The sequence below is a fragment of the Eretmochelys imbricata genome, chromosome 11, assembly GCF_965152235.1.
Source record: "Eretmochelys imbricata isolate rEreImb1 chromosome 11, rEreImb1.hap1, whole genome shotgun sequence".
NCBI classification, from domain to species: Eukaryota; Metazoa; Chordata; order Testudines; family Cheloniidae; genus Eretmochelys; species Eretmochelys imbricata.
In genome coordinates this window covers 31,513,179-31,763,907 of record NC_135582.1, presented here as the reverse complement: position 1 = coordinate 31,763,907, position 250,729 = coordinate 31,513,179, and the positions used below count along the sequence as shown (strand labels likewise).

The following is a 250,729-nucleotide window of genomic DNA, read 5'->3' as shown; positions in this document are numbered from 1 at the left end:
CCACGCCCTGATCCAGCTCATGGCTGGAGAGCCGGGTAGAGCAGGGCAAGCTGGGGTCAGAACAGAGTCCGGGCTGGGGGCCTGGGTGCTAAATGGGTGGGCCACAGCCCAACCATGCCCACCCCTGGCTATGCCCCTGCTGTGCTCCCCCATTCTGGGGGACCTGCAGTCCACTGTTCAGCCACTTCCCTTAGTGGCATCTCCAGCAAATTGTCTGGCCACTTCCTCGTGGCCCCAGCATCCTCTTTGCCCTTGCTTCAGGGTCTAGCCAGGAGCTCTCTGGCTCCCCCAGTCCCTGCTCTGTCCTGGGTGCTGGCAGTTCTCTTAGCCCTCCAGAGACTGCCCTCCTCTGCCCTGCAGCTCCCTTTTTATATGGGCCTGCTCGGTCCTGATTGGCAGCTCTCTTCAGCTCTTCAGCCCTTCTGTGATTGGCTGCCCCTTAGATCCCAGTATGGGGCAGGTGCCCCATCACAAGCTGGTTTTGTGAAAGCTAGTCTGGGAATGCCCACATGTGCTGCAGTCATTGCAGCTTGTGCTAGAGGGAGGAGTAAAAGCAACTCTAAGCAACTTCTTGATACCAATCCCTCATTCCTGAGCCAAACAGATGCCAAATTGGCCCCCAGACCAAGTTCGAAGGGACATCAGTAGGAAGGGTCCCAAAAGAATAGTTCTGCTGGCTGGGGATCAGGAGAACACATTGCATGGCAGCTCTACCCGCTCCAGCCCCTGTCACAACTCAAGAAGCCTCAACACACCTGCATCAAGAAGTGGCTGGTTGAGAGCTGGGGGAATCTTTAGTGCCCCCCGCTTTAAATACCTTTAAGGCTTGTTCTGGCAGTGCAAAGTGACCTTACAGATCAACCCCTGAGGCTGTAAGCCTGCTGGCACAGGGCCTTTTAGTATGTTTATTTGTCTGTACAATGCCTAGCACAACAAGGCCTTAGGATGCTACTAGAATACAAAGAATAGGGATGTGGGATAGCAAGGCTATTTTCAAGCATCAGCTTTAAGCAGATTCTACTGGAAAGGTGTTCCATCACCTCTGGCTAAAGTCTGCTGGGAAATGCCATAATGCAACCATGTAATGCAACCTAGAACCCTGTATCAAACAGGCAATAACATTTTACCCTCCAGTGTGGTCAGTTCCCATTATTAAATATTGATAACGATTTTGTATGGGACTCTACATATAAAGTCTGTAAACTTTAAGCTAGGGTCAAATTGTATCAGCCAAATGTAGAAGAGGAGAATGAATAAGGAAAATTAAAGAGCAGAAACAGAGAAAGGCCAGGGTGAGACTTAAGAATAAATGTACTGTGTATTGAGTGCATTTATATTCTGACCTTTTCAAATGAGAGCTACATATGAGCAAAGTGGAGGAGTTAGCACAGGAGTGGTGCCTTGCAGTGGCAAGCAATGCTACAGAACTCTGTTTTGAGGCAGGATTTATAGAATGATGGAAAGACACCTGGCCCACTGAAAGAGTGAAATCAGGGCAAAGTCTGCCATGGAACTTCGATAGAAGTTAGACCAGACCCATAGAGGGCAGTTGACAAGACTAGAAGGAAGAGATTAAAGGAACAAGGTGAAGAGAGTGGGAAGAGCACAGGGTGTGAGGTAGAGAGTGACAGGAGAGGAAAAGAAGCTGTAGGCTGGGCAGAATTGTACAGAGCCTTAAATTAGGGCAATCTGATTTGTATATGGAAAGAGATGGAGTCTGGGGAGAGGTTGTAGAGAGACGGGGAGAGGGAAGGGTGCTCTGGTAAGAAGTGGGACAGAATGATTGCTTTTGCTGGGAAGAACTGATAAAAGGACACAGTAGTCCAGAGGGAGTGTTCCCTGGCCTGTGTCAGGTTTTTGCTGTGGAGATGGGGAGGAAGGTGTGAATTTTAGATGATTTATAGAAGAAGTAGTAATAAAATGTATCAAGGGCTTGGAGGTGAAGAGAGAAAGAAAGGGAGTTGTCCAGAATAATCCTAACTTGTGAGATTGTATGACTGGGAGGATATGATACATGATAAAATGTTTATGAAGCCTGTGAGGAAAGGTTAAGAAAACAGAGCAGGTTTAGCCTTGAGAAAAGGAGACAGAGGGGGGACCTTCAAATATGTTAAGGAATGTTATAAAGAGGACAGTGATCAATTGTTCTCCATGTCCATTGAAGGGAGGACAAGAAGTAATAACCTATATCTCCCTTGCTGGGGATTTAGCTCATCTATTAGAAATACCTTTCTAACTATAAGAACAGGTAAGCACAGGAATAGGCTTCCAAGGGAGGTTGTGGAATCCCCATCATTGGAGGTTTTTAAGAACAGGTTAGACACACACCTGCCAGGGATGGTCTCGGTTTACTTGGTCTTGTCTCAGCACAGGGGGGGTGGACTAGATGACCAAGGTCCATTTCAGCCCTACATTTCTCTGAAGCAGAACAAGGAAAGATGAGAAGTTCCATTTTGCTACCCTTAGTTCAAGGAAGGGGCAGGACATTCTTGAGGACATATTGGATGGTCAGAAAAATATGTGATGAGGCAAGGAGGGAGCAAGGGATGGTAGGGGGTGGATGAGATGGGGTAAAGTTGTCAAAGTAAGGGGTCTGAAGCAGACAAAGATCAAAGAGCTCAGTGGCAGATATATGAATAAAGGACAAATCAAGGGGCAGGATGGGGGAAGGAAGGAGAAGTTGGTGGAGAGCTCCTGCTGAACCCTGACAATTTTGCTTTAACGAAATTGAGCTTGAGCAGAAAAGAGGGAAGGGGCAGGAGTGGAAGGGAAATATGTCTTGAGTGAGCATGAAAAATCTGCTATGGATTAGAGTCATGAGTGGCTAAAGGCTTGGCTGTACCATTGCACTTGGCTGGCACACAAGTGAACAGTCCTTATTCCTACCTAGCATTACTCGGGATGGAATCTTTCCTCCTCTCTCATCCTGTGTCAGACAGCTGCGCTTTCACCATCCCTCAGATCATAATTCTACAATCCAGAGCCCAGTGCTCTGGATTAACACGTTTAAAGCAAGACAGCTCCCTCATGGAGACTCTTCAGTGCTGCTCAGTGCTGCAGAACTTATTCTTCCTCCCATCTGCCCCACAATCTCTCTTGAGAATTCTCTTTTCATTCCAGTGTATCTACCAGCTCTGCAGCTGTTCCTCTGGATTAGGATGGCACCTTCTTGGCCTCAATGGAACATAATCTGCATCCTGCCCACACATTGTTCCACTCCTGTGTCTGCCTTACTCCAGGCAATGAAATTTGAGTGTCCATTCCGTCTTCTTTGCACACCTGGATTTCCACTTCCCAAATGTTAACAGATGGAGCCACTTTTTTCTGTAGCCTCTTAGATCCTTCATCAGTGAGGAATTCCTTACAGGCCTGGAAACTGATCTGCTACTGCGTTCCTCATTGAGAGATGCCTATTCATCTTAATCACAGAATTATTTAGTTACACTTACCTTCCATATATCTTCCCCCTTAATCCATCCAGGCTGAAGTTCCCTGCAGGTTCTTTCTGGAAATGAGCTAAATTGTTCAGCCACTTAGTTCAGCTTTTAGTTCATGTCTGATGTTCACATCCAAGTGGGAGGAAATGATCCGTTTTCTCCTCAAATTCTTTGAATGAAGCAATGCTAATCTTATACCAATTACAGTAATACTTGCTAACTGCAGGATCTTTCTCACCACTTGGACTCCTAAACATGGTTAGGTTTTCCTAGTCAAAATATTTAAAATAAAAACTAAACCCTCTGCACCTCCACCCCATTCGGTGCTCTGTTTCTGTAATAACTATTGCATTCCCTGTCACCTCATAATGGTAAAATAGTTCATGTAAGAGTAGCTAGAAAGAGGGACCAGTAGTATAAGTATTATGCTTATAGAATAATTATTTTTTAACAGTGAGACCAGGCTCTCTTATTTAGTTGGAGTATTCTTTACTTGCATTAGAAAACTGTCAGTGGACACCACTTAAAAGTCCTTTTTTTTTTTAAAGCAAAGAGTTTGTGGATCCAGTGGCATAAACATTCCTCCTTCCAAAAGGAAAATCTATAGCATGAGGATCTGCTAATGGAAAACCTTTAATATTCTTAAGGTTTACCACATCCCAGTCACTGCTCATTCAACCAATCACAACACAGTGCTGCAAAAAGAAAATGTTTATTACAAGGCAGCACCAGTCTATCAGTCATCTAACCAGCACCAGTTATCACCCTGTATCAGTGTCTGAGATTAATCCTAATTTGTTAGTCTCTAAGGTGCCACAAGTACTCTTTTCTTTTTGTGGATACAGACTAACGCGGCTGCTACCCTGAAACCTTATTAACTTGTAATGCTCTGATGTTGTCCACCACACCAAATAGAAGATTTTGAGCTTTGCCTCTTATTGAATACAAAAAGGATTTAGATGAAAAGACTACATGAGACTTGCAAGATAATTCCTCTCTTCTTTGCTTCTGATAGATTAACTGCCATCATTAGAGAATCAGACATGGATTTTAAAAAAGTATTTTATTAAACACTTGGTAGGAATTGAGAAGTGCCCAGTTAGCCAAAACATATAAAATAATGCAAATGTTTCACAGATAGTGGCAGCAAGAGAAAAGACACCACGATTAGTGGCCTAAATAAATATGATTATGGTTACACACTTCCATATTTGAAAACAGAGTTCAAAGGGCCAGATTTTTAAAGGTGTTTAGGCATTGCTCCATTCTTACTGTATTGAGTTTATGTATCATTGTGAGTCAAGGACTATATGTAATTCCTGGGGTTAGTAGCCACATAGATTTCCACTGCAGTGCTGTGATGAGTGCTGCATATGGGTCTCAAACTGTTTTGACAACTTCTTGATCTAGTGGACAGAATTAGGCAATTAAGATATAGTGTCATTGTTCCTCTCACCTTTCTCTTGCCACACAACACCCATAGTTACCACAATTGAATTGTCTTCAGCATCAGCCATGGAACCAGCAAGTGGCCCAATTGCCATACATGGGCTTGGGCTATTTATAATGACATTCTTCAGCTTAGCCAGCACTTCAGAATGGAGGAGCCTCTGTTTTGCTACCAATGAGAGCTTCCTGTGCATGCCAACACTCTGCCATCACCCTGAGCGTCATTTATCAACCTCTCTTCATTCCAGCCAGTAGCTCAAAAAATAAGGTTGTTTTAACCAGTTAAGTGCTATTGTTAGAAAAAGGCAATTTTCTTAAGTGCTTTATAAATAATGTTCTTTTGTTCTAATACTATAACAGTAGCCACAAGAACCTGTGTCACATAACAGAGATAGCAACCTTTGTGACCCTGACCCATGTTGGATGGCTGAATAAAGTTCAGGCTTGTACATCCAGACATCTTTATTACAAATTCTACTCTTTTTATTAATACACCAAATAAGCTTTGTTTAATATAATTCATTCAAAATAAAACTATAGTTGTGAAGCCATTTGTAGAACACGTATATAGCTTCTTTCATCCCAGGAAGTTCAAAATATTTTGATATTTTAGGATCTACGGTGCACTCTCCAAAAATGCAGTGGATTTCAAACCTGATAGTTTGCACCAGGGGGACGGAGTGGAGCTGGGGGTGAGGTGGGGGAATAGGTGGGTGTTTAAAAACAACAAAAAACACTTGGGCAGCTGCTGCAACTGGACTTTTCTTTTCTCCACATCCATGCAGGCACGTGGGATGTGGGCATCTAACATTATCATAGTTTATAACTCCACAAGCCCAAGATATTAGAGAAAACTCTGCAGGGAAGAGACATGAGGCCTCATTAACAGATGCTCTCTCCTCCTTGGTATTACTGCAGCCCAGAAATTGGAGTGAAAACAGACTAGGCTCTTGCAGGCTGTCTGGCCTTACCGCTGAGTATGTCAGGAACCCATGGAAAAGACTTGCACAGCCTTCATCAAACAAAAGGGCCTACTTTAAATTGCATTTGAACAAACAGAGATCTAATTGTGTCACTTCATTTCCGTCTGTAGATATTGTGCATACTCTTAAAAACCTAAGAATACAAGAAAGTAAGTGACCTTGGATCCAAGTACATTACTACTAGAAATTACAAATTGGCTCAATAATGTTTTAAAAGACAGAGAGGAAAAAAATAGTAAAAGACATAACTGATTCTTTTATACAGTAGAAAAATAGGCCCAGACTCTGCCTTTCTTAATCCAAGCAAGCAGAGAGTTCACTGTGGAGGTCAGGCATATGATTTCCTTTCTTTACAGAAACATCAGAGTTTGTAGATGATAAAAGGCTGGACTGTAATGAAAACGGTAGGAAGAAATGGTTTCAGAGAACATACATGAGTTACCATGTAGTGATGTAAGCTCCAGTTGGCTTTTTGTTTCCTGTCTAAAAAGTCCTTGTACAAACTTCCCGCAGAGATTGTAGTTATGCTAAGATTTGGGTGAACCCTTGTTAAAGAAGGTAATAGCCGCCCTTCATTCAGGATAAATGTAAGGAGCAGTTAAACTCTTTTTTGGAGTAAGCTAGTTGAAACAATTGGAGCCACCACCCAAAACACAGGCCATGTGCAAAGCCAGTCAGGAGCTAGCTATGTTGGAGGAGGTGGTTCACTGGGGGCTGATTGGAAAATCAGGGAGCTGGGTATTGTTTTGGTGGAGCTATGTGAACAGGTTCAGTCAGAAATCCCACAGAAACAGACAGGGAAGTCAGCAGAAAGCCAAGAGAAGCACTTGTAGCATATATATGAGAGACAGCTAGTTAGCTAGCTCTTGGGTAGAGTACTGCCTGGGAAAAATGGCTTAGAATTTTGAGCAAGGAAACTGTCTCCTGCTGTTTGAATCCTTCTGTGTTTAGGGAAATGGTACTTTGTACATTCTTTTTTTGTAAATAACAAAGGATTGCATCAAAGATACATGGCTCCCTCATCAATTTTTCTCCCAACAGAAACAGCCTGCAAACCCCTGAACATTGGCTAACCGCTTGAATCAAAAAGGGTAACATTATAGTTAGTCTGATCCCAAATGGAAAAGGATTTCTGTGGTGGTCTAAAAATTATTTGTTAAGATTTTCATTATTCTTCGAGATTAATTCGGCTCGGGCCAGAAAACTGTATGTCCCCTCCTGGGCAGGCATGTTTTCATGGGTTTGTGATATTGATGCATAATTTAATTCAGCAAGAAATCTAGTAGTAGGGAATGAGATTGAGGCATCTGGGACAGGGGATGTGTTCAGTGACAAATGGAAGATCGGTTGGAAGCATCTGGTGAAGGGGCTGAGTCTTACAATGCTCCAGGACAGGTATGAGATAACTGGAGAGGCTTGGGGCCCAGAGGCTGCCATATCCTTTTTGGTTGTAGTCAATCCGAATACAAACATAGCTGGGGTTATTTTGTTTCCTTTTCAGATAGCCCATCTGCTGGTGTTCTCCTTTGGAGAGGGCTCCTGTATAAAAGGTGAAGCTAGTTATCATCTGTAACTGAAGATTTCTAATGTTATGACATTTTTCCATTATGTTCCTTTAGGCCCTATCAATCCACTAAGTACCATTGTGTTTTTCTACACAGCTCATCTGACCCATTTACAACAAACAAGGCTGGGGAGTATCCACAGAGCAGCTTTCCCCTGCCCCCCCAGCTCAGCTATGTATCTGCTATGTCTATACAACCACACCTGCCATGCTGCCTAATCCTATTTGAATGAGTGCTTTCTGGGAAAATCCAGGCAGCTATCCCATAATATGTCAGCAGGGCAACAGAGTGCCCATCCAACATCCAACAGTGCTTGGGGCAGTGTGGAGAGGCAACCATGTCATGATGTACTTACAAAGACAGTTAAAGACTGTAGTGCAGACAGGACCTTACCCTTAGTTCCATCGGTCTTGAATTTGAACAAAGACTTCACCTTTATTTGTCACAACTTTATGTGTCATTTCTAACTTGGAAGTTACTTTGTGAGCTTTCCAGTGAAATCCTGGCTATGCTGAAGTTGACAACAAAATTCCCTTTGACTCCAATGGGGCCAGGATTTCACTGTTCATCTTTAAACTGGTGTCATGCATATGCCATCAGCTATGTTTTCAAAAATAGATGCCTTTAGGCTGATTGCAAAATGTTTCTGTGTGTCCTTCGATATGATCTTTCTCCTATGGACTAAACCTCCCTTCATCTATGAAACAAGAAGCTATGCTATAATTTATCATTAAACTCATTTTTCCCCTTATCCATCACTGGTTTGCTTTGGTCCTTTATGAAACATTGTGGCATCATTGCCACCAGACTGTTGGCTTGCACTGCTATGCCTTGCAACAGGCATGAGTTCTTTTCCTTTGGCCATATGTCCTCCCTTTGAAAACTGCTTACTTTCTGTGTGAATGGAAATTATTCCTTTTCTAAATCCTTGGACCAAGGGAAGTCTCTCCCGACCCCACACCCAATGAATTCCCACTGACAGAAGCCACTAGAGCAGACATGCAAAACAGGCTTACTTAAATTGGAAATAGCAAATCCTAAAATGCTGCGTGGTTTGGTTTATAGTGAATGGATCAGACAACCTGGTATAAACTGGTTTTACAATTCAACAATGCAATCAGTGACATAGTTATCAACTTTCCAAGGGATCTGCAGCATAGTTTCTTTTCAGTTTAGGTATCACTGATTTGCTGCCCACCCCGTAAAATCCCTGAACACCGCTTCCTGCTCTTCTGTCTTTGTTACAATACAATTTCATACCAATAAGCTTTACAGTCTGTTCAATGAGTCCTACAGTAGGGTCATCCAACCCTGATTCAGCTCCTTTGGAAAAGAGTTTGGCAGTGGTTTCCAAATTTCATAAAAATTCAGCACTTCATCTCTCTCCAAAGCTGCATATTTATCCCTGTTTAGATCTCCACAAAGTTATTAGTGTGGGTGGATGTCTCCAAAGTCCAGGATTAGACATTTCCAGGCAACAACAAGCCACATGCTGATGCCATTACCCAGATGCAAGAGTATAAACAGAAGGAAGGTATGTTAATTTCAAAGCAATCAGAGCCCAATCCTGCAGCCCTTACTGGACAGCTCCAGAGCAACTTTTCATTGGGTTACAATTGATTGACATGTGACCCACCAATGCAGTCAGCTGGCTCTCTTTTTTGCATTTCAATTAACTTGGGTGTAAATTTGGAACAAACATTCTAGGCAAAGCTGGAGTAGTAACACATGGTTGGTGTGATGCAAAAGATCATGTAGGGCTCTTACATTTCAAATGCATCAGAAATGTTTTTAAGGTCCAAAAATTTCCTGCTACATTAATCATGCACACTTTCATCTCTGCTCCTAGAGCTTCTCCGCTTGTCCCCGTCAATTGAAACAGACTTACTTAACTTTTTCATCTTCTAAAAATATTATTTTTTTCTCTTAAAGATGTATTTAATTTCTGCCCCTGTTTATACTGTCATTGCTTCCCCTCATTTCCTCTCTCTTCTCTAATCTTTATCTTCTATCACCTTTTACTCCCCCTCCTTCATCCATTGATCCTCTCTGATCCACTTTCTCCTTCCTTTGGGTCTTCTCTCTGCTCCTTTTCTCTCTCCTTATCCCTTAAGCCTCTTTGAACAGAGCCAGGGGATTAGTCTTTTCACCTCACAATCAGTGCTGTGTTAAATGATTTTGCCACAACTGCAGCTATTGATGGCTGCTTGTTATGTAGGCCCATCTGCACTAGTGTGACATTTGCTACTCGTGGTCCTAAGCCAGAAGTGGGCAACCTGCAGCCTGCAGGCCGCATGCGGCCCGTCAGGGTAATCCGCGGACGGGCCATGAGACAGTTTGTTTAACTGACCATCCCCAGGCACGCTGCCCACAGCTCCCAGTGGCCATGGTTTGCCGTTCCCGGCCAATGGGAACTGCGGGAAGCAGCAGCCAGCATGTCCCTGCAGCCCAGGCCACTTTCTGCAGCTCCCATTGGCCAGTTTCTCTGCAACTATGAGGATGAGAAACCAACTTTATATATTTTTTTTTAATGAAAGCTGAGATTCTCCCTGAGGCCCATGGCTGTAGGAGCTGGGTCTTTAAGAAAAACAGCAAATATTGAAAGCCTCTTGATAAAATCTCAAAAGTTGTCAACACTCAACTTTGAAGAGAGTTTGAAGAGAGATGGGCTAGAAAGTCACACACTCAATCTTGGGCTTTGATTTGGGTGAGGGCCATCAAAGGGCTTTTCAGTCCCTCCCTCGTGGTCTGATTGATCTGACCGGGATCAAAATGCAGATGAAAAGTGTGCTTTGGGGGGAGCAAAAGTAACAGTGTGAATTTAGATCACCAGACCCATTTTCTTCCATGCTTCACTTGTTTAAGTTTCTGCTGCTGCAATTACATTGGAATTTTTCTGTCTTGTGGCCTGATCCAAAGCCCATTTGAGTCAATGAGAGTCTTTTGACTGAGTTCAATGGACTTTGGATCAGATGGTAGGTGTGGAGGTGTTTCCTCTTAGTTCTACTTTAAAAGGAAATGTTAATAATTAAGGCCAGCTCTGTCGCTGACTTCATAAATGACTGACAAGATATTTTTTCATAAGGATGACATGACAAATCATGTGTGTGCAACTTTCCTGTATACATTGTTAATGAAAATCACAAGTTCTCAGTGACTAGGGCTGTTTCTTTCGTGCCTTGTTTACAAATTTAATGTGTAAGGTTGTGAAGCTGCATATCTGAGTGGCACACTTTAGTACAGACCCAAAATATTTACAAATGAAGGGCTCAAAGACCCACAGGTCCCTTCCAAATCCAGTCCTAACGCCTCTGGCTACTGTAGATTTTCAGCACTGGGAGACGCTGTTCATGCCTCATTTAAGCAATAAGATAAGACAGACAATACATTTCACAAACAGCTGAAAATGTGACCTTATCTCTACTAGAGTCTCCCTCTCATCCATCTACCTGACATCCCTGAATGGGTCAAACATAAGCGTTAAAATGAACTGTGAGTGTCACCAACATAAAACCATTTTTAAGACAGGAGGTACAGTAGATATTTTGCTGTCAGCGGTGATGACTTTTCAGAACATTCTGGCTACCACTAGCACTCCCAGGAACGGGGCACTGCAATATCAGAAACACTAACGTAGTTAAAACCAAAATGACATTCTTGGTGCAATTGTCTTCCAGAGGGAATAAGGCCACACTCTTCTAGTCTGGTTTGCCCATATTTTTTTAATACCCAAAGGTACCAGGTTAGCAGCTGTTTAGATTCCATCTTCTCGCTAATGTTAATGGTATTTGCATCAGCGTATAAAACAGAAATCTGTAACCCGGGATTCCCAAGCTGCATGCAGCTCTTTCAATGTGTCTGGCTCAGTGGAATGTTGGCAAATGGTCGAACACATTGTGTTTATAGCATCTGCTGGTATCTTTACTGTGTGCAACCAGCTGCTGAGATGTAATTCTTTATACAGCAAAACAAAACAAAGAAAACCTCAACCCAAAAGAACTTTACTATATATATATATATATGTTAAAACATTGTAGTGATTTGTTTATCCTTTCAATTAATTCACAGAAACCTTTTAACACTCTACTTGAAATCAAACTCTATCTACATTTTAAAAAAGTGATAATGCAATTCTACTGGCACTAATGCGTCTGTTCCATGCACAGGTGTAAGGCAGATGGTGGAAATAAGTGGTATTGCGCAAAAAGAGATGTTTCAAACTCCTGATGTGAACAGAGCTTGGGTGGGAATGCACTGGTTTGACTCCAGCTTTTGATTCTAGGTGCAATGGATTTGATCTTAACCCAGCACCTATTTAGAGTATTTACATCACAATGAATCATTTGTTACAGTTGGGGTAGCTGCCAATTTCAGTTTAGAAGATACCCAGGAGAAGGTAAGTATGGAAACTGAATTGCTGTTTACCTGTTTCTCAAGTCTCAGCTATGGATGTTTTGCAGTAACTGGTGCTGCAGCTGACAACACAGCCATCTGGACTTTTGTTAATGACAAAATATCATAGCAGTCCTCTCTATCCCCTTTTATCATAAAAAACACAGCCACCCCATCTATGTCTAAGTATAGGCCAGATCCTGCTTTTGTTAAATCAATGGAAAATGTCAAGTTAAAAAAAAAAGAAGCAAAGCAGTTTTATTCAGCATGGTTTTGGTTAGCTGATTCTAGTGGTGTCTGAATGCAACTCGCTAAAGAAAATTACATGTATAAGCAGGCAAAGGTGGCTTATGCAGTGGAGCTGCTGCTTTTGGACAATGAAGTTCCCAGCTGGAATGTCAGCTGTGATCATATTTAAGATACACAAGCAGTGAATGGCCGGGGAATGGGGGAAAGACACAATTGAAGAAGACCTCATTTTTCAAAATGGCCACCGATTTTGAATGCCTATCAAGAAACATTTTGAGGACTGGAAAAGATGCCTCCCCATGAGAGATGCAAGGTAACCAGTCTATTTAGCTTAGTTTTGAAGGAAAGCTTAATAGGTAACTTGATAATGGTATGTAAGTGTCTTCTTCTTCTTCTTAGCATATGCGCAACATGCCTCAGATGGCATGTGACCAGAATACATCACCGAATTTGGTCTGTTGGTTAGATCATTTGTTTCCCTGGTTTGGGCCAGGTACAGATGGGGAGTGCTACATGAACTCTGATCCATGCCCACCCACATAAGTATCTACATGGTGAGATGATTTCTGAGATGATTGATTTTAATTCCCTGTAACCCAACCACATTCCCCCCTTCGAAATAAAGTAACTATTGTTTTGAAACCATGCATCCTTTCTAGTAGGAAAAGGCAATAGTACCTACATGGTGAGATGAAACCATGCATTCTTTCTTTATTAATTAAAAAAAAATGAGATAACAGACAAGGTAGCCCGGGTGGGGTGGGGGAGGAGGGAAGGACAAGGCCACATTGCTTATTGTAGCCACACTACAAATCAAACCGTTTGAATGACGCATTCTTGGGCATCTGGGTGAGGATGCTATGGAACATGGGGAGGAGGGTAGGCGGTTATACAGTGGATGCAGTGAGGGTCTGTGCTCTTGTTGGATTTCCTGCAACTCCAACAGACACTTCATCATGTCTGTTTGCTACTGCATTAGCCTCAGCATTGCGTCCTGCCTCCGCTCTTCGTGCTCACTTAATTCTTTCCTGGCCTCTGCCACTGAATGCCTCCATGCATTAAGCTGTGCCCTATCAGTGCGGGAGGACTGCATGAGCTTGGAAAACATGTCATCCCGAGTACGGTTTTTTCGCCTTCTAATCTGCAATAACCTTAAGGACGGAGATGATAGGGGGAGCATAGAAACATTCTACGCGCTACGATTCGGGGGGACTGCATCGTCACCTGTGCTGCTGAGTGCTGCTGTGTTCACCATGCTGACCAAACAGGAAATGAAATTCAAAAGTTCCCTGGGCTTTTCCTGTGTACCTGGCTAGTGCATTGGAGTTGAAAGTGCTGTCCAGAGCGGTCACAATGGAGCACTCTGGGATAGCTCCTAGAGGCCAGTACCATCGATTTGCATCCGCAGTATCCCAAATTCGACCCAGCAAGGTTGATTTTAGTGCAACTCCCTCATCAAGAAGGAGTACAGAAGTTGATTTTAAGAGACCTTTAGGTCAATGGAACAGAGTTGGTTGTGTGGACACAGTCATTTTTAAATCGACCTAACAAGATTAAATTCGACATAACCCTGTAGTGTAGACGAGGCTTAGAAATCTGTGTGTTTTCAGAGGTGCTGAGTACCTGCAACTCCCATTGACTTCAGTTATAGTTTTCTCTGCTCAGTACCTCAAGTCTTTAGGCCCAAGGTCTCAAGCCAGGCATCCAAAATCAGTGGCCATTAGAAAACAATAATAATAATAATATTGGCCTAAAACCTCTTTAGACTCTATAGTGGTGCAGACAGAACACAAAATATTTGGGAGAAGCTGTCAGCTGGTGCAAAGCTGATGTTCTGGTTCATGCACCATTACATTCACCCCAAACTGATGCTCATATATCAGGGAAAGTGGTGTGTCAGGCAGGCGGCTGGATCATGCTGAGCATAGGTTATCCCCAACTAGTGTATGGCCCTGTTAGGCCCATTGACCATGAGCTTAGGTCAGAGCAGCTCCAGGCTGCTCTAACCCATGCCCTGAGAATCAGGGAGCCATAACCAGATCCCTGATGTCTTCATTTCTCCCACTTCCCTCTCCCTGTGCTAAATGTAAACTCTTCAAGGCAGAGAATCTGTGCCACAGATTTTATTCAGGCACTAAGTGAAGAGGATGGATCTGGCAAAAGAGATCCATTTTTTCTCCATTGACAATATTTCCCAGATCACAGTTTCACAAATCAGGAGCATTTTAACCCCATTACTGCTAGTGATACCTTCTGACCTTTGAAGATGAATACAGTGAAAGTGTCTCTCAAAGTCTGGTTCTACAAATATGGTGGCTAATTGCTTCTCTTCAGTGACATGAGATTGTTCCTTTTTAAATGATTTCAGGAGCAGTAAAAGAAAAGGGGGCGTACCTTGCCTACAATAGTGCTGAGAAACATGCAGCTTGGGATACAATATTTCAGTCCTGCAGGGCAGGTGGCAGGTATGTCCTTCACAATGGACTGTCAGCGAGCCAAATTCTGTGCTCTATTAAATGGGTGTGCAATCAGACTAACTTCACTGACTTCCAGAGATTCCTTCCTATCTAACTGCAAGCAGAATTTGGCTCTGTACCATCATTTCTGGGGAGCATAAAGGGTAAAATATTACTTAACATTCTCAGATAAACTAAAACATTAATAACAGGTTTCAGAGTAGCAGCTGTGTTAGTCTGTATCCGCAAAAAGAACAGGAGTACTTGTGGCACCTTAGAGACTAACAAATTTATTTGAGCATAGGCTTTTGTGGGCTACAGCCCACTTCATTGGATGCATAGAATGGAACATATAGTAAGAAGATATATATACATACAGAGAAGGTGGAAGTTGCCATACAAACTGTAAGAGGCTAATTAATTAAAATGAGCTATTATCATCAGGAGAAAAACAAAAACAAAAAAACCACTGGCCAAACCAGACAGTCTCTACGTGAAAGAATAAATGGACACAAATCTGACATCAGGAATCATAAGATTCAAAAACCGGTAGGAGAACACTTCAATCTCTCTGGCCACTCAGTAAAAGACTTAAGGGTGGCAATTTTGCAACAGAAAAGCTTCAAAAAAAGACTCCAATGAGAAACTGCTGAGCTTGAATTAATATGCAAACTAGATACCATTAACTTAAGTTTGAATAGAGCCTGGGAGTGGCTGGGTCATTACACATATTGAATCTATTTCCCCATGTTAAGTATCCTCACACCTTCTTGTCAACTGTCGAAATGGGCCATCTTGATTATCACCTACAAAAGTTTTTTCTCCTGCTGATAATAGCTCATCTTAATTAATTATCCTTTTACAGTTTGTATGGCAACTTCCACTTTCTCTGTATGTGTGTGTGTGTGTGTGTGTGTATATATATATATATGGGTATATATATATATCTTCTTACTATATGTTCCATTCTATGCATCCGATGAAGTGGGCTGGAGCCCACGAAAGCTTATGCTCTAATAAATTTGTTAGTCTCTAAGGTGCCACAAGTACTCCTGTTCTTAAAACATTAATGTACATTTAAATATTCAAATACTTTACAAATCAATGTAATCAATCAATGTAATGTCATCACTCAAACACTTTTGCAAAATGTGCATGTTAGTTAAATATGCATGCACAATTTTGAAAACTCATTACATTCACAGGTTGCAGTGGGCTAGAAAGCAGATACAGAGTTCAGTTGATCCATGTAAAAAATTGTGATTTTTTTTCAGGTGAAATTTTTGTTATTCTGTTCTAGATTATTTTGCAATTCATAAATTTAGTTTTTCATGAAACCTTAAAGCACTGGTCATTCACACACTCAAAGGATGCAAAATATTAAACCTGGTAAGTTTTGCTGTAATTTTTGTTAAGCGTTAGAACAGGGTCGAAGCAAACGTTTTGCTGCCAGGACGAAAAACATTTTTGGTGCCTCTTCCTGCCCCCTCCCAAAGCAGCTGAGCCACAAAAAAAAAAAAAAAAAGCTGAGCTGCACAGCAATTCAGCACCCCCTGTAAGTTGGTGCCCAGGATGTCCACCCTGCTTACCTGCTTCTAAAACCGTCCCTAAATTTGCAAAAGGAATAATCAACAACTGGTGGAAGTCTGAAAAAGGAATTTGAAAAAGGAACAATCAACGATTGATGGAAGCCTGTCTAACTTAATACTTAAGGCTAAAATCAGATCTCACTTAAACCAGTCTAAATATAGAATCAGAGTACCAAAGGGTTAGAAGGGACTTCAAGGGTCATCTTGTCTAACCCACTACCAAGATGCAGGATTTTTTTTATATGAGCAATCCAAGACAGATGGCTATCCAGCTTCTTTTTTTAAAACCTTCAGTGAAGGAACTTCCACAACCTCCTTAGGCAAACTGGTCAGAAGATCTCTGATGTGTTCTTTACTTATGCCTTCTCCTTTATTGTCTATGGTAACTTCGCTAGTCATCTGGTCATGTGTTATTTTTTGTGAGAAAACTGAAGCAAAGTTAGGCATTGAGCAACTCTGCCTTCCTATCATCTTCCATTACTAGCTCACCTTCTGCACTGAGTAGTAGACCCACACAATCTCTGATCTTTCTTTTTTGTCTGACGTATTTGACGAACCCATTCTTGTTGTCTCTAACCTTCCTTGCCAGCTGTAACTCATTCTTTGACTTGGCTTTCCTGATTTTGTCCCTGCATGCTCATGCGATTCCCATGTATACTTCATTGGTGACATGCCCTTCCTTCGATTCCCTATATGTATCCCTTTTTGGGTTATAGATAGCTAAAAAGCTCCTTGTGCAGCCACATTAGCCTCCTGTAGCTTTTTAAAAAAAATTTCCTCTGCATCGGAATAGCTTGATGTTGAGACTCTAGTACTACATCTTTTAGGAACTGCCAGCCCCCTTCGGCTCCTTTTCTTCCTAATTGGTCTTTCCATGGGACCTTGCCTACTATTTCTCTGAGGTGGCTGAAATCCGCCTTTCAGAAGTCCAGTGTTCTTGTTTTGCTGTTCTCATGTCCTCCTTTCCATAGGATCTTGAATTCTATCAGATCAAGATCACTTCCTCCAAAGTTCATGACCACCTTCATGTTCACAACTAATTCATCCTTGTTGCTGAAAACCAGATCCAAAAGGGATGATCCCCGAGTTGTTTCCTCTACTTTCTCAATCAGAAAGTTATCCCCTACACATGCTAAGAATTTGTAGGACATATTATATTTTGCTGTAATAGTCTTCCAACGGATATCAGGGAAGTCAAAATCCCTCATTAATACTATCTCAAGTGTGTTAGCTAATCTTGTTACTTGCTTGTAGAATGACTCATCCACTTCCTCTTCCTGATTTGGTGATCTATAATAGACCTCCATCATAACATTGCTACTGTTCTTTTCCCTTTTTATCTTTACCCAGAGACTCTCAGCAGGTCAATTGCTCGCTTCCTCTTGGACCTCAGAGCAAGAATATACATTCTTGACAGACAGCACAACACCTTCTCCTTTTCCCCATACCAATCCTTCTAGAACAATTTATATCCCTCAATGCTGGTACTCTAATCAGGGGAGTTGTTCCACCAAGTCTCAGAAATGCAGATTAAGTCAATTTTTTTCATATACCATGACTTCCAGTTCATCTTGCTTGTTCCCCATACTCCTTGCATTTGTATAAAGGCATCGAAGATATTTTGCAGACTGCCCTGTTACTTTTCTTCTCGCCTTTGTAATGCAGCTGTGGTTTCTAGTCCCTTCTCCAGAAATTAACTCCTTCCCCTTGTCTTCATTACTTGAGCCTAGATGCTCATTGGCCAGATTTTTGTCACCATCTCCCATAAGACCTAGTTTAAAGCCAATGTCCAAAAATGTTCTTCACAGTATTTGGTAGATGGAGCCCATCCCAGCACAATAATCCTTTCCTGGAACATCAGCTCATTGTCAAAGAAGCCAAAGCCCTCTCTCGGACACCACCTGTATAGCCACGCATTTACTTCCATGATTTGGTGGTCCCTGCCTGGGCCTTTTCCTTCAACAGGGATGATAAACGAGAACACCACTTGTACTCCAAACTCTTTTATCCTTCTTGCCAGAGCCACATAGTCTGCAATGATCTGCTCCAGGTTATTCTTTGCAATATTGTTGGTGCCCACATGGAGAAGTAGGAAGAAATAGCGGTCCAAGGGGTTGATGAGTCTCGGCAGACCCAGTTGCATCCTAAATTCTAGCTCCAAGCAAGCAGCACGCTTCTCAGGATTCCCGTTCTGGACAGCAGGTGGATGACAGTCCCCCTTAGAAGGGAGTCCCCAATAATCAAACTTCTTTTTCTCTTGGGAGCGGTGGTTGTAGACCCCCCATCCCTAGGACAATGACATGCCTTCTGGTCTATCTGATCCCTCACCCTGGATGACTCTTCCAAGGCATTCGCAGCAGTAGTACCTGTGCAGAGAGCCTGAGACTGGTTGTTTACTTCTCTCTACACTGGGGGTATATTGGTTCTCCTCCGCCTTCTTCTGGATGTCAGATGCTGCCAGTTTTCTTCCCTATTTTTCAGTATCCTCTGCAATGCCCGCTCTGATTCTTTGGCATGCTGTGCCCGCAGTGCCAAATCCTGACTTCATTTTCTTCATTTACTTCAAGTCTTCATTTTCTCTGAGGCAATGCAGGGTCAATACTTGTGTCTCTAACCCTTTAACCTTTTCTTCCAGTATGGAGACCAGCTTGTGCTTCGCACAGATGAAGTCACTTCTGTTCTCCGGGAGAAAGATAAACATGGCATATCCTGTGCGGGTCACGACAGCTATCCATATTTTGTTCCTTATAATGTATCCAGAGCCTCTTCAGATGATGTATTTACTGCTCTCAGAAGTCTGAAAGGCAAAATCTCTGTGGGGTTTATGGAGTAACTCAGCTTAAATCAGCATACATACCAAATAGATTTACACCAGCATGCCTGAGATAAGAAATAGGCCTCTAACCTTTAGATGTTAGAATGACAGATCAAAACAGTACTATTTGTGAAACTTTTGGGACCCAGTCAGGGGAGTTATAAAGGTAGCTCAGAGTCACCTTTGCCTCCCTGCATGAGCTCTGCTCAGCGTGAGCTCAGTACAGCTCAGGATTGAGCCCAGGGTATCTAAAAGTTAACTTGGTTGACCTTTAGGTTCATAGATCCGCTATGAAACAGGGGACAGCTAAATTAAACTAAACAAAGTTTGGTCTGTACTAGTACAAAACCTATCAAACCATACGAAAACAAACTGCGTATTTTTGCATTTGCAGTATATCAATGTAATACTTTAACAGACAGCACTGTTGTCTAATGTTAATGGATAACTACTCAAACATTCAGCACTAAAACTTTAAAAACAAGCTACTTGGGGCTGACTGCACACATTAGGAGTAACTGAATTGAAGCCAATGAAATCACACCAGAGGTCAGACTGATTTAAGTGAGCAGAGGGTGAGGCCTTTTGTATGGTTTTGTTTGTATTTAAAAGGACAAGAGGCACTTTACAATGATGTATTGGTTGAGCTGGTTGGGAATTTTTTTCACTGGAAAATGCCAATTTGTCAAAAGTGAAAAGACTTGTGGAAGCGGAACAAATTTCCAGTTAGAAAAAATGACATGAAGCATTTCAGTAATGTTATTCTGTTTCAACATTTTTGGAATGTAATGCTTAGATATTTGTTTTGAAATTCTTTCTATTTCAATTTTTTTTTAAATTGAACATTAAATGTCAATATTGGAACAAAACATTTCAATGTTATGGAAATGAAACATTTAAATCGCCTTGACACAAAAATGGCTTTGAACTTCATTTTGTGAGGAATTTTGAAAGTTTTGTGTTTGTCCCATTCCAGAAAAAAATTCAGACTTGTGAATTCCCCACAAAAAGATGCAATGCCACTCAGCTCTATTGTTGGTATCATGTAGTACTGTGAAACAGGGCCAGTTTGACCTGAACTCCTGCCCCCAGTTATGAGATGCAGCACCCCCAAGCCTCGCCTGAGCAGAAGATACTAATTGTGTCAAAGTAAAGAAGCACTTTTGGGATTTGTGACCAAAAGCATCCCTGTATTCACACCCTATTGTAATAATTTTTGTGCAAAATATGGCTTGTGAGGTATAATTTAAACATTAATAACACAATGATCATCAATATTCTTGTGTAACATATGTACAAAAAGCATATTAAGAGATATGAACATAAGCTGAAATTATGACTACAGTGTGTTTGCCAGACAAGTCTAGTGAGGGGGCAAACAGATTTCTCAAAGACAAAGAACAGGCTGAGTCTTCTAGCCAGGTGTCATCAACATTGATTGGCAATCACCTGTCAAATGGTCATTCTTTAGCAATGAAGGGGGGAAGGAGCAGATCGATCTGCATTTTAGCAAACAACAGCATGGAAGCTCTTTCACCAGGAGACTCCATATCTCTGCCCTTACAGCTGGAAGGAACTTTACTAGGGGTAACCCTCAGGAAAATGCATTTTACACAGTGACTGGAGCATAAGACTGAGGGGCAAAAACACCCCAAGCTGTCTGTCTCTCTTTCACCTAAGAAGACAGAGGAACCAGCCCTTTGACTTTGGAAAGAGATTCTGACCTGAGAATTTGGTCAATGATGTTGCTGGGATCCTGAGGAAAGGATTTTACCTTGAATCAAGTCTAGCTTGTTAAGTTTTAGCTACTATCTTTACTTTTCTTGTAACCATTTTTTACTTTAATACCATATACTTGCACTCATTTAAAATCTATCTTTTGTAGTTAAACTTGTTTTATTTTCAGTCTAAACTGATCCAGTATTGTGTTTAAACTGAACTGTTTGTAACTCCAGTTAAAGTAGCAAACAGTTGCATATTGACCTTTTACAGGAGCAGCAAACCTTTAATATCTGAACTGTCCAGGAAAGGGCTGGGCAGTGTAGAACACACGTTTTTGGAAACAATATTCAGGCCTGGGAGTGTGTTGGGGGTCCCCCTGCAAGCGGTAATCAAGGCCGGTGGAAGCCAGAGTGTGACTGGAGTGTTGCTGACAGGCGGCTGGAGTCACAGTTGCTGGACCAGGGCTGCAGCTATACACAGACACTCAGGGTGTGACCTGCATACTGTTAGGCTGTTTGTGAGTGGCCCTGGTTGGGAGCTACAACAGCAAAGCATTGTTAGGCACCCAAGGTTGTGGTGACACAGCATCTTGGAATGTGAGAGATATGGACAAATGCCTACTAATACTGATATGAGGCTTCCCCCATCCCAAACCCTTATGTGGAAACCATAGATGGACCCTTTTATCCTAGGGACCAGTGACTCAGGAGACCGTGCCCTTGGAAGTGGTAATCCAGGGCCACTGGGAGGTGATGCAGTTCAGTATGATTTGTTCCCCACATTTCCCCTGATCCTTGGGGCCACATGGTTGGCAAAGCATGACCCCCACTTTCTCTGGTGGGAATGGAAAGTTAGATTTCTTTTTGAGCATTGCCAACAAGTCTGCCTATGTGTTGTCAAAGTTTGACTCAGACTCACAATTTATCAGACCACTCTGTTTTATTAGCAAAGCTGCTCTGCTAATACATTTAGAAGTGAGCGCCCCGAGTGGGGCTTGTGTCTCTTAATTTATACAGTTTTTTGGAGAACAAGTTACAGAGAAGTTACAGACAAAAGAAGAAAAAGATTTTAGTCACCACCCTTCGAGATCCCTGAGACCAGTCACGTATCTTCAATTACCTGCCACCCTTAACAATCTCCTTTAACAGCTTCCAGTTAACTTAACTAATTGCCCTTCACAACTTCCCTTCTGATGCCTGCTTCTTAGACGTGCTGGCTCTATCTTAATTGCTTCTCCATTCAAAAGCTAACTGTCCCTACGTGTGCTCCCTCAGATACTTTGTAACATGTTTTGGCATGCCCTCTCATATACAATGTATCCAGCATGTCCCCTTATACAATGTTATACTTCCACAGTGTCATCAGTGATGAGTCATTGGATCTGGGAGCCCACTCCACTTAGTGTCAAACCTACCCTTGACCAAATCCCAGATCGCAGCAGTTGGCGAGTGGGGGCCACCCCCAGCTTCAGCCCTCCTACATCCCTGATAAAAACATCATCTTAATCTTGGTGTTTATAAAAAAGAAATGCGGACATGCGACCTCCAGACTGGGATTACAACTGGCCCATTGACCTGCAGCCCAGAGCAAAGGTCCCCTATGGTTGGATTTACACAATGTCTGAACTGGAACTGGCAGCCCTTCATGTGTACATCCAAGAAAATCTGGCTAAAGGCTTTATCTCTTAACATCCCCCACTGGGGTCCCAGTCCTTTTCGTGAGGCAAAAAGATGGGATGTTGTGCCTTTGTGTGGACTATTGGGCATTGTATCAGGTAATGATTCAGAACTGGTATCCCTTGTCCTTAACCTCAGAACTATTAGATTGTGTGTGAGCCACATGGATATTTATCAAACTGGACCTATCAGCGGGGAAAGCTACAACCTAGTGTATATCCAGGCGGGGGATGAGCAGAAGGCCACCTTTTGGACCCATTATGGACACTGAATACTTGGTGATGCCATCAGACTGACTAATATCCCTGCAATCCTTCAACGCTTTGTTAATGATATGTTCAGGGACACTTTGGACCAGTATGTAGTTGTCTACCTCAACTATATACAAGTCTTTTCAGAAAAACATAAGCAGCACAAGTGAAAGGTTAAGTCTGTCCTGGAGAGGCTCTGACAGCATGGCCTGTTCACAAAATTAGAGAAATGTACCTTTGACCAAACCACCACAGAGTTTTTGGGGTACACCCTTTCCCCAGAAGACATTAAGACTGACCCATAAACGGTGGAACCATTTGCAACTTGGCAGTCACTTGGAGTACTCAGGAGGAGCAATGTTTTCTAGACTTTGTAAATTTTTACTGGCATTTTATCCCAAATTTCTCAGGGCAAATAACTCCTGTGACAGCCCTCCTCCACAAAACCGCCAAATCTGTCTGGTTGCTTGAAGTCAGCATGCCTTTGAACAGCTCAAAGTTGCCTTAACCATTGCACTCATTCTGGTGTACCCAGACTCAGTTTGAGCATTTATTGCGGGGGCTGAAGCATCCAACATAGCCACTGGGGCTATGCTTTCCCAGAAACACGGACCCCAGAAATTGCTGTACCTGTGTGCTTACTATTCTTGTAAGCTCACTCCAGAGGAGCAAAATTATGAGATCCTTGACAAATAATTGCTTGTGATCAAGACCGCATTTGAGGAGTGGTGCCATTACCTTGAGGGAACCCAGTACACAGTGAAAGTGTACACAGATCACAAAAACATAGAGTATTTACACAAGACCAGGGCACTGAACCAACAACAGCTCAGGTGGGCCTTATTCTTCTCTCACTTTGATTTTATGATCACCTACCACCTGGGAACCGAAAACAGTAAGGCCGATGCTCTGTTCTGCAAGGGGGGATGTTACAAAGGAGAAGAAGGCACTAACCAGAAACAACCTTAGCTCCTCAAGCCTTGCAATTTCCTTAATGTCTCACTACATAAAGATCTGGTCACCACAATTCTGTCGGCTTTAGGGTATGACCTACTAGTCAAAGAGGTGACATACTAGAATGGTCAAGAACCAAGACCAAGAGGCAATATTTCAAGTGGGGTGGAATAATATATGGTGATGGTCACATGTATGTTTTGCCGGGGCATCCCTGGTTCGAGGTCCTGCAACTGTGTCATGACAACACCTTAGTAGGCCATTTTAGACACCTCAAAACACATCTTCTAGACTCCTGCTTCTTTTTTATGTTGACACTTGTTATAAGGATCAAAGGGTGGAGATTTGCGGTTTTGGTAGGCTGAGAACCCAGGGTTGTTGGGATGTTGGGGCTCTGGCACTCCCTCGTCACCCCCAGTGGAGCCAGAAGAAGCAACACTTCATCAATCTTGGAAGGTCAGGCCCCATAGAAAGTCCTATTAGAACACCACAGGCATGCAGTTGCTTGATTGGCTTCCACCCACTACTTAAGACAGGAAGTGACCCAGAAGGGCTGTCTGAGCAACCATGCAGACTGTTCTTGCCACATCAGACTGCAGTCTTGCCTGAATCCTGCAATCTGCTTCTAACTCCTTTTTTCCAGATCCTGCTCTGCTTCCATTCTTTTCATGGTTCTTGCCTCATTTCTGCCCTTGCTCTCAGTTCCTGCCTTGCTCCTGCTGCATGCCTGATCCTTGCCTTGTCTCTGGCTCCAGCCCCTACGCTCCAGTCCTGTCCATTGTCTTCCAATCCTGCCTCATCTTCTGGTTACCAACTCCAACTTGACTCCCAGCCACTTCTCCCACCCCTCCCAATAGGCCAGACCGCCTACACCCTGGTTCCTAACACTAGCTATCTGTGCGCTTGTACCAAGTTCCCATGCACTAAGTTGCTCAGCACCCTTGTGCCCCTAGAAACCCTGTCCAGGCTCTGCGCCACTGTCACCAGGTACTTCATTGTAGAACTCTCTGAATCCAATGGTTATATGCCAGCATTGATGGTCATGGATCAATTGATCAAGATGGTACATTTTGTCCCTTGTGACCATTTGCTTTCCGCCAAGAAGGCTGCTCAGCTCCTAATGATTCAGGTCATCTGCCTCCATGGGCTTCCTGACAGTGTGGGTTCAGATTGAGGGCCACAGTTCATTTCATGCTTCTGGTGTGAGGCACTCTGATTACTAGATGTCCACGCCTGTGCCCTTTTGACATATTGCCCTCAGAGGGATGGCTGGACAGGGAGAGTGAATCAAATCTTAGAGCAATATCTAGAATGGTCTGTTAACTACCACCAACATGACCGGTCTATCCTCACCCTGAGTTTACACACAATAATGCCAACCATGCTTCCACTGGACAGAGCACATTTTTCCCAGTTAAGGGTTCCACCTGCTATTCCATCCTGTGCTACTGATGGCCTCCCTGAACTCGGAAGCAGTCAACTTGGTTCAGCAGATTTACCATATTCAGGAAGAGGTAAGAGGCCACGTCAAGGATGCTAAGAAAGCTTACAAACTATACGCGGACCATAGAAGATAGGAGAGACCAACTTTTTCAGTGGGCCAGGAAAGATTGGCTATCTGCCAAAAATCTCCACACGAACAGGCCATCTCACAAATTAGACCATCAGTTCCTCAAACCTGATTGAATTTATCAGAAAATCAATCCCATTATGCTCAACCTCTCCTTACCTAGGTCTCTCAAGATGCATCCTGTCTTTCATGTTTCCCTCCTAAAGCCACACATGGAAAACCCATTCCCCAACAGGATGCAGCCACTGCTGCTGCTGGTTCCAGTTCAAGATCACAAAGAATATCACATCCAAGCCATATTGGACTCCAAATTGAAATGGGGCAGGCTGTGGTATTTCACAGATTGGGGAGGCTGTGGCCCTGAAAAGTGGTCCTGAAAACCTGCTAGTTATGTCCATACCTCTGAACTGGTGGATAATTTTTACAGGGCCCATCCAAACAAACCTGGTCCGGTGACACTTGAAGCAGTGGGGAGATGTAAGGATCCGGTGGGCTAGAACCCAGTCAGGGCTCTGGGTGACTGACGCTTTCACCAGACCGCCATCTGGCAGCCACGGCACAGCCATGATCAATGCACAGTAAACCCTAGGAACCACAGAAAGACCCAATTGGCAGCACCTCCCGCACTTCATAATTTAAGCCTGGAGGGAGTTTCAGGAAGCTGTCTGTGCAACAAGGCACAGGTCCCTAGCCTGCTGAGGAGACAGACCTTGCCTTGTTCCTGCATTCTTGCTTGGTTCCAGCCCTGTCCCAGCCTTGCTGCTGCCCCAGACTCAGCTCTGCTATTGCTTTCCCTGACTCAGGTACCCCGGTTCTGACTCTTGGTTCCGATTTCTGGCTCTGACTCTTGTTTGACCTTTGGCTCAGGCATTTTGCCTCTGCCTCTGATTCTCAGCTCCATCACTACCTCGCATAAGTCACTAATCTCTGTGGAAAGAGAATGCAAAACATATCCATTCTGATCTGGAAACATTTTACACCCGCTTTGCACAAAAGCAAATGTCACTAAAAGAGCCAAGACACTGGAAAATCAGGCCCTGTATGTGGCACCGTTATTTGCATGTGTAACCCACTGGTCACCGAGAGTTACAAATCCTCCTCAGTCTAATCCACTATCCTGTGCACTCTTACTCTCGTCAATAGCCAGCCCAGGAGCGGTTTCTAACTATACTGTGTATTTCTGAAATAGAAGACTGTGAACAATATTTGGTAACTTTTAGCATTGGGATGCTGAAAGGTAAAGATCGAAGGAAGGAGCCATCAGATAGTTGTAATAAGCGCTGTAGAAACAGAATTGTTAAGCGTCTTGAATTTGAATGTAAAACCATATAATCTGTCACCTGAATGCTAAATGCACTGCAGTATATATGAAAATATATTTTTAAATGTCTTAAATTATTGTTTTTATAAACATAATTATGCTCCATCAAATAAAGCACAGGACCAATCTTTTGGGAGTAAATAAACCTCTTTGCTCATCTGTAGCATTATAGGAGGCTAAGAGAGGGAAATCTTTTTATAAGCTGTTGCCCAATAAGTCATAATGTGTTAGAGCCATTGGCCCCAATCCAAGTCAAATGCACTGCTCCAGCCGTGCAAAGCAGTCCTAAAGCCTTTAAGAATTTCACTGAGTAGGTGGTGAATCCTTGGGGATTCCCCTGGCACATGGGAAACTCTGAGTCATATAGAGCAGCTGTATTTGCTTCTACACTGACCTCACCTGGTCCACTTTCTTGTAGTGAGGTGATGAAGAGGAAAGGACAATGTAACTGGCCATCATTACACTCTGTAGATCCCCAGCTGCAAAACAACTACTCATGAACAAAGGATAACTATCTTGAAGCTCCAGGACAATGCAGATTGGACCACCGTACTGGGGCCACAAAGGTAGCTTAAAAATACCTGTGATGGGTTATTCCCATCATCTGTTAGACAAGGGGTTAAGCACCCATTAGTGTACCTGTGACTGATTGCTTCCTGGCCAGAGGAGATGGAGCTAGGTAAAGATAATTAGGTACCTGGGCTTTATAAGGAACTGATGGGAACTCAGCAGGGAGAGCTTGCAAAGGAGACAGCATTCTGTTATAGAGAGAAACTTCCCAGGGAGCAGGTCAATGGAGAACTCTGAGATGGGGCTTAAACAGACAAGAAGCTAACTAGGAGGATCCACAGGAAGTAGGTTAGTTTCCTGTAAGAGAGGCCCTGACCTGAGATGGGGGAAGACTTATGAGTTCAGTAGGGAAGAGAAAAGCTAGAGGCCTGCGAACCAAAATAAGGCTGTGTTAAGCACAGACTGTGGGGAAGCAGCACAAGGAGGCGTGGAGGTAAGGAAGCAGCCCAGGGAAACGCAGCATATTTGGAGAAGCAGACCTTGCTGCTTTCTACAGGGTCTCTGCGCTGGAACCCTGGGTTCCTCTACCAGCCCTCAAAGCAGGGGTATGCAAGTCCAACATAAGCAATATTAAGCCCAGGGAGTACCTGAAGACTGACACCCTCCCCCACCCCCAAAGGATGCGCTGAGGAGAGGCTGAAGGCTCTTTCATGTTGGAACCTTTTTGTGAACTTTCAGTTGGACCTTCTTGTTCTCTTGGAAGGAGACTGAACTTTACATGACTTGGCTGGAGGACAGAGCCACAGAAGACCCAATGAGAGGCAGATGGCCTGCAAGAAGTGCCAAAGATGAAGTTCCCCTTGCAGCATTGCACCCTGACATCAGTGGGCTCTATGGGTGGTAAGTATTGTATGTTACAAAATCTTTGCCATCTCTCCTAGCCCTTAGCTGTGCTGAGCACAGCGTAGCTGGACTAGAGGATCTGTCCCACAGCCTTACTCTGTATAAGGTTTCTGTTTCTAGACTTCAGTACTCTTCTCCTCTGTTTTGTTATAAAGGTTTAGGGTGAAATCCTGGCTCTAAAGTCAGTGGAGCCAGGATTTCACCCCTATTGTTCCTCTGAGGTAGATCCAACGCTAGAGCCTGTTACAGTCTATCTTTGTGCACTGTTTCTGTCAAATTTAAATATTTCTAATTTAAATGTTCAACTTAATTCTTTTGTTGATCAGTAGTCCTATGAGGTATTAGTGAGTTCTGCAATTATTGATTGCTATGGTGTGAATTAATAAAGAGCCTTACTTACAACCTGGCTTTTCTGCTTTTGAGAGTTCAATTTTGGAGAATACTTTCTGGCTTCTTTACAGTGTGGCGACTGTAGGGAGTGAAGAAGATGAAAGCAGGAACTCAGTTCCATCTACTACAAGGAAAGAAAAAAAAACCAAAGAGTACTCCTGTCTTTTTTTTTTTTCTGATACAGACTAACACAGCTACCACTCTGAAAGGGAAAACTGTCACATCAAACAATAACTTTTTCAAGCCTTTTCTTAGCACAATAAGCAAAAAACGATCAAAAGTGTCAGCAAATACAGCAGAACCTGAGAAGTATGAACACCAGAGTTACAAACTGACCAGTCAACCACACACTTTGTTTGGAACCGGAAGTACAGAATCAGGCAGCAGTAGAGACCAAAAATAAAAAAAAATGCAAGTGTTGTACTGGTGTTAAACATAAACTACTAAAAAAATAAAAGGAAATCAGCATTTTTTCTTCTGCATAGTAAAATTTCAAAGCTGTATTGAGTCAATGTTCAGTTGTAAATGTTTGTTTGAAAGCACAACCATAATGTTTTGTTCAGAGTTACAAAAATTTCAGAGTTGTGAACAACCTCCATTCCCGAGGTGTTCGTAACTCTGAGGTTCTACTGTAATGCCTATATCAAATGCTTCACCTGTCACCGAAATGCAGTCTGTTCTGGGTTGGAATGTGGCAGCTGTTTAACAGTCAACACAACCACTTTAAGACAGGCAGTGATTTAAGAATACCATATCAAGTGGAAACCCAAGGGCAATTTTGCTTGGTAGAATTTAATTGTAACATGCCTTATACAAGAGAGGATACAGGACTCTTTTATAATACATAGTAAAGAGGATTCTTTATTGAGACCACTGGACTCAGACAAGAGCATGTAGTTGTCTCTGACTCCCAGACTATTTCATTTCAGAGTGGTAGCTGTGCTAGTCTATATTAGCAAAAAGAATGAGGAGTACTTGTGGCACATTAGAGACTAACACATTTATTTGAGCATAAGCTTTCGTGGGCTAAAGTCCACTTCATCAGATGCATGCAATGGAAAATACAGTAGGAAGATACATACCCACAGAACACATGAGAAAATGGGGGTTACCATACCAATTCTAATAAGAGTAATCGATTAAGGTGGAGAAAAAAAACTTTTGTAGTGATAATCAGGATGGCCCATTTCAAACAGTTGACTAGAAGGTGTGAGTAACAGTAGGGGGAAATTAGCATGGGGAAATAGTTTTTAGTTGGTGTAATGACTTATCCACTCCCAGTCTTTATTCAAGCCAATTTAATGGTGTCCAGTTTGCAAATTAACTCCAGTTCTGCAGTTTCTTGTTGGAGTCTGGTTTTGAAGGGTTTTTTTGTTGAATAATTGCAACTTTTAGGTCTGTAATTGAGTGTCCAGGGAGGCTGAAGTGTTCTCCTACTGGTTTTTGAATGTTATAATTCTTGACGTCTGATTTGTGTCCATTTAGTCTTTGGCCAAACCAGACAGTCTCCCTACGCAAATGTACATGGCAGAGGGGCATTGCTGGCACATGATGGCATATATCACATTGGTAGATGTGCAGGTGAATGAGCCTCTGATAGTGTGGCTGATGTGATTAGGTCCTATGATGATGTCCCTTGAATAGATGTGTGGACATAGTTGGCAACGGGCTTTGGTTGCAAGGATAGGTTCCTGGGTTAGTGTCTTTGTGTGTGCTGTATGAATAAACACTAGGAATGGATGAGTCATTACACAAACTAAAAACTATTTCCCCATGCTAATTTCCCCTACTGTTACTCACACCTTCTTGTCAACTGTTTGAAATTGGCCATCGTGATTATCACTACAAAAGTTTCTTTTTCTTCTGCTGATAATAGCCCACCTTAATCGATTACTCTTGTTAGAGTTGGTATGGCAACCCCCATTTTTTCGTGTGTGTGCATGTGTATATATAATATTCCTACTGTATTTTCCACTTCATCAGATGCATGCAGTGGGCTTCGGCCCACGAAAGCTTATGCTCAAATAAATGTGTTAGTCTCTAAGGTGCCACATGTACTCCTCAGACTATTTAGTGCAGCTTGTGCTACATAGTGTCACTATACTGAATCTCCTGGACTAAGCAGTCATGGAAAGGCATGTTGACTGCAGTACAGTAACTACACATGCTGTGATTTGACCTAGACATCTGGATTACAACCCCTACTGTTGGGAAAACTAATCTAAAGCATACTGGTTCAGTCATTGTCTTGACAAACAAGGGCTGTGTTCACTTCTCAGAAGAACAAAGCTGTGAAGATGGTACAAGATAGAAAATGGTGGAAAGACTTCATTCAGCCCCATTGTCACTGCTGAGCTGACAGATGAAATCAAAGAGCGTCTTGAAAAAAGTGAAGAGACATTTAATGACCACAAGTGCTCAGGACTCTAGTTTTAGGTCTTACCCAAAACTGAACAATTCCACCATGGTGCCTCCTGACACTATGTAGTGGTTTTGAGTTGGTAGCTGACTCAGAAGAAAGTGGTGTTTTAATAGGAGGCACTCAATTATTATCCCCTGCTGGCAACATGATGACATTGAGATAGGACTCCATTCAAGCTTCCAACCTGCTCATTGTGTGGTGAGATCTGACGAGCTCATAACACCAAAGCCACAGCAAACCTTGTTAGATGGAAGATATGAATCCATCTTGCTTTTCCATGTTTATATTTGTGTGATTATTAAGCAGCGACAAATTTCTCTTGCTTGACTTAAATCCTCCAGAGCATCTGAGATAGTTAATATCCTCTAACATTGTTCTAGTTTCATAACTTCATTGGTACAGATCTAAATGTTCTTGATGGGACTCTTTTTTGTTTTTTTAATCTGAAACAAGTGATGTTAAAATGCCCCTAACAGAAGCATATAAACTTATCCTAGAAATGGGTGAGTTGTTCCAATAAAATAGAACTAACAGGTACATTCTCACAGAACATGAGTCCGACTTGAACTTGTACAAGGACTGAGAAGTTTAGTTTGTTTTGCTTGGCACTTTCATTCCTTGTGTGTTTCCTTAGTTTCATCTGGGATGGAAGTACCACTAGACAAGTCGTCCCACTGTTCTGGACCTAAGATGAAAGCAGGGAATATTGGCTTCTAGCTAATATATTGTGATACCAGGTATTATTTTTATATTGTGATAGTGCCATGGGGCACTGTACAGAAATCATACAAAGAAAGTCCCTGCTCCAAAGAGCTTACAGTCTAAATAGACAAGACAGCCTAGTGGTGTGGGAATGGGACAGACAGGCAAGCCAAGTGGTTTTAGTTCCATGTTATGTTTTTAATATAAAGCCCTTTTCTCTTCCCATATGCCCTGCTGCTCAATCTAAACACTTCCCTGCCCCCCCATCTTGCTAGCTGCCTCAGCTTCCCCTCTTCTGTACAGCAAGCCCTCCCTCTACCCTTCCCCTCTTCTTCTCTCCCCCCACCCAAAAAAACCAAAACAAACAAATCCAAAAACCCTGAGGGGTGAGTGTGAAAACCAAAAAAAAAAAAAAAAAAAAAGAAACTAGCGCCTTCTGGTTGTCAGTCTTAATTCAACATTAAAAAGATGGGATAGGGCAGTGGCCTTCCTGATGGCTCTGTCCTGGAGTCTGACTTGAATTTAACCTAAAGGGCTACAAGCCTCTACATAAGAGGCTGTACTTCCATAATTTCAGCATAAGTGAACCTCCTCACCTGCTTAGATTTGCCCATCACTGGCAACCTGAACCAGCCCCTGACTATAGCTGCACCTCTCCTCAGGAGCAATAAGTCTCACTTAGATGCACCTGGAGGCTTGTCTACATGGTGGGGTAATGGGGGCTAAGAGGTGTGACTTCTAAAGCACGCTAAGATGTTTCAGAGTAACAGCCGTGTTAGTCTGTATTCGCAAAAAGAAAAGGAGTACTTGTGGCACCTTAGAGACTAACGAATTTATTTGAGCATGAGCTTTCGATGAAGTGAGCTGTAGCTCACGAAAGCTCATGCTCAAATAAATTGGTTAGTCTCTAAGGTGCCACAAGTACTCCTTTTCTTTTTGCTAAGATGTTGTGCACTAATTGGTCTCTATAGACCCTGCTAGTGCACTTTTATGTAGTGCTGTTTGAAACGTTATTATGTCAATGCATGCTAGGGAACCTTCAGAGTTCACACAGGGTCTATGTGGACTAATGAATTTGCAGCCCATTAGAGTGCTTTAGAAATCACAGCCCTGCAAAGTGCATTTACCCCACTGTGTAGACAAGCCCTGAGCAATGTTATGATTCCTGATGTGTGTGTCCCTTGAATAGATATGTGGACAGAGTTGGCATCGGCTAGTGACTTCTCGATACTCTTCTGGCTCTGTTAATCTGTTTCTTCACTTCACCAGATGGGTATTGGAGTTTTAAGAATGCTTGACAGAGATTCTGTAGTGTTTGTGCCTATCTGAGGGATCGGAGCAAATGCGGTTGTATCTTAGAGCTTGGCTGTAACAGAGCCAGAAGGGTACCGAGAAGGAACTGGCTTGGTGCCAACTCTGTCCACATATCTATTCAAGGGACACACATCAAGAATCATAACATTCAAAAACCAATAGGAGAACACTTCAGTCTCTCTGGTCACTCAATAATAGACCTAAAAGTGGCAATTCTTCAACAAAAAAAACCTTCAAAAACAGACTCCCATGTGAAGCTGCAGAACTGGAATTAATGTGCAAACTGGATACCATCAGATTAGGTCTGAATAGAGACTGGGAGTGGTTGGGTCATTACAAAACCTAAACTTAATTTCCCTAATACTAATTTCTCCCTCCTGTTACTCACACCTTCTTGTCAACTATCTGTAATGGGCCACTCTCTTACCACTTCAAAAGTTATTTTTCCTCCTGTGGTATTCTGCTGTTGATTGCTTTATCTCATTAGGTCAGTCTAACGCTTGGTAAAGCAACCCACATCCTTTCATGTATTTATACCTGCTCCTGTATCTTTTACTTCATACATCTGATGAAGTGGGTTCTAGCCCACAAAAGCTTATGCCTAAATAAATCTGTTAGTCTGTAAGGTGCCACAAGGACTCCTCATTTTTGCTGATACAGACTAACGCAGCTACCATTGAAACCTGTCAGTTAACATATTTGCTTCAAGGGCAATATAAATATTACAAAGATTAATCCTTTTCCAAGAGCAATCCAGCTGCAATAAACTATCTGCTCTTGAGGTCAGTTGGGGCTTTATCAACTGCTTCAGTAAGAGAGCTATACCCAAGTGTGCGTGCACACCCTGGAATGTGTGAGGAAAATGAGTCAGATAAATTCAGCCTCTTCAGTTCCATTTTTATACCTATTTACTTGCTGAACTCTGACAGGCTGCTTAGTCCTGTATGGATCTGAATGGAGAAGTAATTTTAAATGTTCAGTGTTACAAATGTGTCTCCTTTGAAAGAGAGCCATTTCCAGCTGGCTTTTGTTCAAGAGACCCACCTTTCTAATGTTTTTGAGCATAGTGCAGTCTTTAGACCTTCTACCTATAAATATTAGTAGCCTCTTTCATCTTCATAAATTAAAAAAATTCCAGCTATCTACAACCACAAGCACTCTTAACAATCCCTCTCCTTTTCCTTTGTGCCCAGCAATGATTGCCACGGGGGTTTTGCAGTTGTACTGGAAGTCCAAAGAGACGTGTGTTGTCAGGGGACACCCTGAAGACACACTATTCATTACACAAACTCATTATCAAATAGAACAAGGAAACAAAAATACAACACACAGCTGCAACATTCCTATGTCTGATTATTCTCAGCCTCTTACCATACTTTAGACCAAGCACAGTCCTTCACCCTCTATTGTAGTCATGTTATTACCAGTCAAGGGCTTGAATACCACAGGGATAGATATTCGCAGTATAAAACCTTAAAGAGGAAAAAAATGTATCTAGACTTATCAGTTTTCCTATCACTCACTTATGAGCACTCTTTGCACCCCTTTCCTGATGTGAGCCTGAGTCCAGGCCTTAGGTTGGATTTATGTTCAGACCCATTTGATTGCAAAATCCAGTCTGAATTAATATCAAATGCTTAAAATGGCTGCCCCTGTTCACATTCAGGAGCCATGTTGACCCTCTCCCCACTCCCTCCTGCCCTTTTAACTGGATGCAATCTAGAACTGGTTGGAAAAACTTTTGAAGTTCAAAAATTTGTGGTGGAAGGGAAAAAAGTTCCCATTTTCCCCCCAGCCTTTGCTGCCTGTGTCCTTCCAGTGCCTAGCTACTTCCTCCCTTCCTGTCCCTAACTATAAAGCAAAAGGGAAGAGGGGGAGCCTCCTTTACTTCATCCTTATCCGTATGCCTAGTCTCTTTCCCATCTTGTCCAGCTTTCGCCCTTGGCCTTCACTCCTCCATAGCAGTGCTCAATATCTGGATTGGCACTAGGTCTGTCAAGCACTTGTGACAGATAGATGGCACCCAACAATTCTGAAAAAGAACAACTTGTCAAATCTGTAATGGATTTCCTAGATTTCTTTGCTATGTTTTTCATTAATTACCATGGATATTTGCATTTCAACCAATTTTGCACACTCAAGGTTCATTTCCTTGTCTGATTTGATCCTGCAATGAAATCTTAATGGTAGAGTTGATATGTCTCTTGAAGGAGAGTGATTTCCAGCTCTCCTTCACAAAAAGACTGTCACAATCCTTTTTTTTTTTTTAATAGCTCTGTATTTCAAAAGATAATGGACCTTAGCCTAGGACTCTGGATCCATCTTTTATGCATAACCCTGCACCACTGATGCATTGGGGGACTTGACTAGGACCAGGATCAAGCCTTTTCTCAGGAAGTGTGCTGTGTGTGCTAGTGATCTTCGCAAGGCACTGGATGGGAGAAGAACTTGCCATCAACTCTGGAGTACCTGTGGTGCAGCATGAGCCCCTGATCCGCCGACAGGAAGGCAGAGATGTGGATTGATCCATGTAGCCCTGGCCTCACCCCTGTTGTACCCCCCAATCCTGTGACAATGAGGGCACTCTGATGGAATCAGGCTTTACCACACAAACCATGAGTATTTGCTGTGTACCCTTCACAAAATCCTAGCCTTGCCTCTGTGCAGTAGAACCCACCCTGGCTCAGCCATGCAGGGGCCCTTCATACTGCCAAGGAAGGAGCTGAAAACAGAAAAAATATCTCCCACTGTTTTGTTGTGTATATGGTGGTGGGTTTTTTTTGTTTTGTTTTTTCTTCTCAGCTTGGCTCCAGTACATGAATTCTGTCTTACAGCTGGGGATCTAACATCATTAACTAAGCAATAAACCGCTGAGCCCTAGAACATGTTTAGCCTTTCAGATTAAGGGTTCTCCTATCACACCCTCTGCTTTCTAAGTAGTCTGCATCTTGATACCCTCCCCAGGAACAGTGGTGTTTAAGAGTGTCCTCCTTCCAAATTAGAGATGGGCTAAGTCAGACACTTGAAGTCAAACTCATTCATATAGTGAGGGGGACTGGGTTTCAGATTTGATTCCCTTCCTGTTTTGGCTCTGGGTCAGATCCTAGACTGGATGAGGTCTCTCTTCTGGTCCCAGTATTTTATGTGGCTAGCAGGAGAAACTTGTAAGATCTCACTGTCATGAGATCTATACTGAAGCCATGATTTGGCCTTCAACCCAAATGATAGGCTCTGGATTAGATTTGGGCTAGCACCAAACCTACCCAGACCATCTCTAGCTGAGACATGGGAGGGTTTCCGGACTGGAAAACTACTTTGGAAATTGGAGAGCTTCTCTTCCATAAAGGAAGTACAGACCATACCTCTTAAATCTTTTCCTTCCTCATGCAGTTCCCTCCTCCATCACGTATCTTTACTTTATCTGCCATAGTGGTGGGGCGGGGTGCCCAAATTCTAAGTGGAGCTTATGCTAACACTGGGGGTGATGGATTTCTTCTTCCTTTTCACCCTTGGATTCTTAGTCAGGAGCCAGTGTTAGAAATGTTTCCATGGGCAAATCAGAAAGCATTTCCTTTAAAAACAGAATCTAACTGCAGTTAGATTAATGAAAACCCAAACGCTGGGTGGTTTATGGAGCACGCAAATGAAGCAGTCATATCCAAACATGTCAAGTGCGTTTTCAAAGTAGAGCAGAGGGTTTTAGCCACATGACTCCCCATTAAAGTTAATAGGAACTGCACAGCCAAATCCCTGCACGCTGCTTTGATAATGTAGTGGCAAATGTTTAAGATGTGCAGATTGAGTTGACATGGACTCTTATCTCTTCAGTGTTTCTACTGCCTCCTTCACTAGTATATTTATTGAAACACCATGTACTTGTCCCTTTTATTTTTGTTCAAATCCCATGGTGGTGTATATTCAATTAAACCAATCTGAAAATCAAATGACTAGAGATACAAGAGATGGGGCGGGGGGGGGGGGGGGACACATCTGCTGGGTTTACTACAGGCACCACACAGTTTTCAGCAGAGATTTCTGCACTGAGTAAATAAATCATCTCCATAAGCAAAATGCCCTTCTGGGCTGATTACTATCATTCTCTTAGTGGTTTGAGCATTGGCCTGCTGAACCCAGGGTTGTGAGTTCAATCCTTGAGGGGGCCATTTAGGGATCTGGGGCAAAAATTGGGGATTGGTCCTGCATTGAGCAGGGGGTTGGACTAGATGACCTCCTGAGGTCCCTTCCAACCCTGATATTCTATGATTCTTTGCCAGGATTTGCTAATGTATTCTGAAAACTGCTCTGAAATCCCTTTTGCAGAGGGCCAGATTCTGCCACCCATACTTATGTTAAGTAATCCCTTGCTCTAGTCCCACTGAAATCAGTGGGATTACTGTCAGAATGATGTGTACTCCCAGATTTGAACAGGGAGCCATACTCTGGTGCAGAGATATTACTGTAATTTTTAGTAACGCCCCTTTCAAGTCAACCACCTAACATAATACTAATAATGGCTGTTAGCTCTTTGGATACACAGTTCTGTCACTGGGCTTTTGCTTGTTTGACAATTTTACTCCAGGTGTTGATGTAAGCAGTGTCAGGATGAGCTCCACCCTGACATCTGGTGGTGAGGTGTGGCAAGTTGTGGAAAAGAACTTCAGGGGCCGATCTCATTTGCACAGGCACACCCACCCTGCCTAGAATGAGGCCATAGCTGCCCAAATGGTCACTTTGGCTGCTGTGGGATCCCCAGTGTCTCTGTCATTGGGGCAAGAAGAATAAATTGTTATTACGCTGATTATGGGAACTGTGTTTGGAACTGTACTTGGCCTTTTGTTATGATGGAGGGACTCACCATCAACTAAGTAGCACTCGCTAGGCAAGGGTCATGGGTTTTAAAACTCTGTGACTGGAGAGAGGTTGGGGGACAAGTATTAATACTTGGTGGCATGGGCCCCTTGGTGAGGGCCTTACATGCTAATTGTACTTCCTCCTTTCTCCACTGTGGAACATCAGAGCTAATTTTGATTCCATTAGGAGTCTAGTTACAGGCTGCTGAGCTCACTTTGGGCTAATAGTGCACCAGCACTGAGGCTCCCCTACTACAAGCTGAATTCGACTAAGAGCTGAAATCACTGAGTGTTGTGTTAAGTAGTGGGGGAGCCTGAAGATATATTGTGGAGCAGTTTGCGGGACGGCTGGAGTGCCTTGTGGACAGGCTGGTGGAGCAGTTCGTGGGACGGCGGGAGCTGCTTGTGGGCCGCGGAGCGGAGCGGAGCTGAGCGAAGGAGTTCGTGGGGCAGCTGGCAGAGCGGAGTGGAGTGGAGCGGAGGCCTATGGAGCTGTGGGGCGGTCAGCTTCAGATTATATAAGGTGCCTCTTACCCCCATCCCATCTCCACCCAGGTTGGGAGGTAAAGCTCCACAGATAAACTTTCGAACACTGGGGCTGCCCTGACCGGGGACAGAGACTTTTGGGTCATTGGACTTTTGGGACTTTGGGTGATTTGGGGTTGCCGGACTCAAGAACCAAAGGGAAAGGGGCATGCCCCAATTTGCTTGGGGTGGGTTTTTTGCTCATGGGTTGTGTTATGAATCCTGTTGGTGGTGTTTCCCCAACATAATGCCACATTGTTTCTCTCTGTTATTAAAAGGCTTTTTGCTACACTCAGACTATGTGCTTGCGAGAGGGGAAGTATTGCCTCTTGGAGGCGCCCAGCGGGGGTGGTATATATTTGTCCCAGGTCACTGAGTGGGGGCTCGAGCCGGTTTGCATTGTGTTATTGGAATGGATCCCCTAGATATTGAACCCGGCCCTTGTTGCTGCCAACTCTGACGGGCAGAAGGGTTACATTACTATAAAAAATCCTAGTTGCTTTTATAAACTAAAGATTTTATGTAATTGGAGTATAAGGAAACTTTTAGTATTGCTTAATTTGATAAGGGCAGCAATTTTTCTGTGTGTGACAAGCCTAGCTCCAGTCTTTTTTCCATGCCCTGCTTTTCGGGACCACTCTTCTTTTTAAGACCTAAAGTATTTTAAAACCCAAGATATGGTCATTTAACATGATACACTATACAGGGTGTTTGCAATGCAGCCTCCTTTAAACGGATGCTAAAGCTTGCCATCTTGTGGTCTATATGATAACTGCTATCACTTCTGTGTTTTGAATATGTATTGACATTTTTACGCACCAGTGTAAGGAACTAATACTGGTGCCTTGAACTAGGACCAGCAGGAACATATTGTGCAAGTTTTCTCCACACAGCTATGCCAGTCCCTCTGTATCCTGTCCCCTGCTGTTAGTCCTTGGCTCTACCTTGCCACCTATTGTACTAAATTGTGTAGCAGTATTTGATGGTGATCTCCTCTTCAATCCACGTTTTCTTGTGACCAGGTGCCTTGCTTCTGCACTGCTGCATTCCTTGTGCAGTCACATGTGTGCAAATTGACGCAAACTGCTACCAAACCCAGATGACTGCATTTTACACTGACTCTGCATAGATGCAGATAACTACCCAAAATGTAAAGCAGTGAAGAAGCAGTTCCCAGGTCACCATAAGTGCGAAGCAAGTATGCTAACGTATTGCACTGGATGCTACTATCTAGTGGATCAAAACTAAGCAAATTCTCACTGCTTATCGAAAACCTACTTCTCTAATTTTCTGGAGAAAGAGAGACATACATAAGTTTTTTAAAATGTAGTTTGAATCTTAAATACATCTATCATGATTTTTGCCTTGAAATTCCATATACCCCTGCATATGCCTGCAATGCTTTTTCTCTGCATCCTTTTTGGATTAAGGCAGGGGTTCACTGAAACTGAGGATGTAGTACTGGGAGGTGGAGGGGTGGAGTGTTTGTCTCTCAAAGTTGGAAACCCTTTTTGAAAGGTAGGAAAATAAGCTGCAGCAGCAAATTAATGAACTAAATTAAAATATGTATTAAAGACCTTAGGTACCCAATCTTACAATACGTATAAGAAAAATTGTAAGGATTTTTTTTTTTTTTATAACTTCGGTCAAAGACTTGTGGGTCACCTTCCCTCCAATCACGGGATCTTTAGTTGGGCAGATTGGAAAAAATGGGGCAAGTCACAATGGATCAAGTAAAGATACGCCTTTGTGCACAAAATAGAACCATGGGCTGCATGTAGCACACTGCAGCCTATAATGCCTTGACAAATCACATCTGGCACTTGGAAAATGACCCTGCCTCCTTCTGCAACTCTTTCAGTGTCTATGGCAATGAAGAGTGTCATGGATCATGTAAGCAACCCAGCTTTCTGAGGCTACTCTTACTGTAGTGTGGAGATGCTGCCAAGAGATCAAATCTTATTCGAGGCTTATTACATGTACGGGTGAATCCGCTAGATGGAAAAGACAAGGGAAAGAGAGGGACACAGGTAAAATAAAAATTATGTCACCATTCCCATCTTCCAAGCTTTCAAACTCAGTATAATCTTTGGTTCATCTTTCTCCTTCCCTCTTTATATTCAGTCTGTCTGATTAAGGCTTGTCACTTCTTATCTTCCTCTTGAACATCAACAAATATGCCCTTTCCTGACCACTCTTTCTGTTAAGTCCCTTGTCCTTGCTCTGGTTAGCAAATGCTTCTTTCTAGCTCCTCTTCCTCTTTCCAGTCTAGTCAAAACACAGCTGCTAAAGCCATCTTTCTCCTGCCACTCAGTGCACACCCGCTGCCTCAAATCCCTTCCTGTCTCATACTACATTAAATCTGAGGTCCTTCTGATCACCTTAAAGCTTCACCCCGCACACCTCCCTCCCTGATGTCATTTCCTTCTGCTCTCTCACTCACTATTTGCTCCATGCAAAAGCAAGAGTGCAAGAAAGAATTAAGAGGTGGTGACATGTATGGGAGGAGTAATCACCCAATTCCTGTCTCTGTCTTCCCCTCCCAATCCATTTCTTTCTCTTCCTTCAGATCCTGGGTTCTGTTCCTGGCTCTGCCACTGGCTTGCTGACCTTGAACAAGTCATTTCCCCTCCTGTTAAAAAATGGAGATAATGATACAGACCACCTCTGTAAGATGCTTTAAGAACTGCATATGAAAAGTGCTCTGTAAGAGCTAGGTGGTGGAATTTTATTTATTTCTATTAAAATCCACCTTTGCCAAGCAGCCTTTCTTCTCCTCTTCACCTATAAGCTCTCCTTACTTGGGCTGTTCTCCCAGGTCTAGTCTTGTACTTGTTTGTTGTATTTATCTTAGTTTGTAAATTCCTTTGGGCAGGGGATGTGCCAAGCACCTTGAACATTTACTGTGCTAAATAGATTAATTTCAATAACAAATTTGTGAGATTGACCAGAAATTCCCTCATCTGTGGGGGGGAAAGAAAAATCATCTAGGCTGGATATTTCTGAAACAGAAAGCAAGCTGAGAACTAACCAAACTGCTGCTAGGGTGCTACCACTTGCATTAACAAAATTCAGGATTTCTGGCTCTCTATTTTTAATGCACTCACCAGCATGGTATGTGACTGCATGTATCAATCTGTACATGAAATGTGACTTCTCAACCCTGTGTTCACTCCTTCAGATCATGCTGCCTCCCACAATGGTGGTTATGTCTCATCTGGAATGCCAGTCAGTACACATAGTTTTCAGCTCTTAAGGTAAGCTTGACCAAAAAATATTTCTGTGACAAAAAGAAGGTGCTTTATTAGCTAGTTTGGATCATATAAATGAATTATTGTTTAAATGATTTCCTCACAACTATAGTCATCTCAAATTTTATTCAGATTGTGAATTTATTAGTTATTATATTATTACTTAATATAAAAAAGTAGCAAAGAAATTCTGACAGACAATCCAGTAGAAGATCACAGGTGCAATCTTTGGTCAATACAGAATAAAATATAGGCCTGTTACATCAACTTGAAGGGATACAGTCAAAGTAATTTTCATGCCTTCTAGATCGGGGTAGGCCACCTATGGCACGCGTGCCAAAGGTGGCACGTGAGTTGATTTTCAGTGGCACTCACACTGCCCTGTCCTCGCCACCGGTCCGGGGGGCTCTGCATTTTAATATAATTTTTTAAATGACGCTTCTTAAACATTTTAAAAACCTTATTTACTTTACATACAACAATAGTTTAGTGTTATATTATAGACTTATAGAAAGAGACCACCTAAAAATGTTAAAATGTATTACTGGCATGCGAAACCTTAAATTAGAGTGAATAAATGAAGACTTGGCACACCACTTCTGAAAGAAAAGGAGTACTAGTGGCACCTTAGAGACTAACCAATTTATTTGAGAGTGATCAAATACCCAGTTGGTAATAGCTCATCTTAAGTGATCGCTCTCCTTACAGTGTGTATGATAACACCCATTTTTTCATGTTGTGTGTTTTTAAATCTCCTCACTGTATTTTCCACTGAATGCATCTGATGAAGTGAGCTGTAGCTCACGAAAGCTTATGCTCAAATAAATTGGTTAGTCTCTAAGGTGCCACTAGTACTCCTTTTCTTTTTGTGAATACAGACTAACACGGCTGCTACTCTGAAACATGTCACTTCTGAAAGGTTGCCGACCCCTATTTTAGAAAAAAGGTTTTCATATGGTTAGCATGAATTGCCCCAAAAACTTGAAAACTGCAATCTCCTTTTCCCCAACACAATACACATCTTTGACACTGGCAGATTGCTCGTGACTTCTGAACTCTTGGTGTTTCTTAATTATTTGTATTACAGTGGTGCCTAGAGGCCCAACTGAGATCAGAGCCTCTGGGCTAAATGTTGTACATACACACAGTAAGAGACAACCTCGGCACTGAAGAACTTACTATAGGTTTTTCTTTTGAAACAAGAGTATGGCTCTCTCTCTCTTTTTTTTTTTTTTAAAGCAAAACCAACCCCCTCCCATGTAATTCTTTATAAATAATCATACTTTGATCCGGCAAACAAAGTAAGAATGTTAATCATACTTTGGTCCATACCAAACTTGTGGTGTATCTGTAAATCTACAAACAGGTTAACTGATAAATATTTACATTCACTCTACAGCACTAACAGTAAATATTTTATCTAGATGATAAAGAACATCCTTTAAAAAAGGAAGGCACATTGACATGTCAATTACAAACAGATATAAAAATTAATTTAAAAATAATGCACAAGTTGAATATATAGATCAGTGGTTTTTAAACTTTTTTCATTTACGGACCCCTAAAAAATTTCAAATGGAGGTGCGGGACCCTTTGGAAATTCAACCTGTAGTCCGTGAACCCCTTCCATGGAAATCTAAGACTGAAAACTGACTGAACAGAATTAAACGATAAATGTTGTTGCACGTGCTTGCCATGGCATCTGTCGCAGCGTGAGAAAGGGCGTTAAACTGTGGGCTTCTATGTTAATGACAACACTTCTGGGTTTTGACCTGTAGGTGGGGGTATTCACATACTTTTGCTTGATCAGAAAAATGGAATGCCTTTTCTGTGACCTGAAATGTTATTTTCATAGTCACCTTTCATAGACCCCTTAGATATAGTCTGCGGACCCCTGAGGTCCGTGGACCATAGGTTGAAAATCACTGCTATAGATCATTCTATTCATTCAGGCATCTATCCTGTGCTAATCACTATGGAATAGATATGCCTTTCATTACAGTATATTAAAAGAAATATATACAAGTTACCAAATCACATTGTTTTCATAAGGGGGCAAGAGAAGATATTCAGAGCTTGAGTTAAAATTAAAACAGCTAGAAAGGGCAGTGAGTCTCAGATGGTCAATGCCAATTTAAAGGGATCAGTAAATGTTACCTATGTTGAATTAATAAAATAAAAGATCTGCAGCCTCCAGTAACCAAACACAAAAGACAAAGTGACTGCTTCCTAAATATTAGCTTAGTCTAATATTGGGTATAATACAGTATTGCTAGACTGAGCTCTAATGTATTTCTGAGGTTAAGGGCCAGATGCTCAGTTACGGCTTGAGTCTGCAAAATTCTTTGCTCTCTGGTCCTGCTCCAGCAAAGCATATGAGCAAAACGTAACATTTTGCCAGCTGAGTACCAGGCATCTGGGGCTTTTGATCCCTGGGAAGGATTAGGGGGCAGACTGGAATTGTGGTATAAGTAAATTCAATTAATATATCCATTTTAAAGATCAGCATTGTTAACTCTGAAACCTAAAGATGACAATTTAAATGTCAAAATTGTTAATTATTTCAGTCTATTAAAATGAATGGGGTAGTTGAGACTTGTCATAGCTGTTGTTTCAAGCTGCCTGTAGACTCTGGCAGTCACCACAGTTTAATGTTAGTACACGTTTTCAAGGTTATATTTGTTACTAACTGGGCTAGAAATATACATACTCCTATATCAGTGGTTCTCAAACTTAAACAACCCATGAACCCTTTCACTAAAATGTGAAAACTTGTGAATGAATAAAAATGAATATTTCCAGGGCTTTAAATATAAATTTCCTCAGCATGATGCTAACAACCAACAAACTAGAAAATGAAAAGATTCACTTACCTCTCACTGAAGCAAAACAGCACTCCAGAGAAAATGACTTGGTATTAAATTAGTGAGACATCTTATCGCTGCTACACTGACTATAACGTAGTCAATGGTTCTGGCTGGTTTGGCGCACGAACACCTTTTCTTCCACCACTAGGGCCATCCCTAGGGGAGTGCCCCATGAGGGACAAATTAGCCTGGACCACCCCCTACATATAGCATGACCCACCGCTCACTATGCCACTCATGCCACCCAACTTCCCCTGCCTGCCAAGGACAGGGGTCTGAGCTGCCACCTGCATGCCTGGGGTCCCAGCTGCCTCACTGCCCGCAACAGGGCTCGGGCTGCCGGCCCTAACTGTCCGGCCCCAAGCTCCATGGGGCTCAGGCTGCCAGCCCCAACTGCTGTGGGCTCAGGCTGCCAGCCGCTCCGCTGACTGGGGCTCGGCTGCACACTCCGTGGGGCTCGAATGGCCCACCCCAACTGCCCGGTCCCATGCTGCATAGGGCTTGGGCTGCCGGCGCCTCCGCTGACCGGGACTCGACTGCCCTCTCAGCACTCCACAGGGCTCGGGCTGTCTGCTCTGCAACTGGGTCCCACCTGCTGCCTCCTATGCCTGAGGTCCTCTGGCTGTCATTAAGGAAATTTTTCTGGCAAACCCCCTGTAACATTGTATAAACCCCCAGGGGTTCGCAAACCCCAGTTTGGGACCCACTGACCTATACAAATGAAAGATTAGATTCTGAAGTACAGTTCCACAGTGGGGATGGGTTCTGCTTCTGATGTGAACTATGGAGGGCCCTGGTTATAAGGATAGCCTTGTGGTTCTCTGTGGTGAAAAATCAACACCCCTGAGAGATGTACCTGCACTGACCTAACTCCCAGTGTAGACATCTCTTAATCAACAGAAAAATTCTTCCATTAGTCTCGTTATCGCTTCCCTCCCGTTGGCATAGGTAGTGTCTATACTGAAGCACTGCAGCGGCGTAACTGCACCCTAGACTTGATTTTTGAGGGAAGCTGAGCACCCTCAAACTCCTGTTGACTACAGTGGGAACTACAGGTGTTCAGTACCCTTCAGGGCTCTTGGGGGGAGGGGCGTGAACAGGAGTAAGGGGGGGCGTGACCCTCAAAAGTTTGGGGATCACTGCCTTAGAGGCTCAGTCCAGAGTTCCTGGAGCTGGCAAACTCCAAATGGGGGTTACATTTGCTGCCGGATTTAAATTCAGTTTGCTAGGGAGAACATGGGGTCTTGCTTTACCCCACTCTCTAAGCAGACAAATCCTTGTCTTACAAGTGCGGTTTAGAGATTGGGGAATGGACTCAGGATGTGTAAGAATTATACATGAACAGGTCAAGTAATATAATTTTCCCTACTCAAATACTCCTATTGGTTATTCCCAAAGCATTGCTTCAGCCATCATGAGCATCAATGGGCTTGGCTACACTTGCGAGTTAGAGTGCGTTAAAGCAGCCCCGGGCTCACTATCTCACTACCCATCCACACTGGCAAGGCACGTAGAGCGCTCCTGGTACTCCACCTCGGCGAGAAGATTAACGCTTGTTGCGCCTTGGCTGAAACACCTGGGTGTCAGTGAACGAGGTGTTGCTTTACTGTGCTCTGATCAGCCTCCGGAAACATCCCATAATCCCCTTAAGTCAAGTGGCCACTCATCTCATTGTTTTGAACTTGCTGTAGGAATGCGGATATGCCCTTTCAAAGCTCCATTTCTGACAGCCGGCTGCTTATCTGTTCCGAGACAAATCAACCATTACTGTGGAATGCTGTGTGAGAGAGAGAGGCGGAGTGGAGGGGAGGAGGGTCTGCTGCTGTCTGAACTTACAAGACAGCAGGCTGACATGCTCTCAGCCCCCCCAAAACCCACTCTTTTTCCCCCCACATACACACAACACACTCCCTGTCACACTCCACTCCACCCCACTCCCACCCCCATTTGAAAAGCATGTTGCAGCCACTTGCATGCTGGGATAGCTACCACAATGCATTGTTCTCTGTGACCATTGCAAAAGCTGCTAACGTGGCTACGCCAGTGCACTTGTAGCTGTCAGTGTGGACAGATTGCAGCGCTTTCCCTACTGCGCTCTCCGAAGGCTGGTTTAACTCAAAGTGCTCTACCTCTGCAAGTGTAGCCATGCCCTATGAAAGGCTATGTACAGGAAAGATATGTTCCAACTCTCTAGTGCTGCAAGGTTTTCAGATGCCTCTGCTAGTTATGTGAAAACATGTCCGGCTGGTTCTGAGTGGGAATTACCTCACTGTAATAGCCTTAATTCATCACCCACGTGGCAGTGTGGTGGTTGGATGGCTGCTCTGAGGAGGAGGTCCAGATTGGTGTGAAGGGGAATAATCTTGCTCCTGTTTAAATCAGTAGGAGGAGGATTGGCTCAGACTGACCTGGAATCTTAGATACTGCATATACCTTGGTGTAGATAGCCTGGCTGGGGTCCGTGAGGATGGAGTGAAGTTCCCTGGGGATGCCCAGGTAGCAGGAGTTTGAGGGCGAGTGCTCCCAGCACCTTCCTCAACATTGAAATCTCTACCCAGTGTTACAAGGGGAACCGTGCAGAGTTTCTCAAGTCTTCAATCCCTTCCCATGTATTTTTCTGTGGGAGGGTGGGGTACAGTCCTTGGATAATGTGGTCCTGGGAAAAGGAGCAGTTCAAGCAAATTTGGATCCCCCTGCAAAGCTAGTGGATTCAGATCTGCAGCTGCAAGGGTTACGATCCAGACCAGGCCCAGCTGCCATTCCATGCCATATGGCTGCAGGGGGAGACATGGCTGGGTGGATCTATGGAGTTGAGGGGGAGGGGATAGGTAATATGCTCAAAATGGCATGGGGAGGAATGGTGTGGAGCAAGAGAATAAGGGCTATATTCCGCTTCCCTATTAAACAGAAGAGGGTAACCACCACTGATGTGTCCCACCCAGGTCTGGGAAAGACATGCCGATTCCTAAGGGAGCCCACACAGCTCTCAGCATTAAATAAACTCCTGCTCCACATCATGCAGCACCTATTGAGGTGGAAGTAGTGAACAGCACAACAACACAGGCGGACTCGGTGACCCGAGAGTCTGAAGCATCCTTATCTGGAAAACTAACTCACTAGCCCTACTGCAACTAAAAACCAAAAGTGGTCTAGGGAGAAGAACATATCATAACTGAAATAAAAAATGAGGGATTTTTCCTAATCTGAATACACTAACATGGATTAATAAATAAACCAATAACACAGCAGATCCTATCTTGTTAGCAAGGGAAAAGATCAAGAGTGGTCAAGGCAGGGTTTGCACATGAGACTCTTACAAAGCCATTTGTGAAACTGAGAGCAAAGTTCATGTTTGTTCACCTATCAAGCGTGTATTGCATATGTATCTCAGTTATTGTAAAACAATGATATTTCACTTCAGTTTCAATACATAAACAACAGCACAACAAAGCCATTGACTCTCTAAATAGTCTACCTATCAAATGTCAATTTAATTTTTTTAATTAAAGGGCTGTCAAATGATTAAAAAAATCAATTGTGATTAATAGCACTGTTAATAATACCATTTATTTAAATATTTTTGGATGTTTTCTACATTTTCAAATATATTGATTTCACTTACAACACAGAATACAAAGTGTATAGTGCTCACTTTATTTTTTATTACAAATATTTGCACTGTAAATAACAAAAGAAATAGTATTTTTCAATTCACCAACAAGTACTGTAATGCAATCTCTTTATCATGAAAGTTGAACTTACAAATGTAGAATTATGTGCAAAAAATAACTGCATTGTTTTATTTTTCAATGTAAAACTTCAAAGCCTATAAGTCCACTCAGTCCTACTTCAGCCAATCGCTCAGACAGCCAAATGTGGTTACAATTTACAGGAGATAATGCTGCCCGCTTCTTGTTTACAATGTCACCTGAAAGTGAGAACAGGCATTTGCATGGCACTGTTGTAGCTGGCGTTGCAAGATATTTACGTGCCAGATGCACTAAAGATTCATATATCTCTTCATGCTTCACTCATCATTCCAGAGAACATGCGTCCATGCTGATGACGGGTTCTGCTCAGTAACGATCCAAAGCAGTGCAGACCGACGCATGTTCATTTTCATCATCCGAGTCAGATGCCACCAGCAGAAGGTTGATTTTCTTTTTTGGTGGTTCGGGTTCTGTAGTTTCCGCATTATGGAGTGTTGCTCTTTTAAGACTTCTGAAAACATGCTCCACACCCCACCCCTCTCAGATTTTGGAAGGCTTTTCAGATTCTTAAATCTTGGGTCGAGTGCTGTAGATATCTTTAGAAATCTCACATTGGAATCTTCTTTGCATTTTGTCAAATCTGCAGTGAAAGTATTCTTAAAACGAACATGTGCTGGGTCATCATCCGAGACTGCAATAACATAAAATATATGGTAGGATGTGTGTAAAACACAGAGCAGGAGACATACAATTCTCCCCAAAGGAGTTCAGTCATAAATTTAATTAACGCATTATTTTTAAACAAGCATCATCAGCATGGAAGCATGTCCTCTGGAAAGGTGGCAGAAGCATGAAGGAGCATACAAATGTTTAGCATACCTGGCACGTAAATACCATGCAACGCCGACTACAAAAGTGCCATGCAAGTGCCTGTTCTCACTTTCAGGTGACGTTTTAAAGAAGAAGCAGGCAGCAGCATCTCCTGTAAATGTAAACAAACTTGTTTGTCTTAACGTTTGGCTGAACAAGAAGTAGGACTGAGTGGACTTGTAGGTTCTAAAGATTTACATTGTTTTGTTTTCGAGAGCAGTTATGTAACAACAAAAAAATCCGCATTTGTAAATTCAACTTTCATGATAAAGAGATTGCACTACAGTGCTTGTATGAGGTTAATTGAAAAATACTATTTATTTTATAATTTTTACAATGCAAATATTTGTAATAAAAATAATATAAAGTGAGCACTGTACACTTTGTATTCTGTGGTGTAACAGAAATTAATATATTTTAAAATGTAGAAAAACATCCAAAAATATTTAATAAATTTCAATTGGTATTCTATGGTTAACAGTGTGATTCATCATGATTAACTTTTTAAATTGCAATTTAATTCTTTTGAGTTAATCACGTGAGTTAACTGCGATTAATTGACACTCTAGTAATTACGAATTTTGAGGAAACATTCATTTTTCTGCTTGTTTTTTACCTTAAGAATATTAGGGAAGTCAAATATGATTCCCCCTTTCTTGTTTTTGTTTTTGATATGAGCTTTCTCTGGCTTTTTGATGGAGTAGAAATGTTGAATCTTTATCAAAGACATCTTTTCTCCTAAGGGTTTCCCAAGCATCTGAGTTAAATATGTTAACAAAAATAAGGAAAAAACATTTCACAAAGTCTGAATGAAAGTTGCTTCCCCTCACAATTCATCAGGTTTCATTTTTAATTATTTAATAATGTTGCTAGTTCTCTCCCTGCAGAAAAATTGTGCAAACAAGACCTGCATTTTTTAAAAAGGCAGAACCCTTCCCCATCCTTTGCCTTGGCTCCCAATGTCCTTAAACAAACCTCTCAGGTCTTCATACATCATAAAAGGGGGAAATGGTACAAGCTTATTCCCATCTGCAGATCTCCTTAAGAACCAATGAAAGGTTAACTGGAAAGCTATGTCTATCACCAATGGTTTGTTTTTTTTTAATTAAAAATTGCAGCTGATTAAAAGCCTGCTCTTACATTCTAGAGCTTTACAGCCTACAAACCTCTGTCTCTCCTCCACCTATGTTAGTGGCAGTGGAAAAAATACTTTAAGTAGGCCCTGTTCTGGCATCTTATTGTTGCTGATGACCTGGACTGTGGCCTGAAATTACTGTACTGCTTGTATCAAATTGAAACACAAAAAAACTGTGCTGAAGTTCTATTTGGATTCTAATTAAATGGATCAAAGTTACAGAAGAGATTCATCCAGGAAAGCTCTTGGCTTTTATTTTCTTCCCCCCCACTTCCTCAATTTTAGTGTATATTAGTCAGCATCCAGCCTTCTCCAGCTACAACCAATTGTTTACCCTTCAGCTCTAAGCAAATGTAGTTGCCGCTGGCTACCATAGCAACATTAGCTTAGATTTCACTTCTGCTGTCCCTATTCAATATTATTTCTTTTTCATAACTAATTTCAGAACTGCTGGTGCCCAAATACCAGGGAAGGGTTCATGACTGACCGGGGTTTTAAGTATCTATCCAGTCAAAAATATCAATAATTATCATCAGAAAATGAGGAAAGAAAAGAGTTTGCTGGCAGAAACCAGACCAGACCGACAAACTGTGAAGGAATTTAAACATGATTTCCTTAAATAGAAAAGAGGATTATTCATACTGGGCAGGTCCTATCTACCAGGAGGGCCAGCTCAGGAGGGAATGGGAGAGCTCTTCCAAGTATGCCCAGCTTGCCTAGTGCTATATTTTTGTCAGATCCCAAAAGCGAAGCAGAGTTTGGCCTGGGGTGGGAGGACTCCAAGGAAAATTTAGGGGCTAGATGAAGTGGAGTGGGTGAGTCAAAAAATGACACTCCTCCTTCTTTGTCAGTACTGGACAGGAGTTGCGTTGGAGGTGGTATGTTTGAGACACAAAACTGAGCTTCTAGCCATCTGTGGTCATTTAATATTCCAATATTAATAAAGTTCCTAGTGTCCCAGCTAAATTCCAGTGCAGCCTTTCTTCCTATTAAACTGTAGGTCTTCATGTGAACATAGTACTCTTTTAAAATTCACATAATTGCGCAGTGTGCTGTGATGTCGAGGGGTGTCGCTGTGCTCTGTAAGGCTGTGTTCACCACTGGCCTTTTTCTTACATTCAAAAGGTATGAATACTGTGTATTACTGTATTGTATATATGAGGAAAACTATGGGGAGATAAGGATCGAGGGAGATAAGAACAAACCAACAAATGCTACATCCCATCCTGATGAACAAGCAAATAATTAAAAATAATTTAAAAGTCATAATTTTTAAAAAGTGGCCTTTGCTGTACCCTGCTTAGGCTGCAGCAAAGGCTCGTGTCACTCCCTGACATGATTATGAGAGTGGGACTACCAATGAATTGCTCTGCAGTGACTGCCACCCTCCTGTCTTAATGGGTGGGACTGGGAGACTTGATTGGATCTGCAGGGTTCAGGAAAGTCTCACACTGGGGTGGGGGATGGAGTGGGAATTGTATGCAGGGCCTACTAGTGGGTGCTTTGCCACCGACTGGCCAGCCAGAAGGAGATGGGATTCAGCTTGGCTCCTTGCTCCCCACTATCATTAATTTAAACCCTTGCCTGGGTTTTTCTGAGTACTCTTGCTCCATTTTAGCTGATTGGGTGAACGATCAATTAATCAAGGTGGCTCATACAATCTATTAATCATTTATTCGCTAATGGTCCCAGCACTGAACTCTTGATTGCATGGTCTGTTGTCCTTTTAGCCCCCATCCTAGTTTGGGTGGGCTGTACCATTTTCTTTCTCCTTTTGTCTTGGAGCTGAAGGAATTCTGCAGAAGGTAAAATGAGCATGGAATTAAACAAGCACCTTCACTCACTTCCAAAGGTACAGTTTGGATTTCAGTGGGCAGGTGAATACCTCCATTTTGGCTACGCTTAGGAAAGCTTGGTGCTGCTGTGGTCAAACCACCAATCCTTCTTAATAAAGTTTCTCATGCACAAACAGTCAAGTCAAAATGAACCTTCCTTTTAACCTGGAAGGTTAAATGAATCCTGTCTGACTGTGTGCATGGTAGAGGGGCTTAGGTCTAAACCCAGGGTAAGAGCCCAGATTATCTCTGCAGGGTAGACTTACTCCAGAATCAGTGATGCCAACTCTTACAATGTTCTCACAAGTCTTGTAATATTTGGTATATTCCTTTAAACCCCATCTCCTGGACTCATGCCAATAATTGAGAATGTCAGCTCTTTTTTTTAAAGTACATTTTTAGCCCTTATGGTTGTGGAGAAAAGCTTGAAAACATGTCCCTGGTGTAACCTTAAAAAAAAAATTTTTTTTAAATGAAGGTAAATGAAAAGAGACCAAAATGTATTGTGGATTTTTTAATTTTGTGATTCTTAAGCCAATCTCAAGATTTTCGGGGTCCTGACTTGTAGTTTTTGAATGCTTGGGGTGGACAGTACTGTATTTTGGCACAGGCATGCGGTCTCCACTGCCGTCTTCGTGGAGGAGATACATCACAATGCAAAGCTAGTAAGAAAAGGGTAGGAAGAAGCTCCTTTTGCATATCCACTCATCACCATTGAACAAGATTCATGTTGAGCTGGCCCTCTGAACTTTGGTGAGTGGTCGGAATTATGTATCTGTTACCCCAGTTTCACTCTGGTACAACCAGGGCCGGCTCCAGGCACCAGCGAAGAAAGCAGGTGCCTGAGGCGGCCAATAGAAAGGGGCTTCGGCGGCAATTCGGCAGGCCCTGCAGTCCCTCTTTTCCTCTTCGGCGGCAGTTCAACCAGGCTTGGTTTGTTTGTTTTTTCCTTCGCCGCTTGGGGCGGCAAACAAGCTGGAGCCGGCCCTGGGTACAACTCCATTGGCTCAAATATCTCAGGACCCATATCTCATTTCATGGAATGAATCAAAGGTAATTTCATTATGTATGTCAGCACCAAAACTGATATCCTACAAATGAATCCACAGAGGAGCTTTAGTCACGCTGATCCCAACACTTGCAACATAACATAACCCATATTAGACAGAATATCTGGACAACTTCTATATGAGCTGCTAACTCCTCTGATTCCCAAGCATTCTATCACTTAGGGTTGCAATGTGGTAATGGTATTAAGAGTGTATGTAGTATATCTTTTCTGCATCTGTTCTCATACACCTCTTGGTTGACTAAAATTGGAAGTGGCTTCTCATTTAGTACTGTGGTTTTAGCACCCAGGTGTGTCCCATGTTTAAACCAAAATGCATAAGGTTTCTGATTACTTTATAAGAATAAGCCTAAGGCAAATAAATCTCTGTAAAACTAGTGGAGCAAAACATCCCGTTTGACAGAGATGATCTGGATCCATTACTTCTTTCATGCTGACATTCCTATCTGCTTCAAACAGCTGCCCTGCTGAGGAGATGCTATATAGCTGTTTATAACCACTCCCCCGATCCTCTCTGTTCAGCTCACTCAAATATCTTTCACAGCTAAGTTGTAGCAGTGATAGTTTGGTATAGACCGCAGTATATTTAAACCATGCTCTACCAGGCATGCAACAATTACACTACCAAAAAAGGGTCCTATTGGATTATATAAAGATAGCTGCCTGCTAGATCATTTTGGGCTACTCCGAGAGAGCGACTTAATCAAGGCTATAACCAGGTATGTGCCAGTCACAGGAGATTTACAGAAATCTTGGACCTTCCATCTCACTTTAAAGAAAGTATAATAGTATCTCACAGCAGGCTCTACCCCCTTAGCTGGTTTACTCTGTCTGCCTTTTGATATACTGCTGGGTTATTTTTGACATGTCCAATATTAAATTAGTAACAGAGATTTTATCTCTTTTCTTTTCCAGCTGTTCAGAAACATCACGGCAAGCAGACTTCAGTTTCTTGTCCCTAGTCAGATGACAAATTACACTTCTTCCTTTTGCCAGCTACTTAATCAGCTACCGGAGAGAAGAAAATAAAAATGGCGTCTGAGTGATCTGATTTATAATGACTCTCTTCTCAGTGGAGTTCATTCTCTTCTTATACTTTACTTCATCCAGAGACGTTGGGGAGTTTTACTCTATTTGCCTGAACCCAAACCTTGTACTTTGGAGATATTTGAACCTGAATCCAAATTTGACAGAAGCCTCAGGTCACTATAATGAGATGCACCATACCCCTGTATCTGATTTTCTTCCCCCACCCCCAGCTCCTAGGTCCAAACCTAACAGCTTTGGTCCATTTCTCTTTTTCATGTCTCCTTTTTCAAAATGAAGAGACAGTGTCAAGAACTGTTTCCAAGCACACTGAGGTTGCTTTCAGAACATGCAGTGCAGGTTGTGCTCATCTTGTGCACAGTGGAATAAGGTCAGTGCTTTATAGCAGAAGGAATTGTAAGCTAGCTGGAAGAGTTTGCCATTGTCTGAAGATCTGTCCCTGTGACAATGAGACAGCAGGCCATTAATGGCTCTTTCTATCCCCAAGAATTTCTAGGATGGATTAATCGATGGAAAAAGGGCTTTAGCAGCCAGGATCCCTAGTGATTCCCGCTGCTTCAGTGGGAGTGGTTTCAGTAACACCAACTTCAAGTGCTCAGAGATCATGAGTCAGGCCCCCAAAATCAGGAGATTGGCTTAGAAAATATGAGATTTTTAGACAGTTGCATTCTGGGTTTTGAGCCTTTAGGGTTCATGTTTTTCAAGCTTTTCTCCGCAACTGAGACCATGTATACCCTAGAGAGCTTACAGCAGCATTGCTGTACCGATGCAGCTGTGCTGCTGTAAGATCTCCTGTGTAGCTGCTTTAAGCTGATGGGAGAGAGTTTTCCTGTTGACGTAATTAAGCCACCCCCAAATGAGCGGCGGTAGCTATGTCAGTGGGAGAAGCTCTCCTGCTGACATAGTGCTGTTGACACCAGCGCTTCTGTTGCTGTAACTTGTGTCGCTCGGTGTGTGTTTTTACACACCCCTGAGCGACATAAGTTATACTGACAAAAGTGCTAGTGTAGACATAGCCTGAGGGCCAGAACCTTTTTTTTTTTTTTTTTTTTAATTTAAATGAAGGCTGTGGTTGTCACCTAATCAAATGACTCCAGGAGCTGGGGCTTTAAGAAAATTGCTAAGTATGATAGCTCCCATTGTTCATCTTGTTTCATGGGCTGTCAGAGGGGAGCAAGCTGTGTGCAGTACTGACATTCCTCTGGAGGCATGGTCCAGCAGGGGAAGGAAGCTGGACATTGGGTTCCATTTCTCCCTGAGGAATTTTTTAAAGATCATAATTTGATTATTCCTATTCAAGCTTTCACAGAGTAAGGCTATGGCTGTTGACACCAATACTGCTCCGAAGCGACGGCATTGTTTTAAACTTACCACATATCACAAGCAACAACATCTGCAACAGATTTTATTTTTAAACCTAAAGTGAAGAAGAAATATAGTGAACTGAGCAGTAAAATTCGGATATGGTTCTAGACTTTCTCGAAATCATGGGGTATTTGGATCAGAAGTTCCATTTCAGAACTGCTGCTAAGAAAGGTCATGTGGCCGTGAAGACTAGGGAAGCAGTAAATAAATTGTGACTGAGCTTGTGATTTTTGTTTGTTACTTAAGTACTTTGGCCCAGAGTCTGTCCTCTGTAAAGTCTGCTCTGGGCCAAGCCCCCTGATACATCAAGACCAGCGGCAGATGGCTGAGAACACTTTGGAAAATCCCAAATGAGTCTCTTAACCATGTCCTTGACTAGCTGTCTGTGAAAACTCTGTCCCTAGAGCACACAGCACTCTGTTCTGAAAATCCCCACAGCCCCCAAACATACACAGAGCTGCAGCTGTAGCTACTTGTGCCTGCACAAGCTTTTTCAAATTCTGGCATAATGACTAAGGACATAATCCCACTCCCACAGAAGTCAGTGGAAGACTTTCCCTTGAATTTAATAGGAGATGGACTGGGACCTTACAGTGCAACAATGAGTTACGCCTTTAACAGGAAGAACAGAAATAATAACAAAACAAAGCAATTCTCTTGCAACATTTTTGTAATCTTGACTTCACCACTTCAGTGTTGCATGAACATAGGTTGGGTTTGGGGTTTTTGTTTTTTGTTTTGCTTTTAATTTCATTGCTAGGTTTTTGTTTTAATTTTTTTAAAAGAAAAGAATAATTCTAGAGCTATTTGGAGCTCACAAGTTCTGCTGGCTTCATACCAGACACTGTCAGTGCTATCCACCAGAACAAGTCTGCAGACCTGCAGTGTGTATGAACTCTGTTAGCAACACCATTGGAACCGGTAAGTTCTTTGAACCGATCTTTGTATGCTTAACTTGTGCAAACCTGCACAGTGTGCATCACTTCTGAAGAGTACTGTGCGACTGCAGACTTTGGAATTGATCATAGATATCTTTGTACCATACACAGATGGGTGTGTAAGCTTGGTTCAAAGAATTTACAAGCTGCAGTGGTGAAGCCAAAAGATCTCATATGCAGCACAGGGATGCATTGCAGCCCTGCTCCAGATCAAAGCTCCCTTCTATGGTCATGGCCAGTTAAAATGTTTTAAAAGGTATTAAACACTGCTTTAAAATATGTGTGTTAGTGGGCTGGTAAATATGACCTGCTTTTCTAGTCTAGACATAGTTTGTATATATATGTGAGTGTATGCATGTTCTGGCTGAAAGACCAATATTCACACACTGGAGTGACTAACATGTTATAATTTAGATACAATACTCTACTTCTTTAAACAAGTGCCCTTGTCCATTTGTTACTAAGTATTTGTGAGGGGTGTTGTTATCTCTTTTTTTATCTACACCCTCACTATTTTTCTCTAACAACCCTGCATAGATTAGATGACCGTAAATCTTTTCCAGCTCCAGTTTCTCTGACTGTGAACTTGGTTTGCCTAAGGTTGCCTTGCCTCTCCTAAAGGAAGCCATCTGACAACTTGGAACTCACTTTTCATCCATTCAGTGCTTCCCTGCTGTGTCTTGATTAGTGTTAGACTGTGCTACAACAGGGGAGCCCGTCCCTGGTTTGATGGCATTTATGAAACTGCAAAAAGCAGCATCTCCTTATTCACTGTTGATTATCTTAATTGCTTCTTAAGTGAACTGGCCTGTCCTTCACTATGGGTTATCCTTTAAGATTTTAACTCTTTGTTGGGAGATTGCTTCCTAATCTAAAATGAACAAACTCTCTGTTTCTTCCACAACACTGAGTCTGTCTCCACTTTTAAGGAATAAACCCTACATATCTTGCTTTGGTGCACAAGGAATGCAGGATCAGATCCTAGATCATGAATCGCATGGAGTAAGGGTTTGTGTATGCTACAGCAGCACAGCTATGGAACTGCAGGTGTACCATTGTGGTGGCATAGCTTAGTCATGTCTTACATCAATGGAAGTTCAGAACAGTTGTTCTGTCAATATAGTTAATCAACCTCTCTGTGAGAAGTGTCAGCTAGCTCAATGAAAGAATCCTTTAGTTAACTAGCCACATGTACACTGGGGGCTAGGTTGACCTAACTGTAGTGCTCGTTGTGTGAAATTTTTCACAGCCCTGAGTGACTTAGCTAGGTTGATCTAATTTTTAAGCGTAGACCAGGTCACCAACTAGTTAGTTGCCACTACCACTCCTATGACCTATGATAAGAGAGGCTTTCATAAACATTATCAAAGCAGTTTGGGAATGACATAATCATCTCAATAACCTCTTCAGCCTGTTGGTCTAGATAAAGTTGTATCAGCAATCTTGGCAGTTGGTTTATAAAGCAGGATAAGGGCAATCCATACTCAAGAGATACTCGAACAAAACCATGGAAAACCTGGCTTGCTGTTGTGGGCCTCCTGGTGTTTTCTATAGGTGATTTGTTACTTCTGTTTTATATACCACCTGTCCTGCCATCATATATATTATTACTGTGTTGTTTGGTTGATTACCAAATAGCACATTGGATAGGGCACTCACCTGGGATATGGGTCTTTGACAGACATTGTACCAGGGTCAGGAACCTGGGTCTCCCAAGTGAGCGGGCTATGCAGTCATTCTCACTCATTCTCTGGCCCAATGACTATTTAAGTGTTTCATACAAAGTGGAACAGTTTCAATAGAGTTATGGAGAGAGTCCAGCCCCCCAAAATAGCCTATAATCCAGTGATTAGAAGAGTAACCTGCAAAGTAGGAGGCCTGGGTTCAAGTCCCTCTTCCATATCAGGTGACTTAAACATCCATTGTGAGTGCTCTGACCACTGGGCTATTGGGTAAAGTGCTCCATCACCCTCCCATCACTGTGATAAAGGAATGACTTGGCTTGGGCACCCAACTCCAGGGGAGGGTTCATGACTGTGAATCCCAAGCAGAGGGGAGCACCTCCTATTAGGTACCTAACTTGTTTTGAGGGTGGGGCTTTTCCCATTGGCTAGTTTAGGTGGTTCCCCACACAAATTGTTGGCTTTTGTGAATCTCATTCTTAGGTGTCTAACTCTTCCCATGCATTTTAAAGGGAGTTTAGGCACCTAAACCACAGGTATGGATTCCACTGTGTAGCAGAGCACCTAAGTTAGGTGTTGTGCAGCGCTGAGTCTAAGTTCTCTTTGTGGATCTAGTCCAATAGTTTCTGATGAGTCCCTTAAAAGTGTCCTAGGTTTCAGCACCCATTGAATGGGGTGATATACTGGTGAACAACTAATCAGAAATAGAAAAGGAGTACTTGTGGCACCTTAGAGACTAACCAATTTATTTGAGCATGAGCTTTCGTGAGCTACAGCTCACTTCATCGGATGCATACCGTGGAAACTGCAGCAGACTTTATATATACACAGAGAATATGAAACAATACCTCCTCCCACCCCACTGTCCTGCTGGTAATAGCTTATCTAAAGTGATCATCAGGTTAGGCCATTTCCAGCACAAATCCAGGTTTTCTCACCCTCCAGCCCCCCACACAAATTCACTCTCCTGCTGGTGATAGCCCATCCAAAGTGACAACTCTTTACACAATGTGCATGATAATCAAGTTGGGCCATTTCCTGCACAAATCCAGGTTCTCTCACTCCCTCACCCCCCTCCAAAAACCCACCCCCATACACACACAAACTCACTCTCCTGCTGGTAATAGCTCATCCAAACTGACCACTCTCCGAGTTTAAATCCAAGTTAAACCAGAACATCTGGGGGGGAGGGGGTAGGAAAAAACAAGAGGAAATAGGTATCAAGGTTCCTCCCCCACTCTGAACTCTAGGGTACAGATGTGGGGACCTGCATGAAAAACCTCCTAAGCTTATCTTTACCAGCTTAGGTCAAAACTTCCCCAAGGTACAAAATATTCCACCCGTTGTCCTTGGACTGGCCGCTACCACCACCAAACTAATACTGGTTACTGGGGAAGAGCTGTTTGGACGCGTCTTTCCCCCCAAAATACTTCCCAAAACCCTGCACCCCGCTTCCTGGACAAGGTTTGGTAAAAAGCCTCACCAATTTGCCTAGGTGACTACAGACCCAGACCCTTGGATCTGAGAACAATGAAGAAGCATTCAGTTTTTTTACAAGAAGACTTTTAATAAAAAATAGAAGTAAATAGAAATAAAGAAATCCCCCCTGTAAAATCAGGATGGTAGATATCTTACAGGGTAATTAGATTCAAAAACATAGAGAACCCCTCTAGGCAAAACCTTAAGTTACAAAAAAGATACACAGACAGAAATAGTTATTCTATTCAGCACAATTCTTTTCTCAGCCATTTAAAGAAATCATAATCTAACACATACCTAGCTAGATTACTTACTAAAAGTTCTAAGACTCCATTCCTGGTCTATCCCCGGCCAAAAAGACTACAGACAGACACAGACCCTTTGTTTTTCTCCCTCCTCCCAGCTTTTGAAAGTATCTTGTCTCCTCATTGGTCATTTTGGTCAGGTGCCAGCGAGGTTACCTTTAGCTTCTTAACCCTTTACAGGTGAGAGGAGCTTTCCCCTGGCCAGGAGGGATTTCAAAGGGGTTTACCCTTCCCTTTATATTTATGACACGCCCCCCAAATCTCAGCTAGGGTGAAACACTGGCTGGGATTTCTTCCTGGAGCTCTAGGAAAAACAGAGTTAATAAGACATATGCATCTCTAAATATACTACCAAGTACATAAAGACTAACAATGTTTTCCACATCTCAAGGACGATTTTAACCAGTTGACTCTGGGAAACTTTCACGGGAGAGTGCATCAGCCACTTTGTTAGAAGCTCCTGAGATGTGTTGGATGTCGAAATCAAAATCTTGGAGAGCTAAACTCCACCGAAGAAGTTTTTTGTTAGTTTCCTTGACGGTGTGAAGCCACTTCAGTGCAGCATGGTCGGTTTGCAGGTGGAAACACCGTCCCCAAACATATGGGTGTAGCTTTTCCAGAGCATAGACAATGGCATAACATTCTTTTTCAGTGACTGACCAGTTGCTTTCCCTCTCAGACAGTTTTTTGCTGAGAAACACTAGAGGGTGGAATTCTTGATCAGGTCCTTTCTGCATTAAAACTGCTCCCACACCACGCTCAGATGCATCTGTGGTTACTAGGAACGGTTTGTCAAAGTCTGGGGCCCTTAGTACAGGGTCAGACATGAGTGTCGCTTTAAGCTTGTTAAAGGCCTTCTGACACTTTTCGGTCCACTGAACAGCATTTGGCTGTTTCTTTTTGGTTAGGTCTGTCAGTGGGGCAGCGATTTGGCTGTAGTGCGGTACAAATTGTCTGTAATAACCGGCCAAGCCTAAGAAGGATTGAACCTGTTTCTTTGACTTTGGGACAGGCCACTTTTGGATAGCATCCACTTTGGCCTGTAGGGGGCTGATAGTTCCTTGACCCACCTGGTGTCCAAGGTAAGTCACTCTGTTTAGGCCTATTTGACACTTCTTAGCCTTAAGAGTTAGTCCTGCCTCCCTTATGCGCTCAAGGACTTTTTGTAGATGTTCCAGGTGGTCTGCCCAGGAATCCGAAAATATGGCCACGTCGTCAAGGTAGGCGACTGCATATTCTCCTAATCCCGCTAGGAGACCATCTACAAGTCTTTGGAAAGTGGCGGGTGCATTTCGCAGCCCGAAAGGGAGTACATTAAATTCATACAGCCCGAGATGTGTGATGAAGGCTGACCTTTCCTTGGCAGATTCATCTAGCGGTACCTGCCAGTACCCCTTGGTTAAGTCCAAGGTAGAGATGAACTGGGCCCGTCCCAGTTTCTCTAATAGTTCATCTGTGCGTGGCATTGGATAGTTGTCTGGGCGAGTTACAGCATTTAGCTTACGGTAGTCCACGCAAAAACGTATTTCCCCATCTGGTTTGGGAACTAGAACCACTGGAGATGCCCATGCACTTTCAGAGGGGCGGATTACACCCATCTGTAACATATCCTGGATCTCCCGTTCTATAGCAGTTTTAGCTTGAGGAGACACCCGGTAAGGTTGGACCCTAATTGGGTGAGCATTACCTGTGTCAATGGAGTGGTATGCCCGATCAGTCAGTCCTGGGGTGGCTGAGAACGTTGGCGCGTAGCTAGTGCACAGCTCCTGGATCTGCTGTCGCTGCATACGCCCAAGGATCATGGAGAGGTTCACCTCTTCCACACCACCAGCACTTTTCCCTTCGTAGTAGACACCTTCAGGCCACTCAGCGTCGTCTCCTCCCTGGGCTGTAAACTGACAAACCTTTAGTTCTCTGGAATAAAAGGGCTTTAGAGAATTAATATGGTACACCTTAGGCTTCCGGTTGGAGGTGGGGAATGCTATGAGATAATTAACAGCTCCCAGGCGCTCCTGGACCGTGAATGGCCCTTCCCACGATGCTTCCATTTTATGGGCCTGGAGCGCCCTTAAGACCATGACCTGGTCTCCTACTTTGAAGGAACGCTCTCTGGCATGTTTATCATACCAGGCTTTTTGCTCTTTTTGAGCATCCTGTAAGTTTTCTCTAGCAAGGGCTAAAGAGGTTCGGAGGGTGTTTTGTAGGTTGGTTACAAAGTCCAGAATGTTAGTTCTTGGAGAAGGTGTAAACCCCTCCCATTGCTGCTTCACCAACTGCAATGGCCCCTTAACCTCACGGCCATATACAAGTTCAAATGGGGAAAACCCTAAACTGGGATGTGGTACAGCTCTGTAGGCAAAGAGCAACTGCTGCAACACTAGGTCCCAATCATTGGAGTGCTCATTTACGAATTTACGTATCATGGCCCCCAAAGTTCCATTAAACTTCTCCACCATGCCATTTGTTTGATGGTGGTAAGGAGTGGCAACCAAGTGATTTACCCCATGAGCTTCCCAAAGGTTTTTCATAGTTCCTGCCAGGAAATTAGTCCCTGCATCTGTGAGGATGTCGGAGGGCCAACCTACCCTGGCAAAAATGTCTGCTAGTGCCTGGCACACACTTTTAGCCCTGGTGTTGCTTAGAGCTACTGCTTCCGGCCATCGGGTGGCAAAATCCATGAAAGTCAGTATGTACTGCTTTCCTCTGGGTGTCTTTTTCGGAAAAGGACCCAGAATATCCACAGCTACTCGCTGAAATGGAACTTCAATGATGGGGAGTGGCTGGAGAGGGGCTTTGACCTGGTCTTGGGGTTTTCCCACTCTTTGGCACACCTCACAAGACTGGACATAGGTAGAAACATCCTTGCCCATTCCCTCCAGGTGGAATGACCCCCCCAAACGGTCTTTGGTCCTGTTCACCCCAGCATGGCCACTAGGGTGATCATGGGCTAAGCTCAAGAGCTTGGCCCGGTATTTAGTTGGAACTACCAACTGTCTCTGAGGATGCCAGTCTTCCTGGTGTCCACCAGAAAGAGTTTCCTTGTATAAAAGTCCTCTTTCTACAACAAACCTGGATCGATTAGAAGAGCTGAGAGGCGGTGGGTTGCTCCGTGCCGCCGTCCAAGCTCTCTGGAGGCTTTCATCTGCTTCCTGTTCGGTCTGGAACTGTTCCCTTGATGCTGGGGACATCAGTTCCTCATTGGATTGTGGACCTAGGCTTGGTCCCTCTGGAAGCGATATAGGGGATGGAGCTGTTTCCGTTGACTGTGAACCGCTCTCCGCTGGTGCACTATGTTGGGATTCAGGCTCCGGCTGAGCCTCTTGTGTAGGGTTATCGGCTGCTGCCAGTTCAGGTTCAGTGGGGCCCTCTGGTGTTGAGGTTGCAAGTACTGGATTCAGTGCTGGCACGGGGTCTGGTGTTGGTTGTTTGGCTGGTTCCGGTTCTGGGACTGGTTCCGTCTGGGTCTCTGGGACTGGATCCACTACTGCTGTTGCAGACATTGGCCTGGGGTCCGGGTCCATCACCTCTGACTGGGTCCTGATAGAAGTTTCCGGAACAGAGCTAGGCCTCACGGCTTGTTTAGCCTGGCTGCGGGTGACCATTCCCACCCTCTTGGCCTGCTTCACATGATTGGCCAAGTCTTCCCCCAACAGCATGGGGATGGGATAATCATCATAGACTGCAAAAGTCCACATTCCTGACCAGCCCTTGTACTGGACAGGCAACTTGGCTGTAGGCAAATTGAAAGAGTGGGACTTGAAGGGTTGAATCGTCACTTGGATCTCTGGGTTGATTAAATTGGGGTCCACTAAGGAAGCATGGATAGCTGACACTTGTGCTCCGGTGTCCCTCCACGCGGTGACCTTCTTCCCGCCCACACTCACAGTTTCCCTCCGCTCCAAGGGTATCTGGGAGGTATCTGGGCCTGTGGACCTCTGGTGTGATTCCGGTGCAATGAACTGTAATCTGTTGGGGTTCTTGGGGCAGTTGGCCTTTACATGCCCCAGCTCGTTACACTTAAAACATCGTCCAGCTGACGGGTCACTGGGGCGAGGAGGGTTGCTGGAGAACGGGGTGGTGGGACGATAAGGGGTCTGGAGGGTTCTTTGGGAGGTAGGTGGGGCTTTGGGCGGCCCCCGGTAATAGGGTGTGGTCTGGGGTGGTCCCTTCTGGTCTCCGCTCCAACTGCGACCAGTTTTCTTCTTCTCTGCCACCTCCACCCATCTGGCTCCAATCTCTCCTGCCTCAATTACAGTTTTGGGTTTCCCATCTAGGATGTATCTTTCTATTTCCTCAGGAACACCCTCTAAGAATTGTTCCATTTGCATTAGGAAGGGCAAATTTACTGGAGATTCAACACTTGCTCCTGATATCCAGGCATCCCAATGTTTCACAATGTGGTAGGCATGTCGGGTAAATGACATGTCTGGTTTCCACCTTAGGGCTCTGAACCTCCGACGAGACTGCTCGGGTGTTATCCCCATTCTGACTCTCGCCTTGGATTTAAACAGTTCATACTTGTTCATGTGTTCTTTAGGCATTTCAGCTGCCACCTCAGCTAAGGGTCCACTGAGCTGCGGCCTCAGCTCTACCATGTATTGGTCAGTAGAGATGTTGTACCCAAGGCAGGCCCTTTCGAAGTTTTCTAGGAAGGCCTCAGTATCATCGCCTGCCTTGTAGGTGGGGAACTTTCTGGGATGGGAAGTGGTACTTGGAGAAGGATTACTAGGGTTTGTTGGGATATTCTGCTGAGCCTTTATCTTCTCCATCTCCTCCACATACTTCCTCTCTTTTTCCTTCTCCTCCAGTTCTTTGTCCCTTGCTTCCATAGCTCTCCTGTGAGCAGCCGCTTGGTGTTGTTCTGCCTCCCTTTCTTGTTCCTTCTTCAGCCGCATGAGTTCTATCTGTCTTTCATGTTCCCTTTGTCTTTCCTCAGCCTGAAATTTGGCTAATTCGAGCTGTAGTCGAGCCGCGGATTTTGCCATTCTAACCTGTCTGTTTTTAACTAACTTTACACCCGAGGTTTAGAAATAAACAAACAAAACTTGGCTGTAAAATTTTGCTGTGCTGGAATAGAATACCTATTCTCTGATAGTGATTGTCAGCCTACAGAAAAAGACAATTCCCTTGTCTCTGCTCTGGGCCCAAATTAAAGCAAAAAACCTCCAACGACTTGGAAACCTGCTTACCCAGCCCAAAGAAAAACAAATTCCTTTTCAAACCTGTGCTCCTTGTAAAACAAAAAAATCAAAATCCTAAAAAAAAAAACCCTGCCACTTTTGTCTCCAGGCAAATGGGTAGAGCACACACCCCCTATTTACTTTTAGGAAGAAAAGAAAAAAAAAAACTCTGGGTTGGAAGACTGTGAATTTCCCTGCAGGAGTTAAGTACCCTGCCTCCAGGCAAAGAAAACCTGCAATTCACAAAGATAATCCCCTTTTGTCTCTGCTTGGCCACAAAGCAGAGAAAAGCCAAGCTGCTTTCAGTTTCAAAGCTGCTTTTTGGACTTCCTTTCCACAGGAAAAAAAAATTCCTTTTTAAAATCTGTATTTCTAGTTCAAAAAATCTCAACTGGATCTCAAAATGATTTCAGGTTAATCCCACCACTATGCCACCATGTCATTGTTCCTCCCCCACTCTGAACTCTAGGGTACAGATGTGGGGACCTGCATGAAAAACCTCCTAAGCTTATCTTTACCAGCTTAGGTCAAAACTTCCCCAAGGTACAAAATATTCCACCCGTTGTCCTTGGACTGGCCGCTACCACCACCAAACTAATACTGGTTACTGGGGAAGAGCTGTTTGGACGCGTCTTTCCCCCCAAAATACTTCCCAAAACCCTGCACCCCGCTTCCTGGACAAGGTTTGGTAAAAAGCCTCACCAATTTGCCTAGGTGACTACAGACCCAGACCCTTGGATCTGAGAACAATGAAGAAGCATTCAGTTTTTTTACAAGAAGACTTTTAATAAAAAATAGAAGTAAATAGAAATAAAGAAATCCCCCCTGTAAAATCAGGATGGTAGATATCTTACAGGGTAATTAGATTCAAAAACATAGAGAACCCCTCTAGGCAAAACCTTAAGTTACAAAAAAGATACACAGACAGAAATAGTTATTCTATTCAGCACAATTCTTTTCTCAGCCATTTAAAGAAATCATAATCTAACACATACCTAGCTAGATTACTTACTAAAAGTTCTAAGACTCCATTCCTGGTCTATCCCCGGCCAAGAAGACTACAGACAGACACAGACCCTTTGTTTTTCTCCCTCCTCCCAGCTTTTGAAAGTATCTTGTCTCCGCATTGGTCATTTTGGTGAGGTGCCAGCGAGGTTACCTTTAGCTTCTTAACCCTTTACAGGTGAGAGGAGCTTTCCCCTGGCCAGGAGGGATTTCAAAGGGGTTTACCCTTCCCTTTATATTTATGACAATAGGCTACCTTGCATAATGACTTAGCCACTCCCAGTCTCTATTTAAGCCTAAATTAATAGTATCCAATTTGCAAATGAATTCCAATTCAGCAGTTTCTCGCTGGAGTCTGGATTTGAAGTTTTTTTGTTTTAAGATAGCGACCTTCATGTCTGTGATTGCGTGACCAGAGAGATTGAAGTGTTCTCCGACTGGTTTATGAATGTTATAATTCTTGACATCTGATTTGTGTCCATTTATTCTTTTACGTAGAGACTGTCCAGTTTGACCAATGTACATGGCAGAGGGGCATTGCTGGCACATGATGGCATATATCACATTGGTGGATGTGCAGGTGAACGAGCCTCTGATAGTGTGGCTGATGTTATTAGGCCCTGTGATGGTGTCCCCTGAATAGATATGTGGGCACAATTGGCAACAGGCTTTGTTGCAAGGATAAGTTCCTGGGTTAGTGGTTCTGTTGTGTGGTATGTGGTTGTTGGTGAGTATTTGCTTCAGGTTGCGGGGCTGTCTGTAGGCAAGGACTGGCCTGTCTCCCAAGATTTGTGAGAGTGTTGGGTCATCCTTTAGGATAGGTTGTAGATCCTTAATAATGCGTTGGAGGGGTTTTAGTTGAGGGCTGAAGGTGACGGCTAGTGGCGTTCTGTTATTTTCTTTGTTAGGCCTGTCCTGTAGTAGGTAACTTCTGGGAACTCTTCTGGCTCTATCAATCTGTTTCTTTACTTCTGCAGGTGGGTATTGTAGTTGTAAGAAAGCTTGACAGAGATCTTGTAGGTGTTTGTCTCTGTCTGAGGGGTTGGAGCAAATGCGGTTGTATCGCAGAGCTTGGCTGTAGACGATGGATCGTGTGGTGTGGTCAGGGTGAAAGCTGGAGGCATGCAGGTAGGAATAGCGGTCAGTAGGTTTCCGGTATAGGGTGGTGTTTATGTGACCATTGTTTATTAGCACTGTAGTGTCCAGGAAGTGGATCTCTTGTGTGGACTGGACCAGGCTGAGGTTGGTGGTGGGATGGAAATTGTTGAAATCATGGTGGAATTCCTCAAGGGCTTCTTTTCCATGGGTCCAGATGATGAAGATGTCATCAATATAGCGCAAGTAGAGTAGGGGCTTTAGGGGACGAGAGCTGAGGAAGCGTTGTTCTAACTCAGCCATAAAAATGTTGGCATACTGTGGGGCCATGCGGGTACCCATAGCAGTGCCGCTGATCTGAAGGTATACATTGTCCCCAAATGTGAAATAGTTATGGGTAAGGACAAAGTCACAAAGTTCAGCCACCAGGTTAGCCGTGACATTATCGGGGATAGTGTTCCTGACGGCTTGTAGTCCATCTTTGTGTGGAATGTTGGTGTAGAGGGCTTCTACATCCATAGTGGCCAGGATGGTGTTATCAGGAAGATCACCGATGGATTGAAGTTTCCTCAGGAAGTCAGTGGTGTCTCGAAGGTAGCTGGGAGTGCTGGTAGCGTAGGGCCTGAGGAGGGAGTCTACATAGCCAGACAATCCTGCTGTCAGGGTGCCAATGCCTGAAATGATGGGGCGCCCAGGATTTCCAGGTTTATGGATCTTGGGTAGTAGATAGAATATCCCAGGTCGTGGTTCCAGGGGTGTGTCTGTGTGGATTTGATCTTGTGCTTTTTCAGGAAGTTTCTTGAGCAAATGCTGTAGTTGCTTTTGGTAACTCTCAGTGGGATCATAGGGTAATGGCTTGTAGAAACTCGTGTTGGAGAGCTGCTAACCTGGTGGCTGAACTTTGTGACTTTGTCCTTACCCATAACTATTTCACATTTGGGGACAATGTATACCTTCAGATCAGCGGCACTGCTATGGGTACCCGCATGGCCCCACAGTATGCCAACATTTTTATGGCTGAGTTAGAACAACGCTTCCTCAGCTCTCGTCCCCTAAAGCCCCTACTCTACTTGCGCTATATTGATGACATCTTCATCATCTGGACCCATGGAAAAGAAGCCCTTGAGGAATTCCACCATGATTTCAACAATTTCCATCCCACCACCAACCTCAGCCTGGTCCAGTCCACACAAGAGATCCACTTCCTGGACACTACAGTGCTAATAAACAATGGTCACATAAACACCACCCTATACCGGAAACCTACTGACCGCTATTCCTACCTGCATGCCTCCAGCTTTCACCCTGACCACACCACACGATCCATCGTCTACAGCCAAGCTCTGTGATACAACCGCATTTGCTCCAACCCCTCAGACAGAGACAAACACCTACAAGATCTCTGTCAAGCTTTCTTACAACTACAATACCCACCTGCAGAAGTAAAGAAACAGATTGATAGAGCCAGAAGAGTTCCCAGAAGTTACCTACAAAAAAAATAACAGAACGCCACTAGCCGTCACCTTCAGCCCCCAACTAAAACCCCTCCAACGCATTATTAAGGATCTACAACCTATCCTAAAGGATGACCCAACACTCTCACAAATCTTGGGAGACAGGCCAGTCCTTGCCTACAGACAGCCCCGCAACCTGAAGCAAATACTCACCAACAACCACATACCACACAACAGAACCACTAACCCAGAAACTTATCCTTGCAACAAAGCCCGTTGCCAATTGTGCCCACATATCTATTCAGGAGACACCATCACAGGGCCTAATAACATCAGCCACACTATCAGAGGCTCGTTCACCTGCACATCCACCAATGTGATTTATGCCATCATGTGCCAGCAATGCCCCTCTGCCATGTACATTGGTCAAACTGGACAGTCTCTACGTAAAAGAATAAATGGACACAAATCAGATGTCAAGAATTATAACATTCATAAACCAGTCGGAGAACACTTCAATCTCTCTGGTCACGCAATCACAGACATGAAGGTCGCTATCTTAAAACAAAAAAACTTCAAATCCAGACTCCAGCGAGAAACTGCTGAATTGGAATTCATTTGCAAATTGGATACTATTAATTTAGGCTTAAATAGAGACTGAGAGTGGCTAAGTCATTATGCAAGGTAGCCTATTTCCTCTTGTTTTTTCCTACCCCCTCCCCCCCAGATGTTCTGGTTTAACTTGGATTTAAACTCGGAGAGTGGTCAGTTTGGATGAGCTATTACCAGCAGGAGAGTGAGTTTGTGTGTGTATGGGGGTGGGTTTTTGGAGGGGGGTGAGGGAGTGAGAGAACCTGGATTTGTGCAGGAAATGGCCCAACTTGATTATCATGCACATTGTGTAAAGAGTTGTCACTTTGGATGGGCTATCACCAGCAGGAGAGTGAATTTGTGTGGGGGGCTGGAGGGTGAGAAAACCTGGATTTGTGCTGGAAATGGCCTAACCTGATGATCACTTTAGATAAGCTATTACCAGCAGGACAGTGGGGTGGGAGGAGGTATTGTTTCATATTCTCTGTGTATATATAAAGTCTGCTGCAGTTTCCACGGTATGCATCCGATGAAGTGAGCTGTAGCTCACAAAAGCTCATGCTCAAATAAATTGGTTAGTCTCTAAGGTGCCACAAGTACTCCTTTTCTTTTTGCGAATACAGACTAACACGGCTGTTACTCTGAAACCTAATCAGAAATAACCACTTCTGCCAACTCTTACTTATCATGATATAACTAAAGATGAAATTCTGTTTGATGTCAAGGATCATAAGTGAATATAGAGATCAGTTTATGGGACTTTCAGCTGTGCTTGGCAATGGGACACTAATAACGTGTGTTAGAAGCCTTAGACCCTAAATATTTTGCTTCTGTAAATGTTACCAATGAGAGATCTAGTGCATGTTTAAATGCCAAATGATAGAAGCAGTAGCCAAAGAAAGCACCTTCTTTAGCCAAGTTGGAATGGGAATGGGCATGACTAAGCCAAAAGGACTAGAGGTAAACAAACAGTTCATGCTGAGTTGGAATTGGGCAGTGCACAGAATATACACCTTCAGGAACAAACAAGGTGAGGCTGACCACATCCCTAAGTACCACAGAGCCCCATAAAGCAATGGGTTTCGTTCTGCTCTTCAAAAGCATTCTGTTGATGTAGGATGTCCTCTGAAAACTCCATGTAAAGGAAAACAGTGTCCTGTTAATTTTACACTGCAAGCTGCTGATGGAGCAGAAGTTTGTAAGTGCAGAATTTTGCTATATAGTGAGTCTTGCCCTATTTCTTTTAGCAGATATTAAGTTAGTTCTAAGCAATCAGATCCCTAGTATTATAGACTAGTTGTTTCCAATGGTAAAAAGTTTGTTACTATTTTCATTATAAAATATTTTCAGCAGCATATACTGTGACTCAACTGTATGAATTCTCGTACCCAGCGGGGGAACAATTTTAATCATTTATTTTTTGACATAATTTCAATAAATTACATTTGGCTGTTCCTGCATAACACCAAGAACATAAAAAAGAGAAGGTGTATAGCTTTGTAGAGAAAACTTCTATAGTTATAGAACTTGAATGCATTTTGGGGAGTGTTTTCGTAAAAACAAAATATGGTCTGTGATGAGTCTTTAAAGCAAAGCAAGTGTTATTTTAAAAAATGGAATGAAAATGACAGTTATTCTGCTAATGTTATGAGAACATGGTTTTGCTTAATTTAATAATAAGTGCCATTTTTGCAAAGCAAAGGTGAATTAAGAACAATCACAGATTATCGTTATTATTTATTTATTATTTGGAGTCTAATTCTGCCCCCATGCTCAGATTGAATTGTACCTTACTCCTCAAGTAGTTCCACTGAAATTTGTGGCACTACTCACATAAGTAAAGCTACTCAGATGGATAAGTGCTTGCAGTATCAGGGTCTAAGATACTATTCAACATGAGCAAAGGTGGCAAAATCAGCCCCTATATATTTGTATTACCATCTACCTTAGGACCCCATTGTGCTTCATAAACCCTATATGAAGACAGTGGCCCAGATCCTCAAAGTTATTTGTGGAAGTCAGGCATCTTTTGAGGTTCTGGGCCTGCCCTGAAAGCTCCTCAGTGCTTTTGGGGCCCGATGAATATTATAACATTTTAAATTTGAAAATATATTGAGAAAACATTGGGATCTAATAAAAACTGTGGAAGCACAGACACCTCACCTGATTTAATAAAGTTTGTTATTCTTGAATGGCCTGATCCTGCTTCTGTTAAATTCTATGGAATTTTTGTCATTTGTTTCAGAGGGACCAGAGCTGGGCCCATATAGTAACAATTAAGGATAATACATGTTAGAAATGCTAAATATTAATAGTGGGAAAATTTGGAAACATTTCTTCTCCACTATTATAACTCCACCAGTTCTTGTGTATGCAAAACTTCCACTAATTTCATTGAGGATTATAAATCTATAAGCCGGGGATCCAGCAAATATATGTGAAAAGGGGCAGGGCTGGATTAACCTTTGGTGAGCTCAGCGCCAAACATGTGGGCTCCCCCATGGGGGCAATGGAGTATGTCGCAGGGAGGGGCGGGGGTCGGTCCCCAGAGCGAGGGGCCAGTCAGGGGCAATATGGCATGGCAAGGGCAGCCTCGCTCCACCCAGCGCAAAGGCACTATTTACAAACCAGCAGTTGCCAGAAGCAGAGTGGTCAGCCCAGCCCTGTCCTGCCAGCGTGCCCCTTCCCCTCAGGGGTGGGCCCATGCCATGCCACACAGCCCAACACCAGAACACACACACACCCCCGATTCCCTATGGCCAAAGCCCTCCCTCCCCCCCGGACCCTGCCACAAATGCCCAGCACAACACCACAACTGTCCAGCACCCCGCACAGAACCTCCACTCCCTGGTGCCCCAACACACAGATCTTCCCCACCCCCTCACAGCCCAGCACCCTCTCGAGACCCACTCCCCCAAGCCGTGCCTCCCGGCCCCACTCACCGGCCCTGCTGGTAGGTAACTGTGTTTGCCGGGCTGAACTGCCAGTGCAGCCAGAGCTGGACACGGGGTGGGGAATCACTCCAGCCCCTCGGAAGTGGCGCGATCAGCCAGGCCAGGGCCTGCCCCTGCCGGGCTCCATCAGGACCCATTTGTCTGGAGGGGTCCAACTAAGCCCCCCACACTGCCCTCCCCCAACCGGCCGAAACTGGCCAGGCTTCTGTATCAGTCCCAGGCAGCTCAGCTCCGGGGAAACAGGTGGGGCCCCACAGGCCTGCAGCTGGAGGTGCAGTGGGGTCCGGCCAGGGGGAAGAGAGAAGCTGGCAGGGAGGCCATGGGGTGGAGAGGAGCCCTTGGCCAGCTGCCAGGCAGGCCAAGAGGAAAAAATGGTGGGTGGGGGTGGGGAGCCAGTGTAAGCGGAGGAGGCTAGGGCCCCTTCTGAGCATAGGCCCAGCTCCATGGAGCCCCTGGCGCCATTGTAAACCCGGCACTGAAAAGAGGTGTGATCCTGCACTTGTTCTGCACATGAAGTCAATACAGTTTTGCACGTGAAAATACTACAGGATTGTGCACGTGATGCCACAGCAAAATGTAAGTAGTGACATCCTGTTTGAAGTTGTTTTCTAGGGGTTATATAGCTCTAAGCAATATAACAGCTGCAGTAAAATTAGTGGGGCTGTTCTGAACTCATTGAATGGGAATTTTAGTACCCCTTTCACATCTATATACCATTATTAAACCCTTAGGAATGCAAACATTCTGTAGGAGAAAGTGACATACAGAACACTGTGTGGGAAAAAAAGGATTATCTTCAAGGGACATTGTCAAGGTTGAGAGATACAGAATTTAATCTTGCCTTTTATTCTCTCTTTGTGATTGAAAAGTCCATGTACACACACTGCAAATTTACAGAACCTTTCATCAAAGGATCTACAAAATTATTATCATTATCCCCATTTTACTAGCGAGGAAAATGAGGCAGGGAGAGATTGTGAGTTTGCCTAGGATCACAAAGCAAATAAGTGGCAGACTCCGGAACACATCTCCTGACTCCAAGCCATTTTCTCTGGCCACTGAACACATGGGTGATTTGTGATTTTTTAACATAGGTTTCAATGCTGTTTTTTCTAAGGAAAGAAAAAAAATAATAATCAAATATGTAATAACCGCTGAGCACTTTTGATCAACCCTAATGCAATAATAAGTCACATCAATAGAGGAAAACTTTCAGGAGTCAAATTTTAGTTTCAAATTTCTAGGGAGTTATCGATAATGATGTGTAGAAAGTTATACTCAAAGGAACGATAAATACCATACCTGTATATGGCTTATGCTGAGATTCATTCACCTACATATTTCTTTCTTCCACTCTACTATTCACTATAAAATCAGCTGGATGTAAATGACATGTGATCTAGTTACACTAGATAGCAAGCCAGAAACCGCTGAGTTCTAATTCTGGTTCTAACACCAATTCCTTACTTGGCTTTGAACAAGTCACTTAACCTCAGTTTTCCCCTGCAATGGTGTAGCTGTGAAAATAGAAGTGGGTAAGCTGACCAAAGGAGAAGCGGGTACATTGTTTACTCTCGACTACAGGACTGTTTCCCGCACAGTTGTGCTGTGTGGATTAGCTGGTTATCAATGTCTGTGAACCTCCAGTCAATCTACTAAAAGCCAAAAGTGAATGGAAACTCCATCATGCAAAATTTTTCTTACTAGCTGCAGTTCCCACTTTTCATAGGAAATCTCTTGAAACCTGTCATTCGGCAGAAGTGGTTTTTAATCCAAGACTATTACCCTGTTTATTACAAGCACGTTAAGCTCTTCAACCAAGATTTTGAAAAACAAGTTCCTAAAGTTAGGCTCCTAAATAAGTAGCCAGATTTTCAAAAGTGCTGAGTAGCCAACAGCTCCCGTGGAACCTCGCTGGGAGCTACTGAACTCTTGGAGACACTGGGTGCTTTTGAAAATGTGGCTATTTACTTTGGTGCCTAAATATGGATGTAGGAGCCTAACTTTAGGTTATTTTTGAAAATTATCTGTGCTGGAGTTGTATTTTCTCATCTGGGACGTGCGCACACAACCTACTTGAATATCACACCCTGCAATATTTGGCAGTGTATTATGGAAAATTACTGGCTTTTACCTGAAATCTAGACTTATCTGTATTGATTTTAAAGGCATCATTAGCACTTTCTCTATTAAAACATATTTGGTTCCAGTCAGAGTACAGGGAAATGGGCTGAACACAAAGGAACTACATAGGGAAAGGAAGGACAAAATCGTTCTCCCAGCTATGGGCCAAGCCATGGAACACCTCTGCAGCCTTTCTGCCCTTGTCTAAACTTGGAAAATTGGAACCTGAATTTCTCCACCAGTGCAGCCCTAATGGTAGTAGGTATAGTGTAGACAGGGCTCAGACTTTTTTTTAATCACTGTGACAGGTTAGACAGCACAGTGGTAAAAACCCCTGAATCCTGTCTACCCTACAACTTACCCATCACCCATTCTATGACCCATGAAGAATCAGAGGCCTGAATTTTCCCACTGTAGACAGCCTCAGAGGTTGCCTCTATAGGTCCGCATATACAATAGACCTGCTGCTTCTGTTCTAGGGCCTGGTCTACATTTAAAACTTATACCAATGTAGCTATGTCAGTCAGAGGTGTGAAAAACACCTTTCTCCCCACCAGGAACATGGCTGTAACAACAAAATCGACATAGCTAATGTTGTTTAGGGACATGGTGTTTCGTTCCTACACTGACACAAAAAAAACCCCCTTCTATTGAAGTACGCTGTGTTTAAATTGGGAGTTATGCCGGTATAGTCTCAGTAGTGTAGACATATTCATTGCCTGGATTTTGGCCAGTGGATCTATGTAGTTGTTTTAAAACCCTATATACTTCTCTTAGCAACAGAATCATGTTAGCTATGACTGAACTAGGGCTAGGAAGATACATGGAGTGCAAAAAGGAGGATAGTAGTGTTTGGGGCATTTCTGCCATTTTGTCTGCTCCGAGTCTTTCAGATTTGCTTAATACTTTGTATTTTGTTTCCCCCTTCACTTTCAAGTGCTTCACTGGTATTAATTAAGTGTAGCTAAGATCAACATCTAGTTCATTTAGGTTTGTGTTTTAAAGAGTTAACCCTGTCTACACTACAAACTTCTGTCAGTATAACGAGGTTGCTCAGGGGTGTGGGAAGTCCACACCCCCCCTGAGCGACCTAGTTATACTGACCTAATCCCTGGTGGAGACAGTGTTATGTTACTGGGAGTGCTTCTCCTTTTGACATAGCTACCACCCCTCGGGAAGGTGGATTAACTATGCCAACAGGAGAAGCTAAGGGCATGTCTACACTGGCAGTTACAGTGCCAGCAGTTACAGCGCCGCTCAGAGAGCGCAAAAGGAAAACCTTTTGTTGTGTGTATACACTGACAGCTGCCTGCGCAATAGCGTGTTCACACTTGCGGCACTTGCAGTGGTGCACTCTGGGCAGCTAACCCACAGAGCACCTCTTTCTCTTTTGCCGCTAAGACTTATGGGAAGGCGGAGGGGGTCGTGGGGCATCCTGGGTCATGTCCCAATGCCCCGTGATGCATTGCTTCACATCCCGGCAATCCCTGTGCTTTCATCCACATTTGGCGCCATCTTTCAACGGTTTGTGTACTGCACACCCTGCCTCTTCGGGCTGCAGGAGTGGATCCCGAACTGCTGACCAGTATGCTGCTCGCTCTGACCAACACGTTACAAATGGCAGTGGAGTTATTCCTTAAACTACAAAGGCAAGAGGAGTGTGACGTTGATCTTGCCATGCAAAGTAGCTACGACACTAGATTGCTTGTGGCATTCATGGCGGTGCTGACCACAGTGGAATGACGTTTTTGGGCTTGGGAAACAAGCACTGAGTGGTGGGGTCACGTCTGGGATGATGAGAGTGGCTGCAGAACTTTCGCATGAGGAAAGCCACATTCATGGGACTGTGTGATGAGCTCGCCCCAGCCCTGTGGCGCAAGGACATGAGAATGAGAGCTGCCCTGTCACTGGAGAAGAGCATGGTGAGTACACTGTGGAAGCTGGCTACTCCAAACTGCTACCGATTGGTCGCTAACCAGTTCGAAGTGGGAAATTCGACCGTTAGAGTTGTGTTGATGGACTTGTGCAGGGCCATTAATCGCATCCTGCTCCAAAAGATCATGACTCTGGGCAACATGCATGACATTGTGGATGATTTTGCACAAATGGGCTTCCCTAATTGCAGAGGGGCGATAGATGTCATGCATATTCCAATTCTGGCACCAGACAACCTAGCCACTGAGTACATTAATTGCAAGGGATATTTATCAATGGTTCTCCAGGCGCTTGTGGATCACTGTGGGCATTTCACGTACATTAACACAGGCTGGTCCGGAAAGGTGCACGATGCACGCATCTTTCAGAACACTGGCCTGTTCAAGAAGCTCCAAGCGGGGACCTTCTTCCTGGACCAGAACATCACCGTAGGGGAAGTCGAAATGCCTATTGTGATCCTCGGAGACCCCGCCTACCCCTTAACGCCATGGCTTATGAAGCCATACACAGGGCAACTTGACAGCAGCAAGGAGCGGTTCAACAACAGGCTGAGCAAGTGCAAAATATTGAGTGTGCATTTGACTGTTTAAAAGCCCGCTGGTGATGCCTGTATGGGAAGCTGGACATGGCCGATGACAATATTCCTATGCTTATAGCCGCATGCTGTACGCTCCATAATATTTGTGAAGGGAAGGGTGAAGGCTTCACTCAGGGCTGGACCAGAGAGGCTCAGCGCCTGGAGGCTGAGTTTGAACAGCCAGAGATCAGGGCTATTAGAGGGGCACAGTGCGGGGCCATAAGTGTCAGGGATGCCTTGAGGCAGCAATTTGAAGCTGAAAGCCACTAATATTTGCTGCTATGCTCAGGATTGCAGTGCTTGTAATGCTAGGAGGTGATTGGTGCACATGATGCAATAAGGGGGTTTAATATAATTGTATGTTGCTTTGCAGTGCTCTTTATGCTCTCACTTAATAGAATAAAGATTGCTTTCAAAATAACACAATTCTTTTATTAAAAGACAACAACCAGAGGAGAGAGTCAAACAACAAAAATACATCAGCAGGGCGAGGAATGGGGGAAGAGAAGGTCTCCAGAGGAGGAGTGGTCCCAGGATGGCTACAGATTTGTGTATGTCCAGGGATAACACCCAACCTTCTCCTTTGGAGCACAATGCAGCGGGTGCTGTACTTCAGCAGGGCCAAACCGCAGAGGGATGGGTGTGGAGTGCAGTGGGTTGTGGGAGTACACACTGCCGGACTGTGAGGAGGGAGGAGTGGAATGCTGTGGGTAGAGAGTGGAGCCAGGAAGTTGATAACAGTGTGTTGGCGGTGTGTGTGTGTGGGGGGCACATGGGAAAGAGTTTTGTGACAGTGGCTGCAGGGAAGGGCGGGCGCGGAGTTGCTCAGTTTGAAGAGCTAGTATCTCCTAGAGTTTGTCTACTTGGCGCTCCATAACATTTATGAGCCGCTCCATGGCTTCATTCTGGTGTGCCACATTCTCCTTTGGGTCCCTCTTCTCGCTGTCCTGCCACTCCTTCAATTCCTGTTTCTCAGCAGCGGAGTGCATCATAACCTCATGCAGAAAGTCCTCCTTAGTTCTTCGTGGCTGCTTTCTAATTCTGCACAGCCGTTCTACCACCGATAAGGGAGGCTGGCCTCCCAAGGTCGTCTCTGTGAAGTTTAAATGCATCATTTTACAGAAGCAGTATTGTTTGCAACATACACAACACTGATTCAGTGCTTTAAAACACAGGCAGTACTCACACACCTGCCACTAACTGGCTGACCCCAGGCAAGCACACAAGAGCCACAAGACCCCCAAAATGGTGAGTAGCTGCAGGGGCAGGGTGAATCACTCTTCTCGGACCCTGCTGTATGCTGGGCACGTGGCTCTTGAGGAGAGCTAGCACTGTATGTGTGTGTGGGGGGGGAGCTTGATAATCATTCCTGTCTCCACACTTTCCACAGGATGTGATCATTATGGAAGATATCTCACTGCTGAGGGTGAGCAGGGAATCAAAGGAGGATCTTCTTCAAGCCTGTGGCTTCCGCCCGGCCCCTATGTGGCTCACCTGTGTGCAGCAATGGTCGTCCCCTCCTCCCCCGACCCCCGTGATGGCACAGTGGCATGGGAAAGTTACTGTTAATGGGGCAAGAAACAAAGCAGCTCTGCCAAGGAACCTGCAGCGGCGGATTGCCCAGTATCTCCAAGAGAGTTTCCTGGAGATCTCTGAGGGAGATTCCCATGAAGTGAGGGAGTCTATCAACAGCTTGTTCCACCACTCAGACTAGGCATGTGGTGGGAGACAAGCCTGCTTTCTGCAACTCTCCTGCCCCCAACAAATCGCTTTAGCAATTCCCCAAATCAGATCCACTTACCAGGGGCCTCCTCTCCACTTTGTGCTTCACCAAGATCCGACTGCTGTGACTGGCTAGGCTTCTCCGGGGTAGAAAAGAGTTCCTGACTGCATGCATCTCTGGCCCCTGAGCCATCCTCTGCCTCTGGGACCCCCTTCCCCTCTTCATCCAAGATTTCCTCCTCCTGGCTTGGTCCACTCTCGACTAGCACATGAGCCAATGAAGTATCCACAGGGGACTTCGCAGTGGAGGTGGGGTCGCCACCGAGTATCATGTCCAGCTTTTTGTAGACCTGGCAGCTCGTGGTAGGCGTTCCGCAGCTCTTTCACTTTTACCCTACACTGCAGTGTGTCCCAGTCATGGCCCCTTTCTGTCATGCATCATGAAATCTGTCCCTAGGTATCATAATTCCTATGGCTGGAGCGCAGCTGGGACTGGACAGCCTCCTCTCCCCAAATTCCCGATCAGGTCCAGCAGCTTGGCATTGCTCCAAGCGGGGAATCACCTGGTGTGTGGAGCAGGCATGGCCACCTGGAAAGATGCGCTGAGACCACTGCATGCATCACCGAGCAAACAGGAAGGGGACTTCCAAATTTGCAAAGGAATGTACGGGGTGGGGATGACTGTTGGTCACCTGAGGGCAGTAGAGTTCAAACCAATGACCAGAGAGGTGAGAACAGGCATTGTGGGACACCTCCTGGAGGCCAATCGCAGCACTGTAATCGCCATGGTGTCTACACTGGCACTGCAGTGTTGTAGCCCCGGCACAGAAAGGTCTACGCCTCTCGTCGGGGTGGTTTTTTTAGAGTGCTACAACTGCACAGTTTCTGCGCACTAAGTGGCTTGGCAGTGTCTACACCTCGGGAGTTACAGGGCAGAAACCCGTTTTACTGTACAGAAACTTGCCAGTGTAGACGGGGCCTAAGCGTTACAGCTGCACCGCTGCAGTGCTATAAGTGTAGACAAGCCCTTAGTTTGTCAGTACAGATACTGATCTGTGCTTAACATGTAGGCCTGGTCTAGGCTCAGATTTTGCACTAATTAAATCAGTAGCAAAACTGATTTAGTTAAATTGGTGCCACCCATTGGTGTGGACACAGTTGTATCAATATAAAGGTATTTATATTGTTGTAGTTTGAGCCTGACCTACATTGGTGTAAAAACTGAGCATAGACCAGGCCATGTGAACAAGTAATCCTTGTCATCATTAAGTTATGTGTTTTTCTCCTCTTTGGATTAACACTCTTACTTGAAGAGTTCTCAGAGGATTATGAATAATAAAAACAGACCTGGTGACATGATACATCATAGTTTCCTCGCATTTTAATTTTCCAAATTGTGCAAGCAAATTGTGTGTAGTGCGTGTGAGTTCATGCTGCCTCGCTGGGGGTTAATCCACTTAAACATTCAGGGAAATTAGCTATAATGTTTTGTCTGACATTTGTTTGCATGTCAGAGGATTTTCTATACCAGCTTCTACATAATTCAGGTTTTGTGGGCCTCACTACTGAGCATAAAAGCACTTTTCTCCAGAGTCTGCTGCAATTTAAAGTGAATTAAAATAAGTTATCTGATGTTTACAGAAACAGATCAAAGTATATTATTATTTATAGAAAGAAACATTAAGGACTCATTTCAGAAATTAAAACTGGTTACTGTTCTGGAACCATAGTAAAAGTATCTTTGTTATTTGTTACAGAGCAGGTCGAACTATTGAGCATGAATTGTATTTGTTATGAAGTAAGCCTCATGGTTTAGTGAACCATTAACAAAACTGAGCTCAATTCTCTTTGTATTAGTTATCCATATGTGTATTCGCTGGATAGTCTGGACAATTATTTTTCAGACTATGGGTGGTTTGCAAACTTCTCACTTTGACAATTCAATATCTGTATTGCGTGGTTGGTCACCTAAATAAAATGTTAGTGTTTCCACTCTGTGGGTGACAAACATTTTAAATGGGAGAATAATTTACAAATAAATAACACACTTCTGCTACAAATACTCGTGAATAATATTCATGCTAAAATTCATCTAACTTTCAGGATTCATGTGAGTATTCAGTGATTGTAAAACTACCCAGAAATGACATAAACCCAGAAACCAAACTTGTCTTTTTTATTTACAAAAATATCCATGAATCAATTTATTTTCCTATTCAGTCACTTCAGTGCATTACCATGAGGCAGACATATGGATCAACTGATTGGATGAATTAAACTAGGATCCTCTATGATCTTACTAAAGAACAACATAACTGCCAGAATCTCCAGCATAACTGTTGGTAGAATATTTTGTTGTTATAAATACATTTAATTCTGTGGTGAAGTTCATTATATATGTTTTATTAATATTTATTAATTTATTTTTCATGTCTACAGTGACAAGATGGAAGAAACTAAGAAATAATTTGCCAGCAATAGATTACAGTCAAAAGATGAATCCAACTTTTGCATATTTCATTCTTTAGTACAGAGATTATGAAAACAGAAAACAATCAACAAAGTGGCTCATATTATTCTTATGATTGTGTCTACTTACCGCTAATCAAAAACATTATACTGCACATTTTATAATGGTATGATTTTTAGTTGATCGTTGCCTGTTAAAGCAATTAGTTGTGAGATTCCAGAGAGAGTCCAGATGAGCAATTTTTTTCATTAGCACCAAAACCTCTTCCCCATCCTGAGTTTGTAAACTGCCTCTTGTGATGAGCCCCAGATGTTGCATTTTCCTACTTTCCAAACTGTCTCCTGAACTACGGCCAACATTTCCATTTTGCTCTACAAATTCCATCTTTATTTGATTACTCTCCCATATATCAAATCTAAGTTTAATAAAAAACATTCTATATTGAGGAAATATCACTGAGACCTTGTCTATACTAGTTTGCTGGTATAGCAATATATATAGTGGTACAGCTATGTTGGTAAAACTCTCCAGTGTGGGTGCAGCTTAATGCGGCCAACTGGTATAGCTTATGCCAGTTCTCTGAGCAAAATAAGTTATGCCAGCACAGGAACTTTTTTGCTGGCACAACTGTGTTTGCCCTAGAGCTTCTGCCAGAGTGACTATGTTGGTTAGGGATGTGTTGTTTTCACACTCCTGACATAGCTAGGCCAGCAAAATGTTAAGTGTAGAATGGCCATGAGTAACAATATTAGGGGCCAGATTCTGCTTTTAATTTATCTGGTTGTATCTCCCTGAGATGAACCTGGGTAACAGAGCAGCCTATGGAATTGTCTATTAGATTCTTCCAGGTATAAACTCATACCTGAAAGAATATGAGTGCAGAGCAATACGACAAGCTTTTGTCAGCATAGTTAAATTGGTCAGGGTTGTGACAAGGTGGAATTGTCATGCCAGCGAAAGCTGCTAGTGTGGATATAGATATACTGGCAATTTTATCTTTTGCCAATATAGCTTGTTTTGCTCAGCGGGACTGGAATAAGCTAGACTGTCAAAATTGTTTTTGCTGGTCTAAGCTGTGTCCACATGTGGAGCGCTTCGCCGGTATAATATACAAGTATAGGTATAATGGCAAAGCACTCTTAAGGTATGTCTACACTCCAAAGAAAAACCTGTGACACCGAGTCTTGGAGTCTGAGTCAATTGATTCAGGCTTGCAAGGCTCAGGCTGTGGGGCTAAAAAGAGCAGTGCAGACATTCGGGCTTAGATTGGAGCCTGGGCTCTGGAACCCTCCCCACTCCCCGAGTTTCAGAGCCCAGGCTCCAGCTCAAGCCCAGATATCTTCACTGCAATTTTAGCCTTGCAGCCTGAGTCCATTGACCCAGGCTCCAAGAGTTGGTGTTGCAGGTTTTTCTTTGCAGTTTAGACATACCCTTAGTGTAGACCTGACCTAACATGTTGAGACTTTATATTGAATGTAGAAAAAGAGAGAAAATGTGGCACCTGATGTTTCTTGGCTAAATCTAATGTAATAGAGGTGCAGACACTATTTCCTTAACCTGTGTATTATATAATTTTAACATTAGCTTTAATAAAATTTTTAAATCAGTTCAGAGCCAGTCCAAGGCATGTTGAGTAACCAGCTGAATAGTCCTGCCCTCCTTCCCCACACTTTGTGGGTATTACCTCCTAACATGCTCCTATGTCCTCCCCCTCCATCCTGAGCGATGAATTGGGGGAGGGACCATCCTTTTCTGTTTCCTAATGACAAAACCTTCTAGATTTCCCTGTCATACGCTAAAGCTCCTGGCTCCCAAGTAGTAACAACCAACCAAGTGTACTACTCAAAAATGACATCCTATACCCCCATAAATATATCCTGTTCTTCGTGGCAGTTATCCTGAGTTTACCATCCATCTTGCCTCACGCATGGCCCTATAAACTTTACTGCACATCCTGCACCAAATTATCTGATGTGTCTTTTATGGGGGGCTATAACCTGTGCTTGCCAGTGGAACAGACTCATTGGTCTAGTGATTCTTTCCCCAATTATAGCTCAGCTCCCCAAGCCCATTGCACAGTACCTTTAATAGGGATGCAGGCGTACCTGAGGGCAGAAATTGGCCAAATGTTCCTAAGTTAGTTCACAGAAACATGGACGAATGCTGACTTTGTACCCTCACCTTCCCTCTTGTCCCTCCTCCTCACCTACTGCCTCCTGAATGTCAAGAAATGCAGCTCTGAATGCACAATTGCAACGCATCCTGTGATTTAGGATAGTTGCATGTACTATGTATTATTTCTTCCGTTCAATTTGCAGTACATTTTGCGGGAGCCAGAGAGGAGCAGGAGCTTTAACAGGGGCAAGAGGAGCAGAAAGGAATCCAAAGCTGAAGGAGTAAAGGGAAACAAGATCTGTGAGAGACACTGGTTTGGTAGTTACTCTCTGTCTGACATGAGTGCAGGTACCGTTGGGGCTCATTGCCTCAAAAGTTTTCTACTTGTCTCTCTGGTATGAATACTTGTGGCACCTTAGAGACTAACCAATTTATTTGAGCATAAGCTTTTGTGAGCTACATCGTGAGCATCTGATGAAGTGAGCTGTAGCTCACGAAAGCTTAAGCTCAAATAAATTGGTTAGTCTCTAAGGTGCCACAAGTACTCCTTTTCTTTTTGCGAATACAGACTAACACGGCTGCTACTCTGAAACCTGTCATCTGGTATGAATGTGCATGAGCACAACAGAATATCTCTGGCAGCTCCCTGGTGTGAGTGTGTACTCTCGAGCTATCAGGTGCCCCTGACCTGCTCTCTGGTGGAGGTGCTGTCGGAGCAGTTCTATGGGTGCCCTCTCTGGGGACTTGTCTGTAGCCAAAGTTGCATCTGTGTAACATTAAATCAGTTTTTAAGAGATGTAGTTAAACTGGAGCAAAACACAGTGTGGTTGTGTGGCCAGCTCTTGCCATTTCAGGCTGAGTCATGGAATAGTTGGCGCTTTGCTTAAAGTCACGGCTCCTGGAGTCCTGGCAATACACCTCCACTTTTAAAAAAGCGGGTTTCTAGCCCTCCTGATTGCAGAGGAAAGCTGGAGCGTGTGACCAAAGTGCATCCTAATGGCTCAGACATGGGAGGCCGCTAAAGTTATTACTTTTCAAGTCAATGTCATGACTTCTGGTGGGGGTCTGACTCAACGCTTCTGACTGCTGGGGTCTGGCAGGGGCACTCTTAAACCAGGCGGCGCCGCCTATGGCTGCAGGCGGGCTGCATTAAACTCAATCCACATCAGCCGGGTTTACACCGCATCGCGCGTCTGCCCTGGGGCCGGCACCGGCGACTTTACACTCACCCGGCGCGCGGAGGGGCCGGCCGGGCGGCGGGCTGCGAACATGGCCGGGCAGGGTGCGCCGCGCCGGCCGGCCGGCAGGGGGCGAGGCGGGGCAGCGCGCCGGGCGGGAGCCGGGAGGAAATGATGTGCCTGGTTATTAATTACAGCGCCGGGCGTCCATTGGCAGAGCGGGGAGCAGCCACTTCCTCCTCCCACTCCCGCCGCAGGAGCAGCATCCCGGCCCCTCCTGCCGCCGCGGGGAACTTTGGCTCTCCGGCGTCTCGGCCCTCTGTGCGCTTCCCCCCTCGTCGTCCGCCGCCGAGTCCCCGCGGGCAGGGCTGGGGGGATGCGGCCGGGCTTGGCCCAGGGGAAGCGCCGTGATTAGAGCGCAGCGGCGCGGGGAGGTCTCGCCGCCGCCGCCGCCCCCGCCCCATGGCGAGGGCTGCCCGCCTCTAGCGCCCCGGGCCCGCCGCCGCCCCGCGCCTCCTCCCTCCGCGCTGCCATGAGACGGTGAGTGGCCTGGGCGGCCTCGCGCTGCGGCGGGCGGCCCTGCGGAGCCCCCTGGGCCGGGCGCTGCCTCTGGCGGTGGGGGTCCTGCCCGGCGCGGGAGGGGACGCGCTGCCTGCGGCGGCTCGGTCCTGCCTGCAGTGGGGCCCGGCGGGGAAGTCCTGGCTCCCTGCAGTGCGTGCAGGGGCGTCGGTGCGGGCACCTCGCTACCTACCTCCGCCTGGGAGGCGCCTTCGGGGGCGCTGGCAGCCAAAACATGACATCTGCCCTCTGCTTGCCGCGGCCCTACGTGTCTCCCTCCGCGGGGAGTTCTCGGGCCCGGCTCGGCAGGAAAGAGCCAGGAAACTCCTCTCCGAGCTCCCTGCCTTGCGAGCTGCCGTTTGGATAGCTTCAAAGGCAGGAATGTGGGATTCATCTTCTTCTGATGCCCACAAGGCAAATGTGGTTACAGATGCTACATGTTACTTTGCCAAGTTTAAACCCTTCCCTCTGCGCTGTAACCATAACAGTAAAAAGAGAAGCTTGGGAATCTTTAAATGGGTGAAGGGCGGGGGGGGGGGGTGTGATCTGGGTAGATGAATGCTGCGTTTGAATGGAGGAATTGCTATTTTCAGTGGTTCTGCTGTCACTGCTTTAAGCACGAAAACACTTTGTAGAAAGGCTGGAGTTCCCACTAGTTTTCAAGCTTCTTTTGTAATGTAGAAATGATTGGTGAACAAGACTGACACTTTCTTGTTTGGTTTCAGTTGCCTCATGCTGATTGGTAAACATTACAATGAGTATCACACATAAAAAGCCATTAATTTAGGCCTTTGAAGAATGCAGCTATCTTTTGGGGTCTGGTTTCTTAAGTCTCTTTCCTGTTAGAAGAAAAGTAGTACTTGTGGCACCTTAGAGACTAACAAATTAGCAATATTAAAACTCTGCTAGCAGAGTTTTAAAACATATGAGCAAAAAATAGAACTTGTTTCAAAATTGCTTTTCTATACCCTTTATAAATATTTTAAAATATTTATCAAACATGATTTAAAGTACACAACTGTTTTTCCAAAACATAGTCCAAATGTTACAAAGCTGTTCCTGTCATGTGCTCACTACGAATAATCAAGACTCCCTTTCCAAATGCATTGAAGTCATAGGATCAACTTGAAAATGGTTGAGGTATGATATTTCATGGTGGAAAAACCCTGCAAGATAAATATCTATTACCAGGACTTTTGGGATGCGTGCTGATAACTTAAATCAAAACAAACTGAAAATATCACAATTCAGAAATGCAGAACGTGTCCTGTTGAGTGTTCCACACAGGTGTGTGGGAGATAGATACAGCCTTGATTCCTGGTCTCTCTCAAACTAGCAAGTGCTTTTGATTTAGTCTGCTCAGCTCTGTGAGACAAGGGTGACTTGTATTGCTCAACAGCAATCCCATTAGCCTGATGGAGAGTGGTATTAACACAGTCTAAGGAGTCTTGTCTGGTCTAGTCTTCAGCCTTGAGAAAATTATCTTACAGTCATCTTTCTCCTTCTCCCCCAAGCCCCCAACTCTGAAAATTGTGGAGAAATGGGTATTTTAAAAATGAGGAAGGAAAATGTCTCAATTGTTGGGAATGTGAATAATTCTACTGCTCAGGGGAAGGAAAAAGTTAAGTGAAATAAACTACATGTGTGTTTTTTTTTTTTTTTTAAAAGGTCACTTTTCTAGCCTTATCTACTTAGGATAGGCATAATAATAGCAAACTGTCTCAATTTGGAGATTGCAGGGGGAGGAGGGGATGCTCTTGCTAATAATCCAGTCCCAATGACTCTGCCTTTTTAAGAGAAGAATACTAGATATCAATTTCCACCCTATTTCTCTTACAGCTCTTGTTGTTTATTTATATACAAACAACCATATCTTTGAATCACTGACTCTAGAAGAAATTTTCTGAACTATATACAATGCAGTCATCATGGGAGATGTTTATAATGGTTAATATTTTTCTCATTCTCTAGTATATGAGAAAGAAGGCAACAGCGAAAGCCAGTGTAGCAAAAGCCAGTTTAGAGAAGGCTGAAGTTTTGACAGGAAACTGATGAAGTCACGGGGCCAAAAATCCTGTGTGCATTTGAATCTCTTGAGGCCACTTCATTCATTCCTGATTTGCTGGTGTTTAGTCAATGCATTTGTGGGAGACTAAATCAAACCACCTATTTTATGTGGTATTAATGGGCTCATATCTATATATTAACAATCCTAAAGATTTTTTTATTAACACTCATTGCTTTGTGAAATTTAGGGCATAAGCATGGTGTTAGCCTTTCCAATAACATAATTTGTAGCAATGCTCTGTGGAGGTCAAAAATGATATATTTCAAAGGTTTTCAAACTGTGGTCCACAGACAGTTCGCACTAAGGTACGTGCCTGGGTGTCCGTACACAAGAGAACGAAGGGCCACCCACCTAATTAGTGGAGCTGTGCAGGCGTGATTCCACTAATTAGGTGCCTGGACCCTGGAGAAGACACACATGTAAGGTGAGGTGGTGGCCTTGGTGGGGGGGAATAGGAGGGTAGGTGGGAGGGGGCAATGGGATGAGAAGAGGGGGTGGGGGGAAACTGGGACGTGTGGGGCTGTGGCAGCCAGAAAAAGGTGACTTTCCCCAGCTCCGGGACTGTGACCACCGGGAAGAGGCAGACCTCTTTTCCAGCCCCAGCTTGGGGGCTGCCGCTTTGGGGGAGAGAGGGAGCGACCCTCCCCCACTTCCCAGCCCAGCGGGCTGCCATGGTGGGGGACAGAGGGCACATCCATCACATTAGAAAGGTAAGGTACTGATATTAAAATGAGTTGTGCCCTTTTATTTGTAGAACACAAACATGTTTCAGATTTTTTTGTATAGCGCTCTTATCCAAAGCGCTTTACAATAGTTAGCTAACAGTACAAAGAACATTTGGAAAGATCATTAAGTGGTCTGCCAAGACCCTCAGCAATTTTCAAGTGGCCCGTCAGTTTTGAGAACCACTGATCTATTTACAGCAGTACCTTTTTATAGCAAACTGGAAGAAGAATGCTTCACTTTCTTTTGACTTCATGCCTCCAGGGACATACCCTGCTTAAACCTACTGAAGACTGTGGGCTTGTACAGCTATCACTGAGGGCATAATCTGTCCTAGAGAACCTTTTGTTGTTTCAGAGTAGCAGCTGTGTTAGTCTGTATTCGCAAAAAGAAAAGGAGTCCTTGTGGCACCTTAGAGACTAACCAATTTATTTGAGCATAAGCTTACGTGAGCTACAGCTCACTTCATCGAATGCATTCAGTGGAAAATACAGTGGGGAGATTTATATACATAGAGAACATGAAACAATGGGTGTTACCATACATGCTGTAACCAGAGTGATCACTTAAGGTGAGCTATTACCAGCGGGGGGGGAGGGGGCGAAGGAGGAACGGGACACCTTTTTGTAGTGATAATCAAGGTGGGCCATTTCCAGCAGTTGACAATGGCTCACCTTGATTATCACTACAAAAGGTCCCTCCCACCCCACTCCTGCTGGTAATAGCTCACCTTAATACCAGAGGTGGGCAAACTACAGCCTGTGGGACCGTCCTGCCTGGCCCCTGAGCTCCTGGCCCCAGAGGCTAGCCCCTGGCCCCTCCCCCGCAGCCACTCAGGCAGCACTCTGGGCGACAGGGCTGTACGCTCATGCAGGGCAGCGTGTCTGGCTCTGGCCGGGCAGTGCGGCTGCCAGACATGCTGCTCTGAGCAGCATGGTAAGGGGGCTGGGGCACAGGGTCCCGGGGAGCTGTCAGGGGATGGGGAACAGGGAGTGGTTGGATAGGGCAGAGGTTCTGGGGGGGACAGGGTACGGGGGGGGTTAGATAGGGGTTGGGTCCTGGGGGGCGGTTAGGGGTGGGGGACCTGGGAGGGGGCGGTCAGGGGACAAGGAGCGGGGTGGGGTTGGATGGGTGGGAAGTTCTGAGGGGGGCAGTCAGGGGGTGGGAAGTAGTGGGAGCCTTCCATATCTGGCCCTCCATACAGTTTCGCACCCCAGTGTGGCCCTTGGGCCAAAAAGTTTGCCCACCCCTGCCCTATGCTTCTTATCCATGGAGGCCATAGTGACCATATCAAATAATTTATAAATACCCTCCAAGTGCCGTCTGTAAAGGTCTAATGTTTGAGAATAATGCCCTTCCCAAGAAGGATATGCAATTGAAGGCAGTAAAAAGGCAAAGCACCCAAATGAAGTTGCTTATAAATGCATTGCTGCTTCCTTGGATGGTTCGAACATATTTTTGGATATTACAGATTAGAGCCTATTTTTTAGAACAGATTCTCCAAAATGAAAGTAACCCACCTCATCCCCTACATTTTAACAAACAGTGATGTGTTCCATACTGTTGTTTTGAGTCCCTTGGCCCCCACCTCCATGTACCTTCTTAATATGAAAAAAGAAAAGGAGTACTTGTGGTACCTTAGAGACATAAATTGGTTAGTCTCTAAGGTGCCACAAGTACTCTTTTTCTTTTTGCGACTACAGACTAACAAGGCTGTTACTCTGAAACCTGTTAATATGAAAAACGCTTCTGTCTTGTGTTATAATTAACTTAGTAAAGGGCACTTGGCATGCCATATACTTTGGGAATTGCCTGTTGACCCAGATGGCCAAAGATTTATGGGTAATCCTTGCTTGTAGTTCTTCCCACTACTCATATGCCCTTTTGTAACCTAATGACAAAGTGGTCTTTTCCCCTCTGTCTCCATTTCAGGACATGCTTCAAGGCATACTGCAGTGACTCAGATAATTTCTGCAGCCATTTCACTTTATACATCATCAGCCTTTATGTGATGAATCGTAGTCCGTCCAAAAATATAAAAGGTGGGGCTGTTTATTTAAAAAAAGAATGCCTGGGGGAAGGGGACCATTTATCTGTGTCTAATTATAATTCATGTAAATATAACACATTTCAAAGTTAGAAGCAGAGAAATGGAAATCCTGTTTGGATATTATTGATGGTGGCAGTACCAGTCGCTTTCAGTTGTATCAGCTGCTCTGTTTTACAGGGAGATCCAGTGGCAGTCACCTTGTATTTTCACTCAGTTCTTTATAAATAGACATGGCAGAACTTGATTTTTATTTTTTTAAAACAATTTTGATGGGTAATATTGATGTTTTTAAGCACTCTTGCAGTTTTTTATCAGTTTTAAATCTTCACAGTTGCCCACAATTTTGCCCTTTTTTAGGGTTTTATTGACTTAAATTTTGGCAGTTGTGTGAAGTTATGGAGGGGAGTGGTGGTCAGACAATTTATTTAATGGTGTTAGACATTGAGACTCAAAGCTTTAATGGTTAAAGCACAAATTGTCAACATCACATGCCCAAATATATGAAATAAATACCCTTAAATCATACTCCTAAGTTCTCAAGCAACATTTGTCTGTCTTTGCCTATCTGTAAATTCTAACCATAATTGTGGGAACACTTTTTCCATTGTGTGTGGTGAAATCAGCACCTTACTGACATAAGTCTAATTCTTCCAAGCCTGTTTATAATGTACTTACAACAGTCATCGTTAACATCTTTCTAGTTTTGCTTTTGTGAGAAATGAATGTAACCATCATATTTCGTAGAATATCAGGGTTGGAAGGGACCTCAGGAGGTCATCTAGTCCAACCCCCTGCTCAAAGCAGGACCAATCCCCAACTAAATCATCCCAGCCAGGGCTTTGTCAAGCCTGACCTTAAAAACTTCTAAGGAAGGAGTTTCCACCACCTCCCTAGGTAATGCATTCCAGTGTTTCACCACCCTCCTAGTGAAAAAGTTTTTCCTAATATCCAACCTAAACCTCCTCCACTGCAACTTGAGACCATTACTCCTCGTTCTGTCATCTGCCACCACTGAGAACAGTCTAGATCCATCCTCTTTGGAACCCCCTTTCAGGTAGTTGAAAGCAGCTATCAAATCCTCCCTCATTCTTCTTTTCCGCTGACTAAACAATCCCAGTTCCCTCAGCCTCTCCTCATAAGTCATGTGTTCCAGTCCCCTAATCATTTTTGTTGCCCTCCGCTGGACGTTTTCCAATTTTTCCACATCCTTCTTGTAGTGTGAGGCCCAAAACTGGACACAGTACTCCAGATGAGGCCCCAAAACTGGACACAGTACTCCAGATGAGGCCTCGCTAATATCAAATAGAGGGGAACAATCATGTCCCTTGATCTGCTGGCAATGCCCCTACTTACACATCCCAAAATGCCATTGGCCTTCTTGGGAACAAGGGCACACTGTCGACTCATATCCAGCTTCTTGTCCACTGTGACCCCTAGGTCCTCTTCTGCAGAACTGCTGCCGAGCCATTCAGTCCCTAGTCTGTAGGGGTGCATTGGATTCTTCCGTCCTAAGTGCAGGACTCTGCACTTGTCTTTGTTGAACCTCATCAGATTTTTTTTGGCCTAATCCTGCAATTTGTCTAGGTCCCTCTGTATCCTATCCCTACCCTCCAGCGTATCTACCTCTCCTCCCAGTTTAGTGTCATCTGCAAACTTGCTGAGGGTGCAATCCACACCATCCTCCAGATCATTTATGAAGATATTGAACAAAACGGGCCCCAGGACTGACCCTTGGGGCACTCCGCTTGATACCGGCTGCCAGCTAGACATGGAGCCATTGAGCCCAACAATCTAGCCAACTTTCTATCCACCTTATAGTCCATTCATCCAGCCCATACTACTTTAACTTGCTGGCAAGAATACTGTGGGAGACAGTGTCAAAAGCTTTGCTAAAGTCAAGGAACAACACGTCCACTGCTTTCCCCTCATCCACAGAACCAGTTATCTCGTCATAGAAGGCAGTTAGATTAGTCAGGCATGACTTTCCCTTGGTGAATCCATGCTGACTGTTCCTGATCACTTTCCTCTCCTCTAAGTGCTTCAGAATTGATTCCTTGAGGACTGTTCCATGATTTTTCCAGGGATTTTTTCTTCATTTTTTGTAAGGAATATAGATAGCAGCATATTGGTTGCTTTGCCTTTGTAAATGAATCATGTTACCTAGTGTTTGTTACTTAGTATATGGAATATTGTAGTCACATTCATTACTTACAAAGGGGTTTGTAACAGTTTTAATGGTGACCACAGAAGTTCAGTCTGTGTCTCTGCAGACCTTCCTCAGAGCATTTTCAGCTATATTATTTCCTGAAGCTAGTTATTAACAAACTTCCACTTAATACAAAACACATTCCTCCTATTTGTGTATCAACTATAATTCTTGATGTTCTGATGACTGTCTGTTGCTGTTTAGCCTGATATGGGGGGAGGGATAGCTCAGTAGTTGGAGCACTGGCCTGCTAAACCCAGGGTTGTGAGTTCAATCCTTGAGGGGGCCATTTAGGGATCTGGGGCAAAAAATGGGGATTGGTCCTGCTTTGAGCAGGGGGTTGGACTAGATGACCTCCTGTGGTCCCTTCCGACCCTAATATTCTATGTCAAGTTGGGTAAGATTTGTTTTTTTTTTCTTTTTTCCAGGCTGTCTGTCCATCCAAGTTAAGGTAACCAGGTGCTTTTAAGAAGTAGAGCAGGTCTCCACTTCCTCATTCTTAGCAGCTAAGGTACTCTTGGGGGTAGGAGGAGATGGAAAACCCTCTTCTCCCTTTCAGCAGGAACAGTGACAACTTAGAGCGGAGCTTAAATTTTATGTGAAGTTGATGTAGGAGCAGGATCTAAGGACAGGATCCTTTCTCTTTCCTAGCAGCTTGACATTAGAAGTGGGGTTCCTGTAACCTGTGCTTGTAGATCTACCTCTGTCTAACAAGTATCTGGTAAAAACGTAATTCACTTCAGTCTACACAGCAAGAAAGAGCTGTGTTTTAACCTTGTGGTGGGAATTGTGGTGGGACTGGGTACCCAGACAATGCTTAATGTGGATCTTATCCTGTCAACCCTTAAGCATGTGATAACTAATGGGGATTCTGCTAGGCTTTTGGTGTGTTTTGATTGGGAGTTAAAGGCGTGGTATTCTAAAACAGTACTGTAGACAAGGCGGTGTAGATCTTAACACAGTTTAAGAACATGTTAGGATGAGTTATCTAATATCTCCTAAAACCATAATTTTAAATCCTACTCTAGACAAGCCCTTAGTGTGTAGCTGGGGTCTTAATCTTTCTGTGCTTCAGTCTACCACATCTGTAAATAGTGATGATGCTTCCAGGCACGTTGGAAGGCGTAATTTCCAAACGCTTGTAAAGTGCTTTGAGATCCTCAGATGGAAGGAGCTATATAAACACACAGTTTTGTTGTTAAATTTAATAGAAATGCTTTAAAGAAATACCCAAGTGAATTTTTATTACATGTAAACTATTCCCCTGTAATATTTGCAACCATTAAATAGCAACACAGTCTTAGAATAATATTTTCAAAAGTCCATAAGGTGACTTAGGGGCCCAAGTCCCTGAAGTGACTAAGGGTATGTCTACACTGTAGAGGAAAAACCTGTGGCATCAAGTCTCAGAACCGAGGTCAGTTTACTTTGGTTTGCGGGGTACGGGCTGTAGGACTAAAAATAGCACTGTAGGCTCTGATGCCTGGTAAGGGGAAATGATCTCGGAGCTCGGGTTCCAGCCCGAGCAGGAACATATACGCTGCTATTTTTGGTCCTGCAGCCTGAACCCAAGTCAGTTGATCCTTGCTCTGAGACTCAGTGCTGTGGGTTTTTCTTTGCAGTGTAGACATACCTTTAGGCTCCGAAGGCCCATTGACTTTCAGTGTATGTTTTTGCAAGTGCTACCCTGTATTACATAAGAATCAAAATGAACTGAGTGGAATCACAAAGATGACACTGGTTTTTTTATTGGATAAGCTGAGTGAGATGATATTATAGAAGATGAAAGAGATTAAGTCAGATAACATGAAGATATGACTAATATGTGTAAGATAGATATATATATATTTTTTTATAAATCTGTTACCCATTTAGTAGTGGGTTTAAATATGCTGACTCAGATAGAAAGCCAAAATCAGAAATGACCAACGATTCATCAGCTAGTGTATGAAGGATAACAAGTGCTGCATCTCATTATCATAGCTATTAGGGAGGAGTGTTTTCAACCTCTGATTTGGTGTTTCATTTCAGATTAGATTCATCTTAACCCTTTGCTAGTCCTCCACTTTAACTGCTGTGCTACTGTTACCTGTTAACATTTCACTGAAGTCAATGGAGCATTGGGGTATGCATGGCAGCTGAGCAGTGCATTGGAACTAGGCATTGTACCTGCTATTGGTCAGAACCAGCCTTAAATAATCTTTGCTGGCCCTGCCAAACGGTTACCAACTCCAAAAAATCCTGACTCATCCACTGTAATCACATCCTATTCTGCATTAGTGTAAATGAACAACACTGTCAATCTTCATAAATAATTAGGGTATCCATGGGTCTCTGAAATTAGAAATGTCTGTTTTTCAGGGCCTACCCTCGCTAGTCTTACACCAGTGTTTAGTCTAGTACGCTTTAGCTGACTGGTCACCTGAAGGATGTGCTAGCCAAGTGTCCTTGTGAAGCAGACATCAGGCTGGATGAACATGTATCTTCCTTGGGGGCAAGTGCTAGGTCTGTCATAAAATTATGTTTCTGCCCTGTTCTCCACAGTGTCTTCTGGGATAAGTCTGCCCAAGGACTGTTAACAAGAGTTAACATTATGCAGTATCCATCTACCAAGTACAAATACGTTAGTTGACAAACTTGTGGCTTTCCGTAGGGCTCAACATCCCTACTGTCCTTTTTTCTGCATTTATTATTTAGGTTTGCCTATCTACGTTGCTCAGGGATATGAAAAAATTCACACTCCTGAACACTGTAGTTAAGGCAAGGTGTAGATGTGACTAGATGGAATTCTTCCATCGACTAGCTACCAGAGCTTGGGTTTACATAAAATGGATGGGGGGGGAAAAACCCCTTACATAAACGTAGGAAGTGTCTACACTATGGTACTACAGTGGCATAGTTGTGGCGAATCCTGTAATGTAGACTGCCTTTGGGGGTTTGGCTAGACCAGTGGTTCCCAAACTGGGGTGCGCAAAATGTTACAGGGGGTTCTCGGGGGAAAAAATTCCCTAATGGTGGAAAGAGCTGTCCGTAGGGACCCTGGGCAGCACGGGGCCAGCAGCCTGGAGCCCCTGGACTTCCAAGAGCTAAGCAGATCAAAGCAAGCATATCTATCACACTGAGGAGATTTAAACATCAAGACTCCTTATGAGAAATAGAAAGGGAGGTGGATTTTTTTTTTTGCTGTTTTTAAAATTAAATAGGCAAGTATTGTGTTTTAAAATTATTATGAAGAACAAGTTTAAGCTTTGTTGTAACCTGAGTTATTTGCCTGGACTGCTCAAGACCTGAATGCTTGTGTAGGAGGAACTCTTTGAGTTGGCTTCTTAAATACCTTCATGCTGTTTCACATCTGATACTCTTTGATGAAATATAGGAGCCTTCTCTTATAACAGGCTTATTCAAAGTGATACAAGCTATGAAAGTAAGATCTTGGAAGAGTGTTGCCTTTTTCATAATGTAATACAAATACTGTAATGATTAATAATAGTGTGTAATCATGTATTTTTTTTATATTTCCAAGATCACTGCTTTTTATAACTTATACTAAGGTAAAGGAGAAAATTCCTGGAAGTATTCCTTTTTTGGGGGGGGTTGTGAGACTTGACATTTTAGTGAAAGGGGTTCACAGGTTGTTAAAGTTTGCGAACCACTGGTCTAGGCTGAGGAAAATTATCTACCCCATGTTGTCAAAGCACAATTTAATCTTGTACTTCTGCAAGGGGTGACTGCAAACAGCTAAACGCAGCTTGCCTTGTCTGTGCTTGTGCAAAGTGGTGATAGGTGCATGTTTTTAAATTATGTATTTTCCCAGTCTAGGCAAACCAATAGTCAAATCCTGTGGCATAAGACTCTGGACACTACTACACCACTATCGTTCCTGTCCTGGCATATAAAAGAGGATTTGAGACGATGGCTAAGAGGGCGAGACTCAGGCCAAGTCTACTCTCAGAAATTAGGTCAGTATATCTGTCGGGTGTGAAAAATCAACACCCTGGATGGACACAGTTCAATTGACCTATTCCCTGGTGTAAACAGCACCAAGCTGATGGGAGAAGTCTCCTGTTGACATAGCTACCACCTCTTGGGGAGGTTGGGTACTATGCTAATGGGAGAAGGTTGGCGTAGGTAGCATCTTCAGTCAGGTGTGACAGTGGCGCTTTTAGTGCAGATGTGCCCATGTTTCTGAAGTGCTAATTGGCACAGAGCCTAGCTACTGAGTATGGCATGAGTCTGGTAGCAAGTTTGAGATCTGGAATCGGTGGCTTTTTACTTGTGTGTTTTGAGCTCCTTCTAGTGGGGAATGTTTCCCTTTTTTTTTTTTTTTTTTTTTTTTTACCCCATCCAGACTGAAAACAAACTTGGTTAAGAAGGAGGAAGAGGAGTCTGGTTTAGGTATTGGGGAGATAGTGGTGGGAGGAGCATGCAATCACCACTTTCTTAATAGAGTTCATTAACAACATACCTCTCTATTCTAGGCTTATTTTCTGAATTAAGAAGCTAACTGGGGTTGGTAAAGTTGTTCAAGTTAATCTGATACCTTCGGCTTCCTCCAGCCACCGTGCTGCGCTTCCCCTCTTCTCCCCCCCCCCCCCAACCCCCTTTTCGTTCTACCCTGTCTCTTGCCCTCTTTGGGTGTTGGAGGAAGGGAGGTGGATCTGCTTTTGCAGACTGCTTGAGAGGAAGAGAGGGTGCTGTGACTCCTAACAATACAAGAATTCTCCACCCTGGTGATCTAAGCAGGACCAAATGAGTGAGGAAGGGCAGATCCTTCAGCACTCTGAAGGTACAGAAAGGGGGTGGGTAGAGGTACTAAGGCCCTCTCTTAGGTATTTCAGTGCAGTTGGAGCCAGCTGCCATACCCCTCTGGGGTCAGACATTTCTTGCTTTGGCTATGAACCTTAGTAGCTTGTTAAAAGGCAAACTGCAGAGGAGGGTCCAAGAGGCAGGCAGATCAGGCACCCGTTCTTCTAATTGGAGATCTTTTTTTTTTTTTGACTGGCAAGTATCCTGCAGCTAGTGAAGCAGGTGGGTAGCTGCTACTGTTTGTACAAATGAACAGGAGACTACTAATGGCTCTCTTTTGAAGTCATGCAAGCTGCTGATCAGCAGTAGGGGGAGAAGTCGGAGGTTTCACTTACCTCAGCAAACCGTCAAATCCTGTGCTAGATCAGTGGTTCTCAAACTTGTACTGGTGACCCCTTTCACATAGCAAGCCTCTGAGTGTGACTCCTCTTCACCCCCTCTCCTCCCCTCCCCCACAAAATTAAAACCACTTTTAAAATTATATTTAATACCATTATAAATGCTGGAGGCAAAGCTGCGTTTGGGGTGGAGGTTGACCACTTGTGACCTGCCATGTAATAACCTTGTGACTCCCTGAGGAGTCCTGACCCCCAGTCTCAGAACCCCTGGTCTAGATGATCCTCTGAACACTAGCTTAAGGAAGGCATATAGTTACCTTCAGCAGTATAGGCTGTGGGTGTACTGATCTTCCTGGCCACTTCTCACTAGGGAAACTTCTCAAAAATTGTCTTTGGCTTCCTTTCCATTTAAGAGTCTTGTTCTTTAGTCTCATGGAACAGATCCTGAAGTTATATGTAGCTTATTGTTGGTGTTTCCAGTTACTCTGTCTTTGTTGTAGTGGGATCCTCTTTCCCATGTTGTACAAGCTTGAACATGAAACTCTCAAGGATTTGAAAGTTCCACAAACCATAGCTTAGACATGATTGTTTTAAAGTCCCTGTTTTCTTTCTTTTTGTCAGAGGCACAGCTGGTGTGTCTAGCAATCCATTCCTTGATATCAGTTGTTATGGCAGATATGGCTGTGTGCTACCTATACTATTGGGATTAGATCATTCTCTCCAATTTCAGCTAATACTGAATAGAAATGGAAGGCAGAAGAGAGGCATGAGGGTCCCTAGGAAACAATTGTGAAATTAAAAAAACTGCACATGTATTACTCTTTTCAGAACAGACTATGCTATTTAGAGTTCTTCACTGAATTATGAGACAATTTTACTGAAGCTTTTTTATGTGGGTGGCCTGGAACTACTAGATTGTTTTAAGACTGAATTTTTTTTCTGTTAATTTTTTTCCCATGTAAATTAGAAGCTTAAAATATTGGGTGCTGGTAGAATTCTCACTTTACCATTAAAATTATCAATAAGACAGAAGATAAGCCACTAATGGAAGTATTAGTTTGGCAATAAAACTGGCAAACACAAAAAGAGAGTAGCTCAGATACTTTTTTTGGAATTGCAGATTTTTACCAGAATATATATTCTCTTCCTCACTATGCAGATGGTGGATTATTTCCTGTGTTAAGCATTTGGGAAGGGCTGATCAGATGATACATATATTACTTAACTGAGTCATGTGTTTAAGAAACTGCAAGTCTTACTGGAACTGTCTCCTGTTACAATTTATTGAGTGTCTGGACTGTGCCCACTTAAATACCTGATCATCGGTTTAAGTAAGGATAATTCTACAAAAGGATGATGTGGAGCATAGCAATAGAATAGTTGGTGCCTTGTATGTATGTAGCATGGGTGATATTCTGGCCCCTCTGAATGGCAAATCTGCTAATGACTTCACTAGGCTCAGGATTTTACCATATGGAATTATATTTCTTTGGGTATAAAAGCAGTTATACATGAGCACTAATTCAGGTCCTTCACTTCAAAAACTACCATGGGTGACTGAGTTACATTGGGGTAGGGCCTCCAACATTGCTAAAACAGACTGGTTTTGGTTGTGTGGACAAGACCAAACTCTCTATTGATCGTGCTACAGCCTGAGACTTGACAAGGGTGCAGTATGATTTGGTAGCATGTTACTGGGGCCATTGGTCTCGTAAAATGGTTGTATTGTAGGTGGGTCCTTATTCTCTCCCATCTTACCTAAACAAAATTTACAGCTTGTAGTTCACTAGACAGGGTACTAAATTGGGCAATTCATATCTATTTTGGAATTGAATTATGGTCTGATTCTCACATTAAAGAACTTGCTTTAATTTTACTTTAAACTCTGTTACCCTGTAACTTTAGCCATACATCAGATGTAGTATTAGAGTCATTTGAAAAAAAAATGTTTTGTTAGATTTGTTAAGTAAAATATTGCTTGTGGTTTTGACAAATGATTATAAATGATGGAAGAATACACGAAAGCTGTTGAAGTATGCACTGAAAGAAAATACCTCCTGTGAAGTTGTTTGTAGTGATTTAGGGTATTCTTAGGGGTGCTGTATTAACTGATTGTAAAATAATAGGCAGCATAAGGTATGCCTAAATTAATCAACTATAACACAAGTATTCTAGATTTCCTTTGTATAATTTTTTTTCATACAGCTAAAATTTTTGTCCAGACCCATATCCTTTCACTGAACATTATCTAAGCACAGTTTTTTGTACTGCTCCATCATTTCTGCTTGCCCCCTGGTATAAAATTATATCTGTTACAGAGGTGCTTACTCTTGTATAACTAATGGGAATAGCTCAAATAGGCTGATCCCTAGGGTAAAGAAGAAATGCTTGTAACCTGGAATAAACATGGGGGTTGCCTCTCTAGCTTCTCCTCAGGGTATGTCTTCACTGCAGAGTTCACCTGGGCTCTTGCCTAGATGTTACTCCGACTACTCTCCCATCCACACACATACAGCCCCCTCACCCAGGTTCAGTGGTGCTTTCAAACTAGGCTAGCTGGCTTGTCCGGAGATATGGGTTAGAGCGCAGGTGCCACTTTACTCGGGCTAGTCACGTCAGTGCTGATAGTCTTCCAATGCTTTCCCACAATTCCCCCGTGGGACCATAAGATCAGACTAGTTCTCCCAGTTCACCCGGCAAGAATCAGTGGCTCTGCTGACTGCAGGACAAAGAACCATGGGATGTGTCCCCAGAAATGCTAGCAACACACACAGTGCAGCACCAGTGAGGATGCATTAACTGATGTAAGGGGTTTGCAGTGTTGCTGCTCATATCCAGACTAGGCTAACTCAGGTACTGCTCACCTGGCAGGGAAGATATCCTTTAGTACCTCAAGTTCAGTCGCAATCACCAGGCAGCGTGAAGGCAAGCCCTTGGAGCTTATCCATTAGTTTCCCATTTTCTATCACATCAGCTGCTGCTTTCAAGGCCCTTCACAGCTCTGAATAACTGCTCTCATATATTGTCCCTCCAACTTCAGCCTTGACTATCCCTACCCCTTTTTTTGCACTTGTGTTTGCTAGCTAGACTTTTTATTTTTAAACCTCTAGTTAACAACTTTGTCAGTGAACTTGAGATACTTGGTTCATTTGTGAAGTCTGGTTTGGACGCTCCTCATGTATGTTCCAAGTTGTAAATATTTGTCCTTTACTTCAGCCTATGGTAATGCAAATTAATAACATGTTCTAACTTAACAGGTAGGATATTTGTTCCATTTTGGCTAGACTCAATGCACACATGTAAAACTCCATGTTCATACCTCTGGTAGAAAGCTGCATATAATACTCCTGGGGGAATTCTGCACCAAAACTCAGTGCACAATATTTTAAAATTCTGTATATTTTATTTGTCAAAAACCACAATATAATCTCACTAGTTTCAACTATTTTGGTAATTTTTTTTTAAATACCTGTCAGCAAGTATGTCTGTGACAATACAGACAACAAAAATATTCAGGAAAATGTTTTTTGACAAATAGATTCCTGACTAGGCATATCAATACAGAACTTTGAATAATACATTTTTGTATTGTAATTGAAATGAATTGCCTACACCCCTCAGCAACAGTTCAAAGGATTGGGGGAGTCAGAGGTGATGGAGGAGCTGAGGGAGAGGGAAGTAATTGCTGGGAAGGAGCTTGGGAGTGGACCTGGCAGGTAGTTGGGTGTAGGTGGGAGAAGTATGAAACTGTTTGTTTTTTTGGGAGTGGGGATTGTTAAGGAGTTGGAGCCTCCCCCATACAGACCCCTAGCCTCTCCCATTCAGTCAGGCACATCTGCACATATTCCCATGGGCAGGGCACTGCGAGGAAGGCAGTCTCTGTCTCCTCCCTCTCCATGGCTGGCTGCTCCAGTCCATGAGCCAGCCGCCCTCTCTCCCGGTGCCACATCCACTTTTTAGTGGGCGAAAGGTGTAACTGCAGCTTCCCTTCCCTTCTCTGTCAGAATCAATTATTCTCCAGGAGGAAAAAAAAATCTGTAGAGTACATTAATTCTGCCCTTTAGCAGTGGTGCGGAATTCCTTCAGGAGTAATATAATTATTCTGCCAGACCTGTGCTAAAATCTGAGGCACCCAGCATGCATTCATTTTACCTCTCTTTCACTCTCACATACATATTTATTGTGTCCAAAATGACTTTCTGGAGAATGATTGATTGCATCAATGTAACCAGTTCAAAACTATGTAATAAAGCTCCCTTATGTTAAAATATCTTTCTGACAACAGTGTGGTGGTATTTCTGTGCTTTGTACATAAATGGTAATTTGTAGGAGAAAAGTATTTCTGACTTTTTAATTAGAATTAGCTCCTCAATGATTGTTTTATACATTATTTTCCAAGAACTATGTATTACTCTAATGTAGAGTCCAAGGGTCTAAGAAGAGATTTTACTTCTCCAATGGTAGGAGAAGAAGCAGCATGCAGTCCCTGGCCAAAGACTAAACTGACTTGCAGAGTTGCCAGAGTCCTGGGCACCTGCCTGGTGAGAAGTTAAATGTGCAGGGAGATAGCAAAGCTCAGTCTTTCCTTGTTTGGTTTGGTTGCCACTCAATGTGCAGTGGCATCTGAAAAAGCTAACCATGTTGGGAATCCATGGTATGCCCACATCTTGAAGACTGAGTGCAGATGTGGTGACCACATCTCAAAAAAGATATATTGGATTTGGAAAAGGGCAACAAAAATGATTAGGGGTATGGAACAGCTTCTGTATGAGGAGAGATTAATAAGATTGGGACTTTTCAGTCAGGAAAAGAGATGATTTGGGGGCAATATATAGAAGCCTAAAATCATGACTGGTATGGAAAAAGCAAATATGAGAAGGAGTAAATAATACTTCCTTAACCCAAGAACTAGGGGTCACCAAATGAAATTAATAGGCAGCAGGTTTAAAACAAACAAAAGGAAGTATTTCTGCACACAACACATAGTCAACCTGTGGAACACTTTGCCAGAGGATGTGGTGAAGGCCAAGACTATAACAGGGTTCAAAAAAGAACTAGATAAGTCATGGAGGATAGATCCATCAACGGGCTATTAGCTGGAAATGGGTTGCAGGGGATGGATCACTTGATGATTATCTGTTCTGTTCATTCCCTCTGGGGCACCTGGCATTGGCCACTGTTGGAAGACAGAATACTGGGCTATATGGACCTGTGGTCTGACCCAGTATGGCCATTCTTACGTTTAGCTTACTTTGCATTCAAAGTGCCAAAGCTAAACTAAAAAAAGCCCTCTTATACTGAAGAAAGGAAACCTCCACACAGGAAGTTTTATCAGTAGAATTTTTTTGATTTTACAGTCACATCTTAGCTTATGCCAGTATGAGTTTCCCTGTAGATGAGCGCTGACATTGATCTGCTGTGTGACTTTGCACAAGTCACTAAGAGTCAGTCCTACATGGGGAACTTGTCCGCATAGCTATGGTAGAATAGGCTAGTCTGGAAAAGCTCTCCATGTTGACATTCTATTCCAGAATAAAAATCACAGTTCCAATTAATCTGCACCGTAATTCCTGAATAAGTGTGTCGACGCAGGGAGCCATTCCAGAATAGTTTGTCATATGGCTATGATTGTCACTTTCCCCATGTAGACAAGCCCTTATTGTGTGTGTTTCTGTCTATCTGCAAATTGGGGCTAGTGATGTTTATAGTGTACTTTGAGAACTATAGATTCAGAGTGCTGTTCAGACGTGCAAAGTATTATCCTTTCTTACAAACTCGTCTTCACTCTCTGGTGAGTAATAGCTTGTTTGAATGTTCCTACTCACTTCCCCTTTTCTTCTGCAGGAGAAGCTCCTATGGGAACTTCTAAAATTAGGCAGGCTGAGTGCAGCTAATTAACGGGACCATGTATTGAGCAGTGCTTTCACACCACAGGGCTGTACTGACTCAGACAACAAGTGGTCTTGCAGTGGGTATAGTACTCAAGGGTGACTTAAAAAAAAAAAGCGAGTGGGGGAAGAGAAGAAAAGAAAAATCAGTGAGATTACGTTTACTTGGAGACGAAACTTGCTCTACAAACACTAGAAATCAGGAGCACTTCCCCAATATCTGTAGGAGTGTTTGATGGGGTGTACCAGACCTTTGTGGTACCCTATTTTATCCCTCCTCAGGAAAGGAGCACTGAAGGTGGATTCCCCCAGAGAGACTGCATGGGAGCAGCCAATCCGAGCCCAACAGGCTCAGCTAAAAAGAACTGCAGCGCCTTTTTCAGTTCAGTTCCTGGCTGGGACCAGTGGGATGAGGAACGGTGTTCCTCTTCTCTGGACACAGGAGGGGACTGGCTGCATTTGCATAAGCTGTGGGACAGAGGACTTGAGAGTTTTAACCTAAGCTAAAGGGTAAAGATAAAGGGGGCAGGTAGGAAGTGACCCAGAGAAGTTGCAGCAACTAACTGAAGGAAGCGGTACATGGCTGCTGTTTATAGTGCCCCTGGGCTGGAACCTGGACTTCCTAGGTTCCCCTGCTGGCATAGTTACCGACGACGGGAGAAGGGGACAAGGGTGGCTTAGAAGCCTGAGCAAAGGGCTGAATTTAAAGGGCCCAGAGCCATGGCTGAAGACTGATGAGGGCAGACAACTTTTTTGGACTCTCTTACTATCCCAGAAGGGGTTCGTTTTAACTGTGACACTTAGTCAGAGAGCTGAGCTCGGGGGGAGGGATAGCTCAGTGGTTTGAGCATTGGCCTGCTAAACCCAGGGTTGTGAGTTCAATCCTTGAGGGGGCCATTTAGGGATCTGGGGCAAAAATTGGGGACTGGTCCTGCTTTGAGCAGGGGTTTGGACTAGATTATCTCCTGAGGTCCCTTCCAACCCCGATATTCTATGAAAACCCACCAAACAAGGTTGACAACCTTTAGGGGGTGCAAGGAGCAGGGAAAGACATGCAGTAGGAGGCACTTCAGGTGAGTGCTCCATTTACTGGAGGCAGTTCAGCAATTAATCCTTTCTGTATTTTATTTAAAATTAAAAGCTTGTTGGTTCATGCTAAAACCCTTTGCAGTTGCTTGTGGAAAAGAATATTGTATCAGTCTTTTCTACAGTAGTGCAGTAGGAGACCTAATCATTGGCTAGAAAACAGTGACTATGGGATGAAACATCCAAAGGGAAGAAGCTATAGGGAAAAAAAGAGTATGATAGATAATTTGCTTTTGAAGTGTAATAGATATTTTTTCTCTTTTTGCAGGCTGATGGTCCCTAATGATACTAGGCCCACTATAAATACAGTGAAACCCTGCTATAGCGCAATAGTTCGGGTCCAAAAAATTTGATCGTGATAAATGGGGGGTTGCTTTATAGCAGGGTTATGAAAATTTACCATTTCGAGCCTGTCAGTTTAAGTCTTGTAAAAAAAAAAAAAAAACAAAACTGTTATCCCAGCGTATGTTAAACACAAAAGTAGTAATTTAATTACATGTACATGAAAGAAATGTGAAATTGACTATACTAATCATTGCGCAGAGTGCAAAGTCAGTCTGGTTGCATGACTCCATAGCGTTTTTTAAGAAGCGATTGAAATTTAAAATTATCTAGTGTGGTCTACTTATTTGCTGCATACTGTTGGCTTCTAGCAAAGTCAAGAATGCTTCTGAGTTGGAGGATTTTGACGCTGTCCACATCTTGAGTTTCCAGCCACCTCAAACTGGCTTCTAGTTGCTTTACTGCCTCGGACACTTTTGGTGGGGGAGTTCAGGTGCCATCATCATTGTCATCGTCATTAGCGCCATTGGTTTTGGGCTCTGGTGGTGCAGCTTCATTCTTCCTGCTGACATTTGCAACAATTTCATCATCTGAGATGTGTTCCTATTATGGGGCAGATGTCATCTGCTGAAAACCAGTTGAGGATAGCATGATGACTGTGCTTATATTCTCTGAGTGCTTCTTTGGCTAAACGTATGTTGTCTTCAATGAATCTTGTAAATTCAGGCTTGTCGTCGTTACCATCATCATGTGCAGATGACGGAAAAGCTGGACCAAGACCCTTTATTCAGCATCGTTCAAAGCAATGTGCAGAGTTAGCATCCCAGGCTTTCCTGCGGAGGTGACAGACTTCTTTCAAGTTGAGTGACACCAGTGATGTGTCGACGGAGGAGTTGTTAGCCACTACCATCCGCTTGATCATTTCGTGATGACAGTTTTGCTTAAATACCGATATGCCTTGGTCCAGTGGCTGGATTTCTGACGTAGCATTCTTCGGGAGATAAGAGACTTACTTACAAGATTTTCCTCTGGGGGGTGGGCCGGGCAGTTATCCAGCGGGAGGAGACCTTTTCCTCCTGCTTGAGTTTTCACAAATGAGCCCAAATGGCTGGCACAAGTTTTATGGAACTAGTCTTCAAATATGGAGCTATTCATCCATGTGTTCTTGCTGTTAGTGTATTCAAAGGGAAGGGCCTTCATATTAACATGATGAAAACATTTGTACTGCGGAGAGCTCGCTTTTCCGATCATCAGAGGTCTGACTTTGTGGCTGCCAGACTTTTTGATGCAAAACAAGAGAGTGATTTGGTCCTTCCTCTGCTTAAAGCCTTCTCGTTTGTGACTATCAGCCCTGGTTGCAAGGGTGCGATCGGGTAACATTTTAAAACATAAACCAGTCTTGTCGCAGTTGTAAACTTGATCGGCTGTGTAGCAACCTTCCTCCAGCAACTTTTTTAAGCTCCATTGGGTAGGAATCGGCAGCATCTTTATCAGCTGAGCGGATTTCCCCAGACACAAGAACTTGGCTTATAGCGTGCCTTTTCTTGAATCTGTCCAGTCAGCCATTACTCACCTTAAATTTGGATTCATTTCCATTGGTAAGATGATCAAATTTCTCTGCTTGAGCTTTCTGAATAGGGCCAGAAATGGGCTATATCTAGGCTTTTGTCATTAGCAAACTTGACCTTTTTACGCTGTAAACCAGTTTCCTCTTCAAGAATGCAGGGTAGGCTATGGAGCTTTTCTTCTTTTTTCCAGCCTCGCAGAGTGGACTCGCTAATTCCTAGATCTCTAGCAAGCTGAGTTTGTTGTTTGCCCTTCTTTAGTTGATCCAGGGCATACAATTTCTCTTGGGCAGAAAACGACTTGCATTTGTGAACTGGAACAGAAAAATGTTTTTTAAAATATAAGAGATTAATAACAAGCTCATAGACAAACACCATACACATGTACAACCAGAGAACGAAGTGCAATGGGCCTGCAATGGCCACAAGTCAGTTTATCCTATAAGACCAGAAGAACGTGGTTTATTTATAAATGTCGTAAAAATATTCTGGCAAAATGCAAACAGTATTATGCCTTAAAGGGGAGCCAACTTATGATCGCGTTATATCCGAATTCACGTTCTCGTGGGGCGTGCTATTGCGAGGTTTCACTGTAATTTAAATTCTTGTATCATAGTATTGGTTGAAGCCAGTTCAATTTCTCCAGTGTAAACAAGTGCTCAATTTGGTAGAGTAGCTTTGCCTAGTCTAGGTTTCAGAGTAACACCCGTGTTAGTCTGTATTCGCAAAAAGAAAAGGAGTCCTAGTGGCACCTTAGAGACTAACCAGTTTATTTGAGCATAAGCTTTCGTGAGCTACAGCTCACTTCATCGGATGCATGCCTAGTCTAGGTTCTTACATCATGCTTTTGTTACTCTTAATCACTCCTGCAGTACTCAGACCTCTTTTTTTTCTTCAGTCTCAAGTTTGGGCGTCAACTGTACTACTTCAGTGGCTTATTGTGCACCTCATGTCAAGTTAATGCAATAAAATAGGAATGTAGCTTAATGGATAAGAAAGGGAATGCAATGTTGAGGTTCAGAATAACTTACTTGCCTTTCCCACACACAGTATTTATTTGTTTGATTATTAGGTTATTAAACTTGTAAGAAAAACTAATGTTGTTCTGTGAGGTTTCCCTCTTTCATTCCTTGACTCTTTTGTGGCTTTATGCAAATAAGTTACATATTTAAGGTAAAGTTTTGGTGTCTTTGCATTTATTGCCATTTCTCATAAAGCAACTTGGGGGTTTGCCCAGGCCTGTTAGAATTTAAATAGTTTTGGCTTATCTTTGAAATTGGGCTCTGAGCAGTGGAGTGGATGGGGTTGGAAGGGGTGGGTTAATACCTAGCTGTTCTGCAAGGTTGGGTAACATGGCTGTAGCACATCAGTGAACGAAGTAGATGAGGGCAGGAGAAAAACTTAATTTGCACATTTTGGAGAACAGCACGATTGCCAGGTCATTATTTTATTGTGAATTTTGTGGTATTTATGCTCTTTTCTCGCCCCCCCCCCCCCGGCTCCCCCAAACGCAGCTGCTGGAATTGAGAGATTTATTTCTTAAAAGTAGGTTTTTAGTCGTCTTGGTGGTAAAGAAAAGCTGGGAAACACGAAACAAGTGTCCCTAAGGCCCAGTAACCAGAAAACAAATTAAAAATACTCAAAATGTATTAAAAAATCTCATGACTTTTGGGGCCCAACTCATGATTTTCTTTCATGCTTGGATTTGGAATTTGGCAATACCACGAGTTTGCTGTTTGGCACCAAATGTCTTATTTAGATACTCCCACCCTAAGCTATAACTGCACACAGGCATGGTTAGAGGCATTTATGTTTTAACTGGTTTCTTTTTTATTATTGCAAGTGTGGAGGGACAGAAAGTTACTACAGAACAATGTTAAGGGGCTGAAGGCTAATGTGAAAGCTGTGATGTGCTGCCCCCATGAATCTGGGGAAGGGGAAGAGGGTCCCTGTCTAACTGTACTTGCACGTGGTTAACTATTGAGTGAGGCTGGCTCTTAAGCTTTGCTTATGCTACAATTATAATAGAGTTGGGGGACCCTGATCAGGTTTTAGCATAAACCTCGCCAAAACGCATAGAGTAGATGGGCTCAGTGTGTAGCATAAAGTCTGATTAAAGACACATGATAAATGGCTCTATGTTGCAACCTGTTTAGGGGTCAGCTCTTAACTGTCCCTTCTGCATTATGGGTGCTACAGCAGTTCAGCTGCAGCACCATAATATAGGTGCACACCACAGTGACCAAAGAAGTTTTTCCATTGCTGCAGTAACTCCACCTCCCTGACCAAAGCTAGCTAAAAGCATTCTTCCGTCAACCTAGCTGCATCTAGGCTGGCATAGCTGTTGTGCTTAGGGTGTGGATTCTTCACACCCTTGAGCACCGTAGTTATGTTGGCTTAACTCATAGTTACAGTTGTGGTATAGCAGTGGCCTCCGTCTCCTTCTATAGACTGTCCTAACAACCACCCTGTGCAGGTTAGGGAACTGCAGTAGGTTGGTATTGCAGAGCGTGCAGGACTTCGGGATCTGCTAAAATTCTTACATGATAGCTGAGTGTGCACAGAAATGATTTTTTCCCCTGATTATCTATAGATGTTGATCCTTTTTTTCCTACCCCTAAAAATCAATGTTAAACAAAAAAGGGCTGACTGGGTACCTGTAAACTTGAGGTCACTTTCCTCAGTCGTTTGAGTTCTCTGGTGACTCTTAAAATGCTGAAAGTGTATTTCACCCCTAAACAAATGATTGCAAAAATTCTTCCAAAAAAAGTTCGGGCTCTGGACTCAGGCCAGACTTGATGTTTCAGCCCCAAAGGTTAGTGTCACACAATACGTTAAATGGTGGGTTCTAATGAAAGTCCTGACATAGCTTGAACTAGCTATAGCCATAAAAGCTTTAATGTGCTGGCACATATACAATATGACATATGTTTACCCTCAATTTTTGTAAGATACTTGCTTTGAGAAGTGTCCTATTGATTTTACTGTAGCTCATAGGCAGTAGTATTTGCTTCATTGGAACAAGTTTACAAATGAAGAACCACTTGGTTCTTCTCATTTGCATATTTGAGTTTAATTGTCCTTTGCAGGGCCACACAAATTCTGTGTGCTGTGTTCCAGAGAGCTCAGAGCTGCAGTGTCACTGGAATTCTTACTTTGTTTTTGTTTACTGTTTACATTCTGAAAGGGTCATTACATTACATTACATTACATACTATTTACATTCAGATAGGATTCACAATATTATGTTGGTTAGAAGCTTTATTTTTCAGAGAGGTTGTTTAAAGCTTCTCCTTTCAGTTACACTGCCTATTAAAACCCACTAATCCCAGTTAATATTAAAAATAGTGTTGATCACAAGTTGGTAAAGTTTTATAAACTTTACCTGAAATGTCCTTGGCGTTACACCTTAGGGTTTGTTTGCCATAAGCAGTAGTGTAATGTAAATTCCATCATTTGGGCTGGGAGGGACCTTTTTACACCCCTGAGTGATGTAAATTAATAGACTTAAGGCTTGTCTACACTTACATTTTATAGCGCTCTAACTTGCTGGCTCAGAGGTGTGAAAAATCACCCCGCTGACTGCAGCAAGTCTGAGCGCTTTAAAGGTGGAGGTGGATTACCAGGAGCACTGGGAGAGCTCTCTCCCAGCGCTCACGCAGGACCACACTTCAAAGTTTCCAGTGTAGCCATGTTCTTAAAAAGCAGTGTGGACACCGCCTTATGTCAGTGGGAGATGTTGTCCCACCAACATAGCTTCTGCCTCTTGCTGAGGTGGAGTAATTATGCTGACGGGAGCGCTTTCCCATTGGCATAGCGCAGGGGTTCTCAAACTGTGGGTCGGGACCTCTCGGGGTCACGATGTTATTACATGGGGGGTCGCGAGCTGTCAACATTCACCCTAAACCCCGCTTTGCCTCCAGCATTTATAATGGTGTTAAATATATTAAAAAAAAATTAATTTATAAGGGGGGGTCACGCTCAGACTTGCTATGTGAAAGAGGTCACCAGTAAAAAAAAATTTGAGAGCCACTGGCCTAGCGCATCAGTGCAGCTGTGCCAACGTAGCACGAAAAAGTAGTGTAGATCTTACATTAACTTCCCTAAAGTTATTTCTTCTCTTTTAATAACAACATGAAACATACAGAATGTTTAATGTTAATTTACAGTCCTTTGCCTTACAGTAGACTAACAATCAAGTAAACTACTTGGTTTGGTATAGTAGATAAACGCCGAAAGAAAGTCGGGGAACTTTCGTAGTTAACAAGGAATTGTTGGTTACTTTAATAATATCAGTAATAAAGTAAAAATAGATGTTCTTGTACAGTATACTGAAATATTTCTTCACACAGTTTTGAAGTACATATAATGGCAAACCTTGTGTGAAAGAGACTACTGGTTCTGTTGTTCTTAAACAATCCTCTTCAAAAATTTAGTCTCCTATAGTTGGGATTAAGCATAAACAATAGACTGTGTGCTGTATAAACATTCTCCGTATAAATCATGGAAAATCAGTGTTAAAGAAACATTAAAAGGTTGATTTAACTGTGATTGCTTTGTAGTTTAAGTTTAAAATTAATCCTTAATTCGTATCACAAATTTCTAGGAAAACAGTTGATTATTCTGATCAGTTTTGACACATGGGATTTTAACCCCTTAATTGACTGACCCAAAGAGACTTTTAAAAGTAACTTACCCTGACTGTATCTCTTTACTTAAATTTTGAAATGTTGAAATCATTTTAATGGTGAAGAATAAACTAAGTTTACATGCTCGTCTCACTATATATTCTGTTCACTTTCTGGTTTTCACATGCTACCATAGCACTACAATGGTTTGATTGGAAGGAAATATGGGGAATTGTTTAACTACTATTACCAGGAGAACCAAACTGTTCATTAAGTATAAATGTGAAACCTATTCCAGAAACATTATTTTTAAGAAGGCTGGGTAAAGTTTAGAATAGTATTTGCTAAACTTTTAAATTCCATTTAATCTTTCTCTGAATCAGCTTAATTTTGACATTACTAATAAGAGATGTTCTCAGAGTTAGCTGCTTAATACTTCAAATAAAGTCTACTCTGTATTTCCTTTTCTTTGCCTAGTTCACTTCAGCTGTACTATAGAGCAGTGGTTCTCAACCTTTCCAGACTATTGTATTCCTATCAGGAGTCTGATTTGTCTTGCATACCCTCAGGTTTCACCTCACTTAAAAACTATATGCTTACAAAATCAGACATAAAAATACAAAAGTATCACAATACACTGTTACTGAAAAATTGCTTGCTTTCTCATTTTTTACCATAATAAAATAGATCAATTTGAATATAAATATTGTACTTTTCAGTGTATATAGAGCAGTATAAACAAGTCATTGTCTGAAATTTTAGTTCGTACTGACTTTACTAATTCTTTTTATGTAACCTGTTGTAAAACTAGGCAAATATCTAGAGGAGTTGGTGTGCCCCCAGCAGACCTCTGCCTACCCCCAAGGGTTACGTGCAGTGGTGAGCTGGAGCCGGTTCGCACGAACCGGTTGTTAAATTTTGAAGCAGTTTTAGAACTGGTTGTTAACCCACTTCCCTGCAGGGGGTGCTGAGGCTTTGATGGGCTCCGGCTGAGAAGTGATGTAATTCCTCCTCTGGCCGCCAGGGGCGCTGTGCTGCGGGAGCCATGTGGGCTGCCCCCTGGCCCTGGGCATGAGCTCTGTTGCTGCTCCCCTGGCCCTGGGGCTCCTGCTGCTGTCTGGTGGGTCCCTGGCTGCTCTGCTGGGCCTGGGCTGCATCCTGCTGCTTGGGCTGTTCCGAGCCACTTTCCCCGTGAGTACCCACCACCCTGCCTGCAGCCAGCCCCTGTCTCCAGCCCCTGCCGCACGCACCCCCCCTGCTCGAAGCTAGCCAGCCCCACACCCCCTGTCTCCAGCCAACCCCGCACCCCTCTGCCCTGCCTGCAGCCAGCCCCTACCTCCCCTTGCCTGTCAGCCCCTGCCCTGCCTCCAGCCAGCCCCACACCCCCTTACCTCCAGCCAACCCCGCATCCTCCTGTCTCCAGCCAGCTCCGCACGCCCTGCCTCCAGCTAGCCCTGCCCCATGCCCCTGTCTGCAGCTGGCCCCACGTCCACTGGTGCCCTGCAGTTTCCAGGGCAGGTGCCCTGCATACCTGCTTCAATGAGGGGGGCAGGGAGCAGCTGGGACCCACACATGTGCACACCCTAGGGTGACCAGACCTAGGGTGAAAAATCAGGACAAGGGGGTGGGGAGTAAAAAGAGAGAGACTCCAAAATCGGGACTGTCCCTATAAAATCTGGACATCTGGTCACCCTAGCACACCCCCAGGGAGTGGCGGGGACCCACACATGTGAATCGGAGCTCATTTCTAGTTCAGGCCCATCTTTTTAAAAAAGAACTTACATCCGTATTTTCCCAGACATGTCATACTTTTTGGTTCTTAAATCGCCGTTCCGGGATTTTTAAAATTTTTAACTTTTAAGAATTCCTCCTGGGAAAATATGGACGTATGGTAACCCTACTGGTACAAAAATATATATATTGTGGCACATCCCATAAATCAGAACTTTTTATAGGGAACAGGTTGTTAAGATTTTGGCAGCTCATCGCTGGGTACGTGTACTCCTGGTCGAGAACCACTGCTATAGAGAAGTGCCCCTTCAGTGCTCCACTGGTTGACCAACACCTGGCTCTGTACCCTATTCAAGTAAAGTGGCTACAGCAGAGGGAGTCAAAAAGAATGTTGCTCCCTCCATGGCAAATTGATGTAGCACTAATTTATGCAAAGTGCCCCCGTGCAATGGTAAGAGATGTATTAGAAATGTGTGCAGTGGGTGACATTCTATTCTAAATGGGCACTGCTGCTGTTCACTTTATTTTGATCATTCCTGCGCTACCCTGACCTGAGTAAAAATTCTTCAGATAAATAAGCAAATAAAACCTATGAGTCTATATAGTCCACTTACTCTTACTAGCATCAAAAGAAAATACAGGCTCTGAATCTGAATTTTACACATTTCATTTTATGAAAATGATCAGGTGCATGAAGTGCTGAGCTATGATGGGTTAAAATGCCACTTAAGGTACAGCTCCCCGACCCTGGATGCTGCTGCAGCAACAGGCAGGGACTGTAAAAGCCTGGAACCATCTGATGGAGCATTCCCCCTAGTATAGGCATTATGTAAGGTAGTCAGCAGCTGTCCTATGAAGCTTTCCCTGTCAAGCCCTGGTGTAGGGGGAAGGACTGACTGGGGTGGGAATGTAATGTCTAGCACTATGAGGATTCTGGGCCCTGTTGCTGCCCTCATGTAGTTCAGGTTGAGCTTCCATAATGATCCATAAGCAGGGATCATTTTAGCTCTTGGAGTAGACCAGAATGGGGAGAGCCCAGAGGTGGTACAAAAGTGGCATAATGCCACCTTTTTATTCCCACCTTCCTCTGGGCTGAAAGGTTGGTACTCCTGCCTCTGAGAGGTGCGACTACAACTTGTACAGACGTACCTAGCTAGCTCAATAGCTTAAATAACAATTGCATGAAGCTGTGGCAGCACAAGCAAGCCACTTGAGTACATAATCAGGGTCCTAGGTGGGTTCGCACAGCTCCTTTGCTGCAGCATCACTGCTACTGTTACTTGGGTATGTCTACCCAGGCTGCAGTCAATTTCTGGTTGCAGTATATACAACCCTGTAAGGCTCGGTGACGAATCTCCCCTGAGCTTGTGCTTGTTAACGCCTTAGTAGTTTCGCTGGTGGGAATGCTAATACACAGACAGCTGTTGGCATTTAAGTAAATACAGTCTAGACTTGCTCTGAGACAGATTGCACAATGTGGTAAAATGCTGGAGACCAGCCTGAACTAGCACTCCCATTAATGCAGGTGCACTTGTGGTAAGGGCATAGGAAATCTTATGGAAGGAGAAGAGGACAGCAGTTGTTCTGCACTCTACCCTTTCATCCACAGCTGGGATGGGTGTAGGCTTTGTGATGCAAATTAAAAATTCAGACAGCAATATTAGGAGAAGTGAGAGGGTGAGGCAGCTAGTTGGTTGGACTAATGCCCCTTGCAGGGGGATTTGGAAGGAAGCTGACAATCACAACCCAGAAGCGTGGGACCCTTTGCAGCAACATGCTTCACACCAGCCTATGGTCTGCCCTGCCAAGATCTGTTACCAGTGTAAGATTTTATTATTTAGAGCCATACTAACAATGTAAGTTTTAAGCTCCTGAAATAATAGGCATTAGAAGCTAACACTAAAAGGCTCTTCCCTTAAAAATGCAGGTGCTGTGTTGTTAATTGTTTAACATAGGTATTGGGATGTTACTTACAGGACACAGCCAGGCTGAGTCCTGTTGTGCTAGGCACTTACAAACACATCAGAAAGGACAGTTCCTACCTTTGTGTATCCCTAAACTGATTGGCAAGTAGCCTGAATCTGACTCTGAAACACTGGGGGAAGGAGAATTATAAATTAATAAGTGAGATTTGACTTTAACTCCTTCAGGCCTGATCTTTATCCCATTGGGACTGATGGGGAGTTTTGCACCTGACTCCTGTGGAAGTGGGATGGGGCATTAACTGGAAGGCAGTACCACTGCTTGTGTGTTTTCTGTAGTACTCACAAATAGAACAAGTTGAAACAAAGGATGAGATGGTTGCAAGATAGAGCACTTATTAATGCTGCCATGGTTGTTCAATCTTTTTTTTTTGTCATCTCTTCCCAAAATTGTTAAACTATTAAGCTCACATTATTCAGCAGATAACTTGTCATATTATTCAGCCAGCTCCCCAGGCTGGATAAAAGTTAATTAAGTAACTTATTTGATGCAGGAGTGCAATCAATGAATAACGTTAAAAGGAAATAACTCCTTTAGTCAGCTGTAATCTTCAGCCTCTGCTTGAGAGGTCACCATCTTTAGAATACCAGAATCTTTCCTGACTGGCCTGAGATGCGCTGGCAGAGTCAGGTGGGATCCCAAGTCTGGAAGAGCAGGGGGCGTTGCATGACACATTACGCTCTGCACTGGCAGAGCTGCATGAGTGGGGGAAACTATCAGTGAGTTCTCCTCATGCTGTAATGGATTTAGCTAGTGCTCTAAGTTCTGCAACTTCGTGTGTACCCATTTAAGAGTGATATTAAAATAAAAATGGCTACTTAAAATGCAAGGTTTCAGAGTAACAGCCATGTTAGTCTGTATTCGCAAAAAGAAAAGGAGTACTTGTGGCACCTTAGAGACTAACCAATTTATTTGAGCATGAGCTTTCGTGAGCTACAGCTCACTTCATCAGATGCATACCGTGGAAAATGCAGTTTCCACGGTATGCATCTGATGAAGTGAGCTGTAGCTCACAAAAGCTCATGCTCAAATAAATTGGTTAGTCTCTAAGGTGCCACAAGTACTCCTTTTCTTTTTTAAAATGCAAGGTACTTCCTAAGTAACTGTTGAATAGTGAGGAGGCTACAGATGAAATATTTGATAGACTGTTGGGTTTCTTTGCCTTATACAACATAAAGCAGTCATTCCTTAAGCATCACAAACAGAAAAACTATGTATGTTTCCAATATCAAATTATCATTTGGGTGTATGCAGTTGTTGATTCCCAGACTGAAGCTGGCACAAGACACTTCTTCAGAGCTCACAGTCACTGCAGAGAGGCTTTGGTAAGATAGTTGTACTATATAATGGTTGGCATCCTGTCCTTCCATTGGATTGTGTTTAACAGGAACTCTTTTAATTGTTTTCCACTGTCATTCTGTTAAAACTCTATTTCTAGACATAGACATTCTTGACATACGTTTGTTCTTGAAAACATACACTCTGTACTGCTTTGGTCATTAGATTCATTTTATGTGATTGTCAGCTTAAAAAACCTCCAAACCCCTACATTTGGCAGCCTTTCAACAGCAAAGCTGCTTCCTGCAGCCTAGGACTATAAACTGTATAATTTGTCCATGGAGGCCTATGCATTACAGAAATGAAAATTCTTTCTCTGACAGCATTCATTGCTTAGTACACAGCAATTTGGCTGTTAGAAACAGCTGGTACAGTAGGATGGGACAATAGGAAGGGGAGAGAAGGAAGTACTTACTCAGAGCACCAACTGAGACGATCAAGTTACACAGTCTGTCATTAACAGAGGACACCATGTTCTAAGATATAGCTTCATGTCTGAGCAGGAGTCTGGCTCAGACAGTAGGTGTTTTACTAAACAATTGAAGAAAAATCTTTACTCTGCAGCGATTGCCCAATGCTGGCTTTCTTCAATGTTAAGTTGGGCTAAGTGTGTCCTCTGTTAGATGGAGCTATGCATTAAAGTACCTAATTTAGGGAAGGGTTAAAAAAAAAAAAAAGTGTCTTGCTGTCCCCCCTCTTTCTTATATGTGAGGTGAGGTGGGGGATTGGTCAAACACTTGTGAAAGTATTGCTCAGAGGGCTTGTTCCAGCCCACAGTTCTCTTCAGTCTGGTTGCTGGTTAAAAAATATACAGTAATCATGACTATCTACTAATTAAATACTAAGTTAAACAGGTGACGATGGAAAAACAAGTGTTTTATAAAAACGAGGAGTCGGTGCATCTGAAGAAGTGGGGTTTTTTTACCCATGAAAGCTTATGCCCAAATAAATCTGTTAGCCTTTAAGGTGCCACCGGACTCCTTGTTGTTTTTGTGGATAAAGACTAACACGGCTACCCCTCTGATACTTGGCACCATGCAAGTGTTTTATGTGGCATGCCTGTCTCCAGTAGGTCTTTCTTCCAAAAAAACAGAGTGGTGCTGTTTGGTACATGCTTGAATTCTGTGTCTCCAGCGTGGCTTTGTGTTTCCTCTGTATTGATTTTCATGATTCATTGAACATGAGCTAAGCAAAAAGCATACTTAAATAATGCTGGAGACAGCTGTCTGTTCAAGTAGGAGATCTACTCATGGTGTAATGGCGCCAGATTTTTCTTCCATTATTTTCTCCAGTAAGGTACACAATAATAATATTTCCCTGAAAGCTTTTTCATTTCCTCTTAAGTCTCTGGTGTCTTACCTTAAAATATACTATGTTTCAAAGAACTCATATGTACTACAAACTTCAGTATGATTTCTGTTCCTGAAGACCTAACTACTGTATTTCTGTGATGATCTATCTCTTCTAATTATTTTAGTTGGAAAGATTTTTGTGGGTTTGAGTCCTTATCAAAAATGTGCAGAGGGAAGAAGGAAAAAAGATTTATATTTTTAAAAGCTGATTAGCTAGCAGAACTGTTGAAAATGTACATATGGAGAATTTTAGATAAAAGCAGAAACTTATAATGGTCTGGAAGCTGCTATGTGGTTTTTTTTGGTTTGTTTTTTGTTTGTTTTAATCTGTTTGTTTGCCTTTATACAACAGAAGCTGAAGTTCCAGATGTTGTTTTGGATTAAAGATAGTGAATGGAAAAATAAGCTTTCTTAATGATGATAACAGAGTCAGACTGGCTGGTTCTGTACTGACAGGAATATGGAGAGATAAAAACTCCATTAATGGTGCATGCACTGCTGAAGAAGCCAATAAAACAATGCCGTCTTCACTGGAAAAAAGCCTCCATATTGGCAATGTTCAGTGCCAACTGCAGGAGGAGGCAGCTGCAGACAAACAAAAGTATTAAAATAAAAACTGTTAAATGATTTGGGGGGACTGGGTTTTTTGTTTGAGTTTTTTCTTCTCTTGCAGTTAAAGGTTACTGGTCAATACTGCATGGAAAGAGAACAGGATCTTAAAATGCTTTAGCCATGAATAGAGTTTGTGGTGGGAAGGAGCAGGGGACAGAGGATGGGGAGAAGTTAATAAATCTGTCTCTGAAAGGGGTCAAGTGGCTTCTTGGTGGCTTACCACTCTGAAGGCACCTAAGATAATTCTCAGAAACTAACTGCTTACCATCACTTCTGTTGGTGTGTAGAATGCCTTTTTAAAAAAAAACAAAAAACTGTTTCCTACAATCCATGAGGAAGGTTTGTTTTTAAATAATGTGTTCTGCTCATTTCTTCCTCTTGATCTCAGTTGCATCCTTCTCCTGGGTCCTGGCAAATCTTACTAACAATGAATGTAGGCTTTCCATTCAGTGGAATGCCCTCCCCATCCAGTATCTGATAACATACTGTGCTATTTAACTGCTTCAGGCCTCTAACAAAACCCTCATTCTCCAGCTTCTCTGACCTTGGAGTGCAGCTGTTGTAAGGTAGTTACTTCAGCTATGCTGATTCATGTACTAATAGTTACAGGAGGCAATATCAGCCACCCTCATGTAGTGTGGAGCTAAGCCATTGCTGATCACCAGGGATTCTAGTTTTAAGTGATGCACCCCCCCCCCCAAAAAAAAAAATTCTCCGATTTAAAAAGCAAAGCAAACAAAAAAAAGAAAACCCCATAAAAATCTGCAATTTAAAATGAAACTCAACTTTAGTTTCCATAGCCACAGTATATATAGTTATCAGTTGAACACAGTTTTTTATTGATATACTGTAGAACCCTGTTTATCCAAGCCTCCATTATCTGGCTCTCCATATTAACTGAACTACTGGCTGCAGCTGACTGTCCAAGCCCCTCACCCCGTCTTAAAATAAGGGGGAGAAAGCTCTTTGCCAATTCTCTGAATTTTTGATACCCTCCCCCCAGTCTGGCCTCCCAGTCCCAATTAGATTGGATAAATGGGGTTCAGCTGTAAACTTAGTGTATTAAAAAATCAGTCACAAGAGGGGGAGGTTGCGTGCATTGACTAAGTGTCACTGGTATTTTCAGTAAAATTTAGTTTATTTTATTTTTTCACTTGTAAAAACTTAGATTCTCTGTAAAAACATACATTTTGCAATTTTCTGTGGCAAATGGATTTCTAGGATCCCTGCTGATCACTCAGGATCTAAAGCCATGTCTTTGTGACTGACTGACTGCTATTGCTTGAAATGGGGGTAAACTTCCTCAGGGCAAATAAAGGCTTTCTTTGTCTATGGTAATGGCTTGCACCAGTGTAGCTATGCTAGCCCTGCATTTCTGGCTGCAAATTTCCACTGCAAACAAGGCCTTATTCCCTGTCTACATTAGGGGATCTTTAGTGTCCTCCCTCCCCGCTTTCTCTGTCTGCCCCCCCCCCCCCCCGGCCCCAATGTGGCTTATCAAGGCTTTTGCCATTTTTCTCGGGACCTTGCTCCTGCCGTTGATCTGGTTTGTACTCTGACTCTCAATTTCTTGCTCCGTTTAAGTTGAGTATTGGTTTACTTCATGCCCCTTCTAGGATGGGCTTTGCTAAGCTTATGTCTATGAGAGGCTTTCCCTGCCCCGTGGGCTGTGGTTGAGGTCATAGAATCATAGAATATCTGGGTTGGAAGGGACCTCAAGAGGTCATCTAGTCCAACCCCCTGCTCAAAGCAGGACCAGTCCCCCAACTAAATCATCCCAGCCAGGGCTTTGTCAAGCCTGACCTTGGGAAAAACTCTAAGGAAGGAGATTCTACCACCTCCCTAGGTAACCCATTCCAGTGCTTCACCACCCTCCTAGTGAAAAAGTTTTTCCTAGCATCCAGCCTAGACCTCCCCCACTGCAACTTGAGACCATTACTCCTGTTCTGTCATCTGCTACCACTGAGAACAGTCTAGATCCATGCTCTTTGGAATCCTCTTTCAGGTAGTTGAAAACAGCTCATCCCCCTCATTCTTCTCTTCTGCAGACTAAACAATCCCAGTTCCCTTAGCCTCTCCTCATAAGTCATGTGCTTCAGCCCCTAATCATTTTTGTTGCCCTCTGTTGGACTCTTTCCAGTTTTTCCACATCCTTGTAGTGTGAGGCCCAAAACTGGACACAGTACTCCAGATGAGGCCTCACCAATGTCGAATAGAGGGAAACGATCATGTCCCTCGATCTGCTGGCAATGCACCTACTTATACAGCCCAAAATGCCGTTTGCCTTCTTGGCAACAAGGGCACACTGTCGACTCATATCCAGCTTCTCGTCCACTGAACCCCTAGGTCCTTTTCTGCAGAACTGCTGCCTAGCCATTCGGTCCCTAGTCTGTAGCAGTGCATGAGATTCTTCCATCCTAAGTGCATGACTCTGCATTTGTCTTTGTTGAACCTCATCAGATTTCTTTTGGCCCAATCCTCTAATTTGTCTAGGTCCCTCTGTATCCTATCCCTACCCTCCAGCGTATCTGCCTCTTCTCCCAGTTTAGTGTCATTTGCAAACTTGCTGAGGGTGCAGTCCACACCATTCTCCAGACTATTAATGAAAATATTGAGCAAAACTGGCCCCAGGACTGACCCTTGGGGCACTCCGCTTGATACCGGCTGCCAGCTAGACATGGAGCCATTGATCATTACCCTTTGAGCCCGACAATCTAGTCAGCTTTCTATCCACCTTATAGTCCATTCATCCAGCCCATACTACTTTAACTTGCTGGCAAGAATACTGTGGGAGAATTCCTTGTGCTAAAGTCAAGGAATAACACATTCACTGCTTTCCCCTCATCCCCAGAGCCAGTTACCTTGTCATAGGAGGCAATCAGGTTAGTCAGGCATGACTTGCCCTTGGTGAATCCATGCTGACTGTTCCTGATCACTTTCCTCTCCTCTAAGTGCTTCAGAATGGATTCCTTGAGGACCTACTCCATGATTTTTTCCAGGGACTGAAGTGAGGCTGACTGGCCTGTAGTTCCCAGGATCCTCTTCCTTCCCTTTTTTAAAGATGGGCACTACATTAGCCTTTTTCTAGTCTTCCGGGACCTCCCCCGATCGCCATGAGTTTTCAAAGATCATGGCCAATAGCTCTGCAATCACATCTGCCAACTTGTTTAGCACGCTCGGATGCAGTGCATCCGGTCCCATGGGCTTGTGCTCGTCCAGCTTTTCTGAATAGTCCTGAGCCACTTCTTTCTCTACAGAGGGCTGGTCGTCCTCTCCCTGTGCTGTGCTGCCCAGTGCAGCAGTCCGGGAGCTGACCTTATTCAATGCTTTTTTTGCCTCTGTCTTCATGAACATGTTAGCTTTTTCCACATCCTCTGTCACTAGGTTGCCTCCCTCATTCAGTAAGGGGCCCGCACTTTCCTTGACTTTCTTCTTGTTGCTAACATACCTGAAGAAACTCTTCTTGTTACTCTTAACATCTCTTGCTAGCTGCAACTCCAGGTGTGATTTGGCCTTCCTGATTTCACTCCTGCATGCCTGAGCAATAGTTTTATACTCCTCCCTGGTCATTTGTCCAATCTTCCACTACTTGTAAGCTTCTTTTTTGTGTTTAAGATCACAAGGATTTCACTGTCAAGCCAAGCTGGTTGCCTGCCATATTTACTGTTCTTTCTACACATTGGGATGGTTTGTTTCTGTAACCTCAATAAGGATTCTTTAAAATACAGCCAGTGATCTTTACGGAGGAATTCATCTCCAGCCCTGCACATGCTGGTTTTAGCCCCATTTTGAGGGAGTAGGGTACTCCTTTGAGGGAATTACAGACTAAAAGGCTGACAGTCCTGACACAGCTGGGGCAAAGTGGAGGGTATAGAAGGAGCTGGGAAAGAGTTCCTTTATTTTATCACCTGTTTATCATGTGCGCTGCATTACATTCTTTCCCTCTATTGCCTGGAGGTGGCAGTGGGACCACGATGCCCCTGTTGCTGATGTTTCAGTTCCCCGCCAAGTATTTTTTGCCCCTTCTAGCCTGTTTAGCTGCAGTTCCTCTCTGAGAATTATCTTAGGTGTCTCAGTTCATTTTCTACATTGCAGCTTCCTGGACCTTTACGCTGACTCAGCTCTCCTCCAGCTGAGGTTTTTCCTAACTAGCTTGCACCTCCATAGACCAGTGTAGTTTCTTGTCTGCTACTGAGTCAGAATAAGACTTGGGCTCTTGTGGAGATGGGTTACCTGTCTTGCCAATGACTGAGAGATCTAGGTCATGTCCGTCTGTCCCCCAACACACACACTAAGTGCAAGAAGAAACTGGAGTGTCAAACTTATTCTGCCAGAGGACTGGATTAATCTTTTAAGTTTAGTGGGGTGAAGTGTACGTTTAGGGCTACATGCATATTCTTAGTGAAACTTCCTCTGATCTCATTAGACTTGCACAAAGACCATTGCTAGAGTATGGCCTTTTATATAATACTGTAACTTATAATTTTTATATGTCTTATTTGTTAGTACCTTTATAGTGGCATTTAGTATCACGCATTGGGAAAGTAAGCTTACCTTTCAGCTTTTTCTCCCTTTTTTCTCTTATCTTCCACAATCTGTTTCTTTTCTCTGTCCTTTCTATATCACTGTAGGCTTCTCCCCATTCCTTATCTCTGTGCTGATCATTTTAGTGGATGAATTAATGCTGAAAGCATAATCAGGCTTTAGTTACTTTACTGAGGGAGTTTTGATAGGAGATACGAGTTCAGAACCCCTCAAACTATTGCTGTCTTCCTGAGTCTGCAGACAGACAAACACTGCATTGGTTTACACCTGGTTTGGAAGGCTTTCTTCACAACTGTCACTGCTAGAAACTTAATACTTAAAGTGAAAGTGTATATTCTGGTGAGGTGGGTCACATAAATATATCACAAAAAGAAAAGGAGTACTTGTGGCACCGCAGAGACTAACCAATTTATCTGAGCATAAGCTTTTGTGAGCGACAGCTCACTTCATCGGATGCATCCAATGAAGTGAGCTGTCGCTCACGAAAGCTTATGCTCAGATAAATTGGTTAGTCTCTGCGGTGTCACAAGGACTCCTTTTCTTTTTGCGAATACAGACTAACACGGCTGCTACTCTGAAACCTATAAATATATCACGTTAGCCTGGTGTTTGACTCCCTCTACTAGAAAAGACAATTTTCACAGGTGAAGAATGATGTATTCTTCTGTTTTGGAAGAATCCCCTCTTGTAAATTACAATGTTTGTTTGGTCACTTCACCCACTTCTTTACTTTTCCATAGAATCTTATGGTTTTCAGTCAGTCTTTTAAGGCTGTTTTGGAAACAAACTACCTACAGGATTTAAAGAAGATTCTGATGGGTTTATGGGTCTTGCCTTACCATAAAGATCAATAGCTAAGCTACTGCTTTAGAATATCCATGATCTATGAATTATTTGTCATCTTAAAACTGAGTGACCTTAAAATATTCTAGAAATGATAAGTAGTCTTTGTTTCTAAACATAAAAGTAGATATGATTTAAGCTGTGTGTGGTGTAGGGTTTTTTTTTCCTTTTTCTTTTCTTTTTCTTTGCTATTTAGCTGCATCCAGGGCCAAGCAAACTTTGCAAAATCTCATCGGGGGAAGGAAGTATGTGGCATGGCGGAGTGGGGGGATGAGTTCCCTTGAAGTATTCTTGGATATGCTGTAGTTCAGCAAATCTACGAAGGTGTTTATTGTGTTACAAGATGGTGGTCCCTAGTCCTATTGTACCATAGTTTGACCTTGCCTGTACCTAAGATCCTACAAGTTTGGTGACCAGGTTTGTTCCTGGCCAAACAGGCAAAACCAAATGTAGTCAAGGCTGTGTCTGTGGTATTGTAATACAGTCTTCTGAGAACTAAACTTGCTTGTGTAGCTGGATCCTTCTCCTTTGCCTGGATAACTAATTGCATTCAGCTGTTTGCCTTTCAAGAGGGTAGTTAAGGAAAGAATTTAATGAAAACTCCTTAAATGACACACACATCCTAATGTTTGTGTGTAGACCAGCAGGAGAGCGAGAGAGAGGATTTTTAATCAGATTGTTTTTTTTTTTTTTTTTTTTTAAAAAAAAAAAGGCTTTTAAACCAACATCTACTAAATTTCTATGACTGGCTGCTCTTTTGGAGGAAAGGGGGAAAGTTTAATCTGTTGACCGTCCCCACCCCCTGGCCTCCAAACTCTTCCTACCTCAGAGCAATACCCCCCCCCCCCACACAAAACCACAGCCTTTCTAGCCTTAACCATCATAAAGAAGCTAAGAAGGGTGATCAGCCCAATTTAAAAACTGCCTTCAAGTTGCCTTCTTGAAAAACACACAAATATGTGGCTTGTTCCCTCACATTTGTAGAGGGCCAACTGTCCAGGGATATTGTTGATGACTTTAAGCTGTGATCTTCCTTTTCTGCTTTCATCCTAACTAACTTGTGTGGAGTCCCTTTGGACATCTTACTCTCCTGCCCTGCTCATATTTGTTTGGTGAATATATTTTAATGAACAGCTGTGCATGTGTTGAGTCACATTGCAATTATCTGATTCTGCCATAGCAGTGAGATGGGCAAAAACATGTTTCAATCTGAGTTGCTGGAAAATTCCATTAATCGCATTCTAGTTAGGAGGCTTGGGGTGAGGGGAACAAAGCAAAGTGTGTTTGTATATTAAGTATTTATTATAGTTCTCTTTCCTCTCCCACCTCTTGATTTAGTGGGTAATGTGATTTGCTGTTAACATTATAGACCCTGGGAAAATAATTACAGAGGTTCAGCTTTACCCTGGCAGGTAAAATGGTGCTGGGATTATTGATGTGCAAATGAAGTTAGTTACTTGTGGTAGAGCATTTAAATAGATAAGGGGTCACTGAAAAAGTTCTGTCTATAATGACAGTGCTTGCAATAGCATTCCATGAATTCATTTACTAGGTATTCAGTTTGAAATGCTCCAACCTGATAATATCACAGGCTGAAAATAAGAAACATTTGCACCTTCTAAGTTCCATGCATGTGTGAAAACACAGAACTAACCACTAGTGAGACAGTATTTAATTAGTACATTTAGCAGTCTGTAGAATCTAGACTAGCTTGCTCTTCTCTTTCTCTCACCGCCCCCTCCCCCACTTGGTGATAGAGGCTCATTTTGAACTATGGGTCTCTAAATAGTATTTAATTATTAGTCAGATATTGGGGGTATAGAACTACTCTCCTACACTTTTGATAGATGAGCAACTCCCCCCTGCTTTTGCTTAGACTAGGATAAAAGGTGTATCTTTAAAATGTATTTGCCATGACATTTTTAACTAACACATTTCAAAAGAAAAGGAGGACTTGTGGCATCTTGGAGACTAACCAATTTATTTGAGCATAAGCTTTCGTGAGCTACAGCTCACTTCATAGGACGCATACTGTGGAAAATACAGAAGATGTTTGTTTTTATATACACAAACCATGAAAAAATGGGTGATTATCACTACAAAAGGTTTTCTCTCCCCCCACCCCACTCTCCTGCTGGTAATGCATCCGATGAAGTGAGCTGTAGCTCACAAAAGCTTATGCTCAAATAAATTGGTTAGCCTCTAAGGTGCCACAAGTACTCCTTTTCTTTTTGCGGATACAGACTAACACGGCTGTTACTCTGAAACCTGACATTTCAAAAGGTGATTCTGTGAAGAGGTGGTGAATCAATGTTAAAAACCAACTTTCCCTGTCCATGCAAAAATTTTCAAGTTTTAGTTAAAATGTTGAATGAATGTTTTAAAAATACATCTTTCCCGAGTAAAAAGAAAAGGAGGACATGTGGTACCTTCGAGACTAACAAATTTATTTGAGCATAAGCTTTCGTGATCTACAGCTCACTTCACCTGAATGCATCCAGTGAAGTGAGCTGTAGCTCACAAAAGCTTATGCTCAAATAAATTTGTTAGTCTCAAAGGTACCACAGTCCTCCTTTTCTTTTTGCGGATACAGACTAACACGGGTGCTACTCTGAAATCTTTCCCTAGTGTTCGCAAAAAGAAAAGGAGTACTTGTGGCACCTTAGAGACTAACCAATTTATTTGAGCATAAGCTTTCTTGAGCTACAGCTCACTTCATTGGATGCATACTTTGGAAACTGCAGAAGACATTATATACACAGAGACCATGAAACAATACTTCCTCCCACCCCTCTCTCCTGCTGGTAATAGCTTATCTAAAGTGATCACTCTCCTTACAATGCGTATGATAATCAAGGTGGGCCATTTCCAGCATAAATCCAAGTTTAACCAGAACGTCTGAGGGGGGGGGGGGAGGGTAGGAAAAAACAAGGGGAAATAGGCTACCATGCATAATGACTTAGCCACTCCCAGTCTCTATTTAAGCCTAAATTAATAGTATCCAATTTGCAAATGAATTCCAATCCAGCAGTTTCTTGCTGGAGTCTGGATTTGAAGTTTTTTTGTTGTAAGATAGCGACCTTCATGTCTGTAATTGCGTGACCAGAGAGATTGAAGAGTTCTCCGACTGGTTTATGAATGTTATAATTCTTGACATCTGATTTGTGTCGATTTATTCTTTTATGTAGAGACTGTCCAGTTTGACCAATGTACATGGCAGAGGGGCATTGCTGGCACATGATGGCATATATCACATTGGTGGATGTGCAGGTGTACGAGCCTCTGATAGTGTGGCTGATGTGATTAGGCCCTGTGATGGTGTCCCCTGAATAGATATGTGGGCACAGTTGGCAACAGGCTTTGTTGCAAGGATAGGTTCCTGGGTTAGTGGTTCTGTTGTGTGGTATGTGGTTGCTGGTGAGTATTTGCTTCAGGTTGGGGGGCTGTCTGTAGGCAAGGACTGGCCTGTCTCCCAAGATTTGTGAGAGTGTTGGGTCATCCTTCAGGATAGATTGTAGATCCTTAATAATGTGTTGGAGGGGTTTTAGTTGGGGGCTGAAGGTGACGGCTAGTGGCGTTCTGTTATTATCTTTGTTAGGCCTGTCCTGTAGTAAGTGACTTCTGGGAACTCTTCTGGCTCTGTCAATCTGTTTCTTCACTTCTGCAGGTGGATGTTGTAGTTGTAAGAAGGCTTGATAGAGATCTTGTAGGTGTTTGTCTCTGTCTGAGGGGTTGTATCGCAGAGCTTGGCTGTAGACGATGGATCGTGTGGTGTGGTCAGGGTGAAAGCTGGAGGCATGTAGGTAGGAATAGCAGTCAGTAGGTTTCCGGTATCAGGTGGTGTTTGTGACCATTGTTTCTTAGCACTGTAGTGTCCAGGAAGTGGATCTCTTGTGTGGACTGGACCAGGCTGAGGTTGATGGTGGGATGGAAATTGTTGAAATCATGGTGGAATTCCTCAAGAGCTTCTTTTCCATGGGTCCAGATGATGATGATGTCATCAATATAGCGCAAGTATAGCGTTAGGGGATGAGAGCTGAGGAAGCGTTGTTCTAAGTCAGCCATAAAAATGTTGGCATACTGTGGGGCCATGCGGGTACCCATAGCAGTGCCGCTGATCTGAAGGTATACATTGTCCCCAAATGTAAAATAGTTATGGGTAAGGACAAAGTCACAAAGTTCAGCCACCAGGTTAGCTGTGACATTATCGGGGATAGTGTTCCTGACGGCTTGTAGTCCATCTTTGTGTGGGATGTTGGTGTAGAGGGCTTCTACATCCATAGTGGCCAGGATGGTGTTATCAGGAAGATCACCAATGGATTGTAGTTTCCTCAGGAAGTCAGTGGTGTCTCAAAGGTAGCTGGGAGTGCTGGTAGCGTAGGGCCTGAGGGGGGAGTCTACATAGCCAGACAATCCTGCTGTCAGGGTGCCAATGCCTGAGATGATGGGGTGCCCAGGATTTCCAGGTTTATGGATCTTGGGTAGTAGATAGAATATCCCAGGTCAGGGTTCCAGGGGTGTGTCTGTGCGGATTTGATCTTGTGCTTTTTCAAGAAGTTTCTTGAGCAAATGCTGTAGTTGCTTTTGGTAACTCTCAGTGGGATCAGAGGGTAATGGCTTGTAGAAAGTGGTGTTGGGGAGCTGCTGAGCAGCCTCTTGTTCATATTCCGACCTATTCATGATGACAACAGCACCTCCTTTGTCAGCCTTTTTGATTATGATGTCAGAGTTGTTTCTGAGGCTGTGGATGGCATTGTGTTCTGCACGGCTGAGGTTATGGGGAAAGTGATGCTGCTTTTCCACAATTTCAGCCCGTGCACGTCGACGGAAGCACTCTATGTAGAAGTCCAGTCTGCTTTTCGACCTTCAGGAGGAGTCCACCTAGAATCCTTCTTTTTGTAATGTTGGTAGGGAGGCCTCTGTGGATTAGTATGTTGTTCAGAGGTATTTTGGAAATATTCCTTGAGTCGGAGACGTCGAAAATAGGATTCTAGGTCACCACAGAACTGTATCATGTTCGTGGGGGTGGAGGGGCAGAAGGAGAGGCCCCGAGATACGACAGCTGCTTCTGCTGGGCTGAGAGTATAGTTGGATAGGTTAATGATATTGCTGGGTGGGTTGAGGGAACCATTGTTGTGGCCCCTTGTAGCATGTAGTAGTTTAGAAAGTTTAGTGTCCTTTTTCTTTTGTAGAGAAGCAAAGTATGCGTTGTAAATGGCTTGTCTAGTTTTAGTAAATTCCAGCCATGAGGAAGTTTGTGTGGAAGGTTGTTTTTTTTTATGAGAGTATCCATTTTTGAGAGCTCATTCTTAATCTTTCCCTGTTTGCTGTAGAGGATGTTGATCAGGTGGTTCCGCAGTTTCTTTGAGAGCGTGTGGCACAAGCTGTCAGCATAGTCTGTGTGGTATGTAGATTGTAATGGATTTTTTACCTTCAGTCCTTTTGGTACGATGTCCATCTGTTTGCATTTGGAAAGGAAGATGATGTCTGTCTGTATCTGTACAAGTTTTTTCATGCAGTTGATAGATTTCCACTCCATACGGCTAAATGCAGTGCCTTGCATAATGTGTGATAATACAATGCGCATGATAATCAAGGTGGGCCATCCCTAGTGTTGTTATATGTTGACATTGGTCCTCTATCTACATTATAACTTCTAATCAGGTCTTGAACGCAGTAGAATATGGGTTAAAATACAGATCCATCATGCAGCATAGGTGGGACTATCCTCTGCTTTTATGGTGTACAAAAATCATCATACAGCCTTCAAGTTCTGTAGGGCTGGAAGCACAACACAAGTACACTTTTTAAAACATGGGCCCGTACTGTGCTGTATTATGTTCCCCCAGTATGGTGAAATTACAGTGCAGAGACAGGACCTTTGTCAGACTTGCTTGCAACCATTATTCTAAACATCCCCTAAAATGGGTTCTCAAACTGGGGGTCGGGACCCCTCATGGGGTCATGAGGTTATTACATGGGGAGTCATGAGATGTCAGCCTCTACCCCAAACCCCACTTTGCATCCAGCATTTATAATGGTGTTAAATATGTGTTTTTAATTTATAAGGGGGGGTAGGGGGTCGCACTCAGGCTTGATATTTGAACGGGATTACCAGTACAAAAGTTTGAGAACCACTGCTCTAAAACTAGCCCAAAACTCTTAATCGTATGTTTTGATTTGCAAGAACAAAATACTGTTTGATCTTTAATGGTCTTGTAAAGTTACAAGAACTAGTTTGTCAGGAAAATTCTTGCAATGTCTTTTCTGAAGCAAATCCATTTCAGGGAGGGCAGCTTCTTGGAAAGGGGAATGCAGAAGTACCTCATCAGCTAGAAAATTCCTTCTTCTGTCTTTATTTACGGCTGCGAAGTATAAACACCATCTAGTTTAAGTGTTCAAGTAGTTTGGTGGTCAGAATATCAGCATCTGCATATTCATCCTTAATGGTATTTAGCAGGCTTAATTTAAAAAAAGAAATTCTACAAGCTAAAGAATGTTGTTCTGTCACCAAAACAGACACATTTTCATGTAAAGACTAATAAATATTCCACTTTGATATTCTGACAAGCCCTGTGTTCTTTTCTGTAGGGAAGCAAGTTAAGATTAGAGTTTCTCTTCCCTCTTCATCTGTCACTTTGTAGCACACACCTTTAATGTGACTTAAACACTTCTTTAATAACTAATTTTGAAAAGCCTACAGACTAACAGATTTATTTGGGCATAAGCTTTCGGGGGTAAAAAACCCCAGTTCTTCAGATGCATGAAGTCACTCCATGCATCTGAAGAATTGGGGTTTTTTACCCACAAAAGCTTATGTCTGAATAAATCTGTTAGCCTTAAAGGTGCCAGCGGACTCCTAGTTTTTGTGGATACATGGCTACCCCTCTGATACTTGTTTATCCCTGAATCTGGTTGAACAAATACTAAAGGTATTTAGAGCTAATATTACACAAGTAGAAAAGGAGTACTTGTGGCACCTTAGAGACTAACAAATTTATTTGAGCATAAGCTCTCATGAGCTACAGTTCACTTCATCAGATGCATTCAGTGGGGAGATTTATATATATAGAGAACATGAAACAATGGGTGTTACCATACACCCTGTAAGGAGAGTGATCAGGAAAGGTGAGCTCTTGCCAGCAGGAGAGCAGGGGGAGGGGGACCTTTTGTAGTGATAATCAAGGTGGACCATTTCCAGCAGTTGACAAGAACCTTTGAGGAACAGTAGGGGATGGAGGGGGGGAATAAACATGGGGAAATAGTTTTACTTTGTGTAATGACCCATCCACTCCCAGTCTCTATTCAAGCCTAAGTTAATTGTATCCAGTTGGCAAATTAATTCTAATTCAGCAGTCTCTCATGGGAGTCTGTTTTTGAAGTTTTTTTTGTTGAAGAATTGCCACTTTTAGGTCTGTAATTGAGTGACCAAAGAGACTGAAGTGTTCTCCGTCTGGTTTTTGAATGTTATAATTCTTGACGTCTGATTTGTGTCGATTTATTCTTTTACGTAGAGACTGTCCAGTTTGGCCAATGTACATGGCAGAGGGGCATTGCTGGCACATGATGGGATATATCACATTGGTAGATGTGCAGGTGAACGAGCCTCTGATGGCGTCGCTAATGTGATTAGGTCCTATGATGGTGTCACTTGAATAAATATGTTTACTAAGTTGGCATCAGGCTTTGTTGCAAGGCTAGGTTTTTGGGTTAGTGTTTTTGTTGTGTGGTGTGTGGTTGCCGGTGAGTATTTGCTTCAGGTTAGGGGGCTGTCTGTAAGCGAGGACTGGTCTATCTCCCAAGATCTGTGAGAGTGAGGGATCATTTTTCAGGATAGGCTGTAGATCTTTGATGTGCTGGAGAGGTTTTAGTTGGGGGCTGAAGGTGACAGCGTGTGGTGTTCTGTTATTCTCTTTGTTGAGCCTGTCATGTAGTAGGTAACTTCTGGGTACTCTTCTGGCTCTGTCAATCTGTTTCTTCACTTCAGCAGGTGGGTATTGTAGTTGTAAGAACGCTTGATAGAGATCTTGCTGGGATTTGTCTTCTGTCTGAGGGGTTGGAGCAAATGCGGTTGTATCGTAGAGCTTGGCTGTAGACAATGGAGCGTGTGGTGTGGTCTGGATGAAAGCTAGAGGCATGTAGGTAATATAGCAGTCCATAGGTTTCCGGTATAGGGTGGTGTTTATGTGACCATCCCTTATTAGCACCATAGTGTCCAGGAAGTGGATCTCTTGTGTGGACTGGTCCAGGCTGAGGTTGATGGTGGGATGGAAATTGTTGAAATCATGGTGGAATTCCTCAAGGGCTTCTTCTCCATGGGTCCAGATGATGAACATGTCATCAATATAGCGCAAGTATAGCGTTAGGTGATGAGAGCTGAGGAAGCGTTGTTCTAAGTCAGCCATAAAAATGTTGGCATACTGTGGGGCCATGCGGGTACCCATAGCAGTGCTGCTGATTTGAAGGTATACATTGTCCCCAAAGGTGAAATAGTTATGGGTGAGGACAAAGTCACAAAGTTCAGCCACCAGGTTTGCCGTGACATTATCGGGGATAGTGTTCCTGACGGCTTGTAGTCCATCTTTGTGTGGAATGTTGGTGTAGAAGGCTTCTACATCCATAGTGGCCAGGATGGTGTTTTCAGGAAGATCACCGATGGATTGTAGTTTCCTCAGGAAGTCAGTGGTGTCTCGAAGATAGCTGGGAGTGCTGGTAGCGTCGGACTTGAGGAGAGAGCCTACGTAGCCAGACAATCCTGCTGTCAGGGTGCCAATACCTGAGATGATGGGACGTCCACGATTTCCAGATTTATGGATCTTGGGTAACAGAATATCCCAGGTCAGGGTTCCAGGGGTGTGTCTGTGTGGATTTGTTCTTGTGCTTTTTCAAGGAGTTTCTTGAGCAAATGCTGTAGTTTCTTTTGGTAACCCTCAGTGGGATCAGAGGGTAATGGCTTGTAGAAAGTGGTGTTGGAGAGCTGCCGAGCAGCCTCTTGCTCATATTCCGACCTATTCATGACGACGACAGCACCTTCTTTGTCAGCCTTTTTGATTATGATGTCAGAGTTGTTTCTGAGGCTGTGGATGGCATTGTGTTTTGCACGGCTGAGGTTATAGGGCAAGTGATGCTGCTTTTCCACAATTTCAGCCCGTGCACGTCGACGGAAGCACTCTATGTAGAAGTCCAGTCTGTTGTTTCGACCTTCAGGAGGAGTCCACCCAGAATCCTTCTTTTTGTACACAAGTATAAACCTCATTAAAAGTATTTGCTACACACACAAGGTCACTTCCCAAAGTTAAAATCTGTACTATTTGCCTCTTAAAATAATGTCTGTCTGTCTCTTTCCACACAACTCCTTGGTTGTCATAACAATCTGACTTGTGATTGGCTTTTGTTTACAGTTGTGCCACTAACAATGGTCAAGCTAAGCTTTCTCTTAAAATAAGTAAGCCCTCCTTTCCCTGAAGCTCTGTGCTGCGATCTTAAGCAGCAGGGCCAGGATACTGCAGACACTTGTGATTGGATCAGAAGCATTATAGTAGGTGAGTTCAATATCTGGCATATTTGCAGGATTGGGCCTTATGTTTTCCTCTTCTATAACAGAATCTTCATTCTAAACTGGTTTTCTGCTGTTAATTAAAATGCCTCTGATTATGGAGGTGTATTGATATGAGCAATGGTTTGGCGTGGCTGCAGCAGAATTCAGGATTACCCAAACCAGTTTAAAAATATACTGTTGAGATTATTTTTAAAAGGGGAAAAGTATTCAAGAAGGAGCTCTGTCTTGCAGTAGCAGCATATCTCCAGCATGCCTGTTGGCTTCAGCAAGCAGGCTGCAATCCTCCCCTTCCCTAGGAGCATAAAAGTGTAACCCAGTAACATTTTGAATATTAAATAAGGATATTTACATTAATGAGCTGCTGAAATATGTGGGAAGCAGTAACGTGTGTACTTATTGTTAAATGTCTTGCTTAATTGATGTTTAGTTTGTGTGCCTGGGGTAAATTGATAAGATGCACAAAGCCAGTGCATACTCAAGTTGTTGAGCCTAACTTTCTCATGCAATTACTTGTGAATGTTTGTTGTTTGTCAATACAAATGATAGATCAGTATCTATGTGGCTGTTTTGCATACATAGAATTGTGCACAGTTTTTAAATGTTCAGGGGTGATGTCACCAGTGAACCAGATTTCAGAGTAACAGCCGTGTTAGTCTGTATTCGCAAAAAGAAAAGGAGTACTTGTGGCACCTTAGAGACCAACCAATTTATCTGAGCATGAGCTTTCGTGAGCTACACTAAGGGTATGTCTTCGCTGCCCATGTTACAGTGCTTTATCAGAGAGCTCTCCCAGTGATTAAAAAAAGCCCACCCCGAATGAGCGCTCCTGGCGATAGTGCTGTCGATGAGCTAGTCTACACTGGCAATGCTAAAGCGCTTTAATATGCTCTAAAACCCACCTCAGTGAGAGGCATAGCTCCCAGCGCTGTTGCATTGTCTACACTGGCACTTTACAGTGCTGAAACTTGCTGCGTTCAGGGGGGTAGTTTTTCACACCCCGAGCGAGAAAGTTGCAGCGCTGTAAATTGCCAGTGTAGACGAGCCCTGTACTGGCGCTTTTCAGCTCTAAAACTTCTGTTGGGGGGGGGGGTGTTTTCACACCACTGTTTTAGCGCTAAAAGTGGCTGTGTAGACACAGACTTAATTATTGAATGAGCATTTTTAAGAAACATTATTTTGTGTGAAAGGAAGAAGGCTCTTCAGCCTCTTCCTCTTTCATCATAGTGCTGTATTAGGCCTTGACGTCAGTAAAAATGCAGTGAACTTGGCTACTGTTTGAGTGGAGTATGGCTTTGGCTTCTGTGAAAGGCAGTAAACCATATATAGTAACATACAGAGAGGCTTAAAAGGCACAAGTAGAGTGTAATGTGTCTTGACTCTTTGAAAGGGCTTGAAGAAAATTCTTTGACAATTCCTCACCTACTATCCTGGGTGAAAAGTACCTGCACTGCCAACCCCCCACCCCCCCCAACCTTTCTCCACAGGCTGTACCTATTTAACTTGCCACATCTTCACTGTTCTATAAACTGTGTAACTCACCCCACACGCAATATAAAATCCTGAAGCCGCACATACCAGTTAATGAATGGTAGGCTCCCTGAATAAATGAGTTTTTGGGCTTTCCCCTTTGGGGGGAGAGGTGGGAATTGGGCCCAAGCCTCTTACAAGACTCCTCCTGGGTCTGCTCTTCTCCTGGACACACTTGAGACTCCTCTTAAAGGAGCTTCACTGACATTATTCCCTGCCCACCTCTTCCCCCTTCATATGGAAAGCAATTAGTGCTGCCTGTTCAGCTTTGTTCCTTTGGAGCCTCCCTCACCTCAAAAAAGGAGGGGCGGGAGAGGAAAGAGCCAGGGGTTCTCTGCCTCCATTCAGTCCACTTACCCGGGCAGAATTTCTCCTGTGTGAGTAGGTTGTTCCAAGCCCTGTATTTGATACTTACTTGTTCCCTCACATTATAATTTCTCTAATCAGTATGTGAGCTGTGAGTGACGGCATAGACAATAAATGTATGCTAGCTTGATGCCAACAGGGAGACCAAATGAGATTTTATTCCTGTAATTGACTATTCTACTCTGGGTGGGTGGGTGAGTTTTTGTTTTCTTCTTCTTCTTTTTTGTTTTAAAGCTAGAACAGCTATGGAAATCAAAGTTTTTCATAAGTCAGACTAACTTTTATTAAACTTGTTGGATTTGTTTAGTGGATGACACCTTGGTCCAGGAGTTAGTGCTCTTCTCTTTGGTGTCTCTGCTATTGACAGGTCGGACAGGAACCCAACACATCAAAACTTCGCAATGCCTACATTCTTGGTGCATCTCAGACTGAGGCTTCCTGTCTTTCAGACTGTTTCTGCTGGGCTGAGATGTTGGTACTCTAGTGATGGGTGCTTATACACATACACATGCATGTGCCAAATGCAGTGTGAGCGTGACTGACTTTCATGTCCTATCTTAGTGATGTAGGTAAGGGGATGGGTATTTTCCCCCAGGTCAGAGAACCCACAAGTGCAATTCTTCTGACTCTGGCCTGGCCTATGCTAAAAAGTTAGGTCGAGCCAACTATGTTGCTCAGGGGGTATGAAAAATCCACACCCTGAGTCATGTAGTTCAGCTGACCTAACTGCCAGTGTAGACGGCACCAGAGAAATGGAAGAGACACTGCCTCTGCTTGGGGAGGTGAATCGCCTACGCTGATGGGAGAACCCCTTTCCTCCATGTAGGTAGTATCTGCACTCAGTCAGGCACTATAGCAGCTCAGCTGTAGCCTTTCAAGTGTAGCCTAGATAAGCCCTTTGAAGGCCTTGGTTTTGTGTATTGTTTGGGGGAATATGTGTGTAAGGTCACATGATCCTCAAAACCCATCTGTAATTATTCCCCTATAACGGCAGGGTGAGGACAAAGCTTATGTAAATACTGGTTTTAATTGCTGATGAGCTCAGCTGATGTGCACCTATCATGGAAGGTAGAATTACAAATCAATACTTTCTTTTAAAAAAAAAAAATCTTAGGTACATGCAAAATATGTGCAGCCCTTGGGGTCTTTGTCAGCTGCCACCAGCGCTGTCAGTATTTCAGAATCTCTGTGCTCCTGATCTCTTCAGAATGCTTTGAACTTGTTTAATGGGGTGTGTTCATGTCTGTGCCATATTAAGATTGAAACATAGTTTCTAATTTCTTCATTAATTGGACCTGCCTTGCTTTCATTTGGACCATTCCATGGGGGTTCAGAATGTGTGTAAGTGATGTTCATGGTCCAGTTACAGAAACAGTGCCACACACTACTTCCAGGAAGTTGTGTTACTGTCAATGCCACCTTAGATTTTAAGAGTACCTGGTTCTCTCTTTACAGCTTCCTGATTGTAATCACCAGTGGAGCTGCAGGACTGAGGAATTCTGGGTCCTGTGTAGTCAGGCCATAAAGTGATATATTGAGAGGAGATCAGTGGAGTTTCCTACAAAGAATAGGATAATGGTTATGTATACTTTCGTGCAGTGAAAATATGAGAATCCTAAAATCAGTTTGCCATATTGGATTAGTACCCAGGCATTTAGATGGTTCAGAATGCTATCCCTTTTACAGTGCTTTATGAACACCAGTCTTAATTTTCTGAACTTGCTGTACACTTGCTCTTTCTGAATCTGTTCTCTGTCCCCAGTTTAGAACTAAAAGCTTACTTTCTATTAAGCCACTGGTCTGGAATTTGAGTTCCTTTTTGCAATGAGACTCTCACATACTGTCTTGGGATGCTAGTTAGCTTTTTAATATGCATAAAGTTTGCAATTTTAGTAAATATTTGAATTTGTAAGTTTGACTTTTTTTTAAAAAAAAAAAAAAAATCCTCTGTTTGTATTTAACTTTCCCAGTGGCCCATAGCAGCTTTAAATGTAGTTTGTTCATGAACAATCTGCTTCTTTGTACTTGACGTGGATGTGTATTTCCAGAAGTAATACTGTAACCCACTGTGTGTTTTTACTACCCTCTAGTGGTGATAGTAGCTGTAGTAGTTCTTAGTACAGAAAATGCCTGTTGAATGGCAGTACCCAGATTCATTAAAAGAAAGTCGGGGAGGGGGAATACGTGTCTGGGTATGGAATTGGAAATAAAGCTTGATGCGTTATTAGCTTCACACCAAAGTCTCTGTCAAAAATTAATGTGAAACCCCAGCAAACACAGGTGTATGATATGCCACTTGCTATTTTTATTTAATTTATTTTATTTTAATATTATTTATTATTTTATTTATTTATTTACCTTTATTTTTAATCCATCTTTCACAGACTCTCTTGTTTTGCTTTTTGTTTTTTCCCTTGGCAATGAAAGACTTTGCTAGTTGGTTTTATTTTTGTTTCTCTTTAGTTTGTCTCATGTAGACAATACACAATCCTATATGCTTATAGTGCAATGCTTTACATCTGAATTGTCAGCCTTCCAAAGGAATGTTTTTACATCCAAACACTTTCCTTTGCATTTTACAAAAGTAAACTTTTCTCTTCCTGAAACTTTAAGAAAAATGGAATTTGACCCCAAATTCAATACAAGAATGATCCTTTAATACAAATCACTAATTAAATGGGCAAAATTTCACATGGGTGTCTCCAAATGTAGGTTTGACATGCATTTTGTTTTTAAAATCCTGATATTAATGGAACTTGTTCTTATTTATTTTTAATTCTAAACAGGTTTTAAAAACAAACATTACTGTGCTGTGTTGGCAACTAAAACTTTGAAGTATTGTGTTAATGAAGAACAGCCTGAAAGTGAAATTGATTAGAAACCTGTCTACCAAGCCTCTCCACTGTCCTTTCGTGCTTTAAAAGGAAGGACTTCACCATGAGGCTTAGAAACTCCAGACATCCTCTCAAACCAATTGTTTACAAACAAGATTACTCCCCCACCGTCCCACACAAATATTCAAACCAAAATGTGTGAACTAACAAGATGTGGGCCACTTTTTGTTACATCCCATCACCTGTCTATTTAGGCCCTGGTCCTGCAAAATAGTTCTAGAGTTGTGGGCCATTGCATTTTTGGCAGAGTTCCATTAACTTCAGTATGATTGAATCCCTGGATAGAAGGGTTCATGGTTCAGATCTGGGGCTTGTATGGTCACCTTTTACAGATGGGATCTTGTTCCTCTGTGCAGCTTCTAAAGTATCTAGGACTTGCACACTTCTGGCACTATGTAAAGTGAGCGCCTTCATTACCTGAAGCTGAGAGAGAAGGGAACCACCTCTCTCCCCCGAACAAAAAGCGTTAAATGATGAAAAGCATTTCCGATTTAAAATGTGAAGTTTTAATAATCTTGGGTGTTTATGTAGGCAAGAACATTCCCATTTGACCTTCTCACAGTATAACTTTAGGAATGTGCCCATGTTTATATAGCACTTTGAAGTTATAATAAAGCACTATGGAAGTCTTAATTAGCGTTACCAGTTTCTCTACAAGGATTTCATTGTACTATTGCAATCTTCTGTGATTTATACCTGAGTATTGTAGTGCTTCTTTTAGAGTATTTGTTAGTCATTGTTTAAAAAAAACCAACAACACCAAAAAAACCCCCACAAAATATACAAGACATAGTTTTCACTATGTCCAAAGAGTTCTAGTTATGTGGGTTGTGGTGGTGGGTTTTTTAAAACACCATAAGAATGGCCATAGTGGGTCAGACCACTTGTCTATCTAGCTCTGTATCCAGTCTCTGACAGTTCAGATGCTACACAGAGAATGAACAGAACAGGGCAATTTTGAGTGATCTATCTGTTATCCAGATCCAGCCTCTGGCAGTCAAAGGTTTAGGGACACCAGGAACATGGGGTTGCATCCCTATTCATCTTCATTAATAGCCATTGATGAACCTAACCTCCATGAATTTATGTAATTTTTCTTTTTTGGGGGGGGAGGGGGTACTTCTGGCGTTCACAATGTGCTCTGGCAGTGAGTTCTACAGGTTTGCTGTGGGTTTTGTGAAGAAGTACTTCCTTATGTTTGTTTTAAATTTGATGCCTGTTAATTTCTTTGGGTATCCTCTAGTTCTTGTGTTATGTGAAGGGGTAAATAACACTTCCTGATTGACTTCCTTGATACCATTCATGATTTTATAGACCTCTGTCGTATCCCCCTTTAATCATTTATTTTCTAAGCTGTATAGCCCCAGCCTTTGTAATCTCTCCTCACATGGGAGAAGTTCTACCCCTTATTATTTTAGTTGCCATTTTTGGCATCTTTTCCAATTCTAATACCTTCTTTTAAGATGAGGCAACCAGAGCGGTACACAGTATTCAACTTGTGGGCATCCCATGGATTATGATATTTACTGTTGTCTTATGTATCCCTTTTCTAATTGTTCCTAATGTTAGCTTTTTTTTGACTCCCACTGCACAGTAAGCAGATGGTTTTAAGAGAACTATCTACGATGACTCCAAGATCTTTCCTGAGAGCTAATAGATAATTTCGATCCCCATCTTTTTGCATGTAAAGTTGGGATTATGTTTTCCAGTGTGTGTTACTTTGCATTTATCAACATTGAATTTAATCTCTTCTGTTTCCCAGTGACCCAGTTTAGTGAGGTCTTCACAGTCAGCTTTGGACTTAACTATCTTGAGTAATTGTATCCTCTGCAAATTTTACCACCTCATTGTTAAGGCTACGTTTTAGTCACGGGTATTTTTAGTAAAAGTCATGGACAGGTCACAGGCCGTAAAGAGAAATTCACGGGCCCGTGGCCTGTCCATGACTTTTACTAAAAATACCCACCCGGACTAAAACTTAGGTGGAGAGGGCCCACAGGTGATCGGTTCCGGAGGCACTGTGGGTGTTGGGGGATGTGGCCTGGGACCCACACTGGTGCTGCCGGGGGAGGGGAGGTTGGCAGGGCTGGCAGGGGTTTCCTACCCAGCTCCCCATCCATGTAGCTTCTCAGTGGCAGGGGCCAGGGCAGGCTCTGTGCTGCTTCTGCCACAAGCGCCTGGGAACCACAGCCAATGGGAGCTGCGGGGGCGGGCAGCATGTGGTGTAGAGACCCCCCTCTGCCACCTATGAACTGCAGGGGGGCCATGCTAGTGGGAGCTGGGGAGCTCCCCACCGAGGTAAATGCCCCCACTCCCCAACCTCCTGCCCCTAGCCCTGAGCCCCCTGCCACGCACCCAAACTGCTGCTGCTGGCACCAGTCGCTGCAAAAGTGACAGACTCGCAGCCTTACTCATTGTTCATCACCCCCCCCCGCTTCCCCCCCGGATCATTGATGAATATATTGGACTACTACTGATCCTTGCGGGATCCTACTATTCACCTCTCTCCATTGTGAAAACTGGCCATTTATTCCTGCCCTTTATTTCCTATCTTTTTTTAACCAGCTACTGATCCATGAGGGGACCTTCCTTCTAATCCCATGATTTAAGGATACAATTTAGTCACGTGCGGCACCTCCAACCCCGCTGCAACCAGGGCCGTGTGCAGGATTTTGCCCCCTCCGCCCCCCAGCTTGTCAGTCTCCCCCAGGCTCCAACTGTCATTCCTCCCCCCACTTCAGCCCTCCCCTCTGCTTATTTTTAATAAAAGTCACAGACAGGTCACGGGCTTCCATGCATTTTTGTTTGCCTGCAACCTGTCTGTGACTTTTACTAAAAATAACTGACACAATCTTATCGTTACCCATAATTGTTTAGTTTGCTTAAGAGCCTTTGATGAGGGACCTTGTTAAAGGCTTTCTGAAAGACCAAGCACGCTGTATCGGACTCGATCACCGTTCTCCATATGCTTGTTGACTTTTTCAAAGAATTCTAATAGATTGGTGAGGCATGCTTTCCCTTTGTAAAAGTCCTGTTGACTCTTCCACAATAGATCATATTTATCTGTGTCTGATCATTTTGTTCTTTACTATAGCTTCAACCAGTTTGCCTGGTACTGAAGTTAGGCTTACTGGCCTGTAATTGCCAGAATCCCCTCTAGAGCCTTTTCTAAAAATCAGTGTTTCATTGGCCATTCTCCAGTCATCTGGTACAGAGGCCAATTTAAGATATAGGCTACGTACCCATGTTCTGAAATTTCATATTTGATTTTCTTTCAGAACTCTTGAGTGAACATTGTCTGGTCCTGGTGACTTATTACTGAATGGGTTCATGTCCAATCTGTTTGACAAAAATCCAATAGATTATGGAAAAAACATGGGCTTGGAAATTTGTGTTTACTTAGTGCAGTGTGTCATCCTCTTCAGAAAAAGAGAGCATATATTAGGTAGAATATGGTAAGCATTTTCAGTGACCGTAACTCAGACGTGCTGGAATTGGTTTGTTTGCCTGGGTTTGTGGTAGGCTGATCACCTAGCAAATACCGAGACAATAGAGCACTGGCTTACATGTAATCCTGTTGGAGCAGTGGGAGTCAGCTTTGATGTTTGTTGATAAAAGGTGCAGTTTATTGGTCGTAACTGCATTTTAAAAAAAAAAAAAAAATCAAAAACCACAACTATGTCTGATTCCTGCAGGTGAGCAGTCAGGGCTGTCTTCCTTCAGTTCTCTACACTTTCTGACGCAGGAACAGTAGTTCCTTTGTCAGGTTTATCTCTGCAGCAGGAAATGTTTAATCTAAAACTTCGAGTGGCCAGGATGTCGCTGGAAAATCAAAGCTGAGAAGTCAGTCAGCTAGCTGGAGATGGGATTGTGTGGCTGAGGTGCTTATCGGACAATAAGTCTCAAATGACAGATCATTTGAACGGAAAACAGCATTGAGCTGCTCTGAGGCTACGCATCTTGGACTGCTGCCACTTCTTTCCCCCTCTGCCTTACTCCTTGCTTTTCCAGCCTACACATCAGAAGATTGCTCAGCATTGCTCACATCAGAAGATTGCTCATATACCAAAACGCAGAGGGTTGTCTTTCTTTTATAACCAGTTATATCCTAATCACGGTCTGTTTTTGATGGATACGTTTCTGTTGAGGTAAGAGGTAATCTGTAGAACCTCCCTCATTGTTTTGATCATTGGCATCTGATTGTGGAGCAGATTTATAAATGAGTTTCTTTCTAAGTTTATTTTTAACTAGCTGAATTAACAGGCAACAGCAGATACTTCATTCTCTGAGCAAAATGGCAACCAGCAAGGGATCTTGACATCTCTTCCAAAGTTTTTGGCAGGCTTTCAACTATATAAATACAGTATGTTGGCTGGAGCCGGATAACCACATACAGTGCAAGAACAGATCTCTGGTTCTCTTGCTTACTGGAGTCTAATTTTATTATTTGGAATTTGTTTTTTGTTCTTACTGGAGCAAAGACAAATCTTTATAGAGAACAAACTTTTTTTGCCAAGGCTTTTGATGATTTTTTTTTTGGTAGCCGTGTTGATGGTTTGCTTCTCAAAGTCCTTTTCTCTCTCTCTCTCTCTCCCTCTCTATCTTTCAAAGGAAAATTAGAGTTGCATTAAGGGCTGAGGCTCACGCTCAAGCTCTCTGCCCTCTGCCTTATGATCATAGGCATAGTAGGAAATCCAGTTGTTGTGGAGTAACTCAGTTGTGAAGCACTGAGGGCCACAGTAGTAATTTGTCAGAAGCTCAAGGGCTGCACCTCGTCTGCACTAGGCATAGAATTTAATTGTCAGATATACACAGGTTTTTTTAGAATGCTATAAGTGTACACAGCACTTCACAGGGCATATAGGCAAAATATTATTTGAGGCTTTCAGGAGAAGGAATGCCATGGGAATTGTTGCAAAGAAGCAGAACCTAGGGTTCTTGGTGTCTGCTTTCCCCATGAGATAACTACATTATAAAATGCAGATTAGAATGCTGTGTGACTGACCTTCTTGTTCAGATTTATAATACAAAATGCTCATTTTTAAATAAGCGCGTCCAAAGAGGTTTGTATAAATAGGTGTCCTCAAACAGATCTCTGAATGTTGGTCAGTCAGCAAGCTTTTATTTTTTAAATTTTATTTCATTTAATTGGAAAGCAGTGAGAACTAGTGGATGGTGACGTGGGTTCTGTTCCTGGCTCTGACACTGGCCTACTGGGTGAACTTGAGCAAGTCACTTCGCTTCTCAGTGTTTGTTTCCATGTGTAAAATGGCAAGATTGATACTTACCTCCTTTTTTGAAGCGCTTTGAGGTACATAGTTGAAAGTTGTTATATTACTTATGAGATCAACTGGTTCTTCTGACCTCTTTTTTTTTTTTGGGCTCATCTGAAAATGACTCTCTAAACAGCATGATGGCCTGGGGATGAAAAACTGATCAGATGAATTTTTCAAACCGGATCCATTCACCATTAGGGAAGAAACTGTCATTTATGTTTTCTGAACATTTATTGTCCCTCTGTTTGCAGCTAAACACTACTGAAGCATAAACAGTGAATGTGGACCAATATTGACTACCACTAAGTTCTTAACATCATCCAGGCCAACGCTTACCAAAGAGAGGAACAAACACGGGAAAAGTTCTGTTTCTATTCAGTTTTTCAAGAAACTGCCCAACTATTAAGTGCGTGTTTTGAAGGGGTGCATGAGGGGGGGATAAAATAACTTGCTGTCTTCCAATTGTCCCCTTTTCTTTTTGTATCTTATGTTTCTTCAGTATCTCTTTTGTTAGTCTGCAAAATGCCTTTCATGTTCTTATTTCTAATGTCTTAACCCACTCTTTCCTCAAGAATGTTCCCTTTTTCCTCATTTTGTTGATGATCTCCCATTTAACTTCCTCCTTCAGTGTTTGTTTGCTTTACTTTCTTCCTCTGTTCCCAACACTGTCTGACGGCCTTTTCGGGATGTGGGTCTGTGCATGTCCCAACTTCTAACGGAGGCTGAGTGTGAATTTGAGAGTTCACGCCCTTCAGATACAGGGTAACTCCCAACCCTGTACTAATAGTAGCCTCCAGGGTTTCTGGCTTAACCAACTCCATGTGGTGTAGCAGCATCACTAGAATCAATTTTTTTCTGTCTGTGCATTTGAACCTTTGGTCTCCTGAAAGAGGCATGTGTACTGTACCACCTTTGTCCAGGCGTGCAGAAATTTATCTGGGTGTGGTCATCAAGAGAAGACTTGCTTAAGACGTCAGTTCAGATGAGACCCAGTGATGGAATGGTAGGGGAAGAGTGTTCTAGTCACATCCATCAATCTGCACAAACTTTTTTATGTCGAAAGTCCCTTCCAACTATTTCAAAAGGCTGAAATTTTTAAGATTGGTTGGCTGTCTTCTGAGTCAGCTTTCTGCCAGGTAAAGCTTCCCTGTACCATACCCTACTTTTATTTCTGCATTAAGTCACTAGCAGCCTGGCTTAAAGGCATGTTTTTCATGAGAGAGAAGTGAAAGTACTGAGTCTTCCAAATTTGATCCACTCAAACAAAAACCATTTCCAAGAAACTGAATAGGGACTATAACACTCCTCTATTAGGATAGTCCTAATCATTCTCTCCCTTGAAGAGAATAACTTGTCTTTAAACAAGCTATTGCCTCCATTTTTTATTAGAAGTGTATGAAGTTTGTTAATGCCAGAGATTTAGCATTGGAAAGAAAGGAGACCATTTTGATGGAAAACACAAGTGATTGCTATGGAATAGGTGGTTTTCTCAGAAACCTGTTAATATATTTCTTTGCAGTGACAGTCTGATCTTATTTTCATGTGTGTGAGGAGGGAAACCACCAATTCATGTGGAAAAACTAATGAAATACAGGCAATCTAATGAATTCACTTGTATCTAGAAACTATGCACATGCTGGAAATATCCCTTAGTTCTCTCACTAGATGCAATTGTTTTAATGTTTAGTAGCAGAGGAATAGTGTTGGGGTCACTGGAATGGAACCTTTCACAAATAATGCAGAATACAACTGGAAATTTAATTACTAAGAATAGTCGCTCAACTATGGAGTGCCCTCTTCCCTTCTAGCAACTTTCTCTGTTTTAAAGAAAATCTAATATAGTGGAATTTGTCCACCAGTGTTCTATGTCTGTCTGCATTGGCAGGCAGTGCCCTTCTCCCGATACCTCTTCCACTTAAAAAGATTTGTAGTGTGTATTAAGTTCACAGTAACTTTTTTTCCTTTTAAATCTTTCTTGTTTGGTTTGAAAGCCCAGAAATTCAATTGTGTGCCAGACAAGATTTGCTTTCAAGAGTTTGAATCTGCTTAGCTAAAACAGTATTGGAACAGGCTTTATACCCTGTAGCCTGGTCCTTGAGTAGGTGTTGTATCTGCAGTACAATACAAAATGCTAATTCTGTGAATCCCCTTCTCCCTCCTCATGTAAGAATTGCTGTGGAATTTGGAGGAAAGTAAGTATATATGTGAGAGGGGTGGGGTGCGTGTGTGTATGTGTGTGTGGTGTTTTTTGGTTCTAAAAAAAAAAACAAAAACCACAACCAACCAACCCAGACTTGCTGGCTGAGTTGTGTACATTGACCAATTTTATAAGTTTACAAACTGGGCTTTTGTTAATTTGAGTTGTGTAGTGGTTTTGTTTGTTTGTTTGTTTGTTTGTTTTTAAAGTCTACTATAAGAAAACCCAACTGCTTAACGGTTAAAGTACACTTATTTTCCCTTTTGCTCTTTCTGCAGATCTACAATGATAGATGGAGTTATGATTCTTTCTCTGCTGCTTCTGGCTTTTCCATCACCCAGTCTGGAAGGTAAGTAATGTGAATTACAGTGGGTTAGTGCAGCAGCAGTTAACTCCTGAAGAACCAGACTCAAATACAGCTTTAACTTTGAATCTGGTCCTAGTCTACTTTAGTGCAGTGTTCTAACCCTATACATTGACAGTTGACAAATTCTTCTTGCGAGTGATGTTTGCTTAATATTTCAGTTGGGCATTCATAGATAAGGAGATGTGTGAGGTCTTCTCTGCTGGAGGTGCCCAGTGCTCACTCAAATGAGGGTGGAAAAGCCTCAGTAGTTCAGATGAAGGTCTGTTAACCTCTGGACAAATGCTGCTCTTCTCCCTCTTACCTGAGTCAAGCACTGTTGCTCCTGTGTGTGTGTTTGATTACTAATGTCTTGACCCACTATTAGGTGTGCAAATTCTTCAGTTTTAACTGTACCAGTTGTTGTCCAAAGTAATTTAGAACAGTGCACCTGGAGATGCATGTACTTCACTCTTCTCTTTTTTTAATTAAAAAAGATTTTTATTTTGGAAACCTAAAAACATCTGAGAATCTCTATCCATAACTTTCTCTGCACACCCTACTGACAGGTAGGGGTGGGTTTTGTGTAAATAATGCAGGGCAAGGTGAATGTAGTGTCCAATCCAAAGCAAAGAGGAGAGGGGGAAAAAGGTGGGTAAGTGGCTGCAAACGCTAAGCCTATCAATAATACAAGTAGTTTGTAGTTTTAACATGACTCTCTCCTTTTCTAATAAAAATCTACATTTCAAGCCTAAAATGTCTTGATGGTGTCACTTCAACAAAAGTATAATGAAGTGTTCTGCAAGGGAAGAGTTAAATCCGTAATGGGGCTCTCCCTTTTTTCTGGAAATTGCTGCTGTGCTGATCCTAAGTGTCATGTGACCACATGCATGGTGTGAGAGGCATAGCTGGCTTCTGGGGTGAATTTAGAGTTACGCATTTGGAAGATTGTATATCCTGATTGTTCATCACCCTATGTAAATTGAGCATTTACACATGCAAGCCACTTTGTTTTGTGCTCAACTGAAACGTTGAGGTAAACTTGTCCCATAAATTTTCAAAAAGAGTGTGTCTAGTAACTCTCTGTCTCTCTTGTAGTGGAGTTACAGGTGGTGTAGCATGTGCAGAAAATTAGTCCTGCATTTTTCTTCTCCCCACCACCCTTTCTCTTCCCCACCTCCCATGGCTGATTTTTGTTCTCTGTATACTGGATGACTGCTGGGATGATATACTGCTTTATTTTTTTCCTGACTTAAACTAATAGTAAAAGTGGTCTTGCTTTTTTTTCTTAAGTTCTGATGTAAACAAATATGGAAGAATGTTCAACAAAAAAGCTTAGTGGAACCCATGATGCATCTTGGTTTGTATCTGTATGCTCATGTAGATATCTGATCTTGCAGCGGCCAGGGATTCAATGTTCTCATGAGAATTAACCACTTTGTTTCTGAACACTTTGGGTGGGGTGGAGGTTATGGGGGCCTGGATGGGGGCGGGGGCCAGGCCACACCTCACTGTTTGTGGAGGCATAGCCTCCCACAGCCTTCCCTACCTGGTCCTCCGTACAATTTCTGTACCCGATGTGGCTCTAGGGCCAGAAAGTTTGCCCATCCCGATCTAGCCCATATCCTGTCTTCCAGCAGTGGCCAATGCCAGATGCATCAGAGGGAATGAACAGGGAATGGTCCAACCCCTGTTGTTCAGTTCCAGCCAGGGCGGATTTGATTTAAATCACTAGTCAGGAAGACTTGATTTAATCATGGATTTCTACAAAAAGTGCATTCTTGTTGGTTGTTATAACCTTTAATACATATTCTTCACAACTCAGAGACAGATGCGTAGGTTTTCATTTTTAGAAGGTACACACTATACATTTTTAAAGTGATTTATTTTGAAAACTTTTCAGATTAGTTTTACAGTTATATCAGAAAATGATTGTTTGGTTATTGCATTTACCAAAAGTAATTGAAGCAGATAGTTCACCTCCAATGTCTTCATAAATATCTCCAATTCAACAGGTTAATCATTAATATTTGGAGGATTTTCTTGCCATGCTGTCTTAAGAGAACAACATCACCAGACAGACGTTTAAATTGTTTTATTTAACTAAAACAACAATGTTACGTATTTTGGATTTTTTTCTTCAACAGCAAACATATTTTAACAAAACAAGCGTATGAATTTTTGAATTTAGTTAAACATTCAAGTTTAAAAAATTTTTTTTTTAACTACAATAGTTAAATGATTTTTTTTTTAAATTAAATCGACAGTGTCAGCCAGATCAACATGAGAAACTTTAAAATATTGGCTTCTGCAGCGAACTCAGTCATCCTCACCTTCATTTTCCTGTTTGTTCATAATCTGGAAAAGAAAAACAAGCTTTCTTGCTTTTTCAGGTCCCAAACGATTTCTCAATTTGGAATGAATTAGTCCAAAGGAAGAATATTTTCTTCCTACACTGGCAGAAGAAGCTACTGCTGTTAAAAATGAGATTATCACTTCAGCAGTTTCTGAATCCAAGTGCTTGACTTCCACCAGTTCGCTGGTGTGACTTTCTTTAAAATATCATCAGCAAACATATATTTCTTGAACGGTTCACCCTTAGCTCTGAAGTTTATTATAGCTGGCATTATGGAGGGATGTTTGCTGGATGTCCATGTCCTAGCCAACTCCTCTTCTTCAGCAGTTAAGTTTGACCCTGATACCAAGTATTGAGCTGTGAGGTAGTGCTTGTCCCATTTGTTTTTTTTTAATGCTTGTAATTTAACTCTGTCATTGCATATTTCTCTTTTTAAGATCTCACTCAGTTCTTTTCAAATTTCAACAGCGTCAGCAATAAAACAGCTATTTCCCTGCATTTTGTTCAAGGCTACAGAAATAGGCTTCAGGGTACTCAGCGTCTGTTCAACATTTCTCTTAAGCCCAATGTTGAGAACTTTGGCTGTGACAGTGCCATCTATTTTTTTTTTCACAATTTTGTTCACAAACTGTCATCAGATTAAGCCAGTTCTTGATACAGTGCTCAAAACAGTCCACCTGAGTTCCATCGCAGGTCTTGTGGGCGAGTTAGCTTTGTTCCTCCCACTTTTTTTCAGAGCAGCTGCTGCAAAGTGGTTGCTACGGAAGTATTTTGCAATTTCAACAAGATAAGCCTTTATTTCTGGAACACTGAAGTCTTTGGCTAGGAGGTGTATCAAATGAGCACTGCAACCGTATGTTGTTAGCTTGGGGGACTCCGCTTTCTTCTAAATAATTTCTTCTCATCTTGGTTACGTTTCCAGCATTTCTGTGACCAAGCTACGTACTAGACATTTGAATTTTTTTCCACAGTTTGTTACAGTTTTTACTACTGCTACTTGTAAGTATTCTGCTGTGTGTGCATTTCCTGATGTATCAATTGTTTCTGTAAGAAAGACATTCCCTTCTTCTGTTATCACATAAGCACATACAATAGGATCATTTGGACATTGCTCAACCTATCAAGACTAAGGTTAACAATTTTACCCTCTAAACCTTTTGCACACTGTTCCATTACTCTTTCATACACTTTATCCAGCAATTTGCTTGCGACATCTGCTCTGTTGGGTGGACTGTATCCCACCTGGTCTTAATGACTGAACCATGTTAATGAACTGTGAGTTCTCAATCATACGGAAAGGAGAGTTTGTTGCATAAACAAACTAGGAAGTTTTTTCATCCATTACCTCTTTTTGTAATCTGCTGGTTCTTATGACAAACTTATCTATGATTGTTTCTGGATGATGGAGTGTGTGTGTGTGTGTTTTTCTCTTTTTTTGCTACAGGTGATATACTGTGGCTATGTGACATACATGATGTGACTGAAACACTGTCATTGGCAGATAACTCTGAAACTATAGAAAATGATGGTGATCTTGAAGGTGGATAGTCTTCAGAATCCTGATGCATCCGATGAAGTGAGCTGTAGCTCACAAAAGCTCATGCTCAAATAAATTGGTTAGTCTCTAAGGTGCCACAAGTACTCCTTTTCTTTTTGAGAATCCTGTATGTTCAGGATGGATTATCCTAAACAAAATAAGTCAATGCAGTTATTTAATTATTACCACCACACTACACATTTAGTATTACTCATTGCATTCATTGACACTCTATACTACTTTAAAGATGAAATAGTACAAGGAAGATCTGCCTATTTCAGCTATTTGTTTTATATCACAACTGCATCTAAAATGATAGTACCATAGAGTAACAACTATACTTTTTGCTCAAACATCAGAATTCAAGAATAGTCCAGAAGGAAGACAGGCAGTCCTTAAGAAGTATGAAATAAAAAAGTTGACCACCTGAAGATCCTGCACGTTGAGACATGTTCCTTTCATCATCTTCAACGCAGCTTCCTCCTAAGAAGGAACACTTCTCATGATGTAGTTTCCTTCAGGCAACCAGGCCTTGCATTTCTTTGTTGCACTGTTTGCATTTTGCACGAATGCCTGTCTTACCCACGGGTAGAGGAACTTCATTAAAATGTTCCCAAATTGCGTCTCTTTTATGGCCTGCTGCCATTATAGGTTTTCCCTTCTAGTGAGAGAATGGTATGATAGATCTCAAATCAATGAAGGCTACTCTCAGAAAGACCTCAAGACTTCTGGAATATACTGCTCAAACAGTTTCACTTTCGTTTCTATTGCCTGTCCCTCCCTTCTCACATTTATCTCCAGACTTCTTCTCCTTGTCAGATCTATTCCTCCCCCAACAATCTTCTATTCATTGAACTTTTTGAAACTTTGCACTTTTAGAGAGAGGTAAGGGATTGACTGTGTACACATATTTGCAGAGGGACGTTAGTGTTGAGTCTGTTATTTTTCACCTATATATTATTTTATTTTAAAACATTTGTGCTGTTAAGCATGTTATCTCTGGGTACAAAAATTCAGAGTTTGAGAACTGCAAGACTAAGCATCTCTGGTATCTTCTAGACTGAGCACTGATTGGGTAGATAGAAAGATTAATCTAAATCTATACAGAAGCCCCTGGAATTCCATAAGATTGAGTCCCTAATCCATGAACTATTGGAATTTATTTACAAAACTTTTCTTAAACATTACATGAATATATTGTCACATAATTTAGAATTTATAATCCCTATTCCATGATGAGATACATTATAGCTCAAAGATATCTTAATTAAAACTATCTTTAGATTGCTTTTTGATGGGGGGTGAACCTTTTTATCAAAAAAATCCAATTTAAATAGAATTTTTTTTTTTAATTATGGATTTGTATCCATCCTGGTTCCAGCATTTGGCAGTCAGAGGCTTAGGGACACTCAGCATGGTGTTGCATCCCTGCCCATCTTAGCTAATAGCCATTGATGCACTTAACCTCCATGAATTTACCCAATTCGTTTTGAACCCAGTTATACTTTTGGCCTTAACAACATCCTCTGACAACGAGTTCCACAGGTTGACTGAATGTTGTGTGGAGAAGTACTTGTTTTAAACCTGCTACCTATTATTAAGTTCATTGGATGACTCCTGGTTCTTGGGTAATGTGAAGGGATAATTAATACTTCCTTATTCATTTTTTCCACACCATTCATGATTTGGTAGACCTCTATCATATCTCCTTTGGTTGTCTCTTCCAAGCTGAATAGTTCCAGTCTTCTTAATCTCTCCTAGTATGGAAGTATTCCGTACTCCTAATAATTTTTGCCTTTCACTGCATCTTTCCCCCCCAGTTCTAACATACCTTTTTAAGAGATGGGGTAACCAAAACTGCATGTAGTGTTCAAGGTGGGGGCATATCATGGATTTATATAGTGACATTGATACTTACTTTCTTTTAATCAATCTCTCCCCTTAGGGTTCCTGACATTTGGGTCTTGTCTCCCCCTCCTCCCCCCTTTGGGAGGGGGGGTTTGACTGCTGGTGCACATTGAGTGGATGTTTTCAGAGAACTATCTTCATTGACTCCCAGATCTTTCTCAAATGTTAACGGCTAATTTAGACTCCATTATTTTATATGGATAGTTGGGATCATGTTTTCCGATGTGCATTACTTTGCGTTCATCAACCTTGAGTTTCAGCTGCTATTTTGTGTCCCAGTCATCCAGTTTTGTGAGATCCCTTTCTAACTCCTCAGTAAACGTTGTACTTAATATGAAATTACCCAAGATAATTATCTGCAAACTTCACCCCTCACTGTTTACCCCCTTTTCCAGATCATTGATGAATATGTTGAACAACTACTGATCCCTGGAACACTGTTGTTCACCTCTCTCTGTTATGAAAAATGACCATTTATTCCTAGCCTTTGTTTCCTATATTTTAACTAATTACTGATCCTGGGAGGACCCTCTCTCTTATTTCATGGCTGCTTACTTAGCTTAAGAAGCTTTTGGTGAGGGACCTTGTCAAAGGGTTTCTAAAAATCCAAGTGAACTGTACCCACTGGATCACCCTTGTCCATATGTTTGTTTGACCGCCTCAAAGAATTCTAAGAGATTGGTGAGTCATGAGGTAGAGGCTTGTGTCTGCGGGGTGGGCTGTTGAGGGGCAGTACTGCAGTGGAATCTCCAGGAGAAATTCTCAGCTGAAGTTTCTCCAGGGGGACTACAAGCAGCAGCTCTATCTGTTACTAACCATCTGCACTTCTCCAGCTTTCTGGAGGGACGGAGTTGTGGTGCCATTCAAACTCTAGTCCTTTGGAGAGGCTAATACCACTGGTGGTACTAGATGGAGCAGTAACTCTGCTCCCCACCTGGACTGTAGTTGGCCTCTACTTTACGGCTCAAGGGTAGCAGAAGCTCCTTGTAATTTCCTTAGTCCGCTTTCCACACACGTGCCTTGGGCCACAATTTGGTGCAGAACTGCTAGAACTGAATGCCTGAATTCTGGGGCAAAAATTCCCTTTACTCCTGTCTGCCTTCTAATTTTGAATGGATATTAAGTCTGCTACTAGGCCACAGCACACTTTTTTTTTTTTAATTGGGGTTTGCTGGAGTGGGTTAGCTTAGTTCTGCCCCTTAATCTAAATCTACAAAACTGCACTACTTCATGTTTGGCAGGAGAACATTCTCAGGTTTTGCAGCAGAGCTAGCCAGCTTTCTAGTGGCAATACCGTTGATCATAACTCCAGTGCAGCTGTAGCCTGATTCTTAAGGTGCCATTAAGCCCTGATGTTAAAGAATAGCAGGGTAGGGTCATGTGCATGCTTCATACAAGGTCCATATTTAATATTCAAGATCTATATTTTATGCGTAGGACCAAAACAAGGTCTCTCGACATGAGTTTCTTATTAAAAGAAATGCTCAATGACCTGGAGTAGCTTCATTATACTCTTAACCATCACTTTCACTCACACCTTTCTTGATCGCAAACTGGTAGTAGACTTTAATTTTTGGGCCTGATTTTGAATAGTCCATCTGATGCTGTAGCAGTGCTTCAAGGAGGCAAGAGTGCGTTTGTAAGTTAATAGTTGAAAAGCATACAAGAAATTTCCTATGCCCTTAACCATGAATTTTAAAGGTAGAACATTATGTCTGAGTCAGAGGATGAAGATGCTAATTTAAAATTAAGTTTAGGCTCACTGTTGGTACTGTGATGGACAGTTTTGTCAGGGTGATGGTATCTGGTACTGAATTTACCTACATCATGTGCTGTATTTTGCAATAGTTAGGGTCCTTTGTTTTCAGTTTTTATTTGATTTAATTTTTCCCAATAATTTATTGGTGTTTATTACTACAACAAAAAGAGGTGAAAATCAGTGAAAAAAATTAACAATTTTTTCTGTGTAAATATTGGGGTTGATTTTGGTGGACAGAAGGATGGGGAAAAAGTATTTGGTAGGTTAATGCTTTGATGAATGGAATTCAATGAGATTTGCTACGGAACTAAAACAGAACTCAAAACACAGTGCCAACTCTAAGTTTAAGAAAACACTATATCTCTAATCCCCAAACAAAACTTTTCAATTGAATAAACAGTTTATGGTTGTAGACTTAAAACTATTACCCTATAAATATTTACATTTAATAAATGAGCCACACAATTTGCAGTGCATGCACTCAACTTCATCCCTTTCTCCTGCTTTTGTTTTAAAAAATCTTCCTTGTGTTTTGAAACATTTTCTGATACAGATTTTCATTTTCTTCCCATTGTAGTGTCAGATCTTTAAACTATTATCTGTTAACAGCTTAAAATGTGTACGTGGTGGGCATCAGATTCATCAGTACATTCAGATGTACTTCAGAGCTTCCGTGCGTGTCTGTGTGTAGCTTTGAGGCTAATGCATAGCATTACTTCAACAGGCAGCTTTGCATATACATACAGACTAATGTATTATTGTAATACATATCTCATGCAATGTACTGTGTTAGAAAAATACAAGTTATTTTTATGTGTTTGATATAAAAGTAGGGTGAAAATAGGGGGAAAACTGAATAATACTTCTTGTAAAACTCAGGATTTGTTCAGTAAAAATCGGTTTAAACGGAGAACAAAGGGGTTTAGTTATACTTGACCTTTTTGGGGAAAGGAAGAAGTGGTATGGGAGGGTCTCATGTTTCCTGAAAGATGCCCACAAAACATAGAGAAGGTATAAATATATGAACTTCTTGACTTTTCTCCCTGTGTTTTCTTTTTTTTAGTTCCTCCTCTCACTCAGGTTTTCTTCATGAGAACTAAACTAGAATTTTATGGGAGCTAAATTAATCACTTGAGATTGACTTTTTGTGGTGGTGGTGAAGAGTGGCTAGACGTATCTAAATTGGAACAGGTAGAGCCCACCTGAGCCTAAGCATTACTGTTGGATTCTAGGAGTTCTGTGACCACTTGATGAAGTGCACGTTGTGTTTTCCAAGGGTGGGGAATCCCATTTTACAACATAAATACAAATCTACTTTTTTGCCTACATGGCTATCTGAGAAAACTGTGGCTGCTTTAAAATATTTAATGGTATGTCTTACCCTTTCTGTAAACGGAGGTCCTGTTGAGTTGACCAAGAAATGAAGGGTATTGCTACACTGCAATGAAAACCCAGGGTTAGTGGGACTTGAGTTAGCTAACCCTGGGTTAGAAAACCCAACGCTTGAGCGTCTGTGCTGATTTTTAACCTTAGGTTAAGATTTTTCTAACCTGGGCTTGAACCTGGGGCTGTGGTGTCCACAGTGCAGCTTGAAGACCTGAGTCAAACCAACTCATATCCCAGACTCCCTAGCGGCCGCCTGGAATGTGGGAGCTGAGGCCCTCAGCTCAGGGTGGTGCACTGTGAGGGAAAACTTGACTGCCCACCCTGCACATTTCAGGAAGTTTGAACAGCTGGCCCACACAGCTTGCCAATCAATATGGAGGAGGAACCTTTTCAAGAAGTTCTCTTGCTTGCTCTGTCACTCCTGTATCAGGAAACAGGCAGCGCTTCTGTGTGATGCTGGTGGATGTTTCGATGGCATTTTCTGACCCACCGAAAGTACCTGACACAGCTTATGGAAGAGGAGAGAATGAGGAGTACCCAGGCAAAACCGACTTGAATGGGTTGATGCTGTGCATTACGCTTGGTACAGCCGCTGATGCCCCCTTCACAGACTGTGCTTCTGGAGCAGGGCCACAGGCACAGACTGGTGATCTCACATAATCGTGCAGACCTGGAATGACCAGCAGCGGGTCCAGAACTTTTTTTCATTAAGGAAGCTATATTTGCAGAGCTTTGTGAGCAGCTTGCCCGAACCCGCCAATAATAAAGATACACAAATGAGGGTACCCTTGCTGTTCCAGAAGTGGGTTGCTATAGCAACCCTGGAAGCTGACTATGCCAGACTGCTGTAGGTCTGTTGCAAACCAGTTTGTTACTAGAAAGTCAACTGTTGGTAAAGTAGAGGCGGAGGTTTGAGGCAGTCAGGTATGTGGTTTACTCCAAGTGGCAGTCATAAAAGATATTCCTGAGGTAGTTCCTGGCTTTGAGAGAATGGGGTTTTCAAACTGTGCTGGGGCCATTGGTGGGACTGGTGCCCATAGTTTGCCCTCCTTGAGGAGCACATGTACATAAACGGCAAAGGGTGCAACTTCATTGTTATACAGGCTCTCGTGCACCACCAAAGTTGACTTATGAATGTCAACGTAGACTGCAATAGGGAAGTTCACAACGCCAGTGCTTTTGGCAAACAGGTCTACAAGATTCCTTAATGGGCTGGGACACTATTCCACCAAGTGACACTGTCATAGACTGAGTTCCTGTTCTGGGGGACCCCACATACCCTGTTTTGCCTTGGCTTATGAAACAGTACCCTGGTGTCAGAGGCCCTGGCAAAAGATGGTTTAATTATATTCTCAGCAGGTGTAGAATGGTGGTTGAATGTCTTTTGGCAAATTGAAATCCTGTTGGAGATTTTTACAGACATGTTTGAATGTCAATGTCATCAAGTGCTATCTGCCTTACTGTGGCTTTCTGTGCTCTTCACTATCTTTGTGAAGTTGGACGTGGTCCATTTTCCCCTTGAATGGCCCTATGGCTGCGTGGGGCTACTGAATCAGTACGTTCCGTCAGCAAGTGCAGCTACCACGGCTGGAGCTGCTGCACCAAGGCAGCGACAGTCAGGGATGCTTTGTGCTCCCACATTATGGACTTGCATGGCCCAATGGAAGAGTGGGGGAAATAGTACCTCTATGAATCTGCTTTGCGAGGGATGAGGGGGAAAGGAGATACTTGGTTTGGGAGAGGGCTTGATTGCTATGCAGTGTACTTATGAATAATGATTTATAAAATGGATATGATTTACAGTAAACATTCATCTAAGGAAGTTACTGAAGAGTAGACTTCTGTACCTAATTGTACAGCAGAATAGTGTTTGCTTACTAATTCCTAATTGTTCCTGATCATGTGTTTACCTGTTACAATCTGTATTTGAATGTTGAGAATCAGTGATAGCAATAAACTTTTGATGACAAACAGCTTTATTGATAGACATATTAAAACAGTACAGTAACTCCTCACTTAGTCATCCCGGTTAATGTTACGTTGCTGATCAATTAGGGAACATGCTCATTTAAAGTTGCACAATGCTCTCTTACAACGTTGTTTGGCAGCCGGCTGCTTTGTCCGCTGTTTGCAGGAAGAGCAGCCCATTGGAGCTAGCTGGTGGGGGCTGGGAACCAGGGTGGACAGGCAGCCCCCCTATCGGTTCCCTGTGTGGCAGCCGCCCAGCGGGCTATCGGTTGCTGGCAATTCAGTGTCCCTCCCCCCACTGCCATGTGCTGCTCCTGCCCTCTGCCTTGGAGCTGCTCCCGGGAGCCTCCTGCTTGCCGGGGGTGGGGGGGGGGGAGAGAAAAGGGAAGTGGGGGGCTAATGTCAGGGTGTCCCCCTGCTCCTGCCCCCCCCCACTTACCCCTTCTCCATATAGACCAGGGTGGGAACACGAGCTTGCTGGCCGCAGCTGCTGTCTCAGCTTCCTGATCTAATTAAAGGATCAGTGTACCTAAAGGGCAGTGCACCCCTCTCTCCCCCCCCCCCCCCCGCCATACACAGGGTGTGTGTCTCTGTCTGCCATGCTGTCTCCCCTCCCTCCATTCGTCCTGCCTTGTAGAGTGTGAGGCTACACTAACAATATGTTAACCCTTGAGGACTCTGCCGAATGCTAGTTCATCATTTAGCAGTAAGGCATTCACTGGGAAATATCCCACCCTCTAACTTCACCACCTCAACCAAGCTTCACAGTCATTGCTGTGTACAGTATTAAATTGTTTGTTTAACCCCCCCTATTTACATTAATTCTTATGGGGAAATTGGATTTGCTTAATATCATTTTGCTTAAAGTAACATTTTTCAGGAACCTAACTGCAACGTTAAGCGAGGAGTTACTATACAACATTCACCCTTTGCCAGGCAGGCCAGCAGCCATTACCACATCAAAACTCTAGTTACAACAGAATCTTTCCAAAACAAAATAAATGCATGAACAAATGGAAAGAGTGGAAACCATGTACAAGACAGAAGCCCTCTACCATTGCATGTCCCCTGCTCCCACCCCTTGTTTCATTGTTTCCTGCTCACTTGGTGCCAGGAGAGAGGGGTGGAGGCATACACAGGGAAGGGGGTCAAGGTAGTGGACTGCATGGGGCTAAGTTGCCCTGCCCAGCTGCTCGTGGGGCCCGATTTCATGGGTCACCTAGCCATAGAGTTTTCCAAGCTGTTTCTAGACTGCATCCGATGGTATGATTTAGGAGACTCAGGCTGTTGTGTGGGAGAGACAGCAGGAGCCTGTGCTCATGCAGCCATGATTCGCATCAGCTGCTCTGACAAGCCTCTGCTGAGGACTGTCCTCCTGCCTTAGTCACTGTTCCTTTTCCAGGAACTGTGAAACCCTGTCCTCGCTTTCTAGTCAGCTGTCCTCTTGCTTCTTGGCAAGCCTTTTCTCTAGCCTTCAGTCCCTCAGTTTCTGGTACTGCACCTGCTTGTTGGCCCACTCCAGGACTTGAACTGTAAGTTCATCATGGAAACGCTTCCTCTTGGACCGGTCCATGAAGGCACATTGGGCCAGGCTTGTACTGAAGTGTGGGTGAGCTGTGGCAGTCCTGCGGCTCGCTGAGGTCGAGAGGCCGGAACAGTACAAGACAGAGGGTTATGATCTCAACTAGCCCAGTGCAGGAGCACAGAGAAAATTCATGTGGAATTTCAAGATCTAAAATGTTACTTTTTCTAATCTGAAATTCAGTATATTGTGAAAGGGATGTTTCAGTCCACAAAAGCTCCCTGGACACAGCCTGGTTAATCACCGTAAAAGAAATGTAGAGACAATAGTAAGTTAAAAATTCAAAACTGTTTGTTTTTTTGTTTTCTAAAAACTGCAAAACTACTTGGCTTGGGGGGATGGGAGGCAGTCAGTGGCTGTGCTACAAAAGCTTTTTTTAAAACCATGTAGGTCTCTCACATTTTGGAGGACATAATATTTTTTGTGGTGCCTGATTGGCAAAGGGAGATGTTGTTTCAAGCTGTTGGTGGGGAACCTGCAGTTAATGCAACAGAAGCATTCAAACGTCTGGGGACTGAACAGCATGTCTGAGTGGAGTGGGCTGGCCAGCTATTGAAGTTGCCCTGGAAAATATGCCCTCCCCCCCGCAATATTACTACCTATTTGATTCCTGCTTCAGGAAAAGTGCGCAGCTATCAGTACCCAGAATTGGGTCAGAATTCACAAAGGAGTCAGCAGGGTGCTGGTGTTAGCTTCCACATGGCTTACCTACTTATGGCTGCATGCAAACATGCAGAACTCTACCGCTTTCTTCCTCCCTGCCCCCAGCATATTTCTGGACAAAAATTCAAACATCAGTCGTCTTTTGGACAAATTATTTTGTTGCCTATTAATTACCTCTAACTGACATGGAATAGATTTGAAAATGGAACATTTTTTCTCCTTACAAGCATGGGAATGCAAGGTTATTTTTAAGAAAAGAATGCCCTAACAAGGCATTCTTTACTTTTTGCATTTCCTGGCTACCATTTTGATAGCGGCTGACATACAATCCGTGGATGCACTCTGCTAGCCTGGGCTTCTCATATTTTTGTAGTGATTCTTAGAGCAGAAGTCCCTGCTATTACTGTATAATAAACAATAAAATGAAACCAGAAACTTACCAGGCTCAGGAACAACTTCTCTCTGTTCTGTGTCTGCTACAGGCATCACAGCAGCCTTTACCTGTGGACGGGGGGGAGAAAGACCGCAAATTTTCTGCTGCTGCTCCTGCTCCAAAGCCTGCTCTAAGACCAGCAACAGAGTGACTTCATGGTCCTCACTCTGTGCCTGCTGGTTCCCATCAGTCTTCATGCTGTAGTCTGGGACCAGCAGGGCCCCATCCCAACTGACCAGGTCATCATGCACCACAGCTGACTCCTTGCTGGATGCAGTGCCCAGCACCTGTTCAAACTCCTCCTAAAATGGGCACTATGTCAGTGAGTTGCCTGAGGTACCATTCTGGTCCCGGGCTTTCCAGTTCTCTTGAGCTACTTAATCCATTCCCTGCACTGGCCACTGGTCCAGTAAATTTGCAAAGCTGCCAACTTCTTCACTATTTGCTGGTATGCATGGTAGTTCCTGGTCTAAAGTTCACAGTTCTGCTGGCACCAGAGACTATCAAAATCTGGCTGTGCTCCTATGACCATAAAGCTGTGAGCTGTGCAAAAGGTTGGTTATGTTCAATCTCCATTGCAAAAACAGAAAGCTTTCTGATGGTGTGTTTGAAGGTCGTGGTCAGAAGTCAATGGAAGGGCTAACACTGACTCACTGAGCTGCTGCTGTATGCCAAGGAGGAGTTGCTTCCATTTTCACTGGGTCAGTTGGAGATTCTTGTGATAGAGAGGACAACGGAAGTTGGCCCATGGGATTGAGACACTTCTGATGGACTCCCAGGACCAAAGTCAAGTGGGGCTGCCTGTACCCTGCAAAGCAACAGGGCTTGAACCCAGGGTCATGGCTTGACTCTGGCTCAGACCCTTCAGGGTCCTGGAACCCTGGATCTGAGCCTTGGGTTACCGTGATTTGTGTAGAGAGGGAAGAGGCTTGAGCCTAGGCCTGGCTTAAGTTGCAGCATAGACATACCCTTAGAGTCTCAGGTAATGCACGGAGATTACATTGCTTAGAAGAAAAACTGAGTTAATACAGACCAACTGTGGCCAGAATGTCACTGGAGACTTTTGCATTTTAGTTATTGAACATAGTCATTATTTATATAAAATGAGGCTCTTAGATGTGGAAAAAAGGCTAGCAATCTGATCCATGAGCCACTCTTCTGTCTCTATTGAGTTAAGTGCATTTGGGGAAAATGTGGAGCATCTGTGTCTCCTCCTCCCCTCCCCGTCACATCTTTGCTCTCTCCTCTCTACAGAAGTGTAGCTCTGGGAGAGTCCCATGAAAGGCCCATCTACCACAGCCAGCCTTAAGTGAAATCTCCACTAGAAAGAGGTTGGGGCCCATGCTTTAAGGCTCCTAAGCAGAGCAGCGTGCCTGGAGGGCGAGGCCACTCTTCACTTGATCTCCCACTCTAGCAGTTGGACTAGAATGGGAGGTGGTTTGAGGCCCATTTCCAGTGGTTCTGGCATCGGGGGTGGTGCGCTCTTACTCTTTTTGGGGACTAAAAATCCTAAGACTAGTGTTTGAAATATTGCTCCTCAATACGTGCCCCTACCCCTGTTTGTAAAGTGGAGATAATGATACGGACCTCACTTTTTAAGTGCTTGGAGTTCTACAGATGAAAAGTGCTACCTAAGAGCTAGGTGTTTATTTTATTCCCTCATTGAGGTAGAAAATAAGATTAGGCCTAAAGAGCTGTGGCTTGATCCTGGGGAGTTCTAAGAGTTTTTTGGTAAACTAATAACTCCTGTATAAAGTAAACAGCATATGCATTATCATGGCAGTCATACTGTGGTGTGGCTTGCGTTACTGCAATTGCTCAGAAAGAGGAAAATAAACTCAGGATAGCTATCTCTAAAACTTGTGGACCTTTTTGTTGGACTGCAATCATAGGAGGCATCCCTGGTTACACAGGAGTGAAGAAGGACAGAGTCTTCATCTCATCTAAAGTTAAATAAAACTTTCTAATTCTAGTTGTTTCTCTCATGTCTTCTTTTCTTTGACTTGTGACGAATCCGGTCAGTTCTTCTTGGTCATTTTACAAGACAATTTCATTGGCTGTTATCATTTACTGCCCTGGGGAGAGTCCTGTATCCTTCACGTTGTTAGATTAACACTTTTCATCCCCGTAGATATTTCAACAATTCCAAGACATCTCAAACTTCTATAAAAGCACTGATGAGGCTTATTATAACTTGTTGGTTTGTCTGGCCCTGCTGTTGTCCTGTTGAAGAAAATAACCTGCTCAACAGTGCTGGCAATCTCAACCTCTAGTGGCAAGTGGCAAGCCTGCAAAGATATCAACCCTAATGTTGGTGGTGATGCTCCTTTATCTCAAGTGATTTGAGCTCTGTGGATTTGAAGGTTGAATTCTATTTGGTGTATCTGTGGTGTGACAAAGTTCCTCCCCAGCCTTGGTGGGTCCTGCTCTTATTGGCAGATTTTCTCGCCTCAGAGATTCATGGCAGCCCTCAGTTTGGCCACTTTTGTGGCTGAAATCAGCCGCTCACTCAGTTAGCCTCATCACTGGCCAGCATGAGGAAAAAAAGAACAATCCATGCAGTCTCTGCTGATCCAATTGGGGAACAGACCAGAGACCTTCCCCTTTGGTGGAACCCACAGTCCAGTTCAACTCCTCTGGTATCAAGTAGGGAGTTGGGAGGATGGAGGTTTGGGGGGAACCCGGGCTTGCCCTCTACTCCGGGTTCCAGCCCAGGGCCCTGTGGATTGCAGCTGTCTACAGTGGCTCCTGTAACAGCTGGATGACAGCTGCAACTCCCTGGGCTACTTCCCCATGGCCTCCTCCCAACACTCTAGTCTCACCACAGGACCTTCCTCCTGATGTCTGATGATGCTTGTACTTCTCAGTCTTCCAGTCGTACACCTTCTCACTCTCAGCGTCTTGCGCCTCTTGCTCCCAGCTCCTTGCACGCACACCACAAACTGAAGTGAGCTGCTTTTTAAACCCAGGTGCCCTGATTAGCCTGCCTTAAATGATTCTAGCGTCTTCTTCGTTGGCTGCAGGTGTTCTAATCAGCCTGTCTGCCTTAATTGTTTCCAGAAAGTTCCTGATTGTTCTGGAACCTTCCCTGTTACCTTACCCAGGGAAAAGGGACCTACTTAAGCTGGGGCTAATATATCTGCGTTCTGTCACTCTCCTGTAGCCATCTGGCCTGACCCTGTCACAATGGTTAGCTGATAATCATAGTGTACAGTATGCAGTCATGGATTCATTACAGCTTCCTGCTGCATTACTATGGACAGACAAATGAATGTACTAGTGCATGTTTGTGTTTTCCCTTCTGGAGGGAAAAGCCTTCTGTCCTTTCTTGTACTGTAGATTTGATTTTTCTCATTTTACCCCACTCCTTTGCTGAAGAAAGATCACCATAGAATACTTTTTGAACATAGCTTTTACAAATAATCTGCTCTTAATTAGTTCAATGTCCTGAAGAAAACTAGTTTTTCTGCCATTCTACACTCATTCTGTTACCGTTTTTCATTCCAGCAGCATGTATGAGTTTACTTCCTATATCCCCTCTCTTTGGGCTTCACACGTTTCCTTTTGCTTTTATCTCCGAAGTGAAATGCCACTGTTGGGTATACTTGGAATGGCAATATGCTTGGACACAATCTCTGGAAGGAAATGTATTTGAAATTTAATATTGTTAAAGCTACTGTTCAAAAGAAATTTATTGTTATTACAAAGTTGTAGCTTCAGAACTGAAACATTGCAAATAGAGGAACCAAAGGAAATTAGAGACTTTCCAGTTACTATTACAATGAATTGCTTTTAGATCTGGTTCCTGCAGTGATTTCTGCTATTAATCCAGTGACCGTATACTATTGTGACACTTCCTGGGGATTGCAAGGCACCTTTTCATCATAGGGAAGCCTTTTCTGAGCCCGCCAGAGGTGGTGAACCACCGGCCATGGGCAGCACAAGCAGTCCCCTCTTAGCCTATGCAGGCTCTGCTTGTCCCTCTGCAGGCTAGTACCAACCACCAAGCATCTGCCTGCAGTATCCAGTTCTTGATCCACTGGGCACAGTCAGAATTCCCAGATACTCTACTCCCAAAGGAACAGTACACCCCAGCTTACCAGTTACACCCTAGAACACAGCTTTGCTTAACATGGCGGCACTTAGATTATTTTCGAGACGAGGCAGGACCAGTATAAGTTTATTGAACAGAGATTCAAATGACAGCAGCCAGAACTATTGGAAAAGGGTTACATAGACAATAAAATTATAACATACATACTAGAGTCTAGACTTAACTAACAAGATAGCCTGCTGTCTAATGAAGTTCATCTTACCCAAAGTTCTTCTCCCAGCATTTAAGAGCCCTGCTGGCTGTGATGGTTTTTTTTTCCTTTTCATGAAACAAACCCATTATTCACTTATCTTTCTAGGTGAAGGCGCCAGAGTGAGTCTCTGTACCTACAGCTGTAGTCCAAAAATCCATTTTCATCTAATGGAAACAGGATAACCTCAACCCTGTTTTCCTGCCTAGAGTCTCCCCAGGGGAATTTGCAATCACTTGATTAGCACTGTGCTCAGGCAGACATTCCAGTAGACAGACCGACAAACATCTCTGCCCAAAATACTAGTTTATCAACTTAAGGTGGCTGGCCTGAACTCAAACCTGAAAACATGATTCTGTGTGAGTGTATACATGCATCTTGTGATGATTATCATGACCAATGTGACACAGGCTTTCTGTAGAGACGGTGCATGACTCTTTGAACTAATATGCCCCGAGGGTGGGTTATTCTTGCAACCATTGTGCACCACCGTGCCCTGTGCTGCTTGGCTCCAGAAGGCCCCGGATAACAACCATCTCTCTAGCTTAGCCCGTTTGTCCAAGCCAAACTTAAGATTTTTCGTAAACTTCGAAATTATAGCAATTCGTCAGTAAGAGAAGTGTGCCCAGTGGCTATCCTAGCACTCCCTGGATGCAGAGGTGAATCCAACCTCTCTATAGAGATTTTAAGGAGAGAGCTCCCACAAAATCAGAAACATGCATATTATGTGTTTTCAGTAGTGAGGTATGTATGTGTTAAGTGCTTTCCAAAAATAAACATAAGAGGGCATTGTGAGCTCTATGAGGCACATACTATCTCAAAGATAGAAATTGGGTACAACCTACAAAGTAAAGTGGTCAGTTTAGTAATAGCACATTATTTCATGTGAACTAACATAATGAATATTTTGGGATGGCTGTCCTTAGATTATCCTAAATATTCAATTAAGCTGTAACCAGCCAGCTGGCGTCCTGTAGGCATCTCCATACAAATGGGTTTCTTAGATGTATGTGAATTCAGAGGGGTAGTGGCCTTGTGAAACCGCTCGCCAAGAATGTTCCATGAAGTAATAGATTAAAAGAAATAGGAATATCTTTCTATTGGTATAAAGACTTGAATATTCTAATTCTTGTTCCATATGAATAGGTTGTTAATTCACACTAATAACGGGATGTCCCTTGTGAATCATTGAATTTTGCAAGTTTGGAACGTAAGTGATCAAACTAAAATTAATTAGTTTCACAATTGTTGCTTAGCTCTAATTTTTAATACTGTGTAATCAACTAATATACTGTGTGTATAAAAATTATAACTTGCACACATAACTGAGAACTTGCTGCAAGTCTCTGCTAGAATATCTTTAAATGTGGCAAGTCAGAAAATTTGGGGCACATCATAAAGTGAGTGCACAGACTGTAAGTATTGCTGTGTGTTTTTGTATGTTTTACTTAACATAGTATGCGAGTGTATTGGGATAAGGATGGTTAGGTGATAGAAATACTTTAACATTGGCTTCTTGCCTCATACCTTGCCTAAATTCTGCATGTAGCTTGTTCTGACTACATTCCACAACTCACATTGTTTCTTGCTGTGTGGAGGTGCTGTTCATACTTTCTGCATATTTTAGACAATGCATCTCTGAATTCTGAGTGGCTTTCAACACTTTTCACTATTCAGGCCCTGGTCTTTTCTGTAGCTGAACAGTGCTGGGGATGAATGTCCACTGAGCGCTAGGCTGTAACCCTTAAACTTCCAGAGGGGACAGATCCTGAAGTACTAAGCAACTTCTCGCCCTTTTGTCTTATACTTGGCTTATCTAGAGAGAGGGGCAGAGGGGCACAGTTTTGGAACTCAGACTAACATTCTGTTGAGATTTAAATTACGTAAGTTTATAGAAAACGTTTTGGGTTACTGGAGGATTTATTGGTATTTGATCTTGGCCGAATCCGGGAAATGTCTTCCCATGACTCTGTGTTAAATGCCTTTTCCTGTTTGCCTCTCCTGTGTCCCAGTATAAAATGTTACCAGCAAAATTCAGTGCTGACAATACCCACCCTCCTCCACACTACGTCATAAGAAACTGCCAGATTTTTGGATTTACCAACACTTTTAAAATACGAATTTTGGAGTTCACATTCCTGAGCTCCTGGAATCTGACCTGTTTGGTTTGTGTAGGTCTTCTCAATCAGTAGGCTTGTTGAGGTGTCTGTGGTACTCTCTCGGCTGGTGGTCTGCTCAAGTTGGAATAATGTGGTGCACTGCTCTTCACTTTGCAGTAAGCTGCTGGTGTTGTAGTATCAATACTTGATTTTGTTCAGACCGAAAAAAAGAAGTTTGAGGCTGCAGAAGCAGTGGTGGAGGAGTGTTGGCAGGTCGCCATACAATCACCTGGTCTATCTCACTAGCCCACCAGCGAATTAGGGAACCCACAAACAGGGGTGAAATTAAAATTGAGCTCTTACCGGGTATACAGGGCCAGGTTCTCCTCTTCCCCTGCCCCCTCCTTCCTCCCCAGAAGGGGCAGGGCCTTGGGCGGAAGGGGTGGGGCTGGGGTCAGCGTCCCACAGCCAGCCCATCTGCGCTGCCTGGCCCGTGCTGCCCAGGGCGCCAGCGGCAATTTAAAGGGCCTGGGGCTCTTTAAATTGCAGCCCCGGGGCAGCTCCTACCTTTTCTCCCCCCACCCCCGTTGGTGCAAAAGGGGCAACGACATAAGCAGGGTTCTTTGCCACGGCAACGCTGTAACATCGCTGCCCCTTTTGTGCCCCCCCCCCCCCCCAATAGGCGGGGCACAAAAGGGGCAGCGACATTAAAGCTCTGCCGTGGCAGTACTTCAAAGTCAGCAGTACAGGCTGGTACTGGCAGCTAACTTTTACCGGTACACCGGCCCGGCCCGTACCGCCTTACTTTCACCCCGCCTACAAAGTAAGCAATGGTGAGACCTGGATATAGGGTATATTAGCCTCATAAGAGAGACTTTTATTTGCTGTAGGCCTGAGTGTGCTGTAGCTTTTCCATGAGAGAAGAGTTGGCTATTTCATGCAAAATTTATTTTTCAACTATGAAAGTCTGCAGAAAACTCATACTAGTCTGGTCTTGATGCAAATAACTTATATTGTGCTATGATATCAGCATGTCGGCACTGAATAAATCAAGATACCAAGAAGATCTGAATCACTTACTTAAATGTGACCAGACAGTGTTATAAAGTATAAAGAGGGAATTTCCTTAAGTCAACAAAGCAGCTATTTCTTTTATTGCTCGTTAATTGAAATGACTGTTACTACAACCTGTGGACTTCCTACTCAGCTTTGTCCTGGCAGGCCACTGTTTGTAAAATACTAACATCAGAAGTCTGGTGTTTTATGTTCTGCTCTGGGTGGAAGGAGACTTCAGTTAAAGAAAATGTTCATGAGGACTGAAACACTGCTGATCTGGGTGCCTGATTAAATCATTGCTGATTCAAGTGCCTGCTGGTGATGGGTATTCTCCCCAGGAGCACAGGTATACAGTTTCTACTCTCTTCAACTAAGGCAGACTACAACTAAGGGCATGGCTACACTTGCAGCTGTAGAGCGCTTTGAGTTAAACCTGCCTTCAGAGAGCGCAGTAGGGAAAGCGCTGCAGTCTGTCCACACTGACAGCTGCAAGTGCACTGGCGAGGCCACGTTTGCAGCGCTTGCAGCTGCACTGGGAGCGATGCATTATGGGCACCTATCCCACAGAGCACCTCTTCCCATTCTGGCGCTGTGCCTTGTGGAAAGGGGGGGGGGTGCGGGGCATTCTGGGTCCTGTCCCAACATCCAGTGACGCATCGTTTCGCATCCCAGCAATCCTGTGCTTCCGCCCACATTTGGCGCCATCTTTCAACGTTTTTTGTTCTGCGCGCTCTGTCTTCCCTTTTGGTCTGTGGGAATGGAGCCCAAACTGCTGAGGAGTATGCTGACTAGTCTCGCCAGCACATCACGTTTGACAGTTGAGTTATTCCTTATGATCCAAAGTGACGGTGAGGGCTCAGACGATGATACTGACTCAAGTAACGCATATGACATGAGTTTGCTTGTGGCATTCACGGACATGTTCACCACTGTGGAACGCCGCTTTTGGGCTCAGGAAACAAGCGCTGAGTGGTGGGATCACATCATCAAGTCCTGGGATGACGAGCAGTGGCTGGCTGCAGAATTTTCAGGTTAGAAAAGCCACTTTTATGGGACTGTGTGAGGAGCTCGCCCCCAGCCTGCGGTGCAAGGACACAAGATTGAGAACTGCCCTGATGGTGGAGAAGCAGGTGGCTATTGCAGTCTGGAACCTGGCAACTCCAGACAGCTACCGATCGGTCACTAACCAGTTTGGAGTGGTAAAGTGGACCGCTGAAATCGTTTTGATGCAAGTTTGCAGGGCCATTAATCGCATCCTGCTCAGAAGAACCGTGACTCCGGGTAACACGCATGACCTTGTGGGTGGCTTTGGACAAATGGGTTTCCCTAACTGCGGAGGCGCGATAGATGGTGCACATATTCCAATTCTGGCACCAGCCCACCGAGCCTCCAAGTATGTTAATCGGAAGGGGTGTTTCTCTCTGGTTCTCCAGGTGCTTGTGGATCACCATTGGTGTTTCATTGACATTAACGCAGGATGGCCCGGAAAGATGCATGACACACGCATCTTTTGGAACACTGGCCTGTTGAGGAAGCTACAAGCTGGGACTTTTTTCCCAAACCAGATCCCAAACCGTAGGGAAAGTTGAAACGTCCATTGTAATCCTTGGAGATCCCGCTTGCCCTTTAATGCTGTGGTTCATGAAACCCTACACAGGGAACCTTGACAGCAGCAAGCAGAGGTTCAACAACAGGCTGAGCCAGTGCAGAATGACTGTGGAGTGTGCTTTTTGGTGGTTTAAAGGGCCACTGGCACTCTCTGTATGGGAAGCTGGACCTGGCCGAAGACCGCATCCTCACGGTTATATCTGCTTGCTGTAGCCTCCATAACATTTGTGAAAGGAAGGGTGAATGATTCATTTAGGCATGGAACTTGGAGGTTCAGCACCTGGAGGCTGAATTTGAGCAGCCAGAGAGCAGGGCTATTAGAGTATTAGGGATGCCTTGAGGGAGCAATTTGAGGCTGAAAGCCATGAGTAATGTCTGCTGCCCTGCACAGGAGTGAAATGCGGTGGTTCCAGTGTTAGTAGGAATCTGTGTTTGCTACGCTGACTTGCAGTGCCTGTTTCTTTCCTGGGCTAAGGTATCTTTTAGTTTATGCAATAATAAAGAATGTTTTCAAAGTCAAAAAATCCATTTATTGAAAAGAAAATTCATTTATTGAAAAGAAACACAACTGCTTGGGAAACAGAAAGGGCAAGGGGGTGGGTGGGGAATGGTACAATCACAGATTTGCGTGTGTCCTGTTATACTCAGCCTTCCTGTCTGGAGTGCTGTACTTCAGGATGGCTATACAGCGTGGTGATGGGGGTTGAGTACAGTGGGTAAGGGTCATAGTTTTTAGGGCTGGGTGGTGAAGCTACAGGTGTTGGAGGCAGCTGGTGGTGATAAGAACCCGGATGTTGGGGGAAGTGTGTTGGAGGTGACATGGGGGCACAAGGGAAAGAGTTTTGGGACAAGGGCTGCAGGGGTAGGGGGGCAGGGGCGGTAGTGCTCCACCTGCATGGCTATGGATAGAGTCCACCTGGCGCTTCATTATGCTTATCAGCCGCTCCATGCTTTGCTGCCAGAGCACCGCCCTTTTGTGCCGGCACTCCTCATTCTGCTGGCGGATCCTCCTTTCACTGTCCTGCCACTCCCGCACTTTTCAATTTTTCATTACTTGAATGCTGCATTACTTCATGTAACATGTTTTTCTTGCATCTACATGGCCTCTTTCTGATTTTTGTAGTCTTTCGGCCAGGGACGGCTGAGATCTCAAGGTTGCGTCTCTAAAGGCAAAATGCAACACTTAACAGATGCAGCGTTTTTCACTGCACAGGCAGAGCAATGATTCCCCCATACTTAAGGGCAAGAACAGTCTACACAATAGCATAATTTGCCCGTCCCAAAGCGAGCGTACACAACCAACGGGAGCCTCAAAATGGTGAGTAAGCACAGGGTCAAGCATGACTGATTGGTTTATGGCTGTACTGTCCTCTGGGTTTCTGTGCTTTGGGGAGAGCCAACAGCGGCAGGGGGCCCCTATACTGAACACTGTCCCCACATTTTCCACAGGAGTTCATCCTGGAAGATATCTTGTTGCTGAGGTTGACCTGCAAGGGAGGGTCTTCTGCTGCAATGCGGCTTCCGCCCTGGCCCATACGCAGCTTACCTGTGTGCAGCAATGGTTCCCCTGCCCCTCACGGCACAGTGGCGCTGACAAAATAACCTTATTGGGACAAGTACCACAGTGGCTCTCCCGAGAAACCTGTGCAAGCGCATTGCCCAAGTTCTGGCTGAGACCTTTGACCTAGGGATGTCTTCCTCTGCCTCAGCACCCTCGCTCCCGCTTTGGTGCTCCTCCTCTTGCCTTGTTGAACTGGGCTCTGAAGTGTCCATGGTGGTACCCAGAGTGGAGGTAGGGTTGCCCCCAAGTATCACGTCCAGCTCTTTGTAGGTACGGCAGGTCGCAGGGGCAGCACCGGAGCGGCGGTTTGCCTGGCGCACTTTGCGGTAGGTATTCTGCAGCTCCTTCACTTTAATCCTGCACTGCAGTGCGTCCCAGTCATGGCCCCTTTCCATCATGTCCCTTGATATCTGCCCGAATGTATCGTAATTCCTACGGTTGGCGCGCAGCTGGGAGTGGACAGCTTCCTCCCCCCAAACACTGATGAGGTCCAGCATCTTGCCGTTGCTCCATACTGGCGATCGCCTGGCGCTGGAGATTCGCTGAGAGCACTCCACTCCTGGCTGAACAAACAGAAAGGGATTTTTTAAATTCCCAGAGAATTTAAAGGGCGGGTCTGACAGTCAGCTACCTGAGGGCAGCGCAGTTGAGTTCAAAGTGATGCCCAGAGTGGCTAGAACAGGCATTGTGGGACACTTCCGGAGGCCGATCAGAGCACAGTAACAGACCAGGCTGTTCACACTGGTGCCACAGCGCTCCAGCGGGGGCGAACAAAACGTTATTCCACTCACCAAGGTGGAGTACCAGGAGCACTCTAGCCGCGGAGTCAGGGTGGACGGATAGTGAGGTAGGGCTCCTTTAATGTGCTCTAACTCGCAAGTGTAGCCAAGCCCTAAGAAGACATGTGTGACATGTGAATGTTTGGTTCTGGCTGAGTAGAATCCTCACCAGACACTTGAACCCTTAACCTCATCCTTGGCTTTAAGTTTTACAGTTCTTACCAGATTTTATTCCATGTGATACTGACTCCAGAAATCTGCTAACATCTTCTCCTTTTAAGAAACAAAGTGCCACACATAATTAGCGTAATTTGTTTGATAGGGCAATGTTGTTCTTTAAAAAGGCATGCCTGTTTGTACATTCTTGAGGACAGTGATTTGAAGACTCGAGATTTGGAGTAGCTATTGCTTTTCCATTTGTGATACAAAAATGAAAATCCTAATTTTGATTTTAGTGCCAAAAAACCCCAAACTGAGGGTTCCTTCTTTTCAGTTGGCAGACGGTAGTGATAGGAACATGTCATATCGTCAGTAGATATTTTGGGAGCATCTACCATGCTTCTGCTTAGAAACTTCTCTGGTGTACATAGAAAAGTGGGAAAGAGAATGTAAATATGAGATGAATTAACACAAATGAATGTGAATGAGTATACGTAGATATGTACATAATGGTGGGCCATAGCATAAAAATTATACCCTCCTTCACCAACTCTCCAAAATTGTCTTTTCTTAGTTATTCCTGCCCACCATAATGTATGCTGTGTATTACGCCAAAACACCCCAATACTACCATCATGGCTTCATCACAAACAGGCTTGGTGCTGCTTTCACAAGGAGAACAAGTCAATAACTTATTTTTCTAAATGTAGTTAAAGTAACTCTGTCAGAGTCATTGGAAGAAATGTTCTTCAACAATTGCGTCTCTCCTTCTCAATGCTTTCCTGTGTCTTTTTTTTTTAAATAACTACCTAGACTTGAGTGTTGTCTTTCCTTGGATGGCCAATGTCTGGAGTGAACAGGAGCAGCATTCCAGCACTGCTGGATTTTAAAAGGCAATTCTGGAAAGTGACTCTGTAAGGATGAGATCATGGGCCTCCATGTTTACACAGTAACTCTTTTTTTTTCTTTTTTTTTTTTAACAGTGAGACTCTTGAACATATAGGGATTTTTCTCTATCATTTTAAATAAGTGAGGGGGAAGTTTTATAAACAACGTAAGAAGGAAAGCAGAACGAGGAGGCATGGTTTGATTGGTTTCTAATGCTCCCATCTTCTTCACCACCTCCCTTGCTTTTTCTTTTTGTACACTGATGATTCAAGATCCAAATCTAAAAGCTCCTGTCTAAGTTGTGGCTTTCAGCTATGTATGTACCCCCTGCAGGCTGTGAAAAATATATATTTGGACATTAAAAATGGGTATTTATTCAAATGGGGTGCTCTGAAGTGGAAATGCAGGTACAAACTAGTTGCTCATAAATGGGCATCTTAATAAATTGGGTCTGTTGACATCTTTAGGTCCCACTTAGTGTGACTAGCACTAATTTCTATTCAGACGACTTCCTTCTTAAACAGAAAGTGAGTTAGCTGTTGTTTAATTCAGTAGACGCTATATCTTCTGCATGTAACTGAAATTAAATAAGAGCATATGCTGATGTCCCCTCAATTCTCCCCCTCTGCAGATGATGAGCCGAAGCTAAATATGGTCCACTATGAGTGTGTGTGTGAAGGCATGTCCTGTGGGAATGGAGATCGCTGCCAGGGCCAGCAGTGCTTTGCCTCCCTGAGCATAAATGATGGCACTAAAGTTTACCAGAAAGGCTGCTTCCAAGTCTATGAACAGGGGAAAATGACATGCAAAACACCCCCGTCTCCTGACCAAGCTGTCGAGTGCTGTCAGGGATATTTGTGCAACATGAATATCACAGCACAATTGCCTACTAAAGGTGAAAGGTTAATTTTAAAATAGCTATTTTATAATAAGTCTCGAGTTGAGCGTTTGCCTGTTAATGTTGTTTTCACCTAGTGCAAACTAAGGTTTGGGCATAAGTCTTTTGCCACTTGAACCAGAGGGGACTGAAAATGGGTGTGGCTGGGGTCTGCAAGCTGCATGATCAGAGTGTCACTGATTGCTGCTGAATATTGGGGACTAAGGTGAACAAAACAGTAAGTTTTGACTCTGGGTTACTGACTTTGAGAAAGCTCTCTGAAGCCAGCTGTGATTCTGAATTTCAAAAACTTGACTGGATTTTACCATGGATGGGATTGCCATAAAAGATTTGGTGGTGGTACTGGTGGCGGTGGGCTGTGAATGTAAACTTATATAAAGTAGCTTTGACTGTCCTGTGATCGGTATTTAGTTCAGTTGACTACAAATGAAAATGTAAGCATAATTTCTTTTGTCTTTAAACTACTATCTGTGGGAGTTCTTAACCTCCTTTCTCTTTCCTGTTTTCTTACCAAGGGCAAACCCTCCAGGGAGAAGCTGTGGGTTACAGCATGGAAATGCTAGTCATTGTTATACTGGCTCCGGTGATCATGCTGATAATATTTTCAACGTTAGCTGTGCTGATTATTCGAAAAATACAGCAAAACCACATGGAAAGGCTCAATGCTAGGGATGCAGAGTATGGCACAATTGAGGGACTCATTGCATCAAATGTTGGAGACAGTACGTTGGCAGTAAGTAATCTTTTGTATATAGTAGGAATTGCTTAACCTCTGTCTCAATTTCTTTCTCTGGTCAGGTCTACACTAGAAACTTGTGCTGGTATAGCAATGTTGGGGGGGTTATTTTTGGGGGGCTAGACGAGGAGCGACATTTCTATATCAGCAAAAGTCTGTGTGTGTATATACAGATACACTGGGATAAAAGAGCTTTGACTGGTATAGAATATTTTGCTCAGCGAACTGGTATAAGCACTTTTTTGCTGGTATAATTTGCATCTACACGAGAGTTTGCTGGTGCAGCAATACCAACAGACCTTTCTAGATGTGGTGTGACAGGAGAGTAACTCAGGTTGCCTTGTTGTGTTGTACCTTTAAGCTTCACATGAAAAGGGCAAATATGCATTTGTGTCCATGATGTATAACTGTCTTGAAAGGTAGTTGGGTGGGGATGTTTTTTTAATGGCTCCACAATCATATTTATTTAGGAATTTCACATCTTGTCTCCCCTATGTTTGCTGAAGAATTTCTGGATAACTGGAGAATGAGTAAGATATTATTTTTTTTTTTTTTTTTTGGACCGGAGAAGGGGCTGAAACCTTAGTAAATGGGAGGGAGGCGGGACTTTGTGGTAAGCAGGTTAATTGTAATCCTGCTTTATTTTTTGTATTAATTTTTGTCAACATTTACTCAGTCTCCTCTTAAACAAAAAACAAACACCCACCTCATTTGGAAAGTTCTTTCTGTTTAAATATTCAAACAACGCCAACAACTTGAAGCCTGAGAGAGTGACCGCAACTGGGAAGACAAGATTTGATATACCTGAAATTTCTAAAGATAAATACAAAGAAGATAAATTACTTTTTCTGATTTAAAAAAAAAAAAAAATCTTAGGTTTTTTACATGTATTACAAGGTAACAAACAAACTAACTTTTCCTCAGTGTTGGCATTACAACCTGAATGTTAAAAGCTATGGAAAGGTTTAAAGAATGACTTGAGAGAGGAAACAGCTGAAGAACACCAGAATATTAAGATTAATATGTACTTCGACCTAGTATTTCCTTTCTGTATTTTGGGAGACCTACTCTGTTTGGCTTTTCTCCCCTGGACTGGCAGAAGATGGACACTTGGCTTTTGCAGGTGGAGAGAAATAAGTTGGTAGTTGTATGCTTTTTTTTTTTTTTTTTTTAAGGTGCCCCATCTCCAACTAATGGAGCATTGCTGACTGCTTCAAGAATTTCTGCCCACTTCTCTTTGCCTGAAAGTTGGTGGATACCATGCAGGCCTAGTTGTTCAGTTTAGTAAAGCAAAGATGCTTGGGAACGGTCAAGTGTGGAAATCCCTACTCCGGGAGCTGTGAAATGATGCTTGCATTTAAACAAGTTGGATTATAAAGTGAGATGCTTCTAAAACCTGTTCTTGTGGATTGGTGCTGGGTTGATGGACTCAGAAACCTGACCTTCAGGAAAGTTGTTACTTGGCTAAACATTTTCCTAGGTTTGTGAGGTGACCACCAAATGGCACCATTGTCAGGCAGATTCCTTGATTGGAAGGAGGAGCAGGTTCGAACCCAAAGAGCCAATCCTGCCTCTTTTTACTGTCAGGCATCCCTACCTTGTCCCTACCCTGCAGCACAGAAACCAAGTTAGGAGTAGGTAGCAAAAATCTGGAGGGCATCCTAGTGCAGGAGAGAATCTAGTCTGTATCTCAGAATGACTCAATGTTGAGCTAGAGGCTGGTGGAAGAGGTGAGACTTCCAGCTAAGGGGGAGCAGCTCATCTAGAGCTTGTTGAGAGGAAGAGCTAAACTTGCCTCCTGTCCTGTAGCTTGAAATACTCAAGACAAACTTACTAAAGTTTTCCTGGCTGTAGAACAGGTGCGGCACAAGCTGTGGCAGTTGAAGCTTCCCCATAATGCTCTGCCCTGTAAAAACCACATCTATTGGCCATTCTTGGTACCTGTTCTGTCCTCTCCTCTCCCCTTCCCCCACCCACCCCCGAGTCAGGTGCTGGCATAGGAGACAGAGGGCATGGCTGCACTGGAAACTTCAAAGCGCTGTTGCAGGAGCGCTCTCGTGGCAGCGCTTTGCAGTGCGAGTGTGGTCGCGTGCGAGTGCCAGGAGAGAGCTCTCCCAGCGCTCCTGGTAATCCACCTCCATGAGGGAATTAGCTCTGAGCACAGGGAGCACGGCTCGGAGCCTGTCTATACTAGTGCTTTAAAGTGCTCAGACTTGCTGCGCTCGGGGGTGATTTTTACACCCTGGAGCCACCAAGTTAGAGCGCTATAAAATGTAAGTGTAGACAAGCCCAGAGATAGGAGCAAATGGGGGTAGAAGGCAGTGAGGTGGGAGATAAGAACTGGGGTGGGGAAGAGGATAGGATCTGTGGAGAAGAGGGAGGATAAGGGCCAGAAAGCTCTCTAAACTAGAGAACCCTCCCCAACAGAACCTGGAATAAAACCTGTTGTTCCTGAGTCTCCATATTTGTTTGTTGTCTCACAAATAGGTGTGAAATCCACTGGTAGAGTGTTTCCATCTCCCTCTAATGGCAGGTCCACATAGAAGCTAATAGTCTCCTACTGCTACCAGGTATCAGTTAGCTCAAGTGGTAGAACTGTGGATCAACTGAGCCCAACCTTGCACTTGACCCATATGGGGGTCAGTATGGCTCCACATGATCAAATTAATTTTTTTATATTTAGATTTTTTTATAAATATAATTTCCTACATCAAAAGAATGTCAGCTTGAGAAGTCAAGCACTACAGAAGTTAGGAAATGCCAGAGTGAAGGTTGTCCTGTGCAACTTTTATTCAGCCCCCTTGTGTGTATGTATTAGGTTTGGCAGAATTCAGTTTTTAATAATTTAAACTGATAATATTGGTTTTCATTTTAAAGCATTAAAATTGTCAGTTATAGGCAATTATTGGAAGGGAGGGTCAGACAATTATTTGACAGTAGGTGTTGAGATTCAAAAAGTTAAAGCTTTATAAAATGCTAAAGCACAGATTGTCAATATCACATGTCAAAATATACAAAGTAAATAATCCTTAAATCAAGAAGTCATACCTGTCTTTACCATTCACTCGTTAGTCCATTTACAGAGCCTCATGCAAAAGTCTAAATTTCTGAATTTTGACTCCAATGCTCAAGCAGCTTTTTTCTTTCTTTGCCTATTTGTAAATTTCTACTATTATTGATTAATTTTTTGGGGGGTGTGTGTGTTAGTCAATGTTTGCTGACACCAATTAATCTAATCCAGGGGTTCTCAAACTTCATTGCACCATGACCCCCTTCTGACAGAAAATTACTACACAACCCCAGGAGGGGGGACTGAAGATTGAGCCCACCCGAGTCCCACTGCCCCAGGCGAAGGGAGCGGGGGGGGGGGGGGCAAAGCAAATGCCCAAGGGTCCCGGGGCCCCAGCAAGTCTAATGTCAGCCCTGGCCACCCCATTAAAATGGGTTTGTGACCTAGTTTGAGAACCGCTCATCTAATCCTTCCAACCCTAATTATTATTGTCTTTTAATAATCTGATCACACCTTAGGCACAGACTCCATGGGTGCTCCGGGGCTGGAGCATCAACGTGGAGGTAAGAAAATGGTGGGTGCTGAGCAGTGTTCCCTCTACATTTTTACATCCACGTGTGGAATGAATTTTGTTGTGCCACATATCCCCTTTGTATTGGTGCACATATCCCCTTCGTATTGGTGCACATAACAAAATGCATGTAGTGGGGGTGGGGCCAAGGGGTTTGGACTGTGGGAGGGGGCTCTGGGCTGGGGTGGTGGTGGTGAGGGCTCTGGCTGGGGGTGCAGGCTTTGGGGTGGGGCTGGGGATGACAGGTTCAGGGTGTGGGAGGTGGCTCAGGGCTGGGGCAGAGGGTTGGGGTGTGGGCTCTGGGATGGGGCTGGGGATTAGGGGTTTGGGGGTGCAGGCTGCCCCCAGCTGCAGTGGGGAGAGGACTCCCTTTAGCCCTCTCTCTCTCTCACCACAGCAGCTCGGGGCCGAGGGAGAGGCACCTCTCCCTGACTGCAGCAGTTCCAACGCGGCTGGGCTGAGGGAGGGGCTTTCCTCCCCTGCAGCTCTGGCAGGCCTGGGCCAGGCCGCGGCAGGTCCAGGGTAGGTCCGTGCTGGGGACAGTGGGGGGGAGAAGGGGCTCTCCCCCGGCCGGGGCAGGTCCATGCAGGGGGAAAGGCATTTCTCCTCACCGCAGCCCTGAGCCCCTGCGCAGGGATTAATAGGCAGCCGCGCAGCTTAGAGGGAACTTAGGTGCTGAGCATTCACTGACAGCCCCCCATCAGCTCCCGCCGGGGGCCCCGCAGATCAGAACCTCCCCCTTCCTCCCCATGGCTCCCGCCGGCCGTGATCAGCTGTTTCGTGGCACACAAGGGGCTCTGGGGGAAAGCGGGGAGGAGCGATGATGCGGCATGCTCGGGGGAGGGGCCAGAATTGGGTGGGAAGAGGTGGGGTGAGGCCTTTGGGGAGGGGGTGGAGTGGGGGCAGAGTCTGGAGCAGAGCTGGGGGTCGAGCACCCCCGGCACTTTGGAAAGTCAGCGCTTGTGGATCACATGCTGTTTTCTAGAAGACTAATTCTGTCCCTCATGTGTGTGTTAAATAAATAAGTAGCGGTGTGACAGATGGGCGAGTAATAGGTTTTGAGCATGTGAGCTTTTGTTGATGACAAAAAATGCAGCCGCTCCCCTGTATCCCATCCCTATTTTTTTTTTTAAAGTGTAGTTTACTTAGAAAACTGACATTCAAAAAGTCTCATTTTGGAATGTTCACGTGCTGCCACCCTGTGGAATACTCACAGGTTTTTAATAACAAACAGATCTTGGGTTTTAATGTGCAAGAACAACTTTGGTGCTTGCTTTGGCCCCTGTGGCTTAAATTCCATTTAAAATTAGTAGGCCTTCAACGTGTTTTTAAGTGCTTTGTTGAATAGGAACGGTTCTGTTGAACTGGCGCCTTTGTGCTAGACCTTGACTTATCTACTCTCACAAGTTGTACAGCTCTAACGATACCTCATAGTTAAAGTGGTGCAACCCCCTAGCGTGGACTCAGTTTTTCTAGAAGAAAGGATAACTTATTCCTATATGGGAAGGATTGCACTGGTATAACTGCATCTACTCTAAGAGGGGTCGTACTGCTGTGTAACTATTTCAACAAAAAATCAACTCCTGAACTGGAAAGTTAAACCAGTACAAAATCTGAATGTGGACCAGGTCTTGGAAGAATGGAAGAAAACAAACTTCTACAGCAGGTGTATATTTTCCTCTTTCAGGTTTTTCATTTCTATTGAAATTTAATCTTTCTTTAGTTTTGACTGGTAAATGAAAAGTTTTAAGTTCTAAAGATCTCTTTAAAAATGTAAGATTCCCTTTAGGGATTCTTAAAGCAAATTTTTATTTTTAGTTTTTTTTAAATGGTGATGTATCAACTATTAGTTAGGGGTAAACTCCTGTCTCTGTGATTAGCAAGGCCACATTTACAGCAGTGTGCAATTCTGGTAACCTTTAATGAAAAGAATATGCTAGTACTGCAATTTGAAAAGGTAAAGCAAAAGCTTATGTAGATTTTTAAAACACTGCATTTTTAGCAAAAAGAACGAGGAGTACTTGTGACACCTTAGAGACTAACAAATTTATTAGTCTCTAAGGAGCCACAAGTACTCCTCATTCTTTTTGCTGATTCAGAGTGGTAGCCGTGTTAGCTGTATTTTTACTTTCCCATAATCATATAGGGAGTTGAAGGGTCTTAAATTTGGAAAGGTCAAAGAAATGAAGCCTCTATCATTTGGAAGGAAATCCTCCTGTGAGGCGTAGAAAGTTCTAACACAGAGAATAAAGCGGATATAAGGTCATTTGAGATCGACAAATATAGGATTGAGGGGGCACAAGCTAAGCAAAGGCAGCGCAGAATGTTAAAATAATTTAGGTAGAATTTCATTACGGAGTAGCCACCATTCAGCAAACAAACTCCCAAGGGCAGTTGTAGGAGCAGTAAATGTCAATCACTTTTTCATTACAAAAAAAAATATTTGGAGGAAAATGGTGTTGTGGCAGGTACAATTGCTAACTAAAAAGTAGGAACAGACTTGAGAGGCCTCTTTTCTCTTGTGTTGTGTGAAGAAAACTTCTGACAGTGGGTTGCAATAGAAAATGACTGTATATGTAAAATTTGTATCTTTTTTTTCCCCAGCCTCTATTTATAGCTTGTGGTCTAAGACTGTAAACTCCTCAGGGCAGGGTGTCTGCCTATCTGCACCATGTCTAGCACAATGTGGTCCTGATGCTAATCAGGTTTCAGGGTGCTACCCTAATAATCCTTAAGATCAATATTGTGTGAACAAGTGGGAACATGTACATTTGTATTTGGATAAAAAATCTACGTACTCTACGTTTCTCAAATGTTTCCTCTCCCCTTTTAAATAGGACTTATTGGACCATTCCTGTACATCTGGAAGTGGCTCTGGTCTTCCTTTCCTGGTACAAAGAACAGTGGCTCGTCAGATTACGCTCTTAGAGTGTGTAGGTTAGTAAAACTCTCTTGTTTGTATATCTAATATCAAGTCCTGGTACCACTTGAGGTTGAGCTCTAACCTCCATTCAAACAGCCTCTTTCTCTTCTCAGTACTCAAAATGTTTTCAAATAACTTCTATTAAGTGGAGTTCTCCATGCTTCTGCCACTGGATGAAATTTTTTTGGGAAAGTTTGATGAAAAATACTTTCACCTTTTGAATAGTGTGTGCTCTGTGGTCCAATATCTGCATAGCTCTATCAGCTAAAGCTAGAAAGGAGAGAGGTCAAATATAGCTTTCAAAGTGATCAGCAAAACAAGCCAAATAAGCTAGATTTGAAGGGGACATTTAAATCCTTTTTTTAAATATGAATATATGGTGTTTGAAAGCATCTAGATATGAAGAATACTGCTTACTCGGCGGGTGTTCAATTTTAAACTTTTAGTTATCTGAATTATAGTTAAGGGGTAAAAACAAAATGCATGAGAATGTAGCTAATTATAGTGTACCCAGGTGCATTATTACAAGTATTGTGAAGATTTTCTTTAGACTCCTAGACTGTATGGCGAGAAGGGACCATCTAGTCTGACCTACTGCATATTGAAGGCCACAGAACCTCATCCATCCACTCCTGTAACAGACCCCTAACCTCTGACTAAGTTTCTGAAGTCCTCAAATCATAATTTAAAGACTTCAAGTTACAGAGAGTCCGCCATTTACACTAGCTTAAACCTGCAAATGACCCATGCTACACAGGAAGATGAAAACCCCCAGGGCCTCTGCCAGTCTGACTCTGTGCAAAATTCCTTCCCAACCCCAAATATGGCGGTCACTTGGACCTGGAGCATGTTGGCAACAGCCAGACACCTGGGAAGGAATTGTTTGTAGAAACTCAGAGCCCTCCCTTCTTGCCACCCAGCACTCTTCTTTTTGAAGGAAGGTAACAAGATGATTTTTTTTTTTTTCATTGTTGGAAAACATTTACCTCTACAATGTTTTTGCATTTTAACTCAAGACATAAGCAACTATATCCTTTTAAAATAACAAGTTGGAGAAGGAAAAAATTCTCTTTCCATAAAGTGACTTAATGTTTTTATTTTTAAACACTAGGAAAAGGAAATAAATCCATGTGCCTCTTTTTTTTCTCTCTCGCAAAGAAAGAAACCAGGAAATTGGGTGGCCTGCCTATGCAGTAGGTCAGATGAGATGTTCATGATGTCCCCTTTTGGCCTTAAATTCTATGAATCTCTGAATGAATCTGTTTCCTCCACCTTTTTGTTTAGATTTTACTTTATTGGAGCAAGAATATAAGGTCATTTTCCTATGCTGGTAATAGTTGCTGGGTCCTTTCTTCTATTTCTGTGCTCATTGGCTCAGGCTGGGAAGAGTAAGTTCAGTTATCTACAGCCACATTAGGCCTTCGTGTTCTATAACTGCCCAGTGGAGATCCATTGATGATAACCTAGGTGTGTTCCTCATGGAACTCAAGATAGGCTAGCTACAGGCCTCCAGCATCAGTCAGTTATCTCATCTGCTACCATAGGTCTGCTGGTCTAAACACAGGATTTTGTACAGCTCTTTATCTGTTTGCTTGAAACCAGTTACAAACTCCCTAGTGTGGATGTAGTTGCACCAGTATAAAATGTGCTTTTGTCAGTATAGCTTATTCCTCTGGATCACAATCCACACTGATAGTTGTACTAATTTTGTTTTTTCTTTCAAGAAAAATAAAGGAAAAATCATACCCCAGCCAAAACACTTAAATCAGTATGAGTGTGTTGACTAGCCTTAATGATATTAGTGCTGCTGTCTGTCTGTCCTTGGTATGGAATGTATTAAGTAGTGACAAACATTCATACTTGTGTCAAAAGCACATGTGAGGTTTTTTTCTTCAGTCTGTATTAACCAGGAGTGTTAGGATACACATGATGATCTTACATGGTCTCTGGTCTGCAGATAGTAACGTCCCGTGTGTGTTTGGAACTGAGCCTGCTCTTAAGTTAGCTCAAGTTGGCAGTGTTTAGATAGGAAGGCTAAATAGCACTGCCAGTGAAAGCCTGTGGGCAGGAAATCCCTTCTGTGTGACAGCACTGCAACATCAGGGTCTGATATCTCTTTACACTTGATTACACCTGTTGTTGAATCGATGTGCCAACCCCCCACCCTTGAACGTTGGGGCAGCAATACATTGCACTGAAATTGAGGCTGACTTATTTAGATCTAGTTTTCACTATTGTATAGTGATTTACATGAACTATCAGAACATTTTACCACTTGGGCTCTGCTATGTGGCACTGTACTGCTAATGCATTGTCATGAGCAGAGAATGTGAGCAAATCTCTACACTCAATACTAGAGACTGGTGGTGACTGGGGAAGCAGGGACCCAGTGGGGTGAGGAGCTGAGTGGGTGGACATGGAAACAGGGACCTAGAGTTGGGGGAATGGAGATTTGGTAGGGGCTGGGACACAGAGGTGTAGAAATGATTGAGATGGAAAGGCAAAGTGGGGACCCAGGGGAGGGATTGGGAGAGGAATATGGGGACCCACATACCCCGTCATGTTGGAGGGTGGAGAATGGGAACAATGGGATGGAAGACACAGAGACCAAGGCATGAGCAAATGGGTGGGTGGAGTTCCTGGGAGTCCCTGAAATAGAGGGGATGGGAGGGTGGGCCTGGCCCTCAGCAGGGATTTATTTATTTATTTATATCGCTGGAGTGCATAGACATCCTAGTTATGGATTGGGGTGCGTGTGTTTACCTTCGCAGTCTTTATGTTGTGTTTAATGTAGGCTTGTGCATTTAATTTGTTAAAGTAGCATTTCAGAGAGAGCAAGGAGCTGCAGGCAGTGCAGCTTGTTATCTTTCAAAATTGTTTTATTTAGACTGGATTGACTTGAGATCTATTTATGCTAACTTGTAATTCACTGACACTAATGAACAATGTTGGTCAAAATACCGTTTTGCTTTTTGTCAGGAAAAGGCCGATATGGAGAGGTCTGGAGGGGTCAGTGGCAAGGAGAAAATGTTGCAGTGAAGATCTTTTCTTCACGAGATGAAAAATCCTGGTTCAGAGAAACTGAATTGTATAACACTGTGTTACTGCGGCATGAAAATATTTTAGGTAAGTAGAACGATCGCAACCATTATACTAAAGCAGGGATACTAGGAAACTGCGTTAACTGTGAACAGTAATGTTGTGTGCACCTCAATTTTCTAAGTGCCCCTCAAAATCCAGGGTTTGGTACATGCTTTTAGGAAAATGGAGGGGAGACACCCTTATGGGAATAAGGGAGGGATTTATAGGCTGATCCTTGAAATCAAAGGCCCATGATCAGAGTGTCATTGCCTTAGTGCAAAAACAAGCTAGTGAGAAGCAGGCAGTGTGGCTATCAGCTGATTGCTGTCAGGAAAAAGAAAGGTGGTGTGCAGCCTGGGTCTGTAGTACTCCCTCAGCCTGTGGGAGGGGGTGTGTGTCGCTATTCCCCGTGGGGGGGGGGGTAGTTTTACACACACACGTGCGCACACACACGTTGCAGTGTGACCAAAGGGGAGAACCAGACAATTTTGAGAGTTGTGAGACAGCTGCCCAATGTCATTGTATTGGATCCAGGCCCAATGTTGTTTTAATCTACGTAGGCATAATGGGGTAGGAAGAAAGAGGGGAAAAACTCTGTTTTTACTGTTGCATACTTAATGTGCTTTTTAGATTTGAGTATAAGGATTCCTTTGGACTTTATGCAGCTCACAGAAATGAGTTGCCTATGTAAGGAAAAAGACGTTACTACGAAGATGTAGTACCAAACTTTAGGAAATATTTTCGTGGTGTCTGGGTAAAGTATGTCAGGGGTGAGGTAATTGGGATTTACCAGTTCTTAAAAATACCTTTATATTCTTGGTGTAAATGGCATTTGAAATTAACGTTTACTAAGCCTACAAACTCTATCAGCAACACAAGAGCTTGCACTAATGCAGGGAGGAGATCATGAGCTGGTCTGGTTATATCATGGTACTGAGAGATCAATGTACCATATTAATGAAGATGATTGTGAACAGGACAGGTTAGTTCTGCCTCTCCTTGCTCACTTAAATAAAATGTTCCTACCTTTGTACCTTAAAACATGCTAAAACTTCACTGGTTTTAGGATTACAGTTGCAAACAGGCTACTTGCCATGGCCTGACAATCAGCTGCGCTTCCGTTTCCTTGCTGATTTTCCTGCTATTGCTACTATCTTCCCTCCTCATGTGTATTTGAGAAACGCCTGTCTTTTTGGTTCAAGCTCTGGCACACGATCAGATGTTTCATATCCTTATGACCATTGCTGTGAAACAGCTTCTGACCTCTGAGTTGTTAGTTTTCCTTTCATGCTCTTAACTTTTTTTGTAGGGATCTTTTGTTGTATGAACTTAATAAATCTGCTTTAAAGTCAGACTTTAATTAGAGTTGTCCTTTATGAAGTAGCCCATTTTTCCTGTATATAAATATGTACCCATTCTTTCCTAACGATATTGAATACTGAGACCCTGTATCAGTCTCTCTCTCAACTGTACCTGTTGCAACACACTCTCTGTTTGGAGCTAGAAGCCTAAGAAAATGCTTTTTCTTCTCTAATTTTGTTACACTTGAATGTATTGAACCACAGTTGCATTTTTTTAATTTAGGTAGTACTTTTTCTTTCCTAGTCTCTGCCTTTTCACTGGTGCATCATTCTGAAAAATGAAAAGCAGTAGTCTGTTTACTACTCGGTGACTTTTCCCTTACCCATAACCTGTCTCGCTTTAAGTTATTTTATGAGGGCTCTTTCTTGTTCCTTTCCTGTTAGAGAATGCCCTTCTGGCTCCATGGATCAGCCTCCAAGATGTTTGTCAAATGTTTCCTGAAACAGTTTCCTCTGCTGTTACAAAAATAATATTGTGGCCTCCAGAAATGTGAAATCTTGAGCTTCTCTTCCTGAGAGTACACTGAGTTGGCTGAAATATTACCCTTTCCCAATGTTCTGCTGTTTGACTGAGTAAAATCATGTCAGTCTTACCAGATTACTGTGAAATTTGCTGGTTATTCCTTGGATTTTTTTTTTTTTAAGGCACAATGTCAAATGTCGTCATATTGACAAGAAATTAGAATTTTAAAGGGAAAAGTGTGGGGGGGAGGGGAAGGGTGGGAAGTGCATTTGTTTTGTTTGGGTGTGCCCTGTGCTTTATCCCGGTGGGCTTTTATTTAAAAGAAACAACTTTATTCCCAAGTGAATAGAAACAAACTTCTATTGCTTTAACCAAAACTATTCAGGTCACTAGTTTGTAGACTGTACAGTAAATACAAGAGCAGCTCCCTCTCTTTCACCTCTGGATCTTGGGTTTGATTTTGATCTAGGACACCTCTGGGGGTCTTGGTTCTCTGTTTACAAAATAAATTGTTCTCAGTTTACTTTCTAGAAAGGATCAAGAAATCCAGCCATAGTTAGTTGTTGTCTTTCCACCTCGCTCTACCTCTGAGGTACCTTGCATAATAGCTGTTGTCATCCAGTGTTTGGTAGGGGGAAAAGTGATCTGACTAAAGATGCTTGACTAGGTCTTGCTAAATTCCACTTGGCAATCAGCCACCTTCTTTTTGTCCACCAATCCTGTGGATGCAATTTAGAGCATCTTGGGTTTGGTGCCTAGAGCAGCTTGATGCAGCCTCAGGGTGGATCTTCTAATTTGTTTTGCTTCAGCAATTCCCAAGTGGCATTTCCAGCTACTGGAGAGCAAGCTGTTTGTTGCTTAGCCCAGAAGAGACCAAAGCCAAGGTGGTGATGGTAGCTTTAAGGAAATATCTTGATTTGAGGGTGTACTCCCTGGCTACTATGTGCTCATGATATGATTAGACCAAGAGTTGCTCACAGAGTATAAAGTAGTTATTGTTACTCTCTGGTTGCCTTCCCCAACCCCCCTAAATATATACTTGGCCAGGAAGGTGTGTTTTTTTCTTTTCGGAGGGACTTCACTCGTGTTAATGCCTTTGTCATTCAAATTAGGATATTATAGCACTCTACATGGGGCTACATCTTAAATCTGATCATTAAACTGGTGCAAAATATGGCTGCTTGCTGTGACAGGGTCATGCCAGAAGGCTACAGGAGAGTGATTTTTTTGTTTGTTTTGTTTTTGTTTCCCACATTTATTGGAAAAGTGACAGCACAGCAACGGATTCAGATAGCTCCTCTTGGTGTTTTGAAGTTCATTCCCACAGTGGGCTGCATGACCTGCAGGTTGGACAGACTGCCAAAGTCCAGCAGCTTCAGCATTTCCTTAGTATCTGGGTCAGCTTCAGTGATCTCCTGGTCAAGGGCAGAGAGCTCAGAGACATAGTTATCCCTCCTCTCTCTCCTCTTCCTGCAGTTTGATGGAGATACCTCTGACAGTCCCCCTCTGAATACGCTTCATCAGATGGGTGACATACCCAGCTATCTTGTTGTGCAGTTTCTTGCTAGGGATGATAGAAGGCAGATATATTAGCCCCAGGTTAAGTAGGTCCCTTTTCCCTAGGTAAGGTAACAGGGAAGGTTCCAGAACAATCAGGAGCCTTCTGGAGACAATTAAGACAGGCTGATTGGAACACCTGCAGCCAATCAAGAAGCTGCTAGAATCATATAAGGCAGGCTAATCAGGGCAACTGGGTTTAAAAAGGAGCTCACTTCAGTTTGTGGTGTGCGTGCGAGGAGCTGGGAGCAAGAGGCGCAAGAAGCTGAGAGTGAGAAGGCATATGACTGGAAGACTGAGAAGTACAAGCATTACCAGGCATCAGGAGGAAGGTCTTGTGGTGAGAATAAAGAAGCTGTTGGGAGGAGGCCATGGGGAAGTAGCCCAGGGAGTTGTAGCTGTCATCCAGCTGTTACAGGAGCCACTGTAGACAGCTGCAATCCACAGGGCCCTGGGCTGGAACCCGGAGTAGAGGGCGGGCCCGGTTTCCTCCCATCCCTCTATCCCCCCCCAACTCCCTACTTGATACCAGAGGAGTTGACTTGGACTGTGGGTTCCACCAGAGGGGAAGGTCTCTGGCCTGTTCCCCGATCCACTAGGTGGATCAGCAGAGACTGCAGGGATTGTTCTTCTTTTCCCCATGCTGGCCAGTGATGAGGCTAACTGAGTGAGTGGCAGATTTGAGCCACAAAAGTGGCCAAACTGTGGGCTGCCGTGAACCTCTGAGGCAAGAAAATCCGCCAATAAGAGCAGGACCCACCAAGGCAGAGGAGGAACTTTGTTACATTGCTTCCTGAGCACAGTAGCTCACCTGGAACACCCATTTTCTGTGATCTGCTCTGGCTGCTTGTTGGCCTCAAGTAGAGTGTGTTGTTTTTGACCAATAAAGATTTAGATGGCCTGTGACCTGCCTATTTGAGGGACTGCTTCTCTCTCAATGCCACGGTGTTGGAGTTGCAGTGATGCTCAAACTGGAGCTCCCTTCCTTAAAGTGAAGAAAGTTGCTGGCAGGCCACTCAATTCTGGTTTCATTCCTCACTGTGACCCAAAATAACTCAAATCATTGGACCTCAAATGCATTTTGCAGGGCTTGCCTGTTCTCGCAGGCATTTGGGGAAGGTTTAAGATACAGAGTGAATGATGGGGCTTTGAAGTGGAATGTGGTATCAGTTGGTTCGTTCGATTATGGCTGCATTTCAGGTCAGGCTGATTGGTGGGGGTGAGCATGTATTGTATGTTATATTTTTTAATTGAGTTCAAGGTGGCTAGAGCTAGGAGTATTCACTTTATTTAGATTGCCAAAACTAATTCTGTATAGTGACTTGGTTTTCATTACAGTAGAAGGCAAATACTGAGTTATTTTAATTATTGGGAAACAGTTTAATAATTCGTATTTAAAACTGATTTGCTTAATTAACCAACATCCAAATAAAGGACATTGTTTAACATGAAATTTTAAACTGTGGATTTTAGTTGTTAAAAAGCTTGTTTGGTTTTGACCCGTAACTTGCAATTTTATCTTGTTGTAGTCATTCAAATGAAGGTATGATGCATTTTTGTGAATACATTTTAGTTGCATTTTATGCAATTTAAGACTGCTCCCTCATCTTAGTATTTGTCATCTACACAGTGGCCTTTCACAAGTATGATTATATTTCGGTTCAGTTTTAAATTATAAGTTGTTGATGATGATATTTTACCTCTTGATGTAGACTTGACATCTGTGTATGCTAATTTTGTTGTCTCTTTGCTTTTCTCCTCTCAGGTTTTATTGCGTCAGATATGACTTCTAGAAACTCTAGCACCCAGTTGTGGTTAATTACACACTATCATGAAATGGGATCTCTGTACGACTATCTACAGCTCACTACGTTAGACACTGTCAGCTGCCTACGAATAGTCCTGTCCATAGCCAGTGGCCTTGCACACTTGCACATAGAGATATTTGGGACCCAGGGGAAGCCTGCCATTTCCCATCGGGACTTGAAGAGCAAAAATATCCTTGTTAAAAAAAATGGGCAGTGCTGCATAGCAGATTTAGGTGAGTTTCAGTTTCCAAACAACACAAACTGCATGTTCCATAACTAACCAATATAGTAGATAAATTTTAAGGTACTTTGAGCAATTTGTAACTTTCTTGGAAGTTAAGGCAGCCACTAGGGGGCACTTACAAGGTACTATCCTGTTGTTCCAGCTGAATAAACTTAGTACCACTTCTGATTTCAGAAACAGATGTTACATTTTGGATCATTCTCAGAGCAGGCTTCATCAATAAATAACACTTCACAGTTTCATTAATAATGTCTAGTCTATAGCATTTTAGAGGCTTTATGGATAATATTTAGGATCCAATTAACTTTTTTTCCTCTCTAAATGTTAAATTAATGAACTTTTTCCATTCTTCCATTTCAAAAGGGAAGGGGGGCAATTTAGGGCTTGATCCAACTCTGATTTGGGGTCAGTGGGAGTTGGGTTGAACTGGGCTCTTACTAATAATGCACTTATTGTTCCAAATGTTTTTACTTAAATCTTAAAATCCTACTAAATTTTTGCCTGTAAAACTTATTGTACAAAATAGAACACTTAACTCCCTGGCACCTATAGGCCTGATCCAGCATTCCCTGAAGTCAGTGGGACTTTCACCATTGATAGTGAGCACAGAACCAGGCTTTTATTGAGTTACTTGTATTTTTTAAAAAAATAAATACAATTTCTAGGCCGGGGGATGCAGAGGGATGATTAAAGCAACATGACTGGTTAATGTACAAGGCATTATGGTGCGATGCTTCTGTTATCTGTGCAAAGGGAAGAAAAAAGTGATAGACTAGTTGTTTTAAGGCATGTTGAATGTAAGGAAATAATCGGCTGGATTTAAAAACATTGTGTGACTTGATTCTGAGATTTTCTTTGTGCATAATTCCCATTAACATCACTGGGTCTTATGACTGTGACACACATTGAGATCTGACCATATCCCACGTAAATGGTGTTCAGCATAAATGCAGGTGCTCCCATAATAAGTAACAATCTAGCTGTATCTCTGCTGAGGGGACAGCTCCTCAGAGTCCACAGAGGGAATCTCAAACAGGAAATGGATATTTTATTTAGTGAAATAAGTAATACACATCTTTAAATTCTGTTTTGTAGAGTTCATTTTTAAGCTGATACTTAATCATCACCAGAAGGGGGCAGCATTTATTTCACTATTGAGTCAGCACCACAGAAGTGAAATGAAACCTTTTTGCAGTGGTATCTGGAGACCGCAGTGGTATAGTAGAGGGGTGTATGTTACACAGGTAGGAGCAGAAGTATTTGCTGCTGTTCGACTAACTTTGCCAGTGGGAAAAATAAATGGCCTTTTTGAATATGAAAATCTTGGCCACCTATTTATGGAGCACTCTTCTTCCTTCATTATCTCTAATGGGGATTAACCAAAACAGCGGTTTCCTCTACAGGTTGTATTGAGTCCTTTTGTGCATGGTTGGCCTGTCTTCATTTTCTTCTGATCTGATTTTTCTTTCATTCCTCTCCTTTCCAACACTGATGTCTCTCTCTGTGCCTACCTTTTTAGCAACAGTGTGTGTAGATAGAACTGTAGTGAAGTGTAGCTTCTGATGGCTAGAGAAGTGCAGTTAAGAACCAAGTGGTTATGCATTGTATTACCATCCAAGTCACTGCTCTGGATCTGCCAGTGCATCCAGTTAAGAAATTCCTTAATTGTATAAACTAAAAGAAAAATTTGCTCCTGAGGGAATTTTGTGCCAAAAAATTAAAATATTCTGTGCACAATATTTTAAAATTCTGCAAAGTTCTGCATATTTTAATTGCCAAAATAAACACGATATCATCACACCATTTTCAGTTATTTTGGTAATTTATTTCAAAATTCTTGTCCGCAAATAATTGAAAATGGTGTGATGATATTGTGTTATTTTGGCAATTAAAATATGCAGAACTTTGCAGAAGTTAAATGTCTTTTTTAATTTATTTATTTTATTTATTTATTTATTTTTGGTGCAGAATTCCCTCTGAAGTACCAAGGTTCTGTGTGGTGCAGTCTGGGTGTGGGCAGCCTGGTGTGGGGTCTGGGTGCAGAGGGGAATCTGGATGCACAGGGGTTTGGTATGGGGGTCTGGGTGCCGGGGGAATAGGATCCTGCAAGGGGAGGCATGCTGAAGGTGGTTAGGACTCAGTGGGTGGGTGGGGGTGCTGGGGGGTTAAGGTGCAGCTGGTTGGGGCTCAATGTGGTGGAGGTCCGAGTATGGAGGGCTCCTAATGCCAGGGGTGAGGCTCAGCAGGGTGAGGGCGGGGGGGGGGGGGTTCAATGGGGAGGCTCTGGGTGCAGGGGGCTCCTGATGCAGGAGGGGGTTGGGGGGGAGTGTCACTGTACAGGGAGCTGCTCCCCCTGTCTGCCCAACTCCCATGCAGCCAAAACACCTTTCTCTCCTCCCTCTCTCCCCCCAACCCCAAAATGGTGCAAACTTTCTTCAGCTGCGGACGTTTTCTGGGGCTTGATCTGACCCAGCCCCAGCTGCTCTGTGGTTTTACCTCTTCCCCCTGCTGCCTGAACAGTCTGAGCTGCTGGGGAGGGGTGAGTGAGTACTGGTGCAGCTTCTCTTTGCTTCCCTACAGAAACCATTTTCTGCAAGGAAGCAAAGGGATTCTGTGTGAGGGGCGGACACTTTTCTGCATGTCGTAGTTGCACAGAATTTTCCCAGGAGTAAAAATTGTGTACATGCAATTGTGTACACACCCTTGCTCTCATTTTTCAGTGTGACTGAAAAACTCTGAAAACTGTCTCAAAGCTGAGCAGCTCTGTTTATAGAACAGTTGTAGCAGAGACAATATCTGTGCAGTCTTCCCTACGTTGGTGTCGCTGGCGGGATCACTTCTTCATTGTTGTTCAGTCCTTATCTTTCCTGATGAAAGTGTCTTCAAGAGAGCTCGTTTTCTGCTGGTTACGCCTGTCCTCTAAGATCTGGATGGGGAACTAATAAATTCATTGCCAAATGGCAGTTTGATGGTAACAAGTTTCAGTTGCTACTAATCTAGGCTGGACATGAACTAGAAGTTTAGGGAGGAAAGTCCTTTGAAATTAAAGCTTTGAATGTTTTGGAACTAGGTAATGAAATACCTAGCTTGCAGGTTTTTTACAATTGTAGCAAACAGCCTCATACTTTCTGTATAGATAATCCCTTTTTTAATAAAGAAACCCAAGTGTGTATGTGGTGGCTTCACTTTAATGAATGTCTGTATTCAAGTTACTGGATTTAGGAAAATTGTAGTTTGTAGTTAGTTTGGGAGAACTATAAAAGCAATCCACATACACAATAAATCATTGCAATAGCTTTGTAGAAGAGAGCAGAAGACTTGCATATAGTACAGGACACAGAATAGTGCAGTGAATGTCACTGTTCTGAAACAAGTACTGACCTTCCTAGAGAAGATGCAAAAATGCTAAGGAAATTGAGGAGGTTATAACATAACTACTCAAGCAATGTTTAGTATGGAATATCTGTATGGAAGCCATTAATGATCCCAATAGTGATGTAAAATAAGACTTTTTTTCTTGTCCAAAACCAAGAAGCTGCATCAGTTCCAACTCTTCCCATCTTTCCTTTAAATGTTTCCTGTCAAAATCAGTAGTCTGGCAGTAATTGAGACCCTGCGTAGCACTTGGGTTCACCTAGGTTTCTTGAAGTGGAAGGCAAGTACACTTAAAACGGTGAAACATCTGGTCTCTAAATACCACCTACAGTACAGAGACCATCATATTGAGGATCTGGTTGCAACACTTTCTCATTTTGTAGTGTAGAAAAACACTAACTTGAGTCTTAAGCCCTTGACCTGTCATTCAACTGAACCTTATGTAAGAGAAACCTGTATTTTGTCCAGTTTGGATAGTGTTATATCAGCAAATTCCCCCAAAGTACTGACACCTTCAAAGTTTGTCAGGAAAATTGCTCTGTAAAATTTGTCTTTCTATCTGAAAGGGGGAATGTATACTTAAGGACTGGAGGTGCCTTTATCTGATTAAAAGACTTAGTGTATTATCTTCCTTAGCCAGTGAAGGGGTTAACAGATTGCACATTTCGAGTTCTGTGCAAGTTCTTGTAGGAACTCCAAATTGATTGGAAGTGCACTTAAACAGCAGAAAAATGTTTTTTTTCCAAATCCTTGTTACTGTGGAAAAAAGACCGTGTTTTGAAGGAATATTCAGGAATCCAGTAATCCTGTGACTTAATCTTCTATGAGTCTGCTGTTAAAGCGTTATCAAGTTGTCTTAAATAAGCTTGTGTTAAATTTAAGTAGGAGACGTTGTTAAGGGAGTCAGGAAGAGTCTGTCTTCTGTTTTATTGCTTAATGTTGTCCTGCACTTGTCACTGTTTACTTTGGAGTGACTGCCTGTTTACCATGGTAAAATGGGTTGTGTTTCCAAATTTACTATAATTTAGTCTTTCACATAATGTTCTTTACTTAAATGTTTGGAGATCAGCATAAACCAGGTTGAGTGGTTCTCATCTCCGGCCCCTTTGATGATGTTTACTTTCTGACCTACATATGTGTTGCTGTTTTTCAGCTTTATTTTTTACTCCAGTATACATATTGGTCATGCAGTATTTTTTCCTCTCTCTGCAAAGAAAGCTCTCTTCCCCCTCAGTTTCGATGTATCCGCCTACCCAAAAGTTCCATAAATACATTTGGACTCAGGGCAGAATTGTTTTCTTTTTAAATAAGATTCCTGGCTGCCTGGTTATACGTGTAGAGAGTAACGGTGACATCCAGTGGCTGTCAAACACTTAATCCCTGGAATGATAAAATTTTATAACAGTGCAATACACATGTTTAATAGTAATCTTGTAAGAGATAGTTGGTCTAAGTCTATGGCCAAACAGGCTATTTTTGATATTTGGCAGCTAGTTTGGAGCTGACACAGCTGCTCTTTGGACAATTGAACCCTGTCTGTTGCTTGTTTTTAAGAAACCTCTGTGGTCCTTGGAATATGTACCAACTTTTGTATACAGTTCAAGTCTCTAACTGCATGTGCTACTAGAGTTCAGTTTTTTTTTTTTAAATGATTTAACAGCAACTCTGCTTTCTTTGTTTCAGGTCTTGCAGTTATGCATTCCCAAAGCACTAATCAGTTGGATGTGGGGAACAACCCCCGTGTGGGTACCAAGCGCTACATGGCACCTGAAGTCTTAGATGAAACCATTCAAGTGGACTGCTTTGACTCTTATAAAAGGGTTGACATCTGGGCTTTTGGACTAGTCCTCTGGGAAGTAGCTAGACGTATGGTTAGCAATGGTGAGTATTTGAGGATTTCTTTTTAGGACTCATACCTCTGCTTTTTCAAGAGAGGTAGGGAAACAGTAAAAGCATCTGCCATTCTAGTGCACGCTTTCCTGTTGAACTAAGTGGGCAACGTGAAAATACTGTACCTCTGAAGTGTTCGTATTCCAGATGCTTAGGCTGAACTCTCACCCACTTTGAAGGACTTATGTTGTCTCATATCTGATGTGCAAAGTGCTTTCGCCAACTTCGGATGGGATATGGTGAAAAGCAACCCTTGTTGAATTCCAAATTGAAGATGGTTTATGTATGATTTTAACTATTATACTGAAATGTTAATGCCGAGAGGTGTTCTGATGTCCTGAGAGGATAACTCTACTCTGCTCCCCATGCTGGAGCCCATTCAAACATGTTTAGTTCCTTGAGGTATTTAAGTGAGAACTTCTAGGGAACCCAAAGGACAATATAGAGAAGGGAAGTGATATGTGTTCCGGGGTGTGCTTGCTGTATATCAGGCTAAACACATTGCACTCTTAAAGAATAGAGCAGGGATCGCTTTGGTGTCTCAAGAGCTGGCTTTTGAACCATGAAGTGATGTGGTTGTGGCCTTATAGCAGTGGTTCTCAGCTTGCTACCTGTGGGCTGCTTGTGGCCCAATCAGCACACAGCTACTGCCCATGTGACTTCCTCAGGGCCATACAGGTAGTATATCTAGTGTGTGGATGTGGCCCACCTAACAGAGCTGCATATGCAGCCCACAGTGGTAAATAGGTTGAGAACCACTGCCTTAGAAGTAAGGTATGTCTTCTCTCCAGTAAGATGAGTTGAGGTAGCTACAAGGGATGGTTAAATAGAGAAGTGAAAAAATGTTACTGAAGAAATTGTTGTGAACAAATTCTCTGTGTGGATATAAAATTATCATCAATTTTTTTGGTTAATATTTTATTGGTGAACTTTTTAAAAAGGGAGTAAAAAAGATTGAGAGACTATTTCTCAATACTTGGAAACTCAGGGTTGCAATTTGTCAGTTGAGTGCCTTGAGATTTGATCTGTAACAATGAGCTTGTGTTGAGATTTAGATTCTGAACTTTATCTGAAATTGCATATTTTTCTTTCTAAACACTGAGCACTGTGGAAAGGAAACCTAATTACCAGTTGTCCTAATGAGAGTTCTGTTGGATGGGTGGTGGTTTAACCAACTGTGCGATAGGTAACCGAACCCAAGACCACAAGGGAAATTAAGATGAGAACAAAATGTGTGCTTCAGTATTACTGACTGACTGCCATTCATAGCTATGGTTAACAGGACTGGTGGTAGTTAATGGGGTGCCTGTATATCTTCACATTGCACAATAGGTTTCAGAGTAACAGCCGTGTTAGTCTGTATTCGCAAAAAGAAAAGGAGTACTTGTGGCACCATAGAGACTAACCAATTTATTTGAGCATAAGCTTTCGTGAGTTACAGCTCACTTCATCGGATGCATACTGTGGAAACACAGTATGCATCCGATGAAGTGAGCTGTAGCTCACAAAAGCTTATGGAAACACAGTATGCATCCGATGAAGTGAGCTGTAGCTCACAAAAGCTTATGCTCAAATAAATTGGTTAGTCTCTAAGGTGCCACAAGTACTCCTTTTCACATTGCACAATAGTTTGTCTCAAAACTGTCCGCCTATAGCACAATGAAACTTTTCATTCCAGTTTTCAATTAAGACATTTATAGTTTCAACTAAATATGGAACTTTTTTTAGCTAGCTGTGAGAAGTTTGTTCTTCAAGTGTTGGTCCCTCTGTGCATTACACATGTGGGTACTCATGGACACCATACTCCTGAGTCTGGAGACTTTAACAAGCAATGTCCTTTGTCCCACATATGCGCATTAGATCTCCTCGTGCTCCCGAGTTGAGGATATAAGTAGTAGTGTGGGTCAACACCCTCTCAGTTCATTATTACCTCTGCATGGTCTGAGTCGGAATCCAGTGTCATCCTTTCAGAAAACTTGTAAATAAGATTGTAAATAGTTCTTTAGGTTAGTGTAGTTTGCTTTCCCCAGGCTGGAGACGCCTTCCCCATAGTCAGGGACCATGCCCAGACTCCCCATCTTCAAAACTGTATCTCCTGCCTTAGTCACTGACAGAAAAGGAATTAATACCAGCTCTGTCCCGACCGTCTAGGTGAGACACATGTTTCAATGACATGCAGCATTTGTCGCTCGTTTCCACCAAGAACTCACACAGCTCATGAGTTTCACCTTAGACTTGATGGAGAAGGCTCTAAAGCCCCTTTCTGATCTGGCCCAGGAAGACCCCCTTGTACATCGGCCTCATCAAACGAGCAGCACCCCTCTGTGTATGTGCTTAGAAGTGGAACCCTCAGTGTCTAAGCCCAAAGACACACTCTCCAAGGCTTCTCATAAGAGTAAGGGATGCTCTCATGGGCACAAGGACAGATCCCTGTTGAGGACTGTCTGTAAGAGACACACTCCTTCCATGAGCCCATCAAGGTCAGGTGAGCCCATACACACAGACCCTAAAGAACTGATTCTGCCAAAAAACCATCAGGGTGGAGGGTTCGGTGCGTAGGGAGAAGGATCCTGTTCCGTTGGTGATTCGAGTTCTGAAGCACAAGGGCCGTTGTTCTCCAGTCCCTTCCACAAGTGTAGCTTCAGACTCTGCGATAGTGATACAGCCGCCTGAAGAACACCCCACGACTGGGGGTGTACTGGTTCCATTGTTGCCAACCATCAGAACACCCTGCACATGGGGTGCACAGAGACCTATATAGCACCAGAGGATATCTTCCTCCCCCACCCACAGTCTCCCCTCTCCTCTAGCTTGGCCCTTCTGAGGGAGATTACTATACCAGAAGACTATATTGCTTTGTTGTCCCAGGAGCGGTCTTTCTTACAACTATCAAGCAGGATTACCCTGGTACTGATGGCTCTGACATTACAGAAGGAGCAGTTTTTGGATTTGGACAAATCTGATGAGCTGGCCCCTCCTTCATCGTCACAGAGACCTAAGCCTGGGTAGGCAATCAAGGACTTACGGTTGCTACCCTTATGAGCACCTTGGGACCAATGGTTCCCCATGCCATGGGATCCCCTTCAAACAGTTGGCCCCTCTTTCTGGCCCTGTTGGGGACTATGGGATCCCTATACCAGATGTCCAGCACCCACCTAGGAGTCTTTGCACTCTTTCTCCTTGCACCAACAACCAGTTCCATTGGTGTGTGAGATGGAGGAAGATGCTGAACCAGAACCACGGGTACTGATGTCTCCATTTCCATAAGCAATAACAGGACTTACCACAAAGAGTGGCCAGTGGTCTCCAGATATCACTGGAGGAAGCCCGAGACTCATCGTCGCCTGTTGAACATTCTGCAGCCTCAGGCCCCAGTAAGGTGGCTCTCCCAGTTAACAAGGCCATCTTGAAACCAATGAGATTGGTCTGGCACATCCCCCAGCATCCTATGTGCTCTTTTCTACCCCCTCCCCCACACGCACTTAAAAGGGCTGAGAAGTGCTATTTCATTTTGGCAAAGGGAGCTGAATTCCTGTTCTCCCACCCTGCTCCCAACTCCCTGGTGGTACAGGCTGCTATGGAACATATAGGTCTCAATACCTAAGGACCACCCCATCAGACCAGGGCTCCAAGAAACTGGCCCTCCTGGGGAGAAAGATCTCTGCGGGCTTGTGATTCTGCATGACCAATTACCAGGCCCTGCTAGCCAAGTATGATTAACTACTCTAGGCTGGCAGCCTTTTAGAACAAACTTTCCTGTGAGGACAGAGCCAAGTTTTTCTCCCTTCTGGAGGAGGGCAAGCTGGTGGCAAAAACAGTTCTTCAGGCTGCAGCAGATGTAGCATCCAGAAGCTTAGCCACTGGTATTGTGATGAGGAGGGATTCATGGTTGCAATCCTCTGGCTTCCCCAGGGAGGTGGAGAATACTATCCAAGATTTTCCCTTTGAGTCCAGCCTCTTTAACGAGAAGATTGATGAGACTCTCCACTTGTTAAAGGACTCAGCTCAGGGTCTTCCCTCTGCTCCCTGGGGATCTGCACATGGGTCTCAAGGACAAACAAAAAGAAAAGGAGTACTTGTGGCACCTTAGAGACTAACCAATTTATTTGAGCATGAACTTTCGTGAGCTACAGCTACTTCATCGGATGCATACCATGGAAACTGCAGCAGATTTTATATACACACAGAGAATATGAAACAATACCTCCTCCCACCCCACTGTCCTGCTGGTAATAGCTTATCTAAAGTGATCATCAAGTTGGGCCATTTCCAGCACAAATCCAGGTTTTCTCACCCTCCTACCCCCCCCCCCCCACACACACACAGAGTGAATTTGTGTGTGGGGGGGTGGAGGGTGAGAAAACCTGGATTTGTGCTGGAAATGGCCCAACTTGATGATCACTTTAGATAAGCTATTACCAGCAGGACAGAGGGGTGGGAGGAGGTATTGTTTCATATTCTCTGTGTGTATATAAAGTCTGCTGCAGTTTCCACGGTATGCATCCGATGAAGTGAGCTGTAGCCCACGAAAGCTCATGCTCAAATAAATTGGTTAGTCTCTAAGGTGCCACAAGTACTCCTTTTCTTTTTGCGAATACAGACTAACACGGCTGTTACTCTGAAGGACAAACAAGAAGGCAGACCTTTAAATCAAGACCACCTCCGCCTCCTACTTGTGCATTCTGCTGTCAGAATCCGTGGGGCCTTTCTGTAATAGACAGAAGACTCAGAGGCCCTGCTTTTTATCCCCATCTACTACTGCAGCCTGTGGTTAGGAGCCACTTTTGATGGTGAGCGGGTCTCGACTAAAACATCTCTGATGTCACCTGCCCCTTCTGTCACCTTTTTGGAGGCCGTCTCACTGTTTTGCCTGCAACTGGGAGCTAATTATGATGCATAATTTCCAAGACATAACCATCCATTAGGGATACTCCATAGAGTTAATCTCCTTCCCTCCCTGCAAACACCCTTCCTGACCCTGTTAGAGAGCTTATTCCTTCACTCTCCCACTTCCCTGGTCCTTCTCGCATGAACAGAGAGCAACAATACCCGACGTCCGAAGGTGCAAACAATTCGATGTTTATTGGGGTGAACTTCCAGCAAGCTTAAATACAAGTTCCTTTTTCCTTATTTTCGAATCCCAACTTACTTCCTGTTTGCCCCTAATTTATATAGTAATATTCTTAGCTATACCTTAACCAATCATTCTTCTGAAATTTAACTAACCAATCCTAACATATTGTAACATAATTAGCTAACCAATTATATCCCACCACCTTAATTAGTTTACACCCAGCAAAATTAATTATACAGCAGACAGAAACAATCACAGAACAGACAGAGACCATGCCAATAAACAATAGCAAAGTGGGAACTATAATGACAAAACAATACAGAAGTGAGGATTTCACAACTACATCTATAAAGACATAAGAGTTTCCCAGCTGTGTCTATTGATAAGTGAGTTCTTACCAGACAGAAAACTATCAACCTCAATTTCCTTTTACATCTTCTAGGCACTTCCCTTTCTCTGGAGGTGATGGGCACTATCAGGACAGGATTGTATTCCTAACAGCCCAGTAGCACCTTCTTTCAATGTGACTGGTTTAGAATGTGAGGATGTGACCGGTCGCTTCCCAGCTTATGGCTGCCTCTGTCGCTTAGCCAAAGGCCTTAGCCTAAGAACAGGGCCTCAGACTGTCATACAGTAAGAGAAGGACCTTACACTGGCAGACAGTGATTTTGATTCTTTCTTTTATACCTCTAACTAGCCAAGTGATAAGAATACACCTAAATTCTTAAAAGTACAGGCCTTTACAGACAGCCACTCTCAAGGCAATTCTTCAACAGGAAACAAACTCCTCATTACACTGAGGCGCCCGCCTCCGTCTCAAGGATGAGGGTTCTATTGTCTGTATTTCCTAGTCCCCAAAAAGGACAGTGTGTAGAGACTGGATATTTGGCAACTCAACATCTTTGTTTGGAAATCGGAATTCAGGATGGTCATGTTGGTGTCAGTAATCCCCTCTCTCCAAGAAGGGATGTGGTTCATGGCTCTCAGCTCTTGACATAGGAACCTCCTGTGGAAGGGGTGAACACCTATGGCTTATCATGGACCAGAAGCACTTACAATTCTGGGTCCTCCCCTTTGGACTAGTGACAGCACCAGAATGTTTGCAAAAGTTTTCTCTGTGGTTGCAAACCAGATGAGAAGTCAGAGCCACACAGTCTTTCCCTATCTCAGTGAATGACTCCTGGTAAGTCACTCTCAACAGGAGATCAGATCAGCTAGTCAATACCTCATTCAAAGCCCTGGGGGCCTGCTTGAACAGAGAAGTCCACTTTATCCCCTACAAGGACAACAAACTTTATTGAGGCAACGTTGGACTCTGTTTCTGCAAGAGCCTTCCTCCCTGTAGAAAGGTTTTAGACAATGCACAACCTAGTTTCTTTGATTTCCCACAGACCAATGACTACCACGTGGATGTGCCTGTCACTGTTAGGTCATATGGCAGCGTGTACTTGTCTGCCCCCCCCCCTCCTTTTTCAGGCTTTATCTGCATTGCCTGCCTGGTTCACTTTGGTCTACTCACCTAACAAAGACCACATTAACTCCTGGATCACCAGCTCCTTCACCTAAGTGGTCAAACAGAGACAGGGTTCCCTTTGCCACTCCCAGCATCGCTATTATAAGTGATGCATCCCTTCTGAGGTGGGTGCTCAACTGAACAGTCTCACTGCACAGGGCATATAGACCACGCAGGAGGCCAGCCTACAGATCAACATCCTAGAGCTGCGGGTAGTTGACCTTTGCATGCAAAGGCCTTCCTTCCTCTCACTCGCACCCTCCACATCCACATAATGTCAGATAATATCACCACTGTCTACATAAACAGGGAGGAGTGAGATCTCTGCTGCTTTGTCTGAAGGGAGGCAGGCTTTGGAACTGGTGCGTCAGTCACAACATCACCATCTAGGTGACCTATCTCCTGGGTATCCACAACTCCTTAGCAGACAACCTCAGCAGGCATTTTGTGGTGGACCATGAGTCGGGAAATCCACAACTCCATTCTGACAGACATCTTCATGTGCTGGGGCACACCTCTATGCGGGATCTCTTTGCATCACAAACAAACAAGAAATTCCCTATGTATTGTTCCAGGGGAGCTATAGGTCATGACTCCCAAGGCAATGCTCTCCTATTGTTGTGGATGAGCAGTTTCAGATATGCCTTTCCTCCCATTTTCCTGCTTTTACAGATGCTGAGAAAGATGCATCATGACAGAGCCAATGTCTTCATTCTCCTAGCACACTACTGGCATAGATAGTTTTGGTTCCCAGAGCTTCTGACCATGTTAGTCCACCCTCCAATCAAGATCCAGACCTTCACAGAACTCCTGACACAGGACAGGGGCAGGTCAAACACCCCAACCTGGGCTTTCTCCATCTTATGGCCTAGTGTTTGGATGAGCATCTGAGGCAGATTGTTCTTGTTTATTCCCGGTCCAGACTGTATATAACAGGTTCCGGTCAATTCTTTCCTACTCTGGGTATCTGGCTAAATGGAAATGTTTCTCCACCTGGATACAGCACAATCAGTCTTACAAGTCCACCCAGCAGCTGTTAGTGGTGCCCCACCCCCACCACAGTAGATGCATGCTCTGTTTTACCTACCCAACTATGACACTGTTCCTGAAGGGCCTCATCAAGGCCTTTTCCGGCAGTCACTAAATCCACATCACTATGGGATCTGAACCTTGAGCTGTCGTAGCTTAGAAGACTTCCATTTGAACTTTTAGCAGCATGTTCCATGTCTCACTTCTCCTTGAAGGTGGCATTTCTAGTGGCCATCACTTCGGCCAGGAGGATCAACAAACTTGGAGCACTCGTGGCAGATTTCTTCCCCCCCTCCTCCCCTTTACACAAGGACAAAGTATCCTTTCACCCTCATCCTAAATTTCTACCCAGGGTTGTTGCAGAATTCTACCTTAGCCAATGTATTCAGTTACCTGTCCTTTTTCCAAAACCCCCATGCTTCCAAAGAGAAGAAACTTTTGCTCCTTCAATGTCAGGTGTGTATTGGCCTTTTACTTGCAAAGAAGTAAGACAATCAGTCTCCAAGACTTTTTGACACAATAGTAGAGAGATCCCATGGTCAAGCTATATCCTCTCAGAGGATTTCTAAGGGTATGTCTACACTACGGAATAAGGTCGAATTTATAGAAGTCGGTTTTTTAGAAATCGGTTTTATATATTCGAGTGTGTGTGTCCCCACAGAAAATGCTCTAAGTGCATTAAGTGCATTAACTTGGCGGAGTGCTTCCACAGTACCGAGGCTAGAGTCGACTTCCGGAGCGTTGCACTGTGGGTAGCTATCCCACAGTTCCCGCAGTCTCCGCTGCCCATTGGAATTCTGGGTTGAGATCCCAATGCCTGATGGGGCTAAAACATTGTCGCGGGTGGTTCTGGGTACATATCGTCAGGCCCCCGTTCCCTCCCTCCGTGAAAGCAAGGGCAGACAATCGTTTCGCGCCTTTTTTCCTGAGTTACCTGTGCAGACGCCATACCACGGCAAGCATGGAGCCCGCTCAAGTAACCGTCACCCTATGTCTCCTGGGTGCTGGCAGACGCGGTACGGCATTGCTACACAGTAGCAGCAACCCATTGCCTTTTGGCAGCAGACGGTGCAATACGACTGGTAGCCATCCTTGTCGTGTCCGAGGTGCTCCTGGCCACGTCGGCTGGGAGCGCCTGGGCAGACATGGGCACAGGGACTAAATTTGGAGTGACTTGACGAGGTCATTCTCTTTAGTCCTGCAGTCAGTCCTATTGAACCGTCTTATGGTGAGCAGGCAGGCGATATGGATTGCTAGCAGTCATACTGTACCATCTTCTGCCGGGCAGGCAAGAGATGAGGATGGCTAGCAGTCGTATTGTACCATCTTCTGCCGGGCAGGCAAGAGATGAGGATGGCTAGCAGTCGTACTGTACCATCTTCTGCCGAGCAGCCATGAGATGTGGATGGCATGCAGTCCTTTTGCACCGTCTGCTGCCAGCCAAAGATGTAAAAGATAGATGGAGTGGATCAAAACAAGAAATAGACCAGATTTGTTTTGTACTCATTTGCTCCTCCCCCGTCTAGGGGACTCATTCCTCTAGGTCACACTGCAGTCACTCACAGAGAAGGTGCAGCAAGGTAAATCTAGCCATGTATCAATCAGAGGCCAGGCTAACCTCCTTGTTCCAATAAGAACGATAACTTAGGTGCACCGTTTCTTATTGGAACCCTCCGTGAAGTCCTGCCTGAAATACTCCTTGATGTAAAGCCACCCCCTTTGTTGATTTTAGCTCCCTGAAGCCAACCCTGTAAGCCGTGTCGTCAGTCGCCCCTCCCTCCGTCAGAGCAACGGCAGACAATCATTCTGCGCCTTTTTTCTGTGCGGACGCCATACCAAGGCAAGCATGGAGGCCGCTCAGCTCACTTTGGCAATTAGGAGCACATTAAACACCACACGCATTATCCAGCAGTATATGCAGCACCAGAACCTGGCAAAGCGATACCGGGCGAAGAGGCAACATCAGCGTGGTCACGTGAGTGATCAGGACATGGACACAGATTTCTCTGAAAGCATGGGCCCTGCCAATGCATGCATCATGGTGCTAATGGGGCAGGTTCATGCTGTGGAACGCCGATTCTGGGCTCGGGAAACAAGCACAGACTGGTGGGACCGCATAGTGTTGCAGGTCTGGGACGATTCCCAGTGGCTGCGAAACTTTCCCATGCGTAAGGGCACTTTCATGGAACTTTGTGACTTGCTTTCCCCTGCCCTGAAGCGCATGAATACCAAGATGAGAGCAGCCCTCACAGTTGAGAAGCGAGTGGCGATAGCTCTGTGGAAGCTTGCAACGCCAGACAGCTACCGGTCAGTTGGGAATCAATTTGGAGTGGGCAAATCTACTGTGGGGGCTGCTGTGATGCAAGTAGCCCACACAATCAAAGATCTGCTGATATCAAGGGTAGTGACCCTGGAAAATGTGCAGGTCATAGTGGATGGCTTTGCTGCAATGGGATTCCCTAAGTGTGGTGGGGCCGTAGATGGAACCCATATCCCTATCTTGGCACCGGAGCACCAAGCCAGCGAGTACATAAACCGCAAGGGGTACTTTTCAATAGTGCTGCAAGCTCTGGTGGATCACAAGGGACATTTCACCAACATTAACGTGGGATGGCCGGGAAAGGTACATGACGCTCGCATCTTCAGGAACTCTGGTCTGTTTCAAAAGCTGCAGGAAGGGACTTTATTCCCAGACCAGAAAATAACTGTTGGGGATGTTGAAATGCCTATATGTATCCTTGGGGACCCAGCCTACCCCTTAATGCCATGGCTCATGAAGCCGTACACAGGCAGCCTGGACAATAGTCAGGAGCTGTTCAACTACAGGCTGAGCAAGTGCAGAATGGTGGTAGAATGTGCATTTGGACGTTTAAAGGCGCGCTGGTGCAGTTTACTGACTTGTTTAGACCTCAGCGAAACCAATATTCCCACTGTTATTACTGCTTGCTGTGTGCTCCATAATATCTGTGAGCGTAAAGGGGAGACGTTTATGGTGGGGTGGGAGGTTGAGGCGAATCGCCTGGCTGCTGGTTACACGCAGCCAGACACCAGGGCAGTTAGAAGAGCACAGGAGGGCGCGGTACGCATCAGAGAAGCTTTGAAAACCAGTTTCATGACTGGCCAGGCTACGGTGTGAAAGTTCTGTTTGTTTCTCCTTGATGAAACCCCCCGCCCCTTGGTTCACTCTACTTCCCTGTAAGCTAACCACCCTCCTCTCCTCCCTTCAGTCACCGCTTGCAGAGGCAGTAAAGTCATTGTTGCTTCACATTCATGCATTCTTTATTCATTCATCACACAAATAGGGGGATGACTACCAAGGTAGCCCGGGAGGGGTGGTGGAGGAGGGAAGGAAAATGCCACACAGCACTTTAAAAGTTTACAACTTTAAAATTTATTGAATGCCAGCCTTCTCTTTTTTGGGCAATGCTCTGTGGTGGAGTGGCTGGTTGGCTGGAGGCCCCCCCACCGAGTTCTTGGGCGTTTGGGTGTGGAGGCTATGGAACTTGGGGAGGAGGGCAGTTGGTTACACAGGAGCTGTAGTGGCAGTCTGTGCTCCAGCTGCCTTTGCTGCAGCTCAACCATACACTGGAGCATACTGGTTTGGTCCCCAGCAGCCTCAGCATTGAATCCTGCCTCCTCTCATCACGCTGCCACCACATTTGAGCTTCAGCCCTCTCTTCAGCCCGCCCCTTACTCTCTTCAGCCCGCCACCTCTCCTCCCGGTCATTTTGTGCTTCCCTGCACTCTGACATTATTTGCCTCCACGCATTCGTCTGTGCTCTGTCAGTGTGGGAGGACAGCATGAGCTCGGAGAACATTTCATTGCGAGTGCGTTTTTTTTTTTCTTTCTAAGCTTCACTAGCCTCTGGGAAGGAGAAGATCCTGTGATCATTGAAACACATGCAGCTGGTGGAGGAAAAAAAAAAGGGACAGCGGTATTTAAAAAGACACATTTTATAAAACAGTGGCTACACTCTTTCAGGGTAAACCTTGCTGTTAACATTACATACATAGCACATGTGCTTTCCTTACAAGGTCGCATTTTGCCTCCCCCCACTGCGTGGCTACCCCCTCAACCTTCCCCCCTCCCTGTGGCTAACAGCGGGGAACATTTCTGTTTAGCCACAGGCAAACAGCCCAGCAGGAACGGGCTCCTCTGAGTGTCCCCTGAAGAAAAGCACTCTATTTCAACCAGATGACCATGAATTATATCTCACTCTCCTGAGGATAACACAGAGAGATAAAGAACGGATGTTGTTTGAATGCCAGCAAACATACACTGCAATGCTTTGTTGTACAATGATTCCCGAGTACGTGTTACTGGCCTGGAGTGGTAAAGTGTCCTACCATGAAGGACGCAATAAGGCTGCCCTCCCCAGAAACCTTTTGCAAAGGCTTTGGGAGTACATCCAGGAGAACCGCGAATGCCAGGGCAAAGTAATCCTTTTACATGCTTGCTTTTAAACCATGTATGGTATTTTAAAAGGTACACTCACCGGAGGTCCCGTCTCCACCTTCTAGGTCCAGGAGGCAGCCTTGGGTGGGTTCAGGGGGTACTGGCTCCAGGTCCAGGGTGAGAAACAGTCCCTGGCTGTCGGGAAAACCGGTTTCTCCGCTTGCTTGCTGTGAGCTATCTACAACCTCGTCGTCGTCGTCGTCCCCAAAACCTGCTTCCGTATTGCCTCCATCTCCATTGAAGGAGTCAAACAACACGGCTGGGGTAGTGGTGGCTGAACCCCCTAAAATGGCATGCAGCTCATCATAGAAGCGGCATGTTTGGGGCTCTGACCCAGAGCGGCCGTTCGCCTCTCTGGTTTTCTGGTAGGCTTGCCTAAGCTCCTTCAGTTTCACGCGGCACTGCTTCGGGTCCCTGTTATGGCCTCTGTCCTTCATACCCTGGGAGATTTTGACAAAGGTTTTGGCATTTCGAAAACTGGAACGGAGTTCTGATAGCACGGATTCCTCTCCCCAAACAGTGATCAGATCCTGTACCTCCCGTTCGGTCCATGCTGGAGCTCTTTTGCGATTCTGGGACTCCATCATGGTCACCTCTGCTGATGAGCTCTGCATGGTCACCTGCAGCTTGCCACGCTGGCCAAACAGGAAATGAGATTCAAAAGTTCGCGGTTCTTTTCCTGTCTACCTAGCCAGTGCATCTGAGTTGAGAGCGCTGTCCAGAGTGGTCACAATGGAGCACTCTGGGATAGCTCCCGGAGGCCAATACCGTCGAACTGTGTCCACAGTACCCCAAATTTGAGCCGGCAAGGCCGATTTAAGCGCTAATCCACTTGTCAGGGGTGGAGTAAGGAAATCGATTGCAAGAGCCCTTTAAGTCAAAATAAAGGGCTTCATCGTGTGGACGGGTGCAGGTTTACATCGATTTAATGCTGCTAAATTCAACCTAAAGTCCTAGTGTAGACCAGGGCTAAGTGGTTTTCTGGCTGCATTATAGAATACTACAGACTAGTTTGCATCCTGCCTTCTGATGGTATATTGACCCACTCTACGAGAGTGCAGGCTGCTACCAGGTGGCATCCCTGAAGGAGGTCCCTATGCAGAGCTGTCACCGGGAGCGTCTTATATGTTTGCTTAGGCACTGTGTCATAGTCCAAGCCTCTGCTGCAGGTGCAGCAGTGGGATCTGTGGTGCTGCATGTATGGTGGATTCCTCGCACCTACCTCCAATCTCCTATGTGTGGAATACACATAGGGACCAGCACTTGAAGTGGAGGTTATTTACTGTAAATGGAGCGTCTTCAAAATGTGTGATCCCTATCTGTATTCCACTACCCACCCTCCGTTCCCTCTGAGGGCTGCAGATGTGATTGGATTCGCGGTAAGAAGAGGAACTGAGAGGGTATTGATCTGTACTGCTTCTTATACCCTTGCTTGGGAGCATGAGGAGATCTACTACTGCTTATGTGCGGGCCAATGGACACTGCTGTTAAGATCACTGGACTCAGATGCATGGGGCACATGTGTACTCATGTATGGAGTACATAAAGGGCCCACACATCTCGAAGAACCTCGAGTTCTAGTAAGCAACCTCTACTTTGAAGTTTTGTCTGAACTCTTCCTTGCCATCTTAATTCTAACCTGGCTTAATTGGTTACGTTGGTATTTTTTAGGTTCATAGACCTTCGTGTTGTATTATATATTAAGTGTTTAAATTTGAAAAATTACTAGTTTCTATTGAGTATTATTACACTATTACTATACACTATTACTTCCCATCTGAGTAGAATGTTGGTCTGTATTACAGTAGCTCCTGTTTCCAGTGCCATAAGTAATTCCTCTCATTTTTATGTTTTTAAATGTTAAACATCAAGGAGGAAATTCTTATTCCTATCTCATAGTAACCGTGGAAGTCGCTGTCAGGTGGTCAGTCAAATGATGTAGCTGGATTTGTAAAAGAGCTTATGTAGGGTATGTCTACCCTTCAAGCTGGGAGTATGATTCCTGGTTCAAGGAAACATACTTAGGCTAGCTCTCATTGAGCTAGCGCTCTAAAAATATAGTACAACTGTGGAGGAGCGAGCTTCAAGATGAGCGAGCCATCTTGCGTATGTAGCTATGGTCTCAGATGAGCACGTACATGGTGGCTGGCCCATCCTGCAGCTCGCACTGCTGCAGCTAGAGGTGTGAATCACATCCCACACTCAGCGTATAGATATGCTCCTAGTTCAGTGGTTCCCAAACTTTCACAACCTGTGAGTCCCTTTCACTAAGATGTCAAGTCTCATGAACCCCCTCCTAAAAATGAATATTTCCAGGGATTTTCTCTTTTCCTGAAATATAAATTATAAAAGCTTGGAAACATGTTTGTTTTTATGACATGCTTATTACACACTATTATTAATTATTATTTATCATTAAAGTATTTTTATTACATTATGAAAAAGGCAACACTCTTGCAAGATCTCACTTTCATAGCTTGTATCACTTTGAATAAGCCTGTTATAAGACAAGGATCCTAGGTTTCATCAAGGAGTATCAGATATGAAACAGCATGAAGGTATTTAAGAAGCCAACTCAGAGTTCCACCTACACAAGCATTCAGGTCTTGAGCAGTCCAGGCAAACCACGCATGTTACAACAAAGCTTAAACTTGTTCTTCATAAGAATTTTAAAAACAATACTAGCTGCCTGTTTAATTTTAAAAACCGCAAAAAATATCCACCTCCCTTTCCATTTCTTATAAGGAGTCTTGACGTTTAAATCTCCTCAGTGTGATAGATATGCTTGCTTTGATCTGCTTAGTTCTTGGAAGTCCAGGGGCTCCGGGCTTCTGGCCCCGTGCTGCCCGCAGTCCCTAGGGACAGCTCTTTCCACCATTAGGGAACTTTTCCCCGAGAACCCCCTGTAACATTTCACACATCCCAGTTTGGGAACCACTGTCAAAGTTTAATGACTGACAGCATGTGCCAAGTGTTAAGGGAGAGCTAATCTGCTCTTGTGTCATAGGTGGCAGGAAGCAATTTTCAATTGTGTATGCTCTGAACTTGTATTGGCAGGATGCTGGGCTTAATGTTCTGATCAGTATGGCAGATCTTGCATCCATTCTGTAACTGTTGATCTAGTTTAGTCTTTTTCATAAAGACAATCAGCTCCTATAATACTGAGTAAATTATTCTATCTGCTAAGGACTGTTTTGATGACACAATATTTTCTAACATTCCCCCTTTCAGTTGTTGATTAGTTTAAGGAAGGACACAACATTAGCAGATTTTTTTTTTTCTCAAGTTAACCTGCAGTGTTCAGATGCCTCACGAGGCCACACCAGCACTCAATCAGTTATTAGAAGATTTCTTTTTTAAGCCTGGTGATCAGTACTGCACTCTATGCCTAATACAGCCTCATCAGCTCACTGCAGCTCATTCTCTTGCTTTTGAATAGATTCCCTAGTTGGTTTACAGTCTCTCGGCAATCTTTATCTTATATTTCATAGAATCATATGACTGGAAGGGACCTCGAGAGGTTATCTGGTCCGGCCCCCTTCACTCACGGCAGGACTGAGTATTATCTAGACCATTCCTGACAGGTGTTTGTCTGAGAGGTGTTTGAGACTCCACCTCTTATTGCTATTACTTCTCAATCTCACTGATTTCTAATACTATAATCTTGTTGACCATCAATGCTAATTGTGACATACTGTAACTGAAAGAGAATTTAGACTCCATACCTGTTTTCACAATCCAGGCAGCTTTGCCTCATATTTTTTTACAAAGATCTGCCTATTAACTAATTAATTACATTGTATTTCATACAGTCATTATATACATTGTGACAGGGTTGGGCCAGATGGCTATAGGAGAGTAATTTTTTTTTTTTTTGAATCAGAAAATTTTTTTTTTATTTGCATAACACTTACAAAGAATTACCAAAAAGGAAAAAACAAAACTATGCAACAAAACAAAAGGAAACGCAAGGTATAACACAGCAGCCTTCAGGAGGGAGAAGTGTTCAGGCTAGCCTGGGCCCAGAGCCGGGGGGGCTTCCTTGACACTCATGGTCTTCCACCCCCTCGAGTTACCTAGTGCCACGCCCAGTGTCATCGATTTTCCTCTCCTGAGAGTGCCCGACAAGATGGGCACGGCTGCAGGGTGGGCAGTTTGGGGGGGAGGGGGGGGACGTACACCCATGTGTGATAGGACCCCTCCTAGGTGATGGTGATGATGGTATCCACAGCAGCAATGGTTGGGGCTGGGGTCTCTTGCTCTTCCCCTCAATCAAAGGGTCAGACGGAGGGAACCGGATGGGGCCACCGAGCAGAGAACCTCGGACAGCGCCCACTGCTCCTCGAAGGCGTTAAGGGAGTCGGTGGATGCCGCCCAGAGGAACTCCGCCCGGATACTTGAATGTACTGAGGATCGGAAAACGGCCCTACAGTCGCAGGACGCTTCATTGGCCAACCTCCTCTCTGGTTTTATAGATGGCTGTTTTAACTAGGGCTAGGAGAAGGTTAACCAGGAGATCCCGCGACTTTGTGGGGCCACGGATGGGGAGTGTGTAAATAAAAAGGTGAGGGGAAAAGTGCAGCCAAAAGCGTAATAAAATATTTGTGAGGAGCCGGAAAAGGGGCTGCAGCCTGGCAGACTCTAAATATACGTGTGCCAGGGTTTCCCTCACGTTGCAAAAAGGGCAAGTATCCGGGATGGGGGTGAACCGCGTCAAAAACACACCCATGCTCACAGCTCCGTGAAGGAGCCGCCAAATAATGTTCCCGACGGGCCTCAGGACAAAGGTGGAATACAGGCTGGCCCACCGGGGCTGCTCACCCTCCAAAGGTGGCAGGAGGTCCCGCCACTTTGTATCGGGGCGGGACACCAGGGTGAGGGCATGAAGGGTGTGAAGCGTGAGTGTGTATAGATGTTTCCTTAGTGCAGTTTGGAAGCTGACCGGCTGCAGTTCATGCAGCCGGTTCGCAGTGAAGGGATGAGGGTTTTGTTGGGATCTACGGGGTAGGGGCCCAATTGAAAGGTCCATCGGGCCTGGGGTACAGGGTGGGCGGGGTGTGCCCTCGTGCAGGGCTTGGCTGAGATAAGCCCGAGCAGCTGGCGTCAAAATGGCCTTCACCTCCTAAAGTACGCGCCGGGGGGTATGAGGTCTGGAGAACCCCATGCGCCGAGCGAGCGTCAGGGGATCCAGCCAGTCTCCCCGGTCGTAGTCCAGGAGGTCTCTGACTCGCGTGACTTCTGCCAGGACCAAACTCTGGCGCACCGAGCGGGACTCCGCCACCTGCACACGGAGCTGGGGGTTGTGTAGCAGGGGCTCCGCGAGGAGATCCGCTCCCACGGTGGCCGCCGCGGACCTGGTTGTTGAAAAGTGTTTCCAGGTCCGGAGGAGGTCCTGGTAGAAGACCGGCAGCCCGGAGAGGTCTCGTGGAAAACCTCTCGGACAGAGATAAAAGAGCTGCCGTATCGGAGCCCTTGGAAGCGGCGCAGGAAGGCGTGCGCTAGTATGCTGCACGTCGAACTACCTGCACTATAAAGGAGCCTCTGCAGGGCCTGGAGGCGGAAGACACGGACCTGAGTGTGCAGACACTTCAGGCCCTGCTCTCCTTCCTTCAGGGGTAGATGAAGAACCCCAACAGGGGCCCAGTGCATTCCTGACCAAAAGAACTCCAGAATTGATGCCCGGAGGTTGGTCAGGAAACCCGGGGCCAGGACCAGGGTGTTTGAGCCGCTACCAGAGCATGGACAGGACTAGTTGGTTAAGCACCAGCGCTCTCCCTCGGAGGGAGAGACATTGGAGTAGCCTCGTCCATTTCCAGAGCCGCTCTCAACCCGCCTTCTAAATTTTGCCAGTTCTCCGGCGGAGAAGGGTGCGTGGCAGAAAGGTAAACGCCTAGGTAGAGCAGCGGACCCGCACTCCACCAGATGGTCTGAAGCGCGGGTGGGAGGGAGCTCACCTGCCGCCAGTTCCCTACCGCCAAGCTAGAGCTCTTGACCCAGTTGACTCAGGCGGAGGAGGCTGCCGAATAGATGGCCTGGCAAGCCTCCACCCGCTCCAAGTCGCCCGGGTCCTGGACCACGAGGACGCCGACAGGACCAGCCTCAGCTCCGGCTCCTGCAGCACCAACCCTGTCAACCTCCTTCGGAGGAGATAGAGGAAGGGCTCGATTGCCAGAGCATACTGCTGGCCCGAGAGGGGGCACCCCTGCCTTACTCCTCGCCCGAAGCTGACCGGTTCAGTCAGGATCCAGTTGAGCCTCACCAGACACTCTGTGGAAGCATACAGCACCCGGAGAAAACTCACAGACTGAGGTCCGAATCCAAACACCTGCAGAGTGCCCAGGAGGTACCCATGGTCCACTCTATCGAACGCCGCCTTCTGATCAAGAGACAGGAGGGCGAACGACAGACCGTTTCTACACCCGAGTTCCAAAAGGTCTCGGATTAGAAATAGATTGTCAAAAATGCTGCGGCCCGGGACAGTGTAGGTCTGGTCTGGGTGGATCACATCCACCATCGCGGACCCTAGCCGCAGCGAGATTGCTTTCGCTACGATTTTGTAGTCCGCGCTAAGGAGCGAGACGGGGCGCCAATTTCGTAAATCACGGAGGTCCCCCTTCTTCGGCAACAAGGCGAGCACTGCTCGCCTGCACAAAAGAGGGAGGATCCCTCCCTGCAAGGACTCAGCCCAGACAGTGGCTAGGTCTGGGCCACGGATGTCCCAGAATGCGCGGTAGAACTCTATGGTCAGCCCGTCCATGCCAGAGATTTATTGGTGGGCATGCGACGGAGGGCTTCCGAGAACTTGGCCAGGGTGAGAGGCAGCTCTAGTCGGTCTTGGTCGCCCACGCTGACTGCAGGGAGTTCCTCCCAGAGCACCCTGCAAGCGCCAGGATTGGTCAGATCCGGGGAGAAAAGGCTTGTGTAGAAGTCACGGGCCCTCCCACACATCTCCACCGGATCCGTGAGGGAGGTGCTGTCTTCTGCTAGAAGGCAGGTGACGTGTTTCTTGGCCCCCCTCGTTTTCTCCAGGGCATAGAAGAAACGGGAGCCGCGATCCATCTCCCGAAGGAGGCGGATGAGGGATCGAACAAAGGCACCTCCGGCCTTTGTCCTCAAGGGCCCGGATGGTCCTCGAGGGCCCGGAGCTCCTCTCGCTTCTCCTGGCATGCTCCGCAGAGGAATGGGTCCTCGGTGCTGGTGGCCAGACGCCTCTCCATCTGTAAGACCTCCCTTTCCAACTGCTCTGTCGCCGCATTTCTCTGTCGGTTGGTGCCCCGGGTGTAGTCATGGCAGAAGAGCTTGGCGCGCACCTTCCCTAGATCCCACCATCGCCGCGCTGAGGGAAAGGCAGGCCACTGCTCTCGCCAGGCCAGCCAGAACTCCCGGAAGGACATCACAAAGCCGTCATCCTCCAACAGGCTGTTGTTAAAATGCCAATAGGCCGGCCCCGGCCTCTCTGTACGGAGGGAGGCTGTTATGGTGGCTAGATGATGGTCGGAAAATGGGGCAGGCCGAATGTTGGAGGAGTGGCTCGTGAAAGATGGAAACGGGCTAAATAAGTACGGTCCAACCGAGAGTGGTGTGACCGATGGGCCTCCACCCGGACAAAGGTAAACGTGGAAGTGTCATCCGGGTGGTGGTCACGCCCAGACGTCCACTAGGGAGTGATGTTCGACTATTTCTCGGAGAACGTTCGCAGCGGCCGGGCTCAGCTCGGCCCCTGAGCGGTCCTGCTCCTCAAGGGTGGTGTTAAAGTCCCCTCCCAGGACTAGGCACTCGTGAGAATCTAGGGTGCTGAGGAAGGCGGACACCCGCTGATAGAATTGCGGCCGCTTCGGGCTCGTTGTTGGGGCATAGATGTTAATGAGGTTTATCACGAGCCCCTTAATACAGATCCGGAGATGCAGCAGGTGGCCCGGCATGGCCTCAGTGACCCCTAGCACCTCGGGCCGTAGGTCGGGGGAGAACAGGGTCGCCGCTCCAGCCTGTCGAACCGTGAAATGGCTAAAGTAGACCCCGTCCCCCCACTCCAGCCGCCAGCTGTCCTCGGTGGTTGGATCCTTATGGGTCTCCTGCAGGAAAACCACAGAGTACCCCCCCTCCCGAAGGAAAGAGAGCACCTGGGACCTGCGGAGAGCCATCCTACAGCCCCTGGTGTTCAAAGTTGCGATAATGAAAGGCGTCATGGGGAGGGCTGGGGGGTGGGGGGGGTTCCTTGTTGGCGGGGGTGTTCGCGGCCCCCGGCAGGTCGTGCAACAATCCGTGACCCGTCCCGTAAGTGAATAATTTATCACGGAAGCTGCGGACCCGCCCGTAGGCCTCAGCACCTTGCCTTCCTGTCCCTCTACCCTCCCTTATAAGGGCCCTTGTGGCCTGGAGGATTTGGTCAAAGTCCCCCTATCACTGGAGAGCTAGCTGTACCTTGTTGCAGGAGCCACGGGAGACTTCTAAAAACTCCCGCAACGCTTTTCGCAGCTCATGGGGGGGTGGGGTTGCGATTTCTCCGTTATTCCCTGGTGGAGCTCTTGGTGCAGCCTCGTGGTCCGCTGAGGCGGGCAGGCAGGGTGCGGACCACCAACAGGGCGTCTGACAGGCCAAAGTTATTAGGTCCATCTCAAGCCTTGGGGTAGAAGGGGATGGCGGAGGGCAAATTGCAGCTCCTAATGGATCGCGGCAGGAAAATGCAAAGGCAGCTCCTTGTGGGGGATCCGCAAGAAAAGGGAAAGAAATAACTCCAGGGGTGGCAATAGCATTGCAAGAGGAGGTGAATTGGGCAGAGACGGGTGGGGGCAGAGGCACGGCTCTGGGCTTCGGGAGGCAAGCAGCTGAGAGGTGGCGCCTCCCGAACAAATTCGAGGGTTAAGGGGGTGGGGAGGGGGCTCCCAGTGATGCTTTGGCGCAGGGTCTGTGGTGGATTTGGCAGCCACAGCATCAGGTGGTGGACTACCTTCTGTAGGGTGCCTGCCCGGGAAGGTGGTTGGGGGAGGGAGCATGGGGAAAGGGGGACTGGAGGTTGCCCAGATCGAGGCCAGCCAGCAGTAGGTCATCCTCTCCCTGGGTGACCGGGGTCAAACCTAGGGCCTCGATCTCCTCATACATGGAGGAGAGGTCGCCTTCCGCTACCCCAGGGGTCTCCCCTCTGGCACCCACTTTGATGGTTGCCTCGGGGTTTGCGGGGGGTTCGGTGATATCCGGGCAGAAGGGGCTTCCTCAGGGGTCTTAGAGGGGAGGGTCTCCCGTGGAGGGGGGATCCTACCTTCCAGTGCTATCTTATCTTCCGTCCCCGACACCGGCGGCTGGATCTCACTCGTGGGCAGATTGGAAGGCTCAGTGTCAGTGCCTCCCTTCCTGGTCTTCCAGGGGCCTCCGCATCGGATGGGTAGAGCGGAGCTTGAGCCTTCCCCTTGCCTCGCTTTCCCTGGACTAGGGTCCATCCCTCCATAGCATCATCTGGGGGCTGGTTAGCAGGGGTTGTGTCGGGGGGCAGAGGCGATGGTTCAGGGACTCGGGGGGGGGGGGGAACGGTGAGGCAGCATGAGGGAGGGAGGGTTCCCTTTGGGGCATCTTTGCTGCACCCTCCTCCATAGGCTCTGCCAGATTGTTAGCAGCGAGGGCGGGGCTCCCTCGCTCATCTGGACGTTGTAGGGGAGGTGTCCCTTGGGCCAGGGTGGGAGTAGCGGTGGATCGAGCAGGAGGAGAGGTGGTTTCAGGTGCTGGACGGCCAGGGGCGTCGGCAACGACGGAGCCGATGCCCTGCCGGCTCTCGGGGGTTTCGGGTGCCCCTCCCCGCCGGGCCAAGGGGCAGTCTCTTTGGATATGCCCCGCTGATCGGCAGAGGTAGCACCGGGCCTCTCCCGTGGAGTAGTAGACCTGATAGCGGGCTCCCTGGTAGGGGACTAGGAAGGACCCCTCAAGCGCCTCTCCGTCACAAAGCTGCACTTGCTGGCGGAACGAGAGGATGTGACTGAGGGTGGGGTCCTTGCAGCCCAACGGGAGAGGGCTGATGACAGAGACGGGTTTCCCCAGGGTGGAGAGAGCGGATAACAGGGCGGCATTGGGTAGAAAAAGAGGGACGGAGGTCAGGACTAGGCGGATGTCCAGGTCCTCTAGCGGCTCCAGGGGGACGAACACCCCCCGCCACCGCCAGGCCCTTCTCCACTGCCTCCTGGGCTGCAGCTTCTGATGCTAAGGAAAAGACTACCTTCCCGTACATTTTGGAGGCCGCCACAATAGCCACAACACCCTCGCCAACACCTGCATGTGTCTCTCCACGTGGGGTGAGGTGGGCACCAGGAGGCAACTGATACCGTGCTTCCTGGTCATGGTGGGAAAGGGGCCCCGGCCGCTATTGATGATAGCGGAGGCGGTGGGTGGGTGAGATGATGAGGCGGCAGGCGGGGGGGCTGCGGCCGCCCGGGCATACACCCTGGGGGCCGGGGGAGGGACCAGCGGGGAGGGACGCCGTGGTCAACAACGGGGTCTCAGCGGTGGGGGCAGCCCCTGCCATGGAGGGCCTGGTGGTTGTAGCAGGGCCCTTTCCGTTTTTCACACCCTGGCCTTTCTGGCCAACTGGGGGGCTTCTCCTGGAATCTGGAGGGGCGTGGGCATGGCAGCGGTGGTAGTCGCCCCGGTGCCTCCTGCTGCCGATGCCCCAGCGGGGGCGGTGGCAGGTGTTTTGGCAGCAGTGGTGGGGGGAGAGGTTTGGGGGTTGGGCGGGGAGGTAGGTGGGGGAGGGGCAGCTGAGGTTGTTAGAGGGGCCTCACCCCTCTCATTCCCTGCCATCGTGAGCAGGGAGAGACGGGGAGACACCAGAAGGAGGAGTGGGGAGGGGGAAGCAGATTAACCACTTCTCCCTGTTGGGCTGCAGGCGGGGGGGCGGGGCAAATGGGTCGGACTGGACAGAGGGAGGAAATAGGAGTTGGGGTCAGGTAGTAGGGGCAAACTGGGGGGTGGACAGTCCGGGGCGGGGGGGATGTGAACCCACGCGCGTTTGTCCAAAGAGTCTCATTTGGTCAGCTGTTGTTTCTGGTCTGGACGGTGAAATCAAGGCGAGCAGCTGAATCCAGAGGCAGATGGCAAGTTGCCAGCAGGGATGGACAGTGGGGGGGCTGTGACGGTTGTGGTGTTGGGGGGGCGGGGGGGCACCGATGGATCGGGGGCAGCTCCGTGCCACACCCCCTGCACCCCTGCAAACGCAGTCAAGACACAATCAAACCTCCCCACACACGAGAGTACAGTTCAAAAGTTACTCAGTCTTACGGCCCCCTCCATGATGGTTCGTAGCTTCCCTGGGCAGTTTTTCTGTCAGCTGCCTTCTCTTCCGGGTTTTGTAGCTTTAAACAGCGAGGTTTTCAGCAGGCCAGGAATCTCGGAGAGATAAGATGATTCTTCTTGGCCCTGTACAGGTCCACAAACAAACAGCAAAATGGTTAGGTCTGGGGGCTTCCACTCCCCTCCCCTTCTCCAGGGAGTGGGTCGGCAGTCCCCCGACCTGGGGGTTTCAGCCGGAGCAGTAGCAGCGTCCAAGGGCAGGCGTGGGGGGGTTGGCAACTAGCAGGCAGCACTCAAATGGCAGCAGAAAAACAGCAAAAAAACCCCCCAAACAAAACGAAGAAAAAGCATCTGGCATGGTCGTGGGGGGAAGCTGAAGCAGGGGCAAAACGTAAGAAAGCCCAGGCCAGTGGGCTATAGGAGAGGAGTAGAAAGCAGATAGATTAGTACAAGCTAAGGAGGTCCCTTTTCCCTGGGTAAGGGAGCAGGGAAGGTTCCAGAACAATGAGGAACCTTCTGGAGACAATTAAGACAGGCTGATTTGAACACCTGCAGCCAATCAAGAAGCTGCTAGAATCAATTAAGGCAGGCTAATCAGGGCACCTGGGTTCCAAAAAGGAGCTCACTTCAGTTTCTGGTGTGCGTGTGAGGAGCTGGGAGCAGGAGGCGCTAGGAGCTGAGAGTGAGAACGTGTACTGTTGGAGGCCTGAGGAGTACAAGCATTATCAGACACCAGGAGGAAGGTCCTATGGTGAGGATAAAGAAGGTGTTGGGAGGAGGCCATGGGGAAGTAGCCCAGGGAGTTGTAGCTGTCGCACAGCTGTTCCAGAAGGCACTCTAGACAGCTGCATTTCACAGGGCCCTGGGCTAGAACTCGGAGTAGAGGGTAGGCCCGGGTTCCCCCCAAACCTCCCAACACCTGGTCAGACACAGGAGGAGTCGACCTGGACTGTGGGTTCAGAAAAACGGCCAAACTGAGGGCTGCCAGGAAGCTCCAAGGCGAGCAGATCTGCCAATAAGTGCAAGACACACCAAGGTAGAGCAGGAACTTTATCACAACATACATGTATGACAAGGTGACATTGTAGAAATGAGTGATCAGGTGAAAAATACCATCTTGGATGCAAGCTTATCATTAATTCAATTATTGAAAAGCTGGCTTCTATATGGGAGCATTGAAGTATTTTCTAAGTTATTAAAGGGATACTTAAACTGTTTGGTAACTGGCATGGGTTTAGGGTTGTTTTCTTCTCTTGCAAGTGAGGAAGAGAGGGATATCATAGTTCACAGTAACAGCTCTGTTACGATAATGCGGACTAGAGGTTACGGTGGCTTGTTGACATAGTCTCACAGTTATTGTGGAGCCAACAGTGATCCCATAGGATCCATGAAGTTTGGCATGGTTGTTTAAAATATTTTTGACTTAACTGTTAGAATAAAGGCCAGATCTGGTTCCTTCTAGATTTAATATAGTCAACTATGACAATTAAAAGTAATTAGGCAATTTATTATACTCAACAATATATACCAGACCAAATGAAAATAGTAACTTAAAATAAATCCATGGTGTGTTTGAGATGATAGAGGAAAGTTTCTATTAACATCCTAATGAGGTTTGGAAATGAAGCTGAAATTTAGATCAAACTTCAAATATAGATGCAATTCCCCTCCCTTTTTTCCCAAAGGTAGGCCCTAATGTGTGCCTTAGCTTGGTATTTCTGCATTGAGATGTTATAAAACTTCTCCCTCTTGTTCATTTTAACTCTGATGAAATGCTAGTTTTACACTTCACACTTGTCAACAGTTGAAGTATAGAAATAGGGACTCTTGAGAGGAAACATAGGGATGTCTCCACTAACTACTCTAGACTAAGCCTTGTTCTGGAGCGACAGACTAGAGGATGTGGGGAATGGGGGAGAATATAAATATTGTGCTAAAAAAACTCCTATAAGATGGTGCTCAGCACTTCTGAAAATCAGATCCTTCTCAGGGTGACTATATGAAGTGCCCCAAATCACTACTAACGTCTGAAAATGTAGGTTAATATTACTTTACATTGCATGTAATGGAATCTGCTCTTCTGTATGCATATCAAAGTTAATTTTGCAATTAAGTTTAGTTAAAATAGGCTGTTTCCTTTTCCATCTCTGCCATCTATTGTATCTTACACATTTATCTGTAGTTCAGTCATACGGTTACATTAATCATGTTGTAAAGTAGCTTACTTAAAGAGGGATAAACAAGATTTTACTCATGTAAAATTGAATGAACCTATCAGAGTGGCTTATGAAGTAAACCAAGTTGCTTCAATATATAAAGTGGTTTCAGGATTTTCTGTGTCAAAGCCCGTTGAACTTTTTCTTGTTTTCCATACCTTGTCACACACAAACCTCAATGGACTTCTGTGCTTCCTGCTTTGGTTCTCCAGCTATTCCAGTCTATGCCACGCTGTTTCTTAGTCCTTTTTATAAAGCTAGTTTTTTTCTGTTACTTTTTTTCTATCTGTCTTGGTCATTCCCCTGGTGCTGTTGTGTCAGAGCATGCTCTGTATTTGTTTTAAAGCCCAATATATCAGTTAGTGGGGCTTTTTTTATCTTTTCAGAGCTTGTCCACTTGGTTTTTGCATAGTTTCTTGAAACATGTGTTAAATCCTTATGCTTAACAATCTGTTCCACCTTGTATCTAGCTGTGACACTCTGATTCTCTTTTCCAGACTTGAAGAACAGCTCTGTATCTTGTCTGTGTGTACGTTTACACTGCAGAGAAAAACCTATAGCTGGCCTGTGCCAGCTGACTCTGGCTCTGCAAGCACAAGTTGGCTGGCAGGGGCCAACTGCAAGCATCTAGTTGTTCTGTAGACATACTCTCTGTAACTAACAGAAAATGGTCCGATAAAAAAATGTTACCTCACCTACCTTCCCTCTCATGGTTTTTGCCAGTTCTGATTCTTCTTTGACACCCTGTGCATATTCCACATGTGGGTACTCATGCGCAGCATATGCCTAAGTTCAGAGATTTTATTTAAGTACTGTCAAGCAAATTTTGAGGCTTCTAACATTTTGAAATTGAGCTTATGCTCCCCACTCACTTAGCCTTTTGATATCATATGACACCTGCTTTACAATAGGTCTTTAAGAAAGAGAACTACTTTATTGTGATTATTAAATCATATAACCACGGCCTCAGTGCAGAAATGTCTTACTGATGAAGTCACTAAAACCCAGCAGCACAGTAATGTAATCTATGTCTGTTTTAGGTATTGTAGAAGACTATAAACCTCCATTCTATGATGTGGTTCCAAATGACCCTAGTTTTGAAGATATGAGAAAAGTGGTCTGTGTGGATCAGCAAAGGCCAAACGTTCCCAACAGATGGTTCTCAGACCCAGTAAGTATGGAAATCAGAGGTCATGTCTTGAAATGTCAGCTCATACCTTTTGCTCCTTTTGCAATAATCTTTTAGTGTAAACTGTTTTCAGCTGTTAATATTTTGTTTTTAGTTGAAATGGTCTGTATGTTGTTTATTGCTAAGATAATTGCTTGCAAACATAGATGGCCAAATGTGCGCTGATTCCTGACTGTATGTTAAAGGAAAAACCACAGCGAACAAGTTCTCACCAGGTAAATTGAAACAATCTAATCTCTGATATAAATCCAGACTGATTTTAAAATAGCCACACCCACTGTGTGCGTCTTATTCTTGCTCTTCAGTAGAAAATCATGTGGGTGTTGAAGTAACCTATGTAAGGACATGAGGATCATAAATATGCAGATTTATGTCAAAACTTTGACTTTTCTCCTCTCCCCCAAAATAAGGGGCCATATCAATAAATATTTTTAACAGGTCAGACTAAAGTAGTAAGAGAGAAAATCTTGATTTTTCTTCACCAAAATCAATGTAATTGTGCCCTCAAATATCCTGTCAGCACTTGAGTAACTGGTTTGTTGTCTGTTTCTGAATATATGGAATTATGGTTTAATCTCTGCAGTGTTTTATGTATATTTGAGTCACATTGTTGGCCATGGACAAATAAAATAAACATCAGCTATATATTACTTGTACTGTGCTGCCACGTTAGACAGCTCTGTTTCCCAGATATACAAACTGCCCTAGATATTTTAAAATTACAAATGGAAAATGCAAGTAATCTTTCAGTGCTTTCTATGTTTGTTATAGAAAACTTACTTTTTGTTGCATTATTTACAAATTTAGTGATACTATTTACACTATTTAGTAAAACTGTGTTCTTTTTGAACATTCAAATATAATTTTTATCTGACCGTACCCTTTTAAATTGCACTGGTCAGGGCATCTTCTTGACACCCCCATCCCCTTTAAATACTGTTTCAATTTATTCAACAAATGAAACGGGGGGGAAAAAAAAACCCTGCAGAAATTTGAAGGGATGAAATCAATTTTTGGTATGCGTAAACCAAGTTGTAAATTTTTTTGTAAAGATTGGAGTATTAAGAAGGCAGTAAGGCCAATGAAACTTCAGTGAGCTTATGATCTGTGTGCTTATATACAACTGTCTTTTTTTTTTTTTTCTCTCTCTCTCTTCCAGACACTAACGGCTCTTGCCAAGCTGATGAAAGAATGCTGGTATCACAATCCATCGGCAAGACTAACAGCTCTGCGTATCAAAAAGACTTTGACCAAAATTGATAATTCCTTAGATAAACTGAAAGCTGACTGTTGATGTTCTTGTGGTGCTGTCAAGATGGAAGGCTTTTGTCCAGTTCAGAAATATTCTGGCCTGAAGAGGTCTAGGACTGGTCCGGAATGGCTTCTTAGAGGCAGACATTCTTATCTAGCCATTCATTTGGGAAACAATGGAACCATACGAACCCTGCTCAGTGACTGTCGTGGGCATTTCACAAAGGGTCAAACTATAGAGACTTATGCTGGATGTACTGTTGCAAAGATAGTGGCCTGAAGAAAGACACAGAAATCCTAAAACAAGATCAGGGCATTAAACAATGGCTTTGAATAGCTTTTTATAGAGAGTCTCCTAGTCACTCCTGGGACAAACACATGGAAGTGGTAAATTTTAATCAGCAATATCGCCTGTGCTTCTCCTCTTTATTGCACTAGGAATTCTTTGCATTCCTTACTTGCACTGTTACTGTTAATTTTAAAGACGTGACTTGCCAAAAATGATTGGCTATGTCCCCCATTGATCTGTGTCTGAACAATAGGAAATCGATTTGATAAACTGAAAATGTAACCGTCAGATTTTAGCTGCATTTTACATGTGTACTGATGTTTACAATAATGCTGAACATTAGGAATTTCTCATTTATACAAAACTTGCAAATTATTTATTACTAATGCACTAGCCAGTTTTAAAAAACTGAATAAGTGCATAAAGTTAAAGCTTATTTTTATGTGGCCTCTTTCATTATTTCTTACACAGACATTTTTGTAACACAGTATAATCTGAAACAGAAATTGCTTTCTGTATTATCATATTACAACCTGTTAGTCACATTTTAAATGCTTCACTTTTGTAGGTATGGTCTGTAACATAACTTCCGTTCAAATGTGGAACATATATTTAGCCACTACCCACACGACACCGCATCTAGTGTCTTACTGATCTAGAACATGAAAGCAATGTAGGACTTCAGTAGATTTTTAAGTCATGAATGCTGTGGGAAAATGCATTTTTTCTTCTAAGCTCTACATAATGTGCATTTAAACTCTTCCAGAAAAGCTATTTTGTTTTTAATCTACTTTTTCTATTTAGTAGTTATTTGTATAAATTAAATAGAATGTTTTCAAGTCAAATGAGTGTTTTTAGTTAATGCCTATTAGTAACTAGTTTCCAGTTTCTTGTATATTTCAGTGATCTTGCAAGCTTAAGAGAGCAGGTCCATGTCAATCCTTGGATGGGACATGTAGGTGCTGAGGCATATGCTGGCATTCTTCCCTTTTGAGTCAGTACTGAACCTGTACGGTTAACTAGTTGCCACGTCTCACCCAACAGAGATTGCTGAATTTCAGTGCCTGGCGAAGGCAACTCTGTATATGTGCTGCATATCAATCTGTAGGATCAAAGATGGAAGGAAGCCATGATTATTAGTTGTTACTACAAGATAAATAGCAATATAAGTGGTAATTTGAATATTCCATATCACTCAAACTGAAGAGTTATAGATGCCTGGTGCACAATCATTTCATATTGACCAAATGATTTGGGGAGATAATTCGGTTCTGTGTATTTACTGAAGACCGACACCTTTGGGAGGGAGATGGCTGACAACCGGAGGCTCCTTGACACCTGCCTGAAAGAACCACTGTGCTAGGAACCCCCAGAAACCGCACTGTGTGGTGCACAGGTGCTGTTGATTGATTCCCAATAAGGACTGCTGGGGGAACCTGTGCAAAGTCCACTCTTGCCTGGTGCTGTGGTTCTCGTGTGTCTGGGCCCTCCACATCTTCAGAGCTGGGTGAGTGTGCATTATGGTGATTGTGCAAGTTTACAAGTCTTAATACACCAAAACTAGGAAAATGGTTGGCTCAGAATATCGTGACAATTTCTGTTCCTTTCTTGAGCCTTAGAACACACGTTTATGCAATGGTTTGACACATAATGATCCTAGAAGAATTAATATCAACTCAGATGTATTATTTTAACTAGTTAGCTCTTCTACTTTGCTGTGGCTGTGTGAGCAGAGACTCACTCGGCAGAGGGTCCATTCACTTGCAGCGAGACCCAGAGATACCAGCAGCAACTGAGGTTTAAGAACTTGGGTAAGGAACCATATTTTCATGTTTGTAATCCGCACTTAGTTCTATCCTATGGATCCATGGTCCTTGTGGAGATATCTGAGTGACAAGGTAATATAAATATGAACTATTAATAACATTCTCTTGCTGCTTAGTGTGATCCAGGTGCTGATGCTGCACTGCAGTGTGAAAGGTACATTGTATTTTAGTGAAGTCTCTCTCTCTGACTTAGTGGTTTCCTGCAGTTTGCTGCTGTTCAGCTTTTCCCCCTGCATCGCCTCCCTGCTGATGGAATCATAAGAGATAAATTTCATGTTTGAACTAAAGGAAACTAGTTACATTTGTGTTTTTTTCCTTGCTGCCACATTGTCAGTAGATTAAGTACCAGTGAGTTGTAGTTTGTTTTTTCCCCTTCAATAGAAAAGGTAATTATGGGTTGATCTGGTCTTTAGGTCTTGTTAAACAAGTCGTCTTGTATGGTTACATCTTTATTTCCAAGCAAGTCCACTCTCTCTTTGCATCCCATAGAGCTACTGTCAACATGAAAAAGGAGTATATCAGGAAAAATCAGAATAGATGTTTGTGAAGCAAAAACTTCTTACTATATCCTCCCTCCCACTCCCCCTCCCCCATTCCATGAAGAGAAGCAGTCAGTACATGGAGCATCATGGCTTTGCCTGCTGGAAGGCAAGAGCTGTCAGGTGTGATGAATGTAGAAGTATCTCCCCACTTCCTTTGTTTTGTCTCCTGACCACGGAGCAGGAGTAGAAGTGCTCTCTCACTGTAGTCTCCATTTCCAACTCAAGAGGATTCAGCTACTAAGCAGCCAAAGCCAGGGACCCAGAAGTGTCTGCCTTCAGTCTTTCTTGGGGCTTTGCTTGGTTTGAAATGGGCTTTGCTGCAACTCTCCCAGCACTGCCGTAATCTCTCCTACATCCAGCCACCTTGCATCAACTCAGCTAAGAGCTGGTCCATTCCTTTCTTCAAGGCTTACCCTCTGCTCCAGACATACTAGCCCCTTCCAGTGGTAGTACCACTCTCTTCTCAGTGGGACTGTGATTGCAACACCCTACCTGGTCTCATGGCAGGCCCTCTCCCGGATCCCCCATCTTGTCCCCTACTGTTAAGCTCTGCTTTTGTTGTCCATTTGAGCAGTGTACCTGCCATCAATGGATAACACAGTAACCCACTGACTGATTCACTTTCAGTTCCCAGCAGGCAAATGAAGTATCAAAAAGGTTCAGCCAGATCTGCCACTGAGAATTCCCATCATGTTAAACTGGTCGGAAAAATTTCGCAACTACTGCCTGTAGTTAACTGACTCCAGAGCTTCGCAGATTGACATCCACTTCCGGTACTTAGGGAAGGCTGTGGTTTCACCTCTTCTTCCAACCCCTTTCCCTATTTCCCTGGTCTGTTGATGATTCTCAGAACGCTCAAGGAAAAGTAGCTAGAAACAATTCCACCTGCTTCCTGGTGACCTTACTACACCATCTGTGATATCTGGATCTCATGATCTCAGCAGTGGGAGAATCCTGGGCGCACTTCTTCTCTTGGACTGTTTCTGGGGCCTATCCCATTCATTCGTTCCTGGCTAACTCACCTCTAATTACATCACACCTGGGAAAAGGCTTAATCAGAAAGTTTTCTGACACTTGGTTATGAACATTCTGAGTCTTGGATTTATTTTAATTTCTTCTGGCAAGAAGTTCAATAGTAAAGGCCCCACCCCAAGTATGCCTGGCTCCAGGACCTTGTAGTGTAAACCTGCAGTCCAGCTGTATCCTCACTGTGTGGAATGCAGTGGGAGGGTTTCAGTGTGTGAGGCAGTCTCAAGGAAGGGAGTTCCCATTAAGGACATAATAGGTTACCTAGTTCCCTACTGTTCTAGACCAGGAAAGGATGAAAGAAATGGAATTTTATGACCTGAGTAAGGACATCTCTGGAGACACAACTCTGTCTCTGAGGTAATGTTACCAGCGTTCTGGTCTGCAGACCCGGCACTGCTAGTTATTGAAGAGGAATGCTTGAGAGCTCCTTATAAATGTAGAGTAGAATTTTCTTTTGTTGTGGCTTTATTAAACAATTTTAGACACCAAGATTAGGTTGGGTAGGGGAACATGCTGCCACACCTGATATTTATGAACAGCACCTTTGTTGTTAGTGGCACGGTGCAGCCAGGTTTGTGCAATGACTTCCGCTCTCCCTAAACTACTGACAAAGATGAGTCACAACATCTTACTATCTGCTGGGGAAGTGCTGATTGCAAAAAATAAATCTGTTTCTTTGCACCATTGAGTCTTCAAGAAAGTGTTCATGTAAAAAATGGCATTTGTGGTTGGCTCCTTACTTTATTTTACTATAGTTCCTGATGCTGTTTGGATTATTAAACACTTAACTGTTGCGTGAGGAATCTCCTATTATCCACAATAGGATTCCTCAACACAGTGCAAGTTACTGGGCTGATTTTGGAAATTTGTGTTCTAATTTCCAAGGAGCTTTTCTTCCAGGCAGTGGTCTGAAATCCAGGACATTTATGTTCTAAACTTACTTTTGGATATGGACTTGCCGAGGAACTTTAAGTACATAGGACTGGAAGGGTTATCTTTTCTAGTCCCCTTGCTATTTCAGTCAACCACAACATATAGTCCCACTCAAATTTATGCTCTGTTTTAAAACTAGTTTGGTGGTTTGCCCCCATTGCTCCTATTGGAAGTCTGTGCCAGAACCTCATTTCTTTGATTAGTAACTCTCAAATGTAATTGACTCACCTGAGAAGAGCCATGTAAGCTAAAGAACAGCATTGGCCCAAGACCAAATGACTGATCTGGCCAGGAATTAGCTGACGTTGGAAATTGAGTCACATTTCCCCAGCCTATAAAATAGGGATAATGAACTAAAGTTGTAATGTATTTGTAAAGTGCTAAGTAAATGCAGTTATTAAAGCCAGCTACTGGTAGAGATGGGGGAAAAAAGCACTGAGCATCCTGGCTCTCAGCCTGTGGTAATCCCTTAACCAGGAAGCTCTTTGGAAGTACCCATAGTTACTGCTTCTCTTTACATATCCAAATTCCCAGTGTGGATGTTTGAACAAAAATGGCATTTTGTGTTGACATCTTGATTGTGAAACAGTATCCAGAAATCTTCAGTGAAAATCTGAAGTTTCACAAAACTGCTTCAATTTTGAGGGTGTTGTAAACTCAAAGCAAACAAATGTTATTGGAAAAAAATTCAAAATTTATTTGGCCAGCTCTAGTAAATAACAATAGATCATTACTTTTCTGATCTAGTATCAGAATTGAAGCGGGGATCTACGCCATTCAGTAACATGGCCTGGAGGCAAGATTTCCTAGAAATTGAAGAAGGAACAGACCTACCATATTAAGTCACTACATCATCTGCCTGCTGAGTGCAGGATTTTGACTGTCTTTGGGTTATTTAACCACATTTTCAGGCACCTGTCTGCATGATCATGGAAGACGATCCACTGAATTCCATAACTGTTTTCCAAAGATTTATGTGGTTTCTTGATTTTATTTAAAAAAAAAAAAAGTAATTCTAGAGTTTCTAGAGGCTGTAGATGGAGGTAACAAAAGACATCCAGTTCCAAACAAATGCTGATCATGTTCCCTGCATGTTTACTGAATCAGTGTTCTTCAACTTCACCCATAATACCTCCATATTTTAAAGAGATTGGGAATATTAATATATTATGACCTTACTGCAACAGATTATATTTTTATTACTATGGAGATGGCATTAGTCGCTCCATAGCTGAAATGGCATTATTTTTGTCCCTGCCAAATGTGTGTTCTGCACTTTGATATACGCCTGGGATCTTCATTCAAATAAGAGATAGGACATGCTACTAAACTTCAGTAAGAGGAGAATGCCGTTTGTGTTTAAATAAAAACAACCAGGTACGCATTAGTAGTACTGTAAATATTCAATTAGCTATCTATGGAAACAAATTGTACTTGTTCCATCTGTCCTTTTAAGTTAATAGGATAAAGATTAAAAAAGGATAAGCATTAAAGAGAATAACATTCTGTTCTAAATAGTTGATTGTTTTTAGTTCATAATATATTTCACTTAGATTAATACCTAGTATGCATGTTTGAAGGAGACTAGTGCTCTGTTCATGGTATCATTTTAGAGTTGTGGCAATGAACACTATAGTTAGGACTGAGAAGGCGTTACTGTTAAAGTCCCATTTTTTCACTTGCTCATAACTTCTTCATAGTCTGTTTGGGCTGAAACTTTCTATGCTCAGTCTCTGCTCAAAATTGAATTGATCTGGGAAGATTGAGGGACATGGATGGAGCCATCTGAGACTCAGGAAAGAAGTAGGACTTTAACACCAGATTTTTTTCCCCCCCCTCAAAATAGGAAAGGACATGAAATTCAAATTTAGCATAGTATTAGTCCTCATTGAGAAAGGGAAAACCTAAGATATTAAAAGGTCTTTAAAAAAAAAAAAAAAAAAGTTAAAGATTTAGTCAGATCTGTCCATCCATGCACAGTAGAAGAGTTTACATCTAGAATTTTGGTTTAGGTTAAAGTGTAAGTACAATGTATAAAATGTAGGGCATGTACTATACCATGACATTCATTCTTGTTTTGGAATAATACATTTGTCTCACCCACATCTAAAAAATCCTTTCAAAACCTCATCCGAAAACACATTGTGCACAGGCCAAAGAAATACCAGGAAAAACAAAGTTGTCTTAGTGGACAGAACAGTACATGGTGATGAAATCTGCTTAGTGTTGGATATAAACACTTGTGGAGCGATTCAAAATATATGTCTTAGCCAAAAGTGGGGCCTGGGAAATGCAGGGCTAGAAACTCTTATCCCTCTTGCAGATCTGGAAAATGCAACTTCTTGTAATTATGGAATTTTATTTCTCTAGGTCTCAGACTATTGGTACTAGAGCCTGATGAATCTCTCAACTTTGCGAAACCACAGTGGTGCACTTCTGACCTGCAAATAAGTACATTTAAGAAAGCTTAGAAGTCTTTTGAGGGGAGCAGAGGAGAGGTTGGCTACCTCTTACTGCTGACTCCTCTGTGGATTAATTTGTTTTGTAGGATCCTAACTCCCTAATGGTGTTAAACGCTGATGTTGTGTTGATGTTGCACCAATTCACAATTGTATTGCAACACTAACTCCATTCAGTGATGAAGTGGCTCATTGGTTCTTTCTTACTGTGGGCTGGTGCGTGGGAGGGGAAGAAGAGAGGAAGGACTCTCCTTTGTCTCTCGTTGTGGTTTAGAAGGAGGATGTGGTTTGGAAGGAGGATGTGTTCTTTCTGCTTCCTCTGGTTTCCTGAAGATCTGTCTTCTCCAGCACCCTGTATTTTAGCCAACCCTCTTCCTGGTTGCTCCAGCTGTTGGGAACGAAGTGTGTGATCTCCATAGCTTTTTAAGGATCTGATCCAAAGCCCACTGATGTCCATGGGAAGCAGAGGCACAATAAGTTTTATTGGGACCCTGGACACAGAACATTTGGGCCACCCACACCTGGGGCCCCCAAATTGACAGGGCCCTGGGCATGGGCCCTATCAGCCCGTGTGTTAATCCACTGCTGATGGGAAGCTTCGCATGGTCTTCGGTGTGTTCAGGATCAGGCCTTAATTCCCTGCCTTGCCTCATCTCAAATGTGGGGAGAAAACACAGCTCTCAGGCCTGCACCAAGTTTGCTCAATGTTTCCTGCACATTTGTAGATACCAAATGGGATCTGATCTCCTAATGTGTCTGTTTTCCCTTCCTGGATCTGAGTGAGCAGGAGCACTTATGTACAAATGTATGCGCGAGGCCCCCAAAAGCCATGTGGGAACTCAAGAACAGCAGGCTGAATATTAATGTAAGAGTATTCTCATGTTAGTCAAATGGGACCTCATTATAGATTGTTGGACACATCACTCAGATAACACAAGACACACCATTTATAGAATGCTGTACAGAAGCAGGAATAGGACAGCTGGAGTCATTCTCTGACTAAATAAAGTCCTCACTAAGAGCTTCACTCGCCTACATTAGGTAATTTGTTTTTCCTATATTAGAAAATGTCAGACAAGAAGAAAGTGAAAGCTGTAATGGGCGGCCTCTCTGAAATGGAGAGATTAACAACCAAAAGGTTGCCAGAGTACAATGTTCAAAGTTGCAAAATGAGGAGAGGGGGAAAAAAAAACATTTGCCTTTTGGCTTAGAGACTGTTTTTTCTTATACTATTTGCTCTACATGGATCTTGCAATCTTTAATATTGCAAAACAGATTCTAAATGGTTTAATATTTGTCCTCTTATTAGAAATTGTTTATCATTCAAACAGGAAAGCAGGGGGACAACTCTAAACACTTCCTGACAGCTATTGTAGCCACTGTTTATAAATTTTAAACAATATAATCCCTAATGTAGTGATTCACCAATAATTTGGCTAAAGGTCAGATGTTCATATTGCAAATAAGGTTTCTGGCTCTGAAATTATGATGAAGCCGGTGTATCATGTCTCTTGTGTTCACACTCTGGATGAATTTTAGATGAGTAATTACTATCTAAATTAATTAGAAGATAGACCGATAACTTTACAAGCAGGTCAAAGGTATGCTATCATCTTGAATTATTTGAATAAATTCCATTTTCTTATGGAGTACTGTTTAAATACTTGGACCTCTGAAAGTTTGTTTAAAGGGTTTCTCTGCTACTCTGTGTTTTATAAGGCTCTTGGAATTAAATCAAAGTTGCTCAGGCCATCCCCTTCACTCCCTCCCCTTTGTATCTTTGCACATTTCTACCTGTTACCTTTTCAGTTTCAGTTTTGCTTTTACTGTAGCTGGCAAATATCTCCCAGAAAGGGGTGCTCAAAAAAATTAAAATAGCCATTAGGAACTTTCCAAAATAAATACACTGATAAATGTGTCTCATAGCAAGAGCAATCAATGTGTTACTCTCTTCTGTACATTCATTATACTCTTTGCTACTAATTTATCATAATATATTCCAAAATCCATGGTTATTCCCATAAACTAAACTGAGTAACAGATGCATATCATGTGATGTTTACAGAAAGAGAAGCATATACATACCTGATTAGGAGACAGCATTTCAAGTACACCTCTATGGTGTATATGAACTGCCATGCTGCATCAGAGCAGTGGTCCATCTAGTTCAATATGCTATGTATGGTGGTGGTCAGTACTAGATGGTTCAAAAGAATGTACAGGAAACCTTGCAGTACACAATTATGGAAAACTGCCTGGGGAAACTTATTCCTAATCTCAATCACTTATTGTGCTTCAATGTTCAAAATGAGAATTTATATCACTTAATTTAAAAAAAAACTGTCAAATATCTGATCCTGTTTGAGTTTATATTTTCTAGACATTTTAAATTTTGTTGCTTTTCAGTTTCATTGAATGTCCCCTTCTTGAATTAAAGAAGTTCATTCAGGTATACTCGTATGCCAGCTATTGTGTTGTATACCTCTGTGTCCCCTTTTATTAGTCCTTGTCTTTACAGTCTCCCCTCAGATGGAAGTTTTCCCTTCTTTCTGATTATATTAATAGCCCTTCTTGAACGACACCTTCTATGTCTGAGGTCTTGTTTATGCTACCGGGGTAAAAAGAAAAGGAGGACTTGTGGCACCTTAGAGACTAACAAATTTATTTGAGCATAAGCTTTTGTGAGCTACAGCTCACTTCTTCGGACGCATTCAGTGGAAAATACAGTGGGGAGATTTATATACGCAGAGAACATGAAACAGTGGGTGTTACCATACATACTATAATAAGAGTGATCAGGTAAGGTGAGCTGTTACCAGCAGGAGAGCGGGGGGGCGAACCTTTTGAAGTGATAATCAAGGTGGGCCATTTCCAGCAGTTGACAAGAACGTCTGAGGAACAGCAGGGGGAGGGGAATAAACATGGGGAAATAGTTTTACTTTGTGTAATGACCCATCCACTCCCAGTCTCTATTCAAGCCTAAGTTAATTGTATCCAATTTGCAAATTAATTCCAATTCAGCAGTCTCTCGTTGTAGTCTGTTTATGAAGTTTTTTTGTTAAAGAATTGCCACTTTTAGGTCCGTAATTGAGTGACCAAAGAGATTGAAGTGTTCTCCGACTGGTTTTTGACTGTTATAATTATTGACATCTGATTTGTGTCCATTTATTCTTTTACATAGAGACTGTCCAGTTTGGTCAATGTACATGGCAGAGGGGCATTGCTGGCACACGATGGCATATATCACATTGGTAGATGTGCAGGTGAACGAGCCTCTGATAGTGTGGCTGATGTGATTAGGCCCTATGATGGTGTCCCCTGAATAGATATGTGGGCACAGTTGGCAACAGGCTTTGTTGCAAGGATAGGTTCCTGGGTTAATGTTTTTGTTGTGCGGTGTGTGGTTGCTGGTGAGTATTTGTTTCAGGTTGGGGGGGCTGTCTGTAAGCAAGGACTGGCCTGTCTCCCAAGATCTGTGAGAGTGATGGGTCATCCTTCAGGATAACATCGGGCTAACATCGGGCTCAACGGGTAGTGATCAATGGCTCCATGTCTAGTTGGCAGCCGGTGTCAAGTGGAGTGCCCCAGGGGTCGGTCCTGGGGCCGGTTTTGTTCAATATCTTCATAAATGATCTGGAGGATGGTGTGGATTGCACTCTCAGCAAATTTGCGGACGATACTAAACTGGGAGGAGTAGTAGATACGCTGGAGGGGAGGGATAGGATACAGAAGGACCTAGACAAATTGGAGGATTGGGCCAAAAGAAATCTGATGAGGTTCAATAAGGATAAGTGCAGGGTCCTGCACTTAGGACGGAAGAATCCAATGCACCGCTACAGACTAGGGACCGAATGGCTAGGCAGCAGTTCTGCGGAAAAGGACCTAAGGGTGACAGTGGACGAGAAGCTGGATATGAGTCAGCAGTGTGCCCTTGTTGCCAAGAAGGCCAATGGCATTTTGGGATGTATAAGTAGGGGCATAGCGAGCAGATCGAGGGACGTGATCGTCCCCCTCTATTCGACATTGGTGAGGCCTCATCTGGAGTACTGTGTCCAGTTTTGGGCCCCACACTACAAGAAGGATGTGGATAAATTGGAGAGAGTCCAGCGAAGGGCAACAAAAATGATTAGGGGTCTAGAACACATGACTTATGAGGAGAGGCTGAGGGAGCTGGGATTGTTTAGCCTGCAGAAGAGAAGAATGAGGGGGGATTTGATAGCTGCTTTCAACTACCTGAAAGGGGGTTCCAAAGAGGATGGCTCTAGACTGTTCTCAATGGTAGCAGATGACAGAACGAGGAGTAATGGTCTCAAGTTGCAGTGGGGGAGGTTTAGATTGGATATTAGGAAAAACTTTTTCACTAAGAGGGTGGTGAAACACTGGAATGCGTTGCCTAGGGAGGTGGTGGAATCTCCTTCCTTGGAAGTTTTTAAGGTCAGGCTTAACAAAGCCCTGGCTGGGATGATTTAACTGGGAATTGGTCCTGCTTCGAGCAGGGGGTTGGACTAGATGACCTTCAGGGGTCCCTTCCAACCCTGATATTCTATGATTCTATGATAAGTTGTAGATCCTTGATGATGCGTTGGAGAGGTTTTAGTTGGGGACTGAAGGTGATGGCTAGTGGCGTTCTGTTATTTTCTTTTTTGGGCCTGTCCTGTAGTAGGTAACTTCTGGGTACTCTTCTGGCTCTGTCAATCTGTTTCTTCACTTCAGCAGGCGGGTATTGTAGTTGTAAGAAGGCTTGATAGAGATCTTGTAGGTGTTTGTCTCTGTCTCAGGGGTTGGAGCAAATGTGGTTGTATCGTAGAGCTTGGCTGTAGACAATGGATCGTGTGGTGTGGTCTGGATGAAAGCTGGAGGCATGTAGATAGGCATAGCGGTCAGTAGGTTTCTGGTATGGGGTGGTGTTTATGTGACCATTGCTTATTAGCACTGTAGTGTCCAGGAAGTGGATCTCTTGTGTGGACTGGTCCAGGCTGAGGTTGATGGTGGGATGGAAATAAGTCGACCTAAATTACGCTACTCCAGCTATATGAGTAACACAACTGGAGTCAAGGTAGCTTAGGTAGACTTATCCTGGCGCTGCGTCGATATACCTTACTCTTCTTTGGGAGCTGGAATACCAGAATTGACCGGAGAGCACTCTGCCATCAATTTAGCAGGTCTTCACTGACCAGCTAAATCAACACCCCCTGCATCGATTGCAGTTGCATCAATCCCCCCAGTAGTGAAGATAAACCCTGAAATAAGGATTTTCAAGTCTTTCTATATAGTCCCCATAGTTCGTCTAAATTGAAATTTCCCCTATCAGGTTAGTGCACACTTTAAGGGTATGTCTATACTACCCACTGGATCAGCGGGCAGCGATCGATCCAGCGGGGGTTGATTTATCGCATTTAGTCTAGTCGTGATAAATCTACCCCTGAGTGCTCTCCCATCAACTCCTGTACTGCGCCGCCGTGAGAGGCACAGGCAGAGTCGACGAGGGAGCGGCAGCAGTCGACTCACCATAGCGAAGACATAGCGGTGAGTAGGTCTAAGTACGTCGACTTCAGCTACGTTATTGATGTATCTGAAGTTGTGTAACTTAGATTGATTTCCCTCTCCCTGCCCTCCGTCCCCCACAGTGTAGACTAGGCCTAAGTGGATTCATGCAAAGGATACAGAGATGCTGAAAGCAGCACTTTCAGGTGAAGCTGGATGGGAGCCTCTAAATGGCTCTGACAAAAATGAGTAGCCCTGAATAGTGGTTTTATTGTCTGTGGTGTCTGCTGTAAATTTTTATCCATGTGGACTGCCTTTTTTTTCCCTACAGCTGCTTAACATTTTACGCTATTTCTGTTCTGTGTAGATTCTCATGTCATTCTTAGAGCGCCTTCCAGTAGTGCATTAAGTAACATGGCTAATATCTGTTGTGTGGTTCATTCATTGACTTACCCTCTCTCTATGGCGTGGGCAGGTGTTATGTGTACAGTATAGTGTGTTGGATTTTGGTAGGGTTTTTAATTATACATCCTGCTACATTTTTAGGTAGGAGAAGGCAAGATCAACAAGGGGTACCTCACACTTGGAGCAGAAGGTGGTGAGTTTGTGACAGTGCTCAGTTCCCCCAAGTTCATGCCTCCATTCGGGATTGGCTGCCGAAAAAGCTGTCTCCTACACAGATGATCTTTTAAACTTGTGATAGAAAGTGTCATTGTGCCCGAGGAATGGAGTCCTTCCAGGAAGGGCACTTTAACACATTTCCATCTACTCCTGCTACCTTTCTCAGATGGGACAGCAGTATCCTGTGGTCAACAGGATCCAATGTTGCAGAGCTCTCCAGGAGGATGAGAATGAGGCTTTTGTCCTCCATCCATTCAAAGAAATTGTCAATCAGTGCAACTAAATTTCTTTTGGCCCTAAGTATATTTGATTCAGTTGAGTTTGTAGTTGGCCTTTTACTGGCTGCTTTGACTTTGCTCGGGAACAGATGTGATTTTTTTTTTATAGTTTTTTCCCATTTTGGTTTTATTCACTAATCATGTTTATTTGCTGAGTTCAATTAAAAACTTCTAAAATGAAGATAGGAAAGCATTTGCCAATCATTACTCCTATTTCCAAAGTGTCTCAGATCCCTAGGATATGCTGTTTTTAGACCTAATGTGAATCATGCCATACATACTTTTACCTTGGGAATTAATTTGTTTTAATGGCCTGTTAAGGCTGATTCCCCTCTTTGGCACTTTGAGTGCAGACAGTGGGGGTCCACAAGGATTCTAAAAATTAATACTGGCCACTCCAGGCTAGTATTAAACTCCCAAAGTTACAACTTCTCTCTAACCTTGGATAGGTAGATGGTGCCACCACCCAAATGCAAAAAACCCCTTCGAACCTGGGAAGGCGCACTTGGGAATTCCTCCCTGTGGGGTTACCTCAAGCTCGCTCTCTCTCTCTCGCGCCCGTGCGTGCTCTCTCTTTCTCTCTCACACAGAAGAGCTGAGAAGGAAAACAAAGGAAGTCAGCAGTTGCCACCAGCTAATTAAACAACATATGCACAAACCTCTCAGGACACACAAACCCAATCCTGGTAAAAAAAAAAAAGGTAAATTTTATTAAAAACAAAGAAAATACATCTTGAACTTAGGCTATTGCTAGATTTAAAAAGAGCAAATATAACAATTAAACATCAAGAATGGTTTTCTTGAGGTTCAGCTTAATGGTTACAAGCAAAACAAAAGCTTTTGGGGGTTAGCACAGAGGAATCCACAAGCCATAAAGAAATAAACTTAATTGTGTCTTCCTAGACATTTCCTGAGCTACTTACATATCTGGGGGTTTCAAATGAGTAGTTTCTAGGTATGATCTGGTGATTTTCATACCTGGCCCACAGCTTTTTACAGCATAGCTCCAGCCCTGTGTCTGCTCTGTCTCTTCTCTCTGGAGAACAGACAGACAGACAAAGGGAAAGTTTTTTTCCCAATTTTAAAAAGTTCTAGCCCTCCCATTGTCTCTTAGGGTCAGGTGCCCACTCCCATCCTTTTACCCATGTGCTTTTTTTTAACCCTTTACAGGTAAAGCAAGTAGAGAACAGCTACTAACAGGGATTTTGTAGCTAGCTGGCTGGCCGGCTGTCCATAAAAGGGGCCTCCAAGTGATTGGATTTTTTTTTTTTAAACACAAGAAATCTGGCACTTGGTATGTTGAAGGCCTGCAGAAGATGGAAGAGGCAAGATTAAGGATCATTCAGGAACCTAATACTACAAGGTGCTGATAATTGGATATGAGGGGTACTCGTTAGTCCACAGGATCATGTGCTAGAGTAGTTCCTGGTGATGTCGGGTGTGTTTTTTTAATTTTGCATCCTTTTCTCTTGGCCATGTGTTACACATAGGAGAGCCTGTTCCTGCAGTAAGGTCTGTTAAGGTGAACCTCTGCTCCCATTCAGAATCCCCTTGACTTCAATTGGATTCTGTGGCCGCTAGTGTCCACGGTAATGGACCCTGATGCAGGATTTGGGGCATGTGGGGTAAGAGAATGGTGTATATTTGTAATTGATACTTCTGCTTTAATAAAAGCAAAATTTAGAGAACTGCCCTCCTGTTCCCATAATGCTAGCAGTGCGATCAAAAACTCTCAACTCTATATAGTTTCCGTTTTAGTTAGAGCTCAAAACCAGCTTGAGTTTAAAATGCAAGTTGGCAAGCAACGATGTTCTAATCTCTTCTTTGAAAACGAAAAAAAGGACAATGTCCATTATATGAACTTTGTAAAGAGACTTGTAACCGCTTTGGAAAGGGACTCAACTACACAGTCTAACAAACCTAGATCTCCTTCTAAATAGTTACTTAAGTTAGACTGGAGACACACCAGTAATGAAATAGAACTGAAGGAATAAGTGAGAGAAAGCAGAAGAGATTTATGATTTACTCAAAAGTTATACTTTGTGGGAGCTATGTCAGTAAGTGAGCTTCAAAACATCCTAAATGTGCTTAAAACTAGGCAGCTTTTATTACTCATGGATACTCTAAATGCCTAAATCCTGTTTGCCTTACTGAAATGAAACCCACTGAAGTTGGCGGGGGGGACAGACCCTGACCAAGCAATTTCTTCTTAATTCAGATAGGTTGAGTTCTGAATTTGTTGAAAATCGAATATTAGAATAGACTACAGTAACTCCTTGCTTCACTTTGTAGTTATGTTCCTGAAAAATGCGAGTTCAAACGAAACGATGTTAAGCGACCCAATTTCCCCATAAGAATGAATGTAAATGGGGTGGGAGGTGGTTAGGTTCCAGGGAAACTTTTTTCACCAGACAAAAAACAATATTTTAAACAAACAATTTAATACTGTACGCAGCAATGATGATTGTGAAACAGGAGGCTCCCGGGAGCAGCTCCAAGGCAGAGGGCAGGGACAGCACATGGCGGTGGGGGGAGGGACAGCTGAACTGCTGGCAACTGATAGCCTGCTGGGCTGCTGCCGCACAGGGAACTTAGGGGAGTGGGGAGCTGATGGGGGGGACTGCAACGGGCTGTTCTTCCTGCAAGCAGTGGACAAAACGGCGGCTGCCAAACAATGTTATAAGGGAGCATTGCGCAACTTTAAACGAGCATGCTCCCTAATTGATCAGCAATGTAACAATGTTAACTGGGATGACTTTAAGTGAGGCGTTACTGTACAAATGGAATAACATCATATGGAAAGGTGCACCTTGAAGATAAGTGATTGCTAGCATCAATGTTGAGTCATTCAATGGGAGCCTTATAAAAGTATATAATACTTGGCAGCATGTGCTGTGATAAGTTAAAAGCATATGGGAGCCTCTTCCCTATTAAGTATGATGAACAAATAACTTGCTGACCATGTCACTCTTCATTTATCATAACAGTAAGATATTATAATAAAATCTAGCTCTAGGCAGGATATGTCCAAATATTCAGAAAAGCATTGTCAGATAGTTAAATATGGTACCCAATAATATATTTCAAGTGGTGTGGATTGGTCAATGTCAACATCGTTTCATATTGCTGCTCTCATATCTTCAGGTCTTAGGTAAAATAGTCTAGTTTGGGATCTAAATAAACAACAACAGTGCTTATTATAAGCAAGCTAATAATAGTTTGGATTTTTAAATTCTTTTTAATTGCTCTTAATGTGATTGCAAAAAAGTTGAACATTTACTTCTGTAAACCATATGCTAAGGAAGTGCTTTTTCACCCATCTATACACTGGGAGTAAATGTTTTTTAATGACATGATTTAACCCTTTCAATCAAAGATCTGAATTTAAAAGGAAGAGCCATTGAAAATAACCATTTAGCTTTTTGAAAAACTTGAAATTATTGTGATTCTTGAGCTATTTGATGGAATGAACCCTTGTGTGGCCAATGTCTCTCATTTTGAATGATGTGGTATTCATAGTTGCATATCTGAATATGGCTTGTTTTCTGTTTGTAAACTTCTCTCTATATTTCTTGTAATAATTCCTCTTTCCCCCACCTTCTAGCTTCCCTCCCTTCTTCTCCATTCTCCTTCATTTAAATCAAAAAATAAAATATCCAACATTGCATGTAATCAGTCCCCAAACAACTGTGCTGAACCCTATTCCTCTCCACTCTTTCTATGAACACTTGGACGACTTCTCTTGCAATCCATAGGGATTCATTCTCCACCTCTTCATCCCCATAAGTCCCTTCTAGTTAATCTTTAGGTTTCTCCTCAGGTATCTGAGTTCTCTTATTCGATTTCACTTCTGCCATTGCCAGTATGGTCTCTAGAGTTTTTTCCTATTCTCCTTTTCCTGAGTTTTACTGTCTGTCAGGACTTTCACAGTAGCTTAGAATCATAGATAAGATAAGTTAGAATCATAGAATATCAGAGTTGGAAGGGACCTCAGGAGATCATCTAGTCCAACCCCTGCTAAAGCAGGACCAATCCCCAATTTTTTCCCCAGATCCCTAAATGGCCCCCTCAAGGATTGAACTCACAACCCTGGGTTTAGCAGGCCAATGCTCAAACCACTGAGCTAGCTTTAGTTACTACCTCTGGAATATTCTTTTGTATGGTTGAGTTTTGGGTTTCTATCCCAATTGACTGGAGTGTTCTTAGCCCCATATTTATTGTCTCTTATGGGATAATACTGATTTTGAAAGCAGAAGAGGAGTTTGAATGGGGATCTCCATCTGTAGCTGATACTTGCCCTCCCGAGTGCTGCTGTAATTTCCCTCTGCTCTCTTCTCTTAAAAAAAAAAAAAAAAAAAAAAAAAAAATTAGGGCAGAGAGATCATGGAAAAATTGCAACTTGTGGTCTTACATTACGAGCACGGAATGCTCTCTAGCATTTTTTATAACTAAACTTTCTGCTGATAATCATGAAACTTCACAGTTTGGTCTCTGGGCTATTGGCAGGCCTTGGGAGAAGGAGCTGCACTCTATGTAGTCTGTCAATTTTTATCTCTTCTGTACGGTTCGGCTGTAACAACTCCGCAATTAAGGTTTTTACATGCCAGACTGAGTTTCCTCCTGTAGCATTTTCAGACATTCCTTTAATTCTGATGTTGGGGAACTAGTAGAATAACATGGTTGTCTGAAGCCTGAGCTCTGACGGGATAGCAAAGTAATCTGCCTCCATCGACCCCACCTCCCTCCCTAAACTCCCCTCCAAAATCAGAGCAGAGAGTTGCACAGGATGAATTCTCTTTTAAAAATCTGAAATTTAAAAAGATACCAAGAGGAGTGTGTCCTGCTCACAGCATAGAGACCTCTCAGACTCCAAGTAAACGTGGTAGCCAAATCAAGCAGAAAAGCCAGGACTGAAGAAAATCAAATAGCTACCAAAGCAGACATTTTGGGGCTGATCACTGAATTAAAGGCCATGAGACATGATCTGACGACCAAGCTTCTACCGTTAAAGGAAGTTACTGGCTTGGAAGAATGAGTCACTGTGCTAGAGACTGGCCTAAGAGAAGAAAGTGACAGAGAGAGAGAGGCAGAGCCACATGGCATTGATGGAGAAGAGAGAGAGAGAGAGAGAGGGAGATGCAGCTTAAATCTGTGGGGAGGAGACCAAAGCCCTGAGGTAAGTGGGGAAGTGGGACACCGGGAGGAAGCACGAGCAGGAGCATGTGAGAGGGGAGGGCTCCTGCCTCATACTGAGAAAGAGGGGCGATCAGCAGGTTATCTCAAGTGCCTATACACAAATGCACGAAGCCTGGGAAACAAGCAGGGAGAACTGGAAGTTCTGGCAAAGTCAAGGAATTCTGATGTGATTGGAATAACAGAGACTTGGTGGGATAACTCACATGACTGGAGTACTGTCATGGATGGATATAAGCTGTTCAGGAAAGACAGGCAGGGCAGAAAAGGTGGGGAAGTTGCACTGTATGTAAGAGAGCAGTATCACTGCTCAGAGCTCAAGTATGAAACTGCAGAAAAACCTGAGAGTCTCTGGATTAAGTTTAGAAGTGTGAGCAACAAGGGTGATGTCGTGGTGGCAGTCTACTATAGACCACCGGATCAGGGGGATCCGGCTTTCTTCTGGCAACTCACAGAAGTTACTAGATCGCACATCCTGGTTCTCATGGGAGACTTCAATCACTCTGATATCTGCTGAGAGAGCAATACAGCGGTGCACAGACAATCCAGGAAGTTTTTGGAAAATGTAGGGGACAATTTCTCGGTGCAAGTGCTGGAGGAACCAACTAGGGGCAGAGCTCTTCTTGACCTGCTGCTCACAAACCGGGAAGAATTAGTAGGGGAAGCAAAAGTGGGTGGGAACCTGGGAGGCAGTGACCATGAGATGGTCGAGTTCAGGATCCTGACACAAGGAAGAAAGGAAAGCAGCAGAATACAGACCCTGGACTTCAGAAAAGCAGACTTTGACTCCCTCAAGGAACTGATGGGCAAGATCCCCTGGGAGAATAACATGAGGGGGAAAGAAGTCCAGGACAGCTGGCTGTATTTTAAAGAATCCTTATTGAGGTTACAGGGACAAACCATCCCGATGTGCAGAAAGAATAGTAAATATGGCAGGCAACCAGCTTGGCTTGACAGTGAAATCCTTGCTGATCTTAAATACAAAAAAGAAGCTTACAAGAAGTGAAAGGTTGGACAAATGACCAGGGATGAGTATAAAAATATTGCTTGGGCATGCAGGAGTGAAATCAGGAAGGCCAAATCACACCTGGAGTTGCAGCTAGCAAGAGATGTTAAGAGTAACAAGAAGGGTTTCTTCAGGTATGTTGGCAACAAGAAGAAAGTCAAGGAAAGTGTGGGCCCCTTACTGAATGAGGGAGGCAACCTAGTGACAGAGAATGTGGAAAAAGATAACATACTCAATGCTTTTTTTGCCTCTGTCTTCATGAGCGAGGTCAGCTCCCAGACTGCTGCACTGGGCAGCACAGCATGGGGAGGAGGTGACCAGCCCTCTGTGGAGAAAGAAGTGGTTCGGGACTATTTAGAAAAGCTGGATGTGCACAAGTCCATGGGGCCAGATGTGTTGCATCCAAAGGTGCTAAAGGAGTTGGCGGATGTGATTGCAGAGCCATTGGCCATTATCTTTGAAAACTCATGGCGATCGGGGGAAGTCCCGGACGACTGGAAAAAGGCTAATGTAGTGCCCATCTTTAAAAAAGGGAAGGAGGAGGATCCTGGGAACTACAGGCCAGTCAGCCTCACCTCAGTCCCTGGAAAAATCATGGAGCAGGTCCTCAAGGAATCAATTCTGAAGCACTTAGAGGAGAGGAAAGTGATCAGGAACAGTCAGCATGGATTCACCAAGGGAAAGTCATGACTGACTAATCTAATTGCCTTCTGTGATGAGATAACTGGCTCTGTGGATGAAGGGAAAGCAGTGGACGAGTTGTTCCTTGACTTTAGCAAAGCTTTTGACACTGTCTTCCACAGTATTCTTGTCAGCAAGTTAAAGAAGTATGGGCTGGATGAATGGACTATAAGGTGGATAGAAAGCTGGCTAGATTGTCAGGCTCAACAGGTAGTGATCAATGACTCCATGTCTAGTTGGCAGCCGGTATCAAGTGGAGTGCCCCAAGGATTGATCCTGGGGCCGGTTTTGTTCAATATCTTCATAAATGATCTGGAGGATGGCATGGATTGCACCCTCAGCAAGTTTGCAGATGACACTAAACTGGGAGCAGAGGTAGATACGCTGGAGGGTAGGGATAGGATCAGAGGGACCTAGACAAATTGGAGGATTGGGCCAAAAGAAATCTGATGAGGTTCAACAAGGAGAAGTGCAGAGTCTTGCACTTCGGACGGAAGAATCCCATGCACCGCTACAGACTAGGGACCGAATGGCTCGGTAGCAGTTCTGCAGAAAAGGACCTAGGGGTTACAGTGGATGAGAAGCTGGATATGAGTCAACAGTGTGCCCTTGTTGCCAAGAAGGTCAATGGCATTTTGGGATGTATAACTAGGGGCATTGCCAGCAGATCGAGGGACGTGATCGTTCCCCTCTATTCGACACTGGTGAGGCCTCATCTGAAGTACTGTGTCCAGTTTTGGGCCCCACACTACAAGAAGGATGTGTAAAAATTGGAAAGAGTCCAGCGGAGGGCAACAAAAATGATTAGGGGACTGGAACACATGAGTTATGAGTAGAGGCTGAGGGAACTGGGGATATTTAGTCTACGGAAGAGAAGAATGAGGGGGGATTTGATAGCTGCTTTCAACTACCTGAAAGGGGGTTCCAAAGAGGATGGCTCTAGACTGTTCTCAGTGGTAGCAGATGACAGAACAAGGAGTAATGGTCTCAAATTGCAGTGGGGGAGATTTAGGTTGGATATTAGGAAAAACTTTTTCACTAGGAGGGTGGTGAAACACTGGAATGCGTTACCTAGGGAGGTGGTGGAATCTTCTTCCTTAGAAGTTTTTAAAGTCAGGCTTGACAAAGCCCTGGCTGGGATGATTTAATTGGGGATCGGTCCTGCTTTGAGCAGGGGGTTGGACTAGATGACCTCCTGAGGTCCCTTCCAACCCTGATATTCTATGATTCTAAATTGGATGATATAGAAAACAAACTAAGAAGGAATATCAGAATTAAGGAACTGCATGTATGAGATTTCTAATGCCCACGTAGAACAGATGGCACCTTGGGTTCAAGGCTTCAGCCAAAAATAAATAAATAACAAACAAGCCACTTTACATAATACATTCGACACTCTTTGCATATGTATATCTGGACACTCTTTCATATGTATATTTTTTTATACAGGAAAATCCTTTCAGACCCCTTCCTCAGAGTCAGATTCCTACTGGAATCTTGATGACCCTATCTATCAATTAGGAATGAGATGAATTTGGCACGATGCCCTGCTGAAGCTAGTTCACTGCTGTGGGCCTTCCAGTGTCAGTGAGATAATAATAATACAGTGAATTATATTATAGGGCTAAATTATGCCTGCCTCTGTTGTGGGGGGGGGGGTGCTAGAGGAGGAGAGAAGGTACAGGAGAGTTCTTCCTGCTGTATCCTCTGTCCTGTTGCCACTGTCATTGAGCCATGCCTGAAATAAGTTTGGGAGTTCCTCAGGACAGGGACCTCGTCTCTTATTTGTATTGGAATACAGACTTTCCCACTTTTGGGTGCTAGTAAAATTGAACAGATTATTTTGTTTCAGGCTTTGATTTAGGTAGGCAAAGGGGAAGGAGGTAATCCAAAACAACAAACTAATTATTAGAGCTGACCTTTTCTTTTTAAATGGATTAGTTTTCTATCAGACAATATACTTTTGTCAAAATTGAAAAGTTTCATGGGAATATACTGATTTTGATACTTTCAGTTGGGGGGGGCAACTAACCAAATTGTTTCCACTTTATTGTATCACTTCAACAATGTTTTTTGTTTTGACTTTTATGTTCTATTATAAAATATATTTAAATATTTTTTATTTTATTATGTAATATTTTGTATTACGTTATGAAAACAAAATGTTTTTACCTTTATTCAAATGAAATAATTTAATTATTCTGAATCAATTTTTCAGAATATTCATTTTGTGGGAAGTTATGAAATTTTAGCTTTTAATTCTGATTCAGAGAAAAATAAACTTTGAAATTTTGGAATTTGCTATGGAATGGGAATTCTGTTTTTGACCATTTCTACTAATGATCATAAATGTAGTAAATGTCTACATAATGCTTTACTAGGAAGACCAGCTCATGCTTCTTACAATTATGTCACCCTATGTCATAAAATAAGAGAATTTTCTTGTAAGTATCCAATACAGTAAAAAAAAAAAAAGGCCAAGTCCTGAGCCCACAGGGGTGTGTCATTCCATTGTATAGCACCAGGAAATGCAGTTATCGGAGACTTTGAAATGTTAAACCTTTATAATTGAGTGTAGAATAAGCAAGAACAAGTGGCTAGTCGGCAGGAACGAATGCAGTCTGATATTGCGTTTTGTGGATTTTTTTAAAAAATAAATCCACAGTGTGGTGGAGAGGACAGAGGAGGACTTTTATTTTTGCACCTGTTATATTTTGTGTGGTTTCTCATGTTAAATCCCAGTAGCTTCTTCTATAAATTGTTTCTGATAACTGGTTCTGTCCTGCCTATAGTTCTTCATAGTTCTGCTCTCTGATCTGAATCTCCCATGATGCACCACATTCTCCCCTTTTGGGGAGGGAAGAGGGTGCATTATTGATCTTCCTGGCCAGAGACCGCAGCCCATTGAGGAGAACGGGAACATAAGGCACCCAAACTACAATTCCCATGAGACACCACAATGCTATTTTGACCCAAAATATTTCAGCTTTGGGTTTTGTCCAGCCCCTCCCTGACACACACAGGCATATCATGTCTATATTTGCCACTGTCAAGATTTTTATTATTTGAAATCGTTAGTTATAGGGTGATAACACAAGAGTACCAGTGCATCACAATTCTCAGGTTAATCTGAGCAGTCCCAAAAAATAATCAGAAAATTTTAGGGATGGATATTATGATGGATGGAAAACCACTCCTGGAAGAAGGTCTCATTAAGCCTCCAAGTTTGGCAGTTGAAGTATGCAAGGTCTGGGCTAGTCCCCTGCTTTATGCATTAGAATACTTGGATACCTGTTCTTCAAGGACAAAGGAAGAAACTCTGATATCTTTTATTCCATGGTATGAAAACAGATTCTAACGTCTTCTCATTTGCACCAACCAGGTGAAGGGAATTACTTTTAATTTCAAATCATCACAGTTCAAGGGAAAAACAGGAACAAGGAAGGAAGCATCAGTCCGCAATTTCACCACCATTTGGCAAAGCTGAGAGCTTTCTGGGGGACTGCCATGTTGCTTCATGATCCCTGTTGGTACAGAGACCTCCAATGAAACGAACACCTCTGATGACAATAGAAAGCAACCATGAATAAAAAGAAATTAAGGAGGGAAGCATTTTTCTGCTGTGCCCCTGGGATGAAAGTTAACAGCAGCTTGTGGGGACTGATTACAGAGCTTCTTTAGTTTTAGGAACTCTTGCATCCAAGTGGTGTTTTTTGCTATGGAATGGGAATTCTGGAACTAGCATCCAGCCTGCACTATTGCAGATACACATCCACAGAGGAAAGGCTTGGACAGTACAATAGTTCATGTGCAGTTAAGTCTTCGTAATATTAATAAAAGGACCTATGGTAGCTTAGGCTGGAGACATTGTATTCAAGGAGGGTAGAGAGACAGCTGAACACTGACCCAGTTTTTATTTTGCTGTCCTTGAGATGATCAGTCTAGCTTCGCAACATAAATACAACAAATATCTTAAAATCTGCTTTACATGAATGTTAAGGGTCAAACCTAACGCCGCCCCCCCCCGCAAAAGGAAACAAAATTCTGAGTTAAGCCTAACATAGTGACCATAACTTTATTCTGCTGTGCTTCTGTAAATGTAACACGTGCAAGACGATCCACTGCCCTCAGAACCCCTGATTAAGGACCATCTGACTTGTAATTCTAGGGAACAACAAAGTTAATTAAGAATGGCATGGCAGTCTTGACCTCAAGAATTAATTGCTTTTGTTGCCTTGCTGTCTAGATTTGTAAATTGGTTTTAATTAGCTTTTGACATATATTTCCTTGAGTGGAGGAAGTTTAGCATGCGCTTCTCATCCCCAGTTCTCAACCCTCCATGATCTGCAAAGTCTGCAAAGCAGCAGTATACTTTACCAAATGTATAATATGCAGTGTATTGTGTGGAGAAATATATTAGAAGATGGCTTGCATGATATTTTGTGTACATGAAGAACTTGCTATCAAACAGTGAATGCACTTTGAAGTGTGTAGTCCTTATTAATTTTCTCATGGAAGCTCTCTGGATAACTTTGTTAATCTACTGTACAATAGTGTTTGGGGCATCTATCTTATATTTAAACTTAAAAACTGCTAAATTCTAACCCTTTTTGGGTTATTTTATTTCTTATATTTTAGTCTTTCTGCTATAGTATTAATGGAGTTTCTAACTTTCTAATTTGCCTAGCTGTTAACATTTGTGTAAAAGTAATCACATGGAAATATTAAACGAGCATGTCTCAAATTAATATAACTTAGTTCAAGAATATAGATTTCTTCATGACAATACCATCCTATATCAGCCTGAAACAAAGGAAAAAAGGAATATTTTACTATCTGGTTACCACTTATTAAGTTCCTGACTCTAATAAGGATCTGTTTAACCCAACATTCTTTAATTATTTCAAACCACAGTGGTTGTTAAGCAAACAAGTCACACTGACCTTAAAGTAATTGTCTAAGAATGATTCTTACATTACACTTGTTTACTCATGGCTACTGAAAAGTCTTTTTTCTGAGGATTAAATGAATCTTTACCTGTTCAACATTTTGATTACTTTCACCATCTAAAAATGCTCTTAAGGAAAATATTAAAATCTTTATTTAAAGAAGTAAAAAGAGTGCCACCAAAAACACATGAAAGTTTGTGCATTTAAGGCCTTAACCTGCAAGGTGCAGCATGTTCTTCACTCCTTTTGCTAATAAAGGTACTGTATATAACCCATAACAAAATGGCTGAAAGTCCATGCAGTACTAAGGGCTTGGTGATAGAAACCATCAGCTCCCATTGGTTTGCCTTGGCTCTTAGTACTGTATGAACTTTAAACTACATACTCAATAGCTCTCTCCCTATGGTGGACTTTGATCAAGATTACTTAATGAGGATCAGCACAGTCGAATCAGTGAATTCTCTAGCTTAATTATATTTATCATTCATTTATTATGTACTGATATACACAAACAACTAATAGGAAAAGGCATAAGAGAGAGATATTTGGATTAATATTTCTTTCAGTTTTCATATTGTAGCAAAATATTGATTTTAATATTGTATTATATTGTGTGTGTGTGTATATATGGTATACTTAATACTTTAATGTACTGAAACATTTTTCTGGGATTTCATATCTTTAGAAGATTTTGAAATTTTGCCTTTGTGTTTTGATACTGAAAGGATTATTTTCTGAAATGTCAGAATTTTCCACAGGATGGAAATTCCAGTTCCTGACCATCTCTACACGTAAAATTGTGCAGATGCACATGCTCTCATGTTAATCTGAAGGAACATTTACCATTATCTCTTTACAAGGCATATTTGAAATGCCATCATGATCCCATATCATCTCCTGGGCAAGGAGATTTGAGTGAGGGTAGAATTGTGTATGCACTGAAATTTCTATTTTGCAGGGAAATCTGTTTTGAAATGTATTTTTATTCTGAATCAAAATGAAATGTTAAATTTCTCATGAAACAAAATTTTCAAATGTCTTTTGGATCAACAGAAATGTGTTTCAATTTTGACTTTTTAATTTTTTAAAATAATATAAAATAAAATTTAATTTTGAAAGTCACTTTGAAATGAAAAATCAAAACATTCCATTCTGAAAATGTCTGGACCATTTTCACATTAATGAAATACTTTGTTTCAATATTTTTCTCAAATGAAATTTCATCAAAATTGACATGTTTGAGTAGAAAATTTAGATTTTCACAAAACACATTTTCCAAAGGAAAAATGTTTGGAAAATTTTCTGCTAGCTTTACTTAAGGGTATTGCCATTCAAAAGACTGCAGCATAATGTGAATGATCACCTTCTTTCTTCCAGTTTAGATGTACTCACTGTTACATGTTAAAAAGTTGTCTCCTCCCTTTCCATCCCCAGAGAACTGACCAGTGAAGCTCCTGAGTCCAGAAGTGGCAGCGATAGGTATCTGCTTCTGCTTGTTCTCATCCTATCCTAGAGAATCCAACAGTGGGCTCAATGAGAGCTAGAAAAGGATAATTGATTTTTTCCTGTCTCCTCTATCTAATTGATTTCATAACCCATGAACTAGGAAGGTAAGTACTTGTTTTGTGTGTTTGCAAAAAAAGAAAAAAAAAGAAGAAGAAAAGTGTCCTATATTTTCTCAACGGGAAACCAATAGGTTAAGTGACTTCCCCTATGCCACACAGCAAAAGCAGTTGCAAAGTCAGGACTATGGCTTGTCTACCAGGGAAAGAGCACAGAATAGCTATAAAAATTATGTCAGAATAGAAAAGGGCAACGAGTGCCTTTGTCCTGTTTACCTGTATCCATGTTCAGAGTGGATTCAGTTAAACTGCAAAAAGGCCCTTGTATTGTGGAGTAAGTGGGAAGCTAGTGCAGAATAGCTATTAAGTTTTAAATTCACATCATAGTTTATTCTGCAAGAGCTTCCTCATGTAGACAAGCCCTTAGAATTCATGAGTTCCTGACTCCCCACACTTTACTAATCTGCTAGACTATATTGCCTCAAAAACATTTTTTCAATAAATACTGGGTGAAAAGAAGATCTAGAAAGGAAACCTTAATAAACCAGAATGGAGATAAAGCTGCAGTGGAAAGGGACTACAGATGATTAAGAGTTAATAAAGACCATGTCAGTGTAACTATGACTATACAGCTGGTAAAGGAATACTTGACAAATTACATATGTAAAGTCATCACGTGCTCACTGGGATGCTTTCTGGGGTTTTAAGGGAACTAGCATAATAATTTTGAAATGTCATGTAGATAATTTTGAAATGTCATGTAGAACTGGCCAGGTACTAGAGGGCTGGAGGGAAAAAATGTTGTTAGCGTCAGTCTTTTAAAAATAGAAAAAAGAGCAGCTCTAGCAGTTACTATCCAGTAAATTTAATTTGAATCCCTAATTAAAATAATGGAACAAATATGAAAAGAAAAACCCCTAAACATTTAGAGAACAATGAAATCATGAGCAATAGGTGGCATAAAAAACTCATAAAGCACACAAATTTGCTTTATTTGATTGAATCACAAAATTAGTGGGTAAGAGAGAGATTAACCATGGTGTGTCTAGAGATTAAAGAATTTGATGTAATTTGTCATGAAATCATATTGGATAAAATAATTACAACCAACCTGGGACCAGCTGACATCACATGGATTGAAATACATCTGAAGAGCTGTAAATAGAGTAAAAAGTCTGAGTGGTAGCCGTGTTAGTCTGGATCAGCAAAAACAACAAGGAGTACTTGTGGCAACTTAGAGACTAACAAATTTATTTGGGCATAAGCTTTCGTGGGCTAAAACCCACTTCATCAGATGCATGGAGTGGAAAATACAGGAGGCAGAATATAATACACACACACACACACTCTACATGAAAAGATGGGATTGCCTTAAGTGGGTTTTATCCCACAAAAGCTTATGCTCAAATAAATTTGTTAGTCTCTAAGGTGCCACAAGTACCCCTCCTGGTTTTGAGTAAAAAGTGTTCTCTAAGAAGGGATGTACAGTGAAGTGCTGCAGATACTGGTACTGGTGTGAGGCTTAGTTTAATTAAGCATTTCTACTGAGCTGAAAGAAGTTACAGTTGCAAATGACCTATACTACATTATTAAGTGAAGACAGACAAATTGTTCAAAAAGCACTTTGAAATAGGGCAGAAATACGGACAGGAAATACAGAATAAGTTTGGGAAGAGATACTTAGAAACCAGTAATGCCAAAAAGAACTAGGGATGATAATGAATAGGAAATTAGATTAGGGCTGATGTTACGATCTTAAAACAAGTAAATCCAGACTCTTGTGTAGGAACAGGTACAACACTATTTTATCGACAGAGCTCCAGTAACCTGCTTCTCTGCTATTTCATGTACTGCTGACTTCACTAGCACTGCTGGGGCTCTCAGGCTATAAAAACATGGTGGCCTTAAGGAGAAATTACACGACAGCAAGTAACAACATATTGGGCGGGGGAGCCAGCACTGTTCTGGGATGCTTATACTGTCTTAGACCCAGGGAGATGGCAGTCCTCCTTTGTAGATCACTGGTGAAACCACGCAAAAGACACTGCATACTGTTCTGGATACCACAATACCAGAAAGATATTGACAAATTGGAAGGTATTCAGGAAAGAATACTGAAAACTATTTAGGGGTGGAAAGATTCTGGTGTATTTGGAAAGCTTTAAAGTATAGCTTGGCTGAATGGTGACCAAAGGGAGGGTATGAAAACTATCAACATATTGCTGAAAGATGTAAATGCTCTGAGAAGGGAATAGATTGTTTAAGGCTGGTTTTAGGCTACTTTTATAGCTTAGAGCATACAGTTATAACTGGGTGAATTATTATTTTTTTTTAGTTCAGTAGCCAAAGTGAGAAATCTGAACAAATGTCAGTTTAAGTGGAATGAAACATTCCATTCAACCTGACATTTTGTTTAATTTTCAGCTGTGGTTTTTTACCCTTCTTGTTTTTAGTTAAATCAGCTAAATTTCTAACCAAAATGTCATTCTAAAACAAAAAGATGAAATGTTTAATTTAGAAAATATGGAAACAAAACATTTCAACTTTATTGAAATTTCTCCCCCTTTTTTTTTCAGCTAAAGCTCTTCACCAATTTTTGTTGTGTCCAGTTCCACATGCGGTAAGATGCAATTACATCTTGGTAGGATGTGGTGAAATTAGAAATGGAATTGAGCTGTGAAGTTTGGATCTGGATCTCAAGAATCCCAGATTTCAGCAAGCTTTGGACCTGTGGTTCTGTCTCAAGACCATCTCTAGATGAGACAAAATGAAATGAGATAAAAATAGCATGTGATTTAAAATAAGGAGAGATCATCACATGGTGAAGAAAACTTGTGATACCGAAAGCCTGATATGAGAATAGCATGGAAATAATATTCATGCTGTAAGACAACCATTCCAATATTCGGCGTTATCAAATGCTACAACCTCACTTGGGCTTTTCAGTTTGCACCCAAAAGCCATGTTATTTTGTTACTCTAATGCCATGATGCTTATTTTTTTAAATACAAGATTCAATTATGCCCTAGTTTTGTACATCCAGTGTCTTATTTATTTTAATTAAATTAACTAGGAGTAAAATTATTTCAGTCTAAACTGTCTTTATGTACTTTGATACTCCCAGTAAAGCAGCTGTTACTTTTTTTTTTTAAC

At 43.5% G+C, this 250,729-nt stretch overlaps 1 protein-coding gene across 5 annotated transcripts; it reads left to right on the top strand.

Annotated features, from left to right (window-relative positions):
- Nucleotides 1–84,249: 84,249 nt before the first annotated feature.
- Nucleotides 84,250–221,852, top strand: ACVR1 (activin A receptor type 1). Of its 5 annotated transcripts, none has more exons than XM_077829996.1 (10): nucleotides 84,250–84,538; nucleotides 144,698–144,768; nucleotides 171,440–171,703; nucleotides 172,222–172,439; nucleotides 178,861–178,960; nucleotides 181,926–182,072; nucleotides 187,174–187,449; nucleotides 192,519–192,716; nucleotides 219,325–219,455; nucleotides 220,633–221,852. In XM_077829996.1, exons 1-10 carry the CDS (start codon nucleotides 84,531–84,533, stop codon nucleotides 220,765–220,767), a joined length of 1,548 nt encoding a protein of 515 aa, XP_077686122.1. In that variant the 5' UTR covers nucleotides 84,250–84,530; the 3' UTR covers nucleotides 220,768–221,852. The 5 variants fall into 5 exon arrangements, with proteins under 5 accessions (XP_077686122.1, XP_077686126.1, XP_077686125.1 ...); XM_077829995.1 differs by lacking the exon at nucleotides 84,250–84,538 and adding an exon at nucleotides 95,417–95,562; XM_077830000.1 differs by lacking the exon at nucleotides 171,440–171,703.
- Nucleotides 221,853–250,729: the final 28,877 nt, after the last annotated feature.

What these genes read in the sequence shown, in the direction of transcription:
- ACVR1 (XM_077829995.1), top strand. Translation starts at nt 95,516, where the DNA reads ATGGCTAAGAGGGCGAGACTCAGGCCAAGTCTACTCTCAGAAATTAG. An exon ending in AGTCTACTCTCAGAAATTAG is followed by an intron (nt 95,563 to 144,697) that starts GTCAGTATATCT and finishes CTCTTTCTGCAG; the next exon opens with ATCTACAATGATAGATGGAG. An exon ending in GTGCTGCATAGCAGATTTAG is followed by an intron (nt 187,450 to 192,518) that starts GTGAGTTTCAGT and finishes TCTTTGTTTCAG; the next exon opens with GTCTTGCAGTTATGCATTCC.